The 260,507-nt window shown below is 39.0% G+C and overlaps 3 protein-coding genes across 8 annotated transcripts; all 3 read right to left on the bottom strand.

Annotated features, from left to right (window-relative positions):
• Positions 1 to 13,416: 13,416 nt before the first annotated feature.
• On the bottom strand, positions 13,417 to 51,066 carry PLA2R1 (phospholipase A2 receptor 1). The gene is given in 31 exon segments (XM_079311071.1): positions 13,417 to 16,275; positions 16,485 to 16,514; positions 17,055 to 17,231; positions 17,688 to 17,804; positions 18,223 to 18,363; positions 19,265 to 19,433; positions 19,937 to 20,175; positions 22,736 to 22,871; positions 23,440 to 23,570; positions 24,242 to 24,359; positions 25,185 to 25,327; positions 26,617 to 26,720; positions 27,054 to 27,118; positions 29,901 to 30,058; positions 30,576 to 30,611; positions 30,996 to 31,128; positions 31,498 to 31,582; positions 32,063 to 32,208; positions 32,507 to 32,709; positions 33,661 to 33,830; positions 35,946 to 36,058; positions 37,700 to 37,807; positions 39,061 to 39,218; positions 40,552 to 40,740; positions 41,695 to 41,838; positions 42,494 to 42,607; positions 43,754 to 43,927; positions 44,968 to 45,135; positions 47,321 to 47,393; positions 47,395 to 47,705; positions 50,889 to 51,066. Coding segments are annotated over 31 exon segments (4,401 nt in total). The 5' UTR covers positions 51,019 to 51,066; the 3' UTR covers positions 13,417 to 16,057.
• A 3,135-nt stretch (positions 51,067 to 54,201) lies between these two features.
• On the bottom strand, positions 54,202 to 102,656 carry ITGB6 (integrin subunit beta 6). 4 transcript variants are annotated; one of them, XR_013774823.1, is made up of 17 exons: positions 86,956 to 87,049; positions 86,776 to 86,852; positions 85,971 to 86,050; positions 83,050 to 83,254; positions 81,907 to 82,153; positions 80,885 to 81,050; positions 80,210 to 80,371; positions 79,546 to 79,641; positions 74,756 to 74,845; positions 70,047 to 70,181; positions 69,421 to 69,838; positions 68,743 to 68,965; positions 66,181 to 66,278; positions 61,853 to 61,972; positions 59,258 to 59,424; positions 57,355 to 57,982; positions 54,202 to 55,621 (listed from the first exon to the last, which is right to left on the bottom strand). XR_013774823.1 is itself a non-coding variant. In XM_079310431.1 (17 exons), the coding sequence occupies exons 3-17, from the start codon at positions 86,834 to 86,836 to the stop codon at positions 57,881 to 57,883; spliced, it is 2,370 nt and encodes a 789-aa protein (XP_079166557.1). In that variant the 5' UTR covers positions 86,837 to 86,852; positions 101,557 to 101,795; positions 102,458 to 102,656; the 3' UTR covers positions 55,701 to 57,880. The 4 variants fall into 4 exon arrangements, 3 of the variants coding, with proteins under 3 accessions (XP_079166557.1, XP_079166558.1, XP_079166556.1); XM_079310431.1 differs by lacking the exons at positions 54,202 to 55,621; positions 86,956 to 87,049 and adding exons at positions 101,557 to 101,795; positions 102,458 to 102,656 and having other exon boundaries at positions 55,701 to 57,982; XM_079310432.1 differs by lacking the exon at positions 54,202 to 55,621 and having other exon boundaries at positions 55,701 to 57,982; positions 87,021 to 87,147.
• A 12,305-nt stretch (positions 102,657 to 114,961) lies between these two features.
• On the bottom strand, positions 114,962 to 255,316 carry RBMS1 (RNA binding motif single stranded interacting protein 1). 3 transcript variants are annotated; one of them, XM_079311595.1, is made up of 14 exons: positions 254,949 to 255,316; positions 178,065 to 178,240; positions 153,122 to 153,180; positions 150,210 to 150,301; positions 140,236 to 140,393; positions 137,084 to 137,163; positions 128,815 to 128,930; positions 127,884 to 127,933; positions 127,696 to 127,789; positions 124,429 to 124,479; positions 122,205 to 122,315; positions 121,446 to 121,526; positions 120,104 to 120,188; positions 114,962 to 117,272 (listed from the first exon to the last, which is right to left on the bottom strand). In XM_079311595.1, the coding sequence occupies exons 1-13, from the start codon at positions 255,021 to 255,023 to the stop codon at positions 120,111 to 120,113; spliced, it is 1,221 nt and encodes a 406-aa protein (XP_079167721.1). In that variant the 5' UTR covers positions 255,024 to 255,316; the 3' UTR covers positions 114,962 to 117,272; positions 120,104 to 120,110. The 3 variants fall into 3 exon arrangements, with proteins under 3 accessions (XP_079167721.1, XP_079167722.1, XP_079167723.1); XM_079311596.1 differs by having other exon boundaries at positions 128,824 to 128,930; positions 254,949 to 255,307; XM_079311597.1 differs by lacking the exon at positions 254,949 to 255,316 and adding an exon at positions 203,604 to 203,933.
• Between the last annotated feature and the right edge of the window lie 5,191 nt (positions 255,317 to 260,507).

Genomic DNA, 260,507 nt, shown 5'->3' with positions numbered 1-260,507 from the left:
GGAGTACTTCCAAGATAGAAAGAGTCTGTACAGAAACAGTGGACTCACTGATTGCTAAACTGCTGGCATTTAAAGGTTGTGATTGATTAAGATATAAACTGAGTAGCAGCAGGAGTGGGGAATGCACAGTTCAATATGCCATCAGCACGTTTGGAAATTGGAACCTTTCTGAGTGCAGGAGAGGCCAGGGAGCAGAAATAAGGATATAAATAAAAAAGTAAGAAAAAAGAAAAAGGAAACAAATAAAATACTTTTCACATGGGAAATAAGGGAGGAAACAAACACTGGAACAACATATATTTCTATATGAGTGCTAAGCATCCAATGAATAAGTTGAAGGAAATCAAACATCTAGTCTTAGACAAAGGCAGTGACATGCTGCATACAGGACATTTTAGTACCAGAATATAATATATAGAAAAGGTAGGAGTCACATCTGCTGGTAATGGGATAATGAAATTTTTAAATGAGATCTTATAATCAGAATGCCAGTGCACCAAAATGTCAGCTTTAAGCATATGTAGTCCTGAGTCTGCCTCTTGCCTGCCTGACCAGAAGGACAGAGACAGCATGCTGAGGATGATCAGGTGGGCAAAGAGGGTGGGAAATGCAACCAGCACTGCACTTCAGGTAAGCTCCATCCTGTCTGGACACTGCAGCATTGTTATGTAACACAGACTACAAAGGACTCCACCAATACTGTTTCACAGAGCAGTGGGACAGGGAAGCCACAGAATAGATGCAGCCCCTCATTTGGTCCTTATTTATGTGCAAGATCTTGACCTACATCTTCAGCTCATGGTTTCTGTGTTTACATTCTCAGAGAATGTAAATCAGAATTCTCAGAGGCTTGACAAAGGCCAAGCATTCACAGCAGTTGCACCCAATTTCAAAAGGGAGACGTGGCAAGGACAAGGCTTGTGAAGAGGAAACGAAGGGCAACTGCTGGGAATAGCAAATTCTTACCAGTGGAGCTGCCCTTCCTGAAGGATGCACAGCACAGCATCAGTGTGTGCCATCTACTAAAGTCTTGAGAACTGGCAAAAGGAAGTGGGCACAATAACCTCACCACAGGGTAGATTATTAGAAATCAGAAGTATAGGTCTTCTCCAAATGCAAACCCACAGGATTGTAAACCATCATGTTAATAGAAGTGAAAGAACAATGAAAGTGTGAGCAGCGACTCACAAAACAAATCCAGACTAATATTAAATAAAAGCCCACTGCAGTCTGACAAATCAAAGGACAATTGCAGAGTGAAAAAAGAGGAGATGCCAAAATGTTTCCATAGAAGCTAACTGATCTATTTGCCTGTGTTCACTGGAAGAAGCCAATGATCCCCATACTTGAACCCTTCTTTTTGAGAGTCAGCAGAGACTCTGCCTGAAAGTGTGCTAACTGGGAAAGGCTATAAATCAGACTAGGCAGAGTAACAAATCTGTAGACACCTGAGTTTTTTCAGACAGTGTTGAGCACTGAGCAAGAGCCTACTAATGGACCTGCCTTTCTCTTCACACTATCTATGTGCCTGGGGTCTGGAGAGTGGCAATGTGACACCAATCTCCAGAAAAGATTCCAGAGGGTAAATGAGGTGACATGATGGAAAAGGCTGGCAAGCCTAACATCAATAGCAGGCAGAGCAGTAGAAACTGCAGTACAGAATAGAATTCATGTGCACCTGGTTAAACATGATCTATTTGGACACTGCCAATTCATTTTCTCTAAATGTAGTGTTTACCATCTAGGCTTCCAGACAGATTTTTGATGAGGTCTGTAAGCATCACGACAAGAGTGATCTGGTTGATATGGTACACCAGCTATTTCTCTATCTGAATAAAAGTTCCTGCTGGGTGAACAAATCAGCAGGTCCTCCTCACAAGCACTTGCTTTTTGCATTTTTCTATTGATTTAAAGGGCTTTTGCTGTAAGAAAATTATTTGTACCTTAGTCATTATTTCTGTGAGACTGAAATAGCTTTTGTTATTACCCACAGCTTACATGAAGCTGGGACTCGAACAAGAACTACCTGTCTGTGACTCAACACTCACACAACTTGAGATAAGTTTGTGGGTGGGCAGTGCATATAAATGAGTTTATAGGACTTCTATCTGAAGTCACCATGGGTGAATCAGGGAGAGACTCAGAGGGTATTGCTATCAGGCTGTCATCACTCACCAGTGCTGCTGGTGAGCTGGTTTCATGTGCTTGACACAGAACGTGTGAGGCAGAATGAGAAAGGTGCAGACAGCACAGAGCAGCCCAGATCACTTATGACTCAGATCTGCAGGGCTCTGCACACACAACAACCAGTAATAGTCTCCATGCAAGCTCTGGAGCAGATTTTAAGCTATAAAGGCTTCAGGATTTGGTTACTTCAGAGATCACATCTGTGTGTGACGTATTTCTGTTGCAGAGATCATTAGTGGTGTCCAAGCTGAACCTGCTCCTGGCTTTAAAAAAGCAAATCCCACTCTTTCTCCTTTCTTAAGGCTGTCAAGGAGTAATGCTGCTCTTTATTGTAGCTTCTGGAAGACATACTTTACAATGCTGGATGAGTAAGTCTAGTTATATTTTTTAATGTTAAAAAGAGAAAAAGGAAAAATACAGCAACACTGTATATTCAGTCAAAAAATCAAACAAGAGGTTATAGTAACAAGGTGTGTGTAGATTTCTAGTTAGTGATCTATTTAATTGATGCTTACCTAAATAGCCCTCTTACTTTAATAAGTGCATCTGTTTCTTGTTCTTTTTTTTTTTTTTTTTGGAGGCAAAAATAGGCCCATAATACAAAACCATCTAATTTTATATATATGTTCTGTTAAACAGTGGCACTTCATTCTATGAAGTCCATATGTTTCCTAATGTTTGTTTGTATTTCAAACAAACAATTTGGCCATGCAAAATAAACTGGGCTGGATCTATCATAGGCAGTATTTAAATGCCCCAGCAGGAACCTGTGGCCCACAGTTTAAGTCCCATCAGCAAAACTTTGGAAGCATCAGAAATCTCTTTATAAGCAGTGAACCCAGAAGAAATGCTCAGATGCTGTTGAAATTAATTAAAGTACCTAAGCCAAAGAATCACAGGATCTGCAGAGATCATTTAATGCACCCTCTTGCTTAGAGCAGAATCAACTAGAGCAGACTGCCCTGGGCTGGTTCCATTTGCATTTTTAATATCTCCATGGATGAAGACTCCACAATGTCTCTGGACATCTCTCTGGTGGCCACAATAGTAAAAAAAAATAACCTCTTTTCTTTTGTTTACAAAAAATATCCTATGGATCATTTTGTGCCTATTGACTCTTGTTCCTTCACTGAATACAACTGAGCAGAGTCTTACTTCATCTTCTTTACTCTCCCTAATTTTAGATCTTTAGATACATTGATAAGATCTCCCTGAGATCTCACCTCCAGCTCTCAGCCACTCCTTATATGACAAGCACTTCAGTCCCATAATCATCTTTGTGGCTCTTTGCTGCATTCATTCCAGTGAAACCATAATTTTCCTACCTTGGGAACTTCAGAACCAGATCTAGCACACCACATAAGTCTTAATGCCAAGTATGGGAAAATGACCACCTGCCTCAACCTACTGGCAATGCTCCCAATGCAGGCCAGGATATTGTTGGCCAGCTGTGCCACAAGGACACAGCACACTGCTGGCAGATGCTCAGCTGGTGTTGACCAGGGCTCCCAGATACTTTCCTGTAAAGCTACATCCCAGCCAGCTGGTCCTCAGCTCCCGGTAATGTGTGTGGTGACATTACTCAACGGGTGCAGGATTTGGCATTTCTCTTTGTTAAATTCCATGAGATTCCTCTCAACTGATCCATCCAGCTTGCCAAGATCCCTCTGAATGGCAGCACAACCATCTGGTGCATCAGCCACTCCTCCCAGTCTTCAAGTGCCTGCAAACTTGCTGAGTTTGCACTTGTTCTATCATCCAGGATCATTAATGAGGGTGTTCAGCAGTATTGGCCCCAGTATTGACCTCAAGAGTACACTATTAGTGACTGGCCTCCAGCTGGATTTTGCACCACTGATTACAATCTCTTGAGCCTGGCATTTCAGCCTGTTTTCAATCTACTTCACTGTCTCCTTATCTAGTCAGCAGTTGGTTAATGAGGACACAGCCAGTGATGAAAGCCTTTCTGAAGACAATTAACAACCTCTGCTCTCTCCTCATCCACCATGCTAGACATTTAATCACAGAAGGCTATCAGGTTGATCAGGGATAATTTTCCCCTTCATATATCCATACTGATGATTCCAAATAATCTCAATGTCCTTAATATATTTTGAAATAGTTTCCAGGATGATTTGCTCCAACGCCTCTCTGGGTATTGAGACAAGGCTGACTGGCCTGTAGCTCTCCACATCCTCCCTCTTCTCCTTGAAGCAAGATATGGCATCTACATTGAATTTCTAGTTCTCCTCTGATCACTGTGACCTTTCAAAGATAGATGAGACTGGTCTTGCAATGACATCTGCCAGCTCCTCAGCACTTGTGACTGTAGCCCACTGGGTCCCACAGACTTGTTTGTGTCCAGTTTGTTTAAATGTTTTCATCTGTTCTACTGAGGGTAAGCCTGCATTGCTCCAAATGCTCCCACTGGTCCAAGGGCCTGGGATTTTTGAAAACAAATCCTGCAGGTAATACAGACAGGTAAAGAAGGCATTGAGCATCTCTGACTTGTCTGCATCCTGTGTTACCACAACCCCACCCAGCAGCATGCTCACATTTTCTCCAGTCTCCCTTCTTCTGCCAATACACTTGCAGAAATCTGGACAATGCAGAGCTGTTCAGCTCCTCATTTTTCTCTAAAGTGCCAGTGAACTGGTGTCCTAGGAAAGTTCCCAGACAGTGAAAAACAAAATGCTGTTGTCCCCTTTTAAAAACATACACAACAGCTCAAGCATATTTTCTATTAAAAACTCAAATGCAATCCCTTTGTCTAAATCTGAATCCACATTGATCCAGATTGATTTAGTAACTACCAAGCTAAAGAAAGTTCTCAGTGTTTCCTTTCGGGGCTGATGCACTTCATTCAAAGCACTGAAATATTTACTAGAGTACAAAGTGAAATTTATATATCCCTATTCTTTTTCCTCACAAAAAAGTACTGCTACTAGTGGGGCACAGTCTCACTCGTGATCTTATTGTGAACTGTTGAATATTTACTTATTGGTATAAAGTCCAGTGGCTAGACTATGTTCCCTTCACAAACCCAGCCCTTGAGCTGACAACCTGAAGTCTTCAGAGATAGAGTGCTACAATTATATTGATTTTAACTTTGACTCAGGCACAAATATGGAATGCAATTGAGATCCTACCTTAAAAATAGGATGAACCAAACACTCTCTTCAGAAGTGAATTCTTATGGCAAGAATAACCATATTTGTTAAACCTAGTATTTATCTTTAACCTTTACTCCCACACACTTTTATAGCTACAAGCCCTGGCAGAGAGGACCTGATGGACATGGCAAATTAGGAATGAGCAAAAGGGAAGCCCAGAGTCCTGACTTTAAAAGCAAAGGTTAGTGGAGATTCCAAGTCAGAGTATATTTTATTATTCTAACAAAACAAGTTTAAACACAAGTGTTGGACATGAAAACAAAGTACAAACAAACACAAATAGTGCTAGAGATTACTTGGCCCACAGTTAGTATCTTTTTATAAACAATACCGTGGATTTCAAAAGATTGCTAATGCTGTAATGTAACACCATAGGAACACTAATAAAAAAGTCCAGGATGACAGTCTCACATTTTTAACCCAACATATAACTGAAAATAGACTTAATTTATCATTTTTTTTACACCACCATTTAGCCCCTTCCTGTTACTACTATTAGACTTCAGAATTTAGAACAGAAGAAATTAGAAATTAGAACAGAAATTAGAATTTAGAAGTTACTTCAGGATTAGTTGGGAAAAAAACGCTGGAAAATTAAATTTTACCAACAATATTTTGACAAAATATGTATCTGTCTGGCATTGGAAGTAGCCTGGAAACAGTGATGGAATGAGGAACTTCACACTGCTCCTGCAAGGAGGTTTCCCATTAGTAACAAGGTGTTAGTTTTGCAGCTTGCATGGTACTTAGCAATCTTTCTCTAAAGAATCTTGCCAAAGAATCAGGTTTTTTCTCCATTTCATATGTGGAAAACTCAAAGCAAAAAGCCAGGTGAGTTGGCTAAGATGACACAATGATTGTGATGCCAGGAAAAAAGCCTGGACCTGCTCCCCAGCTCCCTGCATTCTGCAAATTCTTTTGCCTGTATCTGCCACCAAAGAGCAAAAGAGTAAAAGCCACAGTTTTCCTTTCACTTAGCCCAGTTTTTTAATGAAAGATAAAAATAAAATCTGGTTTATTCAATGACTAACTTCTCATGAAATTTGGCTACTTACTAGTATTGTACCTACCCAAACAAAGAAGCAGCAGAGAATGCCTAAACATTCTGAATATTCCACCTGTTGTGTTTGTTTGCTTGGCTGGAGCCTTGTTCTTACTCTCACATAGGCAGGATAAAAGCAGCAGGACTCACAGCTGAAGGCATCTCATTCAGCTGTCAGTCAGGGTTGGGTTCCTTTTGCATTAATTCTTGTGCAAACGTGTGGATTTTCCCTCTAATCTTGAAGTGTGTGGTAAAAAATTAGGACTTCCATTCGTGAGAGTCATTCTCTCTCATTCTGTCAAAAATACTCCCAGTGTTCACTTCATCAGCAGCAATTTTAAATCAGTCCTTGGAGGGACAGTGGGCTGTTGCAGCACTCTGGAAACAGCACTCTCTGGATTACTCCAGTTCATAATTTTTAACAGCTGTCAGCACACACATACACACATGGGTGATAACAAAGCAACTGAAGAGAGTGGCACAGAGAGAATGAACAAGTTTAGAAGACACTTTGCTACCTACCACATTCTCTACTGGATAGCACTTTAACTAGGCATGTAATAGCACCTACAACACTAAAAGGGCAAAAAAAATATGCACAGTTCTGGTGTTAAACTAACTGCTAAGCAGTTCAACTGTAAAAAGCTTGTCTAAGGTTTTTCTTTAACCATCTGACACCTAATGGCATCACACTGAACTATGGGGAAGAAAACAAAAAGCAGTTCAGCATCCCGTATGACTTGTTTTAAACAATAATGCATTCTACTACATCGATTTTGGCACTTACTTGTAACAGCTGATGTCTCTATGCAGCAACCAACACGCCATGAAGGAAAATAGCTCCAGTGTGAAGCAAAAAATTGTTCCTAAATTTCTTTTCATCTTCAACCTCTGGTTGTTTTATTTTTTCTACCAGGATTCCACCCTCAGCCACCCTTATTCTCTTTCTTCTGTTTCCATTTCATGCTATAATTTTAGCTAAGACTAGCACTAGTTAAACACTGAACTGCACTGAATTTTGGTGTAGTGCTCATATCTAACTCTTCTTCTACTCCTAAAACTTCTGAAATGGAAGAAAAAAACCTCCTGTACTTTCTATACAACCATGTCTCTGGCCAGGTTACAGAAGAAGGATTAGAGCATCTGGGTAGAATGAGATGAAAATATGTCACAATAGAGCCTACTGTTTAAGACTATTATATTTATTTTCTTAGTTTTTGGGATATAGATTTTTTACATTTGGATATCTGAATATTACAGTAGCTTCTGAATAATATTTTGTAAGGCATGGTGTGAAGTTTGACACTTTTTTTTTGCTTTGAAAATCCTCCTTTTTCTTGTTGGAAAATGGTCAAAGGGCTGACCATTCTTTTTTCCCTTCCCCTATGTTTTCTATCACAATAAATGTAAAACCTCCCCTCATTCCCTATATTCATTCCTTAATGCTAGATTTACTTCAGTCTCAGGACTTTTGAGTCCTACTAGAAGAAGAAAAGAAGTCTAAGACTGAATATTACCCGCTGTCTTCTCCCTTCCTCCTAAAAATACAAACCACAGTGTAAAGTATTTCTTTTCCAAAGAGATCTGCATTAAGTTTTATATTTTCCCAGAATGTTTGGAATGCACATTTCCAACTTAGTCTCATCCCTAGAGGGTTAATAATTAGCAAACTGACTTTCCCAGCTGGTTTTGTTCAAAGTGCCGTCATCCTCCTGAATTCAGTCAACATCTATCAGAAACAAAGACATCAAACAAAACATATTAGGCTTCAGTATTCTCTTGTGAAGTTCTGGCCTTCTGCCAGAAAATTTTGTTATTTTCTGTGTAAGCTTTATTTTTCTTTCCCCGAGCAGCAGTTAGTATGGATCAAAATAACGTCTGCTTAAAAATACAATCATAAAAACAATAAACACTGGCCCTGACATAGCACTGTGCACCTTTGGTTCAGTTTTGCATCTGTACTGGGTGTCCTTTTGTTTGTGAATATGCTCCAGTGTGAGGTTTTTAGCTTTTTTCAGCATCCCATGAATGTTCCTCTGTCCCCAGAGGGAGACAAAAAACCTCCAAGCTGTGTTAGGGCTCTGTTTAAATATCTTTTCCAGAAAGACTGAAGAATGTTCACATCCAAAATAATTTTCTTCATTCGGCTGTTGTTATCTGAATGGATTAAATGTATCAAATTTTATAAAGGAAATTTTTTAATGATTTTTTGATCCTGGTAGAACTGGGGTCAACCATTCCTGCCCTTTCTCATAGCCTATGGCTTTGCTTTAAGCATCATGGGCTTTGCAGTCTATCCCACAGCTCTTGAAACAGATTTGGACACAGATCTACTTCAGCAGATCCACATAGAGCTAGGGACAGATATTTGTAAGCCTGCCAAAAGCTGTGGTGTCAGTCAGTCAGCCCCCAGTGCTTTGAACCAGGCAGTTGTTGTGCAGGAAGTTGATGTTTCCACTGCTGTATTACACAAGAGGAAGAAAGGGGAATTTGCATTCTGCATAGCAGGCAGGACTGCTGCTGCTGCTTCCCACATCTGTATCCACCTGGGGTCCAGCTCAGACTCACTGAGGCAACTGGACCACTCAAAGCTGCAGAAACACCCTCAAAGCACAGCCTGAGTAGAGAGATCATCAGGCATCCCATCACCCGGGTCTGTGATTTAAAAACAAACAAACAAATAGTATCAAAGAAACAAAAGCAAAAATAAAAATTAATTTTTTGCATATATCCTTCTGGTTTTGTGCTCTTTATGTAGTGATTCTGGACCTTCACATCCTTTACCCTAGATGTGGATTTTAGGTACCCAGGGCAGGTGGGGTGCCTGTGTCCCACTGGCTGCTGTAGTAGATGAATTGGATGATTCAGCTTCACTAATTTTGAAATAATTTCTTCTATCCAGAGGGGAAGTACAAATTTAAGAGGAGGTGTTTCTTATGTCCTAGCAGCATAGAATTTGTGCCCAGAGATCCTGAATTCTGGTTGCTGAATGCTTGTTTGGGTCAGAAAGCTGGGAGGTAGGTTTGGGCTAGAAGGCAGTGATGATGCATCAGCAGTCCCACAAATGTATACACACCAGTATTTTCAGGTTAGGCTTATTCATCTTTACCCAGAGTGACCTGAAAGAGCCATCCAGCAGTGCTGTGAATCAAAGGTAAAGTAGCCACTATTTCTGCAGGTATTCTAAATATCTGTTCTTTCCGGATGGAAAGCCTCACAGAGCTGTTCTGATGCATTTCCACATTTAACTGAATGGTAGCTCATGTCTCTTATAGCCACGATGTATCCTATACATATAATTCCATCTTTAAGATTTGCTTTTGAAACAATAAATAAAGTAATTCAATTTGCTCCTCCACATAATTTTCATCCCATAAAATTAATGGGGCATGATATGCAGCAGCAGAAATTTTATCTTCTTACCTTTTCAGAAAGAATCCTTCTGGTATTCTTGAATATTAAATATCAGAAATACCATGCCTAGGTGATGTAAGCCTTGAGATAGTTTTCAGATTTCAGGTACATAACAGTAAGTCTGCTAGCATGAAGAGTAGCTTACCAAAAGAAACTTATACAAAGCAGATTTGGATTGGAGCCATAACAAATGAAGCCTTACATGACTTAGAATATTCTTTTACTTTATATTAAAATCTGTGTACTTTGCTCATTGACAATGTCCAAAGTTAGGGATTCTGCTTGCATACCTCAATGAACCTGGAAGCATCAAGCTCTGAGCTGGTGTCCCAAATCCAGTGTCAATGAAGCCATGCAGCCCAAAGCTGCTGATGAGGTGGAGTCTCTCTGTTTTCAGCTCTGTGGGACTTTCCAGGGGCTTCTCATCTACAATACATGCAGGCTTATGGCAGAAATAAGTGGCAAAGCAGATTTAATCAGGTTATGGCTGGGATCAAAGACCTGAGATCATAACAAATGACCTGAATAAATAGCTGCAGAAGAGAAAAGTATTTGATAGGATAATTTTCATTACTGTTAAAAAAAAGTTAAAATATTTTTTTGGTACAAAATAAATGGAAACTTAATTCCTAAACATGAGCATCCATCTTTAAAAATCTGAAAAGATGGAGGGATGCTATTGTTCTCCCATGTTTCAGCTATTTCTCTCTCCTGGTCCACAGAGTGGTGGTGGATGCTTTCATGTTCCCAGTGCCAACCACCACTGCTGCTGCCATCCACCCCTGTATGCAGCAGGCTGTTAGTTTTGTGCCTTTCTGTTCAGAAAGACAGGCTTCCCTATTTTTCCTTTGCTAAAATTCAGAGGAGAGGAACTTTTGGCCCACTCTGCATTTCAAGAGTTATTTTGTATCTACAAGTTTAGCTGTTGTGCTCACTAAAAGAAAATATTTTTAAGCATTTTTTCTGAGAACCATAGTAGAAATTTTGTCTTTAGGCTGAGGTGAAGCAAAAAGTAGGATAAGGTAGAATTATTTTTGCTGTTTCCTAGCTGTGCACTTTTGGGAACAATTGCAGTTGAGAATCACTTCCATAGTATAAATTACCATGGTGTTACACAAAGTACTGGAGGCTGGTTCTACTGCACTTCCTTAGACAAATGCAGTTGTTTCATCACAGGAGGACTGGGAAAGTCTTGGAAAAGCTGCAGTGTAAGGAAATGAGATTATAAGAACTAAGACTTTGAAGTGAGGCTTTATTACAGAATTATCCTCAGTGTTCTTTTTTATGGTTAATTTTCTAAGATCTAAATCCAAGTAATGCTTATCCTGCATATATAATGGATATAGAAAGGAATCAGGAACTCCTACTCTTTGAGCAAGCTAGAGAATAAATTGGGAGAAGGAGAAAATAAATCTGCTTTCAACAGTGCAGTGGAATGATTACTTATGCAGTCACTTCTATGTCTAAATTTTCCATTTCCTATTAAAAAAAAAGCCTGCACTCTTACAGTCAAGAAATAAAATATTAAATCTAAAGAGATACATGGCTGAAACATTTTCAGTGAATTGCCTTTTCATGAAAGGCACCAGAATCAAAATATACTAAAAAGCTACACTTATTTATTATGCTTAAGTATTTATTATATGCTTATTTATTATATATTATATGCTTATTTATTATATGCGTAATTATTTCTTAGGAACCCAAGTGGATTTTCACTTTACTCACCATAGAAATGAGAAGCCCACACATCAATGTAAGGACTTTATCCCTTTCCAAGCACTTCACTGCATCCCATTAAAGCAGTTGAGAAGGAACACTGAGGCTTGGAGAGCTGACCAAACACAGTTTTGTAAGGCTGTGGCCAGGGCTCAGAACCCACAGTGCTGTTTGCTGTCCTGTGACTGGGGAGTTCTGCTGTTTGTTTAACTGAACTTCCAAAGGATCCAGAGCAGATCCCTGTGATATTTCCCTTGCACATCCCGTTTTGCCAGCTGTGTGCACCACTACCATCTGCTGGCCAAACCGAGACTGGCTGTGCTTCCAAGCGCCGCCATCCACCGTAATTGATTCCATTCGGGACAGCGAGGACGCCTGTGGGTTTGCTCCGGATGGTTACTCACATCTGCATCAGGGCTGCACAGACTGTAAGATATCACTGCTGGCCTGCAGGGGTTTAACACCAGCGTTCCACCAGTTGCCAAAGGAAATATTATAATACTATTATAGCCCAAGTAGAAGCCTCTATTTTTTTTAGGGATTTTTTTTTTGTTTTGTTTTTTTTGGGTTTTTTTTTTTTTTTTGGTGGATTTAGAGCTCAGTGTATATGCCACAGTTTTCATTGCAATGGGTTTATTATTGCAAGAGACTGAAGATGCCTGTTGCTACACTGAGGGAGGGGTAACATGGTCAAAGAAAAAGGCATGAGGTTTAATTAAATGGGAATTTGTGCAATGGCGCTTTGGGAGCAGAGTATGCAAACCCCTATTTTTTCCCTATGGTCCCTCTGGACTGTACAGCAGAGATTTCAAACAGACCATGGCTCCTTCATCATGTGTGCCAAGGTAGCAGAGGCAGGAGAGCAGCAGGAGGAGGGTCCCTGCACATGGAAGGGCAGTGCCTGGGAGAGGCACAGCCAGAAATGACTTTGCTGTGAAATCATGCTGCCCATTTAAAACCTTGTGCCACAACAACCCTTTACTGTGTCTGGTCATGCTCAGCATCTCCAGCATACAAATGTTCCCATCACAAACTTGTGTCCACCTGGGGTGTGGAAGCTGCACTGAACATCTCTTTTCCTCAGACATGCTGTAAGGATTACTAAAGGGACCAGCAGGTAAATTTTCTCCTGGAATGGCACCTGCAAAGACAAGCAGATGGAGTTTTGACAAACCCCAATATCTGACAAAATCTGTCATGCTGACCTGAATGTACCTGTCTCTGGTGGAGCCACCTTTCCTTCCCCCAAGAAAGATGTGGCATGAAAAGATGTGACACTTCTCCTTGGGTAAGAACATTGAAAGAAGCTAACATGGTAAAACCCCCAAAATTCACTTGCCTCTTCAGGCCTGCTGAAGCCAGTGCTTGGACACACAGAGCATGTTGGTGCTATCCATGGAAGCTGCTGTGCTGCAATCCATGTGTCTTTACCTCATTTCTGGCAGATACCAATAGGCTCCCACACAACAGCCCCTCCACAACTCAGCAGGAAAATTCCTCCAGCCCATCACTCATCCCTGGTGGCCTCAGCTCACTACTGCAGGGCATAGCAGTAGGCTGGGAGAATATCTGTCAATTAATGCCATGATTCCATCCACCATCCTTACTGTTGGTGCTCTGGCTCCCACCCTCCTCCTAGTACCTCTTGCACACACATTTTGGGCATCTTCATCTATGCCCTGGGAAATGCTCAGACCACCCAGAGAGTGGAGATCATGTGCAGTGCCCAGGTCTAGTCCAGTCCCTCCTGAGAGGAGGCTGGAGCCAGCTGTCCTCACACAGGATGAGCCAGTGCAAAGCCTGGGCACTGCTCTTAGGAGACACTAAAGCCTCTCCTCTTTGTAAAGCTGGGAAAAGATTCAAGAAAAATTACAGCATGGATAACTATTAGTCATGCTTTAATTTTCCAGTCGAAATAATACAGTGAATCTCACTACCAATGTCATCAAGGTCAATAAAAACACAGTCACCACATACTCTGATCAGGGACAGTGCAGGAGACATCTGATTAGGGGAAAACAATTGAAAGCCATTGATAACAAAATCCAGAAGGAAGACTAGAAAGCAATCATTGATTACATTCTTGAGTTAATAATATCTGCAGTTATAAAAAGTTAAATGATGAAAGATTTAAAAATAAGTATCTATGGGTCTGCTCCTTCAAAACCATTTCAAAGTAGGAAGAAAACACTGCTTGAAATTTTTGTTCTTCAATACAAGCTCATCTACATTAACATCAATCAGCAGTCACTTTTCTGAAGTTAAGTTTATTGATTATGCCATTACCCTTTAGATATATTTTCAGGAACAAAACATACCTCAAGGAAAATTGATAAAACATCTATGTCAAGTTTTGTGAAAAAATACAACTTCATTAACCACATCAAAATCTGACCAGAGTCTGTATAACTGTCAACAGCACTGCAGCCCAACAAACACCTGTCCTCAGAGATGACACAGCTTACTCTTGGCAAACAAAAACCACCCTGCAAACCACTCTGCTTGCTGCACTGTAAGAAGGCAGCATTTACACAGTTCAAAGTGAATGTGATGAAGGGGCTTTGTTGGTTTAAGTTCCTCCAGCTGTAGTTTGAATAGGTGAAACAGTCATGGGGAAGGAAGAGATCATAAGGTTTTTTCCTTTTCTTTTGGTGGTAAAAAGCTATCACAGTTAATATATATAAACAATACATTATCTGGCAATTGTACTCAAAATTTGCAGTCCAGAAACTCTAATAGTGAACTACAAATAAAATCAGTCCAATAGATAAATGTAGAGGACTAAACCAAAATTTTAAAAATATTACTGAAGACTAATGTATGAGGTCACACCGCTGGAAAGAATGTACTAAGAAAAGCTATTCATATTTTATATGATAGAAAAAAAATTCAGATTAAGAACTTGTGACAGCTACAACCTTAGGAGTCATCAAAAAGGAAACCAGTTCTGTAAACCAGCACAGAAATATTCTGTGCACGAAATAATTTTTTAAAATAGCCCTACACAAAATTATGGCATGAACAGGCAATTTTCGGCCATGTGAAATCTAACTAAGAGGCGATCATACATTCCTGTGCATGTGCACAAATATTGTATAAAAACTTTTCAATTGGTCTCAGCTGCTTCCTTAAGTCTGAGGAACAAACCTCCACCTCAGGGCTCTTTCAAAATTTTTAGAATGAGTCACCTTAAAACAAGGAAACTGAGAAACAGAAGAACAAATTCAGCCCTTTGCAGCAGCTTTTAGAGATGATGGTAACGACACTAAATCCACTGTGAAGTAACAATCACTAAACATTTGTTTTTCCACACTGCAATAAAAATAAAAAATAAAATCCCTGAAAAGCTCCCAGGTGTTTTCAGAAGCAGGTGGAGGACTGGTTGGGGTGGTGGGAATCCCAGGGAGAGTAAACATTTCTGTCCTGGCTGCTGCAACTGAGAGAGCACAGAGACCTGAGCTGCTCCTTCACAACCACCAACCTGCAGAGCAAGGGCAGCAAAATTCTTCTTCTTTCTTAGCACCTTGGTACAAACACTGAAAGGGAAATCATCTGCTACTTGGGGTTAGAGGACCAGCACCCTTTGGAAACAGTAATATGTGCTGTTTGGCTCCCACACGTTGCCCTTCCTTTGGAGAGCAGGGTCTCAGCAAGAATGTCCATGAACACTGCTCACAGGAACACTGTGGGTGAACAGTAAAGCCATTTGTTCCATACCTTCAGAAAGATTTATAACAGGGCTTTTTTCTTCAAACAGATATTGCCTGAAAACATTTTTAATGAAGGCTGATGGGATTCCATGTCTGAAATAACCTAGGTGAGAGATGACAGCTAAATCTTTAACGGGATGCATCTTGAATATAGTAAGTTCAGGATGACAAAGCCCATATGCCATTATATCTCTAGACTAATTTATTTTATAACATAAACTAGGCATCACAGGCCAAACTACCAAAACTCTGGCAGTCTCAAGTCAAGAGTGACTTCATCTCCCTGCAAGCTTGGAAATCAGTGTGGCAAGAATCTCTTGTCAAGAAAATAACTGTTCATTTTACCAGGGGAAAAAGAAAAATATAAGTCTTCCCCAAAATCCTTGGCATATATTTCAGAGCTCCTATATTCAAGGCCAAATTTTAATGCCAGCTCACAAGCAGGTTCTGCAAAGTATAAAAAGAAAACACAAGGGTCCAAACATTCCCAAAGGAAAAAGTTGTATGAAAATGCCCAGTGCTCTGAGACTCAAACGTGACTGCTCCAAGCGAGTGGTTGGAGGTTTATGGTCTGTGAGTATTTTCAATTCCTGGCTTGTTCCAGAGAGGAAATTTTCTCCATGGCTCTGCCTTGCATCCTCCCCTCATCCTGCCACAAAGCAAAAGCTCTCCAGGGTAGGGAGCTCCTCCAGCATTGGTACTGATGCCATGAGGGTTTCTCAGGCACCCCGAGGGACTCCCGAGAATGAGAAAACCACTGTTGGCTGTGAAACTTCACACAGAAGACAAGACCACTTGCTACTTCCAATCAACTAATTGTTCTCACTTTTCTCAAAGTCAGAAATGAGGATACTTTCTTCCAAAGCAGGACTGTCAGCATTGATCTGTGGCAAATAGGGGTTTCTGACCCACAGTATCCTGCGGAAGAGTTGGTTATTCTCTTTGTGCAGGCACCACAGGAAAAGGGAAATGGCAGCCAACATCACCAATGTCACAAGAACAGCCAGAGCTACAAGCCCACTGTATGATGCTGAAAGGGAAGAACAGAAATTGTTATTAAGCAAATATAGCTACAATTATAAGTAATTTGAAATATAAACATATAGCTCTTAAGGAAAACATTACTACTCCTTATATGTCACATATTTCAAATTACAGGTTTAACAGTGAAAATATTATCTCACAAAGTATCAGCCCAAAATGTGTATTATTCATCATAAAAAAAAGTACAGAGTTTACCTTTTTCAGAGGATTCTGTTGTATCAGTATCTGAAATAAAATCCAGAACAGTCACAAAATGACCCACAAAGGTTATTATGTATATTCACTTTAAAATGGATACTGAGAAGACAATCTACCTAAACCCAACAAGAATAGGCTGTTGTTTAATTTGACTCATGTCAATGTTATTCCAACTGCCAAGTTAAACATAATCTAGTACGTTATTTAAAATCCCCTTAATTTGGTGGAATATATTAACTGGCATTTGTGTAAGGATGAGCAGCAGCATTTACCCACTTTTTAAAGTACAAATTCTTGAACAGAACCATGCAGAGGCAGATCTGGGTAGTGTCCCCAGCAGTGGCTGAGGGATTTTGTGTGGGCTCACAGCTGCCCTGTGCCCTGCCCTCCCTGGGGGCTGTGGAGGTCATCCCAGCTGCCTGGGGCTTTTAGAGGGTTGTTTTTTTCCCTCAATGCCAAGGGACAGACTTAATTAAAGGAAAATTGACACCAAGTAAGCAAGAAACAAGGAACAAGTAAAACAATGGTTATAAGGACAGAATTGCCTTCTTTTATGGAAGCACATACCTGCATCCATTTTACATACAAAACCCCTTTTTTCTCTGCATGGAGATAATTGCCAGACTCCATCCATGGTCCTCAAGCTGATGCAGAAATTCCCTTTGAGATTATCAAATTCAGGCTCTCTGATGCCCCAGTTAGAATAATTTAAAGGAGAACCATCAAACCAGGAGACTGTCTCATCTATGGGCAGAAGTTGAAAAATATTAGAAAATAGAATAGTATTTTGAGAAATATTTCTGTTTCAGTTAGTTTTACCCTCACATGAAAAATACAGGATTACAGAATACCAGGATATTGTCTGTTTGGGCACTGTATTTTTTTTTTTTTTTTTGTAAGGATTTAAAAGCATCCTATGTAGTTAACACAGAAGGCAGCCTGTACTTTTTAAGGAAAAAAAAGGTATTTACATGCATATATGCATATTGAGTATTCAGAATACTGGTAACAATTGCTCATTGGTTAATACTGGTAACCAAAACTCATTGGTTTTACTACTTCATAAACAGGCACAAATCAGTGAACAAAATCTCAAAGGACAAAAGTATTTTGAAAAATGGTTACTGGAAATGGTTTTTGGAAAATAACCAAAACACAAACCAGATTCCTACATGCAGTTCTATTCTTCCCCAAACTTACTGTCTGTAACAAGTAGAATGTTCAACCAAACCGTTTGTACAGAATAACCAAAATTGTGTAATTCTTCCAAAATGAAGGCATTTTCATCTTCATCTTGAATAGTCAAAAGATTTGATCCTTCAAATTAAACACAGAACATATTTTTAAGCAATCCATGCCATTAAAATGCAATATTGTATTCCAAAAAGTTAACATTATGAGTCTTAAATTGAAGAGCTTGAAAAGTCTGGTTATGCATTATAAGTTCTTAAATTTGTAATTAATGTGAAAATGCAAATACAAAACTGTTCTCACATGACTTTAAAACAAATTTGAAGGGAAAAATGTTCATGTTTAATTGGAGAAACCAGTATTTTCACACAGAGGGAACATTTTTTTGTTGCATGCTACCTCCAACTTCATAGTTGGCTTATGAGTTCCACTATCGTTATCTTGAAACAGAGAAAACATATGCCATGATCTCAGTCATTTCAGAAAATAAATATTGATTTAAGATATCACAATGACATTTGGTAGCTACAAAATAATCACTTACCTTGATTTTTGCAGACCTCATATGCTGTTTCAAAACTCATGCCCTGCAGAACTGTGGAAAAGCTGTAGCAACTGTTTTTGAATTTGATCCAGGGTACAGTTTTTTCTGAACATAAGCCTTTATAGGCATTGAGTTTCTTTTCTGTGAAGTAACAGCACAGCTTTATTGGCACAACAAAATACACATTAATATAACATTCCACACACTGTTTTGGAGCAATGCTAATAAGCATGTTATTGTGTTATGCCTCTATTTTTTCAAAGTGAAAATCTAGTGGTTGCACAGATTTGTATTAAATGAGTACAGTTGGTTTTATTTCTGATCAAAAGCTTTGCTGGATTACAGCAGAATCGGGACAATCTAACTGATAGTGACGTGCAGAGAAGGTCATGAGCTAACCAGGGGCCCAGGAGACCAACACTGCTGAATGTATTTGAAGTATTTGAAGAACTGGATGCTGCCACAAGACCCTGCAGTCTGTCCCTGAATGGAGTTTCAGACCCGAATTCTGGATTTAACTGAATCCAGGTGACTGACAGCATTGCGGGAAACACAACCTATTTTAGGGTACAGGATATTCTTACCTTTCCAAAAAAAGAATGGCACAATCTTTGATGTGTTCATCAGCAAAGATAGGATTAATTTTTCACTTTGCTCTAAATGCTTCCCTTCTCCCATCCTGCAGTTAATTGCAGCAAACTGGATTTATTTCCCTTCGAGCTAGGTCATTAGCAATCCTCATTTTTCACAGATAATATAGTGTTCACTGAAGAGACAGAGTAAGTAATTTTCCCGTTTCTTTTCTATTATGAAAATTCTCTCTCCATTCTCCTAGAGATCAGACCTGATGGCCAGTATTTTATTGGAAAAAAGTGGCTTCACAAATAGGAAATACAGAGAAATAGACTGTATTTTAAGTACTAGTCAGCCTTGCTTAACATTGCTTACGCTCTAACCAATTAATCTCCTTTCACATATTTCCACTGCCAGTACACACATTTGCAGATGCAAAGATTTAACATCTAAACTTTGACTGACTTACTAGGTGGCACATGGCAAACTGCTCCTTGCAGAAATTGTCCACAATTTGCACTTTTCCAGTGCCCTGAGGTATCAATGTAAACACAGCTGCCAAAGGCCTGGGACTCGTTGTCTTCCCAGAAGGTGAACAAAGACCTGGTCCCATCTGACCATTCAAAGTTAAGCCCATTCTGCCAAAACAAATTTCAGGTTAAAACAAATTTCAGGTTATCTTTTTGATATACTTTAGCACCACAGGAGTTAATAATCTTTTGGTGGCATGCTCTTCAGGTATTACAGAATGTCTTAATTCTCTAAAGGCCCAGCAAGGATCAACAAAAAGCAGAACCAAGGATCCTCCCAACTCACTTTTGGGAGACTACAAACTGCATTTAATTTTCTGTTTTCAGCAAGCAGGGCTACTATGAATGAAACAACCAAATTTCAATGTCAGCATTAAAAGAGAATATTTTTCCCCCATGCTTTTAAAAGTTTTCTACGGCTTTTCATTTTCAGTAGTTGTTGTACCAAACTGACTCTCACTGGACTCGCACATCATGCTAAAAGAAAAAAAAAAAAATAAAGTTTAAGACTCCAGTTTTCCAGGGTTTCATCTCCAGATGCTAACTTTCTGTGACCTCAAAGCTTGTCCCTGGCAATGTCCCTGGTGGGTCCCCATGGGTTCTGTACGTACGTCGGGGGTGAAGAGCCCGATCCAGTGGCCGTGTCCCAGCCGGCTGACGATGACTGTCAGGAAAGCCTGCTGGTACTGGTCTGTGATGCTCACCAGCTCTGCACTGTTTGCCATGCAGGCTTGTAAGGCTGAAGACCATGTAAAATTCCCACTTATTAGTTTATACATCCTGTTTCCATATTCTAAAGTGTCTGGCACGGGATACATGTCAGATGCATTGATAACATGTCTGGATACATCTGTTATAAACAGAAATAAAGAACTCATTTTAAAAACAGACAACTTGATCACAGCTGAGCAGCATGTAAAAAAAAATCAGAATTATTGTTACAAACAGATTTAAAAATTGCAAAGTCCTTGGTTTTAGGAAGGCACTGTGAAATTCAGAAAAGAAAAAGACAATGACTACTATCACAATTCTATCACAAAACTCATTACATGAATGGCTGAGTTTAACATATTTAAAAAAAAAACCCAAATGTGAACGAGGTTAGTTCCACTGACTGCACCTTTGGAGGTCAGTAAGAAATCACATGGGATCTGAGCATATGCCAAATGTCCAGTAGCAGTGGGCTGCAGTGTGTTTTTATTCCCAGATACCCTGCATGTTATTTAGATTACCTCTTTTTTGAGCTATTATTATTAATAATCTCCACAATCAGCTTAAATCATAAGGCCTGGCCCCAAATAAGTGATACAGGCAATAGGATAACAAAGTGCATGCTTGGGAGCTTCTCAAGATCATCTTTAATACTCATGAGCCAATGCAGGAAGACCACAGTGTGGCACTTAAACAGAAATCCTCTCTGTGGAGACATAAATCTCTTTTTGGTGATGAACTAACACAGCAATGTCCAAAACAATGAAAGGAAGAAACAGGGCTCTTAGCTTTAAGGAAGACAGACAGAATCTCTCATGATAAAAAAAAAAGCAGGAGACAGAGACCATCTCACCCCAGCCCAATCTGTGATGCTGCTTCACTCACTCTCTTACAGAAGTGCCTTTGCTAATGTGTGTGAATGCTTCCAATGTACTTCAAAAAATGAGGCAGTTTTGATCCTGTTTGTCAATTTGGATTAATTATTTCTCACTGTAAAGCTTCTGTGTGATTACAAAATGAAGTGGTTGCTTTGCTACAAGGCAGCAAAGACCTTTTTAGATTTGGTTCCCTTTATGACTAAGAGAGGAGGAGGAGTGAAAACAAACTTTTAAAAATAGTAAATGAATTTATTACTAGTCATTCAAAAACCATTTAAAATTAGAAAAGTCTAAGCAAGAAAAAAGTTCTGCTCTTGAGCTAAGTGAAGCACCCTGTTCTGTTCCAGCTTTCAGTGTGTGTCACTGCTTTAAAAAAAGGCAGAAAATGCTGTATATCACTGACACAAGTCAAGCAACACTGAGAGATCAGAACCCAGTTCAAATCCCCTGCTGCTTTCTTTCATTTTAGTCTCCTTCAGAAAATAATTCAAAAAAGGGGAAATGGAATGCAGGCAGGATGACAGAAGCAAAGCACCAGCTCATCTTTCCAGGAACTGACACATTTGTTTGGACACTTGAGCAAATTTAGCAGTTCACTACTGCCAGCAAGAGGCTGTCTCTCTACTCTCCTTTCCTTGCTTCTCTGCTCTTCCTGCTGCAAATTTTCCTTGGTCTGTGTTTGCCTGACCCTGCACAAAGCTGACACAGCCTGTAAAAAGCTACAAAAAGTGACATTAATTTGATGAAAATAAATAAATAAAGCAGGAGGAGAAACAAATACAGGGAAGTTTTCTGCTGAAGTGCCTGATAGCTTGGGATAGTGCCATGGGTGTCCCACTGGGGAGGCAGGAGGATCCATTTAAGCCAGGAGCACTGTGCTGTGCATGGGGCAGTGCCACGCTCAGAGCAGCCAGGCTCATGGGCCACTCAGATTCACCTCCCTGCTGGGAAAACCTTCAATTGTAACAAAGAGAGTCTTGTGAACTCCTTTAGCTTTAACCAACAGTGCTAACGTGTGCAAGTGGTCATCTTAAAGACTGATACCAAGGTATATCTTGAGCAGCCCACATCACTGGGATTCATTCCAAGAAAAGAAACTTTTTTGGAGGGCTATGACCAAAATGAGGTAGTAAAAGGAATGGGATGTTCCCCAAATGGCCACCAGAGACCCTCAAAAGACCCCCTAATCCAACATAAATATGTTCCAAGAAGTGATTTAAATATGCAAATGAATTTGTGGGAATGTTTAGCATATATGTATGAGCTTGGGGAAATTGAATGAATATGTATAAGCTTCACAGATTTCAACTAGTCTGCTGGCTGGCAATGGGATCCTGCCAATGGGGAGGGGACAGGGAGGACAGAATCCACTCCAAGAACTCGGAGGGAGTAGAGAACAAACCATTCAGTGAACATACAAAACAACCAGTTAGTGCAATACAACACTGCCCCCCACCCTAAATAATATTTTCATCAAAACCACCCTTGTTTTAGCCTTCTGTAATTTCATGTGGTTACCCTGCAGCCATAAGAGAAGACATGAAATTTCATCTCTGTTTCTAATTCAAAGATACACTACAGAATGCTCAAAGTTAGGAGGAAAAATTAATAACAGAATATTTTTTAGCAATTACTTCTACATCTCAGCTACTGATTTAATAAACAGTTTAGACCTAGCCTGTCTAAACAGCAAACTTAGAAATTTTTTATGTTCCTTGTTTTAGAGACACTTATAAAAAGCTGTTTCTAGATAAAAACAAAGTAAGACAAATTCCATATAGTAAGAAGAGAGAACAGAATCAAAGCAAGACAAAACCTTACCCTGAGTCTTTTGGCAGACAAACCCATAATTCTTCTGACAGTTTTCTAAGTACCATTTTCCAGTAAAATAAAAATTAGGGTTATTTGATACCAGTGTACACAGTGGAAGTTGATCTTGAATGTTAAAATGCTCTCTCTGCAATCAACACAGAACCTTATATTAATTTAAAACTACATAGTGTAAAACAATGCATAATGATTACATCAAATTTAGGAGAATAATTATCTCAAAATTTCTATAACAAACATTTAGGTAGAATAATAAACAGTCCCATAAATACAAACTGAAACAATGACCTCATCACTAAAAAGTCACAAGCTTTCAGTGAACAAACCAAAATGCTAACTTCAATTGGGACTAACTTGTTGCAAAACAATAGATTAAAGTAGGAAATTCATAATTGTGTTCCTACACTTTGCTCAGACCAAGAATCTAATACTAACTACAGGATTCCAACCTTGCTGCTTAAAACCAACTGCAAGAGAATGTGAGTAGAGCCACAAATTATGCAAATGCCTGTCTCAATGGTGCCTTGTTTGTTACTTCCAGTTGTGCCTGTAAAACTGTGCCCACAGGTTTTTGAAGTTGCAAAAAACAAGTGCAGTCTGAACTGCTGTAACAACTTTGGTTCTGTCTTCTGAAGTCATGATTTTCATGCATAAAACCAACTTCTCACTGTCACAACCTCCCTAAAAATACTCACATCCACTACTTCAACTGGTGACCAGTTGGAATACATTTGAGGATTTTCATTCAACTGTTTTTCATAATCATCACTCTGGAAACCTATCCAAACACTAGTTTTCCACCCATACAGATTCATCGTTATGAAAGCTAAAAAATGAAACAGAAACAAAATAAAATAAACCAGTAAGCATTTAGGGATAGATGAAGTCTCTCACAACATACAAAAGCATTGAAAAAATTAATTTCCAATCAATGATGTTATATAGTTACTAAAAAATAAGAATGAGTGGCATTTCAGTACCATCTAACTACAAATTCAATTAAATGGATTAATTTCAATTGGTTTGGGATCTAGTCCATTAGCTAATAATACCAGTCCAACTGAAGAAGCTTTCTACAGGTTTTTTATGAATAGGGTTCATAAATATTTCCACATTTGCTGGCATTTATTTCTCTGACAGTTCCAGCCTGGTGCTAGACTACAGGTAAGATTTTAAGTACTACTAAAAGATAAAAATGAGGTAGTAAGGTAAAAATGTTAAAATGCAAATTTTTAAATGGCTGTTTTTAAAAAGTGGTAAGCAAAAAAGAATTTGCAATTATTCCTTAAAATGTACCTGTCATATATCTCAGTGAATCTTTACATTTTGGCAAACTGAGAAAGAGAAACGTGAATATGTTTAAAGTAGTGGAACCATGGGTAAGAGCTGAACAATCTTCTTTTCTAAATCTGTATCCAAGATTAAAGTTTACTACAGCATTCTAATGAAGATTAGAATGCATGTTTTATTTATTCAACAATATTTTCAGCACTCCACCTTGCTCCAGTTCATTTTCCAGGATAGCAAGTGACCCATCATGGTTACTGCAGAATTCTTGTGCAGAGTACCAGCTTCTCAGATGTTCTGGATCCTTTGGAATTTGTATCAAAAAGCACTGTTTCAAAACACAAAACCAAAGAAACAAACTTGCTTTGCTTGCTTTTCTCCAGTCATTTATGAGACACTGAGTGATCACTAAAACATTTCACATGCTGTTACTGAATGTTACATATTTCACGGGTTTCTGTCCTGCCATGGACATCTCCAGCATGCTCAGTGTTAGTTTCCAACTGTGGTCTGGATTGCATTCAAATCAGTTTTTCCAAGGCAAACAATAGAGGTTAAATTTATCCTTGCAGTCACTGCAGTGATCATTGGGATAAATTCAGCCACCTCAATGCATGTTGCTATTAAGGAACTCAGGCATTTAAGAGAAGCCAGATGAAATAGTTACCTCTTGACCCTCAACTGCAAATAGTCTTTGGCTTATAATTATCTTTAATGAAGCCCATTTGAAACAGCATGTTTCAGAGGACAGCAGCAATTAGGGATCTATTTAGTACATCAAGGGGTTAGAGACCTCTTTCGAGATCATAAAAGGCACTTGGAATTGTCACATGTGAAAAAGAGAAGCTCTTTATGAAAAAAAGACAGGCTTTTTATGGCAAAGGGATAATGGCATAGCTTTTGCATATATGAGTATTTACTCCCTGAAACTGAAACAGCATTTTTCACACCTTATTAAGACAACTTCTTTAAGTGTGGGCAGCTACTTAACAGCAATAAATCTCAGTTTCACTGTGTTAGGGGTTATAAACCTAAGGGCCCTGTTTTCAAAAAGCAAGAAAATCTTCAAATACTAAGTAATCCTTACGTACAATTTCTGTCCTACATATGGAATGCATTTTGAACAATGAAACAGCATAAAAAAAGCTTTTACTTTGAATCCAAAATGTAACCAGCCTTTGGGACATGCTCCTTGTTGGTTCGGGTCTTTTGGAATCTCTTTCTCTATCTTCTTTGGAATTTTACGTTTGCAGATACAGGGAAGAGAAACAGTACAGTTTTCATCACCCCAGCGTCCTGAGCAAAAAGAAAAATCATAGTACAACATTGGTTTGAGAATTGGAAAGGGTGTTTTTCTTAGATAGCTAACATACTGCTTAGTGTTTGAGTAAAAAGAAATTCTACATCAAATACATTTGGACATACTGCATTACAGTGGATTTGATGGTTCATGGGCACATACTGTTATTTCCAGTTTAATTTCATCAGGTAAAACCAATTCCTCTACACTGAGTCACATAACATATGACTATATAATCATTTATTTGAAAAATAAATTGCAAAAAAAAAAAAAAAAGATGCCTTCCAGATAAAATAGTTTGACTTCCTTACATTGAAAATTTTTGGCAAGATCCAAGCGATGATAAAAAATACTGACCTGCTTCGGAGGAAAACACACTTTTCAGGAAACTCAAGAAATTTTTGGCCAGCCCTTTGGCCAGCTGAGGGAGGAGGATGCGCATCTCTTCTGTTTATCTGATACTAAATATGGCAATGGCAAACTTTCAAAAGTCATGAATCAAAACCCCAAGATTATGTGTGGAAATAATGAAGGTTTTACATTTTTTCAGTTTTTGACTTTTGAGGCTGGGATTACAAGACTACAGCTGCATTATTCTTTTTTAGCTCTTCTCACAAATACAAAGCTGGCTATTTTTATTTTCCTTGGAACCTGGTGTGTTTACTTTATCATGTGACTTGCAGATCATCAGAAAACAGACACTATGAGATGATAGAAATCACTAAACCAGCAGCACTGTGACTTTTTTTTAACACCCTGGTAAAATATAGAACTTTGCCATAATTGAAAGACAAGCGCCAAAATTATGACACCCAAAAATCCCTTAGCAGATTGGCTATGGGATCAAAAATAAGGTAGAAACCTGAGTACTTAAAGTCATGTGCTGATAGAAAAACAGTAGGAAAAAATTGTTGCTAAGTCCATGTGGGTCATTTGGTTAAGAGAGACCTATCTGTGAACACCAGCAACCCATTAACATTATTGCTGTCCCACATAAAAGCCCAATTAAAGCTGAGGTATCAGTAGCACTAGAATCCTTCTATTTTGATATTAGAGACCTGTAACTATTCAAATACTTTTAAAACCTACAACCTACTCTCTGAGCATGTCAATGATATTTCACTATTCCTTCCTTAATCACAGAAGCAGTCACGCAAATATAACCATGGAACAGGACATTAATATGGATTGCATTTCTCAAAAGCAATGAAAAAACACATAAACCCTTTGGACAACAACAGAATCAAGTTACAATTACTGCAGCAAAAGGAAATATAAGAGAAACCTGTTTGTGATGAAATGAAGCCACATCTTTTCCCTGGTTTCTGCAGATCTCTTTCCCTCCCTTCTTCCCAGTTCTGGTACGTTACTGGCGATTCATCTCTCCAGCTGCACAGAAATATTAAGAATAAAGTTTCACTTTTTCCTATCCTTACCTAAAATACACCTTCCATTAAAGGGTTCAAAAGGAGATGCAGGGGAGAAAGTAAACAATTAACCACTGTGACCAAGGTCAATATAAATGTCTTTTACAGCCCTGTGAGAAGGAACATTGCAATACGGAGATAAGTTAAGAGCAATATTATTCTGAATTACATTTACATGAGAATTGAAATTGTCTCTGGAATATCCCACTCAGACACCAAACTGCTTTGGCCCATCCAATTGGGGCAGGGCCTGCCAAGCACAACCCACAGCAGCTGTGAACACACCAATTCTTACCGAAACTCATCGCTGAGGTTTTCTGCGTGCAACCCAATCCACCAGTGAACATCACTACTCGAGAGCTAGAAAACAAATGTTGTGCCAGGTGTTTAGATGTTTTTGCACTTCTACCAATGTGTTAACAAACTCTTAAAGTCAGACTGTGTACTCAAACAGCATCTCCACTGAGTTCCAATGGGGAGAGCAGGTGCTAAATCCTGCCCATGTTAATTCATGGAACTTCAGTGAGGTTATTCACTTGAGTAGAAGATGATTTAGCTACCATCTTTCCACAGGATTGCTGATGTGTTTCCTGTAACCTAGGAATTTACAGCCTATCTGGTTTGAAAAGACTGTCATCTTAGACCAGAATTTGTTTTGCCCCAAATCCTAAAATTAAAAAATAGCAAGTATTGCCTTTAAGGTGTAATATAGTGCTGATCCTCGATGTTTCCAAAGTGTTTTCTGAACATTTACTAACTTTGTGTGGCTCATACTAGAGTTTTCTAGAGATGCTTTCCAGATTGATTGCTGTTCTCATGAAAGGATCTGCACCTTTGCTTCTAAAAGGCAAAGTGTTAATTGAAGTAATGGAAATAATATAATTCCAACAGCCATGTGTTATTGCTCTGTTGGATTGATTTTAGCTTAATCTATGAATTAGTTTCACTTCAGGGTTAGCACTCAGTCACAGTTTGGGGGCTTTTGGAAAAAGGAAAAAACAAAAATTTCTGAATGTGCAGGACACTAGAGAAGCCACCTTCTATCTGTAAAGCATTTATTTTTTGTCAGCAAAACTGAAGTCCAGCCTGTGCAGTGTTTCCACACTGTCCTTCGAGTTACAGTCAGGATTTCTCCAGCTCACATCTTATTTAGCAATATGAAATGAAGAAAACAGAGATTTCTGACAAAATACTCTGGAACTGGTATTGCCTGGCCCCTGAGGTTAGTTCTCTAACTATAGCACTCAGCCTACATATTACAGTTCTTAAAGAAATAGTAAAAAATGTAATTCCAAATTCCACACTAAGAAATTTGACCAAGTTTTCAAATGACACATGCAAAGTCTATTTGGACTGCTGAATATTATTTTAGTGATTGCCATACTTACTCCAACTTCCAAAGGAAATAGTTATAATCACTCAGGGACAAACGTGGCTATGCTGAGAAAGCTCAGCCAAACTCAGCAGGCTTTAAAAGAGGTGTGCATTTTGTATTTTGAGACAAAACTTCTAGGAAGTTTAAGCTGATTTCCAGTGTCAAGAGACTAAACTTTGCTTTTTCATTGCAGAATGCTCATAAAACTTTTTAAATACCCACTAATTTTAATGTTAAATCCTCTTTTAAAAGATCTTAGGTAAGTAAACATGACTTTAAAGCCACATTCAATTATTCACTTCAAGTAATCTTAAGTTGGAAAATTATATATATTTTTACATTTATACTATTTTTTAAGTCAAATATTCAGAGTTAGGTAATGTAATAATTATATCACATCACAGTTTCTGGCAGATGTGGAAAAAGACAAGACAGTGTAGCCAGTTCTATTGCTGTTCATCATAAGCTTTTTCTGCTATGATCTACTGGTTTAAATCTATTTCATCATGTTTTAATATAAAATTACATAAATAGGAGACAAAAGTTATGTATAATTCCTTGGAAACTGAAAGACCCCATATTAGTGCAACACAATTCTATTTATGCTTTGTGTTACAAGTTAAAAGCAGAGAAGGCTTGTACACAGTAAGTGTGGGTCAAGAGCTTTTCTAGCCAGAACAAGCTGTTCTTTTAAAAATTATACTACAACATCCCTTTACATTACATTACTGCTGTAGAATTTTGTCCTCAGTAAGACAGACAGATTATTCGCATTAATTTTTAAAACTTCCATTATTTTGTTTTTACTGAGAACACCTAAAAGGAAACAGACTCAGTTTCTTGGGAATTCATCTGCTTGTGAAGCTATTTCTCACTTTCAAAGGTGTTTGTTACATCAGAAAGGTTCTAGAGAAATTCTGCTGTAAACCAGGGGAGGATCTTTAGAGGAAAATGTCTTTTTTTTTTCCCCCATATAAGAATCTATAGTCACAAGGGGGTTTAATCCAGTAGACATCATACAAATCTGTGGACTCACTGGAATATTACCCACACTGGTGTACACAGAGGAAAAGGTAATTTATTTCCATGGCCATAAGCACCCTCCTCTATGGTTTATAGATTCAGATACAATTAAGATGCAGAGAAATTGGCAATCCTTCACTCTTGGCCAGCTGTCCTCAACAGCAACATTTCAAATGATCATGTTGAAGATATAAACTATGGGAACCATTTCAAACATCTGCATTTGCTGCCCACATTATGCCAATATCCTTCTGCATTGCTACCTGATCACCAGCTGCCAAGTGACAAAATGGGAATGGAGCAGAGCTGCACTGGGATCAGGAGACACCCCAGTGGGTGCAGAACCACTGTGTGCATGTGAGGAGCCAGGACAGCTCCTCTTGGCCAGAGAGGGGTGGGTGGAGAGGAGAAACTGAGAAGGATGTACATCACACCTTTCTCTTGGCCCCAACACCTTCCTAGCTTTAGGATAGGAAGCTGGCTTTTCTCCTCTTGGGTCTTTTGAGGCAGATTGATCAATAGTAGAGCTGATTCTGCATATTTAAAATGTTACTGACTTCTTAAGCTAAAGAGAACTTCAGGGAGAGATATGGGAAAAGAACTCAGCAAGAACATTATTTCTAAAGTAAAATGTCTTTTGGATTCTACCTGGAATAACAGGCACACAGTTTCTCTGAAAGATACAGCAGAAAATACCAGTTACCATCTGAGGGTTTATTTTTTTAAAGGTGTACTTTTTCTTACCTTCCTTATTTTATTCTGGATAAAGGTTTGCTCAGCAGAAGAATTTATAATTGCCAATCCACCACGAAGCCAGCCACAGACAAACTTAGAGGTTTCCCATTCTGCAGGGCTGACATGGAAAAGATATTCTGCTCCTTGATAATATGACCAGGGCAGTTCTAGAAAATAAGCAAAAGAGTCAGAGGTAGAAAACTCATTTCAAGTCTCATCTTTTTTTACGCCATGGCCTGCCTACAGCCACATGCCAGAGGACAAATATGCCACTAGGAACAGCAGAATTGTATTTAACACATCAATTTCTTGTGATAAAAATGGGCTATGAGTTGTTTCTTGGTTTTTGGTTTTTTTTTGTAATACTCTATCCCCTGAGATCGATATCAAAAGAGTGTCCAGGCTTCACAGCAGGGAAGTTTTAAAGTGATGATCAGATTATCAAACTCCTGTGCTTATTACTGTCAATATTCCTTAACTCAACCAAAGAACTATCTGATGCTCTGGTGTTCCTAAACAACAGTGGCAGATTTGATCTGTAACAAGAAGTTCCTACAGAGTTGCTTACTCTGTATTCTAATATTTCAACTTAGAATATCTTAGCTATTTTATTTTTAACAAAGGTTTAAATTGCATTTCCAAGGTATATTGTTTCAAGATGAAAAAAAGAAAATATTTTCATACCAGCTGTGTACCAAACTGGATTCATTGGTTTGACACCTGCAAAAAAAACCAAACCAAAACAAAAACAACAAAACAAAGATCATTAAGAATGTTGCTATTCTTGTACAGGGATGAAAAAAGGATTTAAATAAAATAAAATAATTGCCACACTAACTAAAAAACATTTACTGTAGTTTTTATGAATAACAACTTATGAATGAGTATCTCTAACTAACTAGTAATCTTGCTGTATGTTTTTAAATTGAATGTTCACATTATATCTGTTAACTGGCAACAAATGCAAGTGGAGTAACCCATTTGGCTTTGCCAGGACTTCATGCAGAAGACCAGTGAGAACTCCAGAGGTGGCTCAAAAGAAGACCTTTAGGTGTTTTTTTCCTTATCTCTACTGAATTGCAAGTAATGTACATAACATCCTACCTTTTGGTATTTTGCATATCCATTCACGCTTTTCACTGCAGTGTGCTGGAAAGACTGTTCTGTTTGCTCTGAACACACCACAGTTTCTTGAGTCATCTTCCACATACTTGTCCTCCAAAAACACAGACACAACCTGAAAACAGCACATTCATTCTCTTTCACTGACCACCAGAGATGGAGCATTTAAAAACCCCATCATGGAGAAAGAGGAAGGATTTAGACGTGTATACAATAGGAATATCTAAGAAACAACTGGAGGACTGCCTCAGTTATGATGGTAAAATACAAATAATAGGGTCTATAGCCATATTCTCCCCCTGTCCTGTCCAAATCACACCTCTTATATCAGACTTCTTCATAAAAATAACTGAATAGTTATGAAACCAAGCAACTTTTTGACACGATTATCAGCAGTTGCCCATATCTAAAAGCCTTTGCCTTGGCTCATGCTCAGATATGACTTAAGAGGTTACTGAAATACAGAGTAAATACAGATAATTACAGGTGTTCCATCAGACCACTGCCATGTCCCTCCAGAAAGTGCATTTCTTTTATTAAATCCAATCCAGAACTGTCTCTCTTCTGTTCTGTAACAGAAACAAAGAAAATAACATTTCTCATGAACTTTCTCCTTGTCCATTTCAGAAATAATATTTAATAGTACAAATACACACATTAATTTCTTTTTGAATTCAATATAGCATTCCATAACACATTTCTTAACTTTTTAGTATCCTTGAAATAAACTCTTGCTTTCCTACTAAAATCTTAGATTTTGTTTTACAAGATGAAAGCATTTAAAACAGGATTGAAATTGTTCAACATCCATTTCAAAGAGAAATGTTAACTCACAAAAATACCACCTCGACAATAACAGCTGCTCAACATTTACCACAAAGATCATCTTCAAAAAGAATCACATTGCAATGTTGCTGATGCATTTCACCCATTTTTAAGTTCACGTTAGAGTAGGGACTTCTTTGGACACTAGTAAAGAGGATGGAATAACGTAAATTGTAGATTAGTATGATTAAGATGAATCTTGTTAGTGTTAAAAATATATTTACCTATCAAAAATTGTATATAATAGATTGTTTAAAAATGTCTCCTCATAGATGTGGCTAAAACTAGCAAGATGGGCTCCAAAATCTTGACATAATGCTTCTGCTTCATCCCATGTTCTTCTCATCAGAACCTTTTCATTGTGAAATATCTGCAATAAAATAAACATTGTCATAAATGTAGTTCATTTTAGAGAGCAGTTTTTTCAGAAAAAATCAAATATCAATCACAGTTTTTCCAAACTAAAGTCATGTATATTCCAAGCATAGCTCTGATTCTTATTACTTTCTCTCACTCTGCAGTGCAAGTTGCAAATGCAGTGCAAGTTGCTAACAGGAAATTTTTGTTTGTTGAGTGAAAGAAATAATGCCTCATCAAAAATGTTTTAGGAACATAATATCCTTAAGCAGGTGTAGAATCAGAAAAACTCAAGGCAAGTATGTAAGTACCTTGTAGCAGTTGAGCAGATTAGGTTCTGACTCCCATCCAAAATAGCAAGAACTCGAATATTTTTGAAAAGTAAGTTCAGGTTCTTCATAAGAATTTATTTTTTGCTTGCACAATGACATTGCTTTGAAGTTCTTACAGCTTTTCACCTCCCAATAACCAACAGGGTGCTGCCCTCGCATAGCCACACATCCTCCAGAATGACCTAGAATGGGAATAAGAAAATATCAGAATAAAAAATCTGAATTTTGTGATTTTTCTTTTTTTTGTTAAGTCACTGTTTATTGTCATGAGTTTCTGAATAAAACCTTAATGAACTTAGAAAACTGGCAAATTCTTGGTCAGCAGCCAGTTTATCAGCCTGTCTTAGGGCTGACTTGAGTTTGTAAAATGAACCACAACAAATGGTTTCTCTCACAAAATGCAGGAGAAGAAATGCAATTAAAAACATTACTTCTACAAAATGCAGTAGTAAAGCAATAAAGAGTCCAAACCAGAGAGCCATTACTGAAATGGAGTATTTTTATAATTATGTCTCTATTTTCAGATATTGCTCAGTTGCTGATGTTTCAAAGGTTGAACAGCTATTTAATCTTTTCACTTTTTGTTTCTTTGGACTATTTTCCTTAGAATTACTGTAACAAACTAGATCAAACTAAAGGGGAAGAAGAAGACAGTGCTGTTATACACAGAAATGTATCTGGCAACCTCTGGCTTATTTTTCATATAAAATGCAAACCTCAAATTGTTACTGAATAAAATTCATTACTTTTCTAGGACTTTTTGCAGGGAGTCTCAGGAAGCCCTGAAAAAATTAATAAAGAAATGGATGGAAAACATCAAGTTTGGTTTTTGGCTTTTTTAAAAAACATGATGAATACAACAAATGTATTATAGTTCATAAAGGAATGTGTGAAAAACACCTCACAGGAAAGGAAATATTTCTGGAATTAGCTAGGAGGGCCCATCTATAGGCAACCTTAGGTTATGGAGCCAACAGCAGATGTGAATTTATCTCTCTGCTCCCTTGGCCAGGCAGGGAGGAAAGGTTTGGGACTCTTTAGTCCCTGCTAAGCCACTGGTGCCATGGAGAAGAGAACACATTCCCCAGTTCCCATTTCCAAGCCATTGCTTTTTTTACCAGCATGCTACTCACGTGGCTGGTACTTGCTCCAGTTTGTGTAGCTCACAGAGTGATTCTTTCCTGCTGTACTTAGCCAAAAGTATTCTCCTGTGTTGTTAAGGTCTTGCAATCCTATCCAAATATAAGTTCTCTCAGATTCTGCCATGCTGTGGATCATGCTGTTGATAAAAGCTTGTTCAAACCTTAATAAAATAATCAAGATAAAACTTTTAGAATAAAATAGGTAAATCAGTATTTCAGTGAATAGCTCTCTAATAAATGAAATAATTTATTTCAGAAGAGAAAATTATAACAGAGATACTTAGTTTTCTTTATAGAATGCTGTGGGGAACTCGAGGCACAAGTCTGTAGCACAAGCCACAATTTTTCCTTATTTTTTCCAGAATTTAAGCATATAAAAGAAACACTAGAATCAGATCTTAGAACCTCAATGCTTGAATTACAAGGTGGCAAGACAGAATGTATTAATGATGCACAAACGAAAACAAGAAAATCCTTGTACGAAGGGAAAAAGTTAGTGGGGTCTGAAAAGGCTCCAGAAGAAAGAAAAGTCTCTGCACAGAAAAGTCCTACTGAAACCAGCAGACACACAAACCAGCACTAAGAGACCAGATCTGAAGGATCCAAGGCCCCAGCTGAACTGGCTACAATGAATCACATTTTCTTCTTTGATTTCTTCACTAAAGTTATGTGAGAGACATAGACCTTTTTGCAAGTTATAGCTGTTGTGTACAGTAATCCAATTATCACTTAAATGCAATTAGTTCTGATATAATTGGTATAGGATTATACAAGAAGGTTTCAGTTCATGAGTACATTTAATCAGCTGACTATGAAAATCATACAGCAAAGAAGTTTCCCAGTTTGATGAAGACTCATTCAATTTTCTGGTTCCACAAACTCTGCAAAGAATGGCTAAATATAAGGATGACACTAATGTAGAAAACTAGATGTATCTGTAACACTGGGAGTGACTCAGAACCTGTATTTGATTTTCACTTCCTCTGCATGTTCTCTTTCTATGTCTACTCTCCTTCCTCTACAACTTAATATATAATGAACATTTTAGGATCAATAATTGAAAAGTTTTTGCAGTTTTCACTGCAGAAAAAACCCCAGCAGTAATTTAACAAAACCACTAAACAAACATGTTTACTGCTGGGTTACTCTTTGCCACTGCTGCTATCAGGAACTGGAAACTAACATCATAATTAGTGATGGCTGCACCCAGAAGTAAAAAAAGTAAAAATTAAAAAAAAAAAGCAGAAAAAGACAGAAGACATGATTCCAGTGATGTGCAGCATGCTTTTACCTCCCTGCCACATTTCAGCTGCAAGAATTTGTCCTTTATTCGCCCTGGAAGGACCTTTGCTGCACTGCAGCTCAGTGCTGCACACCCTGTGCACAATCCTGAAACCACAGGCAGGGCAAATCCCCATTGATGTCAATCCTTAGGCAGGGTAGCCAGTGTTTTCCTAAAATACCTTCCACTGTTTATCTGATTGCTGGGGGTTACTGCCCCTGGTCTGAAGGGAGCAGACATTTCCTCCTTATATTTTTGGGGTATAGGGTGTTTCTTGTTGTTTAGTTGTTTGTTTGTCTTTTTTGGTTTTTTTTTTTTTAACCATAAATGTGCAGCGGTTAAAGTATCTATGTAATTTATCTATTAGTATGCAAGAATTTAATGGAAAGTCAACATAAAGGGCAAATAACAAAGAGGGCATAGAAAACTCAAGCATCTGGATATCTACAGAGGAGAAAGCTCCTGCTAAAGCTGAAATAGAGACAATTAAGAACAAGGAATGGGAAACAGTGACAAATTATTTCAAACATTTACTCTCTTACCCTATTAACTGAGAAATCACATAAAATGATACAATACATACATAAATAGAAACCCTTATAAAATGTTAATTGATTTGGATTAAAATTTTATATTTTTTCATTATAAAAAGTAAGTATATTTACATTTTCAGTACACCTTCCAAGTACACCATTAAAGTTTCCTAAAGATGTTACATAACCCTGTAGAAAGCACTTTCTTTAGATTTCTGCATGATCATGTGTGCACACTGCTGCAAGTGTTTATTAGCCTAACATCTGCTTCTTACTCCATTTATTTTCAATTAAAAAGTAAGGCAAAGCACACCTTTGATTTTTGCTGATGTTAGTAATTATGCTCACCTCTCAAGCAAATATTATTTCACAATGGTAATATCTTTTGCCATGCAATGCTTCATAAAGTTAGAATAGCTCTTGTTAGAGGTATCTTCACACTGTCTAGTAGGATTAACTACCTGTTTGTTACTGATACAAGTGCAGATGGGCAGAAATAACCACTGGAAGCATGTTCAAAACTTCGAGGGGTACTGTCGATTTTGTAACAATATCCACCATGTCTTTCCCATCCCTTAAAAGAAATGAACATTATTTTATAGATCATTGTATAGTTGTTAAAAACTTGTCCCCCTTTTGTACCTTCTGTCTGATGATCCCTATCATCCCTATAGATCTTTTCTTTCCTACCATGGTTGAAGAGCAGTTATCCTCAAGGTCACTGAAAATGGGGATATAAGATGAGCCAGAACACTGTGTCAGTGGCCAGTTTGTCTCATTTAATCTCATTATTAGTCTTTTATTTCATACTATTCACTCCTGGGTGTCCAAAAGAGACCACCTGGACTGGTGTATGTTCTGATGGTGTGAGTTCATGCTGCATACCTGCTTGGTCTTGTGATTAAATGTTTTAAATAAGCAAGAGAATAAAGAGATAATACACTCTCACAGTCTTCTCATTAAATGAATGTAACTGTTTTCACATTAGAAAGAAAAGGATCAAAGTCGAGGGACTGTAAGAGGGTTCCGCAAATGTTTTCACAGGGTGTGAAATATCAAGAAGTGGAAATTTATCCTGAGCAGAAGGTGCCAGAGTGGATCAAAATACTTATGACCAGTAGCTCAGTACCTTGAGACTCAAACCTGTGGGGCACAGCATTGAGAAAAAACTGAAGTGCTGTCAAACTGCTGACTAAGCTTGTCAAGAAAACCTTCATGCTCTGCACATTTTTCACCCAGTCTGGACTGTGACAAACATTTCTTACACTAATAACACCCAGAATTCTTGAGGGACAAAACACATGGGTCCAAATGAAATAAAAATGTGGTCACCCCAAACTTTTGGAAATGTTAAGCTGGAGTCAAGCAGTAATGTCCATAATGGTATGATAAGAATTCTGGATCTGGACACTCTGCATCTGGCAAAAGATTGCATCTGACTCCAAGCAGTGCAGCTCCAACCTCCTTGTAATTCAACTGAACTGGTTGTGTTTCTTCATTTCCAAGAAACAGGACAGGAAATTTAAAAAAGGAAGACAATGAGCTAGATAATAAAGCAGCTTAGAAAAGCGAGATTTTTTTCCTCCACAGTTTTGAATAGAACAGAAATTCAACAAGTTTCCTCTTTTCACACTAAAAAGGAGCTGATGGCAAATAAAGTCATACTTTAACACACTTCCTTTTACTACCAGAATGCAGAGCCTAAATGCCTGAAAATATGATGGAATGCCCCAGTTGGATAGCTGTGCTCCTTGCCATTTGTGTTTTGAAAGCAAATGGGATTCTAATGTACAAATGGAGGAGTTCACCCTCCGTGTCAATGAAACTGATTGTTTTTCACCCTGACATTCCATTTCAATGTATGAAAACCATGTGTGGGATGAGGAATCATATAACAGCCATTATTTGCACAGATGGTGGACAAAAGGGCGTCACTTTTGATCTAGAAAGAAATAGGAACTTGGGTCACAATCACTGATGAAACAACAAGCCGTGAAAGGCATCTTGTGAAGGGTTTAAATCTTACATTAAAATTTAGTTTACATACTTTTAAAGCAAACAGTGAGACTTTTCCAAGCAAAACACGCATGTCTTTAATATGAAAAACTAAAATTATCTTTCTATTTGCACCCATATGTTCTGTAGCTGTATTTAGAGGCCACCTATGTAATTCAATTTATTAGCATAGTTCCAAAACAACCACAAACCCATTTACCTCTGGACAACTTGATTCCAGTTCAGGAGAGACACTATTAAATTCCCCCACTTTTTTGCAGATAAAGAAAGATTTGTCTTCACATTTTTTAATACTCCAATGTCCCTCCTAAGGAATAAAAAAGAGCATATTCTGTACATTCTAATATTCTCATGGATATCTATACAAACATTAATTCCACTTTTTTTCTCTTTTAACTCTTCACTAAAAAATAAGCAATTTTTCTCACTCCATTTACTTATCTTTAGATGGTCCATTTACTTCTATCAACACTGTCAGCAGGAATCTCAAATCAATCATACAAATGGGTTTGTCTCTTTGAATCAGTCTTCAGGATATAAAGCATCTTAATTAACTAACACCATGGCCATATCAGAGCACTTTTCTCTCTAGCTACCACAATTCTCTGTAAGATTAGTCTCTATATTTAAACAGTCCTTATTCAAGATATTACATACTTTGTATTATATAATTTTCACACATCTGTACATACAGGACATTTATCAAATACAATGGCTGAAAATTTTATCTTGAACTTCCTTTACCTTTGTATTTTACATTTTCATTTGTTTGTTTACTCTTGCAAAATGAGTAAAATACAACTTTGGAATCTAAAACCCCCAATTGTTCAAAGTGCCATTTTCTGCTTCCAATAGGCACACTCTTTTCCCAACCATTGTCTTGGCTTTCCCCTGAGTTAAAGACTGCAACCTGGACCAACTACTTGCAGAGACAATAGAAACTCTTCTTGATAGAGTTTTCACACTCAGACAAAACATACTTTGCAAAAGAAATTTTAAATTTCAGTGTTGTTATAACATTACTCCCTGTTTTACAACCCCTGACTGATCTGGTATCAATCTCCTACTGTCAACAACTATACTTTTATGCAGACCTTAACTACTGTGATTCTGAAAGAGGCTCCATAAAATTTATGGTTATTTACACCAAGATAGTACAGGCACAGCTGACAGTTTTTCAAAACATGAATTTGAAACTTTCAAGAACAGAAATTGTGCATCATAAATTATTATACACACTACTTGGATTTTAAATTACTTTATCAAAATACCCACTCGTATATGTTCTCTTCCATTTGGTAGGCTTTATATATGAAGTATTTTTTTACTGAAAATAAGCTAAAAAATCTGTGATTAATTTTCTGTGCATCAGGACTGCAGAATTAATTGGTTTCTAAAGACTTCACCACATTTATCATAACACGAATACACGAATACATTAGGGAACAAAAAAACCAAAGTCATATTCCAGGTCATGGTTTAAAAAAGCACGCACAGCAAGAAACAAAATTATTATGAGCTAAAACAAAAGAGCTTAATTCTTTTAAAAAGAAAACTTACAGGTCCTTGTGCTGAAACACAGAGTTGTCCTGTTCTTTGAAAGGTGTTAGGTTCTTGCTTGTGCCAGTGAGAGAATTTTACTGGGGTGCCATCTGACCACTCAAAAACAACAGGGGTGTTATTACTGTATAATCCAATCCATGTCTCTGTTACATTTTCTGCAAAAGAATGAGTTCAGATTTTAATGGTGAAATGATAAAGCCTGTTTTTTCTTTAACATGACACCACCATTAAAAATTATTCATGGGACTTCCATAGGAGTGTTCTTCTTTCAGGAAAAAAATAAAAGCTGTATAAACTTCAGGAAACCTTAGTGGAGAGACCATGTTTTACTGCTCTTGAAAACAAAATCATTCCAAAAATAGAATCAACATATGTGATAATATGCTTTAAAATCCTGAAAAATAAAAAATTAAGAGCATATGCACTTTCTTGAAGTGCATGGGGCGGAAAAACTGACATGGAAATATTTCTTCAAATAGTTTTCCATGGCACACTCAGCTTTAGGTTTCTCTGAGTTACAGGGTCCAGTGACAGCAGAGTTGCAGCCAGCATCTGACAAATGGAGAAGAGAGGAGATTTGCAGTTTGGTGTAAAGCCTTGTTTGACCTGCTACTACAGGAGAAAAAGCACACAGGCTTTCAGGCATGCAAACCCTTCTGAAAAGAAGCCTGAAGCAGGCTGGAGAAATGCAGCAAACTGAAGCTGAATACAAGTTGAGAACAATTACATCTATCCATTACAGTATCCCTGCAAATCATGGTATTTGTTATCTATGGAGGGTCTTTACTGAGGTGAGGAAGATGATGGAGGTGAATCTCCTGATCTCCACAAGTCACTGTGCCCCAGCTCTGCAAGAAAAACTCACAACCAAACTGTGCAGCTCAGCCAGCACACTGGTGTCAGTGGCAGGCAAAAAATATTCACTTTTCTTTGCCGCTCTTATGACAACAAAAGTATTGGCATTGCTGCATCAAAGAGCTTTTGTTCACTAAGTGTTCCTTGTGTAATTCTGCTACCTCTTATGACAATGTGAACTAGCAGAAGTGCTTTGATACGCCCTGTTGACGTCAAAGGGGACTCTGCCCTCATAGAACAGCAGCAATTTTGCAGTGTGGATCAGGCCAGCTTGCAAGCAAAAGATAAACTGAGTTGGTTTTGCTCCTAAGCACAACTCTAGTATAAGGTTGATGACTGAGTATTTTGCAACAGTTTGTAAGACACCAGGCAAGAACAGGAAAGGACAAAAGCTAGAATGTTTACCATGGCCTCACTGTGCCTGCTTCGTGGAGTCAGATCTTTGTTTTAAGAATGGTTATTGGAAAAGGCATTTTTAAGACTCCTAGAATGGGCACACAACGTGATTTCTTTTCTTGCAAACATCATTTGGGTGTGCCACACAATATAGTGCTTAGAGGGCATCAAGGTAAAGAATGCACAAAAGCACCACAAAACACTTAACACCTGCACACTTAAACTCCCCAAACTCACCACTTTTGAGCAAGTTAAGGAGCAGCTCTTCATCTGCCAGGGAGGATATACTAATGAGCCTGCTATTTTCACTTTGGCATGAGAGAGAAGCATCGTTCCAGCTCTTCTCCTCCTCATGAAGTCTGTAGCAGCTGCGATTGTGTGGGTACCAACCAGTGCCACACCGTGTGGCAGAATACTTCCATGTATCTTCAAATGAGCACACAAAGTTCATGTACATTAAATAGAATTGCCAAGCTCATGCTATGTTCATAACACATTCAGAGATTTTATTTTTAACCTTTCAAATGCTGAAAACAATTTTCCAAGATGACTTAAGGAGACCAAAACACCTGTTCTATGGATCATCACCGACCAAGCAAACTGAAATTTCTTCCACTTTATTTGATGATTGAACCGTTCAGGTGGCTGGACTAGTGCAAACACTAATTCACTTTAAAATGAAGTTTATCTCGCTTTTTACCTTTGAACCTGGTTCAAAGACAGATAAAGCTTTTTCAGATGCATTACCTGCAGGAAGTTTGGATTGTCTTTCCTTACTACCTGAAACAAGCTGCTAAACTTTCTTTAAAATACTAGGAGAGAGTTGAACCCAGCTCCTACAAACCCAAAAATTTATGTTAGAATAAACTAAATTCTGTTTTTAACTTCCTTACAGAGCAAGAGCCTGAGTTATTCTGCACTATATATCCTATACTCATTGTATAAACAGTTGAAGTATATGTACAACACTTTTTTGCTGTATTAAAAGTACAGGATATCATAAGAACCCCTGAAAATTTGTGCTGCATTTATACAGCTTTCTTCCTGGTGTGCCACTGGTTAATTCCATTCACACTGAAAACCTATTCTGCAGCTCCTAAGTGTGGCTCTCATTGTAAAATAAAAGAGAATGAGCATTCTGATCGTGTAAGGAATTGAGTAAACGCTATTTGTATTAAAACTGTTTATTCTAAGACTCTCAATATGTTTTCAAAGACTGAATTTAAATATAACTGTTATTACATCAATTAGAGTAAATTGTATTCAACTTGAACTAGCAAACCCACCCATTTAGTGCAGCTGTGACCCTGTTCTGCTGGTGGCTTCTCTTGCTCTCCTTGCACACCCACAAATAGGGCACAGTAACACTGAGACACTCACCCAGCGTTTCGTGCTCTGTCTTATTTAAATATTTTTTGCATACAAAAGGCAATCCAGATTCACACAGGTAACTGTTCCAGCCATACTTCAATCTTGGATTAATCACTGCACAAAGATTTTCTTTAGAACGGTGATCAGAGATGTCTGCAAACACATTTTTGAGAAGCACAAAATTACAAAAAAAAACAGTTCTTAGTTGTCAAATGGTGTTGTAAGGTTCTCTGAAACTTCTTGAATTAATGTACAAACATCCCTGCACATCCAAACAGCTAGTAATAATTTACCAGTACAATGGACAGTTGAACATTTACCATTAATTACATGTGTGGCAATGCCATCTCGGCTGCTGCTCTCAGATGAGAGGCTGAAACAAGCCTGAGTGTCTATAATTGCTGGTGGATTGACTTCAAAATGTAGCAAATAAAGTCACAAAACTCGTGTTAATGTGCTAATGATAATTATACCTTGTTAACATAAACAAATTGAAACTCCTTTCCTCCATGAAACTAACTACAGTTTTTAAATATGCAACTGGAACCTTAAAAACATCTTTAAAAGTAAATTACAAAAGGACTAGACCATTAATGCTTTGAACAAATTGATCTCACTTGATACTACAGCCCTTGAAGAGCTTTCAGTTCATGAATATGAATAAATATTTCTACCAAAAAAAGTGCACTCATTCACTTAATTCAACTTTCAAACACAGCTGTAGAACAGCAGTGCTGTATCAAGCTGCAGCTATAGGGAACACATAATGATGCTGCTGTGGCATATATGCAAGGGGAACATCAAGTACTTGCTCTCCAGTTCACAAACACTAGTGGTGCTCCATCTGACCACTGCCAGCCAGAGTCTTCATCCAGGCGATTCAGGCCCATCCACAGCATCACGTCTGAGGAATTTAACTGCCCTGAAACAGAAAAAATAAACAAAGTAACACCACATGCTTTCCTCACGCTTTAAAGTATCTACAGGCAAAGACCTGCTGTCCCGACTTGTTAAAATTGGAATAAAACAAAACTTCAAAGCAATCTACAGAAAGTTCAGGCTGATCAACTTTTTTTTCTGTCCTTAGAAGAAGTCAGTTACTTTGTTAATCAACACAGAGATGAAAAGGAGTAAACTCAGAAACCTGAAATCCTTCAAAAGGCACTCATTCTGCAAACCCTTCCTGCACAAGTTGTTGCTGACCTTAGAAGTTAAATCTAGAATAAGCAGCTACATCAATGATAGCCTGTTTACATAAACATTAGCCTGTTTCAGCCTTTCATAAACCAAACAACTTTCAGAAATCTTTACAGCCTTGCAGACATATCAAAAAGTTAGTGAAATAATTTTTAAAACTTCCTGTTAGCTTATATCCTTCAATTGAAAACCAGATACAGTGGGAAGCAATGGACAAGAAATCTGAGGCAACCTTTGCATCAGAGCTCCACCACCCATTCCTCCATTTGATTTTCTGCACTCACACTAAAACACCCATGAAAACCCTGCTTTCAGAAGGCTCTGCATAATTTGCCTGGGACATTTGCTCCAAGGGGAAAAGCAAACTGCTTATCAGAGAAGGAGTAACATCCATTTATAAAGCTGGCATTTTTGCTGTACAGGACATTTACTTTAAGCCTGCAGAAATGTTCCTGCCATTGTCATTTGGTGAAGTCCACCTTAAAAAGAAAACCTAATAGGAGAAAGGGACACCAAGGTACACTGCAGAGAAGGTAAACACATGTACAATACTCCAGAGTAAACATACACATTCCCTAACCACAGCTGCAGGATGAATGGGAATCTCTGTGCGAAGGAAGAATTGAGAAAATTACACCCTCACATAACCCATAGCATCACTTCTGAACTTCAGCTTATTAAGATGGGAACTCACCTTCACCCTTGATCTTTCAAACTGCTCTAGTGAGGTGTGTTAGATGACAAAGCCCCACAAGCAGCAATGGGAGAGACACCACGCAGGGTACTGGGCTCCAAAGCTTACCCCTTTGCACAGGAAAGGAGGAAATCTAACTACAGGTTTCCTACAGGTACCAGAGAAATGTCTACTCACTGCTTAAGTCACTGATGTAGCTCTGCTCCTGGGGGCTGGTGACACTGAGCAGGTCCCCTCCCTGCAGCTGGCAGGCAGCCCGAGCCTCACGCCAGCTCAGCACGGACGCCACGTTGAACTGGTAGCACGCCTGTGTGCTGGGGCTCCTCTTCCAAAAGATGCCACAGCCACTCTCTACTCAAAAACAGACTCATCACCAACTGCCCAAGACTCCAAACCAATCAGAACTACAACACCTTGAACAATTTAATTAATTAATGACAGCAGTATCCCAATGGAAGCACCATTATGATTGCCTTTCCTGCTCCTTTGTTAAGGCACATGGGGAAATAGGGCACTAATGAAATAAAATGTTGCTCCAAATTTCATACAGATTCATACAGATGATAAAATACTTGGGAGCTGATCTGCAGCTGGTGGTGATTTTCACAACTCTCTTGAAGCCAATACAGCTATATTTTAATTGATGCTGGCTAATCATTTGTTTCTAAAGCTGAATATCGAAGTATTCAAACTGTGAACACCTCACCCAGCTTGTGGAGCAACACTAACTGGATCTCCTTGGACCATCCATTTTAACAGCTCCCAGAAACACCCACTACAAAGACACATTTCCAGCTGTTTTGAGGATGCTTTGGAATGATCTGAAATGTAGCTTGAGCAGGAAAGGCTTTTCCAAACCACTTCTACTGACAGAAAACAATATTTTGCTTATTTACATAACGAGCTCAAATGTTCACAAAGATTACACATCCCAAAATCTTTCCAACAGCAAGTATTTTTAAAGCTATTGCTTTTTAGTATTTTAGGCCCAAGACAGATGCAAGCAGTGCACAGAAGAAAAGGAATGTACAAGATGCAATGCAGTCCAAAGCCAAAGGTGACTTCCAGGAGGAACTCTTGGGTTATGTGCTCCTCAAAAGCTGCTCTGTATCACTGGGACAGAGGGGTTTGGCTGCAGCCTGAGGTCAATGGGCTGCACAGAATAAGGTCTTTCTGCTACCCCATTGTAGTTTTGCTGTTGTGATGAGGACTTGAGTCTCAAAGGTCAAACAGGATGAACTATAACAAATTTGCTAAAGTTTTCCTTTTTGCTTTTTGAAGAGACATTCCCTTCTAACAGAAGTAATCCAAAATTACACTGTGTCCTAGCATTACTAATAAATAACAAACTCTTGGAAGCGGAGGAAGAGAGAAGACAAGCAACATCTTACCAGCATTTGGGCAAAACCCCCATTTTTCATCTTGTTCATAGTGAGTTGTTGTGGCACACCACTCAGATTCTTTTCCATCTCTAGTACATTCATAATACCACTTGTTGTTATATTTAAATGGAAAAACGCATGGGAAACCAAAAGAATTTCCCAGCAAGGTGTATGTTTCTGTGGGAAAAAAAAAGCAGAGATTAAACATCACAAAAAAATTTTTGCCCCCATATGCTATTATTCCTATTTTTATCAGCAGTGATAAAAATAAAATCTCAAAAGTGACTTTCAAATTTTAATTTATAATTGATAATGCAGCATTACATTCACAGCATAATTTCACTAAATAGAATGTTGAAATAATAACTTATTAAATTTTTCACCATGAGGCACATTCTTGTAACTTACTCCATTCACAAAATAAAATCCCAAACAAAACCAAAACCCGCAAAATATGATCAATAAACACAAAGTCTGCATTTACATTTCAGAACAACCACACGAAACAACAGCTAGTTAAATCAGCACACACTCAGATGCAAATTCTACTTATTTATTAGTCTATGACAGACTAGTCATTTAACATTAATCCCTTGCTTCTTCCACTCTTTATAAAGCAGATTTCTAATGTGTTTTCCACCTTTTTTGTCATTCTTTGAGAAGGGAAATGTACAAGACAAGGAATATTAAATGGAATTTGAAAAATAAGTTTTTATCCCATGGAGAATAATAACATAGCTAAATAATTGATGCTCCATACATCTGTTGCCATAATCAATGCCTCACAAAATATTTAAATATTTTTCTATTGTACTGTGAGAACCAAAATACTGAGAATCCAGTGCAACTGAAATCTGTAAAAGCTTTACCTCAGTAAGTGTCTCCTAAACCTCAGAGCTTCTAAAAAAGGTCAAAGAACCACAATCACCCTTTGAATGAAATTGTTTATCAAAGATTCAACATTGATAGCTTTAAGACCAAAGTCCTTCAACTACAGAATCAGCACATACTGCCAGGTTTTCCTAGAGGCTCCTAGAGTTAATGGCTGGCTGTGCACAAAGAGAGTTTACATTGTAAATCCCCTTCTGATGTGAATGAACAGAAAATACAAGGAACAGGTCAAATATTAAATCAGGATTGCTTTTCTGTCTGCCTGCTACCACAGTGCCACTGAGGGATTACCTCAGTCCTGGCAAGAAACCAAAATCAATTGCTGGAGACCTCTTACCACAGTTACATATATATAATTTTTTTTCCTTTGAAGGTAACTATCCCTCACACACCTTGCTTGGTGAGCTAACAGACTGGCTTGCCTTCACGTGTGCATGAGTTGTGGCAGAAGGTAGAAAACAAAACCTGAAAGTGAAAGCAATTTTGCCAACACAATTAAACACTTTGGTCTTGAAATTAGGCTGCCTAATGATGATCCTCTCCTCACCTCTCAGAGGTGTTGCAGCAATACAGCTGAATCAGGTTCACTTCCATCTCACTGTGTGCCTAGGGCAAGTGTGTATGACACCTCATGGATTTAAATATTTTTTGCCTGGTCTTAAGTATAAATTCCATCAGGTTTTAAAAAAGAAGTTGGGCATTGTTACTTTCCTAGTTATCACAGATCCCAAAGAAGGAGTTTAGTGAGAGCAGAGCTACACCTTCAGTGGAAACCACTAAGACCAGATCTGGAACCCAAACACCCAGTTCAAGTGGGGAAAATCAACAACTTCAGTCTGAGACAGTGTGCAAACATCAGGCCTCCCACTCTGCAGAAATGCTGAGGAAGGGGTAAAGGTACAGGCTGTCTGTTGCTATTTGAAGTCAGTGGGTTTGTCTTAGTCCTTAAACCTGGAAAACTGTCCAGGTCTGCAGAACTGATGTACATTCCTACACCTTCACTAGCTGAACAGCATGGCTTATCAAAATTCTGATCTTTTCAAAGTTTGGCATGTTCAGAGTCCAGGTGTTGAAAATACTGCAGACATTGGTCCATGCACATTGCAATTACAGACTGATTTTCAGTGACAGAAACTCCAAATCCTTTCTTATCTCTCTTTGGGTTTATCTGATAATGGCAGCTGCAGGACAGGCAACAGCAAATCCTTATTAACCCTTTTAATTTTACAAGTGATTTGAAATGAGTATTTCATGGTTTGTAAAAAATACTGGTGGGTTTGGGGGTCAATTTAAAGAAAGGATATCAATTGTGTGGTATGCTCATCTCAACCACTGCACATAAAAAACCCCACAAACTTTGAGTCCCAAATCAAAACAGAGACTGGAGGGGATCATGAGCACCTGACCTCCCTCCACTAGAACTTCTGAAACTTTTCCCAGCTATACTTCCATGACAAAATTTCATTTTTACCTTCAAATGGGTGTTCACAAAGGTCTTCATCATAGGACATATACTGTTTCCATTGACAGGCAGACTTTTTTTTTGGCCACAATATGTTTACTGTTTTCAACTGCTAACCTGTACTCCGAAACACCAACCAACTCTTTTCCATGACAGTTCCACCATAAGGAGTACTGAGTTGAGTCACACTCAAGCATAGTCAGTGGCTGCTCTGGGTTGCTGATGTTCAGCCCGAGGCAGGTGCTGCTGCCTATGTTGAAAAGACGATGGTTGGACACCCATTTCCACAGCATCTCTTCTGACAGCTGCCCACACTCCTCCAGAACAAGGCCAGCCCTCTCCACTTTAATGCACAAGCTGGAATTTTCACTCTGGATAATAAATATCCCTTTATCTGTAGGGGGAAGAAAACACAACAAACTTTCAGCCTGTAGAATGCTGCTATTAATTAAATAGTATTAAAAGATGAATGTTTTAACTGTAGATATTTAGAGAGAAAACTGAAAGTATTCATCACTTGACACTCCAAAAAACTAAGGAGTACTGGTCTAAATTTACTGCCAGCTGATTTTTCTAAACATGTGGACTAGTTGAAACCTCACAAAAATAAAACCAGAAAATATTTCTCGAGTTGGATAGCCAAAAATAACCCCAAACAAAAACAAGAGGTGCCCAAAAACATCAGTCACGTCTAAAGAAAAAAGCCACTGATCACCAAGACAGAGTAAAGGTCACAGTAATGGAGCAAAAGGTGAAGTAATGCAAGAAGTCATGCTGTATATTGCAAAATGATTCCCAATGTACATTGGAGAGTGCAATTAAAGTAAAAGCTAAATATTATAAGACTGACATCACCATATTCATTCTTAACTCTGCAACCACAGAGAAAGAAAGAAAGTTGCATTGTCAATAGGACACAAATAGTAGGATTTATCTATACCATTAGAAGTGGTGGCTAAGGGTTAAAGTCTTTCTTTTCTATTTGATACATATTGTTCAACCATCTGTGACTACCCTCCACAAGAGCAGATGCTGTGGGGCTAGCCTGACATCCCAGATTTTTTGGAATCACATAGAAGTTCAGTAAAATATGTGACATCATATTAGAAGTATGTGAAAAAAGTCAGCTGTTTATTGTCTTGGGAGCAAAAGTTTAACTGATCATATAGACTGAAAAAAAAGAGGGCAGCTGAGGAACTGAAAATCAGCAAAATGTAAGCCTGTAACAGATCAGCAACTTGATTCACTCAGAAATCCAAGGGTAAATAAGCCAGGGAGTTCTGCTCACATATGTGAGATATTTATTTTACGCCTCAGGAGATTATGTGCTGAGAACTTGAGCAGCACTTCCATTTTGCCTTCAAATTTTACAGTGATAATTTCTGCCATGCTCGCTTTCAAATTTCTGTAATTCACTACACCTAGCATACTGAAGCACTAACTGTGATAATAAAAAATCCCTCTCAAATTGACACAGCCCACAAATAAAAAAAGAGATGCAGAGATCCACCCAGATCCTGTGTGTCTGAGTTTAGTGCATAGAGCTTAGGTGTGGCCCCAAAAAATGAAGATGTTTTAAGCAGGACCACGATAGTGCTGTATAACAGGAGATCAGCTCAACAATGTAATGTGCATACAACAAGCAGAACAGAGAGGATATGGATTATGGAGAGATTTTTGGTTACAGATTCTGCTTAGAACACATAATGACTTACAGAGAGGTGGCACTAACAGCGGCTGTTTCCCCCATGGCTATAGATACTGGCACTCTGATGGAGTAGGAGCCAGTCCTTCTGACTGGCAGCAGGTGAAAACCAGCCTGATACATGAAATTGTCAAGCGATTCAAGCACTTGGCAGCTGTCCTACCTTAAGTCCTTAACCAGTTAGGAGTGAGCAAGTTTCCTTTGACCCATGGTAACTCTTACAGATCTCAGGTGTTTGAGCTCACTGAAAACCCGTCAGACACTGTGGCAGACAGACTGGTCCTTTGCTTTTGAGTTTTCCATGAAGTTTTGCAGTTTGTACTGCTTTCACCCTTCTTATCCAACACAGTCCTCCATGGGCAACACAGGTGTCTCTATCTACATGGCCAGAAAGAGTTTCTGCCTCTCATGCTAAGTGTATGTCTTTTCCACAGCAGTCTTAACTTTGCTGACCAGAAAATACACTGTTAATTTGCTAGATAACTAAAAACTGGGATGTTAGCACTAGTAAACACTGATTAATGAGGTTAATTCACCTGGACACTGGGATTACATGTAGATTGTGAGTTTGATGAAGTTTAACTATATCCACAGCACACAGCATCTCCCATACAGCACCTTACTGGGGTGAGGAGAGCAAGACCACAACCCAAAGGCGAAGGATTCTCAACCTTTGAAAGCCTTTATCAGTAAGGCTCTTAGAAGTTGCAATTACTGCTGGGAAAGGATAAGGCTCTTTCCTAGAGTACAGAAATCACCCATCTGAATGATCTCTGTGAGTAACGTCCCTTTTTCATCCTGAGGCAACTTGTGCCAAGAACAGCCAGACCATAATTCTTGAGCCCCCTTCCAAATGTGGTTTCCATTCCCCACATGCAAAATGCAATTGGCAAGAGAGCTGTGCTGGCCTGAAGACTGCCAGGGAACAGCCAGCTCACGGCACAAGTAAGATGTGAGAGATGGCAGGCTCTGTGACAGCTCCATGAGCTCCAGCTCAGCTCTGTCTTCAAGTGGAGCAATGAGACAACTGAAGCAACATCAAGCCTGGGAATGCCTCCAGGCTCACCTCCTTTCAGCTTGCAAAGCTACACCATCCGCTTTACAGCTGGTCACAGAGATGGATTTTGTTACAAAACTCCTGGTGTAGCGAGAGGTCTGTGCCCAAAGTCCTGCAGATGAAGACCTGCAACGGAGCTCAGTGGCCCCTGAGGACAGGAGATGATCTATGCTTCAGAAACTGAATGGGTGAAGTCTTTAGAATAGATGCACTTCTCCACATGCACGCCCCTCCAAACAAGGACAAGGTGATAAGAAACACATTCTCAGAAGAGCAGCCTGGGGCTGATGTGCAGCCCCAAATGAAGAGCTAATTGCTGACCAGTACCTCCAAGTTCCTGTTTACTAGGGCTCAACACAGCTAATCGGGAATAAACGGCTGGGACAAAACTAGGCGAACAAGATAGCTTCATTTCCTTCCTCCTTACCTCCCATTTCCTTCCCTCCAAAAGAGCAGTGAGAATTGCTTATGTGATAAGAAAGAAAGTAACCGGGATTTTTTGGAAACGAGAATAAAACTATCCCTATTCTCTCCAGGTGCAGGGAGGACGGCAATGGGCAGCGGAATACAGCAGCAGTGAGGACGCGAAGCGGAGCCAGCGGGGCAGCGCACCGGTCCTGGCCCCTGGTCCCGGAGCGCTCGGGGCCGCGGGCAGCGCGGCGGTACCGGAGCGCTCGGATCCGCGGGCAGCCCGGCGGTACCGGAGCGCTCGGGGCCGCGGGCAGCCCGGCGGTACCGGAGCGCTCGGATCGCCGGGGCCCCGCTGGCCGCTCCGCTCAGCTCCCTCCCCCGGGGCACCCCGAGGCGTCACTCACTCCGCAGGGAAGGCACCGCGTCCCGGCCGAGAGCGGCGGCGCCGCGGCCGCCCAGCAGCAGCAGCAGCAGGAGGAGGAAGAGGAGGCGGCGGCCGACCCGGAGCCGCAGCCGCAGCCGCGCCGCCGGCATCGCCCCGGCGCTGCGCCCGCCCGGCCCGCTCTGCTCCGCCGCAGGACCGGAGCCGCCGGCCAGGCCCGGCCCTGGGAGGGCAGAGCTGCGATCCCACCCCGGCGGCGAAGGAGGGGCGGCCCGCGGGCTCCCCCCGTGCGGCCGCGGGACGGCAGCGGGGAACGCGCTCCGGGAAATGCCGCTCAGGCAGCTGGGGCCGGCTGCCCACGTCAGAGCTGTGGATTCAAGCGGACGGAATACTCTGTAATAACCTTATTTTCCATCTGAAAACACCTACTTTCTCTTGCGTGGACCACAAGTCCTTTTATCTTACAAAGAACCAGAAAACGCATAGAGACATTGGCGGTGGGAGGCCGCCGTCGGCACAGCGCGTGTTCCCAGGTTCGCTGTTCTGTACCTGAACATCCCCACTGCCCCAGACCCCGCTCGGACACTCGTGTTTTCAGCTAGGTCAGCTTTGACCTAGAAGTCATTTTATGTTTTGGCATGGGGAAAAATAATTGACTTCTCCCATTTTGTTAATCTCTGTCTTCCGTTGAATATTTGCGGGAGCTGCCCCTCTTGGGCTGAGTTTCAGTCTTGCAGAAAGTCAAAAGCAGAACCTCTTGGTTAAAAATAGAGTAATTTTACAGGAATCCACAGGACTGATTGTTTTTAAGCTGCAAAAAGCGTGTTTCTGGTGTGTTCTTTATGCAGAGTAGACAAATAAGTATATAAGCATACTTAAAAAAATATAAATAATGCAGTGTTGGAATTGAGACTGTTCCCCCATATCTATTTCAAACAGAAGCCTCTGGGCTCTGGGAAATTTCATTCTGATAGTTTGGTAGAAGAACTTGAGAAGCAAGAGAAAACAAACACTTAGGAGTAGATAAGTGGATCCCCATTTAAGAAATTATAAAAGTGTCTGACAGAACAAACAGCAGGAAATACTGCTGCAGGAGCTGGGCTGGGAATGATCTGACTTTGCACACACACAGATCCAGTGTGTCGTGTGTTCAGCATCTCCTTACACTGTAATTTCTGCTCATAATCTGGAGTCTGAAGACGGCTCTCATTTCTTCCCCAATCAGCCAGAGTGGGAATAACAAACCAGAGAATAGGAAGAAAAAGAAGGCCTCAAATTCCTTGCATTAGCAGTGCCCAGCAAGCAGTGATTCCATGTTTTTTGGAGACAGTGTCCTACATCTTGTTTGGATCTGAAGAATGACAGTTCCCAGATGTCTTGAATCCACTCCCCAGTTTGCATTCACCTTCCCTTTCATGTAAAAGTCTTGGTGCTTACCTCAGAGACAGAACTACTCTCATTTATCAGCTCTGCCAGCCGTGTTACATCTGGGTATGGTCACTACAGGCACTGCTCCCACCTCCCCTACCTCCTTTAACACGTCCCAACCATGACCAGTGACAACCTTGTTCCTTTTGGCAGCCCCACCTGTGTTTCTGTCACACCACTCCAGTCTCCTGTGCTCCCAGGTGATGCTGCAGCCACCAGGCTCTGCAGTTTCTGGCAGCTCACCTTGGGTAACAGCACCTTACAGAACAGCCTGTACTGGCCACTTTCAGGTGAAGAAATCAAATCCCAAGTTGTAAATTGCCAGTTTTATGTTCATTAGTCAGAACGTGTTTTTTTCCTAAATGTGACTTCTTAGTTTTATTTGTAAGCTAGTTACCTTTAGGCCTGAAACCTCTTTTTCAAAGTGAAAAACTCCTTTAAAGGGTGACAAGAGCATTACTATGATTTTATGCTTCTAAATTCTGCTAAATAGCAGCTATTCTTTCATAGGCATGAAATGGAGAGACTTACTACCTATGTGGCTCTTGTTGTGCCACATGGGCCATCCCCAAGTGAATCCTAACCTTTCCAAGCCCTCCATCCCTCTTCCCCCAGTAAATGCTCACTTGGCACAAGTCTAGAATAGTTTGTTATAGGATATGATTTAATAATAGGTAGAAATTTTAGTTTTACTATAAATCTAGCATGTCAGACTGGCTGTTGATTGGCAGTTATATAAAATTCAACAGCAGGCAGATACTCATGTAGTTCATTTGATATGGCATTAAGGGAAAAAATCCAATATTTAAATATTTGCAATAAAACATAAATGGCTAATGGGGCCAGATCTGCTTCTGGCCCATCCTTCTTTGTTTCTCAAAGCCTTTCTTCTCCTTATCCTTTCCACTTGAGATCCTTGGCAAAACTGTACCTGTGTGTCATTCATCTTTCAATGCAACACAATCACTTTTTTGCCATTCTTGTTAGCACTGTTGCTGTGAAATCAACAGAAAAATGAAGCAGTTTTTGCAAAGATTTGCCACCAAAAGAATGCCTAATGTGTTCCAAAAATAAAGCTATTAATATTACACTCTAGATTTACTAGAAGACTGTGAACAACTCAGGAAGAACAGCACTAACAAAGTACTATCAGTCTAGCTGGAAAAAACTTGACTGGGTGTAACATTTGGAACAAATATATATGCTTGCAGAAATTCTAGGGCATAATGTTTGCTCAGTGTTGACATCTCCACAGGTTGGGAGAGGGTGTGCTTTTGCACCTTGTACACTTCTTCCCACAGGAGCTGATCATGTTTTCTCGGCCGTGCTTACATGCTCCAAAATTAGACTCCAAAGTCCCACAGCTAATATAAAAATATTTACTGGGTTCATAAGAGAATATATGCACAAGGAAACCCAAAGAAATTTACTTTGCCTCTTTCTCTAACTAATTTCTTCTCAGTGGAATAATTCTTGTATTAGGTACCTTACTTTGTATTAATAAAAATAAGTAGACAGTTTTTTTTTTTTTTTTTTTTTTTTTTTTTTTTTTTTTTTTTTTTTATCTTCAGTATTTTGCTTTCTGGTAAATTAGATACAGAGTCTCATACCTGAGGATTAATGAACCAGAATTTAAGGAAGGACTAAAGAGAAAACATGCACTTTGCTGTGTATTTCCAAAAAGATGTTACTGCTGTTACCCTGACAGAAAGGGTAGATCTCTAGCTTTAAGCAACTTGTGCCATTTAGGGATCTGTATGAAATAATCATAGAATGGTTTGGGCTGCAAGAGAATTTAAAGATCATCTAGTTCTAAAGGAAGAAAGAATGACATATGTCATCAATCAGTGTTCCAGAAATAGGCTGCTTGCAGCATTTGTCCTTAAGGAATTTCCTTAAAAAATAAAAGGATCACAAGTGAAAAAAATCTATACATTAAATTTCATGTTCTGTCTTCTAAAAGTGGGGGGGAAAATAATTTATAGGGTATGCCAAAGCATGAGAAATTTGCTAAGATTTGTGAAATCATGTGAGAAAATTGACAAAGACACATGCCAAAATGGAAAATGAAGAACGAACAAAGAGAAAGCGTATTATAAAATGATTCAATTTTGCAATCTTTATTTAAGGTGAAGTTATTCCTTTTTTACACAAACAAGTTGAATAATTTACTGGTTTTGTTCAAACAGATGAAGCTAAAAAATTTCTCTTTTTTTTATTTTTAGATTTTATGTCATAAGATTTGGGGGGCAACAACTTCATTATACACACTGCAAAACAAACTTGAACTTCTACATAAAGGCAGATGAGGCATGGGGAGCATTGCACTTGACACCCAAATCTTGTATCCCAGACTCACTACCCACTAGTTACATTACAAAACAAACTTGAATGCAATCTGGACATTTACAATACAAATTAACATGTACCTTTTATAAATCAAATGAAAAATTAGCCATTTAACATACATTACTGAAATTACTGTTCTATAGGGTGTATGAGATATATAAATACTATGAAATTGCTAATGTTTATTATTTTATTCAATCTAACTCATTAGTGATTAGAAGTATTACTACTGGAAAATGTTTTGGCCACTCTCAAGGTCCAGCCTCAGGTCAAAACAGGATTTGTGAAAACAGCAGAAAGACTTTTTCAACTCACTTACCATGTGCAAACTAACTTATAGCTTGGTGGAGAAAAAAATTTAAAAAGAGAAAAATATGAACTTTGATACAAATTCAACAAGATGAAAATTATATGGTTAGCAAAAAGGGATGAATACCACTCTTGTTTCTAAGTTGAATGCTAAGGGAAATCCTCAAAGTTTTTGAAATCTGTGAGTTTAGTCAAAATTTATGATCTAAATTAATGCTGTTAAAGGATGGCTCATATGTATGAGTCGAGTTATTTTATCCCTCAATAATAGAAATCTTCCTCACCAAATCCTTTTTTTTTTTTCTCTTCTGATGAATTCTTAATTGTTTGAGTGATTTCCATCCTGACAACTTGGGAGGTGCACAGAAAATTTAAAGTACAGTCAGTCACAGCAGGAAAATGGCAAATCATTCCACCTGGCTCCAGGACCTCTTTGATAATTTGGAGAGAGATTGCCAGCAGGAGCAATTGGGCTGTAAACATAACAGATTGGATCTCTGCTGATGATCAGAAGACACAAGTGATAGGAAGAGGGTAAGAAGGTTTGTGAAATGAGATCTTCTGTAGGATCAGGAATGTAGAGCACCAACCATTTCGTATGAAATGCAAGCACCACTTCATTATTAACATTTGAAGGCTGAGATGTGTTGGAATATTGAAATAGGCAGCCTACAGGAGAAAGGATTGAATCCTAATATTGAGCAGCAAAATCAGATCTCAGAAACAGAACTTAAAAGGTATTTAATAAAAATATTTTCTTTCAGAGAAAGTTCACAATTTGATAACTTCTACATGAGAAATAAAAAGTAACAGATAACCTATACAAGTGAAATCCTGATTTCCCTAGTCCCTTAGGCAATCCTCACCCAAGTGGAATCTGAGCAGATTCAAGGGCCAGCTTTGCATCCCATGAGTTTATCTACATGCCAGGGAAATGGGATTTGGTCCCACATATAACTTGTACTGACATCTGTGGGAGTCTAGTGGTTGGAAGGGCCACAGATGTGAGCCTTTATCAGTGCAGTTTCCACTATGAGATATGCAGGAATGCCAGAACACAGATGTGAATCTGTTCCAGTTTAATCACATCATTTCCATCACTCTGCTGTACTTTTGTACTTAATACAAGGTGCTAGCATCACCTTTCCAAAGGCATCTGATACTATTTCTCCTTGCACAGATATATGTGCTATAGACTCTAATTCATTAATAGACAATATTAACCAGTTTGTTTAAACAAAACAATCTTTGTAAACCAAAATGAATAGTTTCACTGAAACCAGATCCACATCTGTAGCCATTGACTCCAGCAGGCTTTGGATCAGGCCCTAAAACAGGCATGGGTCAGAGCTAGCTAATACACCAGTCTCCAGAAACTGTGGAGGATACAGAGACTGAAGTTGCACAGACTTGGTAAATATTTATTACAAAATGGACATCAGCTTTTTCAGATCAAATACATTCAGATCAGTACTTTTGCAGATCAGATTCCCTGTTTACCTTAGGGAATGTATGTGATCATTTGTAACAGTGTCAAAGTATTTTTTATTTCTAAGTCTTCTTTTCTAAGTACCTTCATATGTACATTTTGACCATCTGTTTCAGAGTAGCAAAAAATGCAGCTTCAAAGTGATGGAAAAAGTAAAGTTCATTATTGTTCCCTTTAAATAGCCCTATGCTGTAATTTTTCTATGCCAGTATGTTGGTTACTTTTATACTTTCTTTATCCAGTGCTATCCATGCTAACAGATTACAATTTAAAAATTTATGGCAAGTCATTTGCAATTAGCTAAAATGGAGATTTAAAATTCCTCATTAAGAGAATGGAAAAGAATAAGAAGTGAAATCCATAGACTTTTTGTTGTTTAGTTTGGGGGAAAAAATCAAAACCCAAAACCAAACAACCCAGCCAAAAAGAGCTGAGTATGTTGTGCACAAGAATATCAGTTTGGCTGATCAGTTTGAAAGAACCTCACAATTTTGGACATATCAACAAAAGAGTGCTGTCTTTGTACATGATAATAAATCTTTTGTGTGAACATTTCTGCATGTAAAGAGCTCCTGAGCTACTTTGTGTGATGGTCCAGCAAGTGAGGTGTATTGTGAGCACCCAAATAATTTACAAGATGTAAATGGTGAAATGGAGTTCTGCTAATCCTCTGGTTTAAAAGTGTCTCTAATTTACCAATATTTATCTTTCCCTCTGTTCTCTATATCCTTTTTACTATAATTAAAAATACAAAAAAAAAAAAAAAAAAAAAGGGTAAGTCTTGATTGAACTTTCCCTGAGATAATCCCAGGGTCTAGGTCCTTAAAGAACATCAAAGAGAAAGAAGGAAAAGGAAGGAGAGAAACAGGACAAGAAATAAGAATTAGAGAGGAAATGTTTCTGTATAACTTACATTTACTGAAGACTGGCAATCTCACTACTTCACTACTTTTTTACTGGTGAGAAACTACTCAGTCAGGTGATATGAGAAAGCTCAATCCTCAGTAGTTAAAACAGCATTCATGAAAAAAAAAAATTATCTTTTCCAAATTTAAACCAGCCCACCAAATAGACTGGTACAAATACATTCCTAAACACTAATTCATGGGATCCTGTGTATGAACAAAGTAGTATATATCTAATTTAACACAAAATAAGATTACATGATAATTTATATTCCTCAGTATTGAAGACAAAACTAAAATTGTTTGTGATGCCTATTTTTTAAGATGAGGGTTTTAACAATAAAGGGTAATTAAATTTTTTTTTTTCTACTAACCTTTACTACTAATATGTTATCCCAACACAAGATATATATTCTCTAACAGAATGGTTATACCACTGCAACTTGCAAACAAGTATCACATAATCAGCTGAGAAGAAAAAAGTCTAGATTTAGATTTCCTGCCAGTAAACCTAAGTTTGTAGTGTTAGAGGTCCTAATAGAAATCTGCAGCCATGGGCCTTTTATGCTTATCTTGGTTCTTGTAAGTCACATTTTTAAAAGTGGTTGTTGAGCCTCTGTATAGTGGATTTGTTTCCTAAAAAACAAAAACAAACAAACAAACAAAAACAGATTAAATGGGGGTCACACAATGTTTGTATAGAAGTAATGTTGTATCTTTGAGGAACTTCAGAATAGCTTTCATTAGCTCACTTGTGTTCCAAGCCACTGAAATTCAGACTGATCTGAATTCAGGCAGCACAAACCAGCCTGGGGTCAGGAACCTGCTTTCCTCCACGTCAGCCTCCCAGATTAAAGTAATGCACATCATCAAACAACACCTCACCAAATGTGTCCCATACAACTTGTGTATCAAACCTGGCAGCTGCACCATCATCAAACCAGAGAGTGTCTCAGCAGGCAGATGTGACTGTCACGGTGCTCTTGTCACACACAGCACCCACTGTGGGCTGGGACAAGTCTCACCTGAGCTTTTCATCCTGGCCTCTCATCCATCACTTCCTGTCCTTTCCTCTTGTGTCAGAAAACAAAATTAAAATGCTTCCATCAGCTGTATCCTCCCCTTCCCTCTTACCACACCTAGCTCTCCTGAAGGATCAAGATAACATTCTCAGCTGGCCCTGCCTGTAAGTTAATGATTTTTCCCAGGTCAAAAGCTGAAAGGCTGACAGTGCCCATTCCTGGAAAAAGTTGCAACCACAGGACTTTGTAGGAGCCTGGAGCCTCGTGAACACATTGCCTGTCCTCCTGACACCCTCCAGAAATGCTTACTCAACATGCTTTTTTTGAAAAGATCCTCAGAAGTCCTGAAGCTTTTGCAAAAGGGCAGAAAAGTCAAGGGCAGAAGAGAAAGCAGAAAAGGGAACATGTGGTGTAAGCTTACATTAGATGCCCAGAGCTATAGATAGAAAACAAGGCCTGGATTTCTGTGTCCTCTCCCCTACATTTGGGACAGTTCCATTCACTTCTGCTCATTGGGAGTGGGCTTGGATCATGACAGAGGCCAGGAACAACCTCCCTTTCCTAAGGAGCTGTTTCTGGGCACAGGGGTACACACAGGCATTGCTAGGATTAATCCAAGACTAGCTACTAGTGAAAAATAATTCATTAAAATCCAGTTATCTACACATTCTTGTATGTAGAAGAAATTAAATGAGAAGATTAAAGACCAGGTAATTTTTACCCATTAAAGAATCATAATTTTACTTTATAGGATACTAAACATGGCAAAAACTTACCAAAAAAACCTGTCAATTTAGAAGAATAAAATCAAGACCCACAATTTTAAAGGCAGTTGTGCATCATGTAATCAAAGCAAAGAACCTTGTATAAAATCAATTATTTCACATACCGTTTGCCATTTTACTTTGGATTTTTCTGCTTCAAACTTGGCCACCTCTTTTCTGTCTTGAACTGACACCAGCAATTTCCATATGCAAAGTAAAACAATGCCAATGAGAATGATAGCAAGGGTGACACCCACCACTATCATTGGGATATTTGGATGCTGTGCACAATCTGTGAAACAAAAACAGTTATGACTGTGGATAACCAATCAATAAATTTTAGGCAATTAAAAACAGCCAAGAGATGTGAAAAGATTCTCATTTGCCATGAGCTGAGCATGCCTTTTTCTTCAAGTTCATGTTATTTTTCTCCTGCTAGCTTGTAAAAGGGCCTGTGAAACCAGCTAAAAAATATTGCATTAAAATGTTTTTAAAATTACTTGTTAACTTATTTCACTACTCTTTTACAATGACAATTAGAGGCTGTTGGATATAGACACAGAATCTGAAGGGAAAAGTAAAAAAAATTATTTCAGATCTGTTTCAATATAATTATAAAAAAACAGGGCTGGGTTGACAAAAAATATGAATTTTACAATGCTATGGCTGGAGCTCTAGTTCAATTAACTGATATTCAGTGGGTTGCAGAAAAAAGATTCTAGTGAGGTCTATGGCAGGGTAAAGTCACCAATGATTTGATGAAATAGAGGAAACTACATTTCTCTCATGAAAACAATGAGGAAAATATTCCTTCAAATTTGTTGAAAATGTTGGACTGGGCAATTGGAAGGAATTTTGCATTTCATGCTCAATCATTTCAGGGAGTCAGAATTAAAAGTGAAATTTTTGCTTCACAAAAACCCAAAGAAATTTGATTCATTTAATATTAGAAAGTACTGTCTATAAAAGTTGGTGAACACTATTTTACAAAATTTTCTGCTGAATCATGGTTTTAGAACATCAAAAAATTCATTTCTGTCTGTTTTGTCTTACATGATTGCATTTCACATTCTGTTTTTGCTTGATGGCCTCAGTTAACTAATTCTGAGGGGCTCTGGTTTGAGCTGTGGGCTGGTGTTCTGGCTAATGGTGCCAAAATGACTTCAGTTCCATAAATGAGATTGTATTTCTAGAGAATTTCTTGAGGTCTCATCCCAGTTCCAGGAGCAGAATAGCAGATGACAGTGAAACTGGTTATTGTAGTGTTGTGGGAGGGCCACTGCACAGAGGTCAATGAACTGTGCCTTCTGTAAGACATTTCTTCTTTTTCTTTTTTCTTTTTTCTTGGTTTTTTTTTGTTTTTTTTTTTTCTTGTCAAATCTACTTAAAATGCATAATAAAGAATTTAATAAAGATAAGATCCTACCTTTAAATTCTTGAATCTTAGGGATTTAGAGGTGTACTTTAAGACATGTGCTTCTTTAGTACTACCCTTGTTACAAGCACCTTTGCTGCACTAGAAACCTATACAAAACCAGACTTATGTTGTTATGGCAGGAGCTGCTTCTTTTTGTGCAGTAAAATCAATTCCATTCTCACATATTTTTTAGAGAAAGGCTGCACAAAGGCTTAACAAAATAAACCCCACTTGTGGACAGAGAAGGAAGTTACAAACTGCATGGCTTTGCCTAAAACATAACTAATATTTAGTACAAAGACACCTTTACTCCCTGGAAAACTATTTGGCTGCTGAAAAGTGGTGTCTGTGTTATCTCCTGTTCTACCTAATTAACAGATTTAATGAAGAATCAGCAAGAAAACAGCTGTAAATGAAGAACTAATGTTAAATGGAAGGACATAGAGAGACCTGTTCTATATCCATTAGTTTTGTAAGATATTCAGAACTCAGTGGGGGCTGGAACAGCTCTCCCACAAGGATGGGCTGAGTGAGTTGGGGCTGCTCAGCCTGGAGAAAAGGCTTCAGGGAGACCTTGGAGTATTTTCCAGTATCTAAAGGGGCTACAAGGGAGCTGGGGAAAGATTTTTTACCAGGGCATGTAGTGGCAGGACAAGGGGCAATGGCTTTAAACTGAAAGAGGGCAGGTTTAGATGAGAAGGATTGTATTTAGTGAGGGTGGTGCAGCACTGGAACAGGCTGCCCAGAGAAGCTGTGAATGCCTCAATCCTGGCAGTGTTCAAGGCCAGGCTGGACGGGGCTGGAGAGTGGCATCCCTGCCTGTGGCAGAGGGCTTGGAACTACCTAAACTTTATTGTCCCTTCCAAACCATTCTATGATTCTGGGATACTGCAACATTAAAAAGAATTGTAATTATATGGTAGAATTTCATCAGGTGTACGGTATTAGAGTAATTTGACCATTTTTCCATCCATGAAGTATACATCATTTCAAAGTGAATTACAGTTTTATCATATAATGCAAATGATGTTTAGAATCATCCTCTTAGAACTGGACAAGCTTTTGAAAAAACTAACTTATTCTTACAGCCCAAGGATCATTTTGCTCATCTTTCATGAGAGGCCAAGTATTTATGTCACCACTACATTAAATAAGTACCTGAGGAGATCTTTGGCTGGGCAGAGAAGAGCTACAAACACAAGGAGGTGATGTGCTGCTGCAAAGAGCTCTGCTTCTAGATTCCTAACCTTGTCTGTGGTTTTTAATCAGATTTCACCTACAAAAACCAATATTCCCTGCTTACCTTTCTGTTCTATGCTGTGAATGACTGTCCTTCCCTGTTCATCCACAGCCAGGAGAAATGTGGTTATACATTCATTTTCCCCCTGCAAAGAGCAGGAAATGGATTTATCCTCTGAATAATCTGCAGAGGGAAGGAAAAAAGTAATTCATCAGATCAAATGAAATTTAACCTTTAATAACCAGAGAGACTGCTGGCATCATGTTTGTCACAGCCTTGTCTGCAGATGGTGAAAAAAGAGTGAAAGACAAAAGCAGAAATACTCTTTTCTACAAAATTTAATGGCTTTTCTTCCAATCATTTGAAAAATCATTTCTGATTTTTCACTTTTATTTCTGAAGAGCTGATCCAGATGTTGTCAATCTGCACTGACCATCTAGTGCACCTTGTTACTCTAGTGTACTGTGAATTTCAATGAATTGAAAGTGCTTCCGAGACTCTTAACTGGCAGCTGTCCAGGAAATGTAATAGCCCCAAATTATGGGACAAAGTAACAAGTGGAACAAAGTATGTTCCATTGGTTTGCAGCTACTCCTGCCACCTCTGGATCATGTTTCAGAAGTTGATAAACATGCATCAAGCAGCCATGGATGCTGTTAAAAGGGCTGCTATTCATTTCCTACACAATAGGCACCTCCAAGGTCACTCTGTGTCCACTGCTGTTACCAGAGTAAATAAAGATTAATAACAGAAAAGTGCCATTCTGGGATTTTTGACATGGGATTCCAGATGAAGCAAATAAAGTGACCTGATATGACAGCCTGACCCCATTTATTTGTCCCTCCACTTACTGTCAATTGCACAAAAATTTAATCCATTTTTTTCCTTCCAGGTTATTTCTAAGTGGGGAGCTAAGAAAAATTAATTCAAAGGGAACAGAGAGACAGAAGGAAGCTGACTTTGAGGGGTGATGTAAAGCAAATAAGGCAATCAAAAAGTGAGAGTACAAGTGCAGAACCAGAAATATCATCATTCAGAGTGTAACTATAATTTAATACTTTACAGAGAAAAAAATACTTTATACCTGTGTGCAATAATACCTCTGGAGCTGAATGTTTATGTTTTCATACATCCATAAATTGAGTATCATTGGAAATCTAGGTATGCTTTTCAATATAAGAAGTATTATCTTAGTATATATCTTAGTATTTATTTTCAGAAGGAAAAAAAACAGGAGGTTTTTCAAACATTTCCTTAAAATAATTATCACTCACTGTTATTTTCTACCCAATTAAAACTCTTTCTGAAATTTCATAAGCAATTGTGCTAAAAATCTTAAAGTCCTCACACTTTAATATGAAGACTAATTGAATAGAAATCAGACAAGAATAGAGCATTTTAAAGAAACCTACACTACATTTTAAAGAAAAGTGCTCCCTCTGATTTTTCTCCCCCATTTTGCATATTATTATAAGATTTGGTCTTATAAAAAATACTATTAAACACTATAGAAAATATGAAAGTAGTGGACTAGTCTCCAGTCCTTTTCTCTGCTTATTATAAAAAAAGAACCTTGGCTGGATTTTAATGCAAACCAGCTCTTGATTTGAGCCTTGTATTTAACTGGTTGCTGGTCCTTGGTGGCAGAGGAATGTGTTCTCTACCAAGGCAGCCTGAACCTGCTGATTTAACAAGATTGGATTTTGTTAGAAGGGCCATGAACTGCAGACTTACGGCTCTTGTTGGCACGTCACAGTTCCAGTAACACTGTCAAAAGTTTTGCAATGTTTGTACTTTCCCAACCCTTTCAAGCAAGCAGATTCAAAATATTAACTTGCTTACAAAGAGGAAAAAAAAGGATTGTTGCTAGCTATCCTGAAAATGGAGAAAAATTTGCAAGCATATACCAAATATCATCCAGAAGGCAGTAACTGCTCATATATTAGTTATTTTTACATGGTAATTTTTTATTTAATGTCATAATTTGAAACCAAGGGGAGCAGAATACTGATTATGTGCAATGATGTAGAAATGAAAGAAAAAATGCCAGTTCAAGCTATTCAGAATCCAGATTATGCTTAGTATTTTTATTTTTCTGATGTTATTTTTAGAATGAGGGATCACTAAAGAGAGACTATTGCATATGTTATTTGCAGTTCACCAGCACAAAAATTTGCCTAGGTAGGTAAATTCCTGTAAATTACATCTGTGTAATTTTCTGCATTCTGCAGTGAATCATCACACTCTTCTGCAGCCTAATTCTGATAAATTAAATTGTATTTTAAATAACTGGAGTCACACTGGGGGAGGAATTTGGTAACAGTGTGCAAGCAGGAGACTCAAAGCATGAAAGACTGTTTCATAGCAGATACATTTAAAAAAGATCCAACAACAAAAATGTTGACTGTAAATTTAAATGTCATTTTGCCCTTTCTTGTTTGCCTTTTGTTCAACAAAATGTATTTTTTGGAGCAGAGTTCACCTCACTCATAAGAGAGCAGCACTGATGTAGAGGTTTATTCAGCCTCCAGCACTCACTCTGCTGCTGCACTGGGAATTTGTGAGGCATCAGCACCGTGGGGTAGGAAAAACCTCTCCTAGGAAAGTATAACTGTCCCTGTTGGGCTTGTGGCAGGAGCAGCTTGCTGCCCTGTGGCTGGGGTGGTGGCAGGAGATGCTTTCTAGGAATTTTGGTTCAGTGAGTAGAGCAAAAAGAGCTCCTCCTGCACCCATGTGGCAAAGGAGCAACGAGCTTAATTTAAATGTTCAAGACTAAAAGTGAATGAAAAGCAAAGTTTGAAAGTAATGCCTGCTTGGAGATAAGCCCAGCAAACGTGAAGCCATCAGCACCTGCAGAGCTGCTGGACACCTGGCAGGTCCCTGGGCTGGCCTGAGCTGCTGCTGGGCAGCAGGAGAAGGAACCCCTGGCAAACCCAGAACCAAAGCAGGGAGGCAAAAGCCAGGACTCAGAGCCTGAAATGGGCACTCCCAGCAGACAGGAAAATGTAAAGCCCACGCTTTTTACTGCTCCACATCATGGGCAAAAGAGAAACAAAATTTTTGAAGAGCTGATGTTTTATTTAACCTAGAGCTTTTACTTTTCTCTTTCCTCCAAAGCCTTGAAGCATTAAAGAAATTAAAATATAAGCCAGAAAGAAGTATACTTCCCCATGAAGTTGCTCAATAATCTGTCTTAAATATTATATGGTGTGCTATTTATACAACTTTCAGATTGGTGGGTTTTGGTCAGGATTTTATTCTATGATCATTTTTCAGCTGTTATTTTAAAGGTTGATTTTTTCTTTTAATTTCAGGACTTTTAAATCAGGCTACACAAGCATTTCAGATGAAACGGTTTGCAACAGCTGCCATTTTAGTTTGTTGGGTTTTTTTTTTTTTTTTTGAGGCATCTGGATGCAAACATGAAGGTTACAGTAACTGCTGTAAATAAATTTTAAATCTAAAGAAATAGCTGACAGTCTCAATCAGGAAAGCACAGGACTTGAAAAAAGGAAATGTGCAGGAATAGGAATGTCATGTTCATATTCCTGTGACCTGTGTATGTGAACAAAACCATATAAAAGGCACTTTCTGCTCTTGATTAGCATTCATTACATTTAAAAGTTTAATGTTTTATATATTCCCAGCTACAAATATTTGCCACCTAACAAAAGCAACCTAAAAACTTTACTAAATGGAGAGATACAATAGAAGTGCTTATATATTTTTTAAGCCTATAAAGACATTTTTATAGTTATAAAAGAATACTGAAGTATTGCTATCCAAAACAAAAGGTGTTACTTTTCTCAAAGGATGTACATCATTGTTGGGTTTTTTCCTGATAGTACTATTTTACTCAAGATTAATTCCTATTTCAGAAATTTCCATTGATGCAGAGCACTTTAGGATGAAAGCAAACAGCTGAAAGATGTTCTTAGCTTTTTAGAATACAAGAAATGTTTTTGCCACTGGCAAAGGGCTGTGTTTAGTCACCATCTGTAATCAAGAATCTGCCTAAGGACTGGAGGCAGGTTTTGTATTTGTAAGGCTGAAGAAGCCCCACTGGAACTCTTGGTACAGGCATAATTCAAACTCAGGAATTTTCATCTATCACTGATTTGCAGGGAATGGTATCTATTAAATTCTGTACTTTCCTGCATAAACTACTTAGAAAATAGGCATGACCCAATGAGTTAATTACCTGAAAGGGTTATGCCAGCTCTGTTCTGCATTTCCTACTTGCCTCAGAAGAACCCTACAGACAGTAATTCTCTTATGACCCTTAATATAGTTCCAAGCAGAAAAACAAGGCTACTTTCAAAGATAAAATTACTGAAAGTGGAACCTTCTGCTAATCACACACACAAGAAAGGAAGACTGAGTATACCAACCCTTTGCCATGCTGACAGTTGCATCAACCAATTTGCATTTTTCACTGCAATCTCCCAGTGACTTGTCATCAGAAGCCAAGTGACATTCCACACAGCTCCTGTGGAAAATAATTCAGCAGCTCATCAATCTCTGCCTGCCACAAAGCAACAATACAAAACCCAGTATGTGTGCATCTGCATTTTAAAAAGCAGCTAAATAAAAGGTCTTCTGCTATGGATACAGTTCTCAGGAATATGATAGCTGCTACCACCAAAAAAAAAATCCTAACAAAACCAAACAAAAAAACCCCAACCTGAATAAAGGTATTGTGAATAAGCTCTGTCTTGTCCTCTACTCTGTCCCATTTTGTTAACTACCAGACAGAACCCCAGGCAACATTATTCATGTAGGTCTATCAAAGACATGTGGTTACTCACATGTAACATTCATCTTCAAAAATTAAAAAAATAAATATTCTGAACACTAAATATTCTCACACTTAATACCAGCTGAAGGAATTCCTATCAGATGAATAATATCTGAAATTGACTTCAAAGAGATCAAGCTGAGGCACCTACTATGAGTCTGCCTTTGTTGCAAGTCTATTGAATAATGCATTAAAACACTTTTCAGGTGTCTCAACAGTTGTCTTTTGAATATGATTACTTGACTCAGAAATTACTAGATACTAATTATACTAATGAAGCTTACAGGAAAATTATTTTTTTATTCAGTGGCGGAATGATTGAAATATTATTTTTAAACATAGAGTCTACGCCAATTTCTCTAGAAATTTCCCTGTAAATTCAATGAGGATTTTAATAAATCCAGGAGTTATTGATGGAAAATTTAAAAATGAACAGAATTCGTGTATGACTATTTCTGATGGAAAAATGTGTTTGCTATTTTTCACAAATAGCTTCAGCCAAATTGAGTGGCTGAGACTGAGAAACAGCCTGAAGGACTGAGGAAAGAATGCAGAGAAGAGAGGAGAGAAGAGGAGAGGAAAAAGGAAAAACTGCAACAAAACATCAAAATCCCCTTGGCTATCTCCTGTTGCATTGAGTTACACATATCCATGGGAATAAGCTGAGGCTGCTGAGTTTATCTTCAGGGGATGGAGGTGACCCTATTCCTCAGTCTGGAAATGGTGAATAGTAAAAGTGAGTGGGTAATGGGATAGCCTCTGTCTCATGGAGATAAATTCAGTGGAGGTGGTGGTTTTGTCACATTCACCATGTTTCTCATGCTACACTCTCTTTCCCAGCTGCCTTGCCATTGATCTCCACCCCATCTGACCTGCTCTTTCAGCTCTCTCAGTTACCTACACAGGTATTCCCAGTGTTCTCTCTCTTTTGGCTTTTTATGCCCTGCGTTTCAGCAAGGGAAGATACTGAAACAGAAAGAAAAGACCCAACACTGCATACAATATACATGTTTAAATGGGTTAATGTAATGCCTGTCATGTAACCTTATATTTCTTATTCTTTGCCAAATTGGGCAGAGCAAAGCAGCAGCATTGTCCTTTTCATTTAGAGCAGCTGCATGCAAAAATTCTCTTTGAACATACTGAGAGGCTCAGTTTTTTTAGGGAAAATTTAGCACTAACTGAAAAAAATTGATGAATTAATCATATCAGAGAACAGTTTTTCACTCATATACACTGCAGACTGCAATGACAGGCATGAAAATACAGTGTTGAAGAGAAATGGACCTCAACTCTGAACAAGGATTCAGGCCATCATCATGAACCATGCAACCTAAACTGCTCAGCACTCAAAAAGTAAAGCCAGGGTCATTAATAATGTGTGTTCTGTGAAGTTTAACCTAACTTCTAGCTTAACTTTCTGCTGAAGACTGCTCCATTTGGACTGTAGCCCTACAAGCATGAGCAATGGTGTACTTAATAGTCATCTTCACGTTTTTGGTTGCTTCTCCTGTCATGCACCATAGCAGACACCTTGCATCACAGCAGGAAAGCTGCATAAATTGAGTATGGTCAGTGGACAGAAGACATTTTACCATTTAGAATCAATTTATCATCAATTTATACACGACATACAGCTACCTACTTATTCATTCCTAGACTATTATCTAGTTTATTGTAGCTAATTAATCTTATAATAAATTATTAATATTATGTGTTATATATACTTACAACTCTTTAATTTAACCAAGTTTAACTGAATTTGGACTATGAATTTGTGAATGTGTGAATCTTGAGTGGACAACATAACCTTACCCATTCATATGTATGAGAATGGTAATAAAAACGCCAAATTTTTCTGTGAGGCCATATAAGTTCAGATAAGGCCACCATTCTGATTAGTTGTACAGCAGGGACAGCAGTGGAAGTGTAAAGTTTTACCTGTACTGTGCTGCTTGAAGTTGACTTAAGTGTTTCACATAAAGTCCTTTCGTACATGAATGGTTGGTATATGAGTTGTGACTACCCACCTCAAAGGGCAAAGAAGCTCTTGGGTTCCAATTTACAGACCTGGCAGTAAACACACTGCTGAGGCAGTATAGGAAATAGATCCCTGGATGATATAAACATCAGAGGTTTAAAGGCAGCACATTACCATCTGGAGCTGCAGGGGTCACCGCAGAGAGGGCATTTTTCACACGTTTGGCCCAAAGCCCCTGGGTGGGTGCAAGCACACGTCCCACAGACGCATTCACCTCTCCCACTGCACAGCGTCCCATCCTCAGCAACGCAGCTGCTGGAATCAGTGGTGCAATTACAGTATTCACCAGTCCATCCACTGTGGCACTTGCATTCCCCACAGTCACAGTCACCATTGCCTGGAAAAACATTTATGATACTTCAAATCAGTCACTGAATCATTCAAAAATAATCTGAAGGGTGATCCTTAAATGTTTAACAGAAAATTTTTTGCTCTTTCCAACTCTTTTTTCCGAACATCTTTCTTTCTCAGTTTTAAGTCAGAGGATGAGAATTTTGCACAGACTGGCTGTAAGCCAGTGCAGCTCCATTCTCTCTACTGGAGTCCTCCGTGCAGAACTTGTCTCCTGACAGTGTGCAACCCAATTTGCAAATACTTCCGATATATAACAGCATAGCTGTTGTATGAACTATATGTGCTATATGAAACTATTTAAAGTCTAAAGACCATTCATAACTAGCAGTAATTATTTATACAGAACTGTCTGCCTCTGCATCTATGATGAAACCCAGGCTCCCGAGCTGCCAGCGGGGCGAGCCGCACTGTGCGAGCGCGGCGCAGCCCAGCCCGTACCTGCGCACTGCAGCCCGCGGTGCCGCGGGCAGGAGAAGTCGGTGCACTCGCAGCGGGGCCCGTACACCTTCCCGTAGGGGGACGGGTGGCAGCGGCACTGTCCGCACAGGCACTCGCCCCGGCCGCTGCAGGAGCGCGGCTCGGCCGGGCCGCGGCAGGAGCCGCTCCCCAGCGAGCTCTCGTGGCACTCGCAGCGCGGCCCCACGAAGCCCGGGCTGCACACGCACACCCCGCACTCGAGCGCGCCCTGCCCCCGGCTGCACCGCGGGCTGGCCGGCTCCGCCCGCGCCTGGCAGCTGCAGCGGCACACGGCTTCCAGCTCCAGCTCCAGCGCGTCACCCAGCCCCACCGGCTTTATCTTGATAAGCCTTCTGCTCTTCTCACAAGAAGAGAGACTCACGGTCACGTTGAAGGAGACCTGGAAGAGAGAATAGGGCTGCTGGGAGCGCAGGGAACTCTGCAGGGTGCTCAGAAGTGCATGCAGAGGATGCAGCCAGAGGGTCATACGCACTGCCTGCTTCTTGGTGACTTGTTGGGAGGAAGTTCATTTAATAAAGAGCAAACTCTGCCTCGGTGTCCTAAATTGTATGAACTTAATGTGTTTGGAGAATAGGTTCTTCACTTACTGTATCTCCCACTTTCACCCCAGAGCATTTCCTCTGATGTGGAGAAAAGGTCCCATTGTTACAGATGGCCGTGAAGGAGAGGTTGAGCCCTTCCGTCTCTCCCAGGATCTCCAATTCAACCTCAGACCTCAGCTCCTTCAAGGCAAAAAGCGTGAGATGAATGGAGTGGTAACACTGCCGCATGGTGCCACTGCTCCCTGTCTGAGTAACAGGGACTGTGATTTATCCTGACTTGCACAGGAGCACGCTCCTGCTTTGGCACTTGTTTACAAAACTCTCTATTGCAAGAAAAATGGGGAACGAGCAAAGGAAAGCAAATGCTGACAGACCCAGCTTTCAGTGGAAAGCAATGGGAGCATCACTTTAATATCTGCTATCACAGGGCTTATTTCCTGCCCTTCCAGGAGAACAAATTCAAAGTTTTATTAAATCACCTTTCATAGCTCTGCTGACTGATGCAGCTTTTCTTTTAGGTCTGGACTTTCTGAGGAGTGGATTTGCATCCCTGATTGCATTGCTAGGTCTGGGCTTTTCCTGATTAGCCAAACTGTGTCAATATTGCTCCCTCCCTTCCTTTCTTCTCACAATGGAAATTCCTGCTTCATGAGCTCTTTGTGCTATTTTAACCTGCATTCAACAACATCCCTGTTATTTAAATCAATTTGATCAATCAAATTTTTATTTTGTAAGTCACAAACTGTCTTTCTGAAACTGCTCATACTAGGTATCTATATTTAAAGTCTTGAAAACATTTTATAGCAAATTTGCTTACACAACCTTAATCCAAAGCCTATCACAGGCCATGGGGAAATTCCCTATGACTTCACTGGTCTGTGGATCCAGTAAGTGGAAATTTTTCAAAAGTACCTCAGCAACTGCTAAGAAAACACCTCACTGACATGACTTTGTGCTCATGGAAGTTTAATTACTTGCAAAATACCCCCTGCCCTTCAATCAGAGCAAGGAAACTTGTTCACCTTACTTCAGTGAGTCATTCTATTAAAGGCAGCAGGATGACTCACTGGAGTAAAGGTCTGGTGGGGTAAATCAAAGTAAAAACAGAATAGGAATAAACCTGCACAGACAACTCCCTGTCCTATGACATGTTCTGGATTCCTAGGAAATTTGTCTTAGGGTTGTAAAATTGTGCCCTGGGATCAGGTTTGTAGTGTTGATAACTTTGGATGTGCCCACATTTCCATTTCCATTTGATTTGAAGGCAGGTGCTCATGTCACTATTGAAACAATGCAGAGTTGTTGATTATAATTTGTTTGCCAGAGCTGGGCTCTCCTAAAAGGACCCAAACCAGCAAATCTGCAGGCAAAGCTGTGACTGTGGGCATGTGCCTTTTTTACAGGAGGTAATAACCTGCAGTCCCTCTTCCACCAACTGCAAAATCACAAGGTGCAAACAGAGTGCAACTGTGAGAGAAAATTAAATGCTGCTGAGCACCAAATTGTAATACTTTGAATTCTGGAGTATGTATTGGGTCCTTTGAATGTGCCTTGCTATTGTGAGAGATCAAATTGTGCATCTTACAGCAATGAAAATGAATACAAACTGTGATAAAATCAGTTTTTAGATCCTAATATCTGTAAGCACTACAAATGATGTTTTAAAACTACTAAGCTGTCTGGCCAGCGTTTGAGGACAAATAGCAGACAGTTAATAGCAAATAGCAGCTTTAAGCCATTCACAGAGAAACACTTGTAGTTAAAAAGATTTTCTGAATGGAACAACAGGCAGAGAAGTGCTAAATGCTTGTGCCCTTCTGTTACCTGTCCTGTCTAATACATTATTTCTTTGTTCTCTTTTTTGTGTAAATGCAAGGACTAAAACCTGGGGGGGGGGGGGGGGGCCCAGGTAATTTTTCTGAAATTTTAAATGCTTGGAATGCCTTTAATCAAATGGCCTGCTATCTGTCACAAAGCATTTTAGCCAACAGCTTTGCAACACAAAGTTGGGCAGAATTCAGTGCTAAACAAAGCAGGCAGAAATATGCTTACAGAAGAAAATGAACCATGCTTGGAAAGAACATGAGAACTCCTTGCAACAAATATTTTGACAGTTCAGACTTTCTTAACTTGCTTACTTCCTCTCTGAAGCTTTTGCATGGCAACACATGGTGAATGGCATTAGCAAACCTGGTGTTTGCACAGCAAGTAAACACTAAAAAAAACACTTTAAAAATGTTAAAAGATTTAGCCTAACTCTACTCCCAGGGGGCAAAAATTATTTATTCCTTTTCTTGTGAGTGAAGAAGCAGAGACAAAGGACACTGAATTACACTTCTGAGAGTATAATGAAAAGTTTCTAACAAAAGTAGCATTAGTTCTGTTTTGCACGTGATTTTCAATTGTAGTTCTCCTGTAATTTCCTTCTCCATAGCAGAAAAAAATTCAGATACTCTGATACCTTTACTCCTGTCAAATAAAGTGGTTTTTAGTCCTTCCTGCTTGGAAGATTTGCAATCACAAAGCAGTAAGATAGTTAACCTTTAAGGTTAAGTGCAATAAAATTGACTTTGGGAAATTTTGCGTGTGGCATGTTGCTGCTTGCACAATTCTTACATCTTGAAAGAAACGTGGGATTTTACGAAGGTACGTGCAGCTCTGGTGCATGGTCCAGACATGCTGTGCCTGGATGAGGTTGTGACAAGTTCTAGCCCAAAGGCAGGAGCAGCCTTCCTGTAGCCACCTCCCTGCCCCTGCTGCAGCAAGCTCAGAGCTCCCTCCAATCCATGAAAACAGGATCAGCCCAAACAGCTCAGGAGCTGCATCATGGTCACCTCTGCCAGCTCTGGGACCTGCTCTGCTCAAAGCATGCAGCACCTAAAAACCAACAAACCAGGAGGCTGAGGACAAGGCAAAGGACAAAATTGCCTTTGTATAAGCCTTAGTGTGCCCTGTACTATTTACTGCAAGCTCTTGTGGGCTCTACATATCAGAAGAGACAGTCAGATAAAATTACCAAGGGAATGGAGCAGCCAAGGAGAAACTTAAAAGACTGGGGCTCTAATTTGGAGAGAAGATTAGGGATGTGGAAGGTGTCTCAGTGACATAATACAATGAAATTATGAAGGCACAAAGATAAGGTGAATGCAGAACTGTTATTCACCAAACCCTACAACTCGGGAGCTAAGGTGCACTCAGTGAAAATTTAAAGCATAAGAAGTAGGTTAAAATAAGAATAAGAAAATTTTGCCTTGACAAACTGAACCTCTTCTTGTCATAGAAGGCAACAGAGGCCAAAAATATCAGGAGGCCAAAAATATCAGGAGGTTCAAAAAGGAGAGTAGGAAAGAATCATAGGCCATAGGAACATGAGCAGAGGCTAAGGAGAAGAGGCAGATTCACTCTTCACATTTTCAATATTCCAATGAGGCATCATTCCACACTTATGTTACAGCAAAAGCATCAGGACACAGCACTGGGAAAAATTTTGTGCATTTTTGAATTGCTTACTGACAACAAAATGGTATTTTAGCTGTTAAATGTAGGAACCTGTGTCTATACATTAGACTGCCAGCTTGAAGAAATGCTGATAGGAACCAGATGTGCCTAGCAGCAGGTTGGAAATCAGAAGTGAAATTCTGTTCCCACTTAAAGTTTAGCAATAACTTTGCTCGTAAGAAAATTTCCTCATCTTTATTTATTATCATTTTTACACTCTCAAGATTAACCCTGAAGCTCTCTCATTCTCCTTATATAATTTTTCAGAAGATGGAGAATCTCCTGCTATGTTGCATTTCATTTTAAAAAGTCATAATTCATCAATTGTATTGCCTTCATTGCTTTTATAAGAGTTAGAAGAATTTGGTTTCCTTCCTATCACTAAGACCAAAGTAATGACTATCTTATTCAGGTGATAGAAGGAAGAGCAGAAGAATAAGTAAGGAAAGAAAGAGAAGCTATTTGCAAAGAGTTATTTGTCATTGTAGACAACTGGTAGAGCAGTTTTTAATAAAAATGGGCCGAGATGGAACAGAGAAATCTGTGGAATATCAGTGTATTTGTAAATTAATATCTCAGTGCAAAGATCTGCACAACTGCCTAAAACATTTCTCTGACAGAGAGAACTAGGCACACAAGATGCATTTTACAAACAAAGCTCTGAAGAGCAGAGCTGACATCATTACAGTGTTTCTTTGTATTACTTAAACAAACCCATTCAAGTCCTGGCATTACCTAAACAAACCCATGTTGGTTCCTACATTCCTCTTTTTGAAAACCTCAGAACAGCCTCACAGAGGCAGCATCCAATTGCTAAAGCAGAGAAGAGCACTGAGCACAGAATAGTGGTTTTTTCCCCAGATATTCCTGCAGAGCAATTGTTAGTCTGCTCTGGTGGCAGCTACCAACAGGGAGAGAGTTGAGTCCCTGTTGAGATGTGCAACTGAGAGACCTGAATATTAAAGAAGGCTTAAGAGTAGGTGTAAAATACAGGAATATGAAGAAGGCAGTGCAGATGACCTTGATTTAAACTCAGCATTCCAGCAGAACTAAGGATTGACAGAAGGTTATAGGAATTTTATTTCTGTGCTTACTTAATCCCCACAGTGAGCACTTTTCCTGCTAATGTCAGCACCTAACAAAAGAATGATATGATCAGTTCATAAAAGGCATCAAAGAAACTTCTTTTTACCAAACTGCAAACCAATGTTGAATATGTAAACATGAGGGAAGAAACTGCATTGTAACCATCTCACCTGATATGCAGCAATGATCAGCTGGAGAATATTTCCAGAATCTTTCTGTAGTCGTCCAACAGTAGCACCAGGGATAAGCTTTGCATAATTCTGGAAATATAAAAAATTAATTTAAAGCAAAACAAAAATCTAGGTGACACGGAGCTACCATCTAAAAATAATCCCAAACCCAAAAGAAACAAAAAAACAAAAAACCCACCCCCAAACCTCAAAAACATACTCCTCAAAACAAAACAAAAACAACAACAAAACCACAAAAAACAGCAACAACAAAAAATGAAAAAAAAAAAAAAAAAAGAAGGAAAACAAAACCAAGTACATTGAAGTCAATTGAAATAAATGACAGGAACATTTTCAAGGATTCTTGGAGTCTCCATTGCATGTGTCTTAATGAAAAAGCCAGATGGAGAAGAGCTGGTTTAATTTAAAATTTATTGAACATATATTGTTAAATCACATCTATGTGATTGGAAGTTTGATACTATAGTATTCTTTAAGCTCTATTTTTTTTTTAATTTAGAGGGAAGATATGTTTTAGCAACAGCTGTATCTCTCTTTAATAAAAATATCCAGAAACAGATTCAGTTGCTCTACTGTTGTTTCACTGCTTAAGAGTCCTGGACTCTACATTCAGCAACTGCAGTCACTCTTTTATCTTTGCAAAGGTATCTCAGTGCTCTGTGGCTCTCGTGGATTGTATGTTGAATTTCTGTGAATATTACAGTGCCAATTTAGCAATTTATTGCAGTGATAAGTTTTCTTTTTTTTGCATTAAATTGCACTGTGACACTAACATGAAATCTGACAGCTAGATTTTAAATATGGTGAATTAAAATTTGTCTTGTCTGACTGCTGACAATATGAACTTCCACTGCTTTAGCCCATGCCTTTGGAAAGCCATGTGCTCATCATTTTAAAAAAGCATTGGAGCACTAGTTTTCCTTTATACATTATTGTATCAATGCTGCTATTTTAAATAAAATAAAAATATCTATTAATAACTATTAATAAACATGGGCAATTTAATACTCTTATAGCCTTCTTATCCTTCATGTCTCCAAAAGCTCTGTGATTACTTTATGTCTTATGTATGGAATAGTTATCATTCATTAGATTTCTGGTGCTATTGTAAATCAGTGGGATTAACTGTATTTTATCTTATAGCTGGCAACTTTGCATTCCTGACTCCTACTGTGATTAGTGCCCTCTCAAGGATTCTTGGAATAAAGAAACTCTGTGTTTCATGCATATGGACCTTTTGAGAGAAAAGATGGCAAACCTGGAATTTAAAATAAAGTCCCCTTTAATCTGTGGTATGCAAAACAAACAGCAGGGATGGGCTGCTATGAACACTTTGGTTGATCTCTCCTCTGTGAACAAGAATTTTCTGCATGGTGATACAAGGATGGCATTTCAAAGCCAGGCCGAGTGTCTGCCTCCAGTCCATTGGTTAAACTTCACCTCTTAGCAAATGTTTCTGTTCAACCATTGCCAAGGTATGCCAGAGATGTTTTTGGGATGCTACTATTGCAAAACACCCAAAGAATATCACAGAATTTAGTCCTTTGGTAAATATTCATTAAAAGGTGAACTGCCATTTTAGAGGGAAACTCTGATTTCAAAGAAATCAGATTTTCAAAAGAAATTTGACAATTATATATTTGAGTTCACAATTATACAATTGTGACAATTATATATTTACTACATTTTAGCAGTGCAAGTTATAGAAGAATTTTCATTATGAATAATGTGTCATGCCAAATATATAAAAATAATTTGAAATTCTGTATGAGTGTGCAGTATTTTTAGTTCAGCTTTCAGCAGTGCAATGCAGCCTGAAACCCTAATTTTCAAGCTATTTCTCCTGTGATATAAAAAGAAATAATTAATCCAAAAAAGAGTAGTTTTTGTTTAAAAAAAAAATGCTGCTTAGCCAGGACTAAAGATGGAGTCTTTCCCTTATCTAAGTTTGAATAGTTTCTAAAAGAATTCTGCTTGAAAGCAAATAATATCAACAATAGTAGCAACTACTTCATAATAGCTTAAAGAGCAGTGTTTTCTTTTGCACCAAAGTAGGATTTGTTAAAATATAATTATTATTGCCAAATTCACAGATGCTTTTTAGAGTGAATAGCTTTCATAGAATGAAAACATCCCCTGCTGCTTTGGCAAGACTCAGCTGGGACTAATGATGCTAGATAAATATATTGTAAAATACCTTTCTTTAAAAAAAAAATCCTTTTAAAATTAACGTCAAATTATCAGGGCTCATTGTAAAGAATTTTCTCTCTTCTCTTACATCAGATGTAAATGATCTTTTGAGGTGCTGTAGCTTTTTAGGTGCTTGGAAAGGTCAAAAGCAACACCAGCTCTGCTACAAGCATAGGTGTTCTGTGCTTGTGCTACCCCTAATATTTGTGTTCCATAATAATACACATGCAAGTGGGTAAACTGAAAATTCAGTTGAAGAGGATCAAGAATATTGCATGACTGAATTATTTTGGGCTAAATTGTTGGGGATTATACAGGGCTAGAAATACAAAATATATATTTGACAGTCTGAACACTGCACTTAAGACTAATGGAATATATGAAGTCTATTTAAAGAGGTGCTTTCTAAATCCTCACAGTAATTTTAATGTAAGCTTGTCCCTGAGAACTCAACTATAAATAGCAATAGTCAGTATTAGTATCTGATGTAATTAGAAGCTGAGTTCAAGTAGATTTGAGATGAGATATTTGGGGAAAGTCTTCCCACCTCAAAGGATGAATGGAAGGGTTTTTTGAGGGAGACTACAGAATCTCCACCACTGAAGCTTTTCAAGAGAAGTGAAACCCAAAACTTTTAGAGTTTAGAGTCCTCTGCCATCACTTCCAGGCTACCTGAGCAGGGGCCTTACCACAAGAACAATTCTCATTGTCTTGCTTTGTTCTTTTTATGTGCTTAAGCATAGATACTGGTTATTTATATTTATATTAAAAATTTACATCAGAGGGATGAAAACATGTCAATATTTATTTCCCTGTTTACACACCCTTCACAGACCCTTTAAAGGAAAAACTGCATTGTGACACTGGTGTATGATTTTTGCACTTGCTTTGACTGATTTTCCACATCACCTACAGGATGAAGGCAGACCATAACAAATAGAGCTATCCATATTAGTGGAAGAAATCAGCTGATAGGTTATATTCAGTGGGATTACTATACACCCTATAAGACAGAAGGTAGTTATACTTTCTTTTTTCTAACAAAAAATGTAGCAAGAACAAACCATTCCCTAGTTGGGTTAACCATGATTTGTATTTGTGTTAGTTATAAGCCCTTGTTTCATGTTCCCCATTATCAAAGGATGACTCTTGGTAACTTTGATGCTGACATGAGACACAGGGATATTGAAATAGAAACACCTTGGTAAGAATGCTGGTGGCCAACTTCCAGGGCGACCACAAGCAATTTCCAAGGTAAAATACAGTGCCCTCAGCAAGAGAAATATTTATTTGGACAAAAAAAGGCTTTGTAAATCAAAGAGGTACTTTCAAGCTACCTAGAACAGCCATTTTGCATGAAGCATCTATTACAAAAAGCACCTACAAGGAAAAATATTTCACCTGTCATTAATTTGATCTCTATTAAGAAAGTCTTGAAGCCACTGCATTTGTGATTGAGTTCTACTGTTATCAATCTAAATTTTCGTGATCCAGCTCAGTATTCAATACAGTCTTCAAAAAAGCAAGGCAGTCAGTGCTTCAAGACAGTGTTCCTTCCCTTGTGAAGGCTGTAATCTGAGAATCAGTTTGTGCAATTTGTGACTCTTGTCACTTTTGTCACACAGCTGGAACATCAGTCTTACTCAAAACAACTCCACCCCTGGAATCAGTTGCAGAAGTTCTGGGGGGTCTTCCCTGGGTTAAACTGAGGACAGAAATAGAAAACCATCCTGCTGGTGACTGAGGATTCAGCTGCACTCTCTTTTCCCCTGCTCTTTCTTCCCATTTTCCATGTGGTAGTCACAACAGAGGAGCACCTCTCCTCATTACTGTACTTCTGGTTACAGAATGTTTTGCAAAGGCTTCTTCTTCAGAAAGCCATTCTTATTGTACCAGCAGGATCATCCTTATTGGCTTCCCCTCAACCAACCTGAACAAATTTGGACCAATTTCTCTCAGCTTATCCCCTTTCACACAGCAGGGTGTAGCCAGGTAGCCAAGCTTAGGCTGCAAAACCCCTTATTACCCACGATGAACTCTTATCTAGAATATTTTTTATTGTGTGAAGATTTTTTTTCCCAAGAACAGGACTGGACAGAAAATGAAATAAGAATTGAAAGAGTCACAGAAATAAAGAAAAATGGAAAAACAAACAAAAAACCCCAGCAACAGCAAACCAAGATCTCAGAGCTGAGCATAAAGATAACAGCATGTTTCAGATATATTCTTGTTTAATAAAATAAAAAGTTCAGCTCTCCTCTAGCCTTATAAAATACAGAAGCCTAATCACAATGATTACACTGAATAGTTCAGAATGCATAGTTTGTCAATCCTTGACTTAAAGGATTAGTGTGATTCAACTTGAAATCCAATTTAAAAGTTACCTTAGAACACCAAAATCAATACATGAAGAAGCACTTAAACAGAAGAGCTTTCCTCTGATACACTATTTCCTGGTTATTTTTATCGCATAAATATCTTGTGGAATTCAGTCCTTAGTACTAGAATTACTGTATCAGCAGTGAAAAAAGGTGAACTTTAAACAAACATTGCCAAACTGAACACTTTAGTTTGCTCACCTCATATATGTGAACTTGCTCATTTGTTACAGCAAAAATTAATAGAATATTGTTTTGCACGAGTTTGTCAATTAATTGTCCAATTGTGGGATACTCCTGCAAACAAACAAAAGAGAGGCACATCAATCTGTTTCTCATGTGCTTTCAGTTCCTGTCTCCCATGAAAGACACACTCAAGTGATCATAATGAACACTTTGTGCTCTGAGTAGTATAAACTTTAATTAGGAATACATGTACACAAAATAAAAGATAGCACATATAATTTCTTCACATTGTTTTTAAGGAAACTCCTCTCTGAAAAATACAGAGCTAGATTCCATAGTGGGGGCTTTCCCTTTCAGGGAACATAATTAATGCAACTCTTGTCTTCCCTGCAGAAGGAAATACTATTTAGTCTAATTCCATGGGCTTTCCTGTTGTAGAAATTGTACTTGTTCTTTCTTGTTTCTTAGTTATAATCTATAATCTAATTCCATACAAACACGCTGTTCTCTCTTTACTGAAAAGCGCAGCTACAAATAAAATAGATTGCATGAAATATCTGGATTCCCCAGTTTTTACACATTTCAGTGCTAAAAGTGTAATTCACTAATTTTCTAAATTGTTTGTATTAGTCCTTAAATTTCCAGAATGTGAGAATGTACAAAATTTGTAGGTAATTACCAGAACAGTTGACATGGAATATTCATTATTGTGGTCCAAATGACAATTCCCATCATTAGGAATAACAATTCCTGCCAGTTTACTGTCCATCCCAAAATGGGAATCAGCATCACTCACAAACACCAGCAGATGTAGAGAATCGTTCCTCCATCCAATTTTTTCCTGCCATTTAAAACACATCAGTTTAACAAACTATATTGCATCACAACATACAAAAACTGCAAAATATTTGGAGAACAGCATCTCAAAGTAAATGAAAAGCGTAATTTTCAAAGAAGTATCACATCTCCTAAGAGATGATGTTCATTCCATTGTCTTTGGCTAACATTTTGTTTCTCCAGCCCTGTGTTTAATAACATGGGTTGGCCATGTTCATGTCAATCTGCTTACTACTCTAAACATAGATAATAAAACTATTTAAACAGGAAAACAGACCAAGTAATTATACTCATATTTGGGCTTATTTGTCCCTGGCAATTAAAAGGAAACTTAGACTAAAATATTGCAATATGCATGTTTTACTTATACAGCCAAAAGTATTTTCACACAAATTTAATGAGGCTCTAGGTTTGTGTTAAAAATTTTTGCAAAATAATCTGTCACTTTGAAATACCAACACATAATACTAGAAGAGATAATACATGGAATAATATTATACCCAGAAATTTCAATTACCTTGCAAACAGCTGCCTGCATAATTGCATCAAATCCCCCCTCTGGAGTATCTATATTAGCAGAAATTCGCTGTCCTTTCACAATTTCATTGAATTTTTCAGTATCATTTGTTAGTGGCAAAACATTTTTATATCCAAAGGTGGGTAAGCACTCATATGGTACACTTCTGCAAGAAAAGTGAGACAGCTTATGAATAACAGAGTGAAAAATCACTGGAATGGCTGCTTCAGAGGCCTGCCTGGATTAGTTTTCATCTTCCATCTCTTATCTGTGCCTAGAAGATTTAGTGAAAAACCTAAGATAGTTAAAGAGCATCCAGTGACTTGGGCAGTGGAAAAAAATCTTCCTAAAGGCTGGGAAATGCCTCCTAGAGCAGAGTCATCCAGTTACCAAAGTGAAGCCCTTGCCATGGCCCCTGCTGTGCCTTCACCTCATATTTGGAAGCATATTGGGATCTGTAGCTCCTTAATGGCATTCAGAGACAACCAGCAAGGTGCTGCAGTCCTGCTCCAGGTTGCAGAGCCCCAGCTCTGCTATACCTTAAACAGAGGGGGGAAAAAGCAGGAGAACAGTATTGATGGCTAAATGAAACTGGTATTCTGTGCTGGGTTTGAGCTTGCAACTCCTTAGTATAGTTAATAAAATTTATATATATATATATATATATATATATATGCATATATATGCATGTATGTATTTTAGAAAATGAAAGAAATTGAAGAAAAATACAAAATTACATGCTGCATACATTTTTGTTAATATATTAAGCTCATTTGTAACTAGCAGCAAAAGCTAAAAAGCAGACTCACTGCCAGATTCCTCAATCCTAATAACATAAGACTCAACAGAATGATGATCAAAAGGTGAAACTAAAAGAACCAAATCTTGTTCCACAATCTGACTCATTTACAGCTGGAAGAGGAGAGAGTTTCCAGTGAAGCTGCTGAAATTGATTTTAGCCTAAAGATTGATATTATGACAGTGTTGGAATGCAAACAGGTGTTGGGACTTTCCCTGCCTACCTGCAAGGGTTGTTTATTTCTGCAGCTGTAGTTTTGATAAACGGGGAAACTGGTTTTTCAACAAAAGATCCAAACCCCAGTCTAAAGTTGCTTGTCAGTTTTGACATCTCTTTGGAAAGAGTTGAACCCAGTTCTTTGATGGTATTCAGATCATCATCCATGGAAGCTGAAAGATCCATGAGGTAGTAGAGGTCAATTGGATAATCTTCAGTCTGGCGAACCTTGATCTGTATGGTTTCTTCATGTCCTGTTAAGGTCAGGGGAAAGTGGATACATATCAGCACTTCTGTGCAGAAAACACAAGCAATGCCAATTTCTTCATTAATTTCTATATGCTGACAATTATCTTGTGTTTTAGACCACCAGTAGCATTTACAAAAAAACTTCAACAACAAAACTGTCAACAAAAAAATCTCAAATAAGGGTCTGAAAAATTAAAAGTAGTACTAAAGGTTGGGCTTTTTTTCTAAACAGTTATTCAGTAATGCCATAAGCAGAGAATTAAAACTGATTGCTATAATTTTAAAAAATATGAAAACATCCCTTCTGCTGTATGCAATTTAGAAAATTTAGATATCAAACTCATTAAAACTAGAGGTAGCACTTTGGGGTCCTATAATAGCCTTAAAATATTTAAAGAAAGTGAAAGTGTACATAGAGATTTTATTCTCTATTCCAACACTATGACCTGACCTAACTGGATGTCTCTTACCTTTTTTATTTTCTCAAGAAAAAAAATCACATTTTTCCAGGTAGTTCTGGAATGCTACCATAAATGTCACTGGTACCCTGTAAATCCTCAAAGCAACATTTTGTGCCACCTCTGAGATACTCAAACCAGCAGGGGAGAGGCACAGGAGCTCGGCTGGGGATGAGCCAGGGGCTTTCATTCTCTCCCTGCCACCTCACTGGCAAGAGAAGAGAGGAACTAAAAATATATCTCCTTATTTTTATCATGTACCCAGCACTTCTGAAAGTATTCTGAACTCAGCTGAACCTAGTTTTCATGCAATGAGTCAACAGATAATTTTGGACTCGACACAGGTTTTCATCTTTATTCTGTCAAGATATTTTTTAGATTGTTCAATCCAAGAAGCTTCAGTTTATCAGATGTCTGAAATAAACCTCTGATCTGTGACTTACCTGGTCGCAGCCTCAGAGTTAATTTTTGGGGAGAAATCTGTGTGACATCAGAACTGTTCTTCTGGGGTGATGCAGTTAGGGGATCATTTCTGTGGATTTCTACTTCTGAAATGGGAAACTCAATCAAATCCAACTGGCATCCTTTGGACAAAAGATTGTCCAGGGTGTCACACCTCCCATGAATTTCAGATGAGTCTGTGTAATTCTAATGCAAACAGGAGAAGGAAGGGATGAGTTAAATTTTTTTACTGATTAGCCACGAGGACCTGTTGGACAAGAAGTCAGTCCAATGCAGGGTATGGAAACAAAGGTGCAAGTTTGTGCAAACTAGTGCAGAACTAGATAGAAGTGGCACAGAAACCCAAATTTGCCCTTCATGGGTCATGTCACACAGGTGCATAATTAATGTAACTTACACCAGCGTATTATCCTGGGAGAAACTGCTCTATTGTTGGGGAATGGGAATTGTGCCACTCACTGCATTTGGCTTCTCACAGTGCTCAGAATGATAGCACAGAGCCCCTCTGAGCCCCTGGTTCTTTTATCACAGGATTATTCCACAAACCCATCAGTCTTTCCTAGACAGTTTTGAACTGCTGACTGAAGCACGTCATTTAATAAAGACATGCTGATAATAAACTCCTGGACAATCTGTGACAAACTGATTGTGTTTATTGGTTCTTTTTTCTGACCTACACTTTCTCTTCAGCTCTCACTCAACCTGTTCACTGATGCAGGCATCAAATCCTTGTTCCCTTGCCTGGTCACCAACAATGACCACAGCCTGTCCCCACAGTTTCTCAGCCCCACACCTAAATTTGGCCCAGCATCCTCCTTGACCTTCTCCCAGCCAGAGGAATTCACAAGTCTACAGATATCAGCTGGATATCTGACAGTTTATTTCCATTACTCAATTCAAAGCATTGATATGCATTCCTTTCCTCAGCACTGCTACAGGCAGGTACTAACCTCATGTGGAGTGAAGTTAATGGTTACTTTTACAGAGAGGCTTCCGTGCCTTATTACCTTTTCCCAGCACTATATCTAGAGTTAAGATTCTCAAAATCAGTCAGCTGTCTCCTGGACAGTGCTTTGGCCTGCAAACCCTTTTGACCAAAACCTGGGCAATGCCTGGCAGAATCAGCTCTGAAACATTCAATTCCTGGCAGATGGTCATGGGCCCATACCACACATCTGCTCTTTTCTCCAAGGTTTGGGCAAGCACTCCATGAATCAGCCATTAAGCCACAAATACTCTCTGAATTCAGTCACTGAAAAACTTTCCACACAAAACAAAACAAAACAAAACAAAACAAAACAAAACAAAACAAAACAAAACAAAACAAAACAAACAAAACAAACTTACTTTAAACCTACTAAAACCAGAACTATGACCCTTTTTTTTTCGCCAAAATATCACCATGCCTCGAAAATGTCAGGGATCTTATATATTTTGGTGGAAACAGTGTTGAGGCACCTGCTGGGAACAATGGCTTATTATTCTCCACTGAACCTGATGCCTTAGCTCAGGCAAAACTCTGACCCACTGCTTCCTGAATACTGCACACATAAATTAGATGTGCCATTATAAACCTTTCACAAGAGATCCATATCATCTCCCTTAGTTACACAGTTTGTAACTTTTCAAAATGTGTGAAGAAACAACCTCATATTTCAAATACAATTACAAAGTGTGTTCTTATTCTACAGAAAACTGTGGTTTCTTTGGAGGTGCTTTTATTTGCTCTAAAGCTCCCATGTCTTTTGCATGCTTGATGTGCTCTTTTCTAACAAGGAAATGAATGAGCTTATGAAGAAAGAAGAAAAATCATGTTTGCTACACTGAAGTTATCAACAGTTCCACAATTTTGTTTGTCTGGGTTTTGGGGTTTTTTAAATGAATAAATTATATTGGGGGTTTTTTTCCCCTGAAAAGACTGTCAGTAGTCAAAATTATGTGATCCAATTTCAACAAAATCCTGCTTTATAGTACAATTATAAAAACTACTGCAAACACACTAATGTGGGGTCTTTTTGACCTCCATGTAAATGGCATGAGGATGTCAGTCCCACACTAAGTGCTATTTTGCTGTACACCAAAACAATGAAAACTGTTAGCAGCAAAGGTGCAATCCGGAAACTAAAATGAAAAAGACTTACTTTATTTCTCTAGTATTTCTGTCTAGTTTTTAGTAGCTGACTATCTTGTTAATGTTAATGAACTAAGAGTTAGAATATTTACTGTGATGTGAGGAGATTATATTTAGCACCATTTATAGGAGAAAGTTTTAAAAGCAGAGATGTGAAGCCACTTGCCCAGGGTTGCACTGAAAATCTGAAACAAAGGTATAGGAGACAAATCCAGACTTATTTTTTAAGTCCAAAGTTTTAGCCAAAACACAGCTATACCATACAAATTATAAAGATGACATTATTGCCATAAAATCAACCACAGATTAACAATTGCTATATGGAAGTTTTACATCTGCAACCTTTTACACTGTTGATACCTGCAAACCTTCTGTTTACACTGGCTGGCTTGGCATGTAATCTGTAAAATACAATCTGGCCTCTGACTTTGTGTCTGGTGCTTCATCATCAGTGCTGGGGGCGAGCCAGCCCTGGGGCTGATCATCTGAGACCCCCTAATAACACTTCCATTTCTGCCTTAGATTTGGAAGATTGATGTCTTTGTGAGTTTTTTTTCCAAACAAGCAAACAAACAAACATCCAAACAACCATACTATGAATAACAGACCGTGTAGAGTAGATTAAATTCCACTTCTGATCCCCAGGAAGGCTTCACTAAGCACTGCATGCATTACAAAAACATGAGCTGACCCAATTAAGTCAATACTTCATCACTCAGAGTGACTACAAAGACTTCAAGTCTTACTTTGAAATTTATTTTATCACTCTACCTCTTGCAAACACCAAGCGCAGTGTGGTCCGGAAAGCAAACAATCTTCACAAGTCACTGTGCTTTCCTGAGAACAGGTCCCTGAATTTAAATCCAAGAAGATAAAAGGCTGTTAATAATATGCTTAATCATTCAGTTTATAAAGAATCTTGTCATTTAGAGAATGTGGGTGGTGAAAATGTAGACATTAAGGATTACTGATAAAATTTCTTCTTAACTGTAGTTCTATTGGTAAAAGATTAACTCTCCAATAAAGATTAAAACCTCAGAATTGCTGGCAATTAACATACCTCCTTGTGCATGCTTTATGGGTGGCATTCACTCAGAACATGTTAACTTGTTCCCTCCAGTGCACCTGACAGAGTGTTACATGTTATTCTAGTATGGTGTAGGTAAGTCATTTCTCACATAGCATATTAAAAGAACAGATTTATGCTCACTCTGTATGCTTAAAATTGCTTCACTCAGTTCTGTAGATACTTGATATGATTTTAATCCATTGTGTAACTACCGGAGAAACACTCAGTCATATGTATAATATGAAAGATTCTTAGCAGATCAAACTGTGATTAGAGAAAATGAAATTGCTCAAATGTCTGTCTCTTTCAAATCTGTTGTGCTATGTGATGACCACCAAATTGTAGATGAATTGGCAATGCAGCCCTACAGCAGTCTGTCAAAAAAAAAAGTCATTAAATAGAAAGGAAAGATTAAATACAGAAGACAGGAATTTATTTCATGTCAACTCCAAGCAAGAAACAATGCAAAAGGGTTTTGAAATTGATCTCCCTGCCCCTGAGCCTTACCTTGTACATAGTTATTTCTTTGTAGAAATAGGAAACAGAGGCAAAGCAATTCAATCCCCATTCGTTTTCAGTGCTGGCTGCATGACAAAAAAATATTAGCTTGTTAATTATCATCTGTGTAAAGGCAGAATGTGGTAAAGAGCAGCATTCCTGGAGGGAACGTTTCCAGGTGTCACGTACGCGGATCGCGAGGAAACTCCAAGCCCGGCGGGACGGACCATGAACAAAATGAAAACAAGGGCTACCTGGGCAGGTAAAGAGGACAAGCTGTGCACACAGTAACGTGAACATGGTTATCACTTCCTTGTTTTCCTGGACTCCTTATAAGGTATGCAGGGAAAATTCATTCAGGTGAAGATTTGTCAGTCCCAGTCACTCTGGGTCCTAGAGCAACCCAGCCACGTGTTTGAGCGTGTACAACAACCCTTTTAGAGCTCCTTCAAAACAGCACCTTCAGCTGTGCCCTGGGGGGAGATGGATCATTAAGATTGCCAAGTGAGTGTACCTGAAGAGAAGTAAAAATCCCATTTTTTCAGATTTCCTGATGTGAAGAGAAACTCATAAAAACAATTCCAGGGAAAAAACAAAACAAAACAAAAACCAACCAACCAACCAAAAAAATCCACCACCACCACCACCAAACAAACAAACAAACAACAACAACAACAAAAAACCACAAAACCCAAAAAACAAAACAAAAAAACTAACAAAAAACAAACCAAAACAAAAAACTCCATGCACTACCAAAAACCAAAGAAAGCAATCCCAGATTAAAACTGGGGACTTGGATTGAGTACTTCAAGATACCAAGTACATTGTTTAATTAACATTCCAAACTGAAAGGGAAATACTGCAGTTGTGGATTTTTTTTAATATTTAGAAGGAGGAATATTTTCATTCCCAGTACAGCAACTGACTTAAAAAAGAATCATGCCAGCCTTAGCTCTGCCTAGTCAGTGGCTGAATATTCTACTGCACAGAAACAACTGCATAACAAGTTATTGCTATCTCTCCTCCACCTTCCCAACCTGAAATGAATGAAAAAATATGTATTTCTTGCCACCTTATTAATAGGAAATAAAATTCCTTATTTCCAGATTTCATCTCTTCCCATCTTTTATGCTCTGCTATCGTCTGTTCTAAAAATCGTTTGTTCAAGACAGGTCCTGTCTTTTCATAAGGATTTGCAATAGTGAAAGTAGGGATGGGTCTGTATAAGTTAAATTCAACATGCCTGAAACATTCCTGGGCATTACAGCCAACTGGCACAGAAAGAATTGAGTTTATGATTGCAAAGTGCCTATTAGGACCATTGTAGCAAACAAATTGTGCCCGGAAATCGTTTGTAGTGAGTGTTAATTGGAAGAGGTCAAATTCATGCCAGGGTGCATTTTAACAGTCTAACAGCATAGACAATCTCATTCTAGTGCCTGGAAATATTCCCAGGCACATCCAATTTCACTAATATTTACACAGACCATGGTAGTGTCAATAACAGCTCCAGGTGGATTACATCACAGCTCCCTTTGCTCTGCCCTTGGGCTCCACCCTTTCTCTTACTCATGTCCAAACACGCCGTGTTTCAGAGTGATCCAGCTAAAACCCAATGCCCTTCTCTGGGGAAGGGCTGGTTTCCATCTGGCTGAGCCCCTTGAACCCTGTGGCTGCCCAGTTCAGAGTTCAAGGCAGAACTGGCAGGAATTGTGATATGTTAGGCCAAGTTTAGCCCAGTTTAGGCTGTTGTGGAGCAATATCTCAGCATTTGTATTTACAACAACATTCCTAAGTCTCTTTTAATTGCTCTCTCTGCCTCAGAGTGCCCTTTGTCAGGCACTTGTTCAGCTACAGCAATATGCCATGGCATGAAAAAAGCATTGATTAGATTATGTTCCCACAGTTTGTGAAGACACAACTCTGGGAATGCTGTCTGTGTAATTACATAAGGTTGAAAAGAAGTGGGATCAACCAGAAGTGTTTGCTCTTGCTAAGAAAAACATCCTCCTGTAATATGCCCTTCAAATATCCTACTTCCCTGAGTCTGACTGGCATTTGTGTATGTGTCCTTTAATATTGTTACTGTGTCTACAGCCTTGCAGCTCTCCAAAGTCCAGTGCTTTCTCTTTCAGAGCAGGTCACCTTGCAGCTCTTAAGGGCTACTGACACAGCAGAGTCTCCTTAGCAGTGCCTAAGGACCAGCCAGCTGAACAGCTGGCAATTAGCAAATGCTTATTCTTGGATTCAAGATATCAAGCTTTGAAGTGTTGAGAGAATTAGTAATACAGCCTACATAAAACTTACAAATTCTATCTGATATTATCAGGGCCCCATTTGCTTGTGAGGTAATATTTTATACACGTCTTGGCAAGGATAGCATGTTTGGAGGCTAAGGGCCTGCATCTGAGCAAGGTGGCTGCCAAAGACTATCTGAATTAAGTCTTTCCTGATTAAACAGCTAAGTTTCTGTAAATCATTAGGAACAGACCTCTCTGGATTGCCTGGAGAGAGCAGAGAAGGAAAAGAAAGGAGCAGAATAAACAACAACAAAAACGGAGAGCAGGAGCCTAATAGAGGTCCTGAAAGAGACACTGCACCAGGAATAAACCTTGGGCAAGGTTAGAGCACCTAGACAGGAAGCAGACAGATGATTCTTGTTTTATCAGATAATTCTAATAACTAAAGGTAAGTTGACCAGGAAGTTCCTCTACTAGATCAATGCTTTATTTGTTTAAATTATCACTAGAAGAGTAGAATCTCAATCTGGAGTAGCCATGCTGATGTGGGAAAGATGTGTAATATGCTTTGGGGTCATGGCATTGCTTAATTTGACAGCAGGGTTCCCCTTCTTCGTAAGATTTTTATACAGTCCTGCATCACCCACCCAAATTAAAGGCATTGATTCAATGAGATACAACAAAAAGGTAGTTTGTAGTACAGAAAGAACACAATTATTGTTTCCATCAGCCACTATATCTTCATTTTGGAGCAAATTCTGGTCTCTATTAAATCAAAGTTACAGTTTTTAAATGACACATGAGAACAGAAAACAGCTGTTTATGGTTCAGTGTAGGCAATGCTGAACAAGGTAAGTCTTCACTCCTGGCATGAATATAGCCCTGACCTCTCAGCTTCACACACAACACAGCTCTCTTAATTCCCAGTGATTCTTGTCATACACACTCCCACCCTGAAAGCCTGGAAAAATATGCAACAATTTAAAGTCTGAATATCCCCTGGCTGAGATGATTCTCAGAATATTTACAAAGGTGCAGGGAGGCACCTCTTGCACTTGAGAAAAGCTTTCTCAAGTTTGTGAGGTGGAGTCTCCCTCCTCTCCACCCTCTATTCATTTCCTCAATGCATCTGGAAAAGGCAAAGGGCTGCACTCCTTTGGTTGCTTTGTACTTGAAACATCTGGTGACTTTATTCTCTGTCTGATTGGGTTCCCAAACAAATCCTGAAAGCTTATGGTAGTCTCTGGTGGGGAATCAAATCAGACTTTAAAATTTCAGTCCAACTTTTTAACCTGAAAGGTAGCAAGTGAAGATTCCACAGAAGTCTAGAGGTTAGAACACTTCTCTCCCAAAGAAGACATATGTTCCATAGCTGCATAGTCAAGTGCTTTCATACTCTTGGGCCAGCAGAAATGCAAAGCATTTTCTCTGGAAAATCTGCACAGAAATATATCCCCCAGCAGCCTGACAGATCCAGTTCCAAAGAACAGCAATGGCAGATGTTTCAGAGGATGCCTGTCAGTTAGCTAAGCAATGAAGGCTGAAAAAGTTTCTAAGCTTGAAACTTTGATTTATCTCTAAGGAGCTAGAGATGATGTGAGCATCCACAGCAGTGTGAGTTCTGCACTCAGCCCAGTCCAGCACAGACAGAAACCACACACAGGGACTGCACAGACACTGCAAGAACTGTCCTGTCTCTGCTGCAGAACAGATCTGACAATGCCTTAGGGAGAGCTGGCAAAAACGTTTCAAGAGGAAGCAACAATCCCTAACAAACTGTTGTATTTAATGGGGAAATTCACAGTGAAGGCAAAAGTAGCAAATCAGCAACTTTTGCTTTTTTTTTTTTTTTTTTTTTTTTTTGGTGGTGGTGTTTTTTTGCTTTTTTCTGGTTTTTGGGGGGGGGGGTTTTTTTTTTTTTTTTTTTTTTTTTTTTTTGGTTGGGTTTTTTTTTTGGGGTTTTTTTTGTTTTTTTTTTTTTTTTATTTGTTTGGGAGGTTTTTTTTGTTGGAGTTTTTTGTTTTGGGGTTTTATTAGTTGATACATCTGCTCTCTCTTTCTTTATTAATCATCATGGCTGGAGATGGGTACTGCTCCAATAAAAAATAACATCCATTCAAAGGAACTGCTGTAAGAATTTGGGTGCTGCATGAGTGACCTGGGGCCTGCTGAAAGCAAAGATCTGAACATACATGGATGGAGCTGCTTCATTTCAGCTCCTGTGTTTTGGGGTGCATTAATATCATATCCCATCAGGCACCCAAACACTGCCACAGAGCCCAGTGAGATGTGGTCCCTGCCATCCTCCAGGTGCTGTTTGCATGGCTACACACGATGGACTGCAGTTTTGGAAGAAAGGAGGGGTTCTGGAGGCCCTTCTGGAGGGCCACAAGAGATGAAGAATCACAGAGGAGAGGAATTTTTTCCCTGGCTCTGAGCAAAACAAGGTGTTGGGAACTGGTGACTCAGGCTGTGATTCATGCTCTGGTCTCCTCTTGTTTCCGGAGCAGTGCTGCTGTTAGAGGAGGGCAGGGAATGATGAACAACCTGTGAGCAAACAGAGGGCAGAGGAGGAAGGAGGAGGGACTGCTCACCAGCTGTGCAGTGAGCAGCAGGCAGGAAACTCAGGGTGCTTTCCACCTGTATTCACCTTGCCCACAGCTCTGACCTGGCTGGCTCCAGCCAAGGGCGTGAACAAACCTTTGTTCTGTTTTTTTGGCATGGGTGAGCAACGTGAAAGATGTGTTTGCATTTCAGATTTGAATACACTCTCACACTCCAGGAGAAATAATCTGACCTCTGAACTGCAGAAGGGCTCAGGTGGAACTGGTAGGAAAATGGAGTGGGACTGCCCACAACACTCAAATTATGCCAGGGACTTCCACACAGCCCATCAAATCTCACCTTGGTTTCTGTTTGCTTTTCTTGGTTATGTGATACCCTTTGCTTTCCCTACACTATAAAAATGTGGGGCAGAGGCAGCAGAGCAAGCTGAGGATGGGAACTACACTGAGTGCTGACTCCACAGCTCCTTAGACCCTGCACTTCAGCTGAAGAATTTTTCATAACTTTGTTCAGTTTAATGCTAAATTCAAACCAGATCTGCAGCCCCCATCACAGAAGGGACAAGGTGGTGGCCTTGCTGCTGCCACAGCACCAAGGGAAAGGCAACCCTTTATCCAGCCCTGCAGCAGGCCAGGCTGCTTTTGGAAAAGACTGTAAGGCTGGATTAACACAATGTCTTCAGGCCTGACCACCAATGTAAATTTTAAACTATGGAGCTGGGATTAATTCACTTGTAAAAAGTGATTCTGCTCTGGTTTTAGACATAGAAAATAACTTTATAGCTGACCTTACTGTACTTAGACCTATGGTGCTTTGCTAAAACACGGGGTTTGAATTAGGTTATTCTGGAATAACCAAAACAGATGGGAATGCTTCACCTAGCACCCAAGCAGCTGCCAAATCCTGAGGAAGGTGAGCTCAGGTACTGCATGAAAGCAGCTCCATTTCTGAAGCCTCCCAGAGCTATTCTGGACTCTGCCAGTTTGATTCCATTTTCAGACACCCAATGCTCAGGCCACTTGTCCTCACCAGAGGCTGCTGTCTGTTTTTGAGAAAAGATTAGAATTTATGGTTTCAGGAGCCTTTTGTGCAGAGTGCTGCCATCTCATGGCTACTCTGCTCCTCTGGAGCAGAAAAATGAGTACTTTCAACTTCCTGTAGGAAAAAGGTGATAATGAGAGTCCTATTACCTTTTAACAATATTTTTCTTTGTGGCATATAAAAACCTTTGGAGATATTAATGTCTTTGTTATAACATATCACTTGTGTTATATTAGAATTGTAATTTTGTTTGCATTCTTTTTTCAAATTCCATCTCTCACATTAAACAGAACATTACTTCCATTGTCTTTATTATAAGCTTGGTTACAAGCTTCTGAAATGTCAGAAATTGTTTGCAATATCTTTATCAGTGTAAATTATTACTGTATTTTATAAATCTTGCCTTATTCTTATGTGTTTCTTCTGAAAGCAGAAAGGAAATTTAAACCAACAGTGTCTGCTCACATGCAAGCAGGAACATTGGAAAATCAATATTATACAGAATGATTTCTGCTTCTACAATTCTTAAAGTACTGGTCAGAGCTGTTGATATTATATAACTAATAAACCCATGCAAAACTAGAAATATGTAAATAGAGCCACCTCAAAAATAAAAAAATAATCAAACCAAATAAATTCCAAGTATTTTGCTGAGTAATACCAAAAGAATAAGGTAGAGCAGATTTTCTCAAACAATGTTTTTCAGGAGTTCAAAATGATTAATCATGTAAATATGGTCAATAATATTACATCCACTGATATCTTATGCTTCTTATGTTTGTTGTCCTCTAGTCTGATTTATCAAAATTTTAGACCAATCTTAAAAAAAAAGCTATTTCTTAACATTTTGTAGTGTGTCAGTACCACACAGGCCATAGAGACATGGTTCCTATCTGAACCAATAAATTCACAGAAATTTCAAACAATGCCATTGCCACAGTAATAAAAAAGAGAGAGCACAACACTGCAAAGTATCTTATAGATATTGAAGATGTGTAATTTCACCTTACCCAGCTCTCTTAATAAACTTAGGAAATCCATCTTAAGCCTTGTCAGAGTGCTTGGCCCTCTGGCAGAGAGGCAAAGAGAAAGGGGCTCAACTCACCATTCCACAGGAGCCTCATGAATCTGGATCATCCACTTTGCAAGCAAATAACTTCCATTTTCCTGTGGTACCCACACCTACAGTGGCTTGTCCCTGTCACTCTTATCAGAAGGCTGTTTCAGAGACTTCACCCTTCTCATGGCTGGAAACTGCCCCAGCTCCAGCCTGGATGGACTAACTTCCAATATATATCCATTTATTTTAATGACAACATTGTCTGGTAACTGAAATAGCCTCTTGCCTCCCTACTATTTGCCCTGCCCTTCTTCCCCCTCCTCTTGATGTATTTATAGAGAGCAGTTGTAAATCCCTCACTCTTTGTTTTGTCCAGTACTACTTTTCTGCATTTCTTTCAAAGCACTTTCCTAATTATGGCTGACAGACTGTTCTAGTACCCAAAGGAACTTTGACCAGAGGAGCCTCCAACAATGGTGTTTGTACTCAAGTGTTCTTTAAGTGTCCTATATGATCTCTAAGAAGGATCATTTTGGCTTTTTCCATGGCTCCACCCCCATTCTCCCAGGATCCTTCTAAGACTGACCAAGACATTTACCCAAACTCACCACAATTTACAACAGAAATCATTTCTACCTCAATCTGGGTGTGATCCAGCTCTTGCACTATTAAATTCTACCTGATACCTCCAGGTCTCTGTTCTTCATAATGGAACAGATATTGTTCTCATCTGACCACACTACTTTTAGCCACAATGGAAGTGTTGACACTTTGAAGGACTAAAGGAAACAGCAAAGCTTGAAAACCTCTACTCAGCCTTAAGTAGCCCAATAATTCCCTTCCTAGAGCAGATGGCACCATACAAATACCTCCCCAGCCCTATCAGGTTATATTAAACATTTATTGTTTATTTTCTCTATTTTATCTTCATGCAATCATTTATTATTTCTTGCAAAATGCTTACAAAATTTACAGATTACTAAGGTTAGTTAACAAAACTGTAGATGTGAGGTCACTTTTCCCTCTGCTCTTTCTCTCTGCTTTGCTTTGGGAAACCTTTAGGAGAAAACTTGATTCTGTACCTGAAATTTATTTTTTCTTCTTTGAGCAATTTAGGATGGATAACAAACACCACTTCACCACGGGCCTACTACACCTTGTTCATAAATTTTCAAGTTTGTAAATGTTAGCTTTTATTTCTACCATTTCTTCCATTTTAGAGTCTTCCATTTTCCTCCATGATCTGTGCCATGATCTTTTCTGTAAAGAAGAAAGACACTTTGTTTGGTATGGGCAATATCTACATCTACAGAGTATTTAATCCCTACCAGAGGGAGAGTACTTGTCACCTACCAGACTCCCTTTTCCAGAGAAACTTTCACTTTTCCAAATATTGTTACAGATGGTATGTCTGCAAACTTTACAGATCTGAGTGCACCCTCTGCTTTCAGGTTCCTAAAATACCATTTTCACTGATGATCTGGTATGGTGGGGGCTTTCATTCTCTTTGCAAATTCCTAATAATTTTATTTCTTTTTAAAGGATTTGTAAGGTGCTAGCACTCTTCATTGTCTCCTTATAGTACAAGTTACAGATTTTTAAAATTATTATTTAAACTAAATTTTAATAGGTCTGGAGCCTTCATCCAATTAATACCACTAACTAATTTCTTTAGGTACAATACTTCACAAGGACAAATGTTGAGAAATTAGCAGGCCTATTCTCATTCATTCTTTCATTTATTTTCAATTTAATCAAGTTGGGATAACTTTAGCTAGGTTATTTTCTACAACCAGCTGCTCTATGTCATCACTACCTAACGAAGATCACCTAGAATAGCATCATGGCAGTCCATGGCTGCCTGCTGATGAAATCTGCCAGCTATTACACCCTGGAATAACTGGCTCTACTGTTATCAGCAACATTTGCTTTAGACTCTATTTCTGATGAGTTAAAATCTCCTGCAGTGAAGCAATACTTGGGAGTTTCTCTTTCATGCTTGCAGTCATCTGAGTCTGACCTCTCTGTAAAATGCTGCTCCTTAGTAGAATTTTAGTTTGGCAGATTCCATCCTGCCTACTTTGCCTCTGTAAGCAACTCCACTGCTACCAAGGGATGTCTCTGTGCCATGGGTTTTATTTCCAGTTTTCTGACAAGACTACACATTAGTTTAAGTGTGTTTCAGTCATAGATCATCCATCCACCATCTTTCACTATTCTTGGAAGATTTGGGATCATCCTGGATCCTGCAGTTCTATCCTGCTTTGCAGTTTTTGCACACAAACATCTCAGCTCATCTTCCATGGCAACGTGCAATTCTTTTTTAAAGTGTCACATTCCTTTTATTGCTGACACCCAGGCCACACACACCACATTCCCACATGTCAGTGTTGACTTTGCCTGTCCATTTTTCTTCCATCTGATATTTCTTTATCCTTAACTTATTCATCACACTCTGCTTTTCAGAGCCAGGCATCAAAATTACTTAGGAGTGTTCCTCAACATCCTCTCCTATTTCTTAGAATTCTTTTACTGATTATACTATTTCATATATATATATGTATTTATGTATGTATGTATATGTATGTTGTTATCATCTATTATTTTGTAACATGCTACATGATCAGTTATACTATAATGATACCAATTATACCAATCTTGGTTCCAGAAAATCAGTGCTATGTTTGCTCCAATGGAGTTCATCCAGCTTGTGTGAAAAATCCTCCTTCTCAAAAGCTAAATTCCTTACAACACTCCTCATAACACCAATTCTTAAGACATCTGCTGCTCTTTATTATCTTGCATGCTTTAACACACCCTCTTCAGGAATGAAACCCTGCAGTGAGAGATTTTCCTTCAGGACAAACCTACTCACACAGATTTCTTCTGTTTTTTGTTACTTCCAGTTCTCATTCCTTTAGTCTTTTATCCCACAATGTGAGCTGGTACAGTTATGTTTCATCCCAGAAGTGATTGCACTACCAGCAGCACTAAAATGGCTCCTGTTTTATAAATTGAATAAATAATCAACTTTATGCACATACTGTGTGTGTCTTTTCCTGGAATACAATCATTTTAACTTAAAACTATGCTCTAATAGTACTGCTGAACTTATATTTATGAGGCAGTTCAAAAATAGTTTCTGTTAAAATAAGTATTTTGCATGATAGGACTAAAGTGAAAGCTTGAATGTACTTTTAAACTTTTATTAGTTTTGTGAAATGTCTCATCAGTTCTCCTGGAGATATTTTAGTCATTGGGAGTTAATCATTACCTGAAATTATGGAAAAAAACCTATTCAAAGCCAGTCTACTATGTAGTGTTGTGTTAGGGAAGAAATGCAGACACTGACTCATAGCTGTCAGTTATTCACTCAGTTATGATGTGATTCTTTACAACATTATTTTTCTTTTGATCTACTAGTAAGATACTGATCTGGTGGGTGAGACTTTCTCAGAGCAAGACCTTGCCCATCCTAATCAATAGAGACATGAGTGTCAAACTGCCAGAAGAACACCACAAAATTTTAACAGTACAAGAAATATATAAAGGTGAAGAGGTCAATGAGTTAACATTACAATATTTGTAATGTTAACATCTTTAAGTAGTCTATATAAAGGTGAATAGGTCAATGAGTGAACATTAATCTGGAAGAGGCATCTGAGTTCCCTCTAAAATCAGAAAAACTGTGCTTGGCAATGTCTGAAAGCGACAGGAAGAACCAAGAGAAAATGCAAACAGGTCAAACACTGGGGCTGTGCTCTCCCAGGAGCATGGCAGATCATGGGTATGGCAGCAATCAAACCTCCAGGGAACAGCTGATACAGGAGGTGCCTCACTCTGCACTTTCCATAGGTACAGTCAGGAGAAAACTGGTTCCTGACTTGGGCTATCAGCTCTACAGAGCACATGTTCTTTCTGTACTACAAAGCCAGGCAAGTTCCTCTCTAGCTGTGCAGTGTGTCAACTTTGTTTCATGTAGAGAAAACAGAAACACCACCTTCAGCCTGTGTCATGTTAATATGAAGATTAGACAAGATGGGTACTTGGAGTAACAGTCAAAAATCATGGTAAAATTTTGAATTTAGATTATCTAATAGTCTCAGCACTTATGGCTGATAAAGGTGCCTATTTGCCATGTTCTCAGGAAGTCACAATTTAATGTCTAATTTTGTGAAATTTGATCAACATTCACAGTTTTAAGTAAACAGAGAAGTAAACAAAACCATTGCAGTTATTTATTCAGAATGTGCTTACATACAGCTATTCACGATGCCTGTGCATCACATTACTGATAAAAACACTCACTTTCACCAGGTTCCATCATCAGTTTGCTCAAGGGGAGTAATAAAACCTATTTTTCCTTCATCCTGAACTGATGTTTATGTTCTCATGCGTCTGATTTGTCCTGACCACTTTAAAAGGAGTATTTTTCTTTTCTTTCCCTGCTGCTTCAAAATTCCCTCTTAAATTTATTTCCTGTACTTGTGGGTTGAGCAATGACAGTTTGATTTAGCTCATACTTCTGAACTTACATATTAATAAATTTTTCAAGACTTGGCCTTTTGTTTGCATTCTTTTAAGTTTATGGTTTTTAGGGTGCAACATTTTCTTCATGAACCTGGTGTGCTGCTCCTGTTGTTACAGTGAAGCTTGAAGAAGGCTGTTCCTCAGAAGTAGTTTCTCTCCTCTTAAAACTAGAACAAATCCAGGCTCAGGGTCAGACAAAGCAACACAAGCTCCAACCTAGGCATCCTTCCTGGCTGAAGAAATTCCTCAGTGCAGTTCTTGTGGCAGAATCTGTTTACAATGTCTATTAACACTCTGAATAGCAGCACAGGCACCACAGAGGCCTTGACTTTATCCCACAAGGATGGCAGGTAAATAGTGCCAGAAAAATAACAGTCCACTGTCAGGAGCAGGGGATTTCCAAATCTGAGCCTGAAAGTCTGGGTGGAGGACAGCCAAGCACAAGAGATGTGGAAGCCAGGAAGGGGTCAGAGAGGGAGCAAAGCTTGCTGAAGCTGATTTGAGCAACCATTTGAGGGATTGGCTGTGGTTGCAATATGCACTGCTGTTGGATGAGATTAATTGCTGCTAGCATGGCTCTCAAGGAGGGAAGAAGCATTTTCTAAGGATGCCAAGGTTCATCATTCCAAGTAGGTTTTCTGCCCTGGGGAGAAACTGCAGCATTTGCATTTTCTACACACAGACAGTTCCACTAAGTGAAGAAAAACCAATCTCTCCATGACCCTCATAAGACATCCCTGCAGGCAGAGCCAGAAGGTTTTATCCAACAAGTACCATTCCTGAGTCTGGCAGAGCCTCATTTCAGGGGCAGTGCAAAATGAAACCTCATTTGGACCAGGCTCTACCTCCACACAAGTGGCCTGCAGAAGGATGAGGATTGCCTTCCCAGCCTTCAGGCTATCTGGGTGCCAGCAATGGGAAACAAACCCTAAGGAGAAACCTATCCCCAGGTTCACAACTCTGTACCCCAGGGAGTGGATGAGATCCACTGCCAGAGCACCACTGCTCCAGTTCTGCTCTGCTGAACTCTATCTGCTTTGGGTGCTAGTGGAAAAAAGTGCTGAGTACAGAAAATCAGATGGATTTGTGTTTTCTTATATATAGAATACCGGAAAGCAAGATAGATCAGAGTTTTGAGTACCATTGAGATGCTATCCAGGTCACAGAGGTCTGATTTAAGAAGCATATCCCTATGTTCCTAAACTTTCAAAGAGAAATATTGCTAATGACAGGACTGGCATCACATGCATGTCCCCAAGCTCCTTCACTCTAAACTGATGGCATGAATGTTTAATTAAAGCTTTGGCAGAGAAGTGGATCAGGACTACTGTATCCTTTTTCCCTGAAGATGTGCTTCAGCAAGCTGATGCAGATTGCTTGGTGAATGAGATGTATCAATATAATAAAGCACCATGTGTCAGGCTGAACACATTAAAGGCTGGGTTGAACTTTAACATAGGTCATGAATCACTTAAACTAATTCAGTCAACCAGAATTAATACAAAAAGTATGAGTAACAAGAGGCTGGTTTTTGTTCTGATTTTATATAAGCAGGAGAATGAGGCACCTGAGCAAAGGTTCATATGCAACTACAACAGTAACTCTGCTCAGGTAGGAATGATCCATACATTTGAATCACAATGCAGAAAGATCTACATTTACATTTTGCTGAAAACCTTATTATAGCTTTCTGAGAATTAAAATTTTGACAGCTTAGTTTGGGGGAGCCTTTTAAGAACATCAACTCTGATAAAAAATAATAAACAGTGTATATGAAACAAAACCTTTTAAAATAAATTTTCCCTGACATCTCCTGAAGAGCAAACAGGAAATGTTCAAAGTGAATGCTGCCTTCATTAGTTTTTCTCTTTTTCACCATTTATTGGCATTGTTAGCTAAATTTTCTTACAAAGGTGTTTAACTGCAAAGTGATTTTGGGTTAAATTGCAAACACAGTCATTAAAGTGCATTGAATAGTCTTTGGTTTGCTTGTACAAATAATGATTGTATGCCCTACACAACATGAGCATTTATATAATGTTTCATATTTTGAGCAATATGTCATCATGATTCATCATTCTTTATCTCTATTATGCTGATTTTGCTTCTTTTATAACTCACCTCTGTCTAGACCAACACAACTTCTTTTAAACAAAAGCTTAACCACACCTAGACATGAAACCTCAGCTGGGCAAAGAGGTGATGCTTTCATCAAATTAACAGTTGGCCTTTCTATTTCAGTAACATGGAAATACTTTGTCCTCTGAAAAAAAAAAAACATTCTTTTTTTCCTCGTGGTTGTAGAGTGTGCACTGATGAAACATCTGACAGTGGTGTTCACTGAGGACTATTATTAAAAGCACTTGCAGCAATAAGTTTACTCATTCACTTTCTGCACATTCTTGGTAAGTGTGTGTTATCTCAGAACCTGTGCCTGTCACTGGGTTCAGCACAGGAGCACCCACTGAGCTCCACAGCTCTGCCAGGAGCAAAAGCGCAGCTTTTGGCATCAGGAATAGCAGTAGCTGCAGAGTGAAAGACCATTGTTGGGAAGGGGCACTATCATCAGAGACAGTGCCACAGCAAAAGCAGCTCTGAGAGCATTGCAAGCAGAGCTCAAGGAGCAGGTCTATTCATAGCCCTGCTTTTCCCCAGGGGATGGTGTCTTGCAGTGCCTTCATTAAGTGCTGACAGCAGCCAGACTGAGAGAGGGAAACACTCATCAGATGGCCCCAGCCACAACTGAGGAAAAGCACGGGAAGGATAACTGGCCAGCCTGGTGCTTTCCTCGCTGCTCAGAGCTTAGTCACATCCCTGAATGCAATGCTCTGTTCTTTCCTTTCAGCAGGGCTCTCTCCTTGTGTACAGAGCTGCTCTGCACAAAGGCTGCTGCTGTCGATTCAATGCCCCCTTGGAATCTGCCCAGGCTGTGGAACACGGCATCTGAATTCCAGATCGCCTGCTAGCTGGAAGAAACCCCCAAAATATCTCGGCATTTGCTACTTTTAACAGTGAGCAGAAGACAGGCACCAAGCCTTGTTACCTGTCATTCCAATCCTTGCTGTGTGACCTCTCACTGTCAATAGAACTTCCCTCACTGTGTGGTTTTCTCTGGTGTCTCCAAGACATTTACACACAGAACAGGGTGACACAGCCAAAATTGCCTGTATTCTTCAAACCTGGGATCCTCACTCCACCCACAAGATTAAAAACCTCCATCCTTACTGAACCAGCTCTGAGGTTTTTTGCCTGCCCATGCTCTCCACACTCAGCTAAAGAACCTGAAACACGAGGCTTTCTATACACATGTACTTCCTCCTTTGCTCCAAAAATTTACAGTAAAACTTGCCTTACCTGCTGCTCCCCAGTGCACTTGCACATTTCTCGTGTACAGAGCAGATTTCTCAGCACTGCAGACATCCTTGCACCACAGCTCAGCTTTCTGCAGGATCACAGGGAGTTTCTCTTTTTCCACATGGCAGCTGCCTTGCTTCTTACCAGCCCTGAAGTCAAGCCTCTGCTTTAAAAGCACACCACCATCCTTCTCCTTCAAATTCAGTTTTCTCTGTGGATTCTACAGGCTCACCAAGTATCTGTGTTTCAAATATTAATACTTTGATTATTGTCTTCTTTTAGCAGACTTTATACTCTCCAAACCCTATCTCCTATAGAAAGTCTGACAAAAACTGACCTAAAATGCCATTAGTCAAAATCCTGTTATTCCCAGAGGAAACACTACTGGTCCTTCATAACCAAGCAGGCTATTTATAGGAATGGTGACAGTGTGTCTAACCCCACAGTACAATGAGAATGAGGCAATCCAGATAGGATGATAGAGGCTGTTCATAAAATCAAAACTGGAATTCATGTGCTGTACGTCAATAGGGATTTAAGCAACCACTTTTTGTTCCATTTCAGAGGGAAGAAATAAAGGCCCTCTTAGCACAGGGACACACAACACATTGTCACTGCAACAATTAATCCATTATTTTAAAGAATAATGTTGAAGTTTTGTATCTGTTATAATTCTAATGTCCCCTCTTTCTGCAGGGCAGTGCTTCTCCCTCACAGGCACCTGCTTTCACACTTCCCAAAGGAGCTTCTTCCTCATAAACTGCATTGCACGTTCATCTTAGTAGACATAAAGCCAGGCTCTTTGATCTGAGCAGCAAAATACAATTTGTTTGGGATAGAGAACAGAGGAATCTCAGACAAGCCCCAGACAAAAGCAGAAATGGCAGGGAGGCAGAATTACCTTAGGGAATGCACAAGGAAGCATCAGTGCCAGCTGGGTTGCAAATCAGAGCAGCAAACAGCTGTAACACTCCTCTAAGGTAGGAAGCCAGGCATAAAGAGCAGAGGCATCCCAGTGCTCACATCATTTCCCTGGGCAGTAGTTAAAGAGCTGAGAGAGCACTGTAAGAAAAACGAAAAGACATAAAAAATAGGCAGAGATGAGATGAAGATCTAATGTCATCTTAGGAATGCACCTAGTTGAGAATTAGAAAAACCTGTGAAGAGGCAGGGAAATGGCATTCTTTGGAATGGGGCTGGCTCAGCAGGCCACCAGCCCCTTTCCCATGGCCAGGCTCCCCTGATATGGGGCAGACCCTGGGGTCCCAGCTGAGAACCCCTCACCACCAGCTCTGACACTTTTCCCTCTACCTACACTAATAAATAAAGTCTCCACCCCATTTCTTCAGGACCCAAATAGGAAGATAACCAGCTCCTGCTCCACAGGCAACAGCAGCCTGTGCTGACTCTCCCCATGCTGAAGCCTTGTGGGATGTGCTGCCATGGAATTGACACCCTGTCCTGTCCTCCCCCCATTCCTGCCTACAAAGAAGTGAAACTCCTTGGCAAATTTCCCTCCTTTGTGCCTGTAGGTGACTCCCATCAGTGAGCTGCTGGCACAGCTCCTGGGGCTCTGAGGGGTCCCTCAGGGTCTGGGGGATGCCAGGTGCTGCAGGGCACCCCCACAAACTCTGCCCCCCTCCAGCTGTGCTCAGCCTGTCCCTCTCCTGAGCCACCCCCAGACGCTGAGCTGCAATGGGGCACTCAGGGAGCACAGGGTGGGGAGGCTGGGGCTGGTGAGGGCTGAGCTGAGCTGGTGAGACCCAGCACAGCAGCACCTGAGATCTCCCTGCCCTCTCACCAGCAGCAGCCCAGCCCATGTGCTGACATGCATTTATAGATATGTACATAATACCAGGCAGAGAGAGCATCTTCCTGAGCTGTTAACAGTAATGTGGCACTAGGTCTGTCACAGACTAGGAAATTGTATTTCACACCTTTAAACATGGAATTTAAATAGCTACAGAATGGCTTGCTAATAGTAAATAGCAATAAAACTTCTCTATCAAATTTTAAAAACTGCATGAAAAGAGAAAGACAAAACTTTTTCACATTGTGCTAACCTACTACACACCTTCCAAAAGACATGGCTGGATTTTGGCCTTGATACCGGGAGGAATAAATTGGCAGTAACTAGAGCTAAATTTGAACTTAGATATGAACTCCAGGGAAAAATATTACCCAAGTTTTCTGCAGTTGTAGCAAACTCATTACCATAATTTTTTTTTTCTTCATACAGGCACAGAATTAAAAATCAATTTCCTTCTTAAATCAAAATCTGAGGCTGGATTCATCCCACACATAATTCTGTAATTTCAGCTCCACTAGATTGATTATTTCTTCAGTAATCCCTAAGGATTTAAAGAGGAAAATTTGAAGGGAAAGAAGATGTTTGTTAAACACGACTATGTGTGTTTAATGCAAAAACAATAAGTAAGACCAAGAAATATTTTTTCTGTAATAAAATGCAGACTCCCTTAATCCCCAGAAATTCACTGCTTTTCTTCAGAGCAAACATTTATTGGTAATATACACTTCCCTGACCCAGGTAAAACTCACAGCTGCAAGAACAGTGATGGTAATCCAAAGGACCAGGCATGAAATGAACAAAACGTGTAAAATTATTTTTGAGGAGCTCAATACAATTAAATGTGGTCATTGCTTAAGACAATACTGACTGAATTAATTTGCCTAGACACAACCCTGAGAGCAAAAATGCAGCTGCCTGGCATAAAACATGGGGATACAGAAACCAAACAAACTCCCATGTGAGAACTTGGGAGTTCAAAGCAGGGAGAATAAAATCCTTTCTACCCCTGTTATACGAAATTAAGTAATAGAAATACCTGAATATTTATGAGGCAGATTCATCTGAGATATATTTATTCCAGGCCAAAAGCCTCAGGCTTATGTCCTTGAAGATATTTACCAAATCTGTGGTCAAACCTTTTGGTCAAACAAATGCTAAGTTAAGTTGTATCACTTTACATCCTGAAGGACAAATACTGCCTTTACTTGATTTGTAGATGTAAAAGATGCTGGAGGTAGTGATGAAAGCACTTTATATATTTTCACTTCTATTACATGCTGCTTCAATCAGAAACAGAACTTTGTGGTAGAAATTGCCCAAATATTATATATATATATATATATATATATATATATATATATATATATATATATATATCTCATGCCTAGAAATTCAACAGGCAAATTAATTCTATAGCAGCAGAGGAAAATTTTGTACAGAAGTTGCTAGAGAGGAGGGAGGCATGAGGGTGGGGATGGGCCCAGAGCATAGTGCAATATGAAGAGTGTATGGACTGAGGAGGGACCTTGAGAAGCTGCAGGAGGGGATGAGCTTTGTCTCTGCTCTCTGGTGAGGGGACAGCTGAGCACTGTGCTGGGGAGAAATGCAGGCACTGCTCAGGGTCTGCCCCAGACCAAACACAGTGCCAGAAATCACTGCTTAAACAGAACTGAGTAGCAAATACATGGGTTTTATTCTATCACCCATAAGCCTGAGTGGAATGAAATATACAATAGTGCTCAAAGTATCAGTAAGGAAAATTGAGATCAGAATATGATTCTCATAATTAATAAAACAGGTAACTATTGTACCATACAATAAATGGTTGCAGGTGTCATGCAGGACTTAATTATTAGCAACACCACAGATAAATTCATTACAATGCTGAAAATCAATTCTGAAAAACCTTACAAGGTAAAGGATATACCACTAAACCTTTCATGCTTTTTACACAAATTATGAAAATAAATAATCATTAACTAATTTATATGTATTTCATTATGTATTTTCTTTTCTAGCCAGCATCATATTTTATCAACAAATTTGTTGGAAAGACAGGGAAATTGTTTAAAAAATACTTTTAAAATTCATAAGTTGAATGTACTTTTTAATATTATTAACTGCAAATTAGAGTGATAACAGGAACAGCCCTAGAATATGTGCTCTGAAGCCTATAATGATGCATTGCACTACTTACCATTCAGGACAGACCTTTCAATTCAGAAAGTGCTGAATGCATTACCAGGCCCATTGTCCAGAACCTCTGCCAGACATATCATTTGTCTCTATTGTGGTAATAAAGAGATTCCTGGCATTCTGGTATTAAGAAACCAGAAGTAATAGATTAGTTTTACTTTACCTCTGCTACTTAATAAGGAGCACATACAATAGAGCACACACTTCAGAAGCCTATGAAGATAGTACCCAATTGAATGACAGACTGTCTGGTTGATTTACATGAAATACCAAGTGCTCGTATGAGAAAAGGTTAAAATTAGATTGACGAGCAAATGTGCTACCAGACTGCTGGCTGACAAATGGCAAAGTTATGCCAACCTATTACTTATTCTGGAGGCGCCCAAGAAGCAAGCAGGAGGATAGTAATTCATGTGCTAAAATATATTCACATTCAGCATAAACAAAGAGTCCTCAGGGTCTGCAACAGGAACATATTAGCTACATGTAATTTATGCCAACCAGTAAGTCAGTGGAACAATTTCCTTATTAGATATGGAATTTGAATGACTTGTATTTTCTTAAGTCGAGAGTGGGCTGCTCCACTGTCATTTAAATGGTTTCAGGATAATGGTCTGATGAATGATTACATTGTTCTTCCAATAAATTGACTGTTGTGCTACATCCTCCCTCCTGCTACCAGCCACACAATGCAAATACAGATTAGTCATGTAGCTTTTCACAGTGGCTCTTGGATTATAGTCTTGCTGCTTCTTGGTCACCATAAAGAGCAGGCTATTTTAGTAGTGGTGACTCCTTTCCCTTTCTCTTTTCCTTTCAGAAGTTCTGCTGAAATCCATGCAGCCATCCCTACCAAAACTTGTTCCCTAAAAGGTGTGGACTAAGGAAAAATTGTTACTTGCCCAAATTAAGGCTGTTTGAGCCTTACAATTCAGCAGGAAAGATGCATCTCAAATTAACCTTTGTGCTCTGGGCATGTATGCAGGTCTGGAAGTAAAGTTTTATGATTCTATGGGTACAAATATCAATACAAATACGGGACACCCCTGCAAGCATCAGCTTTAATGATGAGCAGCTGGATTTTGGTGATAATGAGTAGCAACCAGTCAGATGCGCCTCAGTTTTTGTCTATGAACTAAAAACAACATTTTGAAAGAGATGGAATCAAATTACTGATGTCTGCTGCTTTTTAACTCATTTTACACAAATTAACTAATAACACAGTGAAAATTTATATTACTGTATGAAGTGGACAATGCAAAGCTGTATCTTTCTCCCTTAGCAGCCAATGGCAATTCTGCAGTTTACTCCTGTAGAATTACAGGTTGGCTACAGAGTGAATTTTTCAACATGCGAACATGAATTAAAAAGGAATTTACAGAGAATTTACATAAAATATGGGCTTGAACCTGCTCTTCATTGGAACAACTTTTCAATATTTTGTTAATATGAAATTTCATTAACACTAAAGCTTTAACATTCCCAAACCCATTTGCCAACCTGTTTCCTTAGGGAAAAGTGTTCTTATTTCCTTTCCAATTGCCATGACAGACAGCGAGTCAGGGGAGGGAGTTAATTGTCCCCATTAGTCATCACCTTGTCAGGATGACTGGCAGCCAGGAGCCTTCAGGCATGCATGGAAAGCTAAAGCCAGTTGAGATCTTCTCTAATCTGGACGAGAGAGACACCTCTGGACCTGCTGCCCCCCAGTGACACCTGAAAAGCTGGTCCAATATTTTATGCCAGGTCTTTCACATGTCTGTTAGTTCTTCTTCTTCCAAAACTCCTGTCAAATTAAACAGGAGGAGAACAAGAAGGAATTCAAGGTTTGAACCCCATCAGGGTCTCTTTCTAATCTCCTCCTCCTCCTCCTGCAATGCTATTCTTGCAAATCATTGATGACCAAAGACACACAGGAACAATTTGTTGCTATCTAAAATAATCCACTAGAGTGCAAAATAGCCTCTATAAAAAGAGTAGCCATTTCTGGAAAAATCTTTGCCTCAAAGTTATGACACATTGAATGGTGTATACCACCAGAGCCTTCACATGCCTTGGATACAGTTATTAAAGTAGGTATTAGGGTAGATTCAGATCTTGTGCAAACAGTTGTAGCTCCCACGAGTACAATCACACTGACAGGCTGGTTTCAGTCCTCTAGGCAAGAGAGAGGCAAAAAAGTGAGAGACGCTAGCAGAGCATCTGCTGGTTAGATCAAAAAAAGTCTGTCTTGTTGGCAGAGCTATTGTCCTTTGGTCACACCAATCCTAATTTGAGTCCTGCTTGCAGCAGCATATAAAACCTGTGACAAACATAGTCATGCTGACATTGAGCTGGATGCCAAAAGATAATCACAAGTACTTGAGACTGCAAAGAAAAAAAAAAACCAAAAACTTAAAAAAAACCCAAAATGAAACTAAAAAACCCAAAGCCACATACAGGGAAGGAAAGGTTTCAGGTCTGAAACTGAGGGAGGCGAAGAAATTTTGTCTTTTCCTCCCCAGCCCTCATTCAACATTAAAAAAATCCTCAAAAATTGCAAACACATGCCTGGATCAGATCTTTTTCCAGAAATTCAAGTCTGTGTCTGTGCACTGTTTAGCCTAAAGCTAGGGTGTATGCAAAACAGAGAAATACTTTATATTTCCAGACTTACAGTATTTTTATTCATGTCTGTGAACTCTCCTACTTGCTCTGATTGCTCTTTGGGTCTTTTATTGTGCCTGATAGAGCAATCTGGCCTGGTCCAGAAGTGAATCATCTAATTACTTTGAAAACTGACAAAATCCCTAGCAGAAATTAACAAACACTTCTTGTAGTCCACATCTAAGAGCAGCCAGTGCAGGTCAGAGCCACTGGCCAGGCCCCAGGCACTGGGGAAGTGCAAGGCTGTGTCCAGCAGAACCAGAGGGGAACACAACAGTCCAAAAAGAATTGGCAACTGATCCTCTCTGAACAAAAGGGATGCTGCAAAAGGGATCTGAAGCACTAACATCCTCTGTGGGTTATGGTTAATTTATTCATTATATTCAAGTGGCATGGATAGAGACAAGAAGCAAAAATAACTATGTGGCCCCCTAAGTGGCCCCCTCTCCCACTTGCCACATCTGTATTAGTCATCTGGATTTAAATGCAAGAAGCCCTCTTTAGTGATCACTGACAGGCTTTCTTGAATGAACTTTGCATAAAATGAGCTGTCTTTTCTAGATCACTTTAAACATTTTGAATAATTTTGCTTTGTAGTACAATTTTTCATTTAGTCCCCAAGACACCAATTTACTTTCACAGTTTTATCTACTTCTCAAGAAGGTATTTGTTTGTTTTACACTGTGTTTGGAATGAATATACTATGGGTTAATGGGAAAGAGATTTCTAACCCTGGTCTGGGCTGAACCTTTGCAGGCTGTTTGACTTCTCCACAATTCCCTTGCTGTTTGTCTCACTTTGTGTTTGCCTGTCACCTACAAGCTACTTACCAATTCTCCCTGATCGTGCATGGAGCATTTGTTTCTGGTGGTTTCTATTAAATTCTTTTTTTCTCCCACCCCCTTGCCCGCTGTGCACTGAATCCTTACGCATTTCATTAACCAAAAGAAAACTCCTTTTTATTTTCCTCTAATGAAAACCCTATTATTATCTTAATGAGGACTAAAACCACCTTGTCAGAAATGTGAGCACTTGCACTGTATTGTGCAGAGGCAGGATGAGGCTTTGCTTTTAATACAGGTGACTGTACGGGCTCCTCAGTGACATGCTGTGAATGAATGAATGAACGGGTGTGTTTACCTTGTGCGACAATTCCGGCTTTTCCCGCTGCCCTCTGCTGGCTGCACCAGTTGAAGCTCCCGGGTGGGACCGGCAGCTGGGGATGCTCTGCCCTCGCTGCTCCTCCGGCAGCACCGGAGCCAAGGGCAGCGGCAGCGCAGGGAGCCCGAGCCCCGGCTGGCACAGAGCATCCCTCGGAGCCGGGCTCCCACCCCGGGACTCCCACTGAGCACGGGCAGCGCCAGCAGCTGCGGCTGATGGAGCACAGCACCGCTCAGGAAATCAATGGCAGGCTGGAAGCAGGGCAGCAGCACTGCCGGGCCATCAGGAGATCCCCTGGAAGAGATGGTGGGCACATGTGCATGTAATACACGGAATGGTCTGGCTTCTCCTGAGCTGTTTTTCCAGAGATGACTGGCTAGTTGATCTGAAAAATACTTTTTAGGAGAGGAACTTCTGTAACCACTTAATTTTTTTGTTTTGTTTTTTAGTAACTGAAATCTGGATTTTCAATGCTGTTGTACAAAATTCACCCTAGAATACTGGGTAATGGTTGCTGTTTCTAGAGACACCACAGCAAAGACAGAGCTGGACCATCTTAAATACAAAGAGCTTACCTAGAAACAAACCTCAAATATTTCCACTGTTGTGCACAAGCTTACTTCCCTACTGCTGGCTTTGTTCCGTAACTTCTGCAGCTCAGGGCACAGTGACTTGCCTGAATGCACAAGTGGCAAAAGGGTTTTTGCTGTGTGAAGCCTGTGAGTTGCTGATGAGCTGCCTCCTTCCCACTCACGTCAGAACCCTCTGCCTACTGGCAGCTGGGACTTGTTGAAGTATGGAAAGTGAGCAGACAGGGCTGAAGGAGGTCAGGGACTGACAGTCCATGCAGCTGCTAACTTCTGGAGCATTTCATTCTACTGAGCTGCTCTGGCCTCTTAGAGCTGTTTGAAATCTAGTTTTCATTCTGTTCTGGCAAACACAGCAACACTTGGAGCCCTTTGAATACCCTTTCTTCCAACTGCATTTGAATGTTTTCCTGACTCAAGGAAGACCTGGATTATGTCAGCCCTTACTGCAACCCCTGTCCTGTGCCTCCCTTCCCTGCACATGAGGGCCCAACTCTGATCCAGCCCAGCTGTGTATCCCTGCTTAGAGTGCTGGAAAAAAAGCTGTGAGAAAGTCTGGAGAGACAAGAAAGGTAAAATTATAGACAGAGGTAGAGCTAGAGACAGGACTGTGGGAGCTTGAGGGTTTAGGAGGGAAAGCAGCAACGTAGAAAGGGTATAAAATCTAAAAGAAGAGCAAGGCAAGTCAGGAAACATCAGGTCAATCTGCTTCTTGGGACAAGGCACCCATGCCAGGGGCCCTGATGGAGCTTGGCAGAAGATAGAAATGTGGGAATGTTGAGGGTCTGCTCCTGGGAGCTGCAGGGACTGACCCTTCCCCTCCTGCACAATGTCTGCCTGGCCAGCTAAGCCACTGCTGGTACCTTGCTGGGTGAGCAGACTCATGCTCAGCCCAATGGCTTGTGAAATCCTTTCTTTTCTGTGGGCTGTCAATAAATAACTGCTTCACGTGCCTAGTTATGTATATTCTGCTTAGAGATTATCTTTGAGACTGGCTAAAGATACCAGAACAATCTGATGCAAAAACAAGCTGATAACAAATGCCTGTAAATATATTTTTGGGTTTTTCACTGGAAGGAAAAAAAAAAAAACCAACAAAAACCCAGAAAAACTTAGCAGTATTTTCTCATTGGTATGATAATATTTTCCATTGGGAACAGGCTGAAGCACACAAAGGAAAGGTAATTTTCTATTTGTACTTGGAAAAAACTACTTACCAAAACATAACATCTACTAGTAAATTTTCTCTTGGGTTTGTTTTAAATCATTGTTTTATTCCATTACCCTTAAGTGCTTCACACACATACTTAAAACCATCAATCCTGTGTGTGAATTTCAGGTGGTTAAAATACTTTGAAAAATTTTCCCCGCAGATGAATTCTTTAAGATCAGCAGAGTGCATCTGCAGAAACCATTTCCCAAATATTATTCCCCTTGCTAACACTTGCATGTGTGGCTCTGAAACAGTAACACTCCTTAGAAAGCTGCCTGAGCAGGCTGACCCAAACACCTGCAGTGTGCATGTGGGAAGTCTTTTAGGGTGCCACATACCTTCATTCCTTCAGTTCTCCAAAAATCCCTTTGTATTGCAGTAAAGCTGTCAAAAGAGGTCAGTTTAGTTAGCTGAAGAGAGACCAACATAACCCAACAGAATTCAGAACACCACTGATGTAGGTACTGAGTGGGGGGATAGCATTGAAGAAGGCAAGATAACTCAAACAGTTAAGGCTTGCCTGTGGAGAAGCTGGCTTTTCTTCTTGGACATGGAAAAAAACCCAGTAGTATTTTCCTGTGATACAATTTCTTCTTTACTACAGAAGTGGGCTGCACAGATTTCTCAGATGGTAGATGTGGTTAGAGCTGTCCTGAAAAGGAAAGACTGACTCATTCCACATGCAGGCTTTTACACCCTCCCTCTGATCACTGCACTGTAAATCTTTGCTGTTCTGACATCAGCTTGGCTTTTCTTAGTCACTGAGAGAGAAGTTGCCAAACAGAATAGGTTTTGTATATCCTAACCCCTATTCTGGAGAGAATTAATGGACTGAGTCTGAAAGCCAAAAGCCTCAGATTTGTTTGGGTTAATCAATGCCAGAATTTGTTGGCAGGGGAAGGACACAGATGATCTTCCACAGTTGAAAGAGTGCGTCAGTGTGGCAAGAGTTTGGAAGGTAACACATCTTCAAATGCCACCAAACAACACACTGGCTTTCACAAGAAGGCACTGCTGGACAGGACAGATTATCTTATTCCAACACATGTGGAAGTTCACAAAAGATTTTGGAGTGGTTGACTACAGCAAAAGGAACAAGTGCAGTGAAGTGTGCACAGGAGGAGTAGGAGTACAAAGCCACATTATGGCACATAAAATGAACTTCTGATACGATGTTGCTGTGGAAAATCAGGTGGCACAGTTTTAGTCAGTCATGATTTTGTCTGGTATGGTGAAGGTACCACGGCAGAAATTAAAGCTAGGAGGGAAGAGCAAACCAGCACTTACCAACATTTTTTTTTCCCCATGAAAAGCTAACACAGAGCACCAGCAAAGTGCCTTAGACTACTCTGACTTACTCTGTTCTAACCCAATATATGCAGTCATTAGCAAGGCCCAGCTGCTCAACAGCACTTGGTTATATTGCTTGTTAATGTATTGCTTGCACTTAAACAGAGAAAGATAAAAAATTATGTTCAGTGCCTAAAGAAAGGCTACTTTGTAATCACTAACAAACAAAAAACAACAGGGTTGCTGCATGATCTTTCACAAAGCGTTTATGTTAGTACTCAATCATCCTACATGAATCTGATACTTACCCATGTTTGTTAACAGGTAAAAAAATTATTAACAAGTATTATTGCAAGTAGGTTCAAAACAGGTTGTATGCAAGAGGGTGGAGTCAATGTTTGAACAAACAAGTTGATAATGAGTTTTATTATATACAATAAAAGTATATTACATAAAGACATGGTATTATTACATATTATCTGAAGGAATGATACACACAACCTTACTAGATCAGACAAAAGATATCAACCTGAAAAAAAGCATTCATTCTTATCAAATATACTAAGAGGGCTAAGTTTATCACAGGGATAATTAGAAAAGCAAGCAGAGAGCAAAAATAATTTCCAGCCTGTATTATTTGGAGTCTATTTACATACAGCTTTTGTGAGCAGTACTCATACCTAATTTAAAAAGAATGCTTATTAATCTGAGATGAATTCAGTATGTTGATGAACATGAATAATACAACAAAAGCCTTTTAAACTTTTCTGTATTCATCTTTTCATGCATTGCATTTGGGACAGGGAACATACTGGTCCAATATTTAAATGACCCCACAAACAATTAAATGGTATATTTTTCAGTTGCAGGAGTTGAGTGTTTAGTAGCACAGTGTGATCATTTTTTCTCTCCATTAACCACAGAATATGCAGATTTGGAAGGGACCCACATGATAATTGAGTCCAGTTCCCTGCCCTGCACAGCATCATCCCCAAGAGTCACACCCTGTGCCCGAGAGCACTGTCCAAACACTTCCTCAACTCTGTCAGGCTTGTGCTGCAGCCACTTCCCTGGGGAGCCTGTTCCAGTGCCCAGCCACTGTGAAGAACTTTTTCTAATGTCCAACCTAAAACTCCCCTGACACAACCTAAGGCCATTCCCTTGGGTCAATTAGTGCTATCCTTGTTGAGGATGTCTTCATTGTATAAGCAACTGTAAATCCAGCTTCCCATCCTCCAGGTGAGTTGCTTTGCCAGCTCTGCTGGAAACACATTTATTCTCAGTATATAGCATGAGTACTGCACGGCTGAAAGCTCAGGCTGTGCACTGCCAGCAGCATGGCTGCCTGGCCTGCCATGGTGCTGGCAGAGCCCTTGGGATCCCTCAAAGCCAGGTGTGCAATGGAAAGAACTGAGAGGGCTCTCCAGAGCAGCACAGCCTCCCCTTTGCCTATCCAGCTGCCACAGCAAGGTGCAGGAGCTCTCTGGATCCCCAGCCCTGGTCTGTGCTGCTGGGTGCACCCTGAGCTGCCCAAGACTAAGCCAGAGCCCCTCCCCTGCCACCCACATCAATCCAAAGTCATGTCAAGACCATGCATGTGTCTTAAATCATTTGGCTGAGGAGACACAATAGTTTGACTTTTTCCTTCTTGCCTTCCCAAGCCTTGCTTTGGTCAGAGCTGTCCTCTACCTGATACACTCCATCAGCAGTACTGATCCTGCCAAAAGGATCATCAAATCAGAGATTACCTTCAAAGAAATACAGGGCTTAAAAATGGCAGCACTGGGGATCTCTCTGAATCCCAGTGAAGTATCACCTCTGCTCTCCAGAACTGAGTATTCCAGCCAATGCCAGCACATGTGGGAAGACAAAAGCATTTGAAGGCAGCAATCCTGTGCCATGAGGTACCAAAGGGACCCTCCACCTCCAAGCTTACCTGAGGAAAATGGCATTTACAGCCACAGCACCAAGCCTGGTCACACACAACTCCCCATGTGGGCAGACACACAGCAGAACGGAGTTCTTGCATCCAAATCAGGCATCTCACCATGTATTTTCATATATCTTTTCCTGTTTTGTTTGAAAGAATTAGTGACTTTGTAGTGTGACATGAAATTTGGTTTTGACAAAAGATAGAGGAGAAAAAAACCCAAGCTGTCAAGCAGAAAGCAATTCCAAACATTTCAAAGTAAATGCAGAAGTTCTACCATAACCTGTTTGGGTTTTTCCCCAATAAAGAAAGGTCTGAAGGAAAAGACGATGCATTTTTGTTTTTTTGGATCTTTTTTATTCAAAAGTTTTCAAAGAAATAAAACAGAAAAAGCTAACAATCTAATCAAATTTACAGTTCAAAAATGTCTTTTGGCGTTTAACAACAAGTCCTAGGAAACAAAACTACAGAGTTATCTTGAACCGGACAAATAAGTTACCACTGGCAAGTTTGTGGCACTAGTAAAACAAAAATAAAAAATTAACTCTCTTGATCATATAGATATCTCTATGAAAATCTTTTTTTTTTTTTCAATCTGTACAAAAGGTCTTTCTTCATAAATTAATTTTTTATAATTTAATGGCTGTCTACTATGTGATGTTTAAGTAACTGATTATTTCTTTATGTACAGAGGTTAAATTTCCCAAATCTTACCCAGACAATGAGTATGGCACTTAGTTCAGACATTTCTGGCAGCAACTCTTCCCTCCCTCTAACACAGCTATCATACTGCAGTTTTTAATTAATGCAAAAATAGCAAGTAGTGAGAGATCCAGGTTTGGAAAGTTACCAAATACAGGCAAGGTGCTGCAGGAAGTCTGGACTTTTACAAAGCAGTAATATTCCAGGGAGCATAGAACCAATAATACCACAACTTTTTAAAAAAAGAAAAAACAAAAACACATCTCTTATGACTATGCATTTCACTAGAATCTACACTTCTCAGAGCAGCAATTTACTTTTGAAACTATGAAATGTCACCGACATCTATACTCCAATACTCACACAAAATTTTAAAACTAAAAAATACTTGAAAGAAACAACTGCTTAGCCCTAGCTCCCGAGCTAGGATGATTTGGTCTGTGGAAACAGGGAGGGCCAGCAACCTGTCCCAATACAAAAGGAAATAAACTTTGAGGTAGATAACTGATCATATACAGCTGACCAGAGAAGTACACAGTTTTGGAAGACAACTTAATTTATCATTCAATTTAAAACATATGCAATTGTAATAAAAAGCTTTAGTAGCAGTGAATTATCTAATATGTGAAGTACAAATAACTGTGTATTTATGAATCAGGAATTTCATAGTTTCAAAATTGGTTTTCTTTACACTTAACACTTGTAGTGATGATGTAAAGTGTGGCACTGCTTGGATCCAAGTCTTCCTTCATGCTTTTGTGTCCATACATCAATTAAAATTATAAAACCTAAATGCAAATGTACAAAAAAGGCACATTCTCTTAACCGCAAACTGGTCCGGCAAAAATAAAGAGTACAGAAGACACAATGCTGAGACAAATCTGAATTATTGGTTACTGGCTCTTTGTTCTTTGGTAAAGTTACCTTTTAAAAGTGCCAAGTCTTTTTATTTTTATTTACCTACTATAGAGAGCTAGTACCCAATCAATTATGCTTCTGCTTGAATCTCAGCATATGTTTGAAAACGAGTCCTTTAGCTTTTGCCATTTTGCTGTAATAGCAACTTTTCTGTTTGCTAAGTCTCAGCACAATCCTCATCCTAAAGCACTATCATTAGTATAAAGGAAGGACAAAAACATTCGGTGATATCTCCACCCCAAACTCCCTACTCTACCTATGCTAAAACTAGAACATCAAGTTAGTTTCTGAAAAAAGGCAAAAAAAAGATTTTACATTGCATCATACAGCAGAGTTCCTAAATCATTCAAACTACCAGAGGGAACTATTGGCATATGGCCTTACAAACAATTTATACTATTAAAATTTCCCCAGTCAGAAAATGTGTTTCACACAAAACATTTTTTCCCCTCTTGCATTTCACTACCTTACATATTATGTGAAAAAATCATTAAAAACACTTACTACACATTAAAAAAGCCAAATTTTCAGCAAATTTTATTGACTACCTTTAAAAGCCCTATGCTGCTGTTTTACAAGGCATAATAGACCAGCTCATTTGGTCAAAGCATTCTACACCATTAGTTTGGACTACTTACTGAAACAGCTACAGCATTGAAAGATTTAAGGCAAATTGGAATTTATAGAAAAGGATAAGACACTTCACACTACATTAAAAGAAAAACAGAAAGCTAAGAGACCAGACACTATAACTGCAACACTGCACTAAAGCAACACTCACACACTGCAAGCACAGAACATCATCTTAGATGTTTTACTATTTTAAACTTCAGAAAATCCATTTCATACAAAAAAAAAAAAAAAAAAAAAAAAAAAAAAAAAAAAGAGATAAAAGAAACAAATAAAATAAAAAATAAACCAAAACACAAATTCTGTCATGCACGTGAATAAGTCTTCGTGGTCATCTGTGCATACCCAGAAATTTGAAGGTTTTTTTTTTTTTTTGCGTCATAACACTTGATAAAAACTTTTTTTTTACTAAAATAAACCTGTTCATGGGAACAGCTACTAGATGAATTTAAGGTTTTTCTTATGCACCTTATAGAACTTATAGCAAAAATAGTTTTAGTTGATTTCATTATAAATAACATTTTCAAGAACCTGTGCAAAACTGTCAATAATTCCTAAAGCACAATTGATCAGTAAAATCCATGATTGTTTCAGCCTTTGCACCCTTCTCCAGGCCAGGACAACACTGGACATCTGTAACACAGAAAGGTCAGAGCTAGAGCAGAGTTACAATCACACACGTTTTTCTAATGTAGCTGTCCACAAAATGAACCAATTTCCTATTTTAGACAGCTGTGAGAAGAGTAAATCTGAGTATAAACCTGGAAGTAACACAGGCAGCACTGGAGGGGCTTGGCCCTTCCCAGGACAAGGCTCTCCACCAGGACAGAGCCTGTGCTGCCTTTCCCCCTTTCTCTCTGCTGTGCTCTGCTCAGCACACAGAGCTCCTACAGGGGAACTGTGAGGCTGCACTCAAAGCTCTTCCCTTCTTTGTTTTGTTGTTGCTCCTTTTAATTGACCAAAACTGGTTGAGTGTGCTACTCCTGTGGCATCCCCAAGGCTTCTGATCTCTGAAAAAGGAACAGCAACTTTCTTTTGGTGCAGCCTCAAGGAGGCTACATACAACAGCTAAGACAGACACAGCTACCAAGTCTCCCTGATGGTAATACTGAGCAGCAAGTCAGGCCTCAGCAAATTTGAAGGCAGACTTTTTAATGTACTGGCTTATATTGCCATGTGGATTTAAAAAAATACCCATCTAATGACAAAAAAGTTTAGACAATGTTTTAATTTTTCAAGGCAAGGCAAAGTTTGGTATTTTAAGGCTTGTACATTTGTAGGTGCATATAAAGTAAGTTTGTTCTTGTTTTTTTCAAGTCCCTTTGACTATTTTTCACATAGTAGCAACTTTTTGAAAAGAAGCTATAAAGTTATTAAATGTAGCTGCCAGAGGAAAGACACTGTGTATTTCTGATTGACTGCATTAACTCATGCAAATACGCTAGGTGTAATTCACCCGGGGAATATGGATACTGACTTTAAATAGGACATTCCCAAAAGTGCTGCATGTGCATTTAGAAAGAAGTTTCAGTTTGACAACAATGACAAAGCCACAACAATCAAGAGACTGCAGTGTTCCCTGTATTTAGGGCATGAAATAACTGACCATTCCCTCCCCTTCACCTGTCTGAAACAAGACAAGTACCAGCATGTTCCAGGGACAGAAATACCAAATGCCATGCTCTGGGGCTGAAATCAGCTGGGTAATATTAACCTTCCCCACGTGCCCACTGCTACAGACTGCACTTGCTCCTACTGCATATAAATACAGGCAACAGTGCTTCTCTGAGCAATAAAATAAGTGAAGAACTGACTTACAGCAAACACACAGAATTGCTCACAGAGCTTGGAATTCTACACAGAGTCATCAACACAAAACGTGTCTCAGATGGCAACAACTCCTCCTTTCAGGAGACTTAAGGCTGTTCCTCCTGCCTGGCCTCAGTCTATGGGGACAGACACTGACAGGCTGGGAGAGAGAGGCAGGATGGGGATGTGACATGCAGGATTATGCTTCACTGGCTACCACAGATCTCTATTGCTAAGGAGGTTTTACATGCCCACAGGGAAGACTTAAGGCAAAACAAATAATTCCTTGAAAAGCGGTTAACACCAGGCAGCAGCCTTGGCATGGGAAACGTGCAGGAGTCACGATTCTAACACGAGATGGATAAGGGGAAGAGCCTGTGGCTTTGCTTTCTGCCTGCCCTGGAAGCAAATCAAGGATGTGGGATTCCTCTAGATGCCAGCATTTGGCCCGACTACAGGAATAACACAGGTCATATGCTGTGCTACGCAGGCTCTGCCATCTGCTGAATTTGCCAAGTTTCCCCATTGGTTTGTTTCTATCTTTCCATATAAGAAGCTGTTATGCCAATAGTGGGGATGAGAGCACTGTTGACAAACAGCACAGCTGACCTGCAGGATTAAAGCTAATGCCAAAATATGTGTTTTGTTGGATCAATAAATTTTTGAGAGATATCACACAATGGTAGCACATAACTGATTTTGATTTTTCGGTATCAAGTAAATGCCACGAGGGCTGTAGAAAAACCTTTCTAAAATGGCCTCCAGCACATTATTGCAGATCAATGGAATTTTTCAATGTGAGGTTTTAGACAATGTGATGTAAAAAATTATGTAGTCAAATTGCCTGACTTACAAATCACTTAAAAAAAAAAAAACTTAAGGAAGAATTAAATTCCAGAACTTTAAAACATGCATCATGGAAAAGAGAACAGTCAGTGCAAGTACCATTTTCAGGATGGAAATGTACAGAATGCAAAACAATTTCGTATGAAGTCAGTTCAGGTAAAGCTAATGATTTGCTAGTAAAAAAGGCCATGCAAGCAGAACCAGAGGAAATCTGGAGTAGGAAAGTAAAATTCTGGAATTAGAGCCAAATGAGGACATGGATTAAAAAGCAATTGACAAAATTCTGGACCAAACTGCTTTTTCCTAGAAAAAAGGATGAGCAGGAAAGTCTTCAGGAGAAAAGGTCAGCAAGGATTTCTACCAGATGCTTCCCTGCCCGTGGTCTGTAAGTCAACCACAAAGCTGCCTCTAATCTTACATTTACCACAAAACTAGAGCATGATATGTCTATCAGTACAATTCCCTTTAGCATTTTGATTTTTGTATTTTTGCATTAATTCATTGTTGTTCTGTATACAGCATGCTGCTAAAATGAACATAATCCAACATAATCCAGTTAAGGTATAGAGAAATTACTAAAACAATATTACTCAGAATTCATTAACTCATTTCTGGATTCCATGTTTCCTTCCCTTTTTTGCTTGGCTTTTGACTCTGGCCAAGATCAAATCAGCTTCACTGTCCCCAGATATTATCATCACTATTATTTATATGACATTAAAAAAAAAAAGTTCAATACAGAGTACTGTAAATTATGAAATAAAGCATCTTTGAATTCACATCTTTCATGAGACTGGATGAGCCCCTACCTCACAGTTACTTATTTTGCTGATACGTGTATGGAGAATGGTCACTGGATGTCTCTACTGTAACCTGCTGCTGACCACTGGCTTCCTGCAAATAAAAAGGCAAGCCATGAGTCACAAAATCAAGCAGCATTACCTGCAATCTGTATTTCCACTTGACTCATGCAATTAACAGTCTTCAAACCCAAAATCTTTGTCACATTTCTCAAGTGAGGTATTTCAAATCTGAAGTGTTAACTTTACCTTGATTAATATTCCAGCAGAGAAATTAAATGATGATGTAAAATTTGTACTTCCTCAGATGCTTTGATGATAATGAAAAAAAAAAAACCCTCAAACTTTTGACATTCTAGAAATAAATAGAGAGAGCAAATAACTGCTAGAATATTTTCCATCTGTAGATGTAAAAGAGCATTCTGTCCCTTTTCTTTTGAAGGGGAGGGAGAAGAATAAGATCTGCTTACCACACAAACACTGTGAGTACTGTGATGGGATTGGCACTAGGCAACACAAAGAATTGTAGATGGGACTTTGCACCAGGCTCCCCAGAAACCAGGCAATTAATTCAGCTGAGAGTGCTCTGGCAGACAGAGCAATGGAGTAATTACCAAAAGAACTTCTCTGATCCACATGGGCAGATGCACCAAAATGGATCAAACAAATTCTGGAGTTTCCGGATAAAGACTTTGAAATGAAATGTTTTTTTTTCTTACAGGCTCTGGAAGAGACTGTCTGGCACTCATTCTGAATACATGAGCTGCAGCATGCCTTGTCTAGCTCCTCTGTTAAAGAAGGACTGACCTATGAAAGGGTGTAAGGTAAGCCAAAGTAGTAGATAAATTATTTAGTTTACTTATGTTAAACTCTCCAACAAAAGTCATAAATATCTCTTCAATGAAGAGATTTATTGGACAAACATGCATAGTATCCTGAAATGCCAGGGTCAAATCAGGATTCTTTGAAAAATGCTACAATGAAGGTCTGCTGCCAGACAGTTTTGTGCACAGGTAAACTAAGTGAAAGATCAAAACTACAATACATTCCCTGGCTTGTTGCTATTGGAGTTATGTTTGACAAAATACAGGGTTTGCCTGAGCTATGCTCATAGAGAAGATTGCTCCAGGTACAATACTGCCATAAGTACAGGTAGTTCTTTGTTGTAATACTGGCTATATTAGTTGAGAATAATGCCATTTTATAGTTTTAATATCTGTGGCATTCACAGCACATTCACTATTACAATACTTGCCTTTGAGCATTAATTTTCCTAGGGGAAAAAAAAAAAAAAAAAAAAAGGAATCACATTCATATTTCTTATCTCTGGTCTTTTATCAAACATACTGACCTCGACAGGAACTGCTGCTGTCTGGACATGTGTGTACTGGGGGATGTAGGCTCCTTGCATAGCTGTTGTGGCTGGCATGTACTGGAAAGACAGAGTACATTATGTTGAGTTAAAGCCCAATATAAGTGTAAAAAAGTATTCAAAATACTTGTCATGGTATTGTTTAACAGATATTGACTGCTTCCCTAAAGCAACATACATGAAAGAAAGACTTTTGTGTCTGAAATTAATAGGTTTTCCAGAAAAGTCATGTATCTATTTTGAGAAAATTCAAATTTGGTCTTCAAAGACTATGTAAAGGACTTTTCCTTCTCTGTTAACCCCAGTCATCATATTTTCTTTTTATAACCCAATCTGGTCAGAAAAGAAGGGTCTTGCTGTTTAGAAGCAAGTCTGAATCTCTTCTGATTTAACTTCAGTTCCATACTTTCAGAGATCAGAGTTGCAGAAAGGAGTATAAAGAGTAAAACTAACTATTTTTCATCTTCAGGATGCAACTCTGAAGTTAGCTTGTGAATTCCTTTCATTTGTTTTGTTCTATTTTTCTTTACTCTTTTCTAGTCTCTGATCAGTTAATAGACTAAATAAAAGCTGCTCAATGTAATTTTAAAATGGAGACAGTTTCTAATACTTTACTGGACAAAAGATGACTTATAGGATTACTTTTTCCCCACATGCAAGCTGCACAGGGATACTGGGATCTATACACAGTGTTTTCTACTTGGATAAAGTTCTATTTTGTATCAAATTGTTACATACTGTTCCAGTACTGCCTAATGAAAGATGACTCATCTGCTGTGTCAGAGGGCTTATCATTGAAGCAGGCTGTAGTGACATGGTGTGGTCCATGGAGGGAGTCAGAACAGCACCCTGTTAAAACACAGAAACAAAGAAATGGTTGCAGAACTCAGATTTAATTTTTGATTTGAGAGTATAAGTAGGGACTGTCTTTCTGAGGGGAAGGACAGAAGAACTCTCCCTAGAGAGAACTCTCCCTAATCCCAGGCACTGATTCAAACAGCAAGTTTGGGGCATTCCAAATATTTTACTTGAGCATCTGTAGATGCTCAAGGTGGAAGACCTTGACTTCCCATTGTACATTCAACTGATATGCAATACACTTGAGAGAGCTGCTGAAAATGCTTTGTAAAATATGAGTTTAACCAGATGCAGACTTGAAAGCAAAAATTTGCACGTGTTACCTGGTACAGATTCACTTAGCTTAAGCTTTGGAATTTCATGCTTTAGGAAGAAACTTTTATCTCTTTTATGGTGGCTTTGGAGGAGGAGCATTTCCCATCACACATGATGTTCACACACGAGACAGCTGCCCTACTTAGTGGCTGCCTTCATTAGCACACACACTTCAGAAGAGTGACTGAGCAATGCTGATTCTTTGTCTAAATACCAGCTGCTCTTGATGACATTTCTATTGCTTCTGTACCATTTTGCTAAGTTCATAAAAAATTATACTCTGAACTTCTAAAAGTTTAGACTGTTAAATATGGAGGGCACACTCATAAGGTTTTCAGAGTTAACTGAAATGGAAGATTATCAAGAAATTTCATTTTACCAATCATGTTCCACAAAAACACATTTCCAAATACTTTCTATTACTTATGCTTGCAGAAGATGTTGATTAAAATTAATGGAGGCTCAAAACTAACAGAAATAATTGCAGTGTACTGAAAACAAGTATTTTTAATCAATAACTAATCCTTAAAAAGAAAAAAAATAAAAGGAAAAAAAAAAGAAGTATAGAATATACTTGGAAAAACAACCATGTGATCAGTGTAGATGAAATGAGTCACAGGCACATCAAACACTGAAAGAATTTCCTGTCTGTAGACTGCAGGCTTCTCTGAAAAGCAAATGAGCAAGACAGCACCCGTCTTTGCACAGGCCAAAACTGAACTTCAATCTAGAATCCAGGTCTTTATTTTCAACTGAGAAATCTCATCTTGTGTACCTGTGAAACTAATATACCTAAACTAATACATCATTATAACATATCAGCTCTTGCCTTTCACAGCATTATTTGCAGGATGTTGTTTTATGAAAATCTGTGTTTATAGAGAAGGAAGTTAAAACTTGCTCTGTGTATGTGCATTTAACATCAAAAACCACAAATACAACAACAGTTAAGTGTGTGAGAGGGTGTTCTGGTTCAACATCACCTTCTCTACATGCCCAAGAAGAAAATGTTCTGCCAAGAAGATTTACATTCTATAATCTGCATGGAGAGGTTAATTAAAGTCAAGACAATATCCTTTCTATATCTGGAAACAGACCTGTTTGTTAACTATGTGAGTGCATGTATTAAAGTCCTGTTATTATTAGTAATGCTCATCTCAAGAAACCCAGTAAGTCTCAGATGTAATGGTACTTAATTGGCAAATGACATAGAGAAGAAGCAAAATATCATGGGAGAGCAGAGATTAGAATGCCTGACAGTCTGGTACAGATGCCACAGCCAAAAGTGTGGGGAGACCAGCATTACTCATGAGTGCTGAAGCCAGAACAAGCTATGCAGGTTTTCTCAAGTGAGTGCCCATAATGTCATTCATATCACTACATCCATCTGTCTTTCACAAATTATCCAGTCTGAACTATTGTAGTCCTATTCTAAAACACTGGGTCTCCAATTTCAGCTCCTGAAAGGTAGACAGTATGTAAAACATTTGGTATTTGCAAAGTGCTTTCCATTTAAGGTAAAATAAAATAAAACAAAGCATAAACAAAAAATGAAACAACAACAAGTTTCCTCTTGGAAGTTTAGTCTAATGGTCCTCATCACATTCATACTCTGAAGGTAGCTTTCCTAATTAAATGAGGCCCCAGTCCAGATTACTGTCTTTGTTTCACTTTTCATTTTGACCCATGGAAGTAATTGGGCAAGAATTGACATACTTCCTGTTGCTTAAAGTATGCAAAGTGTTTATATAATGTATAAACACAACAATGGAGAAGCAAGAAAACTTACTGGGTGCTGCATTATATATGGTTGAGGCTGCATCCAAGAAGGACTCTGAACCTAGAACAAAACAGGCATTTTATTTTTCACTTTACACATTTTAAAATACTCCAGCTTAAAAACAGTAATGATTTTAATCATGTTAACATGCCTCCTCCCTTATTAATTGACTTCTTAACCCAATTAGTCCCTATATGGAACAACACTGACTTCTTTGAAAAATGTATTCATTGTAACCTGTAAATCAGAGACAAGATTTGGAGACCATATACCACATACACCTTTCAGAACAGAAGACAATGTTTTTAGGGCAGGTTTCAGAAACTTTATGAAGTACAATGAAAGGAGTCAAAAAGATGAATGGCAGATTTCTGCTACATTGAAAAAGGAAGCTCTTTCTGTTTCAGAAATTTCTTTGTGGAAAAGTAACTGGGATCCCAGAAGGTATAGCACCATTTGTCTCCTAGTGTGATCTGAATAAAATAAATTATTGCATTTTCATAACTGAAAAATGAAATCAGGAATTCTGCTGTAATCTTGTTCCAGGAAAAAGGAGATGATCTGGGAGAACTGTTCTTCTCTGAGACATTGTGGTGTCGTATTTCCAAAGCACAGGAAGAGAAGGAGGTTCTGAGGAGAGTCCCTGATATTGCAACAAGCACATTTTCTCTCCAAAATTGGTGACCACCCAAATACTTCAATTGCAGTAGAATGCCTAACTTTGCATGACAAAGTGAATTATAAAAAGGGAAACTAGGAGGTTATATTGTTATCCTGGGTAGAAAGAGCTGGTTGCAACAGCTCTTTGAAAAAATGTGCTGCAAGAAATACTAGAGGTAAGGACAAAAATGTTTCCTCTCCCCCTGCTGTAGATGTGTAGGGTAAGGCAGGAATCTGATCTGCACCACACACAGAGCAGGCTCACCACTGCTGCTGGACATTTAAAGGCTTTCAAATGCCTCTGCCATCATTCCCAGAGTCCTGTGAACAGGACAGGAAAACACACAGCCTTGAAAAAAATCCAGGTGAGGTATTTTCTGGAAGATGGAAATATTTCTTGCCTCCTTTTGGTACTTACTTTCAAACCAGAATTATTTTTCTTTTCTTTTTCAGTCAGTAAGAGAGCAAACAGGAGTTCAAGAATGGAATGGAAAAGACTGGAACACTCCCTTTCCTCAGGCAAAATCTTAATGGCAAAAATACTGGTACAGCCTGACTAAAGCTTTGGCTAATCTCACACTATGATAGTAACTGGCTCAGGGCAGTCATTTGGGTATACAGGGGTTGCAGAAACAAACACTACCCAAAACTTTATTAAATTTGTTTACCTGAATAAGAATAAATCTAGGAGCAGGTTATACCATGCCTCAAAGAAAAAAAAAAAAACAAACAAAACTTTGCTTGTGTGATAGGTGCTGTTGTGCAGAAGACAGAAAGCTGCAGGTTTCAGTGAGAAGGGATCAGTAATGAAGATGTGACTAATACTCAAATTGCGAAACCCTTCTGGCCAAGGACCTCCTTCCTCCCAAATACAGAATACTTCAATTTAATTTTCAATTCCAATTACTGTGTCACTTCAAGCATAATGATATTAATAACTCCATCCACAATAATTTAAGCTCCATGCCATGTATATTGAAATACTGGTAACTACATTTGTGGAAACATAATGGATTGTGGTCTGCCTATCTCAATAAGCCCAAAAAATAATACTGTATTGCTAAGTAGTATGTTTCCATGCCAACTTCCAATTTTTACTTGGATTCTGAATATCAGAGAGTCTTTTATTGATAAATAATTTATATTTTAATAAAGAATAGCAGTTAATTTTACTGAAATATTTTTCTGGGTAAGAACTTACTGTAATTTCTGAGGTAATGCAGTACCAAGCAGAATGATTCACTATACTGAAAAATACAGTCTAGCACTGTCTGCAGAGAGCAAACATGGTGTTGCATAAGTTACCTCAGAAATTAATACAAAAATAATCCAGCTGCCCTTCACACCAGAGAACACTGTCTTAACTCCTACACAACACTTTGCTCATACAAGACAGCATTAGATCTCCAGACTAATACTAGACAATTCTTCCTCATCCTCCTCACTTGGAATTGAAGGCTACATGGCAATTTCTGCAAGAGACAGCTGATGAAATGGCCCACAGTGCCTTTGTTAGTCCTCCACCTCCCCTTTACATACCCTTCCATATTCATTCTCACACAAAGCACATTGGAAAGCTCAGCACGTCTCTCCCACTAGAAAGCAAACAGCCTCTTCTCCTTCCCCTGACACACAGAGGTAAGAATTCTCTAAATTTAATTGGTTTGGGTTATTTATGACCTGAATCACTGCTGTTTACTCCATCTATGTGTTAAACAGTAAAATGCCAAAATAGCTCATCATTTAGCACACACTGGCATAATTGGCATGTCTGAAGTAGTAATTACAGAGCACACATCTGAGACTGCCATACTAGTTGTATTTAAAGCAAGTTGTTTGTAAACTGAAGTGTGTGATGCTCTAAAACTGAGGATTCCTAAGAGATCTATATCAAAATGCTAAAACTGTTCCATATAATTTCCCAATGTGTTAAACTGTTGATCAATATCCCTTGTGAGGACTCCAAGGTGGCATCTATCAAAATCCCTCTCCAGAAAGCTTTGGACCAAAAATGTCCACAATTTATTGCTCAAAATAAAGCAATTTGGTTTAGAAATACTTAGGCTAATAAATGCTTTATTCCTAATTTTAAAACACTGAATTTAACTGCTAAAGTAATTTGAACTCTTGAGTTCTTTTTTTCAAATTTCCTTCTCTAATGTCAAGAACGTTCCTCTAACCTTAGTAAAACTACATATTTTTGCTGGGCTTTCTGAGAAAAAAACAGAGAAAAGTTCTAAATGCATGGAAAAACATCTTTCAAAATTAACTTATTACACCAATAAGGTTTCAAATAAAGCTAAATACTTCAGATATACTAGTGACATTAAAAGAATTTGAGAGAAAATGAAAATGCAGAAAGTGGCTACAAATCCCTCAGCCATCAGCACAAGTTGGAGAGTTGGTTTTGCAAGACACCAGGATCTCATTAAATTGCTGTGCTTCCTGAAACACACACTCAGGTTTTCAGGCTGTCACTTTCATGCTGTACAGCACAAGGAAGCCACTTCATTAAAATGAAGCATTATTGGAGACCCCATAAAACCAGATGTAACAATTGATAAATAAACATAAGCTCCAATGAACCATTTCAGCTACCAAGTTCTAAATACAAACCTGGTATGTAGAAACTGGAGAAGCAATATATGGTGTAATGGATGTCTGAGTGATCATTCTGTTTGCTGTAATACTGTAGGGTGATGGATAAAATCTAGAAAATGCAGAAATAGTTATTAAATGATAGTTCTGTGCATCTTTCATAATGCAAACTTTTTTTTTTCTTAGTGTGCTATTACTCAACATACCCATTTTGTAAAGCAGCTGTGGTTGGATCATATGTGAGTGTCATTCCAGCCTTTAAGAAAAAAAAAAGAAAAGTGGAGAAGAAAGAGTTCACAAAATTAATTTTAATTGTAAATTATTCCTCTTATTCTTTCTTTAGTTGTCTCATTTTTAACTGAAAATATGTATTGAAATAATTTATTACCAAAACTTAGGGAAAGCTTAATTGAAAGAAGCAATTATAGAGAGAAGAGAATGAGCAATACTGATTGTGAATACAAGTTTCTATGTTCCCATCATGAGGAACAAAATGCAATCTATTAAATACCTGGCTGAAAGAACATGTGTGTGTTTGAGATTCAGGGCAGGCAGATCATTATGTTAGGGTGTTGCCTACAACATATGAACTATAAGAATGAATGGGGAGTGCAGTTTTTCAGAAGGCACATTTGAATTTTCCTGTATAATATAAATGAGGTGCTCAGGCTTGCTAACCACAGCAGGTCTATGAAACCATTATCTTGAACATTAAAGATTAAAACAACTGACTAAAAATAATAATGCTGCATGGCACTGGTATACTATTTTAATCTTGTGAAAGTGATGTGCATTTTAATGTTGCACAGATCAAAGGATTATTTACTGCGTGTAAGCACAGTTATGTTTCTGGAAGTTTAATAATTTGAGAAAGCTGAAGTTTATAATATGACCAAGTTGAAGGAGATTTTATTGTTCACTTTAATGAGATAGAACTCAGCATTTCACATTTTGCCTCTTCTCCTCAGAAGAAAGACACAGTTAAGTATTTTTTTTTATAGAGACACTAACTGTCAGGTAAGAGCTGCTGCACATTTTTAATATGCCAAAGACCCAAGCCAAGAAGTCTCAATGCCTATCATTTTCCTAAGCATTCATTATTGCACACCCACACTAAAGCTTGAAGGGAGGACTTACAAGTCTCACCTCGCCTTCTCTGTGCCATGCTCTCCCATTCTGTATGTATTTATTCTGATTCTGCCTCTTCTTCTGTCCTCCATCAGCAAACTTGCACAACAAAGGTTCTGCAGGAACTGGGAAGAAAGCAAAAATTAGTTGAAGTAGCACTCATACACAGGTGTTCAACTCCCCAAATGAGGTATGATTTTAAGTTATATTCCAAACATGACAGTTAAATAACACAGAGCTGTACTACAGCATCAACAACTGTTCAACATAGCACAAAGACAGCTGCCACACACAGAGCACCTGGAATGTCTCACATTTTAAACTACTCCTGTAAAACCTGTTGGAAAGAAACATGGTCTGTATATCCTGAGCATGTGCCTCTTGGTCTGGGCTGAATAAGAACTGCAATCTGAATTGTGAGCTTTGTCTCTTTGGAAGTATATCTAAGGAAGACAGAGAAAAATTCTGGCCAAGAGTCTATAGCATATTCTCCCCACCCCTTGAAGGTTTTTGTAATGTCCCAAAACTTAAAAGTGTTTTACTCATCTAGAACAGGCAGAAGAGGGGGCACAGTACATCCACTACTCCAACTAGCAAGGGAGAGTGAGCACGTTTATCTCCTGACACCTTGCACCAAGAAAATGCCACAATTGCCCATTCCTATTTTCTCTCTGCTCTATAAAGAACATCCAATGCAAACAGAAATTCTTCAAGATTGTCCTTTTGGATTTTTTATACTGCCATGAAATGGCATCACCATACTTTATTGTTTTTATTGTTATTGTTTTTATTATTTTTCCTAATACAATCCTAACCATTAATTCCATTTTTAATAGCAGAATTGAAGCAATGAAAAGTTTGCATAGTATTCTTTCCTTCCCTGTTCTCAGCTTCCACATTTCCAAGTATCTATGGCTGTAGCACAGCTCTGCTGCATCACACCACACCCTCCCTAATCACAGGGTGGAAGCACTGTTAAGACTTGGATGTAAATGCTTCTCTGCCAATAATTCCTGACACATGAGCTGTCTAAGCTTTACCATGACACTCCTCCAGTCACTCTCTGTTTGGAAACATCTTCAGGAGACATGGCTGGACCTGAAAACATACAAGTTTCCAAATGCAGAGTAAACACATGGGGTGGGAAGGTCACCTGCAAAAAAAATAACCCCAAGAAAAATTTTCAACAAAAGCTATTAATATAATCATGGTGAGTGTTGATGTCTCTTCACCCTGTCTGCATTTGCAAAAGATGATTGGTACTGAAAACCTCAGAGATGCACAACCTCACAAAGAGTTTGACTTTTAAAACTTTGGCACAAAACAAGCTGTAATGGCTCAGTCATCCCTGGCTTTGGATGTCACACCTAAAACACTAGGTCTGGTTCTACTGGAAAAATATCCACTTCCTGCATGACACATCTTTTGACAGCCTTCTCTACAAAAAAGGGAGACAGAACTGGTGTGTGGTTCCCCATCTCATCTCCAGCACTGACCACAGGTCACAGACCTGGACCTCTCCTACTGTGTGCTGTTGTACAGTGTCAGACTATAACATTAAACATGACAACCAAATTAATTTAAAATGTATTATCCTTCAGAGAATGGTAATTAAAATCCTATAATAATAAAATAAACCAGGAAAAGGTTAGGCTAATGACACTGGAAAAATATAGGAGACCTATGGACGATGGAGTAAATGAACAAGGAAATAACAGAAACCCCAAAGTAGGTGACAAACTGGAAAATATTGTCTTCAAAACCTTGCATTTCTGAGGGGATTTCTGGCATTCCCAAAACTGAGTTTTGCTTTGGGGTTTTCTATCATGTGAGGCAACTTCTGCTTCAACATATTTGGAGCAAGAAGGTACTATATCAATATGGTGATGGATGATTTGATGTTGCTTTATAAAAAGCTATATCAAACAACCTTGGTTGTAAATGCACACAGCATTTTAGCCCACATACAGTTCTGTTGAAATAGCAGGAGGTGATCTCAGAATAAGTTAGCCAATATGGATACATTTGACAGGTTCTGGTCTGAAATTATTTTGATTGATTTTAGGCAGCGTGGAAAACAAAAATCCATTGGACACTGAGAGAGGATGTCCAAATACTGAAGTTAACTGGCTTACATGAAAAAAACCTCCTCTCCAAGTTGAATATTTTGGCTACTTATACATTATTTTTTAAAATGTACTTTTGTGAGGAACATATGTGACTTTCAAAATATGCACTATAAAATTTTGGATGAAATCAAAATTTCATTTCAAAATTCAGTTTCTCTGGCATGAGAACAGTACAGAAAGACATAAGAAAAAAGTTTCTAGCCCTGTCATTCTATATTATAGAACTCACAGGTAGTAAATGCTTTATTTAAAACTGCATTATGCTCTCATTAAAAATCCCCACAATGAATTGTAAAAAAACTTTCCTGGAAGCATTATTTGTGCTATTATTTCCCATCATTGTCTCAACATAAAGATATTTAAAAAAAAAAAAAACCAAACCAGAGTAAACCTGTCCAACTCTTTGAATTAAATGTTCATAAAAACCTATTTTAAGAATAAACCTGATTTTTTTTGTCAGTAGATAACTCAAAACAGCTACATTTTAGACGATTAAAAAACTTCTGTGTTGTGCTGAAAGATTCTCTGACAAATTTAAAGAGGAAGAAAAAAATAGAGTAAGAATTATACACATGTACTGGATTTTGCATACATAATATCCAAAACCAGCATCAATGAAGAAACCCAAACATTTAAAAAGCCATCAATTTGTGATTGACTGGAAGTCAGTGCTCCATCTTACTGAACACAGACCCAGCCATGGGAACCCTTGTTCCCTGACCTTCCACCTTCCCCTGCTCCTCACTGCACCCAAAGATGTCAAATGCTGTGAATGCTCCAACTCATGCTAAAAAAACCCTACAGAGCATCTACCTAATACCAGCAGCTGCTGTGAGCAGGCTGCACAGCATTTGCCTTCCCTGATTCTGCTTCAGGATCTGAATGCTGACAGGGGGGACAGCTCCAGCTGAAAGCCCAACTGCAGTTTTTGGCTGCTCCTCCAAACCTGTGACCTGCACAGCACTGTGCTCATTCCTGAACAACACAATGACTGATGGCACTGCAGGGAGGGTCATGAGAAGGAGATAAACCTTCTTGGGTTTCTCTTGACCTACTGATCTCCCTTCCACCAAAGAATGAACATAGACCTTACTCTCTTCAAAATTAAATCTCAACCTTATTTCTTCAGCTTACCTTTTCTCATGCTCTTCATGAATATGCAACATATTTTCTCTTGCATATAAGAGCATGCATATGATACATATTTGAACAAAAAGCTCTGAAAAGTCCCACAGACCAGTTAAGCAATCTTTTGTAGTACAGGAAGGAAGGGAGAGTCATTTTTATTGTTTAATTGCTGGGAACTATGCAAGCCCAGTGATGAAGCAGATCATTAATCATTCAGTGACTTGCCTGTATGTGCAAGACAAAGGCAGAGTACAAATATTCAGAGTTGCATTCACAGCTGAGAGGTACCTGATGCAAAAGGCTACAACTTACAGTGGAGTCAAGCTTTTGCAGCTAGGACACCACTTTTAGCATGCTCAGTCTTCTGACAGCCAGTGCAAACCAACACTGCCAATGGTTTGCAGGTTGAGCCTGTTGAGCTGCAGCTGTAGCCACGAGCTTTCCTGGCCTTCAACATCAGGTCAGGGCTTTAAAACTTGGGCATGGAAAGTGCTGACCATCTCTTCCTGCCCTGAATCACTCTCCTCTAGGGCCAATGTTTTTACAGGAGAGGTAAATGCAATATTAGTCCAGAGAGTAAATTCTTCCTTGTTGTAGACGCTTTGTGCACATCTGTACATTACAATTCTGTTTGTCTTGGTTCAGTGTCTACCCAAATTTGTACCAAGTGATACTATAAATGTAAGAACAAAACTGATGTTCTTTGTTAGACCTTGAGTTTACACCCTTGACTTTACATGGCTAGTTTAATCAACTTTTCAAATATTTCTCTGTTACTGAAAAATACAACAAAAGAGTTGAAAAATATTATTCTTTTAGTCAGTTTTCAATTAAACTGCATCTTTTAGAGACTTTCATTGCTTATTTTCTAGTGCAAAGCATATGTGACTTAATGAATTCTGACATTAAAACATCACTTTAATGATAGAGCAAGCCTGTACAGCTAGAAACTTTTGCCAAAGGCCGTGGGAACTAAAAAAGAAATTGTGCAACCCAAGATGAGGGTAGCTTGTATGTTTAAAGAGAAATTAAATATTATACTCTTCACCATCCTGGTCTTCACTTAAACATAATGCTCAGGATTAAGTTGCTTTAATAATTTATACAAGGTTTAATAATTTGTCACAGAAGGATATTTGAGTGATTTTTAAGAAGCATCTTTCTCTTCTATTCCTATGTTGCTTCTTAAAACTAAGCAATTGTAAATTATGGGAGTTAGAGCAGTCACAAAACATTCATAGTTGATGATCATTTTCCAAGTCCAAATCTTAAGTGCATATCCCATACAGGGATCAAACCTACAACCCTGGGGCCTTAGCACCATGCTCTGACCAGCTGAGCTAATCTCAGAGTCTCCATCAAAGGAATGAAATTTTCATTTCCCTGCCTTCAATGTGACAACCAGGGGTAACATCAGCACTGTCAGCCCTTGATACCCTGTAGCAGTGGTCTTCAGGCTCTGGTTCATGTGTTTTTTCTAAAGGATCTGTGAAAGATAATGGAATGAAAAATTGAATTTATGGTCAAGCAGCTTAAATTCACTAGAGATCGTCAGTGCTGGATAAAGGTAAGAAACTAGAAAACACTTGAATATGACTGACAGAAGACTGAGCTACTTCAGGGCTCCATTTTCACTCCTCCCCACACTAGAAAGTTGTCCAAGGTGACCATTTCAAACCATAGTGTGTATCATTGCTGGTGGACCTCTTCCTAGTCTAGTCAAGAATGCAGGCAGGAGCAGGGCTTTTCCACACTCAATTTTCTTCCTAAAAGTGAATCTGAGTGACCAATATATTTAACCTAAGTGGGAAGAGATGGAGGGTCATGGATAATTTCTGGTTTTTTAATCATCACCATAGCCAGCCATTTCGGAAGTAAAAATGGCATGGGCTGCTCAGCAAAAATCCTCTCTACCTTACACCCTTTATACCAAAATCACCTAAGTTCTTTTTCAATAAAAGAAATATTAAATAATCCATAAAGCCTACAGAACAGGCATAAAACTCCTGTAACTTTTTAACTTCTATATTTCTCATTTTAAATGTAAGAGAGACAAATACACTCAGATTTGCACATAACTCACATATTCTACAGCACAGCTGCTTTAGGTAATTATTTATATAACTATTTTCATGTATCACCAAACAGCTACATGCTACGATGACTGGGAGGAGATGCCTTTCAAGATTTTGCCCAGAGGATAATTTCTACAATCACTATGGATCCAACAAAACAGTAAAAGCTTGTGAACACAGAGTATCATCTTTAGAGGAGGAAGGGTAAGTGCTGCTGCTCTGCTCTCACTGCTCATCCTTATACCTGCTCTTTATACCAGCCTGGTCTTTTTACTCCACATCATGATGCATACATCTCACAGAGGAATAGAAAAACTTTAAATATTACATTCCTCACTGAAAACAATAGTTGTTGAAGGAGGAGAGTGAAACACTAAAGTTACTTTAAAATTATAGCAATCATGTAATAGTTACATATCATAGTTGAGAAAATAGTTAAGTGCAAAAATTAAAGTTTTGCATTTGGTTTTCATTGACAAAATGGAGAAGTCATAGTCAACAAAATACAACCAACTAATACAATAAATCACATGAAAAAAGGCCAAATGGTGAAACTAATACATCACTCCTAGGAGTTTCAGGATTATACCAACTTGCAGTGCATTTGAAATCACTCTCTGAGCTAACCTTTCTTCTTCTTCACTGAAGATAAACAAGGACACTAAATACTGAATATATTTCATTAAGCTAAATAAAGCTTTATTTATTTATTTATTTAAAATATATTTATATATATCCAGTTACATCTTGGTTTAGCTCGCCCAACTCTGGAGTTGACACTTTTGTGACCACCCTGTGTTAATCCTTGGCCTTCCCAGATTCTTAGAGGTTTTTTCATTGTGTCTTCTTATATTCCAGAGAAGGTTTCACTTATGCTTTCCATAACTGTTTAACCCATTTTTCCATTAAAGCCCAAACTTAGTTAGAATAACAAAGCTGCATTATAGAAGCATGTTTTTGTTGAACAAATGTTCTTCCTCCCACACCTATTTCATTACAGGCCCATCTCTCCTGCCCTCTTCATCCTGATAACACTGTTTTTAGAGCCAGCTCCCATCGCTGATTTTAGCCAAGTTTCTAGGACACAATGTTTTAATTTAAACATGGATTTGGTTTTATGATTTTGTTTTGCATGAGTTTGAACTTGATCTTTTATAATCCCAATGGTCACTAATCTATTTAAAAACAGTTCCCTAATCTTTGCTTGTTCAAGAGCTTTCCTGCTCCCATCCAGTTTTCTCTGTGCAGGTAGCCAAAATCACAGTTGCCCCATGACTCTGCCTCACTTTCTGGCAGACTGCAGTCTACTATTATGCATAAACTGAATTCTCTAATATGACTGCATTATTGGACAGGTGCTTGCTATTGGTATGGAACTCTGGGAAGAGTTTGAACTCCATAAAATTATTTGAAAGGAGCAATGAAATTTCACAGCAGGAGCATGGAAACAGAGCTGAGGCTGTATCCTATACAACAAAATCAAGGGTCTTTAAAAAAAAATCATTCCTACAATTCCATGCAGCAATTTTTTATTTCAACCCAGATGAACCTCATCATGTGAGGGTGCAACTCCAGCTTCAGCAATGACCCACTGGAGACAGAGCATGAATTATATGCTTGATGGCTCATTCATTGAGAACAGGAGAATGCAAGTGAAAATAAAATTTAACAAACTAAAAAGCACTAACAGGAGATTCTGTTACAGTTCCTTAGTGTCATTACTGTACCTTATACATAGACAAGCTGTAACATTTTTACTAAATGTAATAAAGAAAAAATTATAATATAGCTAAAGTAACAAATGCAACAATGTGCTTAAATTTACCAAAACTTTGTAACAAAGTTTTAAACAAATAATACTATCAGCAATTAATCCCTGTGCAAGGCTAGGGAAGCCAAAACACTGCATTAGATTAGTTTTGCTGAAGGGAGTGGTTTCCTGTGCTCTGCAGCATTTTCCATCCCTACAGCAGCACAGACTGCCTCAAACTGGAGCAATCTTCCAGGGATGAGGCATGTTTGGAGTTTTACTAAACAAGCCACATTCCTGTCTGCCTGCCGAGGGCCACTTTCCTCCTCTCAGTGACAGAGGACATTTCACCAGTGGGATAAAGGCAGCTTCAGCAACCACATCAGCACTTTGTAAAATTCCCACTTGGGGTTCTCAATAAAATGCCTACTGAAAGCTGCCTGGAATGTCAGGCATGTATTCTTTCCTTCTTTATTGTCCTCTTTACTTTCTATTTTACTCAGCAGCATTGAATTTCCTCTCCTCATTTTTCAGTATTCATGGAACATACATTTTGTCTCTTAGAAACAATGCTGACAAAGCAGACAAACTGATGAGGAACTTGGTGTGACAACAAAATTGTACTAAGCCTTCTCTGAATTTTGCCTTGCACAATGTTTCTAGAAGCAGCATTCTATGCTGACCTCCTTCCATTTTCCTGAAGGACTTTAAAACCTACACTGACTTGAGAGGTGCAGCTCCCTAGTGAATGATTATTCCAGGCATTGCTGCAGATTCCATTTTTTTTCTCAACAAATATTTTTTTAAAATACTTTGAAAAAAATCAATAAATGACAGAAACAGCCCATTTTTGCCTCTGAAAAAAAGACCTGTCTATGGACAATCAGCCAAATTCTGATACAGATATTTGCTTCCTCAATTCAGCTGGAATAACATGGGATGTAAATTTGTACATAGCTGGCATCTTAGCTGCTTATTTCTCTGCTAGGAGAGAACTAGATTCCTAGAAAAGGTTTACAACAGAAAAGCAATATACTGTGTTCCAAGCAAGCAAGCAAGCCATCCAAAAAGACACAGTTTAATTTTAATAAGGCTGCCTCTAAATGAGAAGCCAGATACAACAATCAGTGTAACAGGCTCCCACCATGTAAGCAGTAACCCATTCATACATCTTGTAAGAAATATATGCAACATACCAGAAACTCCTGCTGGTGTCTTTATGAATTTTCCATTAAAATGAGCAATCACTGCTTCACATTTTTCTGTTGACTCCATCCTAAGAAAATAAAGAATAATTTACATAAATTAAACACTCAACCAGATTCCCATGTTTGTGATTTTTTTAAAGCTTATTTCTTGCTTTTTCTCAAATCATATTTTGTGCTTTTTCCCTCTTCACTGTGGCTTGCTTCCCCACATGTGAACAATGGAGAAGATGTTTTCTAAGAACATATAACTTCAGAAAGTTAAAGCCAAACTCAATTAACATTTTATGCACTCTGAGACCCAAGACAGTGCCAAACTCAAAGTAATACTCTTACTTGTTCAGAAATTATATTGTAGCTGTCCAAGCTGCCTGAAGAACCTCTCTTGTCTTGAAAGAAGCAGAAGCACTGACTCACTTTCACTCATAACTGAACATTATTCTGTACATGCTGCATGCAGCAAAGGTTAATGCCACTCTTAAGAGAGGATTCAGAACTGTCTGTACAGTTTAATGGTAATAAACTCAAATATAAACCTGCCTGACTGCATGACCCAAACTGACTTGGCAGCTTTTAGCTTACACACATCATCTCCACTAAATGATGCACCTGGCTCTTAATTGTTCCCAAGTTCAAAACAGGAGCCAATATTGGCATAGCTGCGATGGCTACTGAGAATGCATCCAAAATCTTGAACAGGTTTGTGCACTTGTGCTGTCAGAGCTGGACTGAACAGGCTGGGCAGACAGCTGGAGAGCTCCTGCTGGCCTGGGAGAGGCCCTGGAGGCTGTGGCTGCAGCCTCACCTGCAGCGTGGATGTGCCAGCCCAGCTGTCAGCTCAGACTCAGTCACAGCCAGCCACTGAGAGCTGCCATCACAACAAAATGCACCTTAGAAGAAGAACTTCTGCAGCTGTCTGCAAGATGATGTTTGGTTAATGCTGAACAGATAATTTATTTTCATTTGTTCATTAGGTTCTGTAATTCATATCCACAAACTGGGCCAATGGCCTCAGCAGCAAACAACCAGGAATAAAAATTACTAAGTCTTGGTATCTTTTTAATTCTGATATCCTTTCTGCACTGGGTTACAAAACACAAACATAGATAACAACCAATATCACCAAAAAGCCAGACTGAACAAGAGATTTTCCTAATGATTCCAAAAATATCTCGTAGGGAATTTTCAGAAGTTCTGGATTATTTGATCTGCATCAAAGAAATCTAATTTTTCTTTTGTCTCACATGAAACAAACAATATAATTTAGTTTCAGACCACGTCTGGACTTGATAAAATACATTACTCCCTATTAACTTAATAAAAGTCTCCCAAAGGCAAGAAGTTAAAATACTTATTTAATGTCTAAAGGTTTTCTAGAAAATTTTAACTTTAATTAATATTTATTCAAAAATTTTTCAATAAAAGAAAAATGTTCCCCTTGTAGAATGAAAAAAGGTCTAATTAGATACTTATTCTATAACTTACGTATATAAATAAACATTTATATAAAAACTTCACGAATGTATATATAAAACACAAAATGCATAATAGAGAAACAATTGAAAAATACTTCAAAACTATTCTAATATCTTCAATACAAGTGAGGTTTTCAATACACACAAGTCTTTTTGACTTCTCTATATGATTCTAGAATACTTCCAGCCATATCAGAAAAAATATATCCTACCATATTTCCAACCATAACACTTATCAAAGCAGAGGTGGTAAACAAGTTTAGGGAGAAGAGACTGAATGAATTCAAAGTGCCTACTGAATTTTAGAGTGGCTGTTAGTGGATTCTACTCTTCATAGTACAAAAAAGCTACCTACAAAACACATGCATACTAATGAAATTAAAATGCCCAGGCAATTTTGCCCCAAAAATATTACAAACACTTACTGATGTTTTTAAAGGGGACAGGAAGAAATTTTAGCAAAACCCAAACTTTGGTAGTTTTTTACTCTTAAATAATTGAAATTATTGTATTTTTTCTAATTTTGTTACTTTGTTATACTTTCTTGACAAGTTTGACAAGCATATAAAGTTGGGGGTCAGAAGTCTGCTGGGTGGAAGAGATTTAAAAAAAAAAAAAAAAAAAAAAAAAAAAAAAAAAATCACAGTGCTATGAAATACTCCCCAACCAATTCACAGGAAAACCAATCCCTAACAATTTTGGCCTCATCGGGAGATAAATTTGTTCAGTTCTTTTCTGTGCACTAATTTTAGAAACTGCTATTTGTTCAAATACAGAACTATTGTAATACTGGCTGAACATCTGAATTACTGAAATTTGATTTTGCAGAGGTTTTACAACATATTTTGAGAATCCCAATTCTTTGCTCAAAGCATGCTCTTATTTTTGTTAATGGAAACCTTCAATTTAAAGCCTCCAAATTTTGATTGTTATACTAGGTTTAAAGCAGGACTTAAAAATGGCACAGAAAAGACTTTTTGAAGAAGAGATCCCAGAAAAAATAACTAGACAAGCAGTAGACTCATAAGGACATAATATCTGGGAGGTATCTACTAATTTATGGAAAATATTTGCTCTTGTTGATTTGGGTGAGATATTTGTCTTAGCACACAAATATTTTAAGATGAAGTTTACTGTAAGTGAACAAAAATGTTTTTTTTCCCAGTTGACATCATGTTAATGAGCCTGAAAATTCAAAGGGCAATGATGAGGTCATTTTCTCCAAGGAATTAATAAAGAAAAACAAAAAAAAGGTGTGGGGGTGGGGAAGAAGGTTCTTCCTTCTGGTCTGTTGCCTGGGATTCAAACTTCTCAAGCCAGAAAATTTACAGAAGTTTCTGTGAAGCATCATGCAACTCTTGCTTACTGGTTCAGGGATAGAGAGGAAAGGAGAAGTACAGAAAAGAGAAGGAAGTGGTTTAGAGTGAATTCTTATTCCAGATAATTGTCCAGTAAGAGCAACAAATTCAGATTTCACCATCTAAGCAAGACGAGACACAGCTTTACCAAAAGAAAAATTAACAAAACCCTGCTGGATAACTCCACCTCAATCTCCCTTCTCTTTACAAACTATCATTTTCAGTAATTTCTGCCCTTCCCACCTATTCTAGCATTTTCAAGCCAAACACAGGACAGAGGCTGCCAGCACGGCCAGCACCACGGGCGCACCTCGCAAAGCCGACACCGCGGCTCGTCCCGCTCGAGTCCCGCAGGATCCTCGTGGAGATAACCTGCCCAAAGGGCTTCAGCATGTTCTCCAGCTCCTGCTCATCCATTGAAAGAGGCAGATTGGAAATGTAGAGGTTGGTCGGGTCTTGCTCTTGTTGCTGAAAGAGAATTAAAACCAACTGTTATTGTTGTTGTCGCTGACATTTTGAATGTAAAACAAACAATTTTATCTGACTTCTGGTGCAGATTTTATTTCTCAGGCCCTTTGTAAATGCTGCTCTTTCCTAGTCTTAGTGACCTCAATCTTCTGCCATTGCCTGCAGCATTCCTGAGAAAGTTCCCCTTCTCCTGTTACTGCTGACACCGACATTTTTAAGTAGAGATAAAGGTAAATAATTGACTAGTTTCCAGTCCATGTTAAAACTCCATGTTTCAAATTTTTCTGAAAGAAAAAAGAAGTAAAAATGAGACAAAAGAAAGAAATTAGCAGAAAAGAAATGCAAGAGTTGTGAAAAGCATGAAGAAAGCCAGATGTAAATAAAGCAGGGTATCTGAATTATTTTTCATATTAGAAAAATCAACAGAAAGAGAAGACAAGAAAATGGATTCACTGTGAGGCTAGAGCTGACATTAATATTAATATTAATAGCTGGGCAGCATTACAGTAGTTATATCTTGACATTCATCTCAAATTTCCTCAGGCAGGAATGTGAGATGAAGAACAGCTTTCACAGTGTTAGAACTGGTTTGTTACTTAGGTAATATTAGGCAATTTTGTTTTGCACCTTGAGATACGTAGGCTTAACTTCCTCCTGTAATGAGTTCTATTAGCAAAAGGAGGAGGTTTCAAGGAGGTTCCAGCCACTGGCATTACAAAATTTCACTTGTAGCCATAGCAAGATTTTCTGGAATTCCAAACAGTATTTGAAAGGAAAAGTTTTGAATGTTTTACTTCTTATTATAGGCTGTGAAATATATTGCAGGCAAATATCCTAAAACTTCCCTAAATAATCTAGACCAGTATATCAACTGGAAAGCCAGACTCTTTGCACATTTTTATTTAATTTCCTAATGTTTTTATTCTAGAATAACAGAAAGTATAAAAGTATTCTCATACAAAAATTCTAGTATCTGAAAAGATACAAAGGCCCCATTTTGTTCACAATACTAAAAGTGCAATTTACATGCAAAAAACAAACACCAAAAGATTATATTTAAAATCACCCAACAGAGAAAGAAATGCAGTCAGGTGCAGAAACTCGGAGAAACCTGTTCAGGTAAATGGGCAGAGCACACTCCCCTTCTCTTGGGCTCCTGTTGCAGCCCAGGATTAAGAGATTCCCTCATTATCCTGGCACTGTACTCAGGATGAGACCAGGAACTTTCCCTGCCAAAAGGAGCACCAGGACCTGCTGCCATTCACTGCACATGCTGGGCATTAGATGCTTGTACTCACCTACCTACCAGAGAAAACTTCCTGCCACAAAATCATGTAACACTATTGTTAGGGAAGGCAGTGCTCTACTTTGAAAGAATATTAGCAACTTCAACACTAACCCACATTACAAATCTCAAAAAAGAAGTGCATCTGAAGAAATTGTTCTAAGGAAATTATTTTCTCTAAACCAAAAGCATTTTGTGATGGAAAATTTTTACTTGTGGCCCATGAAACAATCTGTATTTTGCATTATTCATTGCTGGGGTTTGGTCAGGTACATGCTGAATGGCTGACTGGAAAGGACTTGTGCTTTCCTGACCCTTTCTCTACATCAGTCTAGTACAGCCTGAATATTCCCAGGGATTCAGTTACTTCTGATTTGATCCTTTGATGGAACACACAGCAGACAAAGGGGAGTTTGAAGACATTTCTACACTGTTAAAGATGGCAGGCACAGGAGGGAAACGAAAAGAAAGAAGCTGCCAACAGCTGAGGATGTCTCACTGAAATTCTGGAATACAACTTGAAATTTATTCCATCTGTAATTCTTTCAGCAAAATAGTTGAAATGCCAACAAACACATTCCACAGTGCACTGAGGTGGTATCTGCACTGCAGGTGCAAACCCACGGCCACCCTGGGGAACAGCAGCTCCAAGGATAAATCACAGAACTGCAGAATATCTAAGTTGGAAGGGACCCATAAAGATCACCAAGTCCAACTAGGTCAGGACAGATTAATTTAATCCACTTTTTCACTTTTCAAGAAAAGAAAGAGACTGCCATTGCTTCACAAAAGGACTCATTTACAACACTCATTTGCAACCCCTACTACTGTTGGCATAGATGCAAATCAAGACAACCTTTTCCAGAGTGTATTTGGAATTTTACATGGTTTGACAGTGGAAGACTTATACTAATTAATGTGCAAAACACCTCCTCTCTTCCTGTGAATAACTTATTTCACCTTGCAGCTTCTGTCATGCCCACAAGGCAATCAAACCTCCAAACAGCTGTCTGGGTACATTTTGGGAGATCATAAGCAGCACGTTACTTCCTTCCCCTTAGAACACACAGGATTTGCAATCTGACTTCCAAATAGCAGTCACAGCTAGGATCCTCCTTCCATCTCTGTGCTATCCTACACAAAAGGCACTCTACAAACAGATGTTTGCTTTTATACAAGATTTTGTCATGAAAAATGGTTACAGGTTAACAGTTAAAATTCAGAAAGTTAGGAGAAAGACAAATGATTTGTCATCCCTCTCTCTCTGGCAAGCAGGAGAATAATACTTTACGTTTGTGACTTTCTTTTTTACCAAAACCTGTCTCACCAAGCTTAGTTCACAGGCTTATTACTATTCTGTCTCAGAAGAGAAAAGTAATTCCTTTGATACCTTAGTTTTAAATTCCATTTAATTAAGGGGAAAAAAAGTAAAACCAGCAAAAAAAGATAAAGTCAGTGGGAAGTTGCTAATTTTGGGCAGCAAGCCTTCATTAACATATAAACTACTGAATATAATTTTTTAAAAATTCTATACAATTTAGGGAAACTGTTTGAGTGTCTTCATATCCCATGCAGGGTTCTCCTTGGCTAACAGAACCCTCAGCAGATTCTGCAAGATGCTGAAATAGTTCAGCATTTTCAGATTATTGGCAATATCAGGGAATTTGTGGGCTACTGGAAGTATCCACATTACTGAGGAAACTAGCAAGTCTTGTTTTTAGCAATGCCAGTCATCAAGTTTCTATCAATCTTTTCTCACCAAACACCTTCAGCTGTGTCTCCAGAAGTCCTCTACCAGAATGTAACAATATAAATATGCAGAGCAGAGCTCTTACAGAGTAACATGCTGCTTTTCCCCAAAGAGCTCTAACAAGATGCAGCATTTCTTATAAAAGTGACAGGAATGATCAACTGTTAATATTTATTTCTGTAGAAAGAGGTGATCAAGATTCCTACATAACATGAAGTGCTCTACCCTCATCTGAAAGAAATTAACAAAAACCTCCCTGTGCGTGTGGAATTGTTCCTAAATTGTGAGCAAGAAACTTGGCAAAAGGCAAAGACATCTGTTTTGTGTTCTGTGTGCAAGGTCAGAGTGAACAGATAGCCATTCACAAACATGTGACCAGGCACTGCTCACAGCATGGAAGATCCTCTGCCTGATAGGGGAGGGATTAAATGCTTATAGATACTACTTCAAAATTTACAACTGGCCAGTGTCTCACTGAAATATGTCTGTTTTAGCCAGAGTTTTAATACTGTCTGACCACAGACTGTTACCAACGCAATTCAGGGAGAAATCACGACCATAATCTTCACTTGTTCTCCAGAATTGTGTGATTAATAGACTAAACATTTGAATTTATTTTTACAGGCATCTCTGTATTAATAAGAGGAATTTAACTACAATAAGCATTGTGATTAATCTGACTATCACTTCATTAATACATTCCTTTTTTATTTCTCAGTGATGTTGCTTTCCCTTTGCTGGAAGGGCACGAAGCTGCTCCCTGGGAGCTCTGAATGAGCCCACCACAGTTCACAAGAAGGCACCAGACCCTTGGCAGAACAAGCCACAGCACTGAGATAAGACTTTTGGGGGTTGAAGTTCTTTACTCAAGGCAAGTGGTTGTTAGCTGTCTATTTAGTGCACCTGCAATTCCTAAAGTGGCAGTCATTTGGATTTCAAGTAAGCAAAATTTGGCTTACCTTCAATTTATTTTATAATGACTTCTAAGAACTTTGATGAATATATTATATATTTTAATATATATTTATATATTATATTGATTTTAAATCTGTTACCATAAGATTTAATACCATTATCTACAAAAAGTAGTACAAACTAGGTAAAAAGAAAACTTTTCAAGACAGTTGCTAAAAACTGCTGTAGAAATCTGCTTGAGTTAGCTCCAGTTTGCCTGTCATCTGTTCTTTGGCATTCAGAAGCCCAGATGCAGAATAAAAAAAATTGCAACATGCCTACCTTCTCCTGTTAGATTAAGTGCACTAGCTTCCATGGTAACCTAAACTATTTTTCTTACTTTGCTCTGTAGGAATGAAAACTGATTTAATTCTCCAGAAGGTTGTCACAGTGAAGACAAGTACTATAAGCAATACATTACTGAACCTCAAAAAAGTTAGCTGTTTCTCATTTTTGCTCATTTAAAATCATGTTTTTCATCAGCAACATAAAGAAGAGTTGCCTTCATCACATTATGCTTATTAGCTGTGGAAAAGCCTTGATTTCTGTTACAGAGATGAGGACAAGCAGCAAAGCAGCTTTTCCCTCCCCAGGTTCACACTTCATATGGTGTGCCAATTCAACTTTTCCAAATATATTTGGGGAAAAAAGTCACCTAGAGTGAGTTTAAAGCAAGAAAGCTTAGAAAAGAAAGATAAAGCTACCTGCACATGGAGAGTGAAAAATATAAAGATTGCAAATTCAGGTCATCTCTGAGGATCAACATGAACTCATAATGAATATGAGCCCATTGTCTAAGCTAAAACCCACTCTCACACATTTCAAAATTTGGTCTGATGCTTTGAGGGTCTGTAGACTACTCCAGAAAACACAAATTGCTTCTTAAGAATGATGGAAGTCAGTATGTGATGGGAGAGCATCCTTTACTTTGTTAGCACCTTGTTATTCTGACACAACTCAAATAAGAAACAATTGTTAAGATGGCCCTAATTTTCTGCACAAGCTTAAAATATTTGAAAGTATTTAGTGATTTGTTAATGTGAGAGTTAGTACAAATAAGCAGGACCACACTTCATTGTGTCAGCGGAAGCAAAGACTTTAATGAGGAGGAAATTGTAACATTATGAATCTGAAGTCCTAAGTCCTAAAAATGTGCAACTCTGGGAAAATCTTGGAATGGATAAACAGTGAGTCTTCCCACAAAAATGCACATTAGTACATAGAACAGCATTCCTTGGCTCAAAGTAACAAGTCTCACTGACCACAGAAATCTTCCATGTCCGTGGACTACTTTCATGGCTTCTACTGTAAGTAGTTTATGTTTTCTGAAGGTAATTTTATGCTTCCTTAGGGGGAAAAAATCCCAGGAAAACAGAAACTGGAAAATAATTAACATCAATCGTATAAGTTGCAAATTATCTTGACTATCTTATAGTGAAGTTGTACATACATAAGAACAACAAATCTCATGAGGAGACAAAGAATTGAAGAGACAAAAGAAGACAAAGTGTGGAAAATCAGGGTCATTGAGTCCATCACAGCTGTGTTGGACTTGGATGGCCTAAATCATTTTAAAGAGAGGATATTACACTAATTTTAAACACATGGTTGAAGTTCAATTGTGAGGACGCCCATTAATCCTTCTTGTGATGCTAAGTACACTGCAAACTCTTTGCAAAAAGTGGTAATTCCTTATGTAGAACAGTTTTAGTAGATATAAGCCTTTCACTATTATCTCAGAAATCTGTCAACCTCTCAGGAGATGGACAATCTGGTTGTACAAATGTCCCTGCCATGCCAGGAAGGAGTTAACACTCAATGAAGTCAGAGCTGGCAGAGCCACACTGGTATTCAGCTGGCTGTGCAGGTCTACATTGCTGTCAGTGTAATACAGATATTCTCTTGCTGACTTTATCTGGGCTGCAAACACAATGATTCTCTTCCTGTCTTAAGTTTGGAAGACAGAAAGATTAGGAGAACTGTGGGTTTTATTTATCATTCTTATTTAAAAGCTCTTTTTTACCTTTTATATTTAGACATTAGTTTACATCCAGAGAGTAAGAATTAGACAACTTTCAATTTGAAACAGTTGCTTCAGTAACTATAGGTGAATTCAATTAACACCATTAGATGGGATAGAACTCAGCCTGACCAGCAACTTAAATGTTTTATGTTAACCTCAAAGTCAAAAGCCCAAGAGAACTTAGGTGTCTGATACCCCCATAGCATTTATACCTCACCAGTTCTAAAATATCCTTACAGACTCTCTGTATTTTAAATCTCCATTCAAAATACCAATATATAGTGGATTTTCTGTGTGCATCTATCTTCCTATATACAAAGTCACTTTCTATCTGCTCTGAATGTAGAAATCTAGAGTTATCTCACTTTTAGCTGTGGGGTGGTAGGAAGAGAAGAGGGCTGTCAGAAGAATCTCTCTGACAGCAACCACAACTTTCCTAATAAACAAAATGGTCAGAGCTTTTCAATACTACTACTAATCTTACCTAAGACTTCACAGCTCTGCAAAATCACAGCTTTTGAATTTATGAGTATCAGTTTATAACCACTCCTCTAGAAGCAAGAACAATGAAATAAGAAATTTCAATAAATTAAAAGGAATGAAAATAAAAATTGGACACCCAGCAGTTATTAACTAGCTTAGAAATAACTACTCTTGCAAGACATGTATTTGCTCCTTAATCTGTTAAGTAAGAGAGAATCTACTGTGTTTTACTGCTGGGTCATGAAACAAGCTGGCTACCAGTGCAGCTCCACATCATCTGATCCCCTCCCACAGCCACCTACATGCTCTGAAAAAAATGGACTTCCCACTAGCAATACTCAAGTGGAAGAGAGAAGAGGGCCAATAGCTTGTTAAATGCATTTTAAATTTCCATCCAAAAACTGCTCCCACCCTCTGGCTATTCAATTAGCACCTTATGTGAGCTCCTAGTCACATGTTCTGGACAAAAGTAAACACTAGAAACATTTGCTTCAGCAGTGACCAGAAGACATGGAACCAACACAAAGCACAGCTCTTCCCAGACCAAGGGTTCCCAATTCAGATCTCAGAAAAGCAGAATAGCTGAAGACATGGTATTTCATGAGCAATGGACTGACACAGGGTTCCAACATTGTGGCATTTCCTGAGTGGTGCCCACTTCTTCACCAACAGCAGCCCCTGGAACAGATTTGGCAGAATTTGGCCATATCTTGAGTCCTGGGCCTTCCCACTCTGCTCAGTAGTAGCAAACATAGAAAATGTTTTTTTTCTCAAGTCAGATCAACTTGGAAACAGACTGCCAGGTACAGCATGATTTTACCCCATGGACAGGATGTTGTTGTTGTTGTTATTAGTATTATTATTATTATTATTATTGATAATAATAATGACAACAATATAATGTTGTAAGTCACTATTTAATATTTTGAAAAATAATAAAACTCTAATTTGAAGTTATCATCTCTACAAAACAACAAAAAATTTAATATATAAAAATCTGAACCACTATCACACCAAAGCAGGATTTGCAGATAAACTTGCTGACGTGAGTAGTTTTTAGTTCACTGACCTAGAGCTACAGCAGGACACTGCAAAAAGGACTTTAAGGCAGCCAGAGTCAGAATGTGGCTTCAGCAAGAACATTTTCCTTCCTGTGGGTCAGGAACCACATCTAAGGGGAGGGTGAGGGCACTGAAGAGCTGAGCTGCTCCTGACACCCTGGGCACAGAGTAATTACAACACCTTCCCATGGATAAATCCTGCCCTGGGCATGGATTTCCTCTTTGAAACTGCAGCAGCTGCAGCAGTCAGTAAGGAAATCGATTGCCCAGCCAGCCAGAAAACTCCTCCAATCCTTCTCTGTCACACTCAGGCACTGCAGGATCACCACCCATGGCACATGCAAAACGATAAAATACTAAACACATAATGTCAAAATTTTGTAGTGCCTTGCACGTGAAGGGTGTGATTTGCTAATCTTGCCAAAGCAACTGTGACTGGCCATTCCCAGGCTGGAGCATCTAAGTGGAGATAGGATTTTTCAGACAAAAGGAGAGCAGCATTGCCCAGGGGAAAAAACCAATCCAATGGCTCAAACAGAGCACTCAAACTCACAGTCTCTAGTGACTGCTTGCTGTGATATTGCACATTGGGTGGATTCTGGGGTTGGTCTTTTTAGTAATTCAAACACTCTGTGTTAATTAGCAGAACAAGTTTCACTGGAATGCAAACCTCATAGTCACAGGTTTCCCACAGGTCATCAGGCTTGACACAGGGTCAGAAAAACACTCAAAACTGTAGGAAATTTTGGTGCACATTTTTTCATTGATGCTATCAAAAAGAAATATTACCAATCTTGCAACTGTCAGAGGAAACGAGTCAGAAATATATACTATAAAAAAGATTAAGAAACTATTCATTAGGTTACTATAGCTAATTATTAGAGCTTCTCCATCTACTCAAGGAAACAATTAAATCATACAACAAAGTTCATTAAGAAAATGAATTTACATGACTTCAAAATCTCTTTTTGCCACTCCTACCTAGATATCATATTCATAAGATGGCAGACAGAACTTTGAAAAATCTGGGGTATATTTTAAAGTGATAACCTAAAATCTAAAGATTAAATAAATGGCCTTTATTAAGCATACATAAAACCTTATAAAAGGAAAAAAAAAAAAAAAACAAGTGTTTTCCAGTAAATATGTATGTTTGTGTCATGGCTGTAATGAAACACGCATTAAGTATGAAGCATATGGTTTCCATTTTGTTGCCCTGGAATCCATCCAAAGACATTTATGTTGTTAGCTTAACTGTTCTCTTCAGCTGAGAAGCTGTGGAAAATATCTCATCTGAAAAAAATCTGTACCTAGTGGAAAACTATAAAAGATTTGTTAGATTTTTAGCAGACTACTTTAATAAAAAAGCCTCTGAGATTACTAGATTTTAGTTTTTTTTAAATTAGTATATAATTTTCAAACTAAAAGTAAATTTGCTTTAAGAGGTACCAGAATTATATCAGCAGATTATATTGGTAATATTTTCTTTAGTTAACAAATTTGTAGAGGTGTTTATGGCTCTCTTTTGGAACCAGGACATCTGACCCAACAAGAATGCATGATGGCATCATTACTAAAGTATCATCTCCCTAATTTAATAAAAGAGCACTGAAGATGCTCTGAAGATCACATTTGGCTAATAAACTGGTTCAGAGACAAGGTTCATCAAAAATTAGAGAAAAATAAGATAGCTCTTATTCTGTTATTTTTTAATAATTCTTGGGTTTGCCTTGATCCAAAAGTAAGTCAGCCAAGAGTTGGCTAAGAATTTCAAGACATCTATCATGAATACTGAGATTCAAATTTTACTTATATTAGCAAAAAATATATTAGAAGGGCTGAAACAAAGTTCAAAGGTTAATTTTTGCCATGGCATACTTAAAAATGAATCCTTAAATCACAAGGCTTCTAACCTCAGTAAGAGAATCTACGAAAACTTTCATACCTTTGTGCTGTAAATCAATTCATTAAGCCTGCTGTAGATTTTACAAATTATTGCTAAACTTTTGTTTGATGAAGCCAATGGAAAAGAAAATTGATAAATGGAACGAGATCAGTTTGGAGACTTTACAATATCATGCTTTTTATTTAATTAGTTGAGATTATTTGGGATATGGCAGTCAAAGTGTCTCCATTTTGTTAGCTTAATAATCACATGGCTTGAGGACTGTGAAAACTCCACACTGTCCTTGTGGTGCCACTGTACAGCTTGTTCACCTTCACAACTCATTGCAAGAATTAGCTGGTTATTTTAACTCACCTTTGCCATCTGTGCTTGGACTCCACTGGCCTTTAAAGCAGAAACTGCCTTCTGAGCAGCTGCTGGGCTGTCAAAGTCAACAAAACCATAACCTGAAAGAGAAAAAAATCATTTTGTTAACAAGACAGCAACCAGCTCATAAACAAACAGTCCACAGCCAACAGCCATGCTACTGGCACAGTTATTTAATACCATTTTCTTGTTGGTGAAGAGGGACAAATTGAACCCAAGTTCTTCATGCAGTGTCCCTCCCCCACCAAAAAAAAAACCTAGCAAAGTTCTTGAACCTTGAACTGGTAGAGATCTGCCCTAGTGGAACAAATAGATTTCCATGCCCAATCATTATCAGAATTTTGGCCAAATTGCTAACAAGCAATATAGTGCTTTGCTTTGTATTATCTGGTATGTAACTTCTAGCAGCAGATTATTTCAGAGATCACCAAATAAAGCATCATCTGTTAATTTTTCTGAAGTAAATTCTTACTACAGTTTGAATCAAGGACAAGTAAGTCTGTAAGTCACTTCTCATTTATACAAAATCGGGAGAGGAATTTAGCTCAAAAGACAGATATCTATCCAATTTTTGGTAAATTACTTATCTCACTGTATATACATAAATGACAGTTAAATTTAAAAGTGAGTGAAAACCCAGCTTCAGTGAAAGCAAATGGTTTTTCCTATTACTGAAAGAATGTGAAAAACTGTCCTGAAAGCATTTTCTATGCCATATAATGCAATCTTCAAATATTAAAATAAGTTCAACACCAATTTAAACAAATTCCACATATTTGCAATAACCTCTTTTCTTATACTGAACAAGAACACATAACCAAGGGGTTCCAGGATGTCCAAACAGCAATATACCTTGGCCTTAACAGACACTGATCTTACAGGCTGGGATTTTTAATCCAGCCTGGGAATTGGAGGCTCAAGGCTCACCAAGAGACAGAGTTTGGAAGCTACTTCCACTAGATGTTATTGCAAACCTCATTATGCATTTTTCAATCCTCCTGTTTTCCACTAGTGAACTGCCCAAGTATTAATAAAATCCCTTTCCAGAGTTAAAGTTGGGGTAAAAGAAAACAAACAAAAAAACCAACAATGAAATAACCTCTGGAGGAGTAGAAAATGGAAATATTTCTTCAAAATACATTACTATCCTCTTAAATGTATTTCTACTGAGAAAAGGTTGTCTAATGTTAGTTCTAAATGTAATGTAAGTTTTAAAGCTCTGAACTTGATAAAAACAACTCAAGCAGCCTTGTACATCAGTGCAAGCTTATTTATGCTGCCAAGAAGCTGAAGAAAGCAGCATATTGTTTTGTGTAACACGTGGTGGTGAGGATTGTTAAATCCTGACATGAAACAAAGTGAATTAGTTCATACCAAATTTTGTGCTGCCAAGGCAAGACTAACTTCCCATACCCCAAACAAGCTCTCCACACTCATGGCAGCCTGGGTTATCACCAACACACTGCAGGGTGTAATACAGCCAAAGTTACATACTGACACCAAGCATGGCATCAAAGCTGGCTTTGCCACCTTCCAGATGATACAGAAACTCAGCTGCTCCTTGTTCCAGTTAGTTTCAACCCCATGGTGTGTTTTTTGGCAAAAGCCAGAGATGCTGTCAATCTTTTGGTTAAATTCCAGTTAGATATTTGCATTCTGCCTGCTTATGTTCCTATTGCAATTTCAGCAACACACAGTGAGCTCACCTTGCAGTGTATTTCACATCAGGCTGTTAGCTACTGCTTTTTGTCAATGAGATTTAAATTCAGTATTGAAAAAATCACCTTAAATCTCTTAAGGAATTAGTGTGAGAATTTCTGTATCTCTGAAAGGACTACTCAACACTTAGGTAACTGACAGAATGGACAGACTAAATCAGTCAAGTGCAATCATAGGCATTAACTCATTAAAATAATTGAAAAGGGTATCTCCTCTTTCCTAGTCACAATGACATTTGCATACAAGTTAGGAAAAAATTTCTAGAAATTCCATTTTCTGAACTTTAAGTGCCTCTTTAATTTGCTTTATATGGGGAGTAGAGAAGCTATGTCCCTGCACTGCTTCCAAGTTCTGCATAAAAGCTCTGTCTTAATTAATGATGAACTCTCCTCCCTCTGCCTATCAGCTTTCTGCTAGTTCATGGGCATTATGCTTATTAATACTGCTCAATCAGCTGACTTAATATTTCACCTTGCTTAGAAATTAGCCTCTTAATTGTAAAAAATTCAAGTCTGAAATGTGGTATTTCAGTGTCTGCTACCACACCTTCTCCCACCACAAACATGCTGGGATCCGAATCGCTGCAATTGCAGTGAGTGATGAAAATCCACAAACTGATGTATCCAACTTATCTAGGAGTTCTAATTTTTTTCTTCCAGCTGCAATTACTTCATTGAAAATGAACCCTCTCTTTGCTCCCAACACATTCAATAGAACATAACAAAACACAATTAGAGTACTGGAACATGTAATTAAGTGCTGCTTCAAGCTACACTAATCAATGAAGCTTATTTCCACAATGTATAATTTTTTAAGATGCTTAGTATAGTTGAATGGTCATCTGCAAGCTTCCCTAGTTTCTCCAGGCAAAAGGGGAAAAGCTGCTTTTAGCTCCCTTTTTGTTTTTAAAATAGAGGCGAGCTGCCAGCCAGCACTGTGCGTGTCAGCTCCGCTCCGGCTTGGCTGCGCCTGGACACGGCTGCTGCCAGCTCCTCTGCAGGAAAATGCTCCCAATACACCAACCACCAGCAAGAACAAAACTCATCTAGCAACAAGAATGGGGAAAAAACACCCCACACCAAACCAACAAAGGTAAAAAGTGCTTAAAAGACAACATTAACGTATTTTATGGAATTGGTTGTGACTTTCAGGGGAATGCATATAAAGGAAAATATACATACCTTTGCATTTGTTTGTAGTCTTGTCCAAAATAGCCTTCGTGGATACAATTTTCCCATACCTAAAATGTATAATACATATGTAAGGAAAATGAGAAAATAATATCCTATTATAACAGACATACAAATCACTTTATTTTATGCCCTTATATTGTTATATCTTTGCCTTATATCTGTATCTTTTATCTTTATATCCTTATATTTATAACCTACACTCTATGCAAAATGAAACAATATATAGACTATAATTATGGAATGCAAACACATACATAGATGGAAGTGACAAAAAAAGATCAACAATTTCAAGCATGATCTTGTTCTATTTGCCCTGTATTCTCAGTGGCATCACAGAACCACAGAACAAGCCAGAAAACAGTGCTTGAAAAGAATTCCATACAGTTAAAACCCTGATATATAAAGAACACCATGTTACAGATATAAGCTGGGACTCTCTCAGTATACAGACTAGTTAAAGCAGACCAGTTGCCTTGTCAGTGCTAGGCTTGCTGGCTAGTATGGAAACAAAAAAAATAAAGAGAGTAAAACCCAGCAAAACCCCAAGTGACAAATACAAAAATAGTATTACATCTGATTTAATATTATTCTGTTCTGGAATGTGACAAGTGCAAAACTTATGAAAGCTGATCAACAAAGTTGTCAAAAAAATTCTGTGCGTTTCTGTAAATATAAGCAATTTTAACTAAAAAAAACCACCCTTCTGAATTTTCTTTTTTTTATTGCCAGTTTCTCAGCACCTGGTAAGCCCAACCTGCTATGCAGCTCAAAGGTGAGCACACAGATCTCAGCAACTAAGCTTGGGAAACAGGTGGAGAGCAATCTCAGCTACAAGAACAATGGCTGTTTCTGCAGCACTCTGCAAAGTTTATCAGATTTAGGTATTTTGATCATTTTTAGAGGAGAATTTGTTCCTGCTTGTAATTTCCCTTGGAATAAAAACCCCACCTTCAATTTAAAAGCAGCCATTCTCTTGGCTTGCATGAACAGTGGGACTGGAAATGGAGCACAGGTTTCCCAAGCTCCTTCCCACATCCTTCTCAACTACATTATCAACTACACTTGTTAGGGTACTCTTGAGCACAGAAAAAAGAAATGATGCAAAAGGAGTTTGCTTTCATTTGAGAATGCAAGGTAACTTATTACACTAACAGGTAATATTTGTGCTATTATGCACTGTGTGCTAAGAGGCTCTTTATCTTGTACAAGAGCCCAAAAAGAACTGAGAATTATGAGAAATGTTATCAGTATATGAAAGGGGAATTTGGGGAAAAATGAACTTTCACCATCTTACCTGCATAACAGAACAACAACAGAGTGAGTATAATTTCAAAAAGACAACTAACTCCATTTCTGCAGCAGCTGTATTAATCTTAAATTTTTTTCAAATTATATTAGAAGCCTAATAAAATAAGAGGATTCAATTAAATGTTCATTTGCAAAGAGACAGTTATTCAAAGGCTAAGCCCATTTACAAAGTACTTTCCCCACAAAGAGCATTTAAATACGTCTTTCAGTGCATTTATCACTCTTTGTGACCAGTTTCAAGACCCAGCTGTTTATGCAATAGTTATTGGATGGCTTCAAACAGTTGCAAGGGAGTAAACCCAAGACATAAGCCACGAAGTGGTGGCTTCCTTCTTTCCTCTGAAATTGTGAGTAACTACACTGATATAAAATAGAACTATCTGTCTATAGCCTAAAAAATACAAGCATCAATTAAAATCAGTGCATACCTAAATTTACCATTTTTAGAAGCTGCAATCAAGCAATAGAAATTGTGCATAATAGTTGGAGCAGTTACTTCCTTATTCATACCACTTATTTTCCAAATGTCATTCCATTCAGAAAGCTTTATAGTGCCTAAGTCGAAACTTCTCACGTTTTCTGCTGAATTTTTCTGAGTGCAGAGTAAACGCACGTGCTGTAAAGGAGAGAGGCAAACTGCTCAGGGCACTTGCACCCAGCATGACATTTGACAGCCAGCATTCTCCATATCCTATCAGCCTCCCCAAAGCTTCTTAAAGTGAAGAGCTACACAGCCTTTTGTGGGAAAAAAAAATCCCTGAAGGATGATCTTGTCTCCGCTACTGTGTCAGCTCTTGAAAGCACAGCAAGTGGTGCTGGTGAAGAACCAGAGCACTGGGTATTTACATAAACACAGTGACCTGACCAGCTGGGCTGGGGCTGCCTTGGGCTGCTCCAGCCCACAGTGCTGATGCTCACCAGCCCATAACACATCTCTGCACATCTGCTCTCCACAGAAACTTCACGGGCCACCTTCCACTGTGCAAAGATGGCTTAGTGATTTATTGCACTGTCCTAGAGAGAGTGGCTCCTGCAAAGAACCAGCTACCATGGAAGGCTGCCAAGACATTTCAGCAGTGTGAGTCTAGGAACAAACTGGGAACCAATAGAACAATAGCAGCTATCACCAGGATTTCTCCTACGATTTTCCCTCCCATGTGTGAGCTGTTCTCCACTCATGCCATGAGGCACAGAAAAGCAGTTTACCCTCCCTGAGCCTGGCCAGCAGGATGCACACCCTCCTTGGTCCCAGCATGGGAACCCAGGGAAATACCCTGGGTATTGGGAACCCAGGATACCAAGGGAATTATTTCTTGCAGGTTCTCCCAAGCTTCCTTCAAAGTATTCCCAAGGTACTTCCTTCAAATTATGACCATTCCCCTTGAATTCTACAGTCCTTATACTATGCTTTTAACACAAGCTCCTGTTTGCAACTGCTCATTTTTTGGGTGCAACTGCAATCAAGATCCTGCAGAAATCAATGAGCTATAAAACACACCAGTCATGATACAAACTAGTATGTATTGTCTGCTTACAAAAAGGATTATAATAAGCAAGAGAAAATTTGTATTACAAAGATGTCTATGATGTTAGGTCTTGCCTGAAGATCCTAACTCCTTTCAAAGCTTATATACATCTGGTTGTACAAGGCACTTGCTGAGGGTTCTCCTCTGCTCCACAGCCTTACTGCATGGTGAGATTTTGCAGCTGCAGCAGATCACTGTTCCCATGGCTGGCAGAATCACTTCTACAGCGACTGGTGATTGCTCATTCCCTCTCAGTTGAAACAGTTTTTTAAAACATGCTTTCTTTTAAATTAAGTACCAGTCTTAAGAAATAACTGCTGATCTGGCTGGTGACAAGCAGCCAGGTATTTCTTATTAAGTGGGTTATTTTTCTCCCCAAAATAACATCAAACTCATGTTCAGCAGCAATAGAGAGTAGTTTGTTTTTTTTAGTTTTGAGTGCTATTAATATATTCTTCAGTCTGAACTACATTTGGAGATGGAAAGATGTTTTCAGTTTTGCATCTCTTTTCTAGACAGCACTTGTACCAATATCAACTCACATATTGAGAAAGAGAGGGTTTGGGTAAGAGGCAGGTAAATAATTGCCAGGGTGCAGAGGGTATGGGATTAACAGGGGTGTGCTTGGTAACTGCCTGTGACCCAGTGTACAAGATATAGTTGTGGTACAAAACACCAATGCAAACCTCTGTCTGGACAGAAGATAGACAAGAAACATGTTCAAAGCCAAGCTAGGAAGAAATGCAGTACAGCTGCTTAACAGGACAATGTTTACTACTGCTCATTACATACTCAGAGCACAGAAATGAAAAAATAACCCTCACCTGCTCATACTGCCCCAAAATCTGCTGCCAGACAATAAGAATGTCAAACACTGCACTATATCTTTGTCTTAGATGCTTTTGAAGTAGAAGACTTGAAGTGAAGCACCACCATGTAATTTTTTTAAATCATATTGTTCAGCAACATGATCAAAACCAGTGCAAACAATCATCCTTTTCAGATTCACTGCAAATAGCTTGGGATACATTTGACATTTAAAACATCTCTGAAGCCTAGTTTTGGCAATCTCCACAATGTTGAAAGAAAAGGGTCCTTAGAAAACCAAGTACATGAACAACCTGAGGCACTATTTATTTTTTTCCCTTTGTACATCTGGCAGTATGATGAACATACATGGAAATGTGAAAAGACTCCATTAGGAGCATGACAAAAAATGGGGAATGAAGGAGCTTGAAGTCCCTGCCCCAAGTGCTGTTCTGAGTGTTGAAAGAACTTATCTGTGTGTGCATTAGGGGAGAGGTACAGTAAGAACAGGCAGCAAGAGGTTTGATAAGGTTTGTCTGGAATAAATTGTTCAAATCTTTGTCTACAACATAATATAATATACCTCATACCACCAGCTCACACTATTTCCCCTTGCAGTACTTTCAGCCTGCCTTCCAGCTTTTGTTGTGAAAGATTTCTCTACCACAAGATGTTGACTTGGACAAAACTATGCCAGAACGATCTCTGCTACCTTGGAAAGTCCTTGCCTTTAAATGCAGGAGGTCATCCCTCCCAAATTTTGTGTTGAAGATGAACAGTGATCTCCCTTTGCCTAAATTCAGTCCAGCTGTAAAAATAACATTCTTAGAGATCCTGCTGTTACAGTTTGCATTACTGTAGTGCTGTCAGAACTCCTCTGATATACAGAAACAATGCTGCATATCTTCTGTATTTGTTCTAGATTAATTTTTACATCTTAGTATCTTATCACTGCCCTTCATGGAATGCTCTTATTTTTAAGATCCAGAATGATGTGGTAAAACCAGACATGGATTTCATAACTTGTAAGTGGCCCCAAGTAAATGAATTAACTTTAAGGTGGAATGGTGACTGGAAAGAGAACCTGGCTGAAGACAAAATATTCTGATAGGGAGCCAATATTCTCACCAGGTTACTCAAAGAGTGGAAAGAGCACAACAGACAGATGTGCCTTGTCACAGGAATGTCACATAGGAGAGCAGACCAATTAATCATAAAATATAATGCAACTGCTGAACAGATCCTCATCAAAATTAATTGTAATTTTGACTAGGGTAAGTAACTAGACGAAAATCCACAAAGCAAATACTTCCAAAGTAATTCCTGTATGTTAATTGTAACACTAAAAAGAAAAATCAGGTGGGCCTGCTCAGTCTGTAAATCAGCTTTAAAAATAAGGGACAACAACAAAAACAAAACAAAAAAATATTCCTTATTCAAGATGACCTTATTCACCACACAGCATGGTCAGTGGGTACCTTGCATGTACTCTAAATGAAGCAAATTATTGCCTGAAAGGAAATCATGCTGTCTTTCAGTATGGCTTCAAATCAGTGAACACAATAAAGATGGACTTCTGCAAATCAGTGATGTGCAAATTCTAAGATCCTCACCTCCTCAAACTTAAAGTATTCCATTTTGAACATTGTGACTCAAAAGATTTATATAACATATAACTGATGGTTTTACTAGCCAGGCCCACACCACCATCTATCCTGTTTGTAGAGTGGGTGGAAGCCACTCCATTCACCTCAGTTGAGACCTGGTGAGGCAAAACCCTAACAGCCCACAGGAAGGCCTGATCTCTGCTGGAGTTCCCAGCTTCTCTATAACACCTGGTGCAGAAGGAGCAAAGAAAATTCCCTGGGTTTGAGAAAAAAGAGCCAAGGGAATTGTCAGCAAGAGCTGACTTGGTGCAGCTCACTCCTGTTCCTCACTGATCCTCCTGTGTTCAGGGCATTCCTAAGGCAGCAGCACAGCCAAGGGAACATGATCAGCCCCATCAATCTTTCCTCCTGGATCCAAAACCCAAGCATAAAAAGTTTTATCTGGCTCCCATACCTCTGCCTCTGCTGCATTTTGGGAAAGTGGTGTACTGAACAAGGTTCAATAGAACTCTTGGTCCATTTTAAGCTTAGGCAAATACAGGAATTTTTGGTTTATATATCAAACTGTCAATTTTCCAGTAAAGGGAATTTTGGAAAATAATTGCCAATACAATTCTACTTGTCCTTCTGATAGACTACTCTGATCCCGCTCTCTAGTTATGGGTAAATGTTTCTCACAAAAACTTGATGAAGAAATTTATTCAATCCAGCAGAATACTGAATTTAGAGAACAGAATCAAACCATATGGTTTCCATTTTTAAATTCTTCTTCACCACATCTATGCCCTCGTTCAGAAGGAAACATTGCTGAGAACATTTTGTCCATATTTTGTTTTCTGTTGTTGGAAGACACACTGTTCTTGGAGAAACTCCTTGAATATGCAGTTGCTGCAAGGCCATCGTGCACCTAAAAGTTTTCTACCAGAACACAGAAAGTATCTACCACCAAAAACTGGACCAATCATTTTAAGTGCGTGTTTAAACATTACATAAAAAGTTGCAGTTATACTTTCATATTTTATTTTCCAAGTCAATGGTTATGGATATTCTAGCTTAGTATGAATTCTGTCTGAAATTGTTACAGATTTGGCTAATTTATCGGATTCAGTAAAGTTTCTTTTCCTAGTGCCAGATATTCAAGCACTGGGTTAACCAATGCCACCAGATGTGCCCTGTTTCAGGCATTAGACAATATTTCTCACTATGTGCAAAACAGAACTTACTTGAGTACCTAAATTAAAGTGTTATTTTGATGACATGGTGTTAAATGATCATGTGGTTTTGACATACAGCTAGTTCATTCCTTTCTTACTAATTGTCCCTTTTACTCTCTGCAAATTTAGAAGAAAGACGGTATTTTCGAAATACTCAAGTGTCCAAGTAGTTCTCATTCTCATTTATTATTATTTTATCTAGGAGATAAATAATACCTCCAAGTACATTATAATTTATTATTATAAAAGCCAACTACTGTTTTGTCTTTACAAAATTACAAAAATTACATTTTGTCTATTAATGTAAGGACTACTTTTGAGATCTGTGTACTAAAAAAAAAAAAAGAAAAAGAGAACCTTGCCTTTGCTGACAAATCAATATTCTTATATACTGCTGTAAACTCTTCATTAAGACCAGTAAAGCTTTCTTCACGATATCTCTATGTTTAACTCCTCTTTTAAATTTAAAATTTTTGTTTTCAATAAGAATCAATATATGTCATCATCATTATGAGTGCAATTACCAATATCTCCATAGTGCAAGCTACTATTATTTTGGTACAAATATTTTTTTCTTCAGTCTCAGTAGACTACAATTCCAGATCTCCCTGAGAAGTAATCAAAAGCAGCAAAACCAGATGCAAGCCCAGATATTCTCTCATCTCTGATAGCTGTCTGTCCTCACAGGAGCAGAATGCTTTGCACAACAGACTTACACAATTTAGTAAAGTATGAACAAATGCCTTCTAAGTGTTTTGGACAATATTAATTTCAACAGATAAAAAGTAGTATTTTATGAACAGGTATTTGATTTGTAGTGTACAGGCTCTACACAAATGTAAATGCTCCTTAGAACTAAAAATAATCAGGAATTTAAAATCCTAATGGACAGTGGAGTGACACACAAAAGATTTTAGAAATTATTATTTTTCAGCTACCCAATTTGTTTTTCCCAAGAGTAGTTATTTCCTGGTTCAGACAAAGATAAGCTGTGGGGACAGGGAAGATGTTTTTAGAATCAGGAAATGTTTGTTTCCTTCTGCTCTTGCTTTGTAGAGATGTGAATAACCTCTATCCATTCCTTGGAAGCTGACTGAGATTCAAGGGGAAAGAGTCCCGTTAGAATCCTACAGCTATTCTTATTACATTTTCCAAAAGCTTTTCAATAAATATGATCCTTGTTGCACAACAAATTGATTATCTTAAAAGCAAGACCCACTGCTTGCTAAGCTATACATAATTTTATTTAGTACAGCTGAGGAAGACTTTGGGTTTTAATGTTTCTGGGCATTTTAAACATTTCACAAATATTACAGCTGGCACTAAAGCAGCTTTCCCAATGTAGCTTCCAAGTGTCTTAATGAACAGACTTTCAACAGCTGCCTGCAGAGGAGTTTTCTCTGTCAATCTTAAATCAACAAAAATTTTAAGGGCATGTTTATTTAGTTTTACTTTATAAGGTTAGAAATGTTTCAATACGTCAAAAAGCAGTAATTCTTCAGTATTATGATGACACAGTCATGGGAGGGGAAAAAAAATAAAAATAATCTGTTAAGTATGCACACACACACACACACACTCACTCCCAGAAAAAGCTTTTGGAGTTGGAGGGGAAGGCTCTCATATTATGCCCTGTCAGGCATCAAGAAGAATTCTGCTGATGCTACTTTGAGAAAAAACACAACAGCTGTACAACCAATTTAAAAAGAGATTTAAAAATGTAAGTATAAAAATCTTTACATTAGGGTTTTTGGGGACTTTTTTTAATTCAAAAGAAAGGAAAAGGCAAATTCTGAAGGATAAACCTTTAACTTCTGTTCTAGGCTCTGACAAGTTTATCAGTATCTGCAGCCTCAGCAGCTCCATTGAGGATGTGAGTTCAGATACTTGGCAGAGCTATGATTAATAATCACCCTCTCTTCAGGGAGAGATTTTTGTCAAAGCCCTCAATCTTGGCCTATCCTTGCTCAGCTGCAACATGATTTTTACTACTAAACATATGGCACCTAATTTCCATTTAATCTTCCATTGGCTAACAAGAGAATGCTGCTCAATATTATGGTAGGGAGAGACAACAGCTCCAGACACAGAAAAGGAGAGGGCAATAGCAGCTAAAGTGGCAGAATTGACCTCTTGCTCTGCACTGGAGATCAGCTTTCATATTTCATAGACCCCTAAAGATTCTCATCAACCTAATGACTCATGTGAAAGCCAGAATATGAACATGCTGGTCCTAAATTTGTTGATTGCATAGCTGTTTTAACTGTAGACACAAGATGTCACATGCTGTGAAGAAAAATGGAATTTCAAGCAACAAATTGTGAAAAATGATCCTGCTCTGTGCTTCTTGCTGCCTCTGCCCCTGCAGTAACCCAACCTGACTTCTGACAAGCTGAGGTGATTTCACATAATCTCTGAACCATCTGCTAGGCTATCTGTCAGTTCAGTAGCCTTGTTACTTTACAGTTTATAGGTTAAGCAGGATAAATAACCCATCAGAAACACAAACAGATTTGCCTCTTCGACATACTCTGAAGTGCAAGTATTGTCTAAGTAATCATAGCCTGCTTACTCCTAACTGGAAGAAAAAGAAAATAAAAATCAAAGTAATGTATTAAAACAAATGTCCATTCTTTCAGAAAAGGAAATTGTTTATCATAATCTTCACGGTTTATGAAATCAATAGTACAGCAAAACTAAAGTGATTTTTCCTAGCTAATTTTTGCCTACACTTTAAGGAGATTTTTCTCTCTACCCATTTAAAAACACACATAGGAAGTATTTTTAAATGTGTAAACTATGTAGAGTTATGGTTTTCAAACATCTGTTTGCAGGGACACAATTGCTGGTTGACATTAAAAGTGCTGTTTCCTGCCAAAGATCTATTGAGTTTGTTAACCAAAGAGTGAAAGACCGCTCTGGTTTTCCTTATAAATTATGTGTCATTGTTCCTTTGAGAAAAATATTTAAATATGAAGTGATGTGTGCAAATCAGATAGAATAGTTTAGAAATTAATTTGCTACTATTCTGCTTCTAATATAGAACATATGCAATATGTGAAGTGCTAATATAGAATGTTGTATGTGAAGTGCTCCTCCACTGAAAGCATTACAGAAAGTTTTACCATGAAACATGGAACTGAGGATCCTTTGTATGAAAATAGTATGCAGTTATTCAGATAGTCACAAACAATAAATCTTGGAATTATACATTATCATAAATCAATTAACATGCATTAAGATGATCCAAACAAGAAGCTGCCAGTAAGAGCGACAACATCACAAAAATCAAGGAGTCTGCCTCACAAAGCAGGCTGCACTCTCTAATCTCTACTGTCCAGCACCCAGTTCAGCAGCTCTGGAGAACCCTGACTTAACAAAAAGGAAAAAAAAAAAAAATGAAGAAAAGAAGAAGAAAAAAAGATAATTAAATTAAAAGATACTTGTAATTCTTGGCTAACTCGCTTTTTAATACTAGCATCACCCTTACTTAAGAAAACACAGGATAATCTACATTTTCTGCAGCAATTTGCATGCACATCTACTGACAAGGTTATTCAACTACATGGGAAGAGTTTCCTACTGTTACAAGATGGAAGAACAAAACCATATTATATTAAGAAAGCAAATGGTCTCACCCTGTTGTTTTTTAACTCCAGTGCTACAGAATGGACACAAATTATGTACTGAAAAAAATCTTCATTTTGCACACAACTGAAAGCTTGAAACAACACTATTTCCAAATAAATTATCATAGTTTCTATGGCTCCCAGAAAGAATATAAAAGGTATGATAGCATAAGAGTTTCACATAACCACAAAAGATACAGCTCTTTTTTTTTTTTTTTTTTTTTTTTTTAAGTAATAATTCATTTGCAAGCATAACAAGAAAGTACCAAAAAGGTCCAAATTACAAATAGGAAATGTTGTTTCTACAGTCCAGTGATTTCTTTTCTCCTTTTCTTTATACTGAGAAATGATCACTACTCAGGACAACGATTTGGGAGGATGAGAAATTAACCCAGATGAATGCTAATATGTATTTATAAGCCGAGCTCATGGCAGGTCTGCAGACGTGCACGTATTGATTTACCACTGCTTGCTGTTTTAATCTGAAAGTACAGCAGTATTTCCACACTCAACCATAAATCTTGGCAAACTTCAGCCTCACTGATTTTGCAGAGCCTACACTAACAGCTTGAGAGAATAAAACTATGAAGACATAACAGAGCAGTTCTTGCTATTCATAACTCGTTCCTCTTGCCTCTGTTAAACAGTAGAGACCAGCCTGGGAGCATAAATGAGTCTCTCTACCTGAAGACCTTTTATTTTTCAATTCTCCCTCCTCCATCCAAGGAAGCCAAATTCAGTCATTGTCAGCACATGATGCATTGTCCATTATTTTGGCTACTCCAAAGCATATTTCTTCTTCTTGTGGGAGGAATTAAGAAAAAGGCAAAGAGAAAATAAAATCATTTATCTGCACTTCCCATACTTTTTCTCTTGTTTAGTCAGAACAGTATAAATCAAAATTGTTTTATCATCTGGCTTCAGGCTTAGCTAGTGTGAGATTACCTCCTCTCTGCACAGATAGGCAGACACCTATTAATACCACAAGCCTACATACTTGCAGAAGATTGCTCTTTAATTTATTCTTGCATATCAATTTCACTTCTGGTGAAGGTTGCTAACCAAGTCTTATACACTCAGTTTAAACAGATTATGCCTCAAGGAAGCCATCAGTCTAGAAAACCATGAGATTATGACTGCCATAAAAGGGCACTTTCAACCATGTCCCATTTCCCAAGCCCTGATCCATCTGCCAACTCTGAACTACAAAAAGCTGTTTCACATATTGTGAAAAATACATATATAAAAAATATATACATCCATATGTACATGCATACATAATGCTTTTTCTTGCTCTGCAAATGTTTTGTTGTTGGTATAATGCTTAGCATTGATAACTTTTTCAAAATACATCAATGTATTTTGTAAGTTTTCTTTCTGGTTTTGTAACATTAAGACAACTCAAAAGGCAACAGGATTTCCAAGACTTGGCCTGCTGGATTAAAGCAGACTTTGCATAAAGATAACTGTTTGTCCTCACCTCTATCTTGCACTAATTTAACACCCCATCTCAGAAATTGCTGACTGCCTCTCTTCTGTCCGGAAGGCAGGAGAGGAAAAATCCCAATACACTCAAATAACTCACAGTCTCTCTGAAAAGCTTTCTTCAGTGGTTCTTTTACTAAATACTCATAGTAACATCCTGCTTTCAATAGCTATTCTATACTGGAATTAACACCTTGTAATGAAGACACTACAATAAATAAGGTATGAACTTCTTTAATTTCTGGTAACTTAATGTCAATCTTATTAAAACAGACCTAAATTGACAAATTACTCAAAGTCACTGCTAAGCCTTCCAGATGCCTTGTCCCCTTAATAGCACAGCATGTAGACTTTAATCTCTATTTGAATCTGCTTCTGTAGTCTCAAGTCCCAGCTGTGCTGAATAGCAAATATCTCCATTTCAATAGGGAAGATGGTTGTACTAAAGTAGTTCTCTCCAGGGGTCAATATACTTCAGACGGGCATTTAAGTGGCTGTATGTTATTGAGCAGAAACATCAGCTCACATATTATTGATTGTAACTGCACAGCTCTGCTGAAAAGATGCATGCAGAAGTATTAAGTGCTGAGACAGAGATAGAGGAGTGTTATGCATTAAAAAAATACTATCCATCTGTTGCCAAATTTTAGATAGATGAGCAATCACAAGCTGTAACACAAAATCTAAAACGCAACCTCTGTGGCTGATGCCACAGGGTCATATTCAGTGACACTCCCTCAGCTTCACACTGCTTAGATGGCCTTTTGAATATTGACTGAAGCAAGCAGGAGGCAGAGTTTGATTTCTGCAGTTTTGCAGAGTATGTAATAGATACTTACATGGAAATCTGCTTTGGGTAGCTTAAATACACCCTTTTCTTTAAAAAGCCATTAACCTGTTGTGATCCCATCACTGCAGTGGCCCAGGACAACTGAAGCCCTCTGGAACCACTGCACTGTCAGGGCACTGAGCCCTGAGCTGCAGTCACACACCCAGGGCACCACCAGACTGCCCTGCAGAACACACAGAGCTGCCTGAAACTCATGGGATCCCCAGCCCCTCATCTCCAGTGACTTTTGCATAATGACTGTGTCAAATACCATCATGGAAGGGTGAGTCCAGTGTCCAGGACTGCACTTTTGGCAGTGTGCCCAAGGAAGCACTTGGATCACTGGGCTTCACAGTGAAGTACACAGATGATAGAGGTTAATCCTGGTCTAGCAGGCAAAACTCAGCCCAAAAGCATTTGTGCAAAGAAGGGAGTCAGCTGAGCTCAGAGAAACTTAGGACCCTCCAGTTGCCTGTGTCAACTGCAAACCTGGATGGAAACTACATTAAGCAGAATAACACATAGTCAAAGTTTCTTAAAAGGAGCATCTGTGAGAGCTTCACAAATCCAGAACGCCAGCAGATACAGAAAGGATCAGTCAAAAAACACATTTTTACACAGAGTCAAGGAAAATCAAACACTGCATGACTGCAAAGCTGACAGGCCAGCCCAAAGTCTGGAAAGTCAATCCTGTATCACCACCTTTCTTGCACAGACTCAACATCATACACCAGGAAGGAAGCTTGATCATGATAGTATGACATGATCACAGTGTTTGTGTGCTTTACAGATATTTTTCTTTCAGAGAGCCTGTGATGACTATTTCTTTGCCTGCAAGAGGGCAGCAGAACAAGCTTTTATCTTAGAAGTGATAAAGTACTACAGGAAAGAAGCCATAACTTCTGAGGATGAATCTCCATGCCTACAGTTCATGTTTTAAAATAGTTAGTTTTCTAATTTTTCCAATCAATCTAATTTTAAAAGATGATTAAAATAATTCAAATAGAAACCTTAAAATATTTTATATGAAAACCACTCAGAGGTAGGGAAAGTAATTGATACAATTATCACAGAGGAAAGGACTGAGAAGGGGAAGAGGCAATGGCTACACCCAGTGTCAGAGAGCCACCCCCTAGTAAAGAGTTAAATAGTATCTAGGTCACTCTAAAGTCTTTCCTGCACGCCCTCAGCTCTCTGCATATCGGAAATGCTGTGTGGGAAGGCCAGGGAACTTAACTCACAGACCAAGTATGACTCAGGCTGCAGTAATTTCATGATACTTTTATTCCCTTAAATTGTCTTTGGGATTAAAAGAATCCACACCCTTAACATGAAACCGAATCACAATGCAAGGAAGAAACCACAAATTAACAGATTTTTGTGTTAACAAAAGGCATCTAGAAACAAATTAATTATTAATGGCAAGGATCAAAACCTCTCCTATAACATACTACATGGTCAGAAGAGCAGAAGGTGAAGAATTTGAACCCCAGTCAGATGTTCTTCTGAAAGCTTAGTGAGGATGATCTCAGCAACAAGAATGTCAGAGAACTGCTGGCCAAAAAAATAAAGGAGAACTCTCATAGCCAAATGTTGATCTCTACCACTAGGGGAAAACAACTTGAGAGAAACAGCCTCACATTTCCTCCACCACTGAAGAAGTTGAACTCAAGAGTTGTCAAATATCTTTGGTGCAAGCATGAACAAAAGTATTGGGGCCTGAAGAAGGCAGAACATCAGTGACTCAGATCCAAATAAAAACCCAGTAAAATTTCTGAGGAAAAAAAAATTTTTTTGCAAATTTTCTCCCCTTGAAAAAAGCAAAAGTTTGGAAAAGACACTAGTGAGCAGAAGAAAATATTGCCCTCAGAAATACTCCTTCCCGACTACAATACAAAATTCTGAAAATTTACTCTTCCCTCTGCATCCCATCTCTCCATCTCTCACTTACAGAGAGATCCCATGTCTCACTTATGGAAAGGACAAAACAAGGCACAGTAACTACCAGAAAATGATGAGCAAATTTAAGATGCCCTAAAGGCACTTAGATGTCTTCTATCACGAGAACTTGAAAATCTCCATAGAGAGAAACAGAAATTAATTTCCCCTTTTTCATGGCAAAAAAAAATAATGAATGTTGTTGTGGTGATATAAATAGCAGTGGATGCCCTTTTCAGAAGAGTTTCCATTAGTATATTATTATACTGTTATAAGCATCTGGCTTTACAGCTATATATTTAGATGTATTCTGCTCTGTTTCTAATTAAACTACATGTTTTTAAATCCCATGAGATAAAGAAAATAACGACGTTCCCAAAACCTACATCCACAACTTGGATACTTGTTCAGTAACCAGTTACCTTTAAGTCAAGTTTTGCTACTGCTCACCTTTCAGCTACCTCCAGACCAGTGAGCCTGTGCTCCTCAGATGATCACCTCGACCTCAGTTCAAGTGTTGGATGGGAAACACTTGAGCACTGACAGGCAGAGCTGTCCCCTCTTGCTGGGAGGGCCACTCTTTTCAAAATACTTAATGACATTTGTGAAACTGTGTAATTCAGAGTGTCCTAAACTTCAAAGAGAATTAACAAATATATAACTAATTAAGTAATAAATAAAATGGGTGGAAAAAACCTTCAGAATTTCCCATGGAACAAAATAATATGCAATTCACTTGGGAAGAACAGAGGACTGGGACAGATTATTGTGTATTTTTAAAAGTCATAACTGAATATTTAAACAACGTTCAAAAAGCATCCTAGTTTACAGTTAAAAAGCACATTCATGCTGAGGCCTTTGTATGATGATGGACTTTTCAGCAGCAGTCCTGGCTTGATAGTCTTTCACTGCTAGTACTGTACCTCTGTTCTCAAAGGTGGAAGCCCTCTAAGCTGTCACAGAGAAAAAGGAATAGAGAGCAAGACTTTCCCTCTCCTTATTTGAGATCTTCAAAATGTAGCACACAGACTTTTGGCAACAAATAAAACAGCCTTAGTAATAAAAGTAAGACAAAGCCTTCCACATGATAAAAAACATGTAGCTTCAAGTACGGGAAATGTAAGAGTTTGAATAATCCCCAGGATCTCTGGGGAGGAGGGGGAGGAAAGGCAAAGGATTTACAAAGAGTCCTTCCCAGATCAACAGTACAACAAACAGCAGTGAGGGGAAGGAAATGCACACAGCTACATCAGCTCGGCTGGATACCCCACCACACCAATACCCCCAGGCCTTGAAGGGGAAAAGTCTCTCCTCTCTGCCAAATGTCTTTTCCAGAACTCAGCCAAGGCATTCAGGGTTAACACAGGGGAGATTTCTGCCTGGGGTACCACACAGCTACAGGCTGAAAAGAAGAGGAAACCACAATGCCAAAAGAAGCAGCCATGGTGGAGTTCACTTGGCAGCTGAAGGCTCAGCCCTCCCTGTCAGATAAATCCCCAGAGCTGCCTGTGGAGCAGGGATGGTTCCTAACCCTGGTTAGTCCCAGGCACTCTGCCCTTTCAGGGTCAGGTCTCTGTGAGCTCCCTGCACACACACAGCTCCAGTCAAACCTGCCATCTCCCCAAGGCATGGGGAAGCATTTCTGTCTGTCAGCACAGCAGTCCCTTTGGGCTTTGATATATACACTAAATGAAATTATATATTGAACTATCAAACTGGGCTTATCTCTGGGCTCCAAAAGCTCTTCAGTTACCCTTTCAGAAAAGTCCTTGAAAGCAGAAGTAGTTTGGCTTTTTTTTCAGGTCTTTAGATTTATTTCTGACATTAAGGGTTTACAAATAAAAGATTTGAGGTTTCTTATGTATCTGCACTACCCTATATGAAGTTCTTTTCTTACAATTTTAGATCTTTTATTAACATAACACTTATTTCACCACAGCATTCACTGAGACGTTGAAGTCCTTATTAATGCAAGAGAATAATTGTTGATACTTTGAGAAGACTTGTGAAAGCTTATTAGTGACTAATGTAAGCCAAAAAGCAGCCCTGAGATTAGAAATATTAATAATATGTAAGACCTAAGTCCACAATGTCGTCCTAGGAAAAAATACTGATTCAGATTCTGTCTTCTAAAGATAACATATAAAATTACAAAACTGCACAGAATATGGAAAACAGGCATTTAAGAAGAGCACACATTTTAGGCTAATGTATTTCAGGTAAGATGGCCAAAATGATCAGTTAATTAAATGTAATTATTTATAACCAAAAGTGAAATTATACACATTTTGGCAGATACTTATTTTACAGAAGAAGAAAACTAAGAGAAGAAATGGAAATACAAGGGGTAGGATAGGAGTACAAATAAGAACATATTTCTTCCACTGCAATTGATTCTGTAAATTATTAACTCAACTCTCACAGGTTATTTCAAGTAGAATATTTGTACTAGTAACAGTGTCAAAACAGAACCCAAATCAAAGTCTTCTCTTTTCAAGTTTTCATTGGTGTTTTTTTCTCTATGTCCATGTATCATAACATTATCAACATTCAAATTAAAATTTGACTTTTTTTCCCAGGTACAGCATATCTATCAACAAAGATCAGACATTTAAATAATAAACTGCTAATTCTTCTCTCAGTAACCCTTTAATGATTTAATTTTCTACAGAGTTGGTCTGAGCCTTGAGTAAGGCAACTGCCCAAATGGAACTGAGGCAGCTGACATTTTCTGAATGTCAAAACAGGGTAAAACTTTAAGAGTCATGGGAAAAAAACCTGAGGATCAAGGCTTAACATTATGTGGAGTTTCTTTTAAAGACAAACACTGCTTTTTCTATTTCCTCAGTTACACGTTTCATTGGAGGCAGCAGGATCTGAATTAAATTTAATTAATTAATTTAATTAAACTAGTTTACCTATATTTGCTACTGCTTCCATTCTACAGGTTAAATATGAATATTTATTATGTGGGTTGCAAAGTGTTGTTTACCAACCCTAAATGTAAGTCAGCATTGTGGGTAAAAAAAGGTTACAAGGTTATCCAAAAAGAGTGGCCTTATAACATGTCAACATCAGATAGCTCATTTTTTAATTTCAAGAAGTTAGCATTACAGAAATCAGAGCTAAGCAGAAAGAACCTTTAGCAAACAAAGACAAGACTTCACAAGATATCTACAAGTTATGTGAAACCACATGAGATACTGGACATTGGATATAAGAACCTGCTTGCAAATCCTGATCCAGGTTTCTAAGCTGAATGGTTTCCTGATAAAAGGACAAGCTTGATGTAAGCACGCTGAGGCCAAAACCAACTTGGGCTCTGAGCTGAGTAAATTCTGGACTGGTTTCTGACTGAGATCCCTGCCTTAGAGGTCACTGACAGAAGGGGCAGTTTTTGGCATCATGGAACCCACTAAAAAGCCTGATTAGTACTTGTTAACATTTTCAGTATCCACTGGAATTAAACTCTCCCTTCAAAATGTTCTTGAATTACTGGTTATTCCAGAGAACAACTGCTGCTGTCACTTCCCATGTGCATCAGGTCCCTGTGTTGGGGAGCTGAGGACTGGGACCCTGATCAAAGGCATTCCAACAGCTGCCACTGGACATTTCTCTCCTGCAGCTCTGTGGTTCCATCTCCTACAACAAACACCCGGCCCTGTGCTACCAAACCAGCTTTTTGTTTTCCACGGAGAGATCTTCAATGGTGGTAACTTTTACCAAATCTGTTTTCCTAGTGCTTCTTTTACAAGCAGCTGCGGCTGAAACATTCCTTCCACTCTCTTCTCCCTCGCCCCCACTTCCTCAAGGAAATTCCATGGGATCACCATTCCTCTGGCCCCACACTGCAACAGAACTCTCATCTCCCAGGGGACAGGGAATTGTGCAATCACTGGATCTCCACATCTGCGAGCACAGGGCAAACACAGAGTTCCTTCATGCGTCTGTATTTGGATTACTTGTTTTTTAAACAATGTGCTGAGGGGAACTGCTTTTAAGTTAGGCTAAATGAAAAACTGACTTTGAAAAACCACAACCTCTACTTAATAAAAAACTGAAAGAGAAAATTAAAACTATATTTGTTTTAAATTTAAGGCATGTCAAGAGACTATCTGCATCTGGAAGATAGAACAACTTTTTTACTTTTCACTCAATTACAAGTTCCCTGAAAGTATCTATAGGCCCTAATAACATTCTACAAGAAAGTATTACTATTAAAAAAACACTCTGGAACTTCTCAGAGAGAATTTAATGTAGATTTCATTTGATGATTAATGTAAAGCTGTGTGAATTTTATTTCTGGCTAAATAAATTCCAAATATTGAGAGGAAGATAGAGAGTCTTCCTTCACGTCATGCCAGACTAGACACTTCATGACATGACTGCTAAAATCAGTTGCTAAACAATAAAGAAAATGATATTTAAAGCAAACACCACATTTCCAGGCCAATCACAGTTCCCAGGGCACACCAAGTAAATGCCTTGCTCCTTGTTGCGGAAGTCAACCCTGACAAAAAGGAGCATTTCAGCCTCCAAACCAGGCTTACATCCCTCTGGTGCACCTGGCCAAAGGAACATACAATAATGAATTGTTTCTCTTCAGCTGTACAAATGGGACATACATATTTTTGACAGCAGCCTCTCAGAAGATCACTGGCTCAGACAGGAGTCAGTAGAGCCGGTTCAGACACCAGAGAGGCAGGACACTCCTCCTCTGACAGACTGACTGGTTGAGAAACTGGCTGCATCAGCTGGGCAGAACACAGCTGAGATTAGCTAAATCTGGTCTCAGGGTTCCTGTGGGTGTTTCTCCATCGTGCTCCACACCACTGCACAGGCAACAGCACTGGCACAACCGATGAATACATCCAGCAAGAACACCTTCACCATCCTCGGGGAATGTTTGCTCTGAAGAGCCAAACTGAGTGAAAAGTGCAGCCAAGGAAAATCCACTGCAGGTAATACAAACCCCGAACCATGCCATAGTCCTTGAACAGGGAATAAAGGAAAAACATGATGCTGGTATTACACAATAGAGCTGAACAGTACAAATCACATACTGCTCAATCACTAAGGAATGCTAGAACCAAATGTTATTCTGTAAACCTCGTGTTATTTATTCAGACATGTATGCAATAATACTATTTTTAAAAATGCACACGTAACTCTGAAAAAAAGAAATTTGCACAGGGCTTCTTTCTACCCTAAAAAGGTAAGAATAGATAGGCTCCTGCCACAACATAATTAGCATTAATACTGTTCTCAAAGGGAACAGTTTCAGAGACACTGATGTATCACATTTAATTATATGACACAAAATCATACTCCACATAATTATGAATGCAATACATCACTGCAGCCAGCAAACCATGAAAGAAAAGTGCAAGAAAAATGGAGAAAAAGGAAAAAGGAATAAAGAGAAAATACTTTTAAATGAATTGGAGAAATCAGCTTTGAAAATCTCCATTCCACTTCTACTTAGCCACACCATTTATCTAAAGGGGCTGTGTTCATGTGCTATAAGTATTTTCCAGCAGCAATGACCTGCCCAGACCACTCTCCCAAGGAGTTAAATGCAAGAGATATTCACACTAAAGCCCAGCTTTTTTTTCCTAATGAGGTATGCTGAGTAAAATTAACAAATTTCTTGATCTTAAGTGACCACAGTGGTGCCAGGTCCCTGTTACAGTAAATGTCTGAGTTCCAGTTCACCTCTTTTCAGTCCTAAATATGTTTGAAGGAAATGAGAAATGGCAACATGGGAGAGGTCACAATTACACAGCAAAGAACTTGGAAACATTAATATGTTAATGGTTGTCACATGACAATGAAAATATGTCTTTTACTAAGAACAGGGAATTGAAACAACTTTCAAGTGATCTTGCCTCAAAACAGGAAAACATTGGAGTACATAACTAAGTGTTTTGGAAACAAAGCTGCATATCACATCTGGGTCATGTGTTTCAAGAAAACCATTAGCCTGCCAGTTGTTTTAGTTATGCCTCTGTTCAGGATGCTGAATATTTAGCAAGGAATCCTTATTCTCTCAACAAGACAGGTGATTTCAGAATGCACATTGCAAAGGCAGCTACTGCAAAGTTCTGTGTGCAGACCATCCTGGTACAGAACAATGTGGTAATTCTGTATTTTGTTACCTTAAAGCAGCTGCTTTCCTGAATGCAACCCCATTAAAAACCAACAATACGACCCTACAGTGATAACTTAAGGGGGAAGGCTAGCTAAGAGGAATGGTTCAGAGGAAAATGTGATTTCAAAATTATCGTATAGACTACAAGCACCTTGGTACAAGCAGCACAGTGTGAGAAAACAGCCTGGAAGGGAGAATACCAAAGAGTGGGCTGACCAGATGATTTATGCTGAACTGAACACAGGAGACTTAGGTTAAGCCTCAAAGCTTGAAATCTCACCCAGGGACTGGGGATTGTCAGGAGGATGAAGGGTCTGCTGCATCATCCTCATTTAATGATGTACATGTCTCAAAAGGAGGTCTCTGAAGAGACAGCATTACACAGACACAATGCTGCTGCAGGCCAGCAAGTAAATCATAAGCAAGACAGTGGAAAGTACAGGGCTTTGGAACCATGTGGCTTCAGCATAAAGGTCATCCTCAGCAAAGCACAGTGCTTAGTGAGAGTCTGGAAAGCACCTAGAAAACATGTCAAAGCAAGTTACAAACTCCTGACTGAATCTGCTAAGACTCAATCACGTAAGTCCCTAATCAGATAAGCAGGCTCAACAATTTCAGTGAATAATTGGAATGGATTTAACTTTGTATCTTCAGATCCAAATATTCAATAAGTTAAAAGACAGGACTAAGAGTCATCAAAGAAGAAAGTATAGTTAAAACCCAAGTAATATATTCAAAACCCAACAGAAGAACTGAAAAAAGCATATCAAGTATTGGTATCCACAGCAGGAGAAGGGAGTGCAATTAGGCATGGCTGAAGTAACCATTGCTTCAGGAACCCTGTCAAACCAGCTCTGCATAGCAGAGGTTTGCTCAGTGCAGCAGCTCCCAAGCAATGGCACTCTATGGTTGTGAAAAGAAACCACACAGCACAGTCAGGCAGCTTCCTGCAGCCTTTCCCAAACCTCACTGGCTCCTGTCCTCTGCTCCTGTCCTATTTAGCTGATTGCTCCTGTCCAGCCTCCCACAGAACAGACAGGATCTGTGGCCACTGCACTGATTGCTTTGCCTACTCCCACAAACCTGATGGGAAGCTCTTAGGCCAGGACTGACTCATCATGTCCCCCTGACACTCCTCTGGTTCTGGGCTGACTGTTATGACATCCTTGTGACAAACAATACCTACTTTAGTCCTCCGCACACTTCTGCCTCTGGCACAACTGATATGAAGAAATTTGTTTTCTTAGTGCAGAACTGGAGTAGCAGGCTCAAGTTGGAATGAACAGAAACATGGCAGCTTTATTTCCCACACAAAAGCCAGTAATGTGCTCTGAAAAACAGCCGTGCTCCCAAGCCCTCACAACAAAAACATAATGTGCTCTTTTCAACTAGGAAAAGAGGAAAAAAGCTTCACCTAATAGAAAAACAGAAAGGACCAGTCAATTGAAGGTGGAGACAGATTTGTAGACATGTATACTGGCAAATTGTGCTCTTGCCAGGAAAATACTTTTCCACAAAGCTGGTGAACGTTTGTTCACCGTGTTCGTAAATACTGCACAGCTGTGCTACAGCAGGAGAGCAAGCCCAACACCTCCATCATTGATAAGGGGGTTTCTAGTGATTCACCAAAAATAAATAAACAAAGTAAAAACATGGCCAAAATTAGCACTGCTGTCATGACAAGAACTAACACAAATCTTGACTAGATAAAATAAAAGTCACAGTACAATCCCCCACACAAGAACTCTGTCGATTATTTGAGCCTGTATTCAGAGGGCTTCTGTCAAAAGCAGTATTTCTCTACCATAACCATCACTGAAAAGAACTTTTCAGTAGAGTATATATGATTCAAGTCCATTATGATCAGAGGGAAAAACCTCTGCAGATGGGATGTTTCTGGCACTTGCAGTGACAATGTGCAGTTACGTTTTTCAACCATTATTTCCTCAACCCACAGGTGTTTCTCTGTCTTGTCTGGCATCAGTCAAAAGACATAAAACAAGCCAGTGACCTTTTTGTGAACATCCAACAAAAACTGCTTATTGCAAACTAGCAGTATCATTTCTACAATATGCAGAGCAGCCTTTCTATCTGCTCTTGCCATCAAGCACTGCAGTGGACACCCTCTTAAGTCAGCAAGACCCACTCTATACAAAGAAAAGGAGCTAAAATTCCTCTAAAAGCCTCTCAGTAAAATCCTAGGAATTTGGAAAGAGCTAAAAAAAATATTTCAGAGACCTGGAGTAAACAATAGTCTCTTCATTGACTTCTGTGTTTCCAAGATTTTATTCTCCATTTATTTTGTATTACCTCAGCTTAAACCATGAACACAGCAGGTTTACTTTCAAGAATATCTTGCCTTTTGCACCCTAGAAGTTTAGGCAGATTTATAACAAGGAAAAGTTTTGCATCTGAAACTTCCCATGGTCTACCAAAATGGATTACTGAGCTTGTGAACAGGGAGAGAGTTGCCATTTCTATCTTATTGCCACATCCAGTTAGTTGCTAAAGGATTATGTTGTCCAACATAAAGTCTCTGGACATCACACTTGCTTCCACAGCAGAAATGGAGAATTTTGAGACAAAATCTTCTTTCCTCTAAATAAAATGCTTAGGAGGCAAATATCTTACAGGAATAAATGCCATGACCTTCCAAGCCTGTAAATTAACATCAGAATTGATTTAACAACTTCATGGCTGAAGTTCTTGCCCATTTTTTTATTTATACAATTCATGCTATTCCAACTACAATTATACATTGAACAGCAACAACAAAATTGGAATCTTTGGCTATTTAAGAGGAAGAGGACCAGTTACAGCAAAGTATTGAACATATTTTTTTCTAGGCTGCTCATGCATCAATGACATCTGAGACTGTGCAAACCAAAATGTCTTCAGAAAGAGATTAAGGAGCTATAGTAACCACTGCACAAATAGTAGTTACTGGGGCGGCTCCAGTGCAAAATAACCTCACAGTTCTGTCCTAACATAACTTGAGTGCACAGGACAAAGTTTCTTCATCAGTTCAAAAGACAAAAACGGGAAGGAAAAATCCACTTCTGTAAAACATGCATTTGCAACTAAAATTCAAGTTACGAGAGGTCATTGTCACAAGGGAAGCTGTAAAAATGTTTAATTTATCAACAAGTATTTCCACAGATTGATTATCTATTCTCTTCTCTGCAAAACACAAGGATTTCATTTGCTGTTGGAGAAATGAACAAATAGATTTTTTTCTTTAAAGACCTGACAGCAAGCTATTTTTATTATAATACTGAGGTGACTTATATGTGGCTATTACCCTGAAAGTCCAATTTTTAAACACAAAAATAAAAAATCTCCTCTCTAAATTAGGTATCAGATTTTTTGCAATATCCAAAACCAAAGGTACTTCACATAAGTTTGGATCCAAAATTTAGAGGTTTTGCTATCTATTTTTCTTACTTGTGTTGAACTCTATTTTTTACATGTTCTTAGTTACTAATCTGCTAAATGGAACATAAAATTATTTTCAAAATTCCAGACAGTAGCATTATATACAAATCTTAATACTTCTTCATCCAAAATAGACAGATTTGGATGTTTTCTTACATGTAGTATTGAAAACTTAGCTGAGTACTTTTGATTTCAAAATCAGAATCACAGTGCTCTATGAAATTCGGAAATACTAAGACATTTTAAAAATCTAGTAAGTCATCTAAGGCAAATGATTTTAAACAGTGTATAAACAACCCAACTGCACAGTCTTTTGACACATAACCCATATTTGAAAGTAAGAGGCACATGCTGCTGTAAAAATTAAAAAACAGAATAACTCTCATAAGCAAAAAAACTTATTTTAACAACACTGCCTAATAACCCTCTGCTGAGCCAAGTCTACTCACACCTTCAGCAACTCGAGAAGATTCTTACATGGATCAGCTTTCTCTAATCATAAAAATAACTGCACAGTAAAATACAGTCATAAATTAGTCTGAAACTAGTTACTGAAACTAGTTATCCTGAAACTAGGATAAGCCTTCAAATGCACATTGTAGTTTACAGTGATTCAGAACAATTAGTTGAGTTTGTATCTCCAGATTATCTTAGTAGTGAACAGAGTAGACCCTCTGTGCAGGCTCTCAATAGCAAGTTTCACATTTAGGAATTAATTTTAGCTGTGATTTCAATAGCAGTATGGTAAGCACAACATTTATGAAAGCAGTAGATTGCTTCAGTTCATCACTGTATTCCCATTTTCTTTGTTTCTCCAAAGCATCAAGCAATCTTTTCCATCTTACTGCCAACAAATTTGAAACCTGCCTCCACATCTCTGCATGAGGCTGTTTGTTTATGAATCTAGGTTTTTTTCCCTCATAATCCAAACACTCATCTTGGATACCAACTATAAGCTTTTAAAGTATGACATTATAATTGACATTTGAACATAGTACTTACGGTTGGCATAGTTTTACCAGGTCCTGATCAGTGGTGTTTGGAGGCAGTGCTCTGATGTAAAGGTTAGTTTTACTTAATTGATCCCATCCTGAGTTGCTGCTGCTACTACTGTTGTTATTACTGCTGGTGGTGCTGGGACTAGGAGGAGCCATTGGGTGGGCTGGTACAATGGACTGCTGCAAAGGAAAAAGCAGGTTAGAGTCAAGTACAGGCAGCAATGACAGCATGCACATCAGCTCAGCCTACAGCAGCCTGGTTGCCATTTGGAGCACCTGTTCCATCTATTCCTAATTACCCACGGGTTTTAAATACAGCTGCTTTCACACCACGTTTGGGACAGGATTCACTGGCACATCCTAATATCTCCAACCATCATTTGATGCATGACACAGGGTGAAATTATATAAAACCTCCACTGAATACTACTCATAGGATTTAATCATTCTTCATTGTGTCATCTGATGTGAAAATGAAACAGGAATTATTGTTCCTCTAGGTTCCTGCAGGTACAAAGCTTATATCACTATGACTGGTTCACATGTCAAATTGTGGCAGACACAAAGACCACGCTTTTTCTTTAACCTATCAAAAAATACAAAAATAATTAGAAGCCTCTTTTCTATCTCATCTGGCTTTTAGTACTTCACACAATACTGCTATTATTTTTTTAGAGATAGAGAAGGAGCACAGATAGCTTAAGGACCAGACTTTAAATGAATGGTGTGCCTTAGGAGAACTTTCATACTTATGTCTGCTTCCATATTTGTGGATTACTTCACAATTGTCAAGAAAAAGGCTCTATATAATGGTAAAAAGTCAAGTTTCAAAAGGAGAAAAGCATGTAAGCTTTTCTACCTCTACCTACTCCTGAAGGTATATAATGCTATTGCTCTTAAACACAGACCCCAATGGAAAAAAAATCCTGGAGGTAGAGAAATCATTTGCATTAAGAAAAGTATAGCAGGGCACTGTACAAAAAGCACCATGAACACATCCATGGTTTTGTAACAGAGAAATACTTTAAAAAATGTACTAGAGAACTGAAGTTGCCTGTAAACATCTTGTGACTACATGGTTTTCACTGACAAAGGGGCTGCATGTGGCCCCTTCCCTGCAAATCCTGAGCTTCCACCACAAACTCCTAGCAAAGAACTGCCCGATGAATGCAGAGGAAAGGCACAGGAGGGGGAAAAAATAAAATGGAATATAAAGTCAACGTAGACTCACTTGTTCCCACCCTCTTCCTTGGATTAATACCAACAGTTGTACAGCCACAAACTGAACCAAAAAATGATTTTCCCTGATCCGGTACACCACATGTGGGCTTTGCACTATGCAAAAGCTTTGGCTGTCACAAGGCAGGGAGCAGGAATGTGAAGGCAGAGAGGAAAGGATTAGAGTTTACCTCTGTTTAAAGCCCCCATGAAACTACACACAAGAAGACACAAGAAAACTGAAACTATTTTGGAAATAACCCCAAGAAATTGGAATGGAAGTGTGAGTGGGAGAAAAGTACAAAGGCATGCTTTATATCAGATACTTTATGGTAATTATGTGTTTCTTTTTTGTGTTTCCCCAGGAAGGTTTTGAAATCTTCCAATTTGGCATGTTGCAAAGTTTATTATGCAGCTATAAGGGCCTGGAACAGCCAACTGCAAGACTTGCTATAAAATCAACATTGATAAGCAGCAACATTGTTGCTGCCTAATTTAATTGAACTGAAAATTAAAAAAAATAATTAAATACATTCTTGACCATTTAACATTTCAAAACTGAATAACAATATTTCATTGCCATAGGGTTGGAGTTTTTTTGTTTTAGTTGTTTTTAATAAAGATTTTTAGAAACATCAAATCTTTTCCAAAATATTTATATTTGGAATTGAAGCACTGATCTAGAGTTTCTTCCAGGGAAAAAGATTAAATGCTCCCTTCCAAGTTTGCAATGGAAACACTGACGGATTTTAACAATAGCAGCACAAGTCAGTCTGTCAGATCACTCTGCTTCCAGTAATGCCAGGCAATTATTTTTAGGGTTACAAGCAATGCAGAATGACAGAGCGACTAGTTTCAAAACATTTTCACAACAGAACAAACTTAGTCTGGCACTGTGATATTCTCTTCAAAAAGTCTTCAGTGAAGTTCTCAAAATGCAGTGATGGAATGCAAAACTGCTCTGTTCATGGTTTTAAAATGTGCACGTAGAGCTGCAAGAAAACTCACCATACACACACCTGTCTTCATCTAAACTGGTAATTACAACTGAAGGCTAAGAGCCTCTATTAAGTTTTTCAGTATCTTTGGTTTGGTTTTTCTTTTATTCTTACAGTGCTTTGCCCTTAAAATTTTTGTTTTTCTATGTTATGAAGAACTGGAGTTTTATAAAATCTTGTCACCAGCTGGCCAAAGGCAGGAGAGGAAAATGTGTGTCTGTGTGTAGAGAGAGCAGAGATCCTAATTCTGTCTGTCTGTAAAACATAAACACCCCATTCTGAGAAATTTAAGCTTCTATTTAAACATGAAGATGTGCTAGAGCTAGTGGTCACATTTGAGCATGACAGGAATGTAAATGGGGACTATAGTTGTCTCCTTAAGTTTACAGACAGGAGGTTTTCAGTGAGACTCATACCTTTACAAGCCTTAAAGGCTTTGCAAAACACATGTGCTGGGTTTCCTGCAGTTCTCAAGGCCTGCAACCCAATGACAGCCAGCCATTAAAGGGACAGTGCCATTTTAAAGCCATACAACTAAACCACGTTTTTTACATTAAACCTTAATTTTAAAATCTGCATCACTTTTTCCGCTCTGTTCCTCATCGACAACTACTTGTAAAAACTACATTTTAGAGGTGCCTCTGTTCAAAGGGCCTTTTCCCAGTTGTTCCTGCTGCACAGGGCTGGGTGGCAGCACAGCCTGGGCACACTGACCGTGCTGGCGGAGAGGGCCAGGAGAGGAGGAGTGGAGGAGTGCAGGAGTGCAGGAGTGTGTCTGCTGGCATGGCTGATCACCTCCCAAACAGCAGCAGCCAGGCTGATAAAAGCTCTCCTCTGCCTGCACAGCTGCATCCACACCTGGGCTTTCGCCAACATATTGATGTCAGCGAGGATGTATGACTTTTTTCCACACCCCTGGCTGATACACAGTGCTTTGCTGGCAAGACATGCTGCAGTGGAGACCTGGCCAAAGTTTAGGGTTGTTTGTTTAGAAACATTTTCACAAACCTTAACTGAGTGCTTTGTCTAAAACCTGAAATCAAATCTACAAAGTTTTGGTAGTTTTTGCTAAAAATCCATATCAAAATCTGTTCTTAAGTTTTTACTATATGGACCTCACAATAATTTGCAACATTGCAACATATGCAAAAATGCATTTATTAATTCTTCTTCATAATCACTGCATCTTAAATTAAAACACAGAACTCAAGGATAGGAGGAATGAACGTAAGCAACAGATCATTATTTCTTGTGACAATATTCCTGCTCACAAGAAATACCATTGTCACTCTGGTTTGCCATTTCCTCCTCTAGTTTTCACTCCAAAAGGTAATTAATGATCTTTCTTTTTCCTTCCTGTCATCTTCAACAAACATTAAGCAAAAAAGGCCAGTGACAGAATAACCAGCCCATCTGCTCTATGATCTCCCCAGCCCATTGTGGAGTCAGCTGTGAGGAGCTCCCAACCCTCTCACCTGATCTCTGAGGTACCTTCCCTCCAACCCTCCACAGCCCCACCACAGCAATGGAAAAACCACAGGTACTTATTAGGAAAATGAAAAGCTCAGTGACTGAACAGTCCCTGTGAAATGCCTTAAAACAAGGAGAATGTCTGCCTGTGTTTTCTTCCCAATATAAGCCCCAAATGGGAATAATCTCAAGTACTGGAAACCAGCTGTTGAATGTACACATAAGAGACATTCCTTCCTTTCTTACAAACCATTCTATGCTTGAGGACTGCAAATGAGTCAGAGCAGGACTTTGTCCACCAAGGAACAGAAGAATCTCGTTGCTGTCAACAGATAAGACACCAAACCAAAATGGAATAACCCCAAGAAATTTCTTTTACTGGGGGCTCAGAGATACTGATCCCTGCTGCCTTCACACTGCAGAATTCCAACAGAACTTCAACAAGTAGAAGATAGCTTGGGCAATGACTGTCCCAAAACAGAGTATGACCACTACAGTAGCAATCCATTCAAGTCTCTGACTTTGTGCAATAAAAACATGCACATAAAATTATATAACATGTGAGGATTCAATTATGTGTTTAATCACTCAGCCAAAATTCCTAATGAGAAAAGTACCATGACTTTTAACAACAGAGTTAGTTCTCACACATCTACTCTAAATTCAAACCATGAATTGCAGCACACATTAACTATCAGATTTAGCCAGAATTGTTGCTTGGATCATCTCATAGTATCAAAATCTCACCAGCAGTTTTTCTCTAGCTTTGCTCAGGTGTGACTAAGCTACAAATACCTGCTTAGCCTGCCTGACTTTGTCTAACTTCCCTGATTTTGAAAGCAGCACCTTCAGTAACTGGTACTGATATAAAAATTACCATACATTTTTCATGGATGTGTGCAACAATGAGGAAAAGTATTACATCTGGGTTTGTTTTTTGTTAAATTGGGAGTTTCTTGTGTATTTATTAATCTGCCTAACACTTCAGGTTAGAGAGAGCTTGTACAAAGAAAGCAAGGGCTAAGGAGAATAGAAGATGCCATACCTAGTGAAGCAAGACACTGCAACACTTTGTACACAGCTTAGGAAATAGGAACCCATTTGGAATTAAATCATGTCCCTAGCAGAAAGAAGAGTTCCAAGTGTTTAACAGAAATGAGTGTTCATGGATGAAGACAGTTGCTTTATTACCTTTCTTTAAATAAGGAAACATTAAACCTTGATCACTTATTCTAAGCCAGCAAAGTGACAGCTGCAGCGGAGATGCCATTTTGAGTGTCCTGCACTATTCTGTTTCATGTGTTTCCTCATCATGTCTGAAACATTACAGCAAGCTAAACTGAATTTCTGGAGGTCTCTCCAAGTTTAATTCTCAGTGGACATGAGCCAACCAGCAGAAACTGAAAGCTTTGCTGCTGCAGCTTTACTCACATCTCCTGCCTTAGGGCAGCTTCTCCAACTGTTCTTTAGTCTCTAAGCACTTGTCACAGGAAGATCCAGCAACCAAATCTAAGCATTTTCAGCATGACACCAGTATAAAGAGTACCTCAGAAGCTCCAGACTTCTGTTGAAAATCTCCTCAGGCACGAAAACCCTGATACCTGTCCCCTTTTTCTCCTTTAAACCACCAACCATAACTTCTCTTTGCATGGATAAAAATTATGATCTCATAGTGATGCTGTAAAAGTCAACAAGACTATTCCAGAAAGGGCAGGTATACTGCACAAGGCAGAAACTATGGATATCATGTCTTGTGATCAGACAGAGCTATTTGCAAACCCAGGATGTCTATTCCATCTTTCTTTAGGTGGTGATGACAAGTGTTAGTGGTTCAGCCACAAGGAGCAGAAACAACTACTGGGAAGATGCAGGACCCTGAGAGTGGAGGCTGACATCAGGCAAAGACTCTGCCTGCTACAAAACATCACAGGCAGACCAGGAGCACCTGGAGATCCAGCCCTGTGTTTCTCCCAAAACACACTCTAAATGTTCCATAACTTGGTATGAAAGAAATAAATCCAGAACACTAAAGTGGGATTACAGCAATGATGGACTGCAATATATAGAATGAAAATTAAGTAATCAATGAAAAAACCATATCACACTGAACAGGGAAGTCCCCTTGCCCCAATAGATAAGTTCTAAGAAAAGCTTTGCAAGACAAAAATATAGGGTTATATATTTTCCTTGCCTGTATGTTACAGCCAAGTCCTATGAAAACTATTTCTCTGAATACAAGTAAGTCTTTTCCATATTAAAAGAAAACAAAAGGAAACAAAATTGTAGGAGAATATTATCATGCATCTATGAAGATAATAATAAAAAAGTTATTTTCACTCTGATATTTGTTTTTAAACTGCTAAAATTCTCTTTCTTCTTCATTGTACTTTAACTAATTTCAACCAATTTACCATTACAAAAAATGTTTCTGGCAAAATCCAGGGAAGCAGTTCATGCATTTTTTTCTGAGCCATTTAAAGAAGCTCTTCCTTGAAATACAGAAATGCATGAATGAGTGGGTACTTCTCACAGCTTCCTTTTGAAAATATCTTCATGAAGAGTTGCTCTATCAGCAATGAAACAACACAAAGTCTAGCATAAACCCCTAGTCATGGCTCAGATGCTTCTAACAATTTCACCTCAAGACTCCTCTGATTACAACCCAAGCTCATTCCCCACTGAGCAGTTTTGCTTCCTTTCCTCAGATCTTACAGCAACATAGCAGGACTGGACCTGCTCTCACCAGAAAGCAACAATTACTGAAACCAGAAAGTATTGAAGTAAACCATTCCAGCTTGTTATAAAATGTCACATTTTCATATACTGACAGGAAATGGAACCAGTATTATTTAAATTACACATTTAAAGCTTAATGCAACAGCAATCTTCTGCTGGCAATGAAAGAAAGCTCAAAATGTATCTATATCCTTTCTATGAAGACACTTGAAGAAGTGTGAGCATAATCCTGGCCACATTGAGGTATATGACAAAACCACATTGATGCTTCTGAACAGGTTTTTTTTCTCAAAGAATAGGGTGTGGAGAATTTTTTACTGTTATTACTCAAGAAAAAAAGCTTTCTAACTTGAAATTGGCAGGCAAGATGGTAACAATAAAGCAAGCAATGAGCAAGAAACTCCTTCTGGTTCAGGTAGCTCTTCTAGAGTCTCTGATAAATGAAAAAGCTTCAAAGTTCCCAGAAACTTACTTATCCCATTAACTTGATCCCTTGTCAGGGATTTTTCAATGCTCCACTGACTGATTCCCCTAGTTCAGAGACAAATAAAAAGTGCAAAATACACAAACCTAGCTACATCACAGCACAAAAGCTATCCCAAAGGAGAGCAAGGGGAATGCTGAACTGGGCTACATCCTGTTCTTTTCCAGATGTCATGAACCCTCCCTTTCCCCTTCCACCTGCTCATCAAAAATCACAGTGTCTGTCCTCCCTCTCAGTTTTATACCTGGATTTCCTGGACAATCCCCTGAAACAATACCTTGGTACCATGCCCTAGCCATGACAGAATTATAGACACATATAAAGCAAAAGATTTAAGTTTCTGAAATGTAAACAAGCTGCAGCAATCCAACAGCTAGGCCACATCAAAAGAATCTAAAAAAGAAAGTCAAGATGCTGAAGAGCCCTAACAAAGAGAGCATGGTACTAAGATCCACCAGACAGAAAAAAAAGCATGTAATGTATATGCTTTTATGGTTAGACCTTCACCAAGGGCTTTTGTAGACACAAAAGAATTCACTGCCAACTCCCTTCTCGATTCTAGTACATACACAGGCCGATTTTCTTCAGTGAAACCAGCCAAGGCTTTTGCTCAGGATCCAGAAAACAGAGTACTGAATACCTAGATTATGCTGAAGTTTTTGTTCCAGCCTGAGGATTCAAATTAAAATTAAAAGAAAACACATCCAGTTTCAGAGAGGTGGAACTTGCATACTAATGGTTTATGCAAGCACCTGAAAGGCAGCAAGTCCAATACATGACACTGAACCCAAATAATAAAAAAATTCCTCCCTTGCACTACACATCTCTTGGTACATGTTAATAGCAGGGGATAAAGTCTTACAATGTTCTTCACAACAGGAAACATTCAAGATGCCCTTGGTAGGAGAAATGCTTCACCTGAAACAGCAATTAACTTAGAAACTCCTGGGTCACGCAGCAGTTTAGACTAGATCACAGATGGTCACATCAGAGCCTGCAAATCACATACAGCTCACAAGCACTTCAATGGCATCTCAGAGGACAGTACTTATGGAATTAGAGTCCAAAATTATTCAATTATTCAATAAGCTTTTCATAAGCATTAAGAGGTTCATAATGGTCCCTTCTCATTGTATATAAGACTCTGCTTTAGCATTTACCAAACAGGAAACTCCTACTCACTACCTTCATTTAAAAACTCTTCAGATGTCAGTGTGCTAAGATCTGAAAAGAAAAGTATGTATTATTCTCTGACTGCAATTACACTGTAATGGGAAGAAGTGGGACTTAAATGTATGGACAATGAGAGACATAGCTTTATCCTGGATAATCTTTTGCTCCCTTGTAGAAAAATACAGGAGAGCAGGTAACCACTTCTCTAAGTAAATCCCACAAAACTAAGCTCTGGCAGTGAGACTCCTGCACCACATAAGGCAGTTACTTCTGTTCAGAGGACAGGCTCTCATTAGAAGAATGCCCATCTCCAGCTCTACTGCTATTTGTTCAATTTCTTTGTCATTAGCAGTTGTGAACTTTTACTTCCAGTGCCAATAAACAGGGCCATGAACAATATTCAATGTGATCAAAAATGTGCTGCTTTCAAGAGCTTCTGGTTGTGAAGTTTAAAATACATATTTTTTTATGGTTGTAGGTAGTTACATTTTAAATTTCATTGAACAGTAAATGCTGCCTCTTAACTATTAGGGATGTATTAGGGATCCATCACTGTATTTTGGAGGTTAATCCTGCTAAGTCTGTGTATCTCATAAAACTGGTTAAAAAGTAGAATAGATACAGACACCCTTGGCTTATTCAAGAACTGCCTGAATATCTGTATTACAAAACTGACAGTACAGGGGAAAAAAAAGTATGTAAAGAATGTTTGGCCACTCTTTAGTTCTCTAAAATAATAGAGAAAGAAATGCTTTACAGGTTTAAAACTATGCACAGAAGTTTCTGAAGCATTATTTATTCTTCTTCCACATTGTATTAGACTTTAGATTTCTGATAAATCCATGCAAGTATTGTCTTACTTGAAAAAGTGTCACAAATTTCATGATGCACACAGGAGACTTTTGCAGCTTTTAAAAAGTTATTTTTTCTTTTTCCTTTTTTATCAGTTCCCAAACTGTTGGTTTTTCCCCCAAAAACTACAGTGTCACCACTCTGCTCATCTGGCTATCCTCTCCACCCTCCCTCCACAGACAGCAATTATGGGATAGGAATGGCACCGAATTGAAGATGCATGTCAAAAGAAGCATCTGCTTTTCTGGCAAACTCCACATTGTTGGTGGCATTGGAATTACTGCTATACTGTTTGTCACAGGGTTAGACCACAGATGGCTCTTTTGGCTGACATGGGATCCACTATGTCATTTTCTGTTTATTCAAGTTAAATACACTGAAGAACTTGTCCCCGACCGTGTATGAGGGAGTCAATTCCTATCAAAATCCCTTTGTCTATGATTGCTGATTCCTTATGGGCAACATACTGCACCCAGAGCAGCAGCAGCATTGCAACTGTGAATCCCTCTGTTCCATTCTGAAGGAGAGAATGTAAGTTCCTCTTCCTGGTAAGGCCATTACACAAGAATTTAATAGGGAGCCCAGTCTATTCCTGCTACTTTCTTTGACAACATCAATGGAACAGATGAGGCAGCTGACTCTGGCCCTCTTTCTGCATTCCTAAACCTTAATCTCCCTGAGAGACCACACCCTCTTTCCCACAGCCAGCATCTCCAGCTGTTGGAAAGGTGGCACATCAGACAAAAAAAAGGGTAGAAAAAGCCAGTTTTATAAGACTTCATCATCAAGACTGAATCTGGATGCCTCCATGAAAAGGTTCATCAGGCTGCACAATTAATGCTTCAAAGTACAGATCACTTTAGATATTTTATCTTTCCTACTCACTTCACAAATGTTTTTCCTTTTCTAAGTGTCTTCAGGCCTAATTGGTGCACATACACTGCCTGAGTGCAACACAAAGGTTACTGTAATTTTGATACCAAGAAGGTTCTATTCTGCTGCTCAGCAGCTTGTTATGTGCCTATGTGAAGTTACAGTTGAATCAATTTCAGTGAGAACAGCATCTTGCATCACTTTCCATGGGAATAAATTACTCCTCCATGAGCTGAAGAATGGGAAAGCATACTCAGAGCATCACTATTCTTCCTAGTTACTCCAATTATTTCCATAGTCTTTCACAGTATTTGCCATAGAAATTGAGGTCAGCATGACCTGTGGTGGACTGAAAGTTCCATTCATCTTTTTGCCTCTGAAATTTCTGAAATCTGTGTTTTTGCTTCCAAAATTTCAAGAAGTGTCCTTCTGGCTTTAATATTCTGCAATATGATAAAATGCAGCAGATACAACTCATTATAATCAACACACTGAAACAGGACATGGACAGGAATGAACAGGACTGCTGGTAAATGATTAAAGCAAGTCTCAGATATAACCAGGAAAGTACATAAATCCAAGAAATATTAACAGTGTTAAATTCACCAGGCTTTCATACTCCACTGCCTTTTACAGTCAAGAAAAAGGCAAGCACAAGATACATTTACAATTATTTCAACAAAATTTGAAGTGACTATCCACCAAATATCAGCTAGGAATTTGTGCCAGTTTGTCACAGCATTTTGATAGTCACAGAGTCCATGTGTGAGACTATGTTGCTGCAAGAGATGGATGTATACACACACATTGTACATATATTTTATATTTGTGATACACACATAGCCTGACACTAAACCTGTAATTTGCTATGGGAGAGTGACCACATCTCCATAAATGTGATTCTCCTCCACGGCAAAGCCAAACTGTACAGAAGCAGGCAGGTATTATTAAATTAGCAATAGGGTTTGAAGACATGAGCAAGATCAGTAGAAACTTTTTAAACCATCAGACTCATTATGTAAGGAGTTGTCAGTTTCTGCACCTGCACATATCAGCCTAGTTCCACTCTCACCCAGTGAGTCTGCATTCATTTGCATAAGCTGAAAGTCTGTCCAGAAATTTTATAAATTTCAACATTGCATAGAACTGACAAACCAGAAGACAACAGTGTATATAATGTTGGCAAAAATTCTCTACATAGGATTTTTCTATAGAGCACCAGGGAGCAAACCCTTCTTGGTCTGCATTGCTACAATACGTACACCAATTTTTTTTTGGATTGTAATGAGGCTGCGTGGAGCATGTATGAGGCTGCAAATGACATTCCCAAAGTCTTCCAAAGGACTCCCAACACTCTATGTGGCTTCCTAGAATAAAACATAGAAGCTCAAAACTCATTAGAAAAGAACAGTTTAACTTCATTGCTTCTGAAACGTTTGCCTCCTGCATCATTTCCCATTTGGGAGGGATGTGGTGTGGGCACCTGGCTGCGGTGCCTGCAGCCAGGGTGTGACACAACAGCAGATTTACCAAAGATTTTCATTAGTTCAACTGTATCCGTGCAGTTACAGCCACAATGACACCTCCAGGACAGAAAAGGTCTAATTCGTGTTCTCATGGAAGGCATAAGTTTGCCTTATATCCAGCAAAAGTGATTTAAAGTAAGAGCTGAGGAAAAGCTGTGTGCAGACAGCACCAAGGACAACTGTTTCCAAATCTCTGGGGCTGGTGGAGACTGTGCTGCTTTTGGCATTTCTCACAGATGGTCCTGCACCATTAGAGAGCCAGACTAAAACCCACCACATCCAACCTTTTTGGCCAAATGTTCACTACAGCATACCCAGCACAGCTGACATTAGAAGTCCATTTTCTCCAGATGCATGATGTAATACAGTCACACACAGGATACCCTGTGCTCTTCAGGAAAAAAGGAGTGTCTGTCATGCCCAAAACAATTTGTACAGCTTTCTCCTGTGTAGCACACAGAGATTTACACCCATGAACAGGCACCACAGGACAAATTGCAACCAGTTTAGCATGACAAAAGCAGCTGTTTAACTCTTGGGAAAGATGGAAACGAGAACAGCTCGTCCAGCCAGTAAATGGTTCAGACAGACATCTAACACCACCTTTCCTGCAGCTGCTATTACTACAGAAAATGCTGCTAAAATGGTACAGACAACTCAAGACATTCCCAGTTGATCAGAAAACTCTAGCAGCAGAAAACACAACTTGACAAACAGCAAGAAATACACACAGTTTCTCTCATTTGTTATTTCAGATCTGTGCATCCTATATATTCAAATCTTGAATTAAATTACAGGCTGCTGGAACACTATGGATCAAGATACTACCACCTAATTTTTCTTTCTTCTGCAAGCCTTTATGAGCTGCTATCTTGAAACCATCTACTAGAAAGAAAACCAGGAAAATGTTGACATTTGGACAATTTTATCCTGGAAAAGACAAGAAAGTAATAATTTTTGTCTTTAGACATCTCCAAAATCCTAACCTGCTTGGTTAGGACTGTTTTAGCTTGGTTTAGCTTCCTAGAAGTTACAGGGAAGCATCTTTTGCTCACATTTGCCATCAGTGTATCTTTTTTGTCTCCCAGTACTCAGTGGCTATGCCCTCTGACATTTTTCTCTCTCTCAATTGACAATTTTAATGCACAAGAGTGGAAAAATGTGCATTGCTTCATTTCTTTAAGGAGAATTTTAGGTGTTACAGTAATACAAAAATCACTTGCTTCATTACCAGAATGCTTAATGGAGCGATCACTTCCAGCATCATTTCAGGGAACTGGGAATAGGATAATCCAGAACACAATGCTTAGTATAGTACAAAAACTATTTAATCCCATTCAACTTGAATCAAGCAGGGCTTGTTAGCATTTGCTCAGCATCAGATCCAGGTCTCAACAGATCCAGGTTATTTCCAGCAAATCCACTCTGTTGTTGAATGAAAGCCAGTTTGGGCACCATGTCTACATCCGTGGCCTAGAGAAGCTGATTTCAGGCCAGTTTAAAGCATACAGTTGCTGAACATTCATTTAAGACAATCTGTGGGTGAACTCTTTAGAATTTTAAGCCCTAGCAAATAGGAGCATGACACATTTAAATTAGTAGCAGGAGTAAGAGAATCTAACCAATTAGTAAATCTAATCCTTCTTATGCAAAGTTTTGAAAACTGTAAATATTTTCCTAAATGCAAGTGATCAAGGGCGCACAGATGAGAAGGCAATTCAGTACAATTCTGTGAACACAACAAATCTGGGGACTTGATGAAACGCAGCAAGGATTTTGCTAAAATCTCTATAGCAAAATCCAGCACATGAGCCTACTTTTCATAGATTGCAGTCTGCTTCTCCTTACAAATAAGGAAAATGGTATTCCTTCAGTAGCATGAAATTCTCAAAGTTGTAAAGGTAGGTCTTTAATTAAAACTGAAGATTCATCCACAAAAAAAAACAGCAAGATTTCCAAGGGCAAGTAACTTCTGGTGGAGCTCCCCAATAGATGTCTAGCCACTCATTAGGAATGATTTGCCTGCACAGACCTTTGATGGCCTGAACTTAGTGCCAGGTCAACTAAGAACAGCATGGAAAGCTGAAATCTTTCAAATATTACTGACTGGGTGTGTCAACATACAAATTCAACTCCTGATAAAGTTGTTGAGTAGAAGCAACACTTTCTGAGGTATCTGGGACGTGCAAATGGTGAAAAGGAAAAGAGCGGTACAGGGATGTGAAAAAGCTTAAAGACGGGTGGTTAGATCTGCTGCTCTGATAAAATGGCTTTGGTGCAGTACCAAATAAAGAACAAAGATGGCTTTGCTGGTCCTGCTGACAGCTCAGCTTTCAAGACAACCCTTCTCTCAGTTTGGCTGAAAGTGCAACAGAAGCAATAGTGGAGCCACAGAGCAACGTGGCAGCTCAAGGAATAGCTTAGGCTGGCATTACTCCAAAAAGCAGCATCCTTGCCCCTATGGCTGCTTACTCTTCCTCCTGGTGTCTCCCCCTTGTTCATCAAAAGAACAAGAAAATTTAAAAAAAAAAAAAAAAAAAAAGGAAGTTCAGACTGTTTCATTTACTGATGGTGCTGACTCATGAAAGTGGTAACAAACAGCATTAGGCTGTCAAACAATCCGGAACTAAACTAACGCTGGTTTTTCATACACAAAGTAAGAGAACTGCAGCAAACACATGTGGTACCTCTGGCTAGCTGAGTCTTACAAGCAAGGCACCAAGCAGCATGCACAAACCTGTCTGCTAAAACTAAGTGAAATCCTGTGTACATACCACATGCAGCAAAGCTGCTCTGGCCTTAGGGCCAGATTTTCCTTACAGCCTTATCTGAAACAAATCCAAGTCAATCTTTTCTCATTCTTTAAAGGATGATGTTTTGGTAGCTGCTTATCACTTATTAGATCCAATACTTTCTGACTGCTGACTTTTAACAAATGACAATCTTGTCCAAAATCCTCGTGCATGCAACTCAATAAGTTCTTACTTATCATTTCCTGTTCTTCTTGATAGCTGTAATTTATACTGAATCACACAAACAGAAGAGTTGTTCTACACCACTTCCACAGCCCTCATAAATTTTTCTTGCATATTGCCTTCTAATCTAAAATTTCACTCTTGATTTGAACCAAGACACAAAACTTCTTTTCCTTTTGCACACTACTGTTCTAACTCATGCAGTTGCTTTTAAACTCAGTTAAAATACTATGTACTCTAAAATTAAAATGCTTGTGACTTTACAGTGTATGATAATGAACAATGCCTTTTACACCCAGAAACTTAGTTCTGAAGATCAGTTACAAAGATTTAGCAGCTGTATGCTAAGCAAATGCAGCATGCCATTCCTTGGTGCATCCAAATAGCTGCTGGGGGAATGTCTGACTGCACAGTGAATCATTGTCAATTCTGAAATGAAAAAACACAAGAATTAGATAACACCTAGGAAAGCTTCCAGACATACTACTAATTCAACATTAATAATACATGAGAAATTCAACTGCCAGGCAGAACTGGTTGTGGCAGAGCAGGTAACAGTCTGACTCAGACAAGTGAGTGGCTTCAGCCACAAGCACAGATGATCCAAGGAGCGCTCACAGCGGCCAACAAGGTGCTCAGAAGCTCCTGCAGCCAGCAGGCCACACATCAGCACAGCTGGCACAACAGCTGCAGCACCTGTGGGAGACACCTCCACCTCTGGGTGCTGAAGGGACACATGGCTTGAACTATGTCTGGTGCTCTGTATGGATAGATGGCAAACACTAGTCAGGAATAAACCGGTTCATTTGGGCACACAGCCCAAATCATCTGCAATTTTAAGTGTCATGTTCTTACCCTTGGTACAAGAACTCAGCTGAGGAATCATACCTCTGAATACACCAGAAAGTTATAGATGAAGGAAATTGCTTCTAATAAGTACATCTGGAATTGATAATTAACTTTAAAGCACTGCAGTGAAAGGGAATCTGCTCAGCCAATGGCTAACTTCTTAAGATAAATGAATCACTTGCCTCTGCTCACTGCACAACCCCAGTGCTTAGCAACTTTCAGGTTTCTGACACTGTGGACAATTTTGAGGAATCACATTTTCACTAAGTACATTCAGCTGCACTTTTCTTACCAGTAATTCTAACTTTGCAGCTTATCCACCTGCACAACAGTTGGATGTTTAATACTAATTATCTTGTACACCAGCACTGGTTCACTACAAAATCACCATAAACCGAATGACTGTGCATTGAATTTCCTTTAAAAAATAAAAAACAAAAAACCAAAACAAACCCAAATATTTGAATTTTCAATTTATGCAATTTAATTGGATTTCAAAATTTAAATGGGACAACAGAATACTGAAATAAGGACTTCCCAGTTAAAAAAATGAATAAATAATAGGAAAAAAAAAAAAAAAAGGTTCCCAAACCCTAAGGAAGTTCATTTCATAAGAAAGATAAGGCCATAAAACCACTAAAGAAAACTAGATTAAATTTCTGTAGAATCTAAGCCACTGAACTTCAGGGAGTTATTCCTGTTCCAAATAATATTTTCATAGTTGACTGCCTTTCTGCCCAACAAACATTGCTTAGAAATAAACTTACCATTGCTAACAGGATACCAACCTTTACTCTTTTTGAAAACCAGAGTTCTACATAGTTTCAACAGTCCAGTTTCTTGCCAAAATGAACTTTGCCATTGCTATTAATCTGGAAATAGCAGTAATTGCATTTAGATGTTCTCATAGACCATAAAGAAACTACTTACACAATATGTGAAGGCAGAATTTGAAGACAGTTCTATCATTCCAAACAATCTGCCCTATCCTGAGCTTCAGGGGACAGACAAATACAGACATCTGTGTAGATATGCATTCATGTGTATATACATATTTTTTTCCAAGGTATTTAATACTAATTGCTGTAGTATTTGAACCACTTGCAGGTGTTAGCCTATTTCTATGTAAAATCTGAGATGTAGGAAACTAATATTAGCAAGTACCTTTTGAAGAGTCAAACCTTAACAATTTAGTTAAGATTATCCAAAATGTCAGCAACAGGACCATTTTGAACTTCATGACACCGTCTTAATCCTTATGAATAAACTTTATGGGTGTGGCTGAACTAGAACTTCCCATTATTACCCAGGATAATGATACAACACAGCACTTATTTCAGGGAATGAAAAAGATGGAGATGGATTCAGACATTTTGAAAGAGGGTCAACAGAGAAGTGTCACACCAAAATAAAGTCTTTTGATAGAAGGATAAGACACACAGGCTGAATATTTATTTATATCATCTAATACACTAAAATACAAACCCTTTTTTTTTTTTTTACATTAATTATACTAAAACAATATTAAAATTGCACAGAAACATTAACCCAGAAAGCATCAAATTGGCAGGAGCTGCAGAGCAGGGAATTCCCAACAACTTACCAGAACACATAAAGAACAGTAACATGAAAAGCCAGAGTGCCTTTTATAATGACTACACCAGTCTACAGCCCTTAGTGACTTCTGAGACCACAACACTCCACACCTGACAGATCTAAGAACAGTATGTTTGCTGGCAATCTGACAAAATCTAACATGATTTTGTCACTACAGCAATTAAAATATCGACCTAATGCTCAAACAATGACTTCCTAAATCATTTCCATCTTTCATTAGGCTCCACAGCACTGTAAAATATTCTAACTGGGAATGAAAGCAGCTCTTAGAGCTGTTCAAAAACACTGAAAAGCCCCTGCATTCTTCTACTGGTGCTACAGTGTGCCCTAGGCATCACTAGCTCCTTCAACCAGCTGAAATTCTATATACTGAATTACATCTTAGAATTCATCATTGAAATTACTGCATTCTATAGTGCCTCAGTACTGCAGGATATAACAGGTATCCCATTTCTAAAAATGTCCCTAATTCTGGAATGTTTACATGTATATGTGTGCATTGAAGGCATTGTTACCCTGAGACAATAAAGAAATCTTACCACTTATATTTTTGTTTAAGGGAAGCACTTTTCTTAAACCCCAGTTCAATAAGTATTTCTCACAAGCAGTATTCAGACATAACTCTGAAATGCTAATTAAATAAAAGCCACAAAAATGCCCCTGTTTCAAAGGTTAGTAGCTGAGCAATTGTATTCAATACCTATCTCAAATATTTTCTCCAAATTACACAGAAGTACTTTTAAATAAGCACAAATACTACCATAATGAGGATCATGCAAGCCAAATACATTGGGTGGAGTAATATTAAAGTAATTTAAATGCCATTTGATTCTTCTGAATGTGAGTTTAACACTAACCCCATGATACACCAACTACTCAACTCGGGTTTCTCATCGGGGAAATTCAGAAGTCTCCTGGTTCTCTGTCTCAATAAGCACTTTTTGATGTCAGCAGTCTCACCCCATGCAGTGGCTCCACCAGCTATGTAAACATGCACTGGCATAAGCAAGAGTCTTAAAATTCAGACACACAATTTTAGAACTCTTCTTGAACTCATCTGGAAGACAGACCACTAAACACTTCAAAGGATCTTGTCTGCTGGTGGTTGCTTTCACACCAGACAGAAATCCATGGAAGTGTTTGCCAGCTCTGCCAAAGCCCAGGTTTATCCAGTGTGGCTGCTGCTTTCCAGGCTGGCAGGAGGCACGTCCCTGGCCAGGGCATGGCACACCAGCCATGTCCCTCCTGTCCCACAGCACAGCCACAGGGGGCCAAGTTAACACAGGCTTGTACTGTATGTTACTTTTACGTACATACTTCAGAGACTTTCATGTTGTAATAGGTTATTTAAAACCTTGGCTAAGCTGTTAGCTAAGCTAAGCCAGAACAGACATGCATGTGGCAATACAAAGTTCCAAATGGGTCACCATGGCCGTGCTCAAAGGTGGGCACACAGGTGACACACACCTGCCAGTCAGCAGCAGCTGGAGTGACAGGGTCTCCCCTCTCCCATAGCAGCCCACCAAAATATCTGCTGCACAACTGTTTAAAGCATTATTAGCAAATTGTACACATAGACAGAAGAGACAGAAAAACACCACAAGACTTGAAATTCCTTCATCATTTCGTACATGGGATCTCCTTTGCAACACACTAGCCATCTCTTAGTGCTCAGCTGAAGAGCACTCCAAAGCCTGGGCAGGCAGCAGTGCACCTGGGGATGCCCAAGAGACATCACAGCTTCCAAAGCAGGCAAAAACAAACTATAGTCTGGTGACAGAGGCATCATCAGAGGCATTACAAAATAAAAAGCAGCGTCTACCCCTTACCCTTCAAGTGGGTTAAGTACAAATGAAATACAGAGAAATAGAGAGCTTTAAATCAGAGTCTTTTCTCTTAACACAACCTGAGGTGACAGCACTGGACAAGAACCAGTCTCCCTGAGAAGACTGGAGGTTATGTGCCACATGCCTGCACATAAGGTAAAGGAAACTTCCAGCTCCTGGACCACTATTTTGTTGGAGGTTTTTTCAATTATCTGTATTTTTATTTGTGGACTTTCTGCATTTGATTTTACCCAGATGGCTGCAGTGGCACAAGCACAACCTGATACAGTTTCTGTGGGTCAAGTAAATAAAGCAGGATTGCAAATCACCTCACAGTAGTCAAGAATCTATGAACACTGCTTCAGATTTTCCAAGATAACTGGACAATCCTTCACCAAGTTGCAACAGCCTTCCTGAGAGTTGATAAGACCACAGACATGAAAAGTGCCCTGCAGTGAGAAACAATTCTCAGAAAAGCCCCCTTGTAATGCTCACCCAAACTCACACCTGAATCCTTTTAGTCCTCAAGCACAGTGAAAAAAGTGCCACAAACATACCTGGAATATCCTAAAGGACTGAATTCTAATATGGTTATGCTGCAGCACCCAAATGACAGAATATATGAGCTGTTGTTAACCAAAGGTCTCATGTTTCCACTTTACTGAACAAAGCACCATATGGTAGAGGAGATTCTGATATAAAAGGACAGAAAACAATAGAAGAAAAGAAATAAATCCCCTTCTCATCTAAGCAGAAAAAACCCCACACAATAAGGTGTGAAACTGTCATTGCCAATAACAGACACTGCAAAGAAACAGAATCAATGGTAAAATAAAGTTACGTATATTTAGTTGCAGTAAAGAACCATTTCATTTCACAAGCAGGTAAGCATCAGGCTAGACTAAGTTTGATGCTCACCTTACCCTGGTGTTTCTACTGTTCTTCAAAAAAGAAAATGAAGCCCAGATGAGGCTCCCCAGAACAATGTGTTGATTACTTCCACTGCAATCTCACAAAGCTCTACAATTCTATCAAATAAGTAAATTCTAAATACCCACTCTATTTGACACATCATGTTTCTAGAGAAGAATAAAAAATAAGACACACACCAGTGATTTCCTAAACAATTATAGTTAAGCATACAACACAGCTTTTATAAGGATATATGAAATAAAGTATTATAAATCATATTATTATTTATTCATACATTTCTGTAGTTGTCAGCTATTATTTTGCAACGGACCCTAGAGCTGATATATCCATACATTACATCATAAATTTTTTAAAAAGGTATTTTTGAAATGTTGCAACTATATTTTTGTTTCGAAGAGCTTGTAAGACTTCAAAATACTTGCTAGATATTTTTAAGCCAATGCCTCTTACTGCACAGGTTAAGTCTTAAAACTGGTATAGAGTTTTACAATTAAAAATCGATTTACATGAACAGTAATATAAGTCACTAAATTTGAATTCCTAGAAATAAACTTACTCAAACTGCCACAAACCTAGGTAATCTTGAATTTGTTTAATGCAATTTCTTACCAGCATTCAATTACTTCAACTGCACTTTAAAACTACTTTGTGAGTCAACACACAGCTGCAGCTACACTGCCTTAACTGCAGTCTCTTGAGGGAAACAGCTAAAGCTGTGCTAATCACAGTACCCAGCCCTCACAGCACATGATTTTTTTGTTGTGTGTGTGTTTCCTAAGTTGCTGGGTTAGGAGGCTTGTGCTTATCTAATCCATGGTTCCCCTCTTTGCTTCTCCTCTATTTCTAACTCATCCCTTCCCTTTCCTGTTGCATCAGGAAGCTGCAAATACAGTGGCTTCTGCAGAGCTGTTATAATTACCACAGCACACTGCAATTCTGAAACGTACGCAAAATAACTCAAAATTGCTTCAACAAGGCTTGAGAACTTTCAGTTGTGCTTCTCTTGGCTTTCTAGAATACTTCTGACCAATACCTCTTGCAAGACCAAAACATCTCCATGTATCTGTCCATTAGGATTACAGATTTATAAACCTTCACACTGTCCCTCAAGTAAGATGTTTTAAAACCACTGGTAATAGAAAAGGAGAAAAACATTCATAAGAAAACATGGAAACAGATCCATGAGGGAAATCCACCAGAGGTTCCTAGTCTCCATTGACTTCTTTTGTTATACACCATCTCGTGCAACAAACAAAGGTCAATTTCAACCACAAATTTAAAAGGGTGAAAAAATGCAGACCAAAACAGTTATAATGTCAAATGACCATTATTTTTATTTACTTGGTTGCAGCACTGTGCGGATGTTTTAGGAGCCATCTCAAGCTCTCAGGAAAGGATTTTCCACTCCCTTCCTTCCTTCCCCTCTCCTCCCTGCCAGCAGTTACAGTTTAAAGGATCTAACTCTTCTGAAATGTGTTAACTCAAGCAATTTTTTTAACAGTTGGAAGTTTCAGGGGAAAAAAATGAACCCAAAACAAAACAGCAGATGTTCAAGACACAGACTTCTATCTTCCCTTCCATGTGAAACTAAATGGCAAAGACACAAACTTTAAACAATAACATTTCCAAGGAGACAAAAAATATATTGTTCACTCTGTTAGAAATACTAAACAAAAACTTCAAATTGCCAAATACAGATAAGACAATTATATCACTTTTCATAATCTGTAACATCATGCCTGAACAAGATAAGGCATTTCCTTTTATTTCTTTCATTCACGTTTTGGTACAAATATAGAAACCCACTGACTGAGTAGTTTTGCTCTCTTGAGAATAAAGCAGAACTTCACAAAAAATCTTATAGATGCACTTAAAAAATTAAAGCAGCTGGTACTCAATGTAAGAGTTCAATTTAGTGAAACCCAGGTAATCCTTTAACATTGTATACAATGTAAAGGGAAACAGTCTGTCACTTCAAGCCAGTGATACAAAATTACAATTCTTATAGTTCCAAGAGAAACAAAAGAAACTAATCCCATTTATTTCTGTAACCACAGATACCCGCTCAATCTTAGGCACCTCAGCCTCCCCCCTGCCCCAGCACCATCCATACCCACAGCAGGCGTCGTGTCAAATCCCTCTGGGCACTGACTGCTCCATGGTTTGAGCTATGACCATGCCCAGGTCTTGCAAGTTTAATGAGGTTTCTTCTCACACACACAGACACCACACACAGCACCAACTGGGAAATCATAAAGTAGGATTACAGGTGTAGCTTCTTGATAGGCCAAACCTATAGATAGTGTAAAAGGCTAATCTACACTTTTAGCCTGACACCGGCAAAAGCTTTCTCCATTCAACTGTTGTTAGAAACCCACCTTAACCTTCAACTTTTAGAAAACCCAACCTGCGACACAACACTTGATATTAACAGAGCTACATGAAAAGATTGATGAAAAGCTTTGTCTGTCCCTCCACACAGCCCAAACATCAAATCAGTGTTAAATTCCTCACGTGCAGCTACACCCAGTTAATCTCCCCGAAAGCAGCAAACTATGTAAATCTCCTTATGCTGGCAAGATAAACATTACACCATCAAAATGTAACGAGAACCACTGTTACTGGGCAGAGCTGCTAAAAGGCACAGACACTGGGCTGAGCACCCTGGCACTGCTGGTTTGGACCCTGCACTCCTTCCCAGGCCTCCAGAGCTGCTTCAGGCTTCCTCCTCGAGAAACCTGAGAGCAGAGGAACCTCCCTGCACAAAGCAATTTAAAATCCCTAATCAAATAGCTGGAGTAGCTCTGTAGATTCAAGGAGCAGATGGCAGGAGAAAGCCTAATTTTCCATTTACGATAATTTTACAGAGTGTAGAAATATTTACTTCAGAGGAGCGCCTCCCGATTTACATGAGAATGACAAAAGTGGAAGGAGGGACAGAGAATCATCTTGTTCTCAAAAAACCAAAAGCTAAAAAAGCCTGGATTAAGCAGTATATTGCATGTCATTTCGTTTCCTTTTAATTATGGACACACACATGTGCATTCTTTGCAATAACTCAAGTAATCTTGATAGCAAAAATATTAGCTTAAAACTACCTTTTTCAGGCAGGATATATGGCTGTGAGTGTTGTGATACGTTATTACTGCAGATATTGTGTGGCTTTCATTCTTTAACGAGACTTACATCTGCATTTCAAATTAATTCTCAGATGAGCTGTCACTCATTTAAGCAACGTCTCAATTTTAAGCCTAGTAAGAGTATTTTTAATATGCCTGTCTGCCCATAATGCAGGAAATCTTTTTGAGCAGAAACCACATTTCAGTATTCTTGCAAGTAGTCTAGAAGGGAAAAGACAATCAGGCCAAACAAATATGGCCTGAAATTGAGAATGTTGATTCACTCCTACATTGCACACTGTAGATACAACAGGTAACAAACATAATATAAACACAGATTTGTTTATAAAACAAAACATAATTATTTGGGAAAACAAAAAGAGAATATGGGTAAAGATCTGAACCTACTCTACCTATATGGCATTTTGTCAAAGCTTTAAATTAAGGTAGAAATCCACATTATATTACAATGCCTTAAAAATAAATCAAGTTAGTGTCATCTTGCCTTTTATCAGTTAATCATTAATTTTTTCAACTCAATCTATTATAGACTCTTAAAAATGAAACAAGATAGTACTAACATGGAGTGCTCTTTTTTTATTCTGATATGTATTAAAATACCAACAGAGAATACAAGCTGCTCAAAAGATTTTAATTTCTTTTACAAAGTACTTAAAATAGTTTCAGCTTCACATACTACACTCTGTTAGCATAGGAAATCCAGTTACTCCTTTTAGAGACATTGGCTGACAACTTTTCCTACACTGTGTCTCAGGCTAAAGCTCAGCTACAATGTAATTGTCTGAATATGGGTTACACAGAGCATGCAGAGACACAATCTGAACTTTTCTTAATTATCAAGGGTTGAAAAACCAGGCTTGCAGTGCTCTTCAGCACTGTTTGACATCAGCTCACCCCTGCAGGTGAAAACTGAGTGAAAGGGAGATCAGAAAGCCAATCGCTAATCGACATTAGTCCACATGAATGAAGTTAATAGGAGTTTTCCATGGACTTAACTGGAGAAAAGCGCAGAGCCTGGCTCCTTATGTAGGAAGTGTTTGAGCAGAGAATAGCTACACACTAACAAAAGAAACCTTTGGTACCCAGGGTCTTAAGCCCACATAATACCCCTGCATTCATTTCTTTCTCTGCCTATTGGGGAAAAAGGGTCTGTTTGTTTTTCTGATTCAGTCGGCCCTTTTAGCTCTTTGAATCTAAGAGTGCACTGTGAAAAGAAGAGCATCTTATCAGCCTGCTCCAGACCAGCAGGCAAACTCACATCCGCACATAAAACACAGCCCTGCCAGCACGAGGCCTGGCCCCACTGCCCTCGGCTGCTGCCAACACCCTGCCCCGCTCCCGGCACGCTGCACAGCCACACAAGGGGCCTTCCTTGATTAATGGCTCTCTCAGGGGGAGCACGAAATACTATCTGATGCACTGGCTTCATTTATAAAGTATGCAGGAGCAGCAGACAAGATGATCAGCATGGGCGTATCCAGGACATTTATTAACAACAAACCAAAACCAGCGCACACAATAAGCATGTTTTGTTATGTATGGACTTGAACACGAGATACAAAGATAACTCCGTGTACTGCTGGGCAGCATCTGCAGAGCTCTGCTGAGATAACACACCAGTGATTCTTATCAAAAAGATATTTCTATAAAATAACAGGGAGGAGAAAGGAAATAGCAATTTTTGCTTAAGCTTCAAGAAAATATGAGAGTCTAACTTTCACTGTCATGCAGGTTAGGCACACAGATGTCATGGGTCATCCCAACAATGCACCAAGAGTTCAAAATTTCCAAGCCTATGTCCTCATTATTTATATGAAACCCTTCACTGTGTGCAGCAGTGATATCTGATTTCCTATGTCTACCTTTAATGCATTCTGACCCCAAGCAAAATAGGATAAGCTTCCCCAGTATTGCTGACTGAACCCGTCAAATTACTCATTTCAGCTACTAAGTGCAGCAGATACAGAAGGATTTTTTTCTCACCTGGAAAGAAGCCTGCCATAGTATTTTTGGCATGCTTTGTCAAGTCGGTAGCTTGTCAGTGACCTCTACTCCATTTACCCTCTGGCACACACACAGAGAGCACTCTTTCCCATTAACTTAAAAAGTAAGTTTTTTCGTTTCTTTTTTAAATTTAATTGAAGAGTCATTGAAAAATAATACACTAAATTGTAAATAATGTAAGATTAATACCAACAGTGAGTCTTGTGTGCGTAAAAACTGCAGCATAACAAACGGTCCGGCAAGGTTGTAATGCAACTATTTCAAATATTTTATTTCCAGCGACTAAACAAACAAACAAAGAAATACCTCTTTCAGTACCGCTCTATAGATGCGAGCGTTCCGAGCTTATCAGAGAGATCTCTCAGCCCATAAAATGTCACAGGGTTCCCCTGTGCCCCCCTGGGGCGCACCCGAAGGGCGGCGGAGCTTTTTCTGGAGGGTTGTTTGAAAGAAAGAAACGCGCCCGGATCCCCTTGCTCATTTCACGCCGAGTGAAAAACATCCAGCCCCAAGTTTCGCTGTTGCGACACCGGGTCCTCTCTAACCTGTTGCCGAGCCCGGCGGGGCCGGCACCCGCCCCGCACGCCCCGCGAAGGTGACCCGGCGGCGGCCGCCCCGCCACCCGCCAAGGTCACGGCGCGGCTCTTAAAAACGGGTTAAAAAAAAAGAAAATAAAAAAGAAAAAAAAGAAAAAGAAAAAGAAAAAGAGAAGAGAGTTTCTTTTTTCAAATCCCAGCTCTCGAGAAGTGAGCAAGGCTGCAAGCTGCAACTCACGGCAGTCGCCACCCCTCTCTCCTCTCCTCCCCCAGCACCTCGGGGCCGCGGAGGGAACGCGGGGGTGCCGCAAACCCACACACGCCCTTCCTTACCTGCTTGCGATAGGGGGTCCGCCCGCCGCCCGCCGCGCTGCTGTTGCTGCTGGGGAAGATCATCGCCCCGCCGGATCCCCCGCTCCCCCTCGGGATGGGGAGCAACTTTGGCGGCCGCCGGGCTGCGGCGCGGCGGGGCTGCAGGGCGCTCTCCGCCTCCGTGCCTTCTCCGCAGGCTGCGGCTCCTCGAACGCTCCGCTCTGCCCCCGCCCTGCCCGGCCCCGCTCCGCGCCGACCCTACCCAGCGGCGGCCGCCCAGGCTGCCATCCACGGGCCCCCGCTGACCGCCGCCGGCTGCCCCAGCCCAGCCCGGCCCGGCCCGGCCCCACCTCCCGCCGGCCTCAACCACCGCCCAGCAGGGGGAGGAGCGGCCGGGAAGCGCCGAGCGCGGCGGGGAGAGGCGCGGAGCGGGCGCGCAACTCGCGCCCCGCCCCGTCCTGCGCGGCGAGGGGGGCGCGGAGCGGGGCGCGGCGCCGGCGCGGAGCGGAGCGGGGCGGCGGGCGCGGACCCCCCCGCGCCGCGCAATGGTTGCGCCCGAGAGGGGCGCGGGGGGGCGGCGGGCCCGCGTGCCGCGCATTCCGCCGCGGGGCGCGCCCGGCGGGGTCCCGACCCCCGAGCGGCCCGGGCCGCGCGTCCCGCGGCGACCGGCAGCGGCGGGGACTGCGCGCTCCGAGCGGCCCGGCCGCGGGGCTGGCCGCCCCGAGCCAGCACACCGCGCCCTTCAACTCTCCCAAGTTTTTCTAGATTGGGGATGGGGAGGGGGGAAGAACATCCGGTCACACACAGCCCCCTCCAGCGCCTCAAGGCAGCATTTGGGAAGCGAGGGGAAATTCTTAGTTTCTTCACGAAATTTAGGCCTAGGAAACGTTATAGTTCTTAGGCTGTAAAACTGGGACATACGGAGTCAAGGAGTTTCCAACTTCACTCCTGGTAGTCTGCACTGTTTACATTACTATATTTACATTACCCACTGATGTTGACAATCTAGTTTCTAAGAAAGTCCAGAGCTACAGCTCTGTCAGGCCACTGACTGATCAGTGACACTGTAAAAGAACTTCTGCCACGGACATGCATCATCAGGCACCTTTTGGTTTCTCTTCCTCTTTCTGACAATACAGTGGCCCCGACCGCATACACCCCAACATGGCCATGGCAAGCAGCTGGAAGGAAATAGAAAATTTCCAGGTAGTTCATTACTGAAAAGCCAAATAACATCTGACAATGCTAGTATTTACAAAAACATATTAACTTCAATTACTAACTTCCCTAGAAATAATCTCTAAGTATTTTGGTATCCTAATACATTGCTCCTACAGATCAGAGCCCATCTGAATACAGGGAATGATAGAAAAGCATCAACACTTGGCAGAACTACATTCTGCATAACTTTCCTTTTTTTCCCCTCTTTCAAGTCCTAAAATGGATCTCATTTTCTTTGGCCTTGATTTGATAATACAATTTTAAGGTCTGCTAGCACTGGAGGAAAAGCACTGCAGCCACATGGTGATCAGTGGTGCTAGAAAATAATTGACAGAGTAAGTTTGTACCAGTAGACTTTATGTCAGGTCAGGTACCATCTATCTGTACTACCCTAACTTCATGTTGGATCATGGAACATTCGTATTCCCACTGCTGGCATAAAGCTGGCACAGAGGCTTAATGCTAGGATAAATTCAGATTCCCTGCTCTGGTTAAGGCCTCATGCCTGCTTCACAACAATGTAAGTTTCATCAGTGCTGAAAAAGCAACAGTTGGACAATTGATTCTGAGTGAAACCTTTTTCTTTTTTTTTTTTTTTTTTTTTTTTCTCTGATCAGGTTAATTTTCCTCCAGATCATTTCCTTTGTTGGGTTCAGCATGTGGCTGTGCTGCTGCTTGTGCCAGTGTAATGGAGGAGGTAGCAGTGAGCACAAATAGGCAGGGGCAAGAGGGTGGATATGAGTGCTTGTTTTGGCAGCAATATCGGATTATATTGGCTTAATATGTTCATGTACCTGTGGCTTAATTTGACAGAAATATAGCTGTGTGCTCATGCCTTCCTGAGATGTACCACACACAGCAGTCGAGCTGTGCTCCGATCTTACTGATTTCAGCCCCTTGGTCACAGATGTCACAATCAGACTCAGTGCTGAAGAACTGTCTTAAAGCAGTACAAACTGGAACAGTGGCAGGCTACTTCTGCTCAGAACTCTATTCTCAACTGAAAAACAAAAAAAATATTTTCTGGACAGTGCTGCAGTTACCCCAAAGGGGTGACAAAGCTCACATCTGCTCCACCTACGGGAGGGCTTTGTTAGCTGGAGATGTGTATAGTAACCACACCTTCCCCTCGCAGGGAAAAGCTTTTCAAAAGCCATCAATCATCCCTTGCTTCCTTCCCTCTCCTCTTCCTGCCCCATCCCCCAGGGAAGAGGCTGGAGGGATGTAAACACTGTATGCTCGACTGGGTCTCAGACGCTGTCATACCAGGGAAGGCTCTCAAGAATATTCCAAAGCAGTATCTGAAACGCTGCTGTCTTGCCCTCTCTGCTGCCACATGTCCCAAGGCTTCCTGTGATTTGGACACGATTTCCCTCTCTTAGATTCAGTATGTGGCTCATTTCTCTCAGTTACCAGTGCTCTCTTTCCTAACTTATTAGGAAAACACATAACAACAAATTCAATCCTGTAAACATCTACTACATCACAATCTAACAGTATCTGATTATTTATTTTTGTTAAGGAGAAACTCATTACAGAATTTTCTGGGAAGAAAACTTGATGTAATTTCCTAAGTGCTAATGTGTCTATCAACATTATCTGCTCTTTTTAAAAGGCTTGAGTAATCTGTCTCCATTTTTGTCTCAAACAGGGAAATAGCTGCCTTCCAATAGATTTGACAACATTAGCAAGAATACAGAGCCAGACTCCTTACAGCAGTGAATCTGGAGTGAAAGAGACAGCAGGGCTAAACTGAAACACAGAGTTTCTGACTGGACATCAGGACAGCCAGACATTGCTCTGAGAGGCTGTGCATTCTCCATTCTTGAGCATTTTTGAGACCAGAATGCATACAGCCCAAAGCAACCTGACCTGATCTTTTTGCTGATGCTGCTTTGGGCTGGAGGTCAGACTTGAGATCCTCTGAGGTCCCTTCCAAACTGAAGCTAAGCTTGTATGAAAAAGCTGCTTTGTTCTTACTCCAGAACACAGGCAAAACTATTTATTTGTATTTGAGATTATGTTGATAAAGCTCAAGAAAAGTGCCCAGACTTTTTAGCACTTGTGCAGTGATGTATCAGCTCAAATACTGACAACAGTTTTCCAACATGTTTTCTGAGATGCAGGAAGAATGCCTTGTTTGCAAATAACAGTCTTAATCTTACTGATTTAGCAATGCCAAAACTGAGATGCCTAATCTCTAAAATGTATGCAAATATGATAATAAAAATCATATTTTCAAGGACATTGTTATTAACTGCATACAACAGGTGTGAATGGACTTGCAGGTAGCCAGGGATACTGCTGCTTGCAGTTATAAATGAGCTATTCCTTTTGATCCTGAGGGAAAAAGGTGACCACAGGGTCTAAGAGTGCCTCTATAAATCATTCAGAGCTTCTTTAAATTACCCAGAGTTGCTTATTCAGGGAAAAAAAAGAAAACTTATGAGCAGCTCTGGTGCATTTTGGAAATACAGCATAGCAATTTACATGTGCTGTTTTGCTTGCTTGTAGTTTGCAGGGAGATGGTGTACATACAGAAAGAAAGACTTGTCTGGAAACCTGGAGACAACTGAAAGTACTCAAGAATCTTTCCAGTAATGTTTATCAATCTTAACAAACAGTAGACAGGCAAAACTACGCCATTACTTTAAAAACAGTTCTACGCATTTAAGCTGCTACTTTACCATTTCTGGTCTAAATCAAATTCATGGTTTGCCTTACTTATCTCAAAATTCAACCAAAGTAGCTATTTCCCCTCAGGGTGTTCAGTGTCTCTGTAGGACAGATGGTCTCTCAGCCCTGGATCTGTTTTAAATGGGAAACTTACAGTCTATTGCAAACCCCTGCAAGTCCAGACTGGATCTCCTGAATTTCCTTACAACTCTGCTCTCCTGACCACTTCAGGGCCTTCTGAGGATTCACTAGGGGAAAAGTGACTGTGAGGATCTCATTTCCCCACCTTGAGGGTATTGAGGAGGCTGTCACCACAATGGTCAGCTCCATGAGCATCCATCTTTTCATCACACCCAGTCATATGGAGAAAGATAAAAAACTACGGTAGGCAGGAAGCTGAGCCACAACAATGCAAAAATACTTTTAAATACCCTATGGAAGCCAAGGAAACAAAATGCAGGGCTGAACTTAGAGAGATATTAAGCATTTCCTATAAAGTGTTAAGAAAGGAATACGTAAAACTGAATATCATACAGAAGCAGATTTTTAATTTTTGGCTTAAATTCATCAATTAACTGAAAGCATGAAAAGAATTTCTAACAGCCAAAGGAATAGAGTAAACTTCATTACATGGGAAGCTCCTTTGGAGATAAGCTATCTCATAATGAATTGTTTTTATTTAAGTATTCCCACTATGCTGGCAATGAAAGAAATCTGTATCTAGCTAAGCGAGGATGAAGAGAGGTCAGTAAAAATGGGACATAGTAATGTTGAGAACATGCCAAACACTTTATACATTAAATCTTCTGCAAATTTTCTTTTTTATTAGAAAAAGAAAATTATTATGAAACAATGACTTCTGCAGAAGTATATGATCTGCTAAGAGTGAGGTATTGCATACATAATGAGAAGCTGTTGTTTAAGAATGCAGTCTTCAAAATAATCACATGAATATATTCAACAATAAGAAAAAAAAATCTTCATGATGACCTGAAACGGGAAAACAAATAATCTTTTCCAGCTGTACCATTTCAAATACTGGTACTAAAGCACCAAATTATTTATACTCTACACTAGAATATGAAAAAAAAAAAGCCATATTACCATTCATTGTAAAATACATGTGCACAATCACTGTAATAGATTTTTTTTATCTGAACCCATCAGCTCTTTCTCTCTGGGACTCCTCCAACCTGTCTCTGATTTTCCCATCACCTGTACTGCAGAGGTTTTTCCTTTAAATCCAACAGCTCACTGTGGAAAAAGAGCAGCCCCTTCCCCCTGCAGTGCTCACAGAATGCATCTGCTGTGGCCACTGGGGTTGCACCTCCAGTGACATGCTTGACTCCTGTTCATTCTGGCTTGCTGTTCATTCCTTCCATGCTTCCTTAAATGTTCTTGGAAAGACGCTTAATAAAAATTGCACAATTATACATAATTGTTGCCATTCCTTCACTGATGACTGGTATTAAGAATATGAACATAGTGAGCAACACATTCTCCTGTTAATGCCATGCCAGCGTTTTATATTATGGAAAGCACTATTTATTATTTGAAAGACACGACAAGATACTTCTTTATAAAATAATTTCCACTGTCAAACAAATCCCCTTCCTAAATATACCCTGCATATTCTGGGAAGCACAAGTATGAAACATAATTACTGTAAAGGATTACTATGTAAGAGAAATTTAAGGACGTTGCTCATAATCAGTAATCAAAACACAACACAAAACCCAACCCTCATTTGTAGAATGAACTGAAATGACTCTTAAAGATCTCATTTCTGCCATTAGCCTGCTAATGCTGCCAGACACTTGTTTGAAACTATAAAACAAAGTGTGTAAACAGATGCCAAATATATTGTAGAATAAAATAATAAAGTTTCTCCAAAATGATGAAGCATATTCCTTTATCTGCTTTGTTACTAACTACGTAGAAAGTTCATCAACATTATATTGAACAATATTTATTTTTTTAACAGAGACTACTAAGAATAGCTTTCTCTTTTGATGTGTTTTTTTAACTGTTTATTTTTACATTTTGTGCAGAATAAATTTAAGGAATAATAGAAGCAGAAATCAAAAATATTTGCTAAGTATTTTCTAGGAAACAATGATTCCATGCAGCTTTTGATTTTTATATATTTACATATTTACATTTTAATAGAGATATTAATAAAAGATGAAGCAAAATCTGGAAATATAAACATTTTTTCTAAAACTTCACTTAGTGAGGTTCTAAAGCAGGGTCATACATTCTGGTTTCTTAACTAGAAAAAAGGCTCTTTCTAGCCACAATATGTTAAATTTTGGTGTGCTGGGTTTTCTTGGATGACTTTATTCACCATACTGACCAGTTTTGAATGTTTACTATTTCATGAGAATTTTAGAAATAAGAAAGAAAAGAAATTAAAAGACTCGTACAATTAAAATAGGTTTAAAGATTGAGAAAGGTTAATAACAATGAAAAGATAAATCACTGCACAATGGTTTGAGTGGAAGGTAGGACCACAAATCAGCCAGATATAAATTTTATTCCTTTGTCTGTTGTTGTTGTTTTTTTTTTTTTTTTGTATCTAAGGCACAGAAATAGTTTCAGATTTGTCAGTGCACTGCTGCTATAGGGAAAAAAAAAATTCAGCTTCTTGCCTGATCTTTACACATCTATAAATAGGGATATACATTTTGAAGCCTTGAATGAAACAGGCAATATTTGCATTGTTAGCATATATGGTACTAATGCAATGAGGAGCAGGCAGGAATCACAACACACATGGAAAAAAAAGGAAGACAAAGTCATGTACAATATAACAGATCAAAAAGATGGAGTTGTCATCACTGTGCCAATCAGGCTTGTACACTCAAGCATGGGCTTGAAGGATACCTGAGGAAAAGCCAGAGCAGGTCCTGCTCTGCAAAGCCCTGCTGCAGACAGCAGGCTCACCAGCAGCAGCCACGAGCCACACTGTGCACTACCACAGTAGGTGCACATGTGGGTACCTTGGAACAAAACCAGAAAACACTGCTCCTTCCAAAGCTGTTGTCCTAAGATGACTCTTCCTGCTTTTTTTTTGCTTTCCCTGAAACGAAGTCCTGTCGTGTTTGTTTGACAAATACTAGTAGTCAAGTGAAGAACTGACAGCTCTACCCACTGACAAGCACTGTGCAAATTTTTCCTGTCCTCACACACTTCCCTGTCAATTAACCTCATTTCTGACCTGCAAATGTCTTTACAGTGCTTCAACTCTCCTGAGTACACCATCAACACTGTACCAGCTCTCTGGGGTCCATTTACATCATCTCGGCTGGAGTGTGAGAAACTAATTTACATATAGATTTCGAAGGAGCATATAAATTTTATCTGTTTCAAAATTACAGCCTTTACCCTCCATGTTTGTTTTATAATCACCTGTAAACAGAAAGATGTTTGTTTATAATGCACAATCTGATTTTAATGACCTAATTTAGAGTACAAAGTGAAGAAACAAAGTCACGTCAGAAGTTAAACAAGAGTTCAATAATGAGCCTAAATCTTATCTCATTTTCAGTATCTTTAAAATAAAAATATCCACATAAACCTTGATAGAAGTTAAAGTACCTGGAGTAGCTTACATTTCTGAAAGGCATTATGTGTTTCAGTCTGCCAAAGAAGTTGTAAATTGTATTTTTTCCTCTAAAAGTACATGATCTACCCCTCTGAGTTTTGAAACCATGTGCTTGCCACATCTGCAGCACCTCCACAACATCAATATAGCACAGAACAAAATCATCAACAGATACATCTTCTGGACAAGAAAATTCTTTCTCCCATGTAAATTCATAAAGGTCACCTGGCTTATGGTCATGGCAATGAAAGACCTCCACCATCAAGGCACACAATGCATTGGCATTGGAAGCTCCCCATGCCTCAGTAACCTGCAGAGCCCATCCTCAGAGGTGAAAGAAGGGTGCAGCTCCTGCTGATGCAGCCCTTCCCCTAAGGGCTATAAGATCCTGAAGGTGTAGGGTGTGGCTGATGCACCAAAGACAGGTGAAAAGCAGGAGCTGAACATCAAAGCCATCTTCTGACACACTGTCTATCCATCAGCTGCAAACAGGGGGTTTCTGCCACTTCTACTCTGAGCTAAACTAGCAACTAACTGCATTGCTACCCCAAGTCAGTGTCTCCACTGTCAGCATTTGAGTTTCTCTAATTTAAATTCAGATATGATCTGAATATTTATGTTCAGTAATCAGTAAATTAATCAAGATGGCTGGGACAATTTATTTCAGGGAGTAACTCATAGACTTATTTACTAATGCTCCATACTAAGTGTCATGGGCTGGCAGCAGCACAAATCATGGTGGGAAAATATTTTATTGCATCATAATTAAGTTTTACATTTATTTAGGTAAATAGATTCTTAGAGTTATTTTCAACACATTCTCTTGAGTTGGATTCAAAGTATTTATCAGATACTGCACACCCATATTTCAAAGGTCTGCTCACGAATATCTATGCACATAAATCAAAGACAAAACCTGAAATGAAATCCTGGTCTGATCAATAGATTTACCAGCAAGTCCCAGATTTCAACCAGAATGAAAGCACTTACACTGTGCTTTTGTGATTTACTGAGTTTATTCCTCAATATATTTAATGCTCAGGGATGCTGAGAAGGAAGAAAGCTTCTACTCCTTTCCCCCCTCCTGCTCTGAGCCTCGTGCTTATGAGCCCTTTGCTTAATCCACTGTTCCTTTTGCTTACTGATTCAAGTCACTAACCCAGCAGCCTTTCTTTCTGCCATGGCAGGGAGTTGAGTTGGGTCACTGAGGTGTCTAACAAGACCATCACAAGTGGCAGCAGCACACGGCTGGGGGAAGGTGAGGTGGGAAGGTGTGTGTCCCTCCTGGGAGGAGGGGGGGTGGCTTCACTCAGCCTAGGCCTACCTCACGGAATTTTACTCGCTACATTTTCACTGATAAACACTTTTTAACAATACATTTCCAGCCATATTCTAGAGAAGTGAAGTTATTGCAACAACCAGACCCCAGACGTGTTATGCAGATGCGCTGCAAGAGAGGTGGGTGAGCGAGTTCAGATAACACAAGAATTAGGCTGAACTTTCGCCCCTAGATCCAGCGCTCTTTGAAGTTCTTCACTGCCTTGGCAACTCCTCCCCCTATCTTCCACTACTGCAGCTCCTGTCAGAGGCTCTGCATAGTCAGGATTTTCTCCATTCTGGGATGTTAAAAAAGAATTTTGCACTAAGCTCCCTAGGGGCCAGATCTTCACAATGTTTCCGTGCCTGCAAGTACAGCTTGCTACACTCATTTCTCAGAAGAGCAAAACTCCCAGCTGTGTTTGCTGAATGGGGCTCTAAGACAAAAATTATCTCAGCAAATGGCTACGGGAACTTTCCATGAGCACTTACTAGGAGAAAATAGATGATCCTTCTTCCAGCAGGACTTGAATTTGGATAATTTTCTCAATTTAACATATTTTAACATGAATCTATGAATATATGCTCATGCATACGCATCAGGCTTTTGCTACTTATCCATCAAAACCACAAGTAAACAACTACCAATTTCAGAACCTGGTCCACTTGTCCTCTAATATAATCCATAAGTACCTAATGAAGACAACTGGGCACTATCATAATATTGCTTTTGACCCTAAGACAAAATTCACCGTTCACTATTCTAAAGATCAATGAAAAGTTCTCAAGTAAATATTTGTTTAAAGATGGACCTTTGTTGTATTTTTCAAATTTATCTGTCAGATATAGTATTCAACCCAATTAGCTGAACTCCAGTCCAAAATACCATCAGACTATATTTGGGGAAGTACACAAAAATGTGTTTGGACAAACAGAATGCTTTTGGTGACCCACAGATACCACTGCTCCAGAGCACTGGCTGAGGCACTTGAGAAGCAAGGAAAGGGTAATGAGTTGGAAAGGCAAACATGCCTGCTTCTTATACCTTCATTGTAATCAGTTACTCTACAGCAGACAGTCTCATTACTATAAATTGCAACTAGAGGCACTTTTGCCTTGCAAAGGAATTCATAAAAACATGTCAGATCATGTCAGCTGAGATGTTATATAAATCACATTCTGCACTAAGTGAAAAAATACATTCTGCATCCAAGGAATTTTAGATTGTTTTCTGAGTAGAGCCCACTGTTTCACAACTCAAGAAGAATTTTCATCAGAATTACAGACATCACTTAAAAGACATGAAAGTTGAAAATCTAAATATGACTAAATGCTTCCATTTTAGTCCCCTTCTTCATTATATTTCCACTAAAGTTGTTACTTCATTCCACAGAAGGGTTGTTCCCAACAGTGCCTCAGACTGTGTAAGCACACCATTAACTGCTGTGCTTGCATGTATGGAAGTGACATAGCTCAGAGAAAAAGGAGTGTTCTGAAATCAACTACAAATGTAATGACAGGAGATATGAGTAAGAAAAATCCTTATGTTGTAATACGAACTTCAACTGCTACTGCCACCCCACCAGTAACCAAATCCTAACTTTTTCTGACACTACGAGATCTTGGACTTTCTTAAATTTGAATCAGTATTCTGTAACTTGAATAAACCTTTCTTTCCTAGCAATGACATACAATATGACAGTTCAGGGTGTAAATCATGTAGGCACATATTTTGTAGGAACTAAGCCAGAGTGAGAAAAAGGCAAGAGAGCTGCATTAATCCCTTGGTGACTATATCCAGTGGGCTATGCATTAGTTTCACCAGCAGATTTGACCAAATATTTTTATTCATTCTCACAGAATGGAAAAGAAAAATAGGAGAAGTTGAGTCTTTGAGATAAAAATGACTTAAACTGCAAAATAAAGCCCAGTTTGTATCTTCATTAAAAGAAAAAATAAGCAATAATATTACATATTTTGTATCAAAATAGTAAGACCTGGCCACAAATCACCCTAAGCAGCATCACAAATAACAACTTCTCTTGGGCTTCCTTGCTGTAGTTTTTACTAATGTCATCATAGAATACAGAAAAAAATCTGTTTATTTCCACTAAAAAAATCAGGTTAAGTCTTTGAAATGTCACCACTGTAGACGACCTTTAATTTTTTAACAAAACAAAAGGCAGTCTTAAATTAACTAAAAGGTTAATTCTAGAATGTATTACCATAAGATTTCCATTTAAAATAGTACATCCTCTTGTAATCCATATTTCAGATTCCTCAACTACAGTTGGTTTAAATACTGAAAATTGTCTAATTACTGATTTCCTATTATGTTCAGCTGCTAAAATTCGACTTGAATCAAACCTGTGCTAGAACTCCTTTGTTAAAATGTTAAACCAGCCAGGTTTAGGCATCGTGCCTCTCATTAACCACCAGCTTCTGGACTGGCACTGTTGGTTGCCTGCTAGGCAGCTCACCCTACAATGGAATTATTTTATGGTATCTACCTCCAGATCTCAGTTTGTGCTGGACTAGTCCTCCTTCTTGCTCCTTCCATGAACTGTAAACTAGAAAGTAAACATAAGGGGAGGAGGGAGGGAGGGAAACCCTGCCTCATCAAGCTGAGAAACTCCAGGCTGCAGAAGACAGATAGTGCTTAATGCTATTTTACTGCACCACTGCAATTATTTGGTAGCTGATCAAACCAAAAAACACACAGATTGGCAGAATGGGGACTTGGGACTACTTGAATAGATGTGATCTTTTCTTCACTGAGACTCTATTTGTAGCAGACCTGATTTAAGAGATGTCTCTCCCTGCCACAGCATTCCCTCTTCACATCCATGCCAGCCACTTATTCCACCCTTCAGAGCAGACACTGCCACACTCCTCTGTGGGACTGAATCAAATGCTTTATGTGGGTATGTTATGAAGTAGAAAAGAAAACTGATGCAGTTTAAATCTGTAGATATTCATATACATGTTTTCCTAATGTTCTAATGTAGAGAGCAACTGTAACACATGCCAGGATTGACTAGACCTGGGAAAAGAGGCAGAACTTCTAAATCCCACCCAACTGCCGAGGGAACAGCAACATCAAGATGCAGTCTGACTGCAGAGCCCTGACCAGCCTCAAAACTGAAAGCAAACAGCTACTCGGGGGTTTACGTAGCTGCACATAAAATGTTCTCATTTTGAGAGACATTTGCAAACACAGAATGTCCTTAGTATTGTCTTAAAATGGCAAAGAAACTTGCTAAGGAAATAATTTCTGTTTAAAACCATGCTTCAGTGAAAGACACCATGGTATACTATGTGTTTGGAAACAAGCTAATAAACCTCCACAAAGAGAAGGCAAATGGTGTAATTTATTAATCTGAATATCAGTGGTTTAAAAAACAATGTGGAGTTATTGCACACTTAACAAAAAGGTCAGGTTCACAAATTTCCTCACGTGCAGGGCAAATCTTTCTTCAACAGCTGAAATCATGGTTACAGTAACTTCCTATTCAGTCATTTCCTTAATTAAACCATTGAACTTTAATGTGAAATGCAGCCATTACAAAACCAGAAAGGAATCTGAACAATAACAATCCAGTCAAATGGGCAGTGCAATAAGCAACAGCAATGTCAAGAACACTGGCTGGCTCATTTTGGTAGGAATCAAAGATGCTGTGATTCCCTGAGATATTAAATGAAGTTCAAGTAAATTCCGTGCTGCATGAGCTGCACAATGTGACGCAGTGAAAACTTGGCAGAAATGGGCTCTCCTTGGTAAAGGTTACTTAGCAAATAAACTGACATCTTCTTCCCAAGTTTTTGAAAGGTGACAACTTTAGTCCAGCAATAGCTGTGCCTCACCATCGTCTCAAACATCCATCCTGCTCTGAAACTGAAGATTACCCAAATGGACTCATTTTTTATTCCCTTTTTGCCTCCCTTCCACTCCATCCTCACAGTCCCCAGTGGTGCCCAAAAGGTCAGTGTTCTCATTTTAAGCAGGCGCTTTCCTATGGACAGCCACTACATTCATGCCTGTCTTTGCCTCCCACAATTGGTCCAAATGCCCAGACAGCCAAAATCCAACAGCTGGCAGGATGCTGCTCACCACTGCTCTACCCAGGGCAGTGCCTGCTGCATCAGCACCACTGAGTCTGCTCCTGAGCAGTGCCAGAAACCCTGCCTAGCTGCAGTGCTGTGACACTGCCAGCATGCAGCCAACGGGGCAGCAGCGCAGGAAGCTGCAAGGACTTCCAGGCAGGCTCCAGGTACCACTCTGATCCACTGCTGTAAGCCCTGCACTGTGCAATGCAGCTCGTGTGTGCTTCTACCTGACCTGGGCCACATCTGCATAGCCAAACAGTCCCACCAGGCACAGATCTGGTCACAGTGTTAGGTTTTGATAGTACTCGATACTCTTAGCTCTTTCCTGCTGCCCAGACAGCAATAAGTTCGTGGGTCTCCAGTTACACAGCCAGCTCACACTAAGGGTAGGTGTGAAGGGTCATGGAGTCACTGCAGGGAGGGGCATGATCTGTTTTCCAGGATGGTTTATCTGTTGGGGCATAGTGCCTTCCTGAAGACACAAGGCCTGGAGCCAATCTAAACAGACAGCACCTTAGATTTTGAGGCATCAGTAGGTCATCAAAAAGTAGAAAAGAACGAAAAAATGTTTACAGAACAAATGCTATCAAAATTCTGGTGCCTACTCTCTAGAATATACATACTCTTAGAGAAAACCTTACATTTGATCAGAATAGTTTTGACTGGTATAATCAAAGATATTGCAAATATATATACATTGCCTTTTTTTTCCCCTTACATGTTTTGCACTCCTTATCTCAAAAGTGAAAGGCATGTTAGATGTGTGGAACCGACGGACCCTGTGGACTACCATACTTGGGTTACCTTAAAACATTGAATTGGGATAAAGAAACAATGTTTAATTGTGAAGTGTAAACCTTGTTGCAGAGACTGATGCTCAGTAACATAGGCACACTAAAACTTGTAATTATTACAAGTATCACCATACCTCCAAGAATACTTAGTTAAAAAACCAAACAGACAAAACCTCAGTTAAGTGATCCCTTTTAAGACAGTGATCTGTTCAGGCTGTGGAATAAGACACAATGGTGTTCTCTACCAGGACTCTTCTAGATGTTTCTCCTAGCTAATTTTGTTCTTAATTTGGAAAAAAAAATCCATAAAGATAAAAATAAAAGAATCCCTTAATTATGCATTTTAAAGTGCATGTTGTCTGCAGTCTGATCCAGCTCGCAGACAGCGGGATTTTTTTCTCCATGTAATGGAATGATGGGTATCATGTTGCTGACTTCAATGCTGCAATCTGATTTGCACAGGCCAGCCCAAGTGGGGAGCTACTGAAATCAGCTGGATTCTTTGAGGGTACGAGATAAGAGTGTACAGATAACGCTGAAGACTGAGGGCCCAGAGGCTGCTGATTGCCCCGACTGGCTGCACTAACATTCCACCAGAGCAGAGCTCGGCACGGGGGCGGGCAGTGCCCCAGCACACGCTGCAGGGACCAGCCTTCACCTTGCACTGAAATGCCCTGAGGCAGAGTGCTCTGGATAAACACAAATCTTGTTTTCACAGGTGTCAGTCCAAAGTGACTTTTTGGTCCAGTTTACAAAACCCAGTGGGGAATGAATCCTGGATTTCTCTGTTGCTAGGTGCTTGTAAAACACCACAAGTCTCAATGAGCTAGTAATTAAGTAATAATAGCCATCATAAAATTGCAAAATTCCTCTGTACTAGATAAGACCATAATCCTGCTGGGTGATATAAAGATAACCAACTCCTTTTTCCTTGAAATAAAACATAAATGTGATTGTGTTTTCTGACATGCTATTCTTAATACTGATTTTACTTTACAAAGTCTGTTAAGAGAAATATTTTTCAGTAATTGTTTAAGAAAAACAGTACTTAGTAATTACCCTGTTAGACTGACACACAGAGATACAGAGGCTTTGTTCGTAATGAAGATACTTATTAAAGGGAAAATAAATTTGCTTCTGGGATGGATCTCCAAACTGAAAGGGTTTTTCAGGTGATGGAAGTGAATATTGTGCTGAGTCTCCAGCCTGATTACTTCCTGCAGGGATGGTTTTGTCATTGTGCTACCACCACTCCCCTGTGACTTCTAAACAACCCAGGGTCACTGCGTCCTCTCTTTAATTAGTATCTCACTGCTGGAGGGAGGGGAGAATGTCAAGGAAAAAAAAGAATGAGATGACACTGTAAACAAAGGTCCTCAGGGGCATCTTAACAATTTGGACAAGGAATGAAAAAAATGCTCTTTTGTCGGCGGCAAAACGAAAAGGAATGAATGGTTGGGGTGGTCCAAATTTTAATTTTAGTTACATGAATTTGGATAAAATAAAGAGCAATCACAGTAAGAAAAAAAAGAATTCTGTTCCCAAGAGGGCTTTATCATCCAGCAGATGAGGATGCATTCTACATTTTACTAGGAATCCAACTCAAATATGGTGTTCCAACTATAAGGCAACCAAAGCCCTAAGGAATAGCCTCTGCTTCCTTAAGCATTATGACTGAGTTCAGCTGGGGTGACTGCAAATATTTTTATTTGCATTAAAATAAAACTTCCAATGGGCATTTTTTGTAAAAATATTTTGACTACATTTTATACCTACACTTCTCACAGAAGAATTCAGATAATCCAACAATAAAGTAAAATAGCATATAAAGGAGTAACAGAACTCCAACACCTTCACACTAGATAAGTAACTTGCCTGAAAGTTCTCTAGACTCATGAATCACAAAAATAGCAAATATTACTTAAGACTGGACTTACCATACAGCAAATGTTCTGCAGAAGAGCACGAGTTAAGAGTTAAAACATTTACCTTTTTACTTTTCAGAATCAACAATATGATAGAGAAATTTCCATGTGTATTTTTAGCTAAATACTACAAAAGGGCCAGTGCTTACACAAAATTTTATTTCCATTATATTTTGGAGTATTTGACAACATTTTGTGAACTACTGTTTTTCCTATTGTCTCCTGGTAAATCAGGAAGTGAAATTTGATTTCAAAGCAAAACTCTGCTGACAGCATGAGGAGTTAAATGACCATTTGTCATTTACTTAGCTATTGTAACACATAGGAGGTGGCCTTCCCCCTCCTGGAATTTCCTGCTCCAAGGTAGGCCCTCAGGTTACTCATGCCATGAGTAAAGGGAAAGGCAAGAAAAACCACACGGGTTGCTGAAGAAAACCATACATGCAAGGAGCTGCAGAAGAAACAGACATTTGAAACACCCATGGAAACAGAAGCCCCAAATCCAGCCTGGAGCCAGCACTCACACCCCATTCTAGTGCCTGCTGCCCTGAGCACTTGGGCATGGATGTCTCTCAGTTTCTGCTATCAATACGGCCACAGATTTATATAAAATAATAAAATAATGCCAGTAAGGAAGAAGAGGAATAGACTCTGTAGCCTGTGGCTATAGCACTCATCCCAAATATAAGAAAATCACATTCTAATATTTTCCCTTGTATTCTATTTTCAAACTACTGAATGCAGAAACACACGTAGAGTATATTTTGGTCCTTAGGTACCCACAGAATTAGGTACCAGTTAAGGCAGGGCTTTACTGGAGTGACCCAATGACAGACTCAGCTGTTCAGCCCCTATAAGGATTCAAACATTCCATTCCTCTAATTAAAAACAACTGAGCAATTTGGGTTTGGTGACTTGTCTTTCTGGTCTTGTTTTAAGGCCCTGTATCATGAGGACTCATGAACGATAGACCAGTGTCAACAACTCTTAAAACATCGTTTCAGTTCATAGATGCTTTTGGTTATTTTGCCTCTTGACAATCCTGTGTCCTGAGCAGTGCAATCTCCCAGAGGTGGGGTTTGGTCTCAGTGGCCTAAGTCCAGCTGTGAGCTGAGCCTTATTCCATGGTTTCAGTCTGTACCACGAGACCAACGCTCACCAACACACAGGCAAGCTCAGATTCTACCTTTGGATCACAGCATAAATAAATAAAGAATCTTATATTTCATCTTAAATACATTTAAAAATACTAAACCATCTCCCACCTCTTCTGTGTAACACTGCAGTATTAAACTGAAGAACAGTCTGATTTTTTTTTTTTTACAGAATCAGATGCAGCTATTAAATATTTCCCTTTTTTTATCAGTCTCATGATTTTCATGACCTGACTTAGGGCAGGTAAGAGTACCCTTCTACATGCCCTAACTCTTCTCCCACCTCACATAAACACGACAGAAAATTCTTTTTAAAATATAAAACCAAGCAAACCTACCAAATTCTCTGTGTGAGGGGAAATAAAAAGCACATTTGAATCGTATGAATTTTAGCTTTAAAAACATTGACATTGATTAAAGATTTCCATAGTGTACAATTTACAAGAAATTACCTCAGCAGGGTGAGTGGATTCGGTTTCATAATCACAAAGTTCCCTAACTCCATGGTATTATATTCCAAGCAAGCTTGTATATTAAGTTTAATTTCACTTTTTTTCAGGAAGTGATTTTACTCAAGATTGAATACAGCTGTTAGCAGATCTCACTGTTCCAAAAATGCTTCAATGCAAATTGAAAAAAAGAGATGTTTCTGTAGGTGAGGACTTGCAGCCAAGCTCCATTTTCCAGAAAACACTACTGAAAAAATGCAGTCTTCAAATATTTAAATACTAAAGAATGGGAGAGGTCTGTGGAACACATTTGATGACTTAAACGAATTGCACCATCTTTGACAGCACAAAGCTAACAGACTCCCTGCTTTTACAAAAAGAAACACGATGGTAGATATACCTCTTTTTATTTTGTGCCAAGCATTAGTATCAAGCCCTCACTTTTTGGGGAGTGGGGAGGTTTAGTTTCATTTACTATTTCATCTTGATTCTGTTCTTTTAATATACACAGAAATGTATGCTGGCATACAGAACAGGGCCTCTGCAGAGGAAACACTGCCAGCTAAAAACACAGGATGTAATCGAGACCACAAGAGACACATACTCAGTTATAAATGTAACTATGCTGGAGGTATGGGAAGGAAAAAAAAAAAACCTCTTATTTTTCGCTGCCAGTTTTAATTGTTTCAGTGATATTTTCCCACTCTCATTTTGTGCCAGTATAATAAGAAGAAAAATAATCAAATTTAATTACTTTTGCAGCTAAGATAACTGCTGGATTCAGTATCCAGCAGCCCAGACGTCCATTTCTCCTCGCAGGAACTCCCCGGGTGTTTTACACACATCTCGGATGACAAGCACACACTGTCCGTGCAATGCGAGCTGGAACAGGGCACCGTCTGCTCAAATAAGCACCAAACGCAAAATGAAAAACAATATTCATATAGTCTTTAAAAATCCCCAGAAACTAAAAAAGAAAAGAAAATAATACTAAGGAAACTAAAATTTAAGAGCGGTAGAAATACATAGTAGTAATTAATTTTCATCTCTGACTCGCCTGCTTTGAGACAAGAGAACCAGGAAGTAAAACAGAGTAAAAAATGGGGGGGAAAGTGAAAAAAAAAAAAAAAATCCTGTCTTTTCCACAACAAAGTATTTTCTCTGAAGCAATCGACAACAAGCGAGGTGCCTAAAACGCTTCCCATTTTAACAATAAACGTGTTTCATTACAACAGGGTTCAGACTTTTAAGATGTGTAGTTAGCAGGCGGCCTCAGCCTCCCGCGCGGCCCTCACGGCGCGGGGCGGGCTCGGGCCGCGCCGCCCCCTCAGCGGCCGCGGCGGCGCTGCGAGCGGGGCACCGGCAACCGCCCCCGGGGCTCGGGGCACCCCCGGGAAACACCCCCGGGGCTCAGGGCTCGGGGCGGCCCCGGGAAACACCCCCGGGGCTCGGGGCGGCCCCGGGAAACACCCCCGGGGCTCAGGGCTCGGGGCGGCCGCTCCGCCCGCGGCACCCCCGGGAAACCAGCCCGGCAGCGCCCTGTGAAGCGCTGGCTGAAGCAAAGGCAGCGGCCGCTCGCACGGAGCGAGCCCTGGCAGAGCCCGGCGCTCGGGCATAGCGGGTGTTAACTTTCCTCTGAACTTCACAGCCCGGCCCCAAGCGCGGGAGGAGCTCCAGCTCTGGAGCCTCTCGCAGCCATCTTGTCTTTCAGATCAGGAACTCGCCGAGCAGAACAAGCCCCTGAGAAAAACTCCTAACGCTAAAATTCCCCGCTAGAGGGAGCCCCAAAACCCCGCGGCAGGAAGAATAAAACTATATTCAAGTAGGGAAATCGCATTTTTACTTTTTCGGAAAGTTTGTATGTGATGTATTTAGACCGCCCCACCGCCCGCCCACAGCCCCCAGTGCTGCAGAGCCGCCGCTCCGCTGCCAGGAGCCTCCCTGAGTCACCGCAATATATAAAGCAACCCTGAGGCTCGGAGGCTATCACTGTTACGCAGTATTTATATAAACTCACCGGATCATAACGCGCTTCAGAAATAACATGGAAGTCAAAATTCCCCCTAAAATATTTTCTGTATGAGTATGCTTAGTCTGAAAGACAGATACATGACCACACGTACAAGTGGAAAGTGGATCACAAAAACCCTCCTTTCCAACCCTAACGAAGCTTCCCCGGCTGATGTGCAGGAATAGAGAATAAATTCTGGTTTTGCTTAAAGCATCAGACGTTTTACCTCTGAACCCAGTGGGGGCAGAGTTAGCTCTAGATGAACCTAACTGGAGGGGTCTCTATGTTTCTCTGTACTATGGCTCTAGAGTTCCACACAATCTGCAGGAATGAAGCAGCTCTTGGGCATCCGCTAAAAAAAGCTGCAGAGATGGGCACAGTCCCGAGATGTATTTGTTACTTAACTTCCATCCGTCCAAAATGCTCTACAGCCCCTCCCAAAGCGTGGGTTGTGCAGAAGAGGTGTGTTTCGCCTTGAACTAAGAACATCACCAGAAGTTTCTTCTTTGCCTATTCAACGTTTTTCCTTAGGAAATGCAGTTCTTACAAGAAAGAAAAGGAAGAGAAAACCACTGCACAAAAGCTTAAGACCTACATTTGAGCAGTGAAAGGGCTTTACTTGTGATAATAGACAGGAGTCTATTCATATGAAGTTTGACAATACATGCTTTTATTTCTGCATCCACTGAAATCCATACTGCTACTCATTTGGTTAAAATCTCCATAACAGACTGCTAATATGTTTGGAACATCCTTTATAATTTTAACTGTGTATCAGTTGCCCCACCATTACAGCTTACTACTGCTTAGATTCTAAACTGTACACTAATTTTGAACTTATTATCGACAAAATAACTACAGTACAAATATCCAAGCTTCCAAAGGCAATGTAAAACTTACATTGTTTTACATTTGTCCTCTTGAACACCCTATCAAAAAAGGGCACTTGTGAAAAAGGGGTCTAGTGGCAAACTAATACTCCAATAGGATGCAAGAGCTATCCAAGTTCTATTCTGCTTCTGCCACTTTATAATTCCTTCACTGTGAATTCGTTCCTCTCTCAGTGGAATACACACTGATAATCCTGGGACCAAACTTTAAAGCTATTTTGAACCTACCAATGAAAAAGGATGCATTAATACTATGATATTAGAGCTATGGTTGTTCCTTATCTACTGTTAGTTCTCCATTCTTATTTGAACATTTATAAAAAACCTGTTATTGCATATATTCTATCAACATTTTTTTACCCTTGGAATTTTAATGAGATTTGATGTACTCTGAGCTTTTATTTGATCCAATATTAGTTATTACTATTGACTTCAAAGCATTCTGCTTGTACACTTGGAGCATGATCCAAACAATTGGATAGTTTTGCCTGTTTCATGTTACCAGTTTAGAATCTTTATTCCAATTTTTTTTTAAATAGTTGACTCATACAACATTGGAGATCCAATTAGGTCTTCTTCTCAACTTAATACTGCTTTTGATCATAATGGCAGAGAGAGTAGAATACTTGCAGTACTTCAGAAATAGGACTTACTATGAAGAAATAACATCTAAATAAAATGAAACATGCTATAAACAGTTGTTTGACAAGCACCAGTTTAGGCAGGGTCAAGATGATGTTTCAATGGTTTTTTAACCTTGATATCTATATAATTTTGCACATAAAATTCTGCCATAAATATGCACATAAAAATAGTGCATAAAACAGGTATAAACCATATAAAGTAGGTGAATATATTCTTCTGGTGATTATGGCAGAATGCACAGCACTCTGACTGATTGCTGTCACCTAATCCTCACTGTCCTATCTTAAAACCTCAGTAGTCAACACAGCAGACACGACACATCTTCAAATGGGACAAGGAAAGTTCCTTGCATGGCAGAGCTGAGTTCAGAACTGGAACTGCTACTGTTCCCTTCACACTGATTACTGTTCTACTTTAATATGCTGATAACTTCAGATAATTTAGTTTACAACCTAGAAGTAAACAGAAGAATCTAAAATATTATAGAGCTAATACACAGGGAAATAAAAATAGTAGTGATCTGTTGTCTTATTCCTGTTTAACTACTGCTGGTTTTAACTGGAAAAGTAAGGGGAGACAACAGAAAATGTTACAAGCACATAGGGAAAAATGACATTTTTCTGTCTACCTTCCTGAAATGATCTGGCAGGTTACTGCAAATATTATGAGATCAATAATGGCTGTATGAAATATGGAAAATAAAAACATGGAGGCAGTAACCATACAAAACTCTGCATTTGCAGCCCACAAACATTCCTAATGGGGACTAGATCTGATCTAAGCAACTGACCAAAAAAAAAAAAAAAAAAAAAAAAAAAAAAAAAAAAAATATATATATATATATATATATATATATATATATATATATGTATCTGGACCAATCCAGGTTTTTAATTTAGCCAAGAGAGCCAGATACTGAGTTGACAGGAAAGCAAATTGGAACTTTCTTTACCTCTAATAGGGAATTCATAGTTGCAGTACCATTCTTCCAAACACATAGCCAGGATTTATTTCTTTTGAGGTACAAATGTGTTTTAACTAAAGGGACAGTTCAGGAACTGCAATGTTCTAGGAGGTGGCCTTGCTGCTAGACTTCCTACTATCTTGAGTATTACTGGAACAACCTCTTGTTTTGATTATTTTCAGAGTATCCAAGCTATCCATTACTGCAAAGTGAATGACAAGCAGGTAGTCTGGGACGGGGGAGATGTGGGACCGGACTCATGAATTCCCCATGCTCTGGGTAATTACTTATTCCAGTGTTAGAAGACTACTGAAGATTTGATTTAGATTTATTTGAAGGCTCTGGGTAACAGACACCTTATGCCCTCTTTGTTTTGCTACAAATACTTTCACAAGGGGCAAGACAATGAAGAGTAAGAGCCTCTGTCTGTTCTGGTTAGAAACATACAGAAAACTCATGATGATCAGCAAGCAGTATCAAGGACATTCCTTGTTTTCTTCTATACTTGGTTCCACCCTTACAGGGAGGTGGAAGGGGTGCTCACCAACACAAATTATTGGAGATTTTTAACACATGTTCATTTATTCTTTTCCACTTTCAGAGGTATATCAATAGATAAAACCAGTCCTAGAGATAAAACAACTCCACAGTATCCCATTCTTCCAAATTCCTAGAAATAAGGCTGACTCTCTCGGTCTACAGATAGATTCCTTGCACACTTGGTCATAAAGCACAGAAGTCAGGTCAGAGGGAAGGAGAATCATGAAAATAATTCAATACTGCTTTGAAAATGGTGGCTGAATAGCAAAGACAGATTGGATTTAAAATGTTAGCTGTGGCTGGTATCCCAGGCAGCTTTAGGATGTATTTGCCTGTTCTTTGAGAATAAAATGGTGCCTTCAGCTGCAGAATGCAGAGCTTCCCTGGCAGAAGAACTTTGCCCCATGTAAGCAAAAATGGCGACATGGATCCATACAAAAAGGAGACATTTGCATTAGCTGCAGATTCTTTTTCCATGCCCCCCTCCCTCCAGCCTGTGTGTTTGCCATTACTGTGGAGCACAGAACACACAGATCATTCTTAGGGAGGAAGAGATTGTTGCTGGGGTCAGGCACAAGGTATTTCCTGAATCCATTATTTTCAAGTACAAAGTTTTGCAAGCCTGTTGTCTGCTCTGTCAGACAGCACTCCGTTTTCAGAGTATTTGAAATGTTAGATCTTAACGTGCAACTAGAAGCTGTGCTTTAGAGAAGTTGTGCTTGTATGCAGCATTCAAATATATAAGCACATGAATATTTTAAAAAATAAAAATACATTACAGTATATTGTTTATATATATATTACACTACCAATATATATAATCAGTATATTCTTTGATATAATATTTGAATTTATATTTATATATGACATATATACATGGGAATACCATAGTTCCACAAATGCATGCTAATGAATGTGGTGTGTTGTCAATGAATTATAAAACACCCATTAATTCTTACTCAGTTTTCACAGTGTGTATAATAACAATCCTGGGTTCCATCTTTCCACAAAGAACGGACTAAAGAGGCTAAATTTTGACTAAGTGCTTTCCAATCTAAATCACTTGGCATATTTTTCTATTGCATGCACAAACTTTAATTACTAATTGGATTTATTTAAAATTTTTCATTCTTGAAGCACTGCACAAATAATGAAGCTTCTCAACACTATTATTACTATTCATATTTATTATTATTATTATTATTATTATTATTAACTTTTCATTTACAGATGGTGGAACATCTGTAACCATTTTAGGGAGCTGTTCTCAAGGGTAAACAGAAGACAGCAAGGTTTAAAGACTTTCCCCATTTGTGCATTGGTTTTTAAAAGCCTGTTCATTAGCACAGCATCCAGTCAAGAATTCATTATCTTAACACCTTCACAATAAAATCTTTTGCTCATCCATGCCATACTCAGTCTCACTGACAAGGGCCAGAGCATGAATGTCCTCTAGCCTTAAACTTGCTTGAGTAAATAGGAAATAACTATGAGCTAGAACCTGTAGCTCCCACGTTAGCTGTAGTGGATCATTCCTGGGCACCAGGAGCATTGAAGAAGTCTGTTACTATTATTCCCAGTCTCTTTATATTCTTAAAACCTACCTGATGACATAATTTTTTTTTTTTTCACTAAATGTGATCCTGCCTTTGAAATCCTGAAGTCTGATGGTAAGGCAATTATAGAAAAAGTGATCTGCATCTGGCCTGGACCCTCAGTTATTGCACAACAGCCAGCATGGCATGATTTTCACATTAAATCTCAAAAGGTTTGGTTTTTAGTAGTTAAGGGCTTGCTTAAATTTGGAATAAGACATTAATCCTAAAGTTAAAACTTAAATTCTTCTTGAAATTAACATCAAATCCTTCTTTTTCTATCTTAAAGCTTGTTTGTTGCTCTGAAAATGCCTAGACCACATTTTTCAATATGGGCAGTGGGAGAGAAAGCTGAGATCAGCTTCTCATTTCACATCACTAACAAACAGTCATGGAACACTGACAACTTTGTCCCCTTCCTGCTGGCTTCTATGCCTTTAGACAGTAACATCAGACTGGAAATCAGGTATGTTTGGGAGAAACAAAGATTTTTTAGGTAAAAGCATGTCAAAATCATTCGCATCTTTATAAACATCTTTATAAAATTCACATCTTTATAAACTCTCATTCTACAATCTTGAGCTTTTTAAATGATGAGACAATTGGCCAGATGTAAAATAAGTGAAAACTGAACTCTAAGAAACCATATAACTTCTGCTGAAGTTATTTGCACAATCTGTGAAAAGCAAAAGTATAGAGAGCAGGCCACAGAAGCAGCACTTGATTAAAAATAATTTGTCTTACAGCACATAGTTCAATAAACCTTTTATTAATCAGGAAGAAGTTAAAGGATTTACCCCTATCTTCCATAAATCAGGGCATGAAAGTAAAGACAGACTTTTAAACATACAAGGAGGCATTTGATCTGGAAGATGGATACACAAGGAGGGTCCAGAGACAAAACACAACCAATTTGAACTAATCTCTCCATCAGTATCTCTCCATAAGCACCACGCAGCAAAAACAACAAACCTCACAACAGTTACTGACAACAAAACCCCTTACTTCATTCTGAACTTTTCTTATTAAATAGTTAAATACATAATTTCAAAATTATCTTTGCTTCATTTTAAAATCTTGAAAATTAATTGGCCCAAAGAAACAACTCAGCCTGAAGCAGAATGCTCTCAACTTAATGTTTCATTGAAATCTCTAAACATGATACATTTCAGGTGAACTAAAACATTCCATTGAAGCTGGACTCCACATGCATTGCCTTTTCACTCCCAGTTTCCAAATTCCAGCAACTCAAAAAATTCTTCAAATACTTCCTGCCTTATCAGATAAATGACAGTCCTCCAAACTATCCAGTCCTTTGATCCACTTTATAAGGCATAAACCCCAGACAGATAAGATATGGTTATGTTTTAAACTAATTAACAGACCCATGCTTTAAGGCAAAATAGGTTTCTTCAAGGTGTTGGGATGTTAGAAGAGGTTGGCAAAGCTCCTTGGGTGTGGAAAGACCTCTGCCTGCAGCACCCTGCTCCTCCACACACCCGCTACCTCCACATCTGAGCACTGGCTCCCCACTGCTCTGCTTTCCTCGTTCGGTTTTGACTGCAGAGATAAGTACAGTGTGCTGTGCCATATTTACATGAATGACAAGACCTATTTACACATATATCTCAGCCTTTGCAAATCTGACTCCTTCCTAAATATTACATGCTTTATTCATTCCATTTTCATTTTATGAACTGTTTCATGTCCTGTGATATGAAGATGTTTTCACCAATAAGAACAGGCTAACTGACTGGATTATTTCCTTATTCTGTACAACAGCAGTCACTGTTAACTCAAAAAAGGTAGCTCATTTTCTTCCCATTTCCACACTTTGAGATTAAATTAGCTTCCTCATTTAATTTGTAATTATGAAAATAAATATGCATTTTTATATATATTTCAATTACACTTTTATCACAACTGTTGGTTTATTTCATACCAAAGACTACAAAACCTAGAATAGAAATACTCTAACACTATGGCACAGGATTCTCTCTAGAAACCTCCTAATTCTAGTTTGAATTTCACAATTATTTTTTCCTCTAATGTACCATAAAAGTAATATTTAATATTTAACTTCTAAAACTAATTTTTTACTTACCGATTACAGAAGTGCACTGACTCTAGGCAGTGTTCTATATGGTAATAACATTTATGTTATAAATTACTAGTATCTCTAATTAATGTAATCCCTTTTACAAGATTTAAAGGTAAATAATAATTGTTGTTGCTTTCCTCATATTGCCAGGACATCAATTTCACATTTAACTTTACACATCATCATTTGTTTTCTCCAATAGTAAATGAGAATTCACTATTGGAAAGTTTCTCAAATTTCTTTCAGCAACAGTGCTAGCATAAACATTTCCCCCCTTATCCTGCTTGTTCCTAGTATTCATTTTTGCTGTTTATTTTTAACCTGGACTGGTTCCCAGATCTATTTCATTGTATGGCCCCACTACAGCTCTGCTGGCATTGTTGATGGGGTAATGTGGGGAGAAAGAATGGCTGGAGACAAAGAAGGGATGCTTAAAGTTGGTACTGCTACAAAAGAACAAGTCTGAAAACACAGCTTTAGTTTTACAATGTATCTTCTGTATTATAGGATACTGATCTGAACTGAGCCGCAGATCCTGGAGCACAAATGACGAGCACTTAATGTTCGTCTGCTGTTCATCTCCTTCAGACCCACTACTTGCACCAGCTGCTTCTATTGATACCATACAGCAACCACTCTGTTTGTTGACTACTGGAGAGCAGTGAATGTTCTTACTACAAGTTGGGCTTTGGCAGATGAGCATTTGCAAGCCTGCCTCTAGTAATTTGAGGTATTGCTGCCTCCAGGTGTCCTTTTTGCTCTCCTGCCAATAATGCCTGTCTGGCAGAGTGAGCAGAAGGGAATGCTTGAGCTTCAGCTGCTCCAAATACAGCCTGTGGTATCTCAGCTCGGCAAAACTTTCCCCCCACATTTCCTCAGCTTCCTGCACCACTAGAAGTACTTTTCAGGCACTCCAACTCTTGACTGTGAGAGGAATTTTATTCCCATAGCACAGACTGAGGAGGAAGCTGGAAGGTGAACTTCCATGTGCTTGCAAGGTATTCTTTCTGTTGCTGCTCTCCTGATTTCCCTTGGCTGCTGTGTCCTTACTCCCCTTCCCAACTAGATTCTCTTCAGTGAGGCTCTGTGTCTGTCCCAGATGCATTGCTCTCTCACCTACTGCCTACAGCAAACTTCCTCTCTGGTCCTAGGTAGCAAGGGAACACATTCCTCCAAGGGACAGCACTCATGATGCTTTATGATCAAGCAAGAGGCATGGGCAGGTGTCCCCTTGCTGCCTTCACTGAGGTGTGTGAGTAAGGAAAGGCTAGGCAAGGAGGGTATGGTTAGATGGAGAAAGTAATGTTTGACATCTGTGCCAGATTCACCAAAGTTAATACCTAAACCCTCTTAAATTATTGCTTGCATAGGAATAGTTTAAAAGCGCTTTTTTTCTCATGTTTCTCCATTCTATTACTAATCCAGAGTCAAGAGGGTTGTGGTCAAGATTAAAAATAAGGAGGCTCAGCCTGTGTCTTTTTCAACGTTAATGGCATTTGTGACACATCCTGAGTTATGACTCTAACAAAAGAAAATGTCTTATGACCAGAGCTCCTTGGGTGGAGCCATTAGCTAAGCAAAAGCTGAAAAAAAGCCCATCCGTGTTTTTTTTTTTGTGATTTGAAATTGTAATCTTGCTATGAAAATTAACCTTAGGAAGGCAACAAGGAATTTCCAGAGGAGGACTGTTGCTAGGGACTTGCATGGTTTGGCAGTAAAATACTGCAGTTTGTAATAAGTAATTTTCTACTGTTGATTTAATAATATTTAATAGATGGTAGTCTAAATTTCTATGTTATCCATAACACAGTTGCTGCCTCTGAGCTTTACTGTCATTCTCTCTGTATACCTTCAGATAACATAGAGTATCTCTACAGAGCCTTCTCCCTACAACCTGGATTCCACAGCCTGTGCACCTGGACCAGCAGTCACTTCACTGGCACCTCAGCAGGATTTGTCTCAGTATATGTTCCCATTGGCTCTGCCCTGATGCAAAGTGATATCAGCATGATAAAAAAATCATGGGAAAATACTTGCAGATATCCCTCAGGGGTATCTCTTATCTCAGCAGCTGCTCAGCTAATTGAGGAATACTGGGAGACATGAGGAAATTCTAAGTGCCCACCTAGAAGAGCTGCACCACATCTCACACAGACTCCTGCTCTGCCCTTTGCCATGCCAGGCAGGGGGCAGTCCCCTGCCTCTGGTGCTTTTACTGTGAAACTGGAATGGGTTGGCTAAGCTGCAGAACACGAACACCCACTCACACCCCCCTGCTGAATTTAGCAGGTTGTTAAAGATGGTGAATTGCATTTTCTCTAAGAGAACCATACCCCAAGGATTAAAAGAAAAATATGAGAGCTCTTTTTCTTTGCAGCATTAACTTTTCTGGACCACACTTCTCACTGGTGTGCTACCATAACACTTAGTTCATAATAAGAAATTTTAAGCCTTCACTGCCTCACTCCATTTGCCATTAAAACTCCCCTAAAAGGCGACAAGCATCTAATTTTCTTCTCGATCCATCTGTGACTTGTACCGGCGCCGTGCTGAGGGCAGCAGGAGCCGAGGGTGCCGGGAACACTCGGCAATACCCAGAACCTGCAGCTCGTGTTTAAGCCACAGCTCCCTGCCAGCTGGAGACACATTTAACATTCCCTGCATGACTTCAGCAGTTCAGCCACTTTCCCACATTCCACAGCTGGCCTCCCACCACCGCTCAGCCTGCGAGCACACACCACACCGGGGTCATATTCTTGCCATCAGTTCTCAAGTACAACTTGCTAGTGAGAGCACTGGAGAGTTCTGTTTAAAATGTGATGGCACAGTAAGACCTGCATGTCCTGGTGTCTCCAAAGTGGCAAGGCTACGTATAAACACTTTCCCGATGCTCTTCAGCTCTTCTGTTTTATAAAAGCTCTGCAGATCTTGGGATGGTTGGGTGGCAACCCTGTAAAGTCCCAGAACAAATCCCTACTACTATGAGTAATCCCAGTGCTGTACAATAGGACACATATAGTCCTTCAGGACTGCATCCATGGAGGTTTATTGTTAATAGTTCCCTTTTCTGACTGCAAATTCATGTTGCTACATATGTATGCCACATCCATTTTGTCATTGTGCAGAAGTTAAAAAAAGGAAGCATGAATTCTGCAGATGTCAATTTTTAATACCATAATTAGCTTGATGGGTTACAGTGATTTGTATTTTTTTATGGCTACAAATTGAACTGGCTCCTGCCTTTTTTGTCATGCTTCTTGTGTCATGAAAAATCAACAACAGTTTTCAGAAAGAATTGATGAAGAAATCTAAATTCAGTAAATTTCAGTAACAATTCACAATAGCAACATTTCAGCAATTTGCACTTAGAATTTATCTTAAAAGAAAACCCAAAACTATTCAAACAATTTGTAGGTTAAGCATCATGATTTTATGGGGATCACAAGAAGGGAAGCCTATTGTATGATTTATATCTGGATTCCTCATTTATCTATTACCAATCACATCAGTAGTTAGGGACTGAGCAAATAAAGAATACTTGAACAAAATTAAACAGGTCTGGGTGTGTTGGGCAGAAAGGTCTACAAGTTCGTGGTAGTTTCCCTGGAAACAATGAATAAGTGAACATATATCACTGAATTTCTGGAGTGCAACACAGGACTATTAATCCCAGTGAAATAATGATAATGTGCAGCTGAAGTGATCTTGACATGAATGTACAGCAACTGGATGCACTGGATCTAATAAGATAATCACAACAGTTGTGAAACTGGACAGGGAACAATGTAATGCTCAGGCATTTCTCATGTATCATTTTAGGCTTCTTTTGGAACATCAATAGGACCTCATCATTCTGTAGCACCTTAAAGCAACACGACCTAAATCCAGAAAATATTTACTGGAAGATGTATTTTATTTCTATTTTGTATTTTTATATTTATTTTAATACTTACTTTACTAATGTTTGCATGAATTAATTCAGTCATATTATCATTGAAGTATAAAGACTTCTGGCCCACACTTTGAAATATCAAGTAACATTCACTTACTTTAAAAAGTTAAGTCAAGTCACTGTTAAAAGACAAGCAACACTCAAATAAGACTGTAGCATCCTCTTAAAAACAATCAGAGAAGCATATTTTGTACAAATTACTTTCTATAAACTGGTTTTAAGCAAAGTCCCAGTTCATAAATTAATGTAAGAAATGAAATACACTCTAGCTCTAGTTAATACAAACTTATCATGGAAGCAGTGACAACCCCTGAGCAGCACCAGGACTGCTGACACCAGTACACAGAGGGAGTACTACAAATGCATGCCAGCATTAGAAGAAAATAATGTGCTGCCAGTGACAAGAAGGTAGATTTATATTAGCAAACATTAAAATGTTATTAAGGCAGAATTCTTTACAGCCACAAGACATGCTGTGTAGCATGATATTCTTACTGTCTTAAAGGAAATTGTGATAGTTGCAATTGAAGGTGAATTTAAACAGCTTTTAGAGTTTTTCCCTCTCCATTAAGTGGGCATAAGCCCATTCAAGTTAATATGGATGATGTCACCCACAGCAACACAAATTTCAGCAAAGCTCACAGGGCAAATTCTCCACAGCACAGTGCACACAGCTTTGACTTTACTGATGTGGAGCAGCCCTGTGTCTTTTTGTCTGGCATTTCATTTTACTCTCCTCAGACTACAATCCTTGCACACCTAAGTACTAGTCACTGTCTAAACCCAGAGTGTCCCCACATGGAGATTGTTTAGACCTGCAGGTACAAAGCTGTGTACCAGCAAATGGTGAATTCCTCTCTCAGTCCACCCACTGGCTATCCATCAGTGTTTGCACCTAGACCACTAAGACATTCATTTGACTTTGCAAACCAGGATCTTCCTTTGGCTTCCCAGAAAACACAAAAAACCACCTAATTTAAAAAGAAATAACTTGATAGATACTGAATGAACTTTTTTGTATTAAAATTATGAGGAAAAGGTACTGGCAACAGCTGGCAATATAACATGAATTGCATCTGACAGAAAGGCCTAATTCAAAGGACAGTAATTTGAGAAAATATACTTCAAAGGTAAAAAGTCCCTGTACATGCATTTCTTGATTGGGCTGCTTGGAAGAGCACTTTCTAATGCTGTTAGCAAACATGCCACAGGATTGCTAATGAAATTTTTCATCTACTTCTCTCACAAGAGTCCACGCACTACTCCTAAATTCTGATTTTTTAAAGCAATAATACTGGCATGTCTCTGTTCTCCAGCTGAGTATCTGTCCAAATAAATGAGAGGCCTTTTTTTTAAAACTGAAAGTTATTCACCACTGAGGGATTGAGGGTCTTGACAACATAAAATGATTATTTTTCCTCTTATTACCAGCTCTAGTATAAAGTAGAATATAATTATTCTATCACAACTGTAATAAACTGCAATTTCAGACAGCAGTGTGAATAATTTTTGGTCAATGAGCAGTAAAAACAGCTCGGTGAAAGTGAAAAGAATGTATAGGTTAAACACCTTAATTTCAAGTGTGCAAATAACACAAAAACCTGTTTTCATCTCTGATGAGTGAGTGTTGTGATGATCTGAAATTGCACAGGATTAGTACTATTCCAACAGAAAGCAAAGGTCAAGAAGTCTTGATTAAGAAAAAGGATTTTTGAAAGAAAACATTATCTATTTCAAACAAATGCAGGCTCCTGCACATGGGGAGAAATAACCCCACACAGCAGCACAGGCTGGGAGCCAATCTGTGGGGAAGCAGCTCTGTGGAGAAGGACCTGGGGATCCTGGTGACAACAAGCTGTCCCTGAGCCAGCAGTGTGTCCTGGTGGCCAAGAAGGCCAGTGGGATCCTGGGGACCATGAGGAAGAGCAGGTCAGAGGAGCTGATCCTGCCCCTCTGCTCAGCCCTGGAGAGGCACATCTGGAGTGCTGAGTCCAGTTCTGGCTTATCAGGAAAAGAGAGCTCCTGGAGCAGGTCCAGCAGAGGAATATGAAGATATTTAAAGGACTGCAGCATCTCTTTTGTGAGGAATGGCTGAGGAACCTGAGCCTGTTCAGCTTCCACAAGAGACAGCTGAGAGGGGACCTCACCACTGTGTGTCAGTACCTGAAGGGAAGGTGACAAGAGGATGCCCAGGCTCTGCTCAGTGTACCAACCAACAGGACAAGAGGCAAAGGGCAGAAACTGATGCACAGCAAGTCCCACCTGAACACGAGGAAGGATTTCACTCAGCAGTGAAATTATGATGTATATGTATGCAAAAGCATCCAAAATTATTTACTTTAAAATCAAAAATTAAAAATAACTAGAATAAGTATAAAATAATACTGGTGATTCTGAAAACTCCTGGTATAATGTGAAACACAAGTATTTCTGCTGAACTGCAGTTACAATTCAGATTATCCACTTTCCAAGTCTACCAACTGGCTTGTTACTGTGGCTCTTCTGTATTCCTTCAGTAATTTGTGTTTGCCTTTCATGGGTTACTATACCAAAGCAAAGACAAGTATATGGATGCTTATTAGTCACAGATATAAGGGTGCCCAAACCAATCAGAATTAATTTTGCAGTATATTAAACAGCTATTAGTCAATACTTGCAACTCCCAAATTCAGGTACACATCCACGAGTCTGAACAGAGTTCAGGTTTTGCTATACCCTCAACCATTATTTTGTATATATAATTTACTCCTCAAGATGCACAGGTGAAAATGCAGTCATGCCCCTCAATGCACTCAGCCACCATGGGATAGAATTACACTCGGTGTTCTCTCCTCCTGTTTATGTTGTAAGTTCCAAGAATGACTATCATATGAGTACAATGGAGGTCTTTTTAGCAGTATGCTGACATGAAAGAAAAGTTCAGCTATGTTGTTTAATTGTGTATACACCAGTGCTAGGCAACTCTCCAAACCTTACTGTAAACATTGTTTAAGGTTCATCCAGATCAGCACGATAATGAAGCTTGTGCTTTTCAGGTTTAGCTTTCAATGACAGTTGCTCTTCTTTATGGTTTTATATTTACCTCTTCTGAAGCACAGTTAGAGGCATCATACCAGGCTGACCTTTTTCTTTTACAGATTGATAGGTTGTCCTCTAAAGCCCTTGTCTAATATTCTGCTTACATCGTGTTGTTTTTCTGGATGGAGAACTGATCTATTGTCTTTTTGTTAATTTGTCTGGAGAACATATTCATCACTGCCTAACAAATAGCAATATTTGATTAGTAAGGAAAAAAGTGCATGTTCAACCAATGTGGTGTTGAAGATTTTAATGGAGCCAAAAATACTTAAAAGTTCCACGAAATGTATGATTACTCTGAAAATATCATTCATGTTCTAACAAGTATGTATGCACATAATAATGTAAAACTGGCACTATTACCTCTAATGTATAATCATTATGAAGTTATTTTTATTAAGGTAAAGACACCTCAACTACAAAAATATACATATGAGACCAAAAATACAGGACATGTGCTTCTTCAGTGGCGAGTTGCTCAAAGTGCAGACTGAGTGTGTGTAGGCAGACAATTATGAGACAAAGAACACTGCATTCCTAAACTTCAGTTCAATTTAAGAAGAAAGTTCACTTATTGCTGAAAGAACACAATTTACAGTGTTCCAAGTTTCTATTACATAAGTGCTAATGCATTTTAGCAGGACAGTGAAATTTTACTGAAGAAATGACCATTAGATTTCATATAAATGCAGTCTTCATGTGAAACCCCATTTTGGGGATGAGTACTGCAATATGTGGTTTTTTTGTAGATGGCTTTCATTTTGCAACATAACAGAAAAATCAGTATAGTATTTATCCAACCCTAACTATATATAACTAAAAACTTATGCAAAGTACAGCACATCAACATTTTAATCTATATGCATGTCAGAATCTAAGCAATTCAGAGCTCTGGTAAAGATAAGCACAATGCTTCAGACTTGATCTGCAAAGGTCAGATAGAACTCCAGATTTTTAATCATGTGAATATTCTTAACTACATTAATAAGTTACAAATGCTGTTTTCATGATTAAGCATTTCACAAATTGTAACACAGAGCTGAAGGTTGTTAAAATTGACAGAAATAAAGTATTAGCAAAAAATACCACCTCTGTTGCAGCTGAGATGTATATATAGGTCTTCTGACAATGAGATTAATGTGTTGCATTGCTCTTTATCGGGTCTGTGATGAGCCTGTCATTATCTCCAACACTGGAGATTTCCCTAATAGTACTCATTAGTCACAGGATATTGAAAGCACTGAATGCAACAAAGTTTTTTAAAAAGTAGTGGTCTACCTTGAACCCAAAGATTATCACACTTTATCTATCCCTTTTGCTTATTCCTAAGGGCACTTTGTGCCTTGGGTTTCCCTGAGGCATGAAATCCCACTGTGCAGGGCTGCCAGCCTGCTCCAAGGGGACAAAGAGGAATGAACAACAAACTGCATCCATTGCCAAGTACCTTCCTTCCAGAGAAAACCCTCCTGACCACCTGGGCTCACAGGAACAGAACATCAAACAAAAGAACAAATAAAGAATCTGCTTTTCCTTTACTATTTCTTTTCAAATAAACATCCTCTTCTATTGCTTTCTGAAGGTTTGACTGAATCCTCGGTGATTTCTTACATTGCTCAAAGGCAACAGAGAAGGGTCTCCACAACTGTGAGAGCTGTTTAGCCAAAATCATGATCATCACCTTCCCACAACCACACTCTAGAAAGGCAGGAGTATCATGGGCAGAAAACAAGATAGAAGGGGTCCAACACCCCTCATTAAAGCTGCCCAGTATGGGGCTTTGGCTTGCACTGGGAATGGACTCAGGAAGAGTGAGCAAAGCTGACACTACAGAAAACATCCCCTTGAGGACAAAACAGCTCCCTTGTAGCTGCAATGGTTCTGGGTCACTGAGAGAATGAAAAGCCAGGAAATTATTGTACATCTTAGATGCAACAAAGTTCACCAATCTATTTTCTGCTCTCAGTAACTTTTTTTCATAAAAGACCACAGAAAGTGCCTTAGAGAATGCTTCTGTGCAGATGCTACTAAGATTTTCGGGATATTTGCTCCTTCCTTGCTGAAACAAGTTGGTATGTTTGGAAATTAATTGCCTAAAATCAGAAATTCCAATCTTAATTGGAGTGAAAAAAAGAAGAATGTAAAAATAAATCAAAAATAGATACTTCAAGAGTCAAACATAAAACTCTAATAAATTAACTCAAGGAAAAAAGTATTTTTTTCTTAAAGAATTATTACTAAAATCTAACAAAGACCAGGAAACACAAACATACATATTTAAATGCTTCATATATTTATGCTCCAATGCATCTCTAGAAAAAGAAAACATAGATTGTTTCCCCAGCATAATGCTCTCTTTAACTACAAAAATACTTAATTTCAAGTATTCCTAACATGTAACTTGATTCCCAGTTCTTAGCTACATATCAGTCATGGGATACATTCCATAGTTATGAAGTATTACCTTGAGAGATTTCATGCTTCCAAGCACACGGCCAATTTCTGCCCTGGGATGCAAATGTACAATTCTCTTTGAAGTCTGTAAGAGTCACAGAAGTAGAACATGCTGCACACTGCAGCTGAGGCTTTTTCTGCATTTAGTGTCAAATTCTACTCGATGTTACTTATTTAACTCCATTCCCCTCCAATTTTAATTGGAGGGCTACAACTGAGCAGAGTTGGTCTCTTGTGCCAACACTTACTGTAATTAAATTAAATATATGTCTCTATATGCATCACAGTAAATGTGGTTTTTATAAAGCTAAGCAACTTCATATTCATTCCTCTGTATAATATAACTTTTGACTTCTAAAACTCCTAGTATTTAATTAAATGTGTTAATATAGTTATGATACACTCATGTAATTACTTGTGTTTTGCACTACTGCACATCCTAGTAACCTCTCAATTTAAAATTAAATCCAAAATACCTGTGCAATTTCGGTACTTGTAATTCTACAGAAAAGAGACATCAAAAAGAATGCAGAGAAATCTCATCTGTGTTCTGCCAAGTGCTCTGCAACCTAGTCCTGAGTACTGCAGGCAGGCAAAATGCTCACTCAGTGAACTGAATAAATATTCATTGTGCATTTATTTACTTCTGCTATTACTGGATTTAGTCATATAATTAAAACTATTAAAATCATTAATTAGAGGACAATATAGTTAATAGAGTTTTAGGTGACATGAGTTTAGCACACTGAGTCAGCTTAATTAAGTCTTGTCTACATTTGGAAAATTACCAGAACTATTCTGAAATAACCCTGGATAGGGATGTGTACATACACGAACATCTATATGGGAATATAATATGCTCAATAATTCCAGAAAAGCATTTCCTTATAAATGCCATTATATTTTTTAAATCAGACAGACTCTAAATCTTGTTAGCATCAATATCCTGCAATGTTGACAGTTTTTACTCTCTAACACTCCAGCATGTTTACTTCAGTATCATCAAACCTTTAGGGCTTCATCCTGGAAAGAAGCAGGAACAGAAGCCTCGTGCATCCATTAACAGATTTATATTTAACTACATCTACCAGTAACGCTGTGACAAGGCATTCACCTTACAGAACAAGAATTCTCTTTCTTACTTAGCTGGCTTTGAAAGTGGATTAAGTTGTTTTGGGCAATGGCACTCTTTTTTATTCAAGCAGAAAGCTCCATCCACTTGAAACTATTTGGGGATAAATTTTCCAGAATACCTAACAAATCCTTATACCTGGCCTGCCACCAGTGCCTGCTGTGCTAATACTGTGCCCAGTGCTGGCACAGCAGTTACCTCTCAAGGATCCCTGCTGTCAGAATCAAGGAACTAGATGCCAATTACCATTCTCAGGGGATGACTGCACACAAGATATATGCAGGATGAAACTATATGCTGCAAAACTCTGAGATTTTATCATTTTTGAGTGTTACCATCACCAATATAACCTGTGATTAAAAAAAAAACAAACCAAAAAAAAACCCAACATGAAAAAGAAACAAAACCAAAAGCTACAGAACAGAGATGTTAAACCTGAACAAAATGAAAAGGATCTTCTCTTGTTTGGATGTAGTTATAACTTCAGGACAGTATACTCAAAGTGCAAAATCACTCCACACTATTTGCTACTCCTCCATAAATCCAAAGCCCTTTTGTGGGCTGTGCTGCTCCACAAGGGTAGACTGTGACAGAAAAATACAAATACAAACTGTGTGATACTCCTTTGGTGTATCATAATTTCCACCACCACCAAAGGCCATAACATGCATTAATTCTGGCCATGAATTCACATGAAATGAATTAAAATATACAGATCATTCCATTTCAGTTATGGAAACTGCAAACGCTATTCTGTAGTGATGACTTGAGCACTTCTAACCTGCTCTAGGTCCTGCTTCTTCCTCCAAGTGAACTTAATTTAAACAGAAAGCCCATCTCTCTGCTCACCAAAGCAGGCTAGAATCTTATTTCTAGTCCCAACACGGGATCTCCTCGGGCTGCAGTGAGGGACCTTAGCCTTGAGCTGACTGACACAACCAGAGCAGGGTGTTCGGACACATAAGGGCTCTGGCATGGTACAAACAGCACAAATGAGCAAAGAAAACTTTCATATTAAGAAAGCATGTCTCTCTATGCATGAAGTCTAAAGACAAAAGAATGTGTTATTGCAAATTCTATGTTTCATTCTGACTGATAATTTAAACTGAGCTCTATTCCCCATGGATACTTTTCTGATCTTTTATCTTGAGATGGGAGCCTTTTGGGTTCTTTTCTGTTTAGCCACTTCTGCTAGGAGCAGTGATACTCTGTCTGCTAAATGGATACTAACTCCATTTAGTCTTTGCTATACTCTGTATTTTTTTGGATTCATGCCAGGCCTATCAGGATAAGAGAATTTATGAACATATAAAATATCAAAAAAATACAACACCACCACATCACTTTGAGAGAGCGTTCAGGATGTTCCTGCATTTACTCTCGTTTCAGTGTAATAATAAAACAAATGTATATGCTACAAGAAGTAAAAAGAAATACCAAACTCTTCAGTTCTGAGAAGTTTTCCTCTGTAACTTTATATTCAGTATCACAACAGGATTGCAGCAGATTGTCACATTTGCCACAGGAGCATCTTTTGTCCTCTCACAATCTGTATAAAGGCCTTACCCAGAGGTCTTGTCTGTCTGTACCCCAAAATCACCCATTGTTTTTGTGAAAGTAACCTTTTATTCTTGGTGAACTTTAGCAGTCTCCAAACTGAGTTCTTGCAGAATACTGCCTCCAATCTCCTTTTGTTGGAGATGCAACTCCCCATGGATGGGCTGGCAGCTGGAGGTGTCTCCTTCTGCCATGCTCTGGCATACATGCCACAGCCTCTCCACTGGATTTGGCTTCTGCCCTTCTCTGCTCTTTGCACTTATTCTTTTCCCTTATCTGCTCCCCACAGCGACTGTCCTCTTTCAAAATTACTGTTCCTTACATTTTTCCTCCATCTGGCTTTGTACCTTTTAGTCACCTTTTCCTCTTTTCCTATCTCAAATGACAACACAAGGCTCAAGAGACAGGTCTGCAGCCAGCTTTTCAGAGCCTATTTAAGCCACTTCCAGAGACAAGCTCAGTGCTGGGGGCACAGAAATCAAACTGGAACAGTCCCATGGAACCATCTCCCCTCTGTGCAAGCCCACCACTCTCAAGACCAAGTGCTCTGGGCCTCAACGTGGCAGCAAGATCTGACAGTGGGTAGTTCTAAAGGTGTCTGTCATTTCCATGAGGCCAACATTAAATAAAACTGCAGAACACAGACTATTTCTCAGTGGCATTCTGAGACATGATTTCCTTTCCTCTTTTCCAGATTAAATATCAATTATCAAAAGATTCTCACTTTGTGAGAAAAAATTGTGAAACATTTGTCACTCCCAGACATGGCTCTCAGCTTTCTACTCCAAGAAATCCCAGCTCAGTCTCCCAAAACCCTCCAACAATTAGGCAAGCCAGAGCTGCTCAAATTTGTACATAGCCCTTGATACTGGTGAGCCTTCTTTGCTCTGTCTCCAAGGCATCCAGAGGCTCCTGAACAATTGCTTTAAAGCTACAGGCTGTCTGGTACAGTCTGGAGATTCACCAGATCATTTAAACTGAAAAATGGGGGGCTTTAATGAAATAAATATTCAACTTAAGATTATGTTTATTATTTCTTGACATAAAAGGAAGATTCTGGCACATGATTTTTCTGCAAAGATGAGATTTTAGGGAGATTTAAATTAAAGAGCTCAGTATCAGTGTTAAGAGAAGGACAGAGGTCCTAATTTATGAAAAAAATCACAAACTAGTGCCCATTTTACACATTAATGCCTTCATTACACAGACAGCCACCCAGAGCATTTTATAAATAATACATGTACATCCAAACTTTACTAGTTGCCCAATATCTAAATTACTTGAAGCACGGCCTATCCTGCAGAGAAGGAACTGCACTTTCACAGATCAAAGAATAACAACAACTTCAATCAAGGAAATTGAACCAACTATGAATGTTTTTTAACAACTGGTAGATAAATATAAACTAGACTACATACCAAACACATTTTAAATATGTGTGTATACAACAACCACCAGAGCTCTGGGATGTGCAGCATCCTCCCTGGATCACAACACCAATGAGAAATACAGAATACATTTTGGAAGACAACATTCAGATAAATTCCTCTTCTTAAAAAGTGTGCCACAGAAATGCCAGGAGTTCTGTTGTTCAGCATATGCACATTTCTAAACTTCATATAAATATCAGTAAAAGAGCAGCCATTTATACTAACCTTGACAGAGCTGACTAGAGTGTAAGTAAGCATGGAAAATGACTCATTAGATTTCATATGAATAAAAAAGGTATCTATTATTCATTTGATCATTATTCAATTATTCATCTGACATAGAATTCCACTTTCAATTTTAAAAGAAGGAAAGGGGCAACAAATATAAAATATGCATAGTTGTTTTTCTGTCTCTTCCAGGGGCAACATGGCAAAGTAAACTTTTGTTGATCTCTTTCATTTTTACTATGGCATTTTGCTATTTCTCCCAGAAAGTAGAATAGCTGCTCAGCATGTAGGTGTTAGATGCTTGGTAACACTCCTCCCAGTTCCAGGCCCTCAACTAAATAAATTACCAAGAACAGCATTTAAAATTCCTAAGAGCAAAGACACAAATACACAAATGTATCTTCATTTTTTCCCAATTCTCTATTTTTGTAAAAATCTGCACTTTTAAAAAAAATATTTGGATAGCCCAGTCACCATCAAGGTAAACACTCCAGGACAAAGGAAAAAAATAAAGAAGTGTTCAACTGGTAACTTCTGTATAATGACTTGCAGTGACAGTGCTGCTGTCTTTGATTTTCTGGCACTGAAAGTCACCTTAAACCCACCTTAATCCAGTGCTGGGTCCCTAAATTTATATTCTGGCACCTAACAAGAAACCTTATTTTAGAATAATGAACAGAATTAATGGACAACTATGATCAGTTTAGTTAGCAGCGTAAAAATGAACTGACATTTGGTGGGTTTTACATGTTTTTCTCATCACCAATCTGGTTGACAACCATAGCTGTGACTTTATTTTAAGATCTAGTAAAAGCAGCATCTTTAAGATTAACTCCAGGATTTGGGAACATGTGAGTTCCTATTATTATACCTGCCATTGAAAATCCTTAGAAAATCTGGGGGAGAGCATATAAAAGACACTGGAAAGAAGTGCTAATAAAAGCAGAGCGAGCTAAAGAAGTTGGGTGGGTGGCTTTGGAAGCCTTTCATGTATCCATAGCTCCTGCAGCTGATGAACTTACTGTAATTTGGAAGAAAAGTCATGTCAAATATAGCAGAACTGTTAGTGAAAAGCAATAGGAACATGTCAATTCTTCCAATTTTTTCCGCTAGAAAGAATACTGCCCTTCTCAGTATTCTACTGTACCTCTGAATAATGACTGCTTTGAAAGAAACAAGTTTGGGAGTTAATTACTATTTTGTTTCATTTTGAATCCATGTTCTAGACAAAAACTTACCAACACATTCAGATTTGATGCAGGAACCAGAAATGTCAGCCTAAAAAAGTGGTTAGGTTTGAGACTGTATACAAGTCTGTCACAATTTACAGCATAATTTTGTAGCACTATAATGTTCCGCCAGGAGAAAAATAAATAGACAAATCTAAAACCAAATTTTAAGCAGCTTAAACAAGATATTTGCTAAAATGGGATAAGGGAATTTGCATGATTTATGATTATTGAAATGTCATTTACATATTTGTATAATGGATGTTCTGTTAAACAGAAAAAGGGATTTCCTGCTACACCTTTCCTTTCCAAATTGCATAACACAGCTTACAAGGATGGAACATGGAAGGAACAATAACAGTTGCTTTAGAGCCTCTTATGCTGATGGTGGCTATCAGGGCAGCCTTACAGAACCACACAACACTTTGGGAAGGATGACTGGAGGTCAAACAGTCCAACTTCCCTCCAAGAGCAGGTTGCTCAGGACCTTGTCCAGTTGAGTTTTTTACCATAATCAAGAGATTCCAGAACCTCTCTCAGTATCTTTAGGTCACACTTATGATGAAAAAAAAATAATTCTTCATATGCAATTACAATTTTCTTATGTCCTAACTTGTGTCCACTGTGCAGCACCTTATTGTCTATTCCTCTCTTTGATAAAAACACCAGCTCTGTACAAGGGGAGAGCAGTGAATGTCACACCTGGACCAAGTGAAGCACTGCAAGTCATTACACTGGGACTGGCATGTTTAACATTACCTCAGAGAAGTGCAAAGTTCCACACCTGTAAAGGAAGAGTCCCTTGAAATGATGTCAGCTGAGAGCTCTGCTGGAACAGACCTGGGGGCTGTGGCAGCCAGCCAGCCAAGCATAAGCCAGCAGCATGCCCTGGTGTTCCTGCTGGGCTGCATTCACAAAGGGAGGGAACCATCCCCATCTGAAAGGCTCCATTCAAAATCCCACATGCAGCTCTGAGCCCCCAGTAAACAGCACTGAAAAGCCAGAGCGAGTTCAGTGCAGGGTGTCAAGATGGCTGAGGGCTGGATCACATATTCTGGGAAAAGCTGAAGGAACTGGGTTTGTTCAGGCTGGAGAAATGGAGGCTTTGGTGAGAGTTAATAGCAGCTTTTTGTTTATAGAACGGAATTTTATGAGGAGGTTGTCAAGGAGAAGGGGCCAGGTTCTTACAGTGGTCTATGGTTGAGGATAAGTCAATGCATCTAAATTGAAAAAAAGAGAGGTTCAAACTGGAAATAAGGGGAAAAAAGCACTACAAGAATAGCTAGCACTGAAACGAGTTGTGCTGAGAGGCTCTGCATCTCCACCCTTGGAAAGATTTTCTAGAACAGACCAAATAATGCTCTAAGCAACCTGGTCTGATCCTCTAGACAAACCTGATTTGAGCAGAAGGCTCCCTTCCAACCTGAATAATCCTGTGATCCTATCCCCATGCATCTCCAGGAGTGTCTGTCCCCACTTTTTCAATGCATTTTTATTTGATACATTTCGACAGCAATTAGATCTCCTCTTAGTCTTCTCTTCTTAAAATAGCCTGCTCTTCTAAATAAAGCCACTTGTAGGACCTGGACACAGAACAGGGAAATACCCATATTCATCAGAGAAAGGGAAAAAACCTCACCCAAATACAGACGTGGAAAGAGTTGAGAACGACCTAAATATAAACACTGTGAATACAGTTCAGTGAAAGGCCTGAACAGTGAGAACAGTGAACTGGGGAAAGAAATTTAGCACTGAGAACAAAGAAACTTCTTCTATAGTCCAAGTTTCCTGTGTTCAGGGAAACTGGAGCTTGACTACTCTGTCATTTATTCAAATGCATCAAAGAAACTACTACATATAGCCCTTTTTTTCCAGCTACCTGGAACAATAATAATCTGAACTTTTGGACAGCTGACTGGGTTAAAAGAAATAAGAGGCATTCTGGAGCCTTTGACCCTGACAGGAGCCATGTTTCCCCTCTAAAATGTCCCCATGTATTCTCCTCTCTTTCTGTGCAATGGTCAAAAGCAAATGGTCACTAATCAGGAAAGCTACCCAGAGGGAACCAGAGGGTCACTGACACTATTCACAAAATTCAAAGTTTGTATCATAAACGCTTCTTTAATGTTTTTTCTAGGAGACAGAATGTTTTAGCTAGTACTTTTCCAAATGAGTCACTAACACCCTTGTCTTAATTCTGCAGCTGCTGCTAATTTGAAGTGCCAGCCTTCTCCCCTCTTTCCCCAGAATGAAATAAAATATCAATGTTGCACTGTGCTGAAAATGGAAAGTTAGATGTAACACTATGCTACAAGGCCTCTGGAAGTTTCATTTACGTTTGATTCTTTCCTCCCAGGCCTATACCTAACTTAAGCCCTCTCAGCAAATTATTTCACACTTACCTTCACAATCATTGGTCCTAAGAATGAAAGACAGACTCAAAAGATTTTTTAACACTTAGTGCACCAATATCTAACACAATTTAAAACAACAAAAAAGGAGATAAAATTTATCATAGAAAAATTATATTAGCAATTATATGCATTTATGTGTAATCTGCAAATTTATATGTAATCAGCAACCCTGCTGGCCAAGGCCCCAAAAAACCTTTTATTCAGAAGAGCTACACAGCACCAGTGCATCAGACAAAAGCGAGACCCCAGGGGGTGGATTTCTTTTGGAGACAACTTCACCCATAGCCATGCAAATCTCAAACTTCTGAAGTATCTCATTAGTTGCTCCACTGTAAAAAGGTACTGCAGCTGCGGGGTTGGGTTTAGTTTTCAGCCAGACTGGTTTCTTGATTCAGCTCATTGACCAATCATATAAATGCAAGGGCCAGAACAGGGGAAGGGAGAGGAAAGGGTTGCTGGGAGCAATAGGGGAAGACAAGATTGCCCTTTTTGGCTGCTGTGCATAGTTATGTAAAATTAAAGTGATTATGTAGCTATGGCCTGAGGGATTGAAGAGGTCACAGATACTACCACAGCCTATAAACTGCTGTGGAAATTGTGTCAGTGTGTGTTGCCAAGAGACAAGCACAGGAATTCATTTCTTAACCTGTTGTAAAATCCACAAAGTGAAACCTAATCACTCTACCTCTCTAGAAAACCTAAATACTTCCCTCCCAATGCACAAGAGTCACACCAAACATTTTGTGTCCCTTTTTGTATCATAAGCTCTGTTTATCCACCTGGAATGATTCTGAAGCATTTCTCATAGGTTTTACAATGCATGCCAAGATTTCAGAAACATAGCTTAAATATATTTTGAAATGTTTTCATCAAGTTGGAGCAGCTGAGACAAAAGGCACTCTTACAATCTCAGACCATCAACAAGAACACAGTGCTCCAAAAGCTACCATGGAACTAGTGATCCATGTTACCTGGTTATACCTACCCATGTCCAAGCTCTTTGTCTTCCTCAATTCTGAGATAACATAATTCAGCTTAGAAATTACTGAAATAACATTTAAACAAATATCTTTGTACTTTCAGCTGAGGAAGACTAAGAAGATGCATGAAGTCAGATGATAATTATCATCTATTTAACCACAGTAAATATGACCCGAATCTATTTTGTGTCTGTTTTGACTGAAATGAATTAAACTCAAATAGAATAGATTTTTATCAACATGCTTTTCCAACATTTTTCAGTTTTTTAGCAAAGGAGTTTTTCCAGTAGAAATAGTTGTGAATGCTACTTTGCACAGGCTACAAGAAGTCTTTGCATTTGAACAAAAACAAGTACATAATTTTAGCTAAATCTGAGTATACATCCTCAAGGGACTATTTCTCAAACCAAAAGCATAATTTAATGAAAAACAATTTCTTTTTTAAAACCATTGTTAATTGCTCTTGATTATCGAATACTGAAGCTGAAATATGTAACTATATCAAGACATATTTCCCCATTTATTACTACACCTTTGTTCAAAATCCTTTACTACTACAACAATCCCATTTCTTTCATTAGGAGCATTGTGTTAGTAGCATCAATTCTCTTTCTGAGTGATGCATCTACTACCAACATTAATAGCTCAAACTTTGCTACTTGGACTTCAAAGCAGATGAAAAATTGCGTCCAAGGTATTTTTTTGATGTATATACTAAAAAGGTATGTTTGTTAAAGGTATCATTTTATAGGAAAAATAGATTTAGAAAACAATGCTTTACTATACTGTATTCTTCTTCATTGGAAAACATTAATAATTTTGCCTACCATTTCTTTGCTCTTTCAACACTGAGTGGAAGCTCAGAAATTTACTAAGGAAATTTCATTCTTGAGACTGAGACCTACAGACATGCTCTAACTAGAAGCAAAGTATTTAGAAGTATATAGCATGCTCAATTCTGGTTTAAAAGTAATGAGAAAATAAAAACTACTATCACTATGAAGAGTATCAGCTGAGTTTTCAAAAAACGTACTTTAAAGAACTGTTTTATTCAAAGAAAATTAACTTCTCCCCACACAAACTTATTGCACACCTTTCATGACTGCCTTGGGATCCTGTGTTGAGGGTGAAGCTAGAAAATACACCAGCACAAATCAGACATTGTGTAATTCTGGCTTCTCACAGCTGCTGCCTACCTACTGGATATAAACGTCACATTCACAAACGCAGTGCCTGGAGGGGTTAACAGTCAAATACAAAAGGAAAACAGTACTGAATAAATGTCTCAAGACTATTTCAAGTCATATATAGTTTTATCACTTTTCTGTTAAAGTCAGTCCCATAAGACCATCAGACTCAAGATCTGCTCATATGTCTGCAGTAAAGTTACTACAGAAACACAAAGAGACCAAGATTTTGCTGACATTTGTTAAATGAGGCAAATCACACAGTATCAAATTAAGCCCCAAGCATGGAGTACTCTAGGGATGAGTTTAGTCTCAAACTTCTAGACCTACAAAGCTAATAAGAACTTAATTTCCATCATTGATACAATGGAGAAAATATTTTTACTATGCCATTTGCAAATTCAGTCTGTAACGTATATTTATACCATCCCTCTCTATAAGGAGGTTGGATTCAGAGGGGAAAGCTGTAGCTTTTTAAAAGCCATCTTTAACAGAGTCCCTAGGAGAAAAATTAACAAAATTAACACACCTTATGGATGCCATTGCAGCTTTTCCTAGATTCCAGCCCCAATCACACAATCTCTAAGTTGCATTCCCCAACTTTTGCTCCTCTGAAGTAAAGAATATGACAATCATGGCATTGTAAATCACCTCCAAATTAAGCATGACCAGCATAACCCAACCATAAATTAAGGTTCTAGTAAATGTTGATTATGTAAAATGAAAGGCAAAACTCATGTTGACTTCAATGAAGCCATTCTTCAAGATGATGGTGAAGTGTATTTACAGCTCATGCTTCTTTATCAGTTATTTAGAATTACAATGATGTACACTAAAATACATGATAAGAACACTGCAGAGCTTTGTATGAACTCTGCTCAACCCATTTCTAGAGAGGCTTTTGCCTATATAATCATTATTTCAGCAAGAGTTTCTACAAATACTTTCTGAAGGGCGTATTTCTAGTTCATCATAGGCTACCTGAACCAAACTTTGTAAGTTCAATGTAGCTATAATGGGGACAAGGATAGAGATGCCCCTCACAAAACAAGCTGGCTGGAACAATAATGTAGAGCAATCATCAAAACCAGTGACAAAAAGTTACTAGTCTGATGTATGGATGTAAACAGATGTTCTCAGTTTTGGACTGGGATGTTTGGCAGAAGAGAAAATGCTCTTTCTAGGTAAAACTCCTCATTTCTCTCTATTTTCCATCCTCTGAAATAATTCTATAGAGTCAGAGGGATATTTTTACCACCAAAATATTCAAGTTTTTCTTAAAATGGATAGATTTTTACAATTCTTTCCCTTCCACAGTATAGTACATTTTCAGAAGGAATTCTTTGGATAGTTTCACAATAAACCTCCAGCCTGTCTGGAATGGGAGAGAACACATTTAAGAAGCTGAGGAGGATAATGGGATCAGGTAACTGCATGGAAACAAGTTTGCCTGCAACTAACCTGTGCTTTTTTTCTTTTATTTCAATGAATTTCTAAGCTCAGTCAAGAACCACAGAGATCACAACTAGAGACAATGAATACAACTTCCCAGAATATAAAGTGTGCAGATTACTTCTGTCCAACCTTACAAACACGTGTACTCTGCTTTACTGTAAGTTTGTATTTTACTATGTAAGATTTCATACTCTTAGTGCATTTGGAATAAATCAAACTAAACTGATTAGAATTAGCAATCATTGATGCTGATGAAAATCAGCTTATAAGCTACTGAAACTTTTTAAAGGTCGACAGACCTGTGCTTGGTGAAGAATGCAGTGCCAAGGTACACATTAGCAGCAGACAATTATTTCTTCTACTTTAGAAGCAGAAGGTTCTACATTGGTCTATTAATTTCATATACTGACACCAAACTGCAGCTTATCCAGTGTCTGCTAGTAAGAAAATTTCATGTCTACTTGGTTTCATACTGTTATCTGATTTCCTTCTTACTCTGCCATCAACAGGCTTAGACAAAAATTGTTCCCACTTTAAAGTTTGCTTTCAACAACCTGAGAACAAGGTTTTGACACGGCAGAATCTGCCTGCTCACTACAGTCCTGCCTACAAACCCACACAACTTCTAGAAATATTGGCTCTTCTCAGAGCTGCCAAAGCACCAGTTTTGCAGCTACCAAATGATAAAGTCCAAAGCCCACTCAAAGATAATTTAGTAGGATTCACAAGACTTTATTAGTTTTAGGTTTTGTTACTTAATACCACACATATTATCTACAACTACTAAATGCTTACACTTCAGCTAAGCCGTGCTATCTACAGGAAACACTGCCATATTCTATGAACTCTCTCTTACACCAAGAGCTTTCCTTTATGATACAGAAGCCTACTGTGGAATTCCTCATATTGCCACATTACTCTCCAAGGGAATACCAGTAGTACAGGTAGGTATCATAATTCAGCTGTAAATTGTTGTGTGCATTGTGACCCTGAATTCCATTTGATATGGGAAAACAAAACATAGACTCACTTTCATGTCTTACTTGACCAAAGCAAACAGATTGTGGCTAAACATGCCTCTATATATTTGTATTTGTTTATGTGTACTCTGTCTGTTAAATATTACAATACTCTGCCTGGCACAGCCAGGTTTTATTCCTGGGCAGACAGGTCTTTAAGCACTGTTAGAACACATGTAATCTTAACGAAAATAATTTCCAAAAATGCTGAAATACAAAATCTCAATTATAATCTTATAATCTCTCAATTATAGGTAAAGCTTCAAGTATGGAAATGAAATACAATTGAGTTGAAATTTGAAAAGTAATGTTACAGAAATACAGCTGAAGAAAGCACCTAAACCATTAGAAACATCCATTGAACTTGGAAGATATGTTTGATGCTCTCTGACAAGTCATACAATCTTGCAATACAGGAACTGTCCTAAAACATACACTCATTAGAAGACACAAAATTTAGCAGATATGATAAACATATCATTACAGAATAGAAATTGCCCCAAAAATGAAGGTTGCACAAGCTTCAAGATAAAGCCATTTCAAACTGTTTTCATTGCCATAACGATATTCATTTTAAAAGTCTTTTACCAATAGTAATTTAATTCTTTTCATTTAAGTCCATGGTTCCACTAATCTCTTTTGATGATGAGCTCCCAAAGACTAGGGGGAGTGAGGTGCTGAATCACAGCAACTGTTTATATTTCCTCACAGAATATATCACTGAACCAGCTTGAACGCCTCATGAATAATATTGTGAAGATCATAACAGTCAAATACAAAATCTGTTTTTTAAAATCTCTAACATATTAATATCAATTAAAATAGTTGACCACATCAACATTTTAACCTTAAGAGCCATAAGGAATGTATGCAATTTATCTAATGAGTATTTTTGAGCGCGTCGCAGAAAAATCCATCTTCAAGCAGTTCCTGTCACCTCCTAGTTATTGATTTGCAGATTATTAGTCAGCAGATTTTCCATCATTATTTAAATAAGGATAAGATGAGAAGCAGAACTTCTGGTTTAGGAGATTTCCCTACCTCCCCCAGTGCAATCACATACTATTATCCATCGTTCATCCAGCAAAGGCAGTCCACTTCTATTATCATTTGTGCTTAATAAAAACCAAAGATTTATCCAGAATTTCTGAAAGAGTGGACACAGAGTGGACAGTGAGCTGTTTCAGGGCCCAAAGAATAGAACAGCTAAAAACTATGAATTAAATGAATATTTCTGCATATTCAGAGGGGATCCATAGTGGGAAGACTGCTTCTATGACTTGATTCTGCATACTTGAATACGAAAACCTACAGTCACTGGTCCCTGTATCTATACCAAGGAGACATCTATTTTTTCTATTATTTCTTTTATAAAATCAAGATCTCTGAAAACAGGAGACTTTCCCTGGATCTCAGATGTTTCATTTCATGCGTGTAGGTCAAATGGCTCTGTGTTCTCTCCTGAAACAGAGTAATGCAATTTCAGGCTGTATAATTTTATAGCAAAGACTGCAAGTCAGTTTGAAGATGTCATTGACTGTAATACAAATCAATATTAAATTATCTGTACAGGAAACATTTTCAAAAGATGTTCCATCAAGCTTTCTCAGAGGATCATGGATTTCTAGGATCATTCTTTACTAACTACTATAAGCTATTAGAGTTTATCTCCCTCTTCAATTATTTACTGGGCAAAACAACCAAGTGACACAGCTTTATATTTATTCCATGTTATGTACTTGGTTTGTGACTTACTATTACCACATAAAACCATGAAGGTAAAAGTTTTTGAATAAAGACGTTTTTTTCATTTGAGAACATACATATAGTCAAACAGCTAAGTGATTCAAAAGGCTGTCCTTTAGGCATTCCACCTTCCTTTAAAATAAAGCTATATATATATATATATATATATATATATATATATATATATGTAAAGAGTAGTGCAGTGATCACTCTGCAGCTTAATCTTTAAATGGCTATAGTCTGTACATCTTTATCCTGAATGTCAATTACACATTTAACAGACTAGTCATTTCAAATTACCTAAAGACCTTCATCACATTTCTGTCAATTTCTATATACATGAAAGAACATTTCAAAGCCTCCTCATTGCTGCCTTGTAAAATGTCTCATGACTGTCAAATGGAATTTATTTTTCAGCCAAGCATCTAAAATATATTTCACAATACAGTAACACAAACACAATAAAAATAAGCGCCCATCAAGTGTACAGATAAAGGGAATTCTTTCCTGCCATTGCCAGAGAGGCAAGACAGCTCAACAGAAAAAAAAAATTTAAAAATTTTAGAATTACAACCAAACCCACACCACAGTTATAACCTCTAAAAAAAGTTCACACATTGAAGCCTCATATGGGTCTGTTTTGATTTGTGAGGAGTGTCACTGGTGGTTGGAAAGGCTTATGCTAAATGTTCCAGACAGCTGATGCAACCACCTCTGCATCTGCCAGTTTGCAGCATGATGCTTCTAGAGCAGTGGGGCTGGCTGCCCTTAAAGACTTGAAGGAGAAAGGGAAAAAGGTGGAGATCTTCCACCGCCAGAACTACTAACATCAATATCCCCGCAAACAGCAGCTACCCTGTACCTAATGCGTACAACATTAATCATCACGAGCAGAACCCTTAATGCGTTTTTCAACCCAGTTTGAAAACTGCGAGGTGGCAGCTCAGAAAGGTCCAACTCCACAGACAATGAGTATCCACCCGAGCCCGACAGCTTCCCCCATGCCCGTATTTGACTGGAACTGCGGCCATCCCCGCGGCAGCGGCGAGCACGCCCTGTCACCCCTCGGTGTCACAGCAGCCCCAACTCCGGGGGCTCTCCCCGCCTGCCAGGGGCTGCGCTGGGCCAAGGCAGCGGGAGCGCGGCCCGCAGCGCTCCGCTCTGCGGCGGGGTGGCCGAGGACGTGCTCGGGAAGGAGGAGACACGCCGGGAGCCCGGGGAAAGAGGGAGGGACCGACAGCGGGAGGGGAAAGGCGAGAGGGGAGTCAGGTCGGAGACTGCACGGTGGGGAGCGAGGGGAAGGGGTGGGAGCCCGGCGCGGGCTCCCGGGGCGGCGGCGGGCGGCAGGAAGGGGCTGCCGGCTCTTTCCTGTCTCCGTCCCCCGGTGCAGCCTGACCGCCTCCCCCGGGCCGTGCCCCAGCCGCGGAGCTCCCGCCCGGCTCGGCCCTGTCCGGCCGCCCGCAGCGGGGCCAGCCCCAGACCCGCCGCGCCGCCCGGCGTGCCGGACCCTACCTTCGCCTGCAGATACTGGGGGTAGTAGTAGGTGGTGTACTGGGGGTACATCTGCTGTTTCCACACTTTGCCCATGAAGCTGGAAATGTAGCCTGCAGTGCAGGGATGGGGGGGTACTTTAGGGGGCTCCAGCCGCCTCTCCGTCTCTCTCTCCCCTCCTGCCTCTTCCTCTCCGGCTGCGGCGGCTGCTGCTGCTCCTCGGCCGAGCTCAGACCTTCCTCCACCCAAAAGCCACGGCGGAGCGGAGCGGAGCGGGGGCAGGCACTCTCGCTCTCTGCCCGGGAGTTGCTGCCAAGTCCCCGCCCGGCCGGGCCGAGCAGCAGCGGCAGCGGAGCGGCGGCGCGGGGAGCGCTCGGGGCCGGCGCGGCGGTGCCAGGCGGCGGGGCAGGGCTGGCGAGGGGCGGGGGACAGGGGCGAGGGGAGGCGCTTAGCCCCGCTCGGCGCCCGGGGCGAGCCCCAGCCTGGCCCCGCGGCGGGGCAGCCCCGGGCGGGGGGCCCGAGGGCCGCTGCAGCGCCGGGGAACGCTGCGGTGCCCGGCGGGAGCGGAGCGGAGGCTTTCCACGTTCTGGAGGAGAGGAGGAGGAGGAGGAGGAAGAGGAGGAGGGCTGCAGTGGTCGTATCGCGCCCGGCTCCGCTCTGACCTAATTAGCCTGGTTGTGCTTTGTTATCGCCTTCGCTCTTTTGTGCATCCCGCTGCTGAGCAGTGGTGCAGGGCACAAGCTGGAGGGGAAAACTGGGTACAATTTTGGAAAACCAAATTTGGCTTCAGTTCCGCCTGACGGTACAGGGTCCATTTATCTGCCGGAGCAGAAGAGACTGCAGTGCTAAAATCAGTTTACAGAGCAGCAACCACAAAGCCAAACCAAATTCTGTGTCTGGCCCATTGCACGTTCTTAAATTTGTACTTTAGCCAGTGGTGCTGAGTTCTCCGACAGGAAACATTCCTCTGTTCTAGACAATAATAGCTGTATTTTTTCACTTGAATATTTTCTCTGTGAAAGGTAATTTCCTGAACATTTAGAAGTAGGGACCGCGAACATACTGTGCTCTACTGTTCTGTGTAAAAACTCAGTCCAGTGAGTTTACTTCTGATAAATCCATCTATTTTCAACTCAAAGATAAGCTGATCATCAGAGCATTAAGCAGGTGCCATTTCTTTGTCACACTAATCACAATCATTTTTGTCTTGCAGCACTGTTTGATTAATAAAACATGTATATAATGTCCACCAAAACTCCTGGTTTTATTAGCATCAGCCAAACTGAATGTGATAATAGCGGAAAGAAATATTAAAACCTGAAGGATGTGCAGGCATCCCAGGGTGATAGCGAAGGCAGCCTTTGTGCAGCCATGAATCCCTGGTGCAGGCTGAGCAGTGAGAGGTAACTGCAGATATTCTTCCAAATTCCAGCTGAGCAGAGGACAATTACGCAAATGACATTGCAGCTCTCCTTGCCAACTACTAAGATCACTTTAAAAGTGGGTTTTTTTCAGGGAAGAGAATTGTGCACACTTTGCAGTCCACACAGATTTAAGGACTAGTTGCATCTTAAGAAGGCAGCATTTTCTCCAGAAAAGGCAGGGGAGCTTTTGAGTTTTGGTTAGGTTTGGGGGGTTTGTTTGGATTGGTTTGGGGTCGTTTTTTGTTTGTTAGCATGCAGCTAGAACGACTATGAAAGCAAGGAGGAACACAAAAAACACAGGAGTTGATAATGTCTTCTGTGAGAGGGATAAAGATTAAAGCTAGGGAAAAGCTAAGCAGAACAGAAATATCAGGTATTTGAGGGGGTTAAGAATGTGCATCTGGAAAAGCTGAAATGGCCGTGGCTAAAATCAGCTGTCTTCTGTGTACTGGCGTTTATGCGGTGGAAAAAGCATACAGGCAACAATTATCTGCAAAGAATGCCAGGTAATATGGCTCCAGGGTGGTGCATGGTCAGAGAACAGCAGAAATGAAGTTTCAGAGCTTCATGGGGAAATGTGTTACTACAGCGCAGATACGTGAGGACACTGTTGTAGACTGCTTTGAGAACTGCCAAACTGTGGTCTGAAGTTCTTGGTTGAACTACAAAGAATATCGTGCTGGCCTTTCCTAAGCTGACAGGTTATGGGTGCTAGTACACTTAGTTTCCTTCTAAGAAAAACAAAACAAGGAACAAGAAGAAATAAAGACTCATGGATGCACTTTGTAGGGATTTTTTCTGAGGAGAAGGAAAGAATGGGATCTGAAAGAAAACATTATACTGAAGACATCTGGAAATAAGGAGTGTTTTCCTAGAATCCATCTTCAAGTAAACAGCAACTGTGGTTGTCACAAGTACATTGTGCAATCCTGAATGAGGAGAGAAGCATCCAGAAGGGAAAAAAAAAAAAAAAAGAAAAAAAAGAAAAAAAAATCTTTAGGAAATGAGAAGAGAAATGCAGCCTATATCATTCCAGCATTTACAACTGCAAACAGCCTCCAGCTTAACTGTGTCAAGTTATAGGGAGAGGAGCAGCAATGCACTCTGCCACAACAGCTCCTGGAAGTGATGAAAGAACAAATCTGGCTAAGAGAGTATTTGATTTCAACCATAACAGCTAAAGCTGATCTCCAAGTTCCTTCCCAGTCTCTCCTTGCAAAGACTTAGAACTTACTCAAAGTCTTTTGCTCTAAAGATTTATCTCATCCCCAAACATGTGTCAATGTTAATGTAATGATGAAACCAGTTTGGTTCCATTTTCAACCAGAATATTTTCTAATTAAATATCTACTTCCATTGGAATATCTGTGAAGCTGACATTAAAGAAGTTCAAAATTCATAATTTAATATTTTCCATTGAATTTAAGAAATAAGTCCGTAACTTAATCTTGCAGACTTATACAATGCAGTGATCCCAGTGATGATCATTTAGAGTTTGAAAATAATACTCCGTTTTTATTTTAAAAGGGTTAGAAGATATAATTATTTTACTGGAATCATTTACATGAGCTTCAGTTAGAGTACTGTTTAAATTTTTAAAAATTATATTTAAGTTGTTTACTGAAATAATAAAGAATTCTTAGGTCAAAAAAATCAAATTTAGCATCACACAAGGCAATCTCTGCTTCTGTCTTTTTAACATGTTGATTATTCAGCCAACTTATTAATATGAATGCAAGTTGTGCAATACAGACAGGATGGCATTGCAAATGAAACTTTAAACCAAATTACTAAATTCTTAACTTTTCATACTAATGGAAATCTTTGGATTTAATTACTTATTTTATGTTAATTGTAAGGGCATATAAAAACTTTCAAATTAAAACAGTTTATGCCGTCTGGTGGTACCAACTCCTGTCATCATGGCTAAATACTCACAAAGTTTAAAATGCTTGCCCCATTTATGCACCACTCAAGGTATAGGATTAAGAAGGAAAATAAACACTGAGGTGTGTCCTGGAAGCACATAGATACCCAAAAGAGTTAAAACCTGACTTCCAACAAAATGTTAAGGAAAACAGTACTCCATAATTTTGTCCATGGCCAGAGTTCACTGAGTATTAATGAAATTATATTAAATTATTATTCTTTTTCCCTTTACATTACTTCTTTATCATGGATGTTCTCTAATTGATCAGGAGTGATTAAAATATGATGAAAACACAGCTGGGTTCTTGCTGCAAATGCCTGAGAAGCACTGTATGTGCTGCCGTGTCAGAGGAGTTTTAGGACAACTCAGTTGAACCCAATCACTGGTTATGCACTGACTCTAATAGTGTTGGAAGAGAAATCCCATTCATGCTGTGCAGATTAACTTAAACACCAGGAGATCTACCCTAAGGCAGAAAAAGTCAAATTCGATGCAGAATAGGAGAGAAATGTATTTAAACCATCTCACTTCAGCAGCCAGGGAATTGCTGTACTCTGCACCATTTGTGGTCTTTGCATTGGTTAAGCTGAAAGACACAGACATGTTTATGCTGAAATCGTTATTACTATGACACAGTTAGGGATATTTGAACAAGACTTTTTTTCTAGTTAAGATACCAGCTTGAGTTTTGGGAGATCTTTCTTCCAAACCAAATGTACCACAGCATGTGGGTGAGAGGGTGAGCAAGTCGCTAAATTACCCTGTGCCTTACTTCTGTTTGCAAACTGTGTCAAACATTCACCCTATTCTTTGCCTGCACAGGGCACCACAATCACTCGCTAAGAATCTGCTGAGTTCAATTCACATAAAAGGACTAAGACGAATGGAAGCAGTGGCAGTGCATCAGTTGTGGATGCAGAGAGGCCAGGTACTGTGTCCTAATTCACATACAAATGTTAACAATCTATTTTACATCCTCAGACAGCACGTTAGTACTACAGAAACGCAGTGGGGTTTAAGCTGTCCACCAAAACTTCTTTGCTTTTCCACATTCCTTCAACATACACTGTTCCAATTACTTGCAAAACCTCCTTGTTGTAATGCCACCCTTAGCCCCATCACAGGGCCTTGACTGCTTTGCAACACAAATGAAAGACTCTTCAATTTAGGTCGCACTAGGCCACACTCAAACACAAAGGCTAAATAAACGGCCATTGTTCACGGGCCACCAAGATGAAAAGCACTTGATTGTTGTCATCAATTAAATCAGCTCTCTAGCTTTAGTGGCTATTAACCCTTTCAGCAAATTCTTAAGTATTCATTTCGACTGAGTAACTACAATTCTGCACTTTTACAGTAGCTGTCCTGGTGTAATAGCATTTCCCTGGAACACTGCTGAATGTAGCGTGCCCTTGTTTATCCCTACAGCTGAGCCGTGCACTGCCCTGGCTCAGCTGCTCCTGACAGCTGCAGACACCGTAATTCACTTCTGCAAATCTGCAGGGGTATACAATACTCTAAGACTGTGCAAGAGATGTATTTAACTGGCACTAACATACAGGCATTTAACATGCTTCTGCATTTGACCCTCCCCTTCCATGGTTTCATGGGCACCAGGCAATGCTCCCACTACTGGCAATGGACAACCGCAAAAGACGCCCCAGACTGCTCGTGAAAACGGTTTGTGTTTGCACTGAACATATTACCATGAATTTGGGTAATAAATTTTTCATCACTTAGGTCTGACAGCATCCTTCCCCACATAAGTGCCCCATTTTCTACATTTTCTATATTCTGATCTGCCCCAAGATGCCCAGCTAACAGAGATGATTGCATACTAAATGCAATTTGGTTTTTTTCCAGCATTCTTCATAAAACCTTGTGAGGCACCTCTTGTTGGTCCAGCTCTATAGATCTATTTAATACATGTTTTATGTAAATAGTTTTCTCATTGATGGCAAAAGTGAGTTGTATTACATGACTATGTTCACCCTGGGGTGGAGGTAGTTAAGAATCTCACTTCAATTCATATATTATTTATCAGAAACTTCTATCCCACATAGTCCCTAATTATCCTGGAGTATCTCTGGCAATAGTTTCTCTTTACTGTGTGAGCAGATGAAGAAGGAACAGAAAAATTGTACCTCCATAAAATACCGACCAGCTACAATGTTTTCTTTCCCTTTCAGTTTTCTCATCTCAGTTTCAGGGCAGTATTTACCATTC

Source organism: Erithacus rubecula, assembly GCF_903797595.1.
Source record: "Erithacus rubecula genome assembly, chromosome: 8".
Taxonomy (NCBI): domain Eukaryota; kingdom Metazoa; phylum Chordata; class Aves; order Passeriformes; family Muscicapidae; genus Erithacus; species Erithacus rubecula.
Note: the sequence above shows the minus strand (reverse complement) of the source record. Positions and strands in the feature narration are given on the sequence as shown.

Coding starts and splice junctions, on each gene's coding strand:
- ITGB6 (XM_079310431.1), bottom strand. CDS start 86,836: ATGGGGATTGAATTGCTTTGCCTCTGTTTCCTATTTCTACAAAGAAAT. Junction 70,182..74,755: donor TGATCATTGCTGCATATCAG/GTGAGATGGTTA, acceptor TTTGCCTTGAAG/GAGCTGAGGTCTGAGGTTGA. Junction 66,279..68,742: donor GACCCCTGCAGCTCCAGATG/GTAATGTGCTGC, acceptor TATTTTCCACAG/GAGCTGTGTGGAATGTCACT.
- RBMS1 (XM_079311595.1), bottom strand. CDS start 255,023: ATGGGCAAAGTGTGGAAACAGCAGATGTACCCCCAGTACACCACCTAC. Junction 128,931..137,083: donor GACACCAGCAGGAGTTTCTG/GTATGTTGCATA, acceptor CTTTCTTCCCAG/TTCCTGCAGAACCTTTGTTG. Junction 120,189..121,445: donor CAGCAGCAGTTCCTGTCGAG/GTCAGTATGTTT, acceptor TTTTATTTGCAG/GAAGCCAGTGGTCAGCAGCA.